Source organism: Sebastes fasciatus, chromosome 10, assembly GCF_043250625.1.
Source record: "Sebastes fasciatus isolate fSebFas1 chromosome 10, fSebFas1.pri, whole genome shotgun sequence".
Taxonomy (NCBI): domain Eukaryota; kingdom Metazoa; phylum Chordata; class Actinopteri; order Perciformes; family Sebastidae; genus Sebastes; species Sebastes fasciatus.
This window is the reverse complement of record NC_133804.1, coordinates 29,442,404-29,698,548: the sequence shown is the minus strand read 5'-3', so window position 1 is coordinate 29,698,548 and position 256,145 is coordinate 29,442,404. Positions and strand designations below refer to the sequence as shown.

At 40.6% G+C, this 256,145-nt stretch overlaps 2 protein-coding genes and 1 long non-coding RNA gene across 3 annotated transcripts; 1 reads left to right on the top strand and 2 right to left on the bottom strand.

Moving 5' to 3' along the window:
- The first annotated feature begins 53,557 nt into the window (after positions 1-53,557).
- Positions 53,558-254,774, top strand: LOC141775702 (ecto-NOX disulfide-thiol exchanger 2-like). Its single transcript, XM_074649300.1, has 15 exons — positions 53,558-53,753; positions 107,574-107,720; positions 167,315-167,449; positions 189,769-189,924; positions 203,030-203,236; positions 208,526-208,759; positions 213,179-213,391; positions 223,012-223,118; positions 226,416-226,536; positions 230,445-230,632; positions 236,042-236,182; positions 245,230-245,286; positions 246,083-246,188; positions 250,784-250,869; positions 254,128-254,774. Exons 1-15 carry the CDS (start codon positions 53,732-53,734, stop codon positions 254,257-254,259), a joined length of 2,052 nt encoding a protein of 683 aa, XP_074505401.1. The 5' UTR covers positions 53,558-53,731; the 3' UTR covers positions 254,260-254,774.
- Positions 118,751-123,650, bottom strand: LOC141775700 (E3 ubiquitin-protein ligase TRIM21-like). The gene is made up of 2 exons (XM_074649296.1): positions 123,525-123,650; positions 118,751-123,395 (listed from the first exon to the last, which is right to left on the bottom strand). Exon 2 carries the CDS (start codon positions 123,391-123,393, stop codon positions 121,747-121,749), a length of 1,647 nt encoding a protein of 548 aa, XP_074505397.1. The 5' UTR covers positions 123,394-123,395; positions 123,525-123,650; the 3' UTR covers positions 118,751-121,746.
- Positions 152,254-153,378, bottom strand: LOC141774867 (uncharacterized). The gene is made up of 3 exons (XR_012595484.1): positions 153,019-153,378; positions 152,795-152,936; positions 152,254-152,704 (listed from the first exon to the last, which is right to left on the bottom strand). It is a non-coding gene; the product is annotated as an uncharacterized LOC141774867 (long non-coding RNA).
- Positions 254,775-256,145: the final 1,371 nt, after the last annotated feature.

Sequence of the window (256,145 nt, the reverse complement as noted above, 5' to 3'; positions counted from 1 at the left end):
ATGCGCTGCCATTTGGAGCCGGCGGAGTGAAGACCTCTGAAAGGTAACACAAGGAGGTGCTTCTGGGCTGGACTATCAATACCTTTCACACCGACCCACATCAATTCTTCTGACTCCTGGTTGTTTTTCAAGCTTCCAGTTTAACTTGCTGCTTCGGTGCAAACTGAGATTCGGAGAGGGGCTTCATGTAGAGCGTCTCTTTGCTTGAATAATGTAATTGTTAGTAATGCAACAGGCCATGCTTCTGGAGGGCTACCTACCTAACAGACAAGAAGCCATGTATATACCATAGGTTATCATGCTCAGAATGATGACGAACCAGCCTGGATTTGCATTATTTGTAGGATTATCCATTCAAATCCCTCAGAGATGTTGCCAATATGATCTGCTAACTAAAAGGAAAATTAAAGTACACCCTCTTTTTATTCCCCCCCTGCAGTGATTTGTAATACTCCTGTTGTTCCCTGTCTCTCTTACTGTAATAAATAGCTGTGCATATTCCACCAGGCTGAGTGTTACATCCCCCCTTTAGCTGTAATTAGTGAGTGGTTGAGAGAGTGGTACACAGCTACTTTGAGGGCACGCTGTGCTCCTGTTGTTGGGTTTAGGGAGGATAATAGTCGCCTCCCGTTTCATCGCTGGGCTTCACTTCTTTGTGTCATATAGTCCGGGGATCACAGCATCATCTCTAATTCGTGGTCGGAGCTGCAGTGCTGAGGACACAGCTGTACTGTACTGATGAGTGACGTGTCTGCTGAAAGGATCTGGTGGCTGATTGATGGTTGCCGTGCTGTTCTTTGTTTTGTAACGGGATCATGACGTGTGCTGCTGGGAGGAAATAGCTTTTCAAAGCAGCAGATCTCTCTGTTCTTATGTTCGTCTACGTGCTGGAAAGGGTGCTATGGAGGGGTGCCTGTCAGTCTGGCCTTTTGTCTGTCTTTGAATCTGGTCTCCTATATATTACGTTTACATACAAATATGTATATATCTTTTTGGTTATGTTTAGGCAACTCAGGGCATTTCTTGAAGGTTATAAGGATAGATCGTTGTCTTATTCAATGGTGACACTAGACAGGGTGTACATTTTTTGATATTTAAAGGGGCACTGATTTTACACATGAAGTTTACTTTACTAAAGGTTTACAAGTATATATTTGCAGGACATATTTTTGTAAGCCAACCAGGAAGTTAGCATCGCACTGGTTCCCCAACATGTTCACATCCCAACTCTTCATATAATGATGCTTTGTCGCTGTCGCAGTAAACACGTGCTTAATGTTGTGAATTTAACAAAAACACTTTCTTAGGTTCAGGCAATAAAACACTTAGCTATGTTTAGGAAAAAAACAACATGTTTGGGGTTAAAATTACTATGTTTGTACAGTGAAAATGACACTGAACGTTGTGAACACAGGACATGAACGGACATTTGATTGCAACGTGACGCACGGGACACGAACATCGGTCTCCTGGATGAAAGCCTCGTGTTTGTTGGACTCATCCACCTCACCTCCCATCCACCCTGTGTGTCTGTTTTTGCTCTTAAAGCTACGTCACCACACTCCTGGCACACCTTCCCTGAGAATTTAATATTGACACGGATGGGTTTACATTGTAGTTAATGGAAAGCTTGTTGCGTCTCATACTACATAGTAAAGGGTGCCGGTATCATATGCTAACGGCCATGACAAAGCCACGGTATTTGACGCCCTCGGAATGAGAACAGGCTGGGTTCCCTCAACAAAAAGCCAATCGGATTTTTCATTTGGGTTTTGGATTATTGCAGAAAATAAGCTCTGTTGCAAACAAACATTTATGAAACTTACACGGTCTAAAGAAATTCACGAGACAAAAGGTTAAAATCTCTAAAACTTGTTTTAACCACTGATCTTATTTCAGGGAACTAACCAAAATCCCATTAAAAACAAACAAACATTGACTTCCAGATGAGGGAACCGGAAGTGCTAAAATGCTAACTCATTTCCAGGTTTTAGGACTCATTCCCGCAGCACTCTATCGGCAGTACTACCCAGTTTAATTTGTGGCTCTGCAGGGAGCTGTGTAAACTCTACTAAAATAATCCTGATGATGACATCAGGGTTATCTCAGCAGACTACAAGCATTTAGCAAAACATGTTACAAACTGGAGCTTGAAGTTTGAAAGAAAGAAGGGCAGGGTGAGTCTAACAAAAGACGCTATTGAGTTGTGGGAAATGTAGGATGCAGTGTTTCTGGAGCTTAGGGACTAAATGTCAGGACATCGCTGTCTCTGCTGCATTGATTTTGACCCTTCTTTTTTTTTAAATGTGCCTCCAACCTTGTGGAAGTGCAATACTAAATCTCTGGAGTAGTCCCTCAACCAAAACCACAATCTTTTTTCTCTAACCTTCACTAAACTATAATCTTTTCTCAACCAAAGTGTCATTGTGGGCTAAAAACATTCACACATGGGACACAATCTCTGGTTTCTCCTGTTAAAGCCTGTACTTTGTACGCCTACTATCCAAACCGACTATCCCCCTACAATTTCTGTGTGATTCAAGAAGTAACATGTCATGGAAGAAATAGTACCAGTGTACATATATATTAGTTTGGGTAGCACCTGATCGTATCATTACAATATACTACCACCGTAACGCGTTAACACAAATTCGTTTTAATGAGCAGGAGCAGTTGGGGGTTTGCAGTGCCCAGGAGGCACCAGTCCATACTGCCACTCCCAAGTGGCTTTCACTTTTACAGCGTAGTAGGCCTCTACTGACCCACATCTATGAGGCTTTTAATGACTGATAACGCACATTAAATGAGCTCATAACAGATAAAAGAAACTAAATTATCACCCTGTCCAAAAGTACATGTACTAGGGAATCATCACGGTTAATTTATTATACATATTTTTCATGAAAATCGGTTTAAAGTCATGGAAAAGTCTTGGAAATCCATTGGAAAAATTCTGTATGAACCCTGTAATATATATAAAAGTATATGCTATATAATACTGTATGTTACCATTACGTTACTTCTCTGTATTAGAAGATTTGTCCCAGAAAGACCGTGAAAAAACTGAAAATAAATGTCCAAACTGCAATAGAGGGAAAAACAAAGCACACAGTTGTGTACAGTAAAGCCAGAGATAAAAATGTCACCGATTATTACTGTAGTGACATTAGGAGCTCGCTGTGTGTTTCACCACAGTACATCCAGCCAAAGGTTTCCTCCACTGACAACATTTCGGATGCAACCGCGGCCGTCCTCGCAGGATATCATCATCGAGTGCGTGAGTCGATGTGATTGCCTCTCAGGCCGCTGTAACTGGATTGTATTTTCACTGCGATCCAGCTGAAACTCTGGCAGCACTATCTCCACTAATTTCCCCTGTGCCTGTGAACACACTGCGAATGATGCCAGCCATGCCAAACAGTGTCCTTAAACTCTACATTACCTTCCATAAAATCCTTCTTATATATTTATATATTTCTTTTTACATCTTCCCAGTGTTAATAGATTTTATGCAAACCGTACTCCTGTTGCAATTTGCATTTCATCACCTCTCAGATTGGCTCTTTTTTCTTAATTCCCTTTCATATTACCTTCCTGTCCTTGCGCTGTGTTATTAGCTGCAGATGTTGGGTACTCCGTCTTCCACAATGACCTGTGCTCATTACACCAAACCCACATCAATAAGCTAATAATTCAACCTCTGTCCTGATGGGCGCTGATGTATGTACTAATCACCTTTGTCCTGATGTAGAACCTATTGAAAATCAGTAATGTAGTCATTAACTTAATTGTACAGAGTGCAATGTGTACAACCTTGAGTGTGATCAATTATCACTCAAATCTAATTCCTTTTTTATATGTAAGTGTATTGAATAACTGGTTGCATGAGGTGAATATCTGTGGCCTCACTGTCATGTTAGATATTTTATGGAACAAGCACAACAGCACATTTAATTGGAGTCACTTGACCTTGTTCTTTACACTCTTCAGTCCTATATGATGACTAATTAAAACAGTTTTTTTTTTAGTTTTGACGGCTTTTTAACACTAAATTGAGTCCTTTGCTACAAAGTTAATACTGCATATGGAAACATCTATGTATTAAAGGAGACCACCTTGTTTTCTGGCCATCTGATTTAATAGGCTTTAGGGAATGCACATTTAACAAATACAATAACTCTTAAGCTGCAAAGTGAGTTAACCAGTTAAACAAAGCCATTCCAATTCCTACCAGGGCCTTTGGAAAGATTTATACATTAAAGTGCAGTAAAATGTAGAGGATACTGGTAGAAGTGAGTTGCATTGACCAGTGAAAAGGTCTGAGTCAGCGTTTAGTGTCATCGGGGTGTTTTTTATGTTGTTGTTGTGGGATTGTTCCTGAAAGCCCCCCCGCCGCCTCTTCGTCCACTCCTCCTCCGTCTCCGCTCACCGATGCTGCTATACCGAGGTGACGGAGACGAGGAGGCCTCTCAGTGATGAGAGTGGTACCCGAGAGGCCGGTTGCAACCTCAGCAGGGTGCACCAGTGCATGACGCGCAGTCATTACTGCTGCAGCAGCCCCGGCGGACATGCTGAGATCATTCGGAAGTCGATCCCCGAGCAGCCGGCGGGGCCGAGTCGTCCCTTTGCGCTTGGTCAATATGGCCCCATCAGTCAAAACAAACCAATTTAGAGCTGACGAGTGAGCTCCGACGTCAGATGTCCACCACCAGAAAATTGAAAGTGACACACCAGTCCAACAAAATGATGGATCGCACAAAATCAATTAAAGAAACACTTAATTTAGCAGACATTTAAGTGCTTTGTAAAACAAATGATAACACTCACACAGAGTGGTTCCTCTGTGTTTTAGGGATATTAATTAAAAAAGTGACAATGTGTTCACTCTGTGTCACACAGTACATGTTTTCAATGGAAATCAACTTTTTTCAAGATTGTCATTTGTCAAAGTGACATTGGCTTTATGATAATAGTGGAGTTATAATTAATTCCAGATAGTCAGTTATTTTTGTTTCCTATAAGAAAATTAAACGAACAGTTTGACATTTTGGATCATTTGCTTTCTGACAGAGAGTTAGATGAGAAGATTGATACCACTATCATATCTGTGAGGTAAATATGAACATGAGCAGCTGGTTAGCTTAGCTTAGCATCATGACGAGAAACAGGGGCAAGCAGCTGGCTTGGCTTCGTCTAAAGGTCCCAATATCTACCCGCCAGCACCTCTAAAGTTCACTAAGTCACTACGTCACTTGCTCTGATCATCTAATAATGACGCAGGTGGATTTACATTGGAGTTAGTTGTCGCATACAGCGTCGCATACAGTCGCTAAAAGGGTGCCTCCTTGATTCAAACATTTATTTTTTTTAGCACTTACTGCCATGCCATTGTCAGACTATCTAGTCTTGATTCGTAAATATCAACTGATCACTGGTTTTATGAGCCACGCTCACCATCACTGAACGAACAATGCAAAGACTGGAGTGTAGAGCCGGGTTAGATATACTGCAGCAGCTTGTTAAATTCATACATAAAGCGAAGTGTGAAAACAACATTAATAATAATAATAAAAAAGGTCACGCCACTTCTTATATCTCGTTTGTTTAATCAGTACAAAAACTAAAGTGTAAAAACTTTTTTCGCGTAGGGTGTAAAACCGCAAAACGTTGTTTTCACACTTCGCTTTTGTACGAATTTAACAAACAAGATATTAAGTGTTAATTAGTGAGCTTTTGAGGCGCTGGTAGGCAGAGACACTTTTGACAGGGCTAGATGTTTGTTTGCACTTGTTTCCAGTCTTTGTGCTAACCTAACTATGATATTTAATAATTGTGGAATTCATCTTCTCGTCACAAGCAAATAAGTGTATTTCCCAAGATCTCAAACTATTCCTTTAACATTAAAATCGACTGACTGTCAAGCCAAATAGTTTAAGATGGACATTTGTGCATGTTGACTGTCTGGGATGGCTTCACCTTGAGTGGCTGAGTGAATCTTTGAGCAGCCGTTTATGTTAAAAAGAGAAAGAAAAAGAGGAGATGTGTGGGGGAATTGGATGTTCTGTCTTCTTGAATGTCATTCGGGAACTCAAGTCCTCCATCAGATCTCTATAGAGCCCGTTCTGGAGCCTAACAATCCACAACGTATTATTTCTCTCACGTATAATATATACGTCACATACACATACAGTAGCACACTCCTTGTAATAACCTTGTATTGCATCAGTTAAGGAATGAGATATTAACCGAGCACGGCAGCCAAACTATGTTTTTTTGATGAGGGCTCAACGAAATTGAAACGGCCTTGAAATCTGATGATGAATTATCCCCATCTATCAGTATGGTTTCACTTCCTTATTACAGCAGCATTATATATAGCCCACTAATTGTCATACATGAGGTGTGCAAGGTTTAGCAGGTATACTCAAGAGTAGATATACTGACCTGATGGACAAGAAAAGGGTTGAAAAATAAAGCACATGTGAATTAAAAATGGATGGGCGAGAGTTCATTACTTGAATTTTTTAGTAACTAAAGCATTGCCCGTTCAAAAGGTGCCTGTTCGGATTGCTTGGCCTCCGGTATTGCAAACCGTTCTCATTCCCAGGGGCGTCAAATAACGAGGCTCTCCTTTGTCATCGGTGTTCAGTACCGCCACACAAACTTTAACCACGTTTAAAACAGTTTAAAAGTGCGACCGTTATCCGGGAGAAAATACTTTTCCCTCGAAACATAATTGAGGATGCAGTTTAGTTGTATGAGAATGTAATTTTTCAGGAGACAGAGTTGGTTATGCAGGACAGGGATTGGACCCAAATGCAGACAAATGAGGAGGCAGCAGGGTGAATTCAGTGGTTCATTTGAAATGCTTCAGTTTACAGGCATAAATAGTCCGAGTTGGATAGCAGACAGGTAACAGAAAACCACATTACATTCATGATGACGAGCTGACCGGTATGTGGAGCTGGATCTAATCAGAGGGAACGGGAAGCAGGTGGGTGATTGGGTGGTGCAGGTGAGGAGATGGGTAGAGCAGAAGAGGGAAGTGGGAGCAGGTGTGTAGATGGGTGTGGCACTCAGGTGATTGGGAAAGGAGGGAAAGTCTGAGGGCATCTATGGTGGGAATGTGGCTGAAGAGGGGAACAGAGAGGAAGAACGTGACACATACAGACAGATTTTAGTTAGATAATCTGCTTGTGAGTGAAAGCTACCATCTCTGATTTTCTCTGTGGGTAAACAGTGACTTGTGTCTCCAGTGAAAGTGGGCTGGATGGAGCTTCCTGATGAATCACAGAGGCAGCAGATAGAGATCAGAGCGGGGGGTCTCGCTTGGCTGATTACAACATGGTAAGTCAAATTCAAATGATTCCCAAAGGCAGTTTTTTATATTGTGGCTTGTTATTTGGTAAACTGTAAACAAGCATTTAGTTTTTTGAATTAGTTTTGGCACCAGCTTTTTGTGATTAACGGAGAGGATCAAATTGCTGAGAGTTGTTATTGTAATTTTACGACTGCTTCTGCACCCTCGGGTTGTATCTTTAACCACAACATGTAAACTGTCCAAATTAATAAAAGCGGTTGATTTAAGGAGAGGAAAACTGGCTAAACTTGTTTACAACTGAATGAATGTCGTTCGAGAACATCCGAGAAGACACAAATGTCACATTAGAGCTGAGCAGAGCAGCGAAATAGGATTTAGGCAGGAAATAAATATTTTAGATTAAAAACAGTAGAGCACAAATCAAGATTTACACAGTAATGAAAAACAGGATTATGGATTTGTTCAAAAGCTTTTTGCATGTCACACAAGTAAGCAGCAGTACAGTCTGTATCTGGTGAGACAGAGTGCAAATACCTAATGCACGCCATCACTCGATGTTTCAATAAGTGCATGTTTGTAGCCCGTTTTATTCTTGATTGAGAACAATGTTTCTGTCTTTACTTTTATCTCGGGGAGGTTTTCCCACTGATCCGCCCTAGGTCCTACCTTCAGTCACAATTTGGCACCAAAACATCCACCTCTCGCTCTCTACTGCACCCCAACTTCCTTCTTATGTGCCAATCTTCTTAATGTTCATGCAGGTTTATCAAAAGGAGATTATTAGTCTTCAGCTTCAAGAGCTCTCTCAAAGAGCAGAGCCTTTTCCGACAAATCTAACTGTATAAACATATAATTAAAGGAACCGTGTGTAGCATTTCGGGGGATCTATTAGCAGAAATTGAATATGATATACATAACTATGTTTTCATTAGTGTATAATCACCTGAAACTAAGAATTGTTGTTGGAAAGCGACGCACAGACTCACCCTTTAGCGACAGTTTGTGACAAACCAGGCTTTCAACTAAACCATCCCCGCGGAGTTATTCGACGGTTGGAGCAAGTGATGTAGTATTAATAGCGTGAGAGTCCTCTAACGAAGGGTGGGAGTGGTGGTGGATGGGTCAAACAGACACAAGACTTGAAGACTAGATGTACAAGACTAAATGTAACGTTGACTTATTTTGTCACGTACGTCGTTAATCACATGACTTGTTGGTATTGTCAGTCCCGTGAATCCTGAGTCATGTGAGTCGCTAGTCAGTAAAGTTAACGTCGACCACGACCGTTTCCTAACCCTAACTAAGTGGTTGTGTTGCCTAAACCTAACTTCCTGTGAAAATGGAAGTCTATTTTGAAAGAACATTATGCATGTAACAAGCATATATCTTGACACGCTGGCCCCCGGTCTGTCCAAAAGTAATGCAAGAGGGGCACTCAGTTTGGTTGCAATCTGCAACCACACCACTAGATGCCACCAAATCCTACACACTGTACCTTTTAAATAGTTTAATTTTACGTAAGCATCTCTGACAGAGCTAATGTAGCACATTACTGGTGTTACTATAAGGCTAGAAATGGGTGCAATCGTCTTGAATAATGCCTTGTCTGAATGACGGGGGGGTTCTTCCAGTATTGCCGACATTGCGTGAATGCAGCAATATCATCCATGTAGACAGCGTGATATCAAGATTTGCTGAAAAAAAAACACAGTAATAAAGCATAGTAGTGGTGTGAAATATGCTGACAGTGTGAGCTTGAAATGCTTATTATGTAAGATGAGTCTGGAGCGGAGTGCGATCACTAACAGGTCCACTGTTCCCTCGGTCTCTATCAGCGGCTGAAGAGAGATAGAGGAGAGCTCATCACTCAAGACCCAGTCATCCATCTTTCCCTCCGTCTATCTCTATCTGATTCTGTCTATACCTGCCTCTTTCTGATTCTCTCTCTCTTTCTCTCTGCGTTGCCAGGCCCCGCTGAGGCCCGAGACAGTCATGTGGATTTGGGGGCTTCGAGCCAAGCGGGCCTCCCAGGGAAATTACCTCGAGCTTGCCGGGCATTTAATGAGGTTCACAATGATTTATGTTGCCTTATGTACAGAAAATAGAATCAGGGAGCCACATATTGGCTTGTTACTGATTAATTCCACACTCTAATTTCACCCTGGATACGTTTCAATATCATATTGACAATGCTGTGATGCCCCGTGCTCATTGCTTTACAAGGAGGGAAATTAAAGCTCTACCGAATGAAGCACATGGATCCCTGTCTGTTATGTTTGGGAGGATTTCAAGGTGAAAAGGTCTTGTGTTAACAGTCCCATCTGTGCCAAACTCTTCTCCATTTCTGCCCTTTTTCTCTCGTGCATCATCGCAAGTCGATGCAGTCTCTCTCTAACAAAGCTTTGACCACACACACATATAATATGCACGCTCACACACAGCAGTAAGATATTTATCTCATTTGACATTGAGCAGAAAGACACACACTCCTGTCTGTAACTGAGGAGATATTATTTACTGTCAAGTTACCGCTGGGCTTTTTACTCCTCAGGACCCCGCTGTCAATTTTTAATTTATCAAAAATGTCAATTTATTAGTGTTGAATACTCCGGTAGCGTTTCACCTCTCTTATTTCCATCTGCTGTCTGGTTCAGCCGGGTGATACCAGTGCCTATAGCTGGGGATGAAGCCAAGCAGGCAGTCTTGTGTCCGGGGGGAACAATGGATTATCTAGCATCAGGTCTGCTCTTTTCCCTCTCAATTTAAGAGCCAACAAGTCTATCTACAGATCAGTTAATAACATGGTACTTCTCCCTCGGCCAGATCTTTGGCTCCCTTTCAATTAGAGTTCCTCTTATTGACCCGAGATTTGAAAAGGACCCTCTCTTGCGGCAAGTCCGAGCCAACGTGTCTTTCATGGCGGGCGAGGGGTTTGTTGACCGAGATTAGCGGTAACCTCTGCTCTGTCATGGGCTGAAATGAAAAGTCACGAGGTTAGAAGAATTTCTTTTGAAGAAGGAAAGTTTTATTATTTTAAAATCAGAGCACTTGTCTTGAGAAGAAAAGCAAGAGTGGCTCTCTAAAGGAAATGATCTCCTCACTTTATCAGGGATTTTGTGCCCGTTTTTATATCCTTTTTCTTCAAATCCCCAAAATAAACAGACAAATCTCAGGTGTGTGTGCAAATAATCTCACAAGCTATCGTCAGCAAAATGTTTGAGGTTGTTTCTTTTATAGCTCATAGCAACAGTGTGAGTATTGTTGCAGCACGTTCATAAACAACAATCCACTGTAATACATCCAACAGCTCAACTAGTCTTTCCTTAAGCTCAACGGCAATGAGACAGACAGCGGTAATGATGTCATTTACAGCTTAACCACAGACAGTGAGTAATGGAGCAGCTGCTGGAACACTGTGACTGCAGTCATAGCTATGTTAGATATGAGTATGTTGTCTGTCGTTAATAAAGCTCAGGTGAATGTTATATCTCACTCCCTAATAAGTCACTCTAGAGTTTTACAAGTTGTAATGGGTAATAAATAATTTACTAATTGTAAAAGCAATGTTGACTGTCAGTTCAACCCGATCTCATGGGAAGGTTTATGAATCACATGACACCACAAGGATACGCCATGTGTCATGAGGACGCATTTGAGCTTTTTTTTCGCATGTCATTTACGTACGCAACGCAGCAAAACTACGGTAACGTTCGCAGTTAGGTTGAGGCAACAAACCACTTAGTTAGGTTTAGGAAAAAACGTCATGGTCGGCCTTAAAATAAGTACGTAAAGTAAGTAAAATACGCACGCAAACAACGTAACATAAGGACGGAAAACACGTCACTAACGTAACTTTCTAAACCAAACACCGTTCTCTTTTTTATTGTACATCACTAGCTCTAAGCGTAGCATATCTACACGGATGCATTTACATTGCAGTCAGTACAGACTAAATGGTGTACAAATGACACACCAAAAATAAGAGAGGCGTTCTTATTGCACGCTTAATGCCTTGCGCATTATTGTGTCATTCTTACGCCTTTTTCGTGCAACCAGGCTGGTCATTTGGAAACAGGAAAGCAACAGTGCATAATGTAAATCCAGATTTAGGACGAGCCAGGCAGAGACATTGCCTATAAATACTAGCTGTCACAAAACCTGCTGCAGTTATGTCACAAAATCTAATGTTTCACTGCTCCGGGAGCCTCTGCGGTTCTTCCCTGTGATCACTGTCCAGCGCTGAGCCAGAGGGGAAACAGAAACTTTACAAGCATCAGGCATTAGACACATCCACTCTGCCAACACTGCATATTTCTCTCCTTTGCACTTGTGCACCTCTGGGACCCCCACAGACAAATGCATCCACACGCACGAACGCACACAACCCGAATGCATATGCATACATGCACACACGCATACAAGCCTCCCACCTGTTCTCACCACTCAACAACACCGAGCTCCCTCTCCTCTCTCTCTGCATAACAAACATGGCTGCCAAAATGATCCCTTAGCCACATTGCCACTTCACTTCTGTGCAGTATTGCTGCTATTTCAAATTAATTTAGCTGAACATATGTTGCTCTTTTACTGGAGCCATGCTCATTAGTCTTCACTTTTTGAACTTTTCTACTTGGCAGACGTCATGATTTATAGACGTTTTGGAATCATTGCGTCTTGTTTGCGATGGCTGTGAAATAGAAAGGTCCTTTTACACCTGCAGAAAAAGTATTGATTTATTATCACAAAGGTATACGCTTTCATTGATCTTAAGGTTAAGCTCTGTTTTTCCCCATTTGGACTTGAGAATGTTGTTGATAGACAGCCAAAGCCAGACAGCCTGACACTATCTCAAACTGCCATGGGTGTCTTGAGAGGTGACAGAAAGCAAATAGACTAATGTCACCCCACCCAGTGAATCGCTCATGTTACACTGGCTGACATTGTCCACTGCAGCAGGCACCTACCCCACTCAATAACTAATTACAATGTCTTTAGCCTCCTCTGCCTCCTCCCTTCCTCCAGCCTTTCCTCTTTTCAAAGGAGATCCAAAGGACAGGATGTCTATTAATTAAAAAGGCTGACTAATAGCTGCTCCAGCAAATACTCCCTGTTTCACTCTCTCCCTGCGACACATTAAGTAACTGTCTGTGCTTTTAGCAGCTAGATGTTCGTGCACAGTGTGTTATCAAACACTTTAATATTTTAAACCATTGCCACATGCTGCTTTATACACCTGATTTAAGCATTTGATTTAGTGTATTAGGTAATGGCTAAAGGCTGTCCTCACCAGACCTCACCTTATAAATAATCTAACTTCTTCTCTGGTATCTAATTTATTATATCCATAATCACAATCTTTTCTGAACCTTAACCAAGTAATTTTGTTCCTTAATTTAACAAAACCTCTCTGGTGGCAGATCAGAAAAGCATCATGCATGTATAAATGATTTTTGTGACAATAATATGCATTTTTCATGGCACTGACAAACAATGTGGATGGATATCTGATCTGAAAACCCTCATTTATATTCTGGGGGACTTCTTGGATGGAAATGTGTCCCTAAGTGAGACATTCTTTTCAGAAGTTTGAGCATTTTGTCTTAAAGAGGACCTATTATGCTCATTTTCAGGTGCATACTTGCTTTTTGGGTTTCCGCTAGATTGGTCAACCGAACCAAACCCTTCGGACTCCGCTCAAGCTCCTCTCTAACTAGCTTTGTTTGCCAAACTAGCCGCTAGGCAGGCATTATGCAAATATGTTACTTGGTGACATCACCATGTTACAGAAGAAAAGGCGGGACTTCAAGCAAGGTTCAGGAGCAGCGTTTCCAACGTGTTCTCATTCCAGATTGTCATATACTGACGCTTTGTCAAACTTTTCGGTTGCAGTAAACACGTGCTGAATGTGAAGTAAACAAAAACACTTGCTTAGATTCAGGCAATACAACTACTATAGTGTGGTTTAGAAAAAACAAACATGGTTGGGCTTAAAACTACTACATTTGTACGGTGAAAATGACACTGAATGTTGTGAACACGGGACATGAACGAACAGCTGATTGTAACGTGACGCACGGGACTTGAACATCGGGTTGGGATGGGTTTACATTGTAGTTAATTGGAAAGCCCGTAGCGTCTCATACCAACGCTAAAAGGGGCCCTGTGCGTCGGTATCGAACACTGACGGCCTATGACAAAGCGTTGATATTTGATGCCCAGGGAATGAGGACCGCTTACATGCACACAAAACTATATAACGCACTAAAGGAAAGGGAAAAAGCACCAAAGCATAATAGGTCACCTTTAATTAGCAGACATAATGCAAAACAGTACACATTATGCAAAATTTGTCCCTGCCAGTGTTATATTATTATATTACTGGATCATTATCAGTGATGCATTAACATGAAGTATAAAAAGCAGTATGAATGGAAATACTCAAAGTACTAGTACCTTAGTAAATGAGTTACTTTTGACCTGTTAATAAGAAAGTTAGAAGTGATGATGGACAGAAAAGATTCAGAGGGAGACAAAGAGGTCATACAACAGATGGTGTTATTATGAATGCCAGGATCTCATTGTTACATGGCACAGTATGTCATATGGACCATTATGCCATGAGACACACATGTAATCACAGATATACCATTGTATATATATTTTTTTGGTAAAACATGCGAGTAAAGATTTTGGTGCATGTTAGTTTTAACCAGATATATCTATAGAAGATGTTCCAGCATCATTACCGTCTCCTCGGTGTCTCTGGTTGGAAGCTGACAGCAGGCGGAGGAGAAAACACTGTCAGTGGTTTACCCCTCTGGGGAAAGCCTCACAGGGAAAAAGACGACAGAAGGTCACGTGAATCTATATCAGATCACTTTTTTCTTCACCATGGTAACTTCACGCAGTCCCCCCCCGACCCCCCATCTCCTTGTCAGTGGTACTGAGCAGGCCTGGTGCAAATTATTGTCCTGGGTATAAATAAGCTGACAGTCTGGCAGGGGCCAGGTGCTCCGATCTGCCAGTTCGGTGTCCTCCTCGCTGCCTGGCGCAGCGCTGTGGCACTGAAGTGGATGTTTCCTCCACATTCACAGTGACCTCAGATTGTCCACAGATGGCACAGTTCCCTGGCAAACTGTAACGATGCAGCTCCCACCAGTCCCCGCCCTGCTGATTCTGATCTTACCTGTTAGATAGTGAGGACCCTCAATGTCTATGATTAGTGCTAAAGTAGTTGCCTATGTGGGGCAGATATACAAGTGAGTTGACAGTTGTTGATTTGCTTGTTTGTGGTCCATGTGTTTGGCTCATAGACTGTAGGCCTGTATACAGATGGATGATGCTTCTCCACTTGCTCCCACTATACAAAAGTGAAGCCAAAATATCCTGGATACGGGAGCTACCATCTCTCTGGTGATCGGAGAGCTGGAGCCGCGGTATCGAGGTCCCGCCCACTCACCCGCCCGAGCCAATCATGAGCCGAACACGGCTGCAGCTTGCTAGCGTTAGCCACCTGGCTGCTACGTTAGTGGTGTCACACCAAAAGCATGTAACAGACCCGCCTGTCCACCAGAGGATAGCGTGTCAGTGTCATGTTTTGCCTCACAGAGAATTGAATATTACTCACGCGTATGAAGGTGCAGTACCAGCAGGGGGCAACAAAACCACTTAGTTAGGTTTAGGAAAAACGTCACGGTTGGGCTTAAAATAAGTACGTAATCTAAGTACAACACGTACGGACACAACAATACGTCAGTGCGGAAAACACGTAACAAACGTAATTTACAAAACAAAACGCCGGTCTCGAACTCTGGTCTCCCAGTTGAAAGTCCTGTGTTTGTTGGACCCATCCACCTCCCCGCCCACCAAAATGGTCTTTCTCACTTTATATACCATGTAACTAGCTCTGAAGTCAAACCTCCGTCACTACAAAACACTGCACCTTCACGTCTCGGCGAAGCAAAACGTGACACTGACACGCTTTCTTCCAGTGAACAGGCAGGTCTATTAGACGCTTTGCTGTGAGACTGGGCCGCACCACAGTAGCTGTTTGGCTAGAAAGACACAACAACTAACTTTAATATCTCTGCAAATACATTTATGATCATATTGACACCTGTTCTATTACACAGACTCGTCACGGTTATGGAAAGTTAAAGTTACATCTCCTCTCTCGTACAATTCCCGAACTCTGGCTGCGCGACTCGGAGCAGCTGTCAATCATGACATCTCACCCCCTTTTTTATAGTATCAAATAACTAATTAAAACCAAACTTATCAGAAAAATTAACACTTGAACATACAGTAGCATGATAAGAACTACCTAAAATGACAAAAAAACATCTTTGGGAAAAATGTATTTGACGCGTACTTTGACTTTTTAGTTTGGCTCATGTCCCATCCGCTAACATGGAGGGGGGCGGCGTTTATGACCTATACTGCAGCCAGCCACCAGGGGGAGATCCAGATGTTTCTGGCTTCACTTTTAGGGAGCTGTCATGTTGAATTTGTGGTTAAATGTCTTGTTTAAGTACACTCGACAAGCTCGACAACCTTCAAAATAAGTGTGGATGAAAAGCTCAAGAACAAAGCTTTAACTGGAGCTGAAAGCTCTCATTTGTCTGATTTATACGAACCCACAGAGGTCACGTGATGTTGGACTTGTCGTATAATCTGTGTGAAGGTGGATCCAATAAGCCGACAGCTCAGTGTGTTGTTGCCGAGACGATAAGTTTGAAATGAGTCTCACGACAGAAGTTGATTAGGATTCCCCTCCTGTCCCTTCCTCCATCCTAAACTCCTCTAGGGGGTTCCCTCTATCGTCCCTCTCTACTCTCTATCTCACCTCAGTCTGTCTGCCTTCATTACATTATAGAAGGTTATCTGTTATAACATGCTGTCAACTGGTATTGAGTCTTAAGATATTGTTTCCAGCCCTAACTCAATTCTTTCATTTGAAGGAGGATAAATACAATTACACTGCAAATATCATTTCCACATGGGGAGGATTTTGAAAGCTGAGATAATACAATTGAAAACAGCAGTCGGTTTTTACAGCAGCTTCACTTTTGTTATTTTAAAAGTGAAGGGGAAAAACTCGTCAGAGGGGCAAGTGGGACGGGATATTTGTAATACTTTTTCAATGCAACTTGGAATCTCTGGCATGAAAAACCTAAACTTAACCAAACCCAGACCCCGAGTTACTCAGGAATGATTTGATTCAAGATCACAGCCACAGATGGGGAACAAATTAAAGGAAAAAATACATTGCAACAGTGACCCTCACAACTCTGTGGAAGCCCATTTCCACCACTGTGACGATGAAAAAGATCCTGCAAGTCATTATAATGAGAAACTGTCTAGAAATAATAAGTTGGCATCTCAAAACAATGACTTAGTATCTCAAAATAATGAGAAATGTTCTCAATATTTCGACTTAGAAATGTATTGACTAATTATTTCGAGAGTCAAAATATTGAGATTTAAGTCATTATTGAGATACTAAGTAAAAATATTGAGAAGGTTTCTCAATATTTTGAAATACTAAGACAAAATATTGAGATACTAAGTAATTATTTTGAGATATTAAGTCAAAATATTAAGATACTAAGTAAAAATATTGATACTAAGTCATTATTTTGAGATACTAAGTCAAAATATTGAGATACAAAGTCAGTATTTCGAGATGCTAAATCAAAATATTGAGAAAGTTTCTCATTATTTTGAGATACTAATTAAAAATATTGAGATACTAAGTAAAAATATTGAGATACAAACTCATTATTTTGAGATACTAAGTCACTATTTTGAGATAGTTTCTCATTATAATGACTTACAGTATATTTTTTCATCATAGTGGCAGTAATGGGCTTCCATACAACTCTGCCAACGATGCCAAAACATTCAGAAAAGTTTCGAGGTAGATTTGGGTGCTGACCAACAAATTGACTCGTGGTAGCTGCTGGTCGAAACTAATAGGATTTTTAGACTCAATACTAAACTAAATGACTTGGTAAAATGCACATTTCTTTCATTGTGCCTCCATCTATCCCTCATCCCCTTGTCCTCACTTACCCCCCTCTGCCATCTGTATACCTGTTTACCTGCTATCTTCCATTCCTCCTATCTGCTCCAGTCACGGAGGCCAACTTTGTCACCGTGCAGACGTGTTGATGTCTAATGGTTGTGGGAACATTTTCTCCGAGGCCCACAGCAAACAGGAAGCCTGACAGGCTGCGGGGAGAACAGAGGGAGGGTTTATCTCGGATGGCAGGCCTTCTCTCTATCATCCTGCCAATGGAGACAGCAGCACAGAGCCCGGCGCTCCGCAGCCAGATAAGGCCCCCAGACACAGGAGCACTGCAGCTATAGACCCCACTCACTACAATGGACGGGACAGACCAGAGAGACGACGTGACCCACAACTCCTGACAGGCCTTCCCACTTCTCGCCCTCCACTGCTTTCATACGACTCTCTGCTAAATCGCTCTTAATTCCCCCACAGACCTTGAGCTATTTGACAACGTGTTGAGATAGATACTCATTAATATTGGATGCAGAGGTGGAAAATATTGATCAGATTTTTTTGTGTCCTCTGTGGATGAAGATCATAGAACTTAGTTATGGGGGGTTGAATGCATGTTCGGTAACTTTAGTTCCCTCTAAGGGACAAAGTTTGTTGTTCAAAAGTTAAATTATTCCCAGATATGTTAGCACTTAACATTCAAGAAAGATTCAACTGCATGGGAATTGTATTTTGAGTTTTATCTGTTGGATCTTCAGCGCTTTAAGTTAATGAGATATTAATAAGTGCAAAATATATTCATTTTAAAGCTGCACTACATTAACAATAGATAAAATACTACACGTAATGTGAAAGGGGTTGTTTGTGGTGACAAACCCACAGATAATTATCTCCAGTTTATTTTCATTTTAGCATCTTTCAGCTCATTGTTTTGGTTTTATGGCCCAGAACTTGTTTTGGTTCTCACCGTTGGTTATCAATCTTGTTTTTAGACCTAGCGGGGAGCGTTTTTTAGTGAATCCTGTGGTGTAGTGTATCCTACAAAATACATTTATTTATCACAAATTATCACAATATTTAATTTACAATCATGTTCACTGGCAATATTTATTTTTTTATTTTTTATTTTTTATTTTTTATTTTTTATTTTTTATTTTTTATTTTTTATTTTTTATTTTTTTTTGCAGTCCAGGAAGCGTGACATCCTTAGACTGCACAAAAGTTTTAGGGAGTAGGAGGGCTCTCTGAGGGTGGAGGGTGGAGGACTTTGACAACAGAGACCAAGCTGTGAGTCCTGCGTATCATGTGTTATTAGATTTATGTACACTACCTGTAAGTTAAACAAGTGCTGTATACATTACACAACACAAATTATCACCTCATAAAGTTAATATGCTAATATTAATATTAGCAAACAGTGGCTTAATTAACACATCGAGCAGACATGACTCCATTATTCACTTCATTTTAAGCTGTGTTTGAAAATATTTGGCTCTTTAAACAGCAGCCTGCTGCGGCCGAAAACGAGACGATATGAGAGTGAGAGTGAACCAAAACAGTTGTGGGATGCAAAACCAAAAGAAATGAGCTGTAAGATGCTGAATTGCACCGTAGAGCCGAGAGAAACGACAGTCAAGTGATAATTGTCTGTGGTTTGTCACAAAATGGAAAAAAATGACTGCGTAATGACATTTTGATTTAATGCGGCTTAGGGGAAGTTGGAAAAGCTTGTAGTTTGGGACAGATATAGAAAAAAGTCAACTTGTCCTGTCTTGTACTTCCAGACAACATTAACTTAGAAAAAGTTTCAATAATCAACCTAAACCATGATCTTTAAGTGAGTGCTTTAAACAAGAAACATGGGTCCAACAAACACAGGAGTTTTAACCAGGAGGCCGGTGTTGGAGACCAGCGTGTTTGTGTCCCAAAGTCTTGTTGAGTTATTTTGAAGTTACATTTGTGACCGTTTTTTTTGTTTTGTGATGGGTTTTCATACTTCTGTTACGTTGTTTCCGTACGTATTTTACTTAGTTTCCGTACTTATTTCAAGCCCAACCAACGATATTTTTCCTAATACCACCTAAGTGGTTTTGTTGCCTCAATCTAAAGTGGCCGTTACCGTATAATTTTGTTGTGTGGCGTAAAAATGACATACAAAAAGAGGTGCTGATAATGTCATGCTATTTATAGGCCTTCCCATGAGATCTGGTTATACAGTATATATGTATTTTCTGAACATGCAGTAGACAATGTCTGTATAAAAGAGGTTCCAATCCTTGGAACTCATTGTTGAACATACTGCATTTCAAAGAACAAAAGAAAGTTGTCTTTTATTTCCCGGCTCGTCTTTCGTCTCACAATTGTTGCTGCCGGGTCCCTTGTGTGTGCACAAGGTCTTATGGGAAATAACTGCATTCAGTTTGTTCTGTACTGGGAAATCCAGTTCTGTGTTTGGCCAACCATGTCAGGCACTTAAACCACAGAGGGTCTGAATTCCTCAGGGCCAATCCAGCCTGTCACCGTGAATGTAAAGACGGGCTTTATCTCCTACTTCTTAAATATGACCATGAATAATGTAGAAGCAGGTAGAGCAAGTATTGAAGAGGGGATCAAAGGAGAATTACATTTTCCACACCTCTTTCATATTAACTCAGTCACTGAATCATCAAATTGGATTTACAGCTATAATCTCAAAGTGGAATACAGTAATAAAAAAAAAAACAAAAAAAAAAACACACATCATGAGTTTGGAGATTTCAAACACATGATGGATGGAGCCTGCAGCAGACTCGTAATATAAAAGAAGACATGCGGCTGAAGAAATTCATTCGGTTCGAGTCACCTCTTCCGTCTGAACGCTTCACCGATAATGAAGGGGAACAAAAGAGTTGTTAGAAATGGGATCCACTGTATTTCTTGCTTGTTATTTGTTGTGTGTGTGTGTCAGCATATACGTGTTTGTGCTTGTCTGGCAAGAAATTAACTTAGTCACAGCGGTCTGAGACAATAGCAGGCAGGAATTGCTGAGCCAATTGCAGCACCTCGGCAACGGTAAAGCTATTTCGCTCCAGCAGACCACTTAATGGCTTTGGCTGATGCAGAGTTTGGAAATCCATCAGTCAACAGGGTCCAGACTGAGATGAGCAGCCCGCTCAGCCACACAAGCAGCGGGTGAGGAAACAATAGACCGGTCCTCATCACAAGTTCAGGTCATTCAGTGTCAGGAGGACCTCTCTCGAAGAATTAGATTTCTGAGATTGCACAAACAGCGGGAGAGTCTTTTACACTTCACACATAAATTAGCACCAACTCTGAAATTCCGATGTGATAATAGAGCATTAATATATTGACATGTCTGGTCCTGCTCCTTAGGTTATGTGTTTACTATATTCAGTTATTATTTCCTGTTTTATTTCGTGTTACTATACCTCTCCTCTCATTGCAGAAAACTTCACTTCCTGACCTTGTATGTTCCCAACCTGTGTGATTACTTACCCCGCCCCTATTGGTCTCACCTGCACCCAATTAGACTCATCTCCCCAGTGTATAGTTTGTGTGTTTCCCTGTCTCTGCGCCACTTCATCTTCGTCCCCTCGAGTCAAGCGTTCCAGTGATTTCCTGTTGGTATTTCTGTTTTTTTCTGACCTCAAGCCTGTTTTTTCTTGACCACGTCTTTCCATGATTGCACCTACCTTGTTTTGAGTCGTGCGTTTGAGTCCTACCTTTTTTCTCTGTGGGTTTACCAGTCATAACACATTCACATGCTTATATAATGCTCATGAAAAGGCTGATGCAATTTGTACTTTTCATTCAAGAGTTTTATTTGTCACGTACTCATACAGGATGTGCAGTGAAATGCAAAGTGGCAGTGCTCACGAGATTGTGCAAAACAACCTCAACTATACAAATATTTTAAAAAATTTAATAAAAATTGTAGGGACAATGGCAGTATTTACAGTGAGAGGGGTCTATATACAATATGGAATATAAATATAAGTGTGTGAATAGAATATGAATGAGTGTGTGTGTATTCTCTGTATGTAGCCCTATGTGTGTGTATGTGAACGTGTGTGGATAAGGGGGGCAGCATGAGAGGTCAGAGTTCACAGTCCTGATGGCCTGGGGAATGAAACTCCGTCTCAGTCTCTCTGTTAAGTACAAAAACTAAGAAAACACACAATCTCTGCGGAGCTCCGCCGACGGCGACCGATCGCAGCGGCGCCATCCTGTAATACTTTAGACTAAGAACACAGGCCTTTTTAAAGAAGCATCACAGCAAATTATACAACCATAAAGTTTGAGGGCTTGCAAGAGACAGATCCAGTCCAGTTTGGGTCAAGCTCTGTATTTGCTTACTTCCCAATATGCAACTGGATAGAGTTAAACGTGCTGAATGGGAGGATTTCTATTGCCTCCACACGGCTCTCAACATGACGACAGCTGAGCCGACAGCTCGCAGCTAACAGCGCTAACAGAGGAAAGAACGGCAACACTGCTGACAGAGCTAAAGGTGTTTATGTGAGGGGGAACAGGAGGGTGGGTGCTACGCTTCTGCGACAACACGGTCGGACGGCGTTATAAACTGTAGTTGTTTCTGCTTTATTAATGCTCTGGATGTCGAATAGAGAACCTTCAATCATTATACTGCGTTCACTCTGCAGAATGGGAAGGAAAAGCTACTGTTATTCCCACTGCTACGCTTGTAGAAACATTCATTTAAACAGCCCAAATTGGTTGCATTTACTGATATGTATTTGGAGCTATTTATTAACAAATGAAACCAGACACAAGCAAACATTGTATAGCTCCTTTTTAATTTGCTGAATGAATTATATTAGTGTTAATTTGGGATTTTATTTCGATGTAACTGCCAGTGATGGCGGCTTTGTTGACATTTATGTAGTTCTTTTTCAAGGGGAAGAAATTCCCAATATCCCTGTCTTGGAACTAGGCTGCTCATTACGGTCTTTTCGATATGACATGAACGTGGCAATAGACCACCCCTGCCTGGTGAACGCCCAAATTTCTTACCCCAAGACTCCATGTGCTGCACTGATCTCACTAATCTCTCCACCAGATTTAAGTTCTGCATGTCTCAACAAAGTTTTGATGCCCTTGAGTTTGTAACACAGGGTCAGTGGGTTTCAAGAGGCTAAAGGACATCTTTGCTCATTTCTTTTTAGAAAAAGCCATAAAAAGTCACGTGACCTTCTGACCGGCTGCGTGAACCCGAGCTGCTCCAGGAGGACCGCTGCAGAGCTGAGACGTGGACACCTGTTGTCCCTTTTGCTGACAGAGCTACTGCCTGAGGGTGTGTATTGTTTTTGTGTGTGTGTGTGTGAGTGTGTGTCTCTCCGTCTGTGTGTGAGCTTTTTGTGCTGATGCAGGAAGAAATTCATATTGCACTAGGGAGAGCAGGATGTGTGTCATCGTATCCTGCTGGTATCGAGTAATGTCTGAGTAGTCTGTCATGTGGACATGTTGCAAATATAGATTATTATCTTGTCAGGATATAGATACCACAGTTGACCACAGACATGAAAAATGATAACAAAATGTGCGGGGAACATAACTATGTTTTTACAAATGACAAATCACTTTGTTTCCATTGACAACATGTTGAGAGGGCAGTTTTTGTTGTACAAGTAAAGATGAATATGACTCTCTGATGTTAGTGTTACTTTGTCCATAGTTAATCTCAAATGTTTTATGTGTTTAAAATGTACCATACAGGAAGATTTGTCAAGTATTTAATACTCCTATCAACATGGGAGTGGGTAAATATGCTTGCTTTATGCAAATGTATGTATATATTTATTACTGGAAATCAATTAACAACACAAAACAATGACAAATATTGTCCAGAAACCCTCACAGGTACTGCATTTAGCATAAAAAAAATATGCTCAAATCATAACATGGTAAACTGCAGCCCAACAGGCAACAACAGCTGTCAGTGTGTCAGTGTGCTGACTTGACTATGACTCGTCCCCAAACTGCATGTGATTATCATAAAGTGGGCATGTCTGTAAAGGGGAGACTCGTGGGTACCCATAGAACCCATTTTCATTCACATATCTTGAGGTTAGAGGTCAAGGGGCCCCTTTGAAATTGGCCATGCCCAGTTGTTCCTCACCAACATTTTGCGTAAGTTTGGAGCTTTATTTAACCTCCTTTGGGACAAGCTAGTATGACGTGGTTGGTACCAATGGATTCATTAGGTTTTCTAGTTTCATATGATGCCAGTATCTTCACTCGATTGCGTTAATGCATTAAAGACATAAGTGGCATTAAAACTAATTTGCGTTAACATTGACCATCTTTGACAGCCCTAATATAAATATATGATGAAATTATTGTTTTCTGTACTTAGTCATATACAGAGGAAAATCAATATCATCAGCACAAACAGTAAATCATGCACAAATTAAATTAAAAAGGAATTGAGGCATATTTCAGCGCCATCATCAGCACAATCAAATTTTGAAACCACTCATTTCACAAAGTAACAAGAAACCAGTAACAAACCCCAATCTAAACAAGTTCCAGCTGTGCAGCAGTTAACATACAGCTCTGCCTCTTTCAGCTGGCAGGAATCAGTCATTACTCATGCTTTTGTCTTGTAAACTGACAATTTACTTGCAGGCGTGTTGAGGTTTTTCAAATTTATTGTGAGGTTACTGGAGGGGAACTTCAAAGTCTTTGTGAATAAAAGACTGTATATGTCATCCTGCGTATTCCAAGTCATGAATCTTTTCTTCTTTTGGCCCAGTCTTCAATTAAATTGTTTGAAAAGAAAGTGAAAGAAGTCAACGAGTTGTCAGGATTTCTTTGGTTTGAATTTGTGGACGGGAGGCGCCCATCTGTAGATGCAACTCAGTAAAATGACACTGCTTGGTTCGTAGCACACGAGTGATGCCACGGATTGTATGCGGGTTTCACTTGTTCTGCTATTATAGAGAGTCATCTGAGAGTCAAATATCACAGGGAGGTCACAGAGATGCTGACCGAGTGAAGATGATATGGTCTTTTGATGGTAAGCAGAGTGGAAAGTGTCAAACGGAAATGCAAAGCCTTCTGCATGTGTTACAAATGATCCTCTGCACTCTAAATCACTGGAAGCAAATATACCAAATGCATACTGAGGGATTTCTGCAGCGCAGATCAATTGTTATGAAACATCTTTGTGTTTCCAAGTTTATCTGCAAACCAGGAGAAGATCCAGCTAACAGAAAACGACAGGTCAGTTGCATTAACCTCTCGTGTAGGTGTGACGATGGCGAGAATGATAAAACAAAGATTAGCATAATATTTGAAGACTAAAGGTCGTATATATATTATCAAAGCATGTTAGAGGAGAAGCACGTCCTGTTTATCCTGCACCGTGTTCAGAGGATGAAGAAAAGGAGAGTTGAGGTAAACAAAGAAAAAGACTGAGGTATACTTTGACATTTGGCTTCCTTGCAAAGAGTTAGATGAGAATATAGATACCACTCTCATGTCCAGCTGGCTAGCTTAGCTTAGCATAAAGATTGGAAACAGGGGGAAACCATTAGCCTGTATATCGTGTTTGCTTAATCCCTATAAAACAGTTTTACGAGGGGTTATATGTTGGACTATTTCTTAGCAGGGACCAGTAACTTCCTAGAATGACTCGGCTTGTGAACATAGTGGTGCATTTAGCAGCTAAAGAGCCAGATATTTCACTCACGAGTTGGTGGAGACCAAAACAGAGCTCAAAGGAAACAAATATTGGACTTACATTCATCGGGTGGCAAGAAACACAACTCCAAAAATGAAGGTTAATAATGCTTCGTGTCAGGTTAATGAGTAAATGTCTAACTTGCAAACACATGCTGCATATCTATCTTATAAAGTGATAATATGTCAATGTTGTGTTTACAGACTGTTGCGCTGCCCCCAAGTGGCCAAAAAAAATATCTAATGCAGGTTTAAGTGTCACTTTATTGATAAGAGGAACTACTTGTTAAACAACTATTTTAGATCAAGTTCTTTATTTATCATATGCACAACAATTGCAAGTAGTTGTTGGCAATGAAAATCTTGATGACAGTTTCAGGCTCCCACTAACAATGCTAATTTAATATGTATGAAATAAGAAAAAAGAAGATCACACAAGTACAAACAAAATGAGAGTATAAACATAGAATAGTGCAAGTTACAAAGTCATATAAATTGGACAGTAATTTGCAAACGAATAAACTGAAAATAAACAGGAATGTAGTAAATGCACATGCATAATAATAAATATAGTATATATATATATATATACAGAGGTGAAAACAGTAAGTAAAATTATATAAAGGTAAAGTGACAGTATAATGGACCAACGCTTCAGTCCAGAGTATCAGAGGGTGGCAGTTAAAGCATGCAAGTAGAAGAAGAAGAAGCTGTTTTCATTGGCTGTTGGTGAACGGGGTTGTACCCAGGTGTAAATTGTGAAAAGAGTTTTTTTTAGAGTTTTATTTGTGTCTTTTTTTGTTTAAAATAGAATTACTTTCCAAAGACTGAGCAAATAATAGCCAGCATGGGCTGGTGAACTATCAGATGTTGAGAACAGATGCTCATGATTGTTGGTTTTAAAGAGCCTGTTATCCAGTAGCCAATGAATGTAGATCGTGTCCACACATGCCAAGTTACCCTGAAGTTCCCTTATAAAACTTGTTCAAACCCAAAGTCTGTAACTAAAGTTTCCAGTACCACCGCATGGCTCAGGGCATGCGGCTGTCCTCGCACAATGCCAAGTCTATTTTTATGCATGTTCCAGTGGTTGATGCCAATCTAGTCCCTGATCTCAGATTCACTGCTGGCAGAGAGTCCGCAGTTTTTAAAAAAAAAACTGAAACCATCAGCAAATAATTTTCTTACAATTTTAATTTGTCTGGCTTGCAGGCAGACAGATAAACTGACTCCACCATGATAGATTCATCACAATGATCGACTCAGACCGGTGTGTTTCCAGCAGCTCTCTGTCTAACCTTAGTGCCAAACTGAGCGCTTGATATTGAAAACATATTGCCACCAATAACGTCTAATGACCTCAGGTCGAGCAATCATCCTTGATGAAGGTGCCGGGCGATATGAGAGAATTGGTATTCATTGTGTCCGTTTCAAACAATGAATTATTTATGGTTAGCTTGAAGCTACTGCTAGGCTGGTGTGGAGAGGAACGGCTGCAGCAGGGTAAAGTGGTGAGAGGAGCAACACGAGAATGTTAAAGGCGAACGAGAGCCTTATCTCTTATTCTCATGGCAGCAACGCTGAACAAATAATGGAACAATTCAGCCGTCATTGATGGCTGTGGGTCATCTCTATTACCGCTCTGACTAAATGATGTCGGCCAGATCAGAAGTTGAGACATCGACCTGCATCAGATATCTGAAAGAGATATCGTCTGTGAGTATCAAGCCGTGAGATCATCTTTAAAAACTGTATAATAATAATAATAATAAATTCGACAATAAACAATTCAAACAATTCAATAATAAAGGAACAATTCACTGAAAACTGATTTTACTAGATGTAATTTTCTGATTTGTAAAAAAAACTGATTGTTTTCTGACCACATATAGATTATTTTACGTAAGGATGGCTCACACTAAAAAGAAGAAGAATTAGCGTTGTTAGTTATTGCACTACTTTGTACTGAAAATTCACAAAGAAAAAAAATAAATAATGGATGAAGTCCCGTAGACACGTTAAATAAACACTTGTATGGTTGCCACAAATTAACAAATCGGTCCTCCATTTTTTAGGTCTGTCTTCCTGCTACTTTATGCTTTGCGTTTTGTGTTAGCCATGACGGCGTGGTTGTCCTTCCTTTAGCTTTGGTTCCCAATTGGCTGTCGTTCTTTCCCACGTGACGGCGGCATCGGCTGTCCTCGGGGTTCCTCATACGCAACAGGATATACGATCGTTAATATTGAACATGTTTAACATTTGCAATTTTGAAATCATTGCGGACAGGACAGGCAGTTCATGAAATAGTCACGAAATTTAATCTATTTGATTCATGTACAGAGACACATATTTCCCTTTTTTTTCGTGACGCTCAGCGCGACTGTCAACAATGTATTTTTCATACGAATGTCAAGCAACACGTGACGCACGGTTGAATTTCCGCCCCAGTCTTTTCAAAAATAAAACTACTTAGTTAGCTCCAGAAAGTGCTGTAACTTAAGTAGGAAGTACGTGACAAATAAATCAACTTTGACTTGTGGTTTCACACGGAACACAAACACCGGTCTCCTGGTGTCCTGTGTTTTTTTTAACCTACCCATCCACCCCGACCTCCCCCCCTATGTGGTGTTCGCAGCTCTCTATACTTTCCCGGTTCACAATTACGTGGATTACATACGAATTGATTTCATGCTGACCATCACGTACATTACATTTCCTGGCTATTTCATGAACTGTGCAACTGGGCTGGAATCAGGCCCCAAATCAGCTTGATTCTCATGTAGAGTGCAGCATTAGCTAGACATATTCTACACAGTTAGGAGATACATCTGCAATTTAGTATGCATGTGAGCTTTGAAGTAAAAAAAACAATATCCTTACATTACAATACCGACACATTAAAACAAAGCAAAAGCAAGGCTAAAAAGGGTCTCTGGGCTCTTGTCAGGCGGCTTGCACCACAGGTTAGAAGCCCTGATAGATGTGAGATTGCCCTCAGGCTACTGTTTTTTTTTTTTTTTTTTAAATTAAAGCTGATTTAGAAAACAACATTGCAGCACGGTGCTGAGTACGCTCACAGTGGGCAGGATCTCACACAGTGATACCACTGAGATTATTCTGATAAACCCTGTTATGGTATCATACATTATATTTTATCAATGGGAACACAACATGCAAGGAAGCTGCAACAGAAATTGGGATGTTTTCTGGCTAGTAATTTAAGATGGAGAATAATTAAAGACATTTATCCACCACAGCAGACAGAGCAAGCGCTGGATTGAACCTGTTACTTTAAGAGAGTGTTGTTTTATGGATAGCGTGACGGCTCCTCTGCTTGGTGCGCTTTGCCGTTGAGACCAGCGTCATGGGACACACCTGTTGGACCCGCTGTGTCCCATGCATGCATATAAGCCAGAGCACAACATCCATGCAGCACATTTTCACTCATCCACACCCACACTACTGATTTTACAGATTCTTCCCTTCTATTTGTTGGACCTGTTTGTTCATTATTGTGTGGTAAATGAATTACTTTATTAGTTAGTATACTTGTTTGTCTCTTGTTTTTGTCCCAGTCTAAAGAGCCGGGCTGAGACAATAGTGTATAGGTTCCATCGGAGCTCCACAGATGACTTCATTCATTGTGTGACTTAAAGTGGACTTTTATTATGAAACGTAAAACAGTTGCACCTCTCCTCCATCACTTCCTGTGCCTGTAACTGTAGTAGCTGATGACCCATTGGCAATAGGAAATGCAATTTTATTTATATAGCATATTTTATTACACATAAACTCAAAGTGGTTTACATTTAAAGACAAAATATAAAAATATAGACATAAGAACATCAGCATAAACAACATCAATATAAGAATACAGCAGTATACACAGGCATACATTTAATCACACAGCAATAAAAACGAAAACATCAACACAATCAAATAAAACCACACACACACTCCCACACAGTCACCCACCAGGTCCACCTGCACATCTGCTGTCAATCAGCTCGTCACCTCTCTGGCTCTCTGCTCTTCACACACCTGTCAGCCATCCACTCATCAACTCCTCACTATTTCAACCCTGGTTTCCTTGCCAGATCATTATCTCATCTGCTGTGGTAGCTGCACTCAGGCCAAGCTTTCTGAGGGAATAGGTTTTTCTTGTATTTCTGTACCTGAACTAATTCCTGTCTGTTGCTACCCTCGTGCAACCTCAGCCTGCCCACATCACTCAAACTCGTCCAGCTCGCTCTCACAATAAACCTTCTTAAAAACTTCACCAAGGCCTGTGTTGGTGTCCTGTGTTTGGGTCCATCCATACCACGCCATAAGACACATGATGGCTCTCTGACCACCTATTTAATGTTATACAAGAGTGAATGCTGCCAACCACTAATATTCAGAACTCCAAAATCTTTCAACCTTCAGCTATTGATCACTCAGCCCCAAAATGTCCATAACTGTACTTCTTGTTCTTACATGATTCATCTGCTTGCTCATGTTGCGTGTTTTGCTGCCATGTAGAGAAATGAATTACTAATAATCCTGTAACTGTATATCACACCAAAAGACTGCATGCTAAACTCCTAACTCCTTTTGAATGGAACTGCAGAATTAGTAAGAACAGTCATGTTTGATAAGTGTGAACCCAGAAAGACTTAAGTCTTAAAGAGAGAATCTTGATCCATGATTCTCAAAATCAACCGCTTTCAAGAGCTTGATAGAAGAGAGTGACTGTGTGACTAAAATTCAGGATGAAGGAGTGCGACACAAAGGAAAAATTTAAAGTGGCTTCAAGGTTGAAGACTGAGTTTAGCAAATGTATTTGTGGAAACATCCACAACTCTGATGTAAGAGAAAGGATAAAGCAGTAAGCATGTCCCGAATGGTGATTCTCTTTGAATCCGCTTTCACTTTTTCTCCTCAAAAAAAGTTAAATATGGTCTTTCTAACTTTTTTTTTTCAATGAACATATTCATTCTGTGTTTATCCAAGAGAAGGTTGTCTTATTTTGAGCTAATATGGCAACTTTAAAGAACAAAATGCATTTGATTTAGCTCATAAATATTGAGTCAATTGATAATGTTTATGTTCCCCCCATGAAGAGCATGGAACTGAGACCATTAAACCTCTCCAACTTGAACATATGTTCCTAACAAGCCTCCCTTTGGGTTTTCTCCTTCAATTGTAGGATAGACCAAACTGCAGTATGTCTTTCAGATAATCCTCCAGTGTGTCTCCAGATTTACTGTTGAGCCACGACTGTAAAATAACTAGAGCTTTGTCTGAAAATCTCATGAGAGCTGAAAGAATCACTCTCTGCTGAAAACATTCCTCTATCACCTCACTGTGTCATCTTACTATGTAGCTCTACTGTAGTAACAGCACAGGTGTAAATTAAATATGAAAATAGGTCTGTTTTTCTCACTGAAGGCTTGATACTGTACTGTTATATTTCATAAGTTTAGTGTTCACTTGGCTCTTGTGATTTTCTGCATTTCCCAAAATATCTTTTGACAGCTCAGGTGTTGAAAACAAGTTTAACAAGTACGTTAACCCATTTTCTTTTCAAATTTCAAACCCAAATTTTCAAATTGGTCAAACCGTGGCTGAAAAGTGAGTTTTTCTTATTGTACTATATTTGGTCTTTGGGAACATGGGAATACTGTTTTAAAAAAAATAAAACTCTCCCTCTCACCCTTCGTGGGGTGTGGTATCTGTGTATTCCTCAAGCTCGGGTCCTCTACCAGAGGCCTCGGAGTTTGATGGTTCTGCGCAGTATCTTAGCTGTTCCTAGGACTGCGCTCTTCTGGACTGAGGCTTCAGATGTCGTTCCTGGAATCTGCCGGAGCCACTCTCCCAGTTTGGGGGTCACAGCCCCGAGTGCTCCTACTACCACGGGGACCACGTCGGCTTTGACCTTCCACATTTGTTCCAGCTGTTCTTTCAACCCATGATACTGCTAAACCTTTTCATGTTCCTTCTTGCTGATGTTGCTGGCAGCTGGTATCGCCACATCTATCAACACTGCCCTCTTCTGCTGTTTGTCAACCACCACTATGTCCGGTTGGTTAGCAAGCACCTGCTATATATATATATAGATATATCTATATCTATATCTATAGATATCTATAGATAGAAATGGTAGAAAATGTCCCAGAATAAGCAGTTAAAATGTATAGATTTTTATTATTTTCAATACAGTGATGCAAGGGGCTCCTATCTATATATTCCATATACGTAAATAAAAGTTGCACAGAACTACTATAAGTCAAACAGCAGGTAAAAACATTTGCTTGAGGAGCCATTCTCCATTAGCTTCAATGGGTTTCAACCAGACTGTATATAGGAAGCGGACGTAGTCACCGTCACATCAACCGTTGATTTATGGACTGTCGTTTTGAAGCCTCTAGTTCGGCATTTTGGCTGTTGCCATCTTGTTTTTCTGCAACCAGAAGTGACACGAGAGGGTGGAGCTAAGTAAGTAACTCCCAGACCGGACAACGCCGTGGTAGCGACCTGTTAATCACAAGGTAGCCACACCCTAAAGCATACCCTGCTTTATGGTCTATTTGACTCTAAATGTGACCATAATTTACTAAATGAACATCATGCTGTATTGAAGAAGACTTGAAACTAGCGATTGAGACCATAAACTCATGTTTACAATGTTTACTGAGGTAATAAATCAAGTGAGAAGTAGGCTCATTTTCTCATAGACTTCTATACAATCAGACTTCTTTTTGCAACCAGAGGAGTCGCCCCCTGCTGGCTGTTAGAAAGATTGCAAGTTTAAGGCACTTCCGCATCAGCTTCACTTTTCAGATCCGGAGGTAGCCCACTGATTTCAATGCACTTTAATGAAGTATGTCTGTTTGCTTCAATTAAGAGTGTAAAAACAAGAGAGGAGATTTTTTTTTGTAGTCTGTATAAATACAAATTCAGCTCAACTTGGTAAATAAATCTCAGCCTCGGTATGCTTGTTAGTGGAAAGTGTAATGAAGCCTTGCTCTTTGATTCAGAGCAACACACACTTTTTTAACATTTATTGATCTTCTGAGTAGCTTGCCTTGCAATTAAACTCTATTGTTACTGTGCAGGAAATGACGGGATGTAAGGTGATAGCTTCATTTGCAGTAATGAGGAAAATAAATCACAACAGAATGCATGCAGAAATCTGAGCTACATGCATTCATGGCTTTTTTTTTTTGTTGCTTTTCTTTCATCAACATTGTTACCCGGTATTCTCACTCTGTTGGTTCAGGACTGTTCTGTGAGTGCCAGAGTCTGTGACATAATTGGCAGGAACAGGTGTGAGCAGTTAACGTGATTCAGTAGCAGCCTGCTCACAACGTCTATTGCGGTGTAACCCGTGTAGATTCATTCAATGACGGAGAAGGCGACTGCTTGTCAAGTTAACCCTTACAAAAAGAGAGTGTGCTTTCAGTTTACTTCTTATGTACTTATCAGAGATATACTTAACAAAATTATACTTAAGTAACCTTAGCTCATACCGACAAGTATACAGAAATGTCTAAGTGTACTCGGCTTATATTGAAAAATATACAGAGAATCATAAGTACATTTGGCTAAGTACTATAAATTCACTTAAAGAAAACCTACAAGTATACTTGCAGTAAAAGCTATAACTGAGAGTATACTTTAAAGTGTACTTTCATAAACTAAAAAGTGGGCTACATGTATATAACTAGTAAACTAACAGTTTAAGTTCAGTATAGTTCATATTATAGTTGCAGTGCAAAATACAACTTGGATGTAAACTAGTTGTGTACTCAACTCAAGTATATTTAAAGTATACTTTTATAAATAAAAAGTGGGCCAGTATAGTCCCAAGAAGTATTAAAGTAGTACACTTACAAGTATACTACTATTTCATTTATATTAGTATACTTATTAAATAAAGTATACTTGGGAAGATACTTGAACTATACTTAAGTATACTTCTTTTTTTGTAAGAGAGTGGCAGTATTCAGTTAGGAGCCTTTAATGGTTAAAGGAACACCCCGCGATGACTGACGCCATTGTTTTCTCGACTCCGACGTCCAAAGACAGAAAGGTCCTTCACTTCTGTGCAAATTATGTTGGCAAGGACCCACCTGAGCTGTACACAAAAGATGAAGAGTTTTATTGTTTCTGAGTAATCAAACTGCAGCTCTGCACCGTGGACACTTCTGAAACTAAAGCTGTCAAGCACTGCTTCATTTTCAATTTCCCTTCTCTCTCCTTCTCTCTTGTTCCTTCAACACGGTTGCCAGGTATGATTTAAACTTTTTCACCAATTTCCTTTTCTTCTTAAGTTGGTGACATTTATTTATTTTCCTCATCTTTTCAGTGAGAGAAATTCAGGCAGGTGCTGCCAAATTGCATCCTTTTTCTGCGACGCCCTGTGATGTACTGTATGTTTATGTGAAAATGAGAAAAGGCTTGGAACGAGTTCCCCGTCTTACCTACTGGAAACGGATGCAAAGAGGAACATGTGGCTGTGGGCTGTTAAACAAGGTGCACTGGCTCCCGGCGCTCTCATAAATAACAGGAGGGAAGCTCATTTCCAAGCCTGACTTCAGGGGAGCTGTTTGGTCGAGGACGCAGAGTCCTGCAGCCAAGGCAAACGCTGCCAACCGTCTCTCTGCCACAGAATATTAACTCCGTTTTGACAAATTACCACGAGGAATGGGATTATTTTGACCACATATTCAACTTCATTGTCATTTTTTTATATTCCTCATGAAACATTTTTGACATGATCTATAGATGATGTGATTTACAACGTGTAACCTGAGCTGACTAGGACTACTTTTTCATAAATGCCAACTTTAAGGGCGGGTCCATTATTATTTTTATTTTTTTAGGTTTTTATATCATAGCTTCACAGTGGTGTTCCTTATGTATTCAAATCCAAAGTCTGTTTTCATTCCCAGAGCGTCAAATACCGAGGCTTTGTCATGACCTTCGGCGTTCGTTAATTAGTTAAAAGTGATGCCGAGGAGTCTGACAAAGCGCCAGTATGTGACGAGTTGGGATGAGAACGTGTTAGCAACGCCTGTGTTCTGCGAGGTAAAATGAATGGAGTCTGGTCTAGTGGCTTTGAAGACCACGATATAATGGCTTCAGTTTCCTGTCGGAAAGGTCTGTCTGATGGCGATGTTATATGATGAAAATATCCTAAATATAGTGTACACTTAAATTAATATAGATTTTTTTTTAAGTGGCTAAAATAGCTGCTTTACGTCGCCGTCAGACAGCGCTCTCCGACGGGGAACAGAAGCCGTTATATCACTCTCTTCAAAGCCACCAGACTCCATTCACAAAAACAGTCATTTTACCTCGCAGAACGTGGGAGTATACATACAACCCCACTTCAAAAAATCCAAACTAACACTTTCAGTTATTCTCAAACTATGACTCAGCTAGTGCTGGCGTTCACATTATTCATAACCTTATTAATTAGCTTCGATTAGCTTACTTTGGTACCCTACGTCACAGCATTTTGCAAAGGCTGAGTGGGCGTTTCCTTTTTTAAAAAAAAACCTGAAACAGAACACATATGGACTCGCCCTTTAAATGCCTCACAGTAACGGTTTACAAAACTTTTCACACAGAATACCTGTTTCAAATCATTTCGTCAAGCAGTTGTTGTTTTGTAAATGAAATGAGTTACAGCTGGACATGACATGTTCAGTTGAGCTGCCTCCAAAGGGTGTAGCTTATGGCGCTACACAAGTATTTTTATGAATCTTGCTCCCAAACCTTGATTAAACTTTGTTTTGACTTAGGGACTTGATTATTGTCGCTAACTTAGCCAACACTTTGCAGATTCCTCACGGGACTTCGTCTTTGAGTTATTTAGCATGCAAATGAGGAGTCAGTTCTCACTTTGGAAGGATTTTCTTCTACCCATTAAATACTGGAGTCGCTTGAATTGTTGTCAAACCCTGATTTTACTCCTCAAACCGTCTCTGCCTTTGTTATTCTGTTTTTTGATGGGATCCATTTGTTATGTCTGGGCATCTGCTTTGCAGCGCGGAGCCTCTGCCAGCTTTCAAGCAGACGTCTGCTTCTGGCACTGGGTTGTTGGTTCCTTGAGCGAGTGAAAGCATGACAGTGCCTGTCATGTCTTAAATGTGTCAGCGGGGACTCATTAACTAAACAAATCTGTGCCATCGCCCCGCAGTCCAACACGACTTCCAGCCTCAGTGAACAAGAGGAATTGTAAACAAAGGACCAACTGGTCTCACAAACAAGCCCCTCTCTAAAGATAGATTCAAAATCGTGAGAGGTGATCACTAGATGTGATGTGAATGTCCACAGAGGACAGCAGCAGCTTTGGGTGCTTTGGCACCGAAGCAGTTTGGTTCAGTTCAAACAAACTTCCCTTTTTGGTTTGGTTCCTTTAGGCTGCTGTTGAAGCTGTCTTTCAAACTTTGGTGCAAACTAAACAACGGGACCGAAACAATCTGAAAACGTGGGCATGCAAAATGAAAACACAACTAAATCTATCTACTGTTAAGGAAGCAATCTTGTAAGTGATCCGTACAGTAAATATGTTTATGCAAGACGATGGTAATACGTATGTATGTCAACATGTGAGTGCAGGGATTTACTCTGATCGGTCATATAATGAGAAGGAGTTTATATCAAGATGCGTTGTTTTTGTTTATTGTTTATTATAGGCTCCCGGTACTCTTCACCCTCCTCTTCCACCTCGCATGGCTCAGGCAAATAACGGAAGAGGGAAAAAAATGCACCAATGTCCTTAACTGAATGATCCCACTACTGACCCCAATTATTACGGACCATGCAAAAAAAGAAAAGAAGAAGCATTGCTTTAATAAAGCTGCAAAATTTGATAAATGACAAAAATGAATACATTCTATTAAACCAGAAAAAGTCGCTACAAAATTAGGGCCAAACTCAAAGGAGGTCAACTAAGCACTAAAGAACTAAGATTTCAACCTAACTCAGCATAACCAATCAGACCTAACTCCCAAATGGCACACAAGGGGGTTATAAACACTCACGGACGAGCCCTCCACAGACACAAGGGGAAACTTGACCAACAACAACATTAAAAATCTAACACACTTAAAGATATCCTAACATGTGGGGCGGTTGTAGCTCAGGAGGTAGAGCTGGCTCCTCCAGTCTGCTTGTCGAAGTTTCCTTGGGCAAGATACTAAACCACAAATGTGTGTGTGAATAAATATTTAGATTATCCTGATGGGCACCTTGCATGGCAGCCTCTGCTATAGCAGTGTATGAATGTGTGTGTGTGAATGCTGACATGTAGTGTAAAGCACTTTGAGTAGTTGGAAGACTAGAAAGGCCATTTACCAACATAAAACAGCCTATCAAAAGAAATGATCTACAAAGAAAAAAATTGTTTCCAAATAATGATAACAATCCAAACAAAAAAATATCTTCTTTGAGGATTATAAACTCAAGTTCTTCCATCTCCCCGTTGGCTCCTTCCACTTCCTGTAGACTATCCTTAAACGACCATCTCTCTCAGGCTTCAGGCCTCTAGCCAGAGGAGCTTGGTAAAATCAATACAGAAGTAAGTGTTACTTGCAAATTAAAGAACCATGTGACAGAATGTTTACCAACCTGTGTGCACCCAAATCAGTGTGTAACATGTGAACACAAAAGACTACGCGTTGGAAAATGTCTTAAATGTGACCAAATGGAGAAATACCAAAATTGGTGGACAGCAGCTAATGCAGCCACCACACACAACCCGTTCTCACTCGCAACTTGTTAAATACCGTTGCGTGGTCAGTGCCCCATCGGTGTCTGATACCGACATACAGAGGCACCCTTTAGCGTCTGTCACCCTTGACTTTCAACTAACTCCAATGTAAACCCACCCGTGTCAGTATTGGACATTCAGAGCAACTGATGTAGTATAAAGTGTGCAATAGTCCGGGCGAATGGGTCAAATAAACGCAGGACTTTCACCCGGGCGTCCGCGGCCAAAATGTCGAACTCGAGGCTTCAAAATCGTAGTCCACAAACCAATGGGTGATGTCATAGTGACTACGTCCACTTCTTATATACAGTCTATGGTTAAAACTAGATTGTAACTGAGGGCCCCTCAACAAGATGGGCTCAAGAGAAGATAAATAATGCAACCTTTGCCTCAAGGCTTTAGTACTTCATAGAGTGTTAACTAACAAACTTGCAATGAGTTGAATTATCACAACCTGCTATACAAGGCGAGCCTGGAGCCTTTGGGCCCCTGAGGGTTTAGGGCCCCGGGGCAGTTGACGGCTATACCAAGCTGGTAATCCAGTCTTGAATTAATTGATTTTATTCTTTACAAACTAGAACATGAAGTCATTTTCATCTTTTAATAATTTGATTTCCTTTCTAATAAGACATAGTTATAAATCTTAATAAGTATTTCAAGCTGCTGTACAATTTAATTAAAACATTGTGATGATGCTCCTTTAATGTCAAAAAATGATCAATTAAACTGGTATCTTAGCATTAGTATCTAATTTTTCATTAAACAGATATACAACAAAGTGATATTGACTCATCAAATTCACCCAATTTACGTAAGTCAACTTATTATGGATCTAACAGTGAGGAGACAATCGGATATGAACATTTTGTCCAGACATGCTTCCCCACTACTTTTCACCATCCTCTGCTCTCAGTAGGAAGTAAATAAGAAGTCCGTTCTCGCTTCCCAGTGAAAGGGATGAGGTACTTCATCACACAGATAAGAATGCAGGCTGAGGCGCCGCTACAGGAAAGGGAAAGAAACCAGGCTTTTGCTTGTGAAGTATGGATCAGTTCTGGTAAAGTTGGTATGATTTATCCAATGCTGCAGAGTCTGTTGCTCTGCACCTCGCTGGGCTGCTGTTTTCCTGCTGTGCAACCAGGCAAGATGAATGGACCCAGATGTGTCGCGGTGTTGTATCTCCCTCCTCCATTACAGTGAGCTGCGTGTTGACTTTGTCTGGTAATTCTGTGTTCGTGGAGGGGGGTCCTCTGATCGGTGCTTGAAACAGGTTTCTGGCCTCGCCACTTTGATATTCAAGATTCGTCTGTGATTCATCTGTTTGATTGCATGAAGAGATTAAAGAGCTTGTTATTATTCAGTGGGTGTTATTTTCCATCTTATGTTATGCATTCTATGTATTCTGTTTCATTTTGTCTTATTTTATCTTTTATAATGTGTTTCTCAATGCTTTGAATGTTTTATGTAAAGCGCTTTGAATTTCCTTGTTGCTGAAATGTGCTATATAAATAAACTTGCCTTGCCTTCTAACTTGGACTGTCAATCGATTTATTTAATCACGATTAATCGCAAATGTTTTTATGTTCAAAATGTACCTTAAAGGGAGATTTGTCAAGTATTTAATACTCTTATCAACATGGGAGTAGGCAAATATGCCTGCTTTATGCAAATGCAATTAACAACACAAAACAATTACAAATATTGTCCAGAAACCCTCACAGGTACTGCATTTATCATAAAACAATATGCTCAAATCATAACATGGCAAACTGCAGCCCAACAGGCAACAACAGCTGTCAGTGTGTCAGTGTGCTGACTTGACTATGACTTGCCCCAAACTGCATGTGATTATCATAAAGTGGGCATGTCTGTAAAGGGGAGACTCGTGGGTACCCATAGAACTCATTTTCATTCACATATCTGGAGGTCAGAGGTCAAGGCACCCCTTTAAAAATGGCAATGCCAGTTTTTCCTCGTTACAATTTAGCGTAATTTTGGAGCGTTATTTAACCTCCTTCCTGACAAGCTAACATGACATGGTTGGTACCAATGGATTCATTAGGTTTTCTAGTTTCGTATGATGCCAGTATCTTCACTCTAACTTTAAAACATGCGCCTGCTACAACCTCTGAAATATTGCGTTAATGCATTAATAAAATTGTGCATTCGCCACAGCTCTTCCTCACATTTCTTTGACGTTGTGCATGTTGTACCTGGTAAAGCATTACATGAATTGTAAGGATTTATTTAATCCTTAGCACATGTCTTAACATGACTCACTTCCCATCCTATAAAATTCAAAAATCATGTTCTGCAGCTTTAAACAAGCGGACTAAAAGCTACATACATGCTGCTCATTTGCATATCCTCCTGCAGTTCTGTTTCATTTTCAAAGCGGAGTAAATGTAATAACTTTACATTTCAAGAAGAAAGTTATATCCTCTTCTCATGGTTAATTTCCATGTTTAATGGGATATATGCTGTCAAAGGATCCTCGCTGGAGCTACACGCTACGTATTTGCCCCACTTTCATGTATGAGCTTAAATCAGAACTCTATAGCCAGAGACAGATTACAGACATAGTCATGCTGCAATTTTCTTTTCCTTTACCCCACGTCATTAATAATCATTACACATTCGTTACATCAGGCCTGTTAGAAGCCCTTTAGATGCATGCTCGTACGTACAGTAAGAAGGAATAAAAAATCTCAGTAGCATACATATATATATAGACGAAGAAAATTGGTATTTTGGCTGTGATGAATGGATGCTGCTGATGTTGTTTTGTGTGGGCTTCTTTCATCCTGCGCTGCCTTTAGAAAAGTGCCTTTGCATTTTCCCATTCAGCATGGACAACTGTGATTTTCAGAAGGTGTTTTTTTTTTTTTTTTGCTATATGGTATTGTATTGTTCTCTTCTCCCGTTCCACATAACAGAAGATGCTTTGAGCAGGTGTGTCCGTGGATAATATGCTTTTAACAGAAACCTCTATATTTTCAAACAGCACGTTGTGTGTCTGGTTTTTAATAGAACGGTGAAGATGAAATGGCTCCTTCAGCATCCTTCTGAATTGAACTCATACTTTATGTATCAACATGGACAAGGACATGCCAACTATTGTACAAATCTGAACTGTTGTCAACACAAATATAAGTATCTGTAGTGTATATATTTTGTACGCATGTGAAAACAAAAGAGACTGCAGCGCTACAGTGAAGATACGACAAAAAAAAAGTTAATATTGAGTTTATTTTTGATGAATACACAATGAAATGACACAAATCTCTACACTCCAAATGGGGAATTAATGGAAGAATTGTCAAGTATTTAGGTATTTGGTTGGGTAAGAGTTTACTTTCAGAGTACACATTGAAGATCTTGTGAAGAAGCTAAAACTAAGGTTTTTATTGTTTTGACTGTGGTGATGTTAGATTCATAACCAACTCTGGTTCCTGTGTTCGTCATTGTACGCTTTATGATTAGGTAGATTTGGCTCTCACTAAGTCTACGTAGACAACTTCATCTGTATATTTTTGTGTTCAAGGCCATGCTTGGTAAACTCCTCTCATATATATGTAATCTCCTGACGCAGACCTCCAGTTTCCCTTCGAGGCAGCAGCTCCCTGGACTTGGAATAATCTGCAGAGCATACTACATTTTAATAATCTAGTCCCCCTTGTGAAAACGTAAAACTATGTTAAAAGTCCATGTAACTGAGTCTCTTCTGATTGTCTGCTGTGTTTTATTTCTAAACTGTAACTAGTGAGCTATCTTGGCCCTCGGAAAAGAGATTCTATCTGAGGGGATTTCCTGGTTAAATAAAGGTTGAATAATAAAAACAATTGTACAGCTGCCTAAAAATTCTCCCCTTTAAAAGAAAAATCCTGTATTCCACATAAATGTTTTCTGCTGAGAAATGGTTTACATGTTTTTACTGTTATAATTAAAAGCTCCTGGGTCCGCCTAATAACTGGGATAAAAGCTTTAAAGTCCTCTCTCCTCCCATGATGATCTTATTTTTGCAGTTCCCTCTCATTAAATGAAATGAGCTCTGGCACAATATGTGTCTCAGAACCTCCATCAATGTTAATAACAACAACAGTGAAATGCTTTGACGTATCTAGCCATAAAAAACTGTGGGAAGACACTGTCAATCTCGTACCTCGGACCAGTTACTCACACAAAGGAAACTTGTTTGGAGTCGGGACTTTGACAACACCGCTTGTGTTCCTGTCCTGTCGGCCATTATTCAGCATGACAACTAAGCTACACGTAATGAACAACTTTGGCCCCGTGTTGGAGCCGAGGCTAGGCCTGTCCTAATTTGAGATAAAGATAGGTTATTGATCAATGCTCCTAAACCATTAGCTCTCTGCCTGGATTTCTGGTGTATGGTATTCAACGGGCAGGATGCTGCTGAGGCTGCGAGAAGAAAGGCAGCGGGAACGAGGACGTTGTGGATAAATTGGACAGGTCTGTTGGTCAGCACAAGTGAAAAGTTAATTATTTTCCCGCATTTAAGATTGTTGTGCTTTACGAAGCAACAAAAGGGATCAAGGGAGGTTAATAGAAACACGATTAATGGTCTCAGTTTGTGCTTCTCATGTTTTAGCATTACATTTGAGTCACAGAGGTAAGCGTTCGTTTCTCTGAAAGATAATTACATGCCGAGGTTTGAAAAGACATACAGTACATGAAAGGCACATGATAGGACTAATTCCATGCTAGCGGTTCTATACTTATAGTCACAGTGATGATTTGAGCTAAATTCTATAATCAGAAAATGAATATGCTCACAATAACAATGCCAACAAACACAAGTCTTTCAAGCATGAGAGCGTTGTTCGTATGCTACAGTGATGTGGATTATTTAGAAGTTACATTAGTGACGTGTTGTCTTTAGTTTATGTAGTTATTTTAAGCCGAACCATGATGTTTTTCCTAATCCCTATCGCCAAATTCACACCAGAGCAGCAGCGAAGTGCGGCCTGCAGCGAGCTGCCATACAATGGCTGTGAAGTGGCCAGAGAATACCCGCAGCCAATCAGTAAACAGATCATGTGACTCCTGTGACATGGTGACCGATTGTTACAAAGAATTTCTTCCCAACTGAAACACATGAACACACCTCCCAACCACAGAAACATGTAATTATTGCAACATCGGTGACGTGTTTTCCTTAGTTCACGTAGTTATTTTAAGCCAAACCATGACATTTTTTCCTAAACGTAACGTCAAATTTACACCAGAGCCAGGCTGCCATGCAATGGCTATGAAAAGCTGTGGTGGCCGCTCCCGAGCTCAGCAGGCTGTGTCCGTTTGATTCTGTGGCGAAGTCCGGCCAAACTAAAAGTGTCCTGTGACTCCAGTAACATGTTGACCTACTGTATGTTACAAAGAATTTCTTCCCGCTTGAAACATATGAAGCGGCGCTTCGCAGCTACCTGGTGTGAATTCGGTGTAACTAAGTGATTTTGTTGCCTAAACATAACTGCAACAATTTCACCGTCACGATGTGGTGTATAAATGACATGTGGAAAACCTAAAATGCGTTATCATGAAATGCATAATGTCCTTAAAATGTATATGCCTTCCATGAGAACGGGTTAGAAAGTCAGAGCGATCACTACAATCGTTACGTTACATTGTCTTTAATTATTAATGTGTGTACAGGTTTTGTGGCGATCCATCTACAAGCTGTTGGGATATTTCACCAGACCAAAGTGGTGGACCAACTGTAAAACATATACTATCATCACATCAAGAGTCAAAAACCCCAACCTGGAATCTACCAGATAGAAAACAAGCTCAAAACTTAAATGCCATTCATCAATCAGATTGCATTGTTTTCTCACTGTGAGGTCACATTTGATTGATGGGCAACATCTCTCTGCACACTAAACTCAATAGTTTCACTGAAAACCAAAAAGCACTTCTGCGGAGACATCAGTCTTCTCGGGCTGTTGAAGCTGAAGAGACGGCTCTCACTCATGCAGGAAGATTTTCAAAGGAAGATGTGATTTCTCATAGTGTGGGCGGGGGCTTTATGGAACTTGTGACCTTACCTTGTGTGCTGGAATATGTTAGCGAATTAATGACGCACATTATACCAACTGTGGAAATCCAATCATTCTGGTCATCAAAAGACCCTCGGGGGTCTTCTCGCTCATCGTGCTCTCCTTTCAATCTCCCTCTGGTAGCTTTTTGCACGTCTTCCAGGTCGTTTTTTCCGGTCCGAGTGCTAATTATAAAGCCTTTTCCAGACCTTGGAGCTTCTGCAACGCTCAGCGAGAAGGTTGAAGTTGCAGCAGATGAAATACAAAAAGAAATCCTTTGTTTCTCTTTCGTCTGTGGTTAAAACAAAATGGTGACCCTTATTAACTTGTCCCAGTGTCCTTGAACTGGTCGCAGTGTAGATAAATTGGAGTTCCAGGTTTCATATATATTTTGTAGATAGACGACGGACACAAGACGACTGTATATAGGTGTGTGTTTAGGAGGTGTTAGGTTCCACCTCACCGGAGGCCGCTTCTCCATCGACAGGTGGATTGTCCAGATTTTGCAGCACAAAGAGGATTTTGCTGGCAACATTTCTGCTTCACACCTGATAACGGTGTCATTATCCCCAGTTAGGAGGTCTTTCCTTAGATCAGAGAAGAGCGCCTTCTCATCTGTGTTAACCCCCGGGGCTCCGTCTCTCCGTCCCGTTCCTCTGCACCGCTGCCTCCACGGTATCTCGGAGGGGCTTTAATCAGTTTTCCCCATGCAGATATCAGGACCTGCTGCTGCGCCGTCTTTTGTCGATGTAAAAACAAGCTGCTGGTGTGGGGTTCATCGAAATGTACAGTACCAGCGCCGCACCTCTCGTCTGTGAGATAAAAGTGAGAGCTCTTTTCATTTCTTGGTAAAGACAGCTATGCAAATACAATCTGCTCTTTTGTTTGAAGGCCAGCAGTCCACAGATCAAAAAAACTTAGAGGAGGACTTTCTTTATTTTATTGCTCCACAAACCTGCAGCCTTACAGAAGTGAGAAGGAAATTACAGGTTGTTGAGAGCGTTAACATTTCACTTAGCTGGAAAACATATGAACGCGCACACATGCGGGGGCACAGAAGCAGAGATTAAGGGGGATTGTAAGAGAAAAAGGCAGAGAGGGATAGAGTGGAAGGCGGCAATAAAGATCAAACGTGAAGTGGTGATAAAGTAGATAAAGGCAGAATCAAATGAGAAGTTCCCTGAGAGTGAGTAGAGCACATGCTAACTGATGGTGATGATTTATTTTAGATACATTTAGCCTGTCATCTCTTTTTCATCAGCTCTGATCCGTCCCATCCTTCACCCCCCTCTCTCCCCCTCATCCTCACCCTCTTTTAGATGATCTTTTTCCTTCACCACCAAACAGCTGAACTCTCCCTCTGATGGATTCTGGCATGTGGGCACGTGACGTCACCCAGCCGCCCTCTGTCTCTGTCGACTAATTGGACCCTGTCCTCTCCGTGGCCTTCGGGGACTCAGACATAATTAAAGCAGAGAGACGGGGAAGTGTCAAGTTCAGGGCTGCTAACCACACCCTCTTAATTGGGCAGAGCGAGAGGTGGAGGGCAGAGCAGAGGGGGCCGCGGGATCGGGCGGATTTCGACGCCTCGGTGGTTTCCTCCATCGGTTGTGACTGGCACTTGAATGTTGCGTGTTGGAGGAAAGCGATGGTAATGAACCTGGAGAGTGTCTGGTGCATAATTACCAGAGAATGAGCATGCTGAGCCACAAGCAAAGAGATGATGTGGTTTTAAATAAGCTCGTGTTCAGGAGGGTTATATTTGTGCACATTTAAAGGATGATTCTGGTCTCATTTTCATAGTTTTGTCCATCATTTCTATCAGTTATGATAACATTACATGCTCAATTAAAGACCCGGATAACATATTTTCTCAATCAGCTCTTTATTATGAGCGATGGGGTCCTACTTGAACAAACTATTAGTTAGAAAAGTCGTGGTTAATTAATTTCTTCTTCTGTTTTGGTCAATTTTATGCAGGAAAAAATTCCTCTCCCGCACAAGGAAACACATGACCACATCTCACCGAGCCTGGCTTTCTTAAATTGGCTACCTGTTGCTTTTAGAATTGATTATAAAATATGATATATGTGATGTATATGATTACTTACAAAGCCCTGAGAGTTATTTATCAGATTTATTATTGCCCGATATCCCTTCCCGCACCCTGAGACCGTCGGATGCATCATGCCTTGCGGCTCCAAGGTCCAGATTTATTCACGAAGGTGATAGAGCCGTTGCAGTCAGGGCACATAGTCTATGGAATGACCTGCCTGAGGAGATCAGGGCTGCAAACTCTGTCACATCTTTTTAAATCACTTTTAAAAACACACTTTTTTAGAATTGCTTTTCTGTGATTTATATTTTATGACATTTTGTTATCCTTATGTTTTAAATGTGTTCTGTTTATATTGTAAAGCACTTTGTGTTTTGAAAGGTGCTATATGAATAAAGATTATTATTATTATTATTATTATTATTATTAATATTAGGGATTTCTGGTTGGGCTGTTCTGTTTGCACTCTTATGGCTGGTTTGAAGCTGGAAAAAAGTTGATGTCACATACTTCCATGAACCAATCAGGATTAAGCAACTTTTGTATCAGAATCTGATGGAGCTGTTTGTTGACATTGCAAGACCAGCTGTCAATTAAATCTGATCCAACCACCACTCTTTCTCTCCTGATGAAACAGATTACCTTTGATTATAAGCTGCCCTACAACCAGACAGGTTGTGAACAAGCCAACGGATTAGCCAGATGATCAAAACCACTTTATTTGGAGGTAAAAACTGAAAGTCGGTAATAATCTTTCATGTCAAATAAAGACTGTGTGCGCACAAAAGAAGCACAGGCAGGTTCATTTTATTTGTACAGCCCAAAATCCTTCAGATCACAAATTTGCCTCAAAGGGTTTTACAATCTGCACAACATACGACACCTTCTATGCTTAGACTGTTGATTTAGATAAGGAAAAACTCCCCCAAAAAACCTTTAACAAGAAGAAATGTCAGCCGACTCTAGTCCCTCTACACACACACCCTCTTTTAGGGGGGAAGAATGCATTTATTGATGCAGATAGCGACAGTGAAGAGATGACAGAAAACGAGAGAGAGAGAGAGAGAGAGAGAGAGAGAGAGAATGGGGATTGACATGCAACAAAAGGTTCCCAGGCAGACACCGTGCCTCGACCCCTTCGGCCACCTGGACGACCCTTAACCCTCTATGGCGGTGTACTTCAGCCGTCAGTGTTCCGTTCGCTCTTTTGCTGCATGATTGCTGCCGCACCACTCACCTGAAAGCTATGATGTCACTTGCTGCTATGCAGTCGCTGCTGCTTGGTGTTTCCGTTCTATAGTCTACACGTACACGGCCACATGTAAACGGCCATAGCGCACTCTGACGCCTCATTATAGAGGAAGAGTAACTGAACATTTATGTGTAAATATGTAAAAAGTTGTATTAGCAGGTTATTTGGCCACGTCTGCCGTTCATGGATGTATTTGTGCCACCGTTGCACTACATGTCGCCTCATTAGTGATGCCTCACAAAGGAGACGTTAGACATTAGAGTTTCTGAAAATCTTTTTACAGTGACCTAAAACGCTGTTTAGTTGTGGACAAATCATCAAAACGCATAGAAAAAGCCACGTCTATAAAAAATACCCGTGTACATGTGGACAAGGCCTCCATGTGGATGGTGATGAGGTCTAGATACCAAATATCAACGTTCTACATTTACAGAACAATATAATCTAAGTACAAATGTGCACCAGGTAAGTAATCTGTAAAGTGTGATGAATGTTTACATTTAACAGTTTGGCTAATCTTTGGGTTTCGCTTTGAAACCTGTGTGATCTTTCTTATGTTCATGTTTCTTTCCCCGTCTGTCTTGTTTTTAATTGTAGTTACAGATCTCAGCAGATGACTTGGAGACTACAATGTCACAATGCCAAATTGGCAAAAAGACCCTACATTGTAATGAACCAGAATTACCCTTTAAACACGAGCATCCTCGCCTGATCTCTTTAGCGAACACATGGCATTTCCTCAGCCTTATCCTTTAGTAAACACTGGATCTCTCTGGATCTGATGCTCATCTGCACAGATGGCATATTCGGTGCCAGATATCATGACCAGCTAGCTGCTCAACACAGCTGCCAAAATGCATTAGAGTGCCCACTCACTGTCACGGACCTGTTGTGTTGTGGAACGGGATCCTCGTGGCATTTTAATGGGGATTTGGAACCCCCGTGTGATGAAAACAAATAATTCAGCCTGCCCTGGTCGCTGTATTGATGATGTTTTACGTCCAAGTGACCTCCAGGCTCTTGAGTGATGGTTTGAGGCCCTTGCTGTTGACAGGGATTCAGCGATGGAGAGAGGTTAAGAGCTGTTATTATGTGCCCTGCATGAAACCCTTGCATCAATATTCATGCTGCGGGGAAACCCTCCAGAGACCAGCTGGCCTCCGTGTGGATTTAATCCAATTTACCGAACGCCGCCACTGACAAAACGCCAATCTCTTTGCCTCCCCCTCTGAGAAAGTAAGTGACCTCAACACAAGGTTCCTGGAACATAAAACACCTCAGCTCACACTTTCTCTTTCATGTTCTTTCACCTACCCCCCCTTCAGTACGTTGCATCACTCAAACTGGTAAATGCCAACCCGTTCACTGGGACAACGTGGTGCTCGGTTAATGAGGAGCGGCTCGGAGAATCGCCTCAACCTTTCCCCGTCCAAATGATCACTTGCTAATCACTAATGAACGGGAAGGTATGGAAGGAGTCAGAGAACAGACGATGGGAAATAATGAGAATTAATGATGATACGGCATGAAGGGCATAAAGAGACAGAATAGACAGAGAGTGGGAGAGGAAATGGGAAAGTAGACCACACAGAACCCTCATAAAACTGTCTGTTTTTAGATAAAATACCATACTTTTAGTGGGCCAGATTAGCACATCAGTACATCATGCTAAACTATTTACTTTGCAAGGCGCTATATGGGGCATCACACATTTCCTGCTGAACACAGAAGCACAAAGCGTACAACAGAGTGTGTTTTCTGCTCAGAAAAAGGATGTGAAGAAGATGTGAAGACCCTGCAGAGGGAGTGGAACCCAACTGTGATTTGACGCTCACGCTATGTGTGAAAATACAATAAGTGGCTCCATTTGATCTGCACAACGTTCAGACAGAATATCTACGAATCCCAAGATCTTTAACTATTTTATTACATATTTCAAAATCAGGTTTCGGAATGAAATTGTCGTGACAATGGCGAGAGCACACCAGGAGTCGTTTATCAGTATAGATATGGGTTAGATATCTTCCGCGTAACATAAGTTACCGTCAATAATGAATGTTCTCTAATTTAATTAAAATTTCTTTCAGGAATTATGTGCTAATCCGTACATTTTGCCCTCAGGTTGGAATTATCGGGGTCAAATTCATGCCTCTTTGACTGGCTGCTGTGTGATGGTAAAGATTTGTCCTCATTTCTGAAGGTAGTGGAAATGTTCTGGCAGGAATTACTTTGATTTATTACACCCCCACTTTCCAGCCGCACAGTTCACTTTGCCGTGGAGGACTGTGGCGTTGTTAATGCACAGCGCTATCTATAAAAGCCACAGAAGGTCTCCTGCATCTGTTAGGTATTATGTCAAATTATCATTTGATTAAATGAATTTTCTGACTAAGCAAACCATGGAGAGCAAACCATAGACTGAAAAAGGAAGGAAAGCAAACATCATCCCCCAGGGACATGCAAATAGAATAAGAGAGCACATACCGGCTTTTATTCATTTCTATTGGGTGACAGAGGTAATTGAATTCAGTCGGGAAACCATTAAGATTATTTATGACTGCCTTTCTTCACAGGAAACATGAACGGTGAAAGAGAGAGCCCCGCTTGGCTGTACATTTCTGCATGACCACTATAGGCCAACGCAGCCAACGCATGAAGCACATCTTGCTCACCCAGTGGGGGATTTAAAATCTCTGCTTCTTCTTGTTTAGTATAAAAATAGATTGTCTTCAAAGCAGCATACAGAAAAGACGACGCTCTGATCTGCTTGCATTCGACTATGAGTCAAACCAGCCAAATCCCACCTGGCTTCGCTCAGTGACATCAGCATCAAATGATCAATACCGCTGTTTAAATTTGGCACATTCGACACTTTAACAGCACGTCGTCACTTACATCACAGCACAGAGCAGATTCGGCTTTATTTGCATATTCCACAAAGTCTGACACAAACAATAATACTGGTAGTAGAAAGTAGTATGTATTTTTACTCAAGTAGTACTTGAGTACAAATTTGAGGTACAGTATTTGTACTCTATTTCAGTATTTCCATTTGCTTCTACTCCTCTACGATTCAGAGGGAAATATCCTCTGCTACATTTATTCAACAGCTACAGTTACAACCTACAATAAAAATTAAAATTCATTTTAATATACAAAATTTAAAGGAACAGTGTGGAATATTTCAGGGGATCTATTAGCAGAAATGGAATATAATATTCATAACTATGTTCTCATTAGTGTTTAATCACATGACACTAAGTATCGTTGTGATTTTGTTAGCTTAGAATGAGTCCTTCATATCTACATAGGGAGCGGGTCCTCTTCACAGAGCCCGCCATGTTGCTCCACCATGTTTCTACAGTAGCCCAGAACAGACAAACCAAACACTGGCTCTAGAGAGAGCCTTTCATGTTTTTACGTTACCTGAAGGCCACCGTAGTTCTCAGACACGCTTGTGAAACTGCAGTAACGTGAGCTGCAGAGTGCAAAACCATGGTAACGCCAGCCACCGTCTGACTTCTGTTGCTCCTAAAATAGTGTTATTATGGTATGGATGGCCTCTGGCCCTTGCACTCGGCGGCTCACGTTACCGCAGTCTTGGAAAGGGAGGAGTGAGCGGAGGGGTGCTCAGCTGGTTGAAATCTGTAACCACATCACTAGATGCCGCCAAGTCCTACACACTGTACCTTTAAGATGAGCTTTGAATATATGATGCACTATTATAGATTTAACTATCCAACAGTGTGATAATAAAGTAGCTCCAACACGGTGAACAGTAAAATCACATGTAGCCTACACATGAATGCATCATTAATGATAATAATCCAATACTACACTCCGCAAAGACTACAGCTGACGGCCAGTTAGCACATACGTTCTGCGCCTGCCTGAGATGAAATAACTCTCGACCATTTTCACACCACTCTCACTCACCACTTAGCTTCATTCCAGATGGCCATGTCGCTGTGAAAATATCCGTGTATTGGAATGATCAGATGTGATGAGGATGAAAAGCGAGAAGAGCCTTCTGTGTTTTTCCTCTTGACTTTACTCGTTCGCTTGCTTTCCTCACTTCCGTTTCTCTTCTCGTGCACTGATTCGTTTAAGCTGAACAGCCAATCAGAGTGAATTTCTCTCACCGATGAACTCCAACATGCTGAATCAGCCGAGAAACCTCCGACATGGGCAGACTAGAGCCGATTATGCGGGATACACCGCAGAAACTAGGCCGACAGACGCTCACTTACGGCCCCAAACTGTTGTATCAGGGCCTTAGAAGAGGAAATTAGCAAATTAAGTCAGTTACCTGGGTAAATTTCTTAATAAAGGTAGTAACCTCTTATGTGCATTTTGTAATCTGCAAATTTCAAGTGCTCTCGATCAGCTTTTTGAAGCGATTCTGAGCAACAAGGTCTGCTAGTGGATCTAAACATAAAATGTACAAATACGAAAAGGTCAAACAAGTTATAAATACTGCTTAGAAAAGCAGAAGCCCTATTCTTATTTTATGTTGCCCTTTATGCACTGTGTATATTGCACTAAAAGGCTAAATCTATTTCAAGCTAGACTGTCCAAAGGCAGGTGATGAATGACTTTCTATTTCCATAATAAAATAAGTTAGAGCACTCTTTGACTTTTAATGTATTCATACATTAGTCTTTTTTTTTTTTACTTTAATGCATTTCATTTGCAGTGACATATAATCAGACCGGCTCTTAACATATATTTCTCATATCCAGAAAATGGCTGTGCAGATTGAGAAATCAACATCGGTGCTCGGTGAACAGCGTATGCCTCATTTATTTCTGCAATTACGTCAGAGTTGTTTAAAAATCGATGCTGAGAACACTTTGCTGGGCATGATGGATGCTCCGTGTGCCTAATTCTTTTCCACTTTAGGATACGTCTGACGTTCTGTTTATCTCTGATGACCTTTTTTTTCTAGTTCCAGTGTGAAGGGGCAGTAATTCAAAATCATTTTTCACAGAGTCATTGGTGTCAACTGAGAAATGCAGAAAATCACCTCGGAACAAAACACTGTTTCAGACAGGGTAAAGAGAAAACTGTTGCCCAAATATTTATCTAACTTTTCACTTTGAAAGGCTTTTCAATTATTTCACCCACCCTGCAGCGTTTGTAAATGGATTGTAATTTGGCAGGACACAATATCAACCAACGCAACCACTTCGCTGCCTTCAGAAATACAACAATCACCCCCGCCAAAAACATCTTTGATAGGAGAATACTTGAGAAACTAAATTGCTGTTCCTTTCTTGCTGCTGTTTTGGTGATGGAAGAATCCACAAAAATCCACAAAAAGCCACGAGCAAATATACAGTACACGAAATGGGCCGCGGAGGGCAGATGATGTTAAACTAACTTGGAAGGAGATAACTCGTCTGGTTAACATGTGTTGCTCAGGTGCTCGGAGAACTGCTTCCCAGTGTAGGAAACGGCTCGGTGGTATTAGGCAGCGAGCCAGCCAGGCGTTGGTGGTGAAGCACAGGGACAGTTTGGGTGCACAAGGAGCAACAGAATCTGACTCCTGTGGAGGATGAGACCACCTTCACAGTGCACATGTTAATCATGTAAAAGAAAAATGTTGCTCTTGTTCTGCTCTGCTCCTGCATGCATTTCTCCTCAATTTAGGAGTGGGTAAACTTCAAGAGGAGACACCAATATAAAAGAAGGGAACACATACAATATTCATCCAATGAAAATGCTGTTTTCATGGCCCCCATTCTGTATGCGTAGTCACAAAAATAGATGCCTGCATCTCCTCCAATCTGGGTCTGATCTAGGTTAAGGAGTGCTAATGAGGACATAGACAAACAACCCAGTTATCCACTGCTGTGGCATATTCCACTTGGACAACATACACCCTGAGGAAACACAGTAAATATTGAATTTTTCATAACGCTTAACTGATAACTTAGCTTAGATATTTAAAGCAAACATTTTTTTTCTTAAAGTAGTCATCAAGTAGGCCTGCTTCTTAAAGGTACAGTGTGTAGGATTTGGCGGCACCCCTCCGCTCACTCCTCCCTTTCCAAGACTAACGTCAGCCACCGAGTACAAAATCGCGGTAACGCCGTTCGACTCGCTCAGAGGCCATTCTTATCATAATAAGACTATGCAACTGTAGTCAGACGGCGGCTGGCGGTAACACAGTTTTGCACTCTGCAGCTCACGTTACCGCAGTTTCAAAAGTGTGTCGGAGAACTAATAGATCCCCTGAAATATTCCACACTGTTCCTTTAAATTTTGCATATTAAAATTATGTTTTTATTGTAGGTTGTAACTGTAGCTGTTGAATAAATGTAGCAGAGGATATTTCCCTCTGAATCGTAGAGGAGTAGAAGCAAATGGAAATACTGAAATAGAGTACAAATACTGTACCTTAAATTTGGCTCATTCTAAGCTAACGAAAACAGAACGATTCAGGTGATTATACACTAATGAAAAGATAGTTATGAATATTACTGTATATTCCATCTCTGCTTATAGATCCCCCGAATGTTACACACTTTTCCTTTAAGAAATACGCTACTGTTTTTAGCCATAGTGTAAAAATCCTTACTCAAATCCACTTACTGGCTTTTTCAGGAGCTTTCAGACACATTTGCTACAACAACTGAGCATGCTCCATCCTGAGGAAGACTGTGTCTGAAAGCTCTGGAAAAAGCTAGTGAGTTGACCTTGAGTTGAGACTTTTATCGTGAAACTCTTTTTCCCAAAGTCATGAATGAACTTTTACGCTCAAACACAGTGTTTCATACCTGCTGCTGGAGGTGCTGTGTGAACATTAACGTGTTCTTTGAAAGAATCTGGATTTGTTTATCATTTTAATAAATGGGATTTTTCAGTCTTTGAGTAAAAGTGTCAAATTTTGTGAATTGTGTTTATTTACTGCTGCTGTGACTGGTTTTGGTCTGGTGTTCACAGACAGGTGGTGTTGTCCATTTTCTGCTGTTCATTCAGTCTCTCAATTTTGGTCATTGTATTCATAAAAGCCTATCAAGTGTGAAGAACTGCACTCTGCAAGTCACTTCACACACCATGCTACATTGCACCCATGGGGAATATTTACATCCACTAGCTACCATTTGTAACACAGGAACACAAGGTGAACCTGCCTTCAAATTAAAAGCACAGTCTATTTAATGATGGAGATAAAAATCAAGTCTGGTGAACATAGCGGCACTGTAGTTATTAAAAGACTCATATCTGTTATTTGACACTTAAAAATGTAATTAAATGTGTTGTAATACGAAAAAAAGAGCACCTGAGTGTCAAGCTGTGATTTATTTTGAAAGTAGTAACCGGATGTTCCTTTAATTGGTTTTGTAGCTTGACTCTCAGTATCATCTTTATTAGCAGTTTGCAGCGTGCTGAGACTGTGAGGCAGGTGATAACCGTTCACCGTTGGCTGGCAGACACACGGTACCGTACTCTTCACTCTACAGCCAAGAAACCCCCGGACCTCACGGATTAATACCCGACTGAGAGACTTTATCTTCTGCAGGACTGTTTAATCTGCGACAGAGGACCATGTTTCTCCTGCAGTACACAGGTAGGCTGCTCTAACTCACCCCACAGCATCACACACACACACACACACACACACACACACACATATACAGGATAACTTAGAGTTACAGAAAATGTATTAAAAGTGTGTCATTATCCAGTAAAATGCTTACTTTATACAGACTTTGTCACATTTTAATGTATTCCCCCCCCCTTATGATGCAATATGCAATATTATTATGTATATTATAATGCATAACATGTTTGTCCTGCAGTACGCAGGTAGGCTGCTCTAACTCACCTCACAGCATCACACACAGACACTCGTATAGGCTAATTTATAGTTACTTTTTTTTTTATATATATGCAATTTACAGTTCTTAATTGCAATAGTTTATAAACCATTTTTTTAAGTAGATGAGCTTATAGACAAACTCATTAAGTACACTAGAGAAAACAACCTCAACATTCAAAATTGTGCGTGTGAAACAAGCCATTAGGATTTTTGTCCATTTGTGATGTCACAAATCTACAATATTTAGACCATTACACGGTTTTAAACATAAACATTCTAAATGTGTCCCAGTTTATTTCCTGTTGCGGTGTATGTGAATGACATCAGCTGACAGGAAGTAAACATGGACCCAAACTGTTGCCTAGCAACGCAATTCTATTGCAATTCCATTGAAATGTACTAAAACGGAGCGTTTCAGACAGAGGGTAAATACAGGTATATTCAAGCAGACAGTATGAGGAAAACTAAGGTTATTTTAAACATTAAAACATGTAAACATGTTCTAGTAGAAACCCAAAATACAAGTATGAACCTGAAAATGAGCATGATATGTCCCCTTTAATAAATCCCGTACCCTGAGTTAGATGTTTCTCCGTTGAAGACCATGTTTAAACTTGCTCAATCATATGTTAAAAAGCTTCCATCCCTCTAAAAACTTGATTACAGCATTAGTTTACTTCGGCTCGTAATGAAATTCATGTTGCTCATTTGACTTTATAATGTCGTTTATCTCTTTTTAACATCCTGTGAGCGATGGGGAACTTGGAGGAAGTGTGAACTGTTGATAAATCATTTGATTTGGCTTGGATAGGCATGAATAAAGTTAACTTTATCAGACTCTCCAGCAACTAATCTGATAGGCGTGTATGGCTGAGGGCTAGTGTTTGCCAGATCTTGCGAGAGAAACAAGCAACCAGGTTTATAGAAACAAGCCCCAAAGAAGCAACTCTCCCCCCAACAAAAAAAGCCTCAAACAGGCGACTTAACCTACCTACCACAAATATGAGAGAGGCGGCCACTTGCTCACTTCGTATATATATGTATTAATTAGGGCTGTCAGTCGATTAAAATATTTAATCGCAAACTAATCAATTCAATTTTGTTCAAAACGTACCCTGAAGGGAGATTTGTCAAATATTTAATACACTTATCAACATGGGAAATATGCAGAGCAAATATGCTGCTTTATGTAAATGAATGTATATATTTATTATTGGAAATCAATTAACAACACAAAATGATGACAAATATTGTCCAGAAACCCTCACAGGTACTGCATTTAGCATAAAAGAAACGCGGTGCAAAAAACGCAACTCGCGACAACCAATATTTCTAAGCAACTTATCAGAAAAACAAGCCCAAGTTGCTTATAATAAGCAGACTTGGCAACTCTGGCTGAGGGATCCCAAACTTTCCCTTTTTTGGGTACTCCAATTTTGCAAAAACCCGTATAAGAGAATTTCCAGTATATTTTCAGAGTACTAAACTGGTTATCTTTAACTAGGTAGTAGTGGACACTGAGATATATTTCTTTCGGTGGAAGAACACTGTTGGCCTCCAGAGCACACTTTGAAAAAACTACTGAACTCAGCCTTGATATGCTTGCTGGATTAAAGCCATCTAGGGTTTTAAGTGGAGTGCCGCTGACTTTGTATTTTCTTTTGCATTTATTTCCTAATTTCTTTGTGATCCTTTAACTGTAGTAAGAGAAAACAGTTAACTGCAGCCGCTGAGCGATTGGGGGATCATACAATCCAAAAGCCTCCCACCAACAGGCTTATAGTACTCAGCTTTATCCAAACACTTTGTTCACAGTTTTAGCTGCTCCAGTTTATTTAGCTGTGATTTATTTACTCCCAGTCTAATGATGGATAAGTGCTCATAATTTGATGATTATTTCCCCCAGTAACTAGCCAGCCAAGTGTTGAGAATATGCAAGCAAACCTTTTCTGAGGGAGAAACTCTGTGCACACAGCTGGGCAGTTCAGACAATCATATGACTTTCAAATGTGAAGCTCTCGCCACTCATGGGCTAACCTAACTAAACGTGTCTTTTTGTTGTGCGTTTTCTCCGTCTGCCAAAGTGCCGGATGGCCTGACGATTTCACCCGCCACTGCCAAATACAGTATTTACCAGCATTTGGCGTGTGGCAGAAGCTAATTTGAGACCCTGGTATTAAGTCAGGATATCTCTGCCTCTACTGTTATTATTTTTCGATGATGCCTCTCTTGCACATCGTCCAACTTTTTAGAGGTACAATACTACATTGGTGAAGTAGCTGTTTAATTATTTAGTCCATAAAAAAGCAGTTCACAAGCCCATGGTTGTCAGAACCCAAAGATATTCACTATATTATCAAACAAGGAAAAGAAACAAGTGTTCAAGTCTTGGAAGCAGTGATTTATTTGGACATATTTCAAATTATTATTATTTTTCTTTAGATTGACCACAAGATACATTGAGTAAATCAATTTAGCTCCATTCAGAATTTAAAATAAATGCTGAATACATTAAAGCTATGTCGCTAAGTTTAACTCCAGCGCTGTCATCGGTTCGCAACAGGAAAAAGCAGTTAAAGTGATTTCTAAAACCGATGCGTTATGTTAATGTTTCCTGACTCCTCCAGCGATGGAACAAAGTCTTCCCCAGTCTCAAGAATGTGATGGGCGACATCTTGCATCTATCACTATAAGTGGAGGCTGAGTGGCCTCAGGAGCAACCATGGTTGAGTTAAGGTCTATCATTCCCTGTGACAGCCATTTACCTCCACCCTGCACCGATCCTCTCCCTGATCAATGAGCAGGACATTGTTGGATTGCCTTCAGCGGGGGAGGGGCTGTCACAGAGGGGCGAGAGAAATACAGGGAGATAGAGAGAGAGATATAGAGAGAGAGAGAATCGGCTGGATATCTACTTTGTTTTGCTTTTGCAGTGGCCCCAGGATAACTGTGCTAGTAGAGCTAAATTAAAGCACAATGAATGCCGAGTGAATGCAGAGTGAGATATTGTAGAGTGTGGAGAGATTTGTCAGCTTTGGAAAAAATCTCCCTTTTAAATGAGGAAACGTAAGCTCAGTTTTGCTAACAATTCAGCAGTAAGTGTGCGTCTAGTAAAAAAAATGGCTATGGGGAAGAGAGGCAGCATAATGAAATGTGAAAATATGAGTCAGAGATAAAGGAAGCTCCCCTTCTGTGAGTACCGCTGGCAATATCACTGTTTGGGAATGGAGGATTCAGGAGGGTACGCTGCTGAAAGGCAGAGATGCTCAGCTCTAGTAAACTGGTTATGGATCGTTCAGCAGGCCCAGGAAGACGCAGAGTCTCCTGGCTGTTTAACTCCTCAGCTGGGTTTCTGTAGCTTTGAGTTGCTCTTCATGTCTGTTTGTGGTCCAGTCTGTGAGGAGATGTGCGAACTGGGGCTGTTATCAAGAGCCAAAGGGTGAAGCTAAATAAATTATGCTTCCAGTCATTCCCAAAGACTGGGTCGGGACCCACAGGTGGGTCGCAGAAGATTTTATTTGGGTCGGCAAATAAATTTGCTGAATTTCTTCCATCGTCTTTTATGATTTATATCTGCGGTACACTTTTGAGCCACATGAGGGAGCCTGAATGTCCATATCGTTCTGATAATTGTAGCCTATCTACAACATTGAATCTAATATGAAAGGCCAGCATACATTGTCTTTGTTTTACTGATGAAAGGAAAAAAAGAGTGCCTGCATTTATTTGATTTATCTAACGTATCTCTTCGACATGGCTGGTTTACCTATTCAAGATAAAGGTGATGTGGAAATGGTGGTAAAAATCAGGAACGTTCATTTACGCACAAATCAGATTTAGAGACTATTATGAATTGGATAGCGATGGTTTGTCATTTTTAAAAAGTGGGTCCCCAGAAAAAAAGTTTGGGAAACACTGCTTTAGACTGTATTACTTTTTATTGTCTCCAATTAGGGTTGTCGAAGTTAACGCAAATTTTTTTTTAACGGCACTAATTTCTGGCATCATAAGAAACTAGAAAACCTAAGGAATCCATTGATACCAATCATGTCATACTAGCTTGTCGTGAAGAAGGCTAAATAACGCTCCAAATTTACGCTAAATCTTGATGAGGGAAAAACTGTCATGGCCATTTTCAAAGGGGCCCCTTGACATCTGACCTCATGATATTTGAATGAAAATGGGTTTATTGGGTACCCACGAGTCTCCCCTTTACAGACATGCCCACTTTATGATAATCACATGCAGTTTTGGGGCAAGTCATAGTCAAGTCAGCACACTGACACACTGACAGCTGTTGTTGCCTGTTGGGCTGCAGTTTGCCATGTGATGATTGATCTCTAGTTTGATTTCCAATGCGTTTCTGATAAGCCACACCTTGGTTTAGCCTTGTCACTATTGAGCTGGTATAAAGATGTGTACCAAGTTAAACCTAGTGCTAAAGTCACTTTTTGAATGGCTAATAGTGCTGCTGATTGAAGATATGTCACTGTAAACAGAGGTCAAACAAATGGTCTCACTTTCAGCCCTCACACAATCTGAGATGACCAAATTTCAGCTGACTAAAATAATCAGACAAAAAGCTGTCAATTCTGTGGGCCTTTAATCAAGATATCTGAATGTTCTCTTTCTGAATGCTCTGTTCATAGTCACTGATGGTGAAGTAGAATAAGGAGATTACAGCTTTCATTGAGTACCCCACACATGATGGGACTGTGCAGATCTCTGGCCTGATTTTCTGCGTAATAAGCTGAAATCACCTGAATATCTGGTGTATGGTCAGCATATGTAGAGCTGTTGCTTTTCTGTTCATTCCTATTACTTAAAGTGTGACTCACCTTAACTCTCTTTCACTGAGTCTGACTCTGCACGAAGTAACTCCCGCCTCAACTCTTGGTGGGATTTCCCCTCAAGGCAGAGGGTAATTATTTAAAGCCGAATCTGAGGAATATCTCAGAACTAAAAAGACTTATGAAGAAAGCAGAGCCTTCAAATTTGGTTCTCCAGGATACATTTTCATAATGCATAATATACATGTGAAGGCAGCATTGATAAATGCAGTTTGAACCCTTTTTGTATCTAATTAAAGGCAGGCGTCTCTTTTGAGCAGGCAACCTGACAAGGAGCTTAAGTGAATCCCCGCACAGCTCTTCTTATCTTGTTGAGTCTTAGTTTCAGAAAGGCAACAATGGGAGCCGTATTCCTGTGACATTGTCCTCATTTAAATGTGCCTTCCTGCAAAATCAGGTGAAAGAAATCATGTTTATTTTGGTCGAGGCAGTAAAGCATGTTCACGGCTTGTTTGGCACTAAATGAGTTTGTAATTTTCACTCTGCCCCTCTTGTATTTGAGCACCTCATGCACGTCTGATGTACTGTTGTTAAACCCACAAAAGCAATTGTTTGGAAAATTGTTTTTTTCCCCCTTGTTTCCCTTGTAGGGCGGTGTAAGAAACGTCCTTGTTACAGTGAGAGAGACGCTTTTACATCAGAATTTGGTGCATAATGGTTCTTTTCCACAATTGCTACCACTGCAGTGGACAGCTGTGCTATTGAGCGCTGTCATTGTGCATTCACACTGCTGGCAACTTTGTTGATGGGTTGCTCTTTCCTGGCTGAATGTGGGCGGTGTGAGAGGCTTTGATTGCATCTGTGTCGTGGTCTCATGTAGCTGCAAAGTTTTGAACAAGTACTGTACATCCTGTTTCTCCTGGTTTCACTTAACTCTTCGTGGTAACATTGTGCAATAGGTCAGTGGTTCCCAACCTGGGGTTCGGGCCCCTCTTAGGGGGGTACCAAAGATCACATCTGCTTTGAGCTTTTCTTAGATACAAGTGGGGGAGGGGCTTTGAGGAAAATAGGTTGAGAACCACTGTATAGATAATGGTGCTAATTAGATTGGAAATGAATGCTCAATTACTGATGGAGGCAAATTGGCAACCGTTCCCTAGTCATTGTTTTTAACACCTGTATTTTTGCAGTCTAGAAATAACCGGCTAGCAGAAAAGCTTTGAAGGGCTGTAATCAACTTCATAAAAAAAAGTCACCACAGAAGGGAAGCGAGGAAGCGCAGACATCTGCTGATTGCAGACGCGTGTTGAAAGGTTAGCAGGGGACACCATTTCTGGGCTAACACGCTGAGTTTGGTTTGTGAGCTCTGTCGAGTCATATGAAGGCAAGCTAACTGGCACCATGACAAAGTCTCATATTTAGCTAATTATAATGAATGAATGCAGCTTTTTTACTTTGCATTGTAACTAGTTGAGCAGGTGGAAGCCTCTTTTTTTTTTTTTTGTCTGTCATCTGAAGCCTTTTTAGAGATGCCATGAAAAATAATAACACTTTTATATTTCACCAATTGTCACACTCTCCCAGTGGAAATTAGATGCAAATGTGGAGACACTGGAGTAAATTGTATTGTAATATATTATGCTGCAGCAATTGCTGTTGTGAAGTGTGATTTGACAGTCCTTTGGAGCATCGATAATGGCAGAATAGTTTTTGTTTGGACAAACTGGGAATTCTTCAGCTCCCCAGAAATTGGAAATGTCCTCTTTCATAGAGTGGTAAGTTATTCACCAAAACAACTGAATAAGTAAGGGTGAATAATGAAAGCAATAATGAAAAGTGAAATATTCAGATGAATAGCTCTGAGGGGCCATACAATACAACAACAGTTGTTGCTACGCCAGTTCATTATATCTTATATAATTAGAGAAAACACTACATGGGTGTAATTGTAAATGTTTAGATTAATTCCCACTGGCGGTCTTCATGCTGTTTTATACTTCCATGTACTTCCACATTACATTAAGTGACCAGTAAAATACAATCCCCTATAGTACATTATAATGCTATGAAACATGGTCATTTTTAATTGTCTACACCCTGGCTGTTGATTCAACTCTATAGTCATTTTGATGCTGTAGCGGACTGCATCATACTAAAAGATGTATGCAGCATTTACAGCAGAGCAAAGATATTATAACGACCTTAAAGTAGGGCTGTCAATCAATTAAAATAGTTAATCGCGATTAATCGCAAATTTTTTGGGTTCAAAATGTACCTTAAAGGGAGATTTGTCAAGTATTTAATACTCTTATCAACATGGGAGTGGAGAAATATGCTGCTTTATGCAAATGTATGTATATACGTATTATTGGAAATCAATTAACAACACAAAACAATGACAGATATTGTCCAGAAACCCTCACAGGTACTGCATTTAGCATAAAAAATATGCTCAAATCATAACATGGTAAACTGCAGCCCAACAGGCGACAACAGCTGTCAGTGTGTCAGTGTGCTGACTTGACTATGATTTGCTCCAAAACTGCATGTGATTATCATAAAGTGGGCATGTCTGTAAAGGGGAGACTCGTGGGTACCCATAGAACCCATTTTCATTCACATATCTTGAGGTCAGAGGTCAAGGTCAACCTAAAAATCGCAAGTTGCGTTAATGCATTAAAGAAATTGGTGTCATTAATACAAATTTGCAATAACGCATTATTATCGTGTTAACTCTGACAGCCTTACCTTAAAAACAATGTAATTCATTCATTCATTCAATCTTTATTTAATCTCGATAGATCATTGAGGAGCTCTCATTTACAGTGATGTAGAGAATATACAGCACATATTAAATACAAAAAAAGTAAATCAATTATACAATTTAAAAGCAGTTAAAAAGCAACTGCAAGCTGGGGTGATGCAGTTCAGTACAACAAAACCACAAACTACAGCCTCACAAAGTACCATGAGAGTAGATCAGCACCTTTGTGACACTGTCAGAAGCATCTTGCTCAGTGTATTTCATCATCAGACTCTTCATAATCACAAAGCCAGTATAGAAACCCTGAGGAAATTACAAAGATTGAAAGAGAAATTGCACATCTCCATCACTTAGCTTAATGTTTTTGACGTCTTTTAAAGTATGGGTATGTAAGATGTCCTGGCAGTTTCACCACTCTTCCAGCCTAGTGTCATACTCATTGTCTTTCATTTAAATCTAACTATAAACCAAGGGATCTCTGTCTGTCTGTATGTAGGTACAGTATGTCCTTTGCATTGCCAGTTTGTTGTAAAACTGTTGAAGTGTAAGACGTGAAAATACGTAATTAGAAAGACTACACAGGGGGCAGGGCTTATACTACAAAAAGTCATATCTCATGAGTGCTTTGTGCTATTGCAACCACATTTCGGTGGACATGTGTAGATATGATGTCTGAGTGACCATGACAAATTTGGTGCCATTTGGCCAATAGGTGGCGCCGTAGCAGCATCATCATCATCATCTTACTATAAAGCAAGGACTCTCTGTCTGTAACGTGACGCTGCCACCATTTGTGATCTGCGTGCGAGCAGCCCTCCCAAATCGCTTTTGTGAAACCAGCCCCAGATAATCAGGCTACACGTCTTGCTTCAGTGAATGAATGTTTTGGTAGCTTTGTTATCCTCTGATATCCGTGTGTGAATATCCTTTTTGTGTCTGTCAGATTGTTCTTGTTGGCTGGCCTTGTCTTGCAGGTGAGACATTCAGCACATAAGTGGGATTTTTTTTTTTACCAGTAACAGAATCAGTTTATTTGAAGCGCCGTGTGAAGGATTGTGTGGTTGAACATAGTGAGTGTCAGCAGAATCGGCACAAACTTGGCAGCCTCGAGGTGTTTTTGGATCAGCTCTGGCGCTCTCTGGGGCTCCTCCACCTGATTGATGTAGCTGTTTGTTCCTAATCACTTCAGAGATAAAGTACCATGCGAGAAACGTTGAAATTGGAACTAAGGACTCTGCAGCAGCAGGTGCAGCGGCCACACCAGAGTTTGGACGATAACTTCCCATTGTCTCATTGCTTCCCGACTCATGCTGTTTCTCCCCGTGGCTTGCTTTTATTAGGTAATGGCTGTTGTTTTAGCCTGCCACTGACGCTCAGATGTCCGTGTTTGCCAGAAACTCCATTTGGGACGGTCTGATTGTTCAGCTTTGTGATCTTTTGGAGGTTCCCAAAGCTGAACAATCAGAAATATGGGGTGACTTATCTAATTCAACAGATAAGTCCGTTTTAGTGAAGCTGGTATCGGCTCAGTTGCAGAGTTTGTGCGGTAAATCAATATGTGGAAGGATTGCCCATCCAGAAATGTAGTGTATGCAAACAATCTCTATGGAGTTTGAAAGGGGTCTGATTCAAAACAGTGAGAGAAGACAGAATAGAAAAGGCTAATTTATGATAAGAACACACTGGAGTTGGGTTAAAAAAAAGGTGAAGAGGGAAAGGTGGAAATAGAGAATGAGACGAAGGGACAGGAGTAGATGGAAGAAGCTGGATTAGACTGTTCACCAGGGAGCGGCTCTGTGATTACACCTCAGCACATTTTCTCATTTCTGTTCTCACATATCATGTTGAGGAAGAAGCCCTCACTCTGCTACATCAATATCAGGATTCACCTCAGCCTGTCAGTATAAGCCTCTGTGTGGTAGGAAGGACAGACTGAGCCAGAGGAGGACTGATAGATAAAACTAAACGCCAGGCCTCCTGTGGACTCTGCTGTTTTAAAACCTGAACTAAAATGCAGGACATCCTTCCCTCCTCCTGGTTTCTCCACCTCTTAAAATAGAGGAGGTGCAGGGGGAAAACTGTTGTGGTCGCAGTGGAGCAGCAAGACTGTAAGAAATATTACTGTGACTATCGCCTTCACTGCACAGTGGCCTCTTTCAAAGGACAAAGTGATGCTGAGTTTTTGCTGCGATTCTGGTATTTTTCTCTTTCCGGCAATGCCAGGATAAACAATTGGAAATAACACAACACAGGCTATGATGGATTACTGTAAGGATGAAGAACACTACGTCAGATTGTGCCTGTGTCCGCTGCTGCTGCTGCTGCAGCTGCTGCTGTGCAGGGGATGGACTTTATACGTGGGACCATATGGTCACCAGCAGCTTCTTTAAACTGTAAATGCAAATTAGTCAAATTTACTACACAGTCAAGCCCAAGCGGCAACCTCTGGTTCTGAAAAGTGAAGCTGCCTTAAACTTGCGTGCTTTCTTATAGCCAGCAGGGGGCGACTCCTCTGATTGCAAAAAGAAGTCTGATTGTATAGAAGTCTTTGAGAAAATGAGCCTACTTCTCACTTGATTTATTACCTCAGTAAACATTATAAACATGAGTTTATGGTCTCAATCGCTAGTTTCAAGTCTTCTTCAATACAGCATGATGTTCATTTTGTAAATTATGGTCCCATTTAGAGGCAAATAGACCATAAAGCAGGGGATGCTTTAGGGCGTGGCAACCTTGTGAATGACAGGTCGCTACCACGGCGTTGTCCGGTCTGGGAGTTGTCTGTGTTTTCATCTTACAAATTGAACCCTTTCACAGTGTGTTTTCCGTTCATGAAAGTTAATCGTAACATTTTGGTCGCCTAAAAATGTCTTATTCAGCGTTCGGATGTACTTAGCTCCACTCTCTCGTGTCACTTCTGGTTGCAAAGAAACAAGATGGCGACAGCCAAAATGCCGAACTCGAGGCTTCAAAAAGTTTCATTCAATTTCAACATGTATGCCAATACCAATGTATCTGTGATAAGCTAATATCGGGCTGATTAATTAATGTTCTTTTGTTGAGCAACTTTTTCAACCCGAAAGACGCTTTAGTTTGTTGGCTTCCTGTACTCTCAGCACATTGGCTGGAAAAGAGTTTGGAGTTGGTGCGAGTCAAACGGATCGATGCTTGCATGCTGCCCATGTCTCTCTTCTAAAGTGATATCCTTTACATGTCGTATTATTAAACATATGGACTTCATTCCTGTTAGTGTGCTTGCTGTCTGCCAAAGTGTATTTATTGGCACGACCACTACAGGTCACTGAAGTCAGAAATTCACTCTCATCTTCTGTATTCGTCGTAGCTTTTACTTTGAAAATACTGTCTTTTTTGTTACTTATCAGAATTTAATAGTGCCATATTAGTCAAAATATTTAATACCCATATATATCTTTAAAAAATATTATTGGCCAGTAAGGTTACTCATTCTATTTGATGGATTTACTGTCAATGTTGTTTATATAACATGCCTTTTTCCTGAAGACATTGATATGTTGAACATTTTCCCCGTGGAGACAACGGTGGAACACTGAGGCTGTGGTTCAATGGTTTGGCCCAGGAAAAAGCAGCTTCCGCTGAGATTGCTCGTCTGAAAAGCAGCCATGTCTCCAACATAATAGACATAGGATGCCTTGAGGGGCGTTGATGGCAGCTTAAGGATGAACAGGGACATGAACACTTGCATGACACAAAAATAGCTTGCCTTGAACATTGAAAAACAAACCATAATGCCGAGGGAGAGGATGCAGACTTTTGAACCACACGTTATCAAGAGTGTGGCCAAAGCCCTGTGGGTGTAGAGTGATTCTTGTCCTTCGGGGCAGTCTGGCATTGAATGAAGAATCCCTACAGGTGTCACTGAATGAAGGGGGTTGTTTGCGGAATCAAAGGCTCCAGATTTAAGAATTACTGAAATTTGGAGGAACCTCATGGCGGCTTGGTAATTTTCCATTTACCTGAGGGGGCTTTTCTGGGAATCCTATTGGAATCTTTGCTGTTTGCTGTAAACATTCTCACTCTGACAGACCCTCACTATGCAGACCCTTTCATAAACACAGAAGAAGCTCTATCTAATATGTCATATAGAGCGCCGATGAAGGATTCACTGTGTGAGCTCAAAAGAAGCCCTGTACCTGAGTGTTTACTGCGCTGAGCTTGGCCACAGTCAGACTCCTGCTGTTTGGATAACTTTGTGGATTTTTTTTGCGCGTTCAGCACATCTCGCTGGCCAAAATTTGTTCGGTTGCTTTTTTTAAAGTCTTCTTGTGGAATGGGTTGCGGTCAGCATTTACAAGGAAGTGATACATCACTGGTGTAACATTTCAAGAGGAAAGCAAAACGGCTCTCGTTTGAGTTGTTAATGCATCGCTCTGTCTACTCCTGACCAGTAAAATGCCCCTTTAAGTCAGCAGGTTGCCGCCTAGACATCAGTCATTCTCTTTCACGACAACATATCTCCTGTCCTCATGACTATTTTCACTTATTATTATTTCTTACCACCTCTAATTTGCTTGCTCTCTTGGTAAATCATCATAAAACAAGTTGTTTTTCAGTTAGGACAAAGGATATCATATAGTACACATAAAAACTTCTATGTGTAGTTTGATACATGTTACTATGGTACTCTGTTGGATTAACCTTCACCTTCCTGCAATACGTATAGACCATATACTCTATATATAGATGAATGACATGACAGCTCCCCGAAAGTGAAGCCAAAACATCTGGATCGCCCCCTGGTGGCTGGCTGCAGTAGAGCTCATTAATCCTGCCACCTCCATGTTAGCAGATGGGACATGAGTCAAACTAAAAAGTCAAAGTACACGTCAAATAAATTTTCCCGAAAGATGGTTTCTGTCATTTTAGGTAGTTCTTATCGCGCTGATGTATGTTCAAGATTTCATATTTCTGATAAGTTTGGTTTTAATTAGTTATTTGATGCTATAAAAAGGGGGCGTGATGTCATGATTGACAGCTGTGATTGCCTCTCGCAAGCAAGCTGCAGCCGTGTTTGGCTCGCGATTGGTTCAGGCGGTCGTATGGACGAGACCATCATTACTGCGCAGACTCTGGCGCCCATTTTGGAGTATCTTAGCTTTCAGAACTACAAAAATAGTTTGGTCAAACATTTACTTCCCTGTAGCTCCAAAAGTGTGATACCATTTACTGTAAAACATCGACCAAAGAAGATTATAAGTTAAAGATGGAAGTAACAAAAATCCAGTGAAAGACATCAGCTCCTATGGTTCCTGTCAGGGCTCATTTATTCACCTCCCATGCTTATGTGGGTCTTTGCAGCCTTCCCTCCATGTGAATCCTCATCTACATTCACATCCCTCCTCTGCCTGTGGCTGTGCATCCAAACACCTTCCCGGGGGGGTTTGCTGTCTGCGTTTCACTGCACCCCTCATTGATTTGGCCTCGTCTGTGAGCTGAGGAGACCTCCACCTGGGTCAGCCCAATCTGAATCCCTCTTTAGGCTGCAGGCTGCAGGTCTCAAACAGTTCAGATGCCCCCACTGATTATTTTCTGAGCCTGAGGAAATAAAAGCAGTGTGATAAAATAAAATTACTCTTTTACTGTATGTGGAGAAACTGTCAATAACTTCCTCAGTGCACTTGGCCTTTTGGCAAGACCTTCACAAGCGCAGCAGGAAGGGAGATGGAGAAAACAGCAACATCAAAACCCTGACGTCATTTGGAACTGTTACTAATGAGTCAAACTACGATAAAAATAAAGCACACTACACTTTTATTGGAGCAGGATTTAATTAGATGAATTGCAACTGACTGAAATAGAGCTAAAAATAATCTATTCAACGTTTTCCAGAGGCAGAAGGACGCCTAACGGACAATGACACACACACAGCAGGATTCTGTCCTTTTCCCTCCTTTTGTCCGACCTCCCCTCACTCCGACAGTCGGCTCTTTTCTCCTTTTATTTCACCACATTGAGCATTTTACGTCAAACTGGTCCGACCATGGCCTCCTGCAGGTGACAGATGCCCATGGGATGAGTCATCATCGCTGCATTCCTGCATATCATTTCACCAGTCCCTTTGATGGATGTGTTTTCCACCTCTCTATGTCTTTTAGTGTGACAACGTGTGCTAAGTGACTGGAATACTAGAATACAGTTTGCTCCTTAATTTCCACTGTATCTGTGAAAGTCTCTCCGAGCAGACCCTGGAGTCCTCGCTCCCTAAGGAGCATCACAGCTGCAGTGGACAGCTTCCACTGTGCTGAGGCTCCGGTGGAGATAATCTCCCTGTCAGCAGCCTGTCTCTTTCCCAGATGTCAACTGATGCCAACTGTTGTGTACCTTCAGTTTGCACTCCCACAGTGCTGTCAGCAAACGCTCATCTCACCATTTTCTGTGCCACTGATTTTAGCATACTATCACATGCCAAACTCTGCTGCATACATTAGTGCACCTCAGTGTGAGGGCCGTGGATGCAGGAAGGTGTGAATGTGTTTAATGACCCCTTGATGTGCGTCTCATGTGTTGCATTTTAATGTGAATAAATAACCATGTTCATTTTGACATTGAAGAGAACTGTCCATAAATGAGATGGGCGCCACCGGTACTTTCTGAAGCCATGCGAGTGGCTCTGTGAGGCTGTAGTTATAGGCACGGTGGTGCTTGGGGCTAAACATCGGCATGCTCACATACTCACAATGACAATGCCAACGCTAAGAAGCCATGATTTTTACCATGTTCACCATCTTAGTTTCACGTGTTTGCGTGATAACATTTGCTGATTATTACCAAACACAACGTACAGCTAATACTGTATATGGCTGATGGGCAGGGCTGCCCCCTCTTAGTGGATTAGTCAACTAATCGGTCGCTTTGGTGTTAGTCAACTAAGATTTCTTTGGTCGATTAGTCGTTCTTTTTATGCTGAATGACTTATTTCAAAGAAACTTAAGAGCACATCTCTGGTAAACACAATATTGGTGCTTTTATGTGATTGCTTGTGGAGAAGGTCAGCTTTACAGATCTGTAGATCTGTCGATAAACCAACTAAGAATTTCTTTGGTCGAGTACAGCTCTACTGATGGGAATGATGTTAGTTTTGCAGACATGCTGTCAAAAACCAAAGTATTGACCTGATGATGCTTCCAGATGGAAAGTCAGAGGATGTCCAGAGTGATTACACTTCATCACAGGGGGATATGAATGTATGTACCAAACTTCATGGCAATCCATCCATAGTTGTTAAGACATTTCACTCAAAACCACAAATGTTCGCTTCATGGTGGCGCAAGAAAAAAAGACAATGTCAGTATCCGGTGTTCATACGCAGCCCTGGCTTTGTAAATGGGAAACAAAAGATGTGGCTCAGACCGAGCCACACAACACTCTTCCAGTCAGGACAGGTGAAAGACCATGGATGTATAAAGAGAAAGGCAGTGCGAGCTAGAGAGACGATAGATCTGGTACATCTGGCTAACGTTCTTCTGAAGGAGCACTGACGGGAGGGATGAATTTGTTTGAGTGTTGAGTTCAAACATCAACAATGTTTCTCCAGAATCACAGACTCCACCTTTAAACGTTACTTCCTGACAGCCTCCATATTTACCGTTTTCCATAGAAGTTCTTGATGGGGTAATGGGCTATACCTTAAAGGTGATGCTATAAAGGTTTTTAAGTTATCTGTCCCCGGATGCTGTGAAAGCTGAATCTTTGTTGACAGATGCCAACAGCAGCTGACGTACATCATGGCACTGAACAGAGCCATTACAGAGAGGAGGCTAATTGGATTCACAAATCAGCTGACAGCTCCAGGTTTATTGTGGCATTGGGCTTTATGGGTGATATTTCAGGGCCTGTTGGGCAGTTTGTCAGAGGTAGTTTGTAGGTAGCGAGGAACCGGCACAGGAGAGAGAGAGAGAGAGAGCACCAGGGGGGCATCAGCATTCATTTCTTACCTTGTGTAGAGCTCTCGCTGAGCAGAAACCACTGGTGAGCAATGAGTCACTGCACTCAGCCCCAGAGAACTAAGCCCTGCATCATTGACTGGAATGATACACGCTTTTGAACGCAATTAAACCTTTGACTTACTGTCTGAAATGAAGACCATGCTAAGTAATTTCGGATGGGTTTTTACCACATCCTCTTGAATCAAAGTGCATTCAAAACTGCATTAATTGACTCATTTATTTAGATTAAATTACAAATAAGCCACATGATCTAATAAGTCATTTGCCCCTCTTCTCGTCGTACTGCAGCAACAAGCTCTGGCCACTGACAATGACCGAGCTGGGAGGATGAGACACATGAAGAGGAATGTCATCCACAGAGTTCTTGTACTTCATAAAACCGAGGCCATCTGAAGAGAATGGAGAGGTCAGAGCAGAAGGCGTGGCACCGTACAGTATGAGATGACCCCTTTTCTCACTCCATCTCTGTCTTGTGCTCTTTATTACGGCATAGTGAGCAGGCTTTTCTAGCTGCCATAGAAATACTGGTATTGCATCTCCAGCTGGGAGATCAGCTAGTTTGCTTTCGTTTCACAAGCTCTCTTAGCTTTTTTAGTAATAAAAGAATAAATAAACATTTCTGTTACATGACACAATCATATAAACACAAGAAAAATAGCCGTCACCGAAGAAACTTTTGCGATTTTAGTCTGAATCGGCTTCTTCGGCTCAGTTGTTTAGTCTTTGTGTTACTGAGTTAGCCATTGTCTTACTGGATTAGGCTTTTTGCTGCTGGGTTAGGCTTTTTGATGCTGGGTTAGCTTTTGTGCTACTGGGTTGACCCTTGTGCTACTGGGTTAGCCTGTGTGCTACTCTGTCAGCCTGTGTCTCCTGGTTCACAGGAGAAAAAAATGTGAGACATAGAGTCTAGCTGCATCTTTTCCGTTTTCCCCCTTTATCCTCCGTCTCTCTGTGCTGCTGACACCGGTCCAAACAAGAGCCTCCAAGGCAGCGATGAACGAGGATTAATTGTTTTCCGCAGGTATAGAGGGCAGTACCAGCGGTCTGCTTTATCGGGCACCCATTGAGATTCCATATGCTGGGTGAAATCTGTTCCTTTTCTCCCGACGAGTTGGCTCGAGCACGTTGGTCTGCACTCTGGACTGAAAAAGAGCTCCAGAGCAGCAAAATGTGCATCCACTTGGCCCAATAAAATCTGCAAACATCTAAATAAAGTATTAGATTACAGTGTTGTTGTTGTTGAAGACATCCGGCCTTCGGTGCCTCAGTCTGCCAGTGTCGGTCTAACCTTTCCTTCAAGAACATCTTCTTCTATCTGAAGAGACTTCGTCTGAAGGTATTGAATGAAAAGGTATACAGCAGTTTTTTTTTTCAGTTCAAGATATCTGTTTGCTTGAATGCAGCGAGGCCTTGAGGGCACTGCTTTGCTTACTTGGTCAACTTTCTACTGTGTTTTCCCTTTTTCAATTTCTGCTTGTCCTTGCGGTGAAGATTGGTTTGTGACAGTTCGAAGATAAATGGCATATGCCCCGTGGAACATATTTTATTTTGCTATGTCCAGTATATCATGCCAATAAATCAACAGTATGTGTGTAACCTCCCCGACGGTTGCCAGCACAGCTTGGGGTGTGCCAGATTTGGTCAACAGCTGAATGATGAATTCCTTTTCTGAAGGCCACGGGAATATGTGGGTGTTGCCGCTCTGATTTATTAAAGACGAAACAGATTGTGAGTGGAGGAGTTTCGTTACTGATGGGGTCGAGAATGATATCTGCCGTCGCCGCTGGCAGATATGGAGGAGGTGATGTCACTGTAGGTGTGCACGGGATCGCCTGATCGAATGAACTGCCGAAGCCGATGCAAATGCAGAAGGATGCAAACAGCAACCAAATCGCTCCCTCCAGAGGGATTTGCACTCCAAGCAAAAGCATTTCGCCTCCGTAAACAGAGTCAAACAATCTCCTCATCCGTACTAATCTCCACATACTTATTTCTCTTTATCAGTTTTATAACAGCGTTGAGGCTTAAGTCCCATTTCCCAGGGATGGCTATTTATGCATCCTTGCCAACAGTAATTTAGTTCTTAATGTTAAAATCAGAGCAGAGGATTCATGTACTTAATTGGGTATAAACTTTATATATAGTACAAACATAATTGGATGATTTGGACGCTGTGCTGTGGCCCTGACACGTTTTTGCTCAGTCAATAAAATATTTAAAGCTGCAGATTGTTTCAGTTCAGCTTGATCATGTACCACTGTCCCTTGCATTCACATCAAAGCGCTCATTAGTGAAACTCGACTTTTATCTCTGCACGACATCTGCTACATGGGAATATCTTTAGGGCAGCAGCATATACTACAAGGTATAGTGCAGATATCCATCTGTGCTCGTAGCTCAGATGGTTGTGAATGCGATAGCTCCCCGAAATAAAGCACACAATAGAAGTCTACTCCTCCTTGAATGTGAAAAAAAAACAATGGTATGCAAGTTCTGCAAAGCTAGTTTTTCTTAGATAAATGAAATTTGTTTGCAAGTTTCCACAAAATGGTTGCTGATAATGTGGAAACAAAGAGCTCTCTGCTGTGTGTTTGTGTGCAAGAGAGGGAAAATGTGAACGATGGAGCCTAATTGTCGGTGGGACAAGACGGAGCCCTGCTCGCCAATTCACACACATTTCCACTCTCAACTTAATATCGCAGCTTTGGACCGATGCCTCGCATCTGTTACTCCCTGTGGTACATCAGTATTCATACAGCTACTTACATTCAATAAGCTGAGTGTTCACACACATACACATACGCCATCCTGCAGATGACCTTCAGCTCGCCATATGCTTGTGTGTATACTGTAAAGAGATTGTGACAGCTTCACATCAATCATCTACAGTAGGAATGAATGTTGGTGTCTTTTATTGTGTAATGTTTTAAAGTTAAATGTATAGGGGACTTCTGAATGCATGTCTCTCTATCTTTTGGCATTCTAAATGCAGTGAGGAGGAAGAGAAAGGAAAGAGTTGGTGGAGGAAGAATAAAGGATGTAGCATACTTGGTGGTGTGTACTCCGCCGTATGCTCACACACTGACTGTAAACTCCCACATTGCAATCTGGCCGATAGCTGGCAGAGTCAGAGAGCTTCTGGTTGTCCTTGCTTTTCCTTTGGATGGATGGTTCAACATTTTGGTAAATACGCTTATTCGCTTTCTTTCCAAGAGTTGAAGAGAAGATGGACAGAGGCTAAAGATATTCCCAAAAAGTCAAACTATTCCTGTAAAGTTAGTTGCATGTGTCATATACATTTTTTCATATTACAGACTATTTTCATTACCGACTCATTTGTAGTGTTTTATGACTTAGTTAATGATAAAGATGTATTGTTAGCATTGGGTTTAAATCCAAAATATTGCCAAATAGGCACTTTTACTTTTTGCTTTGACACCAAATCCTACCGCCATCGTCTTGCCTGTTAGCACTCTCTCATCCTGTTTGTGTGTGTGAAATCTGACCCCTACTACTCTGTGCTGAGATCCTTACGGAGCAGACACTTTCACTTTCAGTTTGTAGCGTCTGTCATCCGACTATACATTTACAACACGGCGCCGATACATGAAAATGAACTAAAACGATAAAAAAAGCAAAACAATGGTGGGGCTGTAGAGCTACTTTCCAGAGATGTGCTCATGACTTTCTTGTAAATAAGTCATTCAGTACGAAAAAGCATAAAAAATGACTAATCAACTAAAGATATCTTAGTCGACTAAGACCAAAACCACCGATTAGTCGACTAAAACTCTCCGACTTGCTGCCCAACGACCTATCCTAACCTTAACCATTCAAAGTCAATGCCTAACCGTAACCATCTCGTGAGAGTTTTGCAATCTGTGTGATACCTTCTAGACACTACCCTAGAAAATGGGATTCATCAGGTAAAACTTCATCAGCGTCATTTTAAACTAACTACATGTTATGTTTAAGCCACCATATCTGAACATGTAAAATCCTGCCCGCCCTGGTTCATTTATCAACTCCTCGCCAAAGGAATTGACCATTCCTAGAGGATATGAGAGACTTTCACCTAACCTTTTATAGCAAAAGAATATTTATAGTATAAACCTGATCTGTATCTAAACTTTGCATGAAAAATATGAGAACAGAAAGGAACAGAGCTCCAAAGGGGGAAACTATTGAACCAGTACATAATAAGAAGGACTGCCTCCAGAGCAGCAGTGTTTAGAGACCAGCACAACCACAGTGATTTATTACATCACCGATATAAGAAATGTTCGCTGTGTTTCCAGGTCATTTGCCCACTTTGGCTGTAAGAGAGGTTTTCTAACAAATAGCACGTAGCTTACATTGATTGCAGGTATCAATAATGAAGGATTTTTACCGTCGCTTATTAAATGTGCTGAAATTATTTCTTGGAATTTCTGACAGTGATTGATGCAATATACTGCGTTACACACGTGTTACCGTCCTTGCTGCCCTGAGGAAAGACAAGATGACTTTTAAGCTCTTTTCACAGCCTCAATGTGATGACACACCATCATATCAATAGACAGAATGACTACTGTGCCTTAATGCTGTAACAATGTGCCTTAAAGGCAGCAATAACCCGTTTCATTTACACTTGCCTGTACTATCTAGAGATTTTTTTCTGCAGTCCTTTTTTAGCATAGCTGCAGACTTATTTCTTTTTATTTTTACGTTTTTTTATTATATATTAACAATAATTATTTGCATTTTCTTGACAGAGGATCATGAATGCGAGTAATTTACTGAGTTTTGCCAAATTAGAAACCAGCCATCATCTTTTGGATGCCCGAGTTGACAGAATGATTGATAGCTTCATCATATATAAATATTTGTATTGGTGGTAATAATGATTTGGTGTAATTATATAGTACATATTTCAGTAATTAAAGTGATCAAGAATGGTTTTACGCAGGCGTAACACAAAGATGTTTCTCCCACACTTATCCACAGACAGTCGTTGACAGTTCATTCAAGATTACATAACTTTGAGTACAAGTGGCTCTGCTTTCCTAGCAATGCAATATAAAAAAACAAAACAACGCCAGACTGTTTAGATAACACATTTGTATGGTAATATACTGCATTAGGGTAAATTAAAGTAGGAGGAACAGCTGCCTCCTCCAAGGCTGTAGTCTGACCTTTATAGCCTATTTACATTGTTGCAGAAAAACAGCTTTTGTGCGAGCCTTGTCATTGTTGTGTATGTGGTTTGTTTCAACAGTTTTGCACGCATCCGTGGTTTCGGGTGCGGCGAAAGTTCAAATTTGGTGAACTTTGACCCGAGGTGCGCTGACCTGTTGTGGGCACAACCTATCGTTTGAACTGAGAGCTATAGGCGTAAAGCATTATAGCTAATAAGGTGGCACCGTTTAGTACAGTGCCACTGGGAGTTTTGGAGTGGTAAATACTCCGTTGACCAACCAGGAATGGGCATTGCACATCACAACCCTTGTTTTTGTGCATTAGTTTGTTAGTTTTGTTACATCTAAGCTGATTTTGACACTCAGATGCTGAATAAGTTCAGGTGGAAAAAGTGAGAATTTAAAGAAGTTTTGACTAAAAAGATACGCATTAAGAAATGTTTGACCACTAAGGGGTAGAAAAATAAACTCACAGCTCTGTTAAACCAACCATGAGGCTCACTTTTGTGGCTTTAGATGAAATGTCTCGACAACTATTGGATGGATTGCCATGATATTTAAATAACCATGAAATCTGATACATAGTCATATCTCCCTCACGATGATAACTAACTTCATTAAAATAATAACATACTTTGAGAGAGTGGAGGGCCCGCTCTCTATGTTGATATAAACGGCTTATTCTAAGCTGACAAAAACACAACGACTCTTATCAGGTAGATTACACACTAAAGAAAAACATACTTATTAATATTATATTCTATATCTGCTAATATATCCCCCTAATTGTTACACACTGGTCCTTTAATGCACCTCAGAGTCAGTAGCACTGCTAAAGACTCTTGTTCCTTTTTTTGCATCTTGTGCACATTCACCCTTCTTGAGTGTTTTTGCTGCAAACAGCAACCTACAGTCGGGTAATGAATGTCAACAAGTTAATCACTCTGAAGTTTGAACATGTTCTAGTCTAAGTTTATCTTTGGAGAATATTTCAAACTATAATGTCTTTAACAATATCTCCTTGGCTGTGGGTGATCTGCCAAATTTATTGTTTGCAACAGTCTCCAGTGTTGATGTGGTTTTCAAGTTAGCTCTTGCTACACAATGGGCTCCTCCACCTCCAGGCTCCAGATCTGTTCAGACAGCGTTACAAGGGGGAATCCACTTTTTGTTTCAGGACTTTGTCTGGCTTAACAAAATAATGAGTTAAAAAAACCTAAAACATTTTGAGCTCGGTTGGTTGTATTAAATGCAGTTATTTTCTGGTAAATTCTGGACATGGTGTGACAACAATAATAATTAAATACAGAACTGAAGAAGTTTTGTTTGTGTTGCTTCACGAGGATGTCTATCTAATTAGAAATAAATCAGACCTCCAGGCAGTAGATTCTGGCACATGGCTTGTTGTTTCCTCCCATCTTATCTCTCTGTATGACCAGATAATTAATGGTGGTGTGGCAGGGGAGCCCACATTAATAGAATGGATTCAGCTTGTTTACCCAACTTGCTCCTTGTCCTGTACTTTCTTAATGAGGATGTGGGCAAGGGCAAGCCATCACCGTAGTTATCAGACGTTTGGGGCTGTGGCATCCGTCTAGGAGCTCCTTGTAGACAATCACAAGGCTCTAGAGAGGAGTAATGATTATGAACCAAATATAATGGCATGCAGGAAGTATCTATGTGGGCCAGAAAAGCTGTAGAGTAATGACAGATATACTCTCCATTAGGATTAGCTTTGATATAGCACTGTAATTACATTCTCATTATTGTTTTGTTTCAGCAGCAATTAAACGAAAAATAAAATGCATCAAGAAATAATAGATTTAAGAACATAGTACATTTAAAAATATTTGGATTGTTTTAGAGAAGTACATAAAGATTTGACAGCGTTTGCTGTAAAAGTAAAACACCAGGATGTTAGTGGTTTATTCAGTCAAATTGATATAGCTATTCAGTCAGTAGTGTTTTTTTTGACAGGTGACGAGTTTGTTTCCAGATGTGCCATCGACTCCTCCAGTCGGACATGTAGCCTGCAGGTAAACAGTCCAGTGCTGTTACCAGAGATGTGCCCAGGGCACACTTGCTCCTGTTGGGAATTTGCTGTTCAAATCCCACCGCAGAGCAACTAGCTGACAAAAGCCTTTGAAGAGATGAGCTGTCAGACGCTTAGAGACAGTCTCACATTAACCCTCCACAAATCACAAAGACAGGAAACTGCACAGGCAATATGAGGAAGAGAAAGAGGGCATTGTCTTACACTAAGTGTGGTGTATAAGTCACTGTATGCACATTACAAGTGAATTACAGCTACATCAGAGCATAATGAGTGGGTGGTTGTAGTTTGGATGTTAGGGAGGTGGACCTCTTGTTCCGAATCTGTAACCAACTGTGAAAATATATGTGGAGAAAGAATCCCTCCTTCCCTCCTCAGTGGTCACCACAACGATAGCCTAGAGGAAGGTCATTTTGCCTGTGTTTTCTCCAGTGGAGTTGCTCGTTGGGCAGCAACAGGAGAGAGTAATTGCTTTGGGCAAATCCCAGGTGTGGAAGCCTATTATTACACTATATAGCTGTGACTAACCATTGGTGTGAACAGGCGGCAACCGGGTCTGAAAAGTGAAGCTGATGCTGAAGGGCCTTTTCATTTTTTGCCCACTGATTTTACATACTTGAGTGGCAAAAACCGAATTTACAAGATGTAGACTGTGGTCTGGGTTTGCAGGCTACATGAGACAATGACTGTTGAGGATTGTTGAGGAAAAATACTATTTTCTATTAGTGAGTACTTTGTCTATTTGACAACGTTTAGCCTCTGCAAACTTTGAACCATTCTTAATTGACCTAACATCCAGAATAGCTTTATAGCTTTTCAGCTGCTTCTACTGAGTTCGGTGTCTTGGGAACATTAAAAACTAGATGAAATTCAACCCAAAACTGAAACATTTTTCAGTGAAAATCTAATAACCAAAAGTGATGAGAGCTTCTAAGTAATGGGCTCCCTGGGTCTCTGCAGCAGGATGTTCTGGGCTGCGCCAAGTCAGGTTGCGTTCAGATCTTAAGCTGACTGACACAAATATAGAGTCAGACACCTTATCCGTGCTTTGTTGTAGCCTGTGCCCAGCAGCAACTTCTCATCAGTCTTTAATTGGCTGAGACGTTTGCCTCTTTTTCACCCATTTCAAATGTGTTATGTTGGCGCCGGTCAGGACACCTCGCACTGCGCCGCCTCTGGCGTTGGCTTGATTTGATGGCTCATCAAGGGGGGGTTGGAGAGAAGAAGAGTCTGTGAGGCAAGTGAGCTCAATGCTGACAAGCGTCCATGCTATCTCCTTATTTAGATGCCTTTTTGTCACTGTTAATTATCTTGCTTTCTTGCTGCAGTGCCACCGCAAAATAAAGAAGCAGGGGTCTGATGCCAACTGCTGCTCTTCTATTCTTTGCTCTCGACAGCCTGAAGGGCCCAAAGCACTTTCTTTCCAACTGTAGTCACTCAAATGAACAGTTTCAGAGAAAACCAGGTCAATGTACTATGACTGCCTCCAAAGAGATGAAACAACAAGATGCTATTTTTCCTCTCAGTCCAGCGTTAAGCAAACACATCTAAAGATTTTTACAAATTCAGACATATGAAACATTTTTGCTTTGGCTTTATTCAGCAACAGTATAATAAACTTCACTTCCCTTGCTGTGCCAGTATGGAGAGGGTTTCATTTGGGCTCTTTGCCATGTGTTGGCAGGGTTGCTTTGCTTCTGCGTTCAGTATTTCCTTTCACTTTGACGATATTAACTACACGAAAATGAATAGTCAAGCTGGTGAAAACCGTTGGTTCATTAGCCCATGCCATGAATCATTTAGCTCCCAGCGTCTTCATTTAATTTGTTTCAAATTGTTTTTTTCTCCTACTGTTAACAAATCTGTTATGCCACCCACGGTCAGATTATCGTGGTGGAATAGTAGCGTTGCACCAAGAAAAATAGAGTGTAACACCGTTCAGTTGAATAGTCCTGACAGCGGGTGAGACTATTAATTCACTATATCACAGAGGACATGTTGTTGTCCTCTACATAGGAGTGTGAAAAGTGGGGATCAGGTGGCAGAGAAGAAGAGCGGCTGTTTATGGACCTGCATTCAAGATTGAGGAGGATTAATCCCAGGCTGTTGGGCTCCCCTCTCATTTTCTACTGCCTCCATTGTTTTGTTCTCTTTGGTTTTTCTCGTGTCCACATCTGGTTCGGTCTCATAAGGCATGCAGCTCCAAGGTGGATGGAGGCTGTGGTTTATAACGGCCATAAAATGGCATAGAGGGCACCAATGGAGGGCTTTCCCATGAATCACTGCTACATTAATTTGCATTGACCATCATAACTCTCACAGAGCCATTTCAGAGCTTTGCTACAGGGAATGAACTGGAGGGTATATTACAGTTCAGAGGATCAATTCCCTGCTGAGGTTCTCCGAAGAACTCTCCACAAATATAAATCTGACTCTTTTTAAGGGTGTTGTCATTTTTTTTAACCAACATATTCATACAGTTATTTCAGTCCTTTCTCAAATAATCATCTTCCATGATTCAAATGTCCCTGGGTGATCTTTTCTGACTGAAAAGAGGTTAAGCTGCTTAAGCTCTCTTTTTTTTATATCAACACTCTTCTATTATTATAGTTTGGATGAAATGAGAAAAAGGCCTCAAGTAATCCAGAGAATAATTAAAACTCTACAGCTCAGATTGCTGGGTTGAAGCAGTGTGACTTTCAAGATGCCAAGTGCAGAATATTTCATTAACGCATTACTGTAAATGATGTTTTAATGACAAATTATTAGAAAGTGTTATTAGAAAGAAATGCCTGCATTGCGAGGATTAGATCCACCGACCACTTGGGGGTGCTTTCATTTAGTCCAGTGTAAAAGTTCCTCCACTTGTTTTTGACAATGTCACTGAAAATCCCTTCTAGTAAGTCAGGAGGTTTTATCTAGAAAACAATTGTTATGTGCTGTAGAAGTTAGGATTAATCACGAGACAAGTAGAGATGCAGTGATCCGATTTGGTGGATTGGTATTGGCACCGATACTGACCTGGTTTAAGGAAAACTCCAGCAATTTTTATACATCTGTTTACAAGAAGTACTGCTGTATATGTGAAAAATTGTACAAATTATTTTGTGGCTCGTTGGTTGAAAAAATTCTGCGGGTGTATAGTAATAATGAAGTGAGATTACCAGACCTCTGTAGCCTGCTCCTTATCTCTGCTCAGGCTGTTCTCATACACCATTCGTAGCTATACCTACAACTGTGATTTGTACATATTCCACAAAATCAATTTGTATGTAATTCACGTATTCATGAACCAGGAAGTATAAAGAGCAACAAACGCTCCGTAGGGAGGAGGTCGGGGTGGATGGGTGGGTCAAATAACAATGTACTATCGTCCAAGAGATTGATGTTTATACCCTGTTTGAAACAACAAGTCAACATTGATTTAGTTGTTACATAACTTCCGTTCTTAAGGTACTCCACATCCAGAGTTGTTTTAACCCAAACCACCATCTTTTCCCAAACCTAACTAAGTAGTTTTGTTACTTAAACCTATCTAAGCAGTTTTAACCAAGTTGTTTCCTGTGAAGACGGAAGCTTAATTTGAAAAGACTGTATGCATGTAACGAATGGAAATTGACAAAGGGTTGCTGGCAATTCGTAGGAAAATGCACAAAAAATTTGGAATAACTTTTCAACGAACCATTGCATGAGGTTACGTTGCTCAGCTTGAAGTTCGAGGCTACATTAGCCTCTACTAGCATAACGCACCTGAATCTCCGAGTGAACTGTTGGCAGTTGAGTTGTATTGTGGGTAATGTAGTCGCCAAGTTTTGACAGGGAAGAATGCATAGAATCAAAATTACAATATCTCTGTTTCTGCTGCATCGATTTCGATCCTTTTAAAAAATAGATTAAACAACTGTCCATTGCGAGTCCAACAATTTCATAAAAGTGCAATGCTAAATGGGTTGAGTACTTGAATCTCTTAAATGGATTGGCCATTACATGACAAATCCACATTAAACAGTTTTTTTTTGTCAGTGTCACAAAATTCAGTGTTTTTGTTATCAGTCTGTTCAGTGTTTTATTCATTCAGTCCTGGCTGCTGACTCAGTTTTTAGTGCCACATCAATGCCTTGCCTCATGTTGTCTTACATAAAAATAATTGGCAGATATCAGAACAGTTATCAGAAGATAAAAGGTGGAATGGGTGCATCCCTAATTATACATAATATAGTAATGATGTATAGCAGATATACAAATGTGTTCCCTCATGAACATCTCAGTAGTTTTTGCTCTAATTTGAATCTAACTGGATGTGTTCGTCATTTACCTCAGAAAGCCTTTGAAAATCCTGCTTCAATGTTCATTTGTTTACATTCATTTGCTACTGCAAACAGTGTCACATTCATTCAGTAAATATAGTCTACCTCATTTGAATGAAAACAGGCAACAATCATTTTTGATTTAATACATTTTTGTCCTCATGTTGTTTGTAGTTGGTAATGTTGGCAAATGTTTCCTAGTAATTAAGGCCAGACTGTCTTTAGGAGAATAACACAAACGTCTGTTGTAGTCGACTGTGATTCCCCCGTTACCCTTTTCCAGTTTTTGTGGCTGGAGGTCAAATCAACTACACAGTAGGTGGTCCAGAAATGTAGACAATGTGAAGGGTTTTCTTTGGGTCAACACACAGAAATAGCCCTCACTATTTTCCAGCTGCTGTTGGACAGGTGGGTTATAAAGAAGGCTGTTTAGAAGGCTGAACATGTCTGGGTGTCAGTAGGGTCAGTCCCTCATAATAAGAAGTCCTTGCTAATCTCTCCGCAATGTCTCCACAAATCGGTAGCACTGCACTGATGTACATTATCCCAGATCCACCGCATGTAAGAAACCGTGTTTAATGTGGAACTAGTGGGCTGCTTACTTCATTATTGAATATATTCTAATAGATTTTTTGCAAGGTTTTTGGCCCACTGTCGACAGTTTTTACAAACTATATCTTTCAACTCAATTGTTAAACTGAACATCACTTGAGTGAAATAACCCAGCTTTTCAACTCTGGATCCTGGGCCTGTTTGAAGCACTCTGTTGTGTCCAACGAATCTAATTATGCAGGTGTGAAATGTCAGACTAGCCTTGATGACAGCTATTATCATTTCACTCCATTCAATCACAGGGTGTGAACCCCACCATCGAGTTTGGGGACATTGAAGGTGCAAAATATTAGTGTTGCACAGCCCTTTGTAATGTTGGCTAAATTAGCTCTCACTGGCTCGGTTGCTTTTACCTCAGCCGTTAAATTGTAATCTATGGACAGGCTGATTATCCTTCTCCTTTACTGCGGTAATGGTGTCTGTGACCGGGTCATTTCCTGTCTTGAAAGGTTGATTCTTTCCTTGCCATCCTGCGAGTGTGGCCATCAATTCAAATGCCATTCGTCTGGCTTGTGGTGAAATTGTAATAGATTTCCACGCTGAGGTCTGTTTCAAGCTTTTGCCCTTGTTATCCATCTTTATCCTCTTTTCCAAAAGCAAGAAATAGTGCAAACAGCCGAGAATTCGAGCTTAAGTGGTCTCTTTTTTGAGCTACCATACTGCATTTGAGCCATGCATTTCCTCCAACGGGTCAAAATGACAACAAGAGGAAATGGAGGATAGCAGAGGAAGCACCCAATTCACAGACTGTGGAGGAGACTATTGGAAAGTGGTGAAGCCAAAAGGTGCTGAGAATCCAAATTCATCATCTCTTTGTTTGTGAGAGGTTTTCGGTTGAACGACACAGGGGGCCTTGGTTGGTTTTGGACCTCATTTAAGCTCAAAAAGTAGACTAAGGATTACTTCTTCCTGTTGTCACAACAAACACTCTCAGGCTGGCTGATGCAATGTGTAGTTTATCCCTATTACTGTAGCCTCCACTGTTCAACTGACATACTGTAGGTGTTTGAAATGTTAAAAATTGATAATAGAAAATATGAGGACAATGTGGACCACTTCGTCAAGGAAGCCATCTGTTTGTCCCGCAGCAGTTCAGATTCACTGAACAACACGCCATTTGGTTTATTTGTCTTTGTTACAGAGCTACTTTAATAATGATTCGGCTTGCTCTCTGTTCTTGCTGTCATGAAATGAAATGACTCACTGCTTTGCTTCAGCATGTACTTGTGGAAATTCAGGGCATCTGAATAAATCAAATAAATGATTGCGCTTCTTTGTCTGTCCACAAGTAGACTGAGCTGCACTCAATGCTGATTCAGTTACTGATGAGGTCCAGGGCTCGACGTTAACGCTTGCACTTCTTCCTGGGGCAAGTAAACTCTGTATTTCGGCCGAGTGGAATGCCTCATGCAGTTCTGAGAGTGAGGTGCTCTGAATAAGTAACGTAACGTTAACGTTACATTTCAACAGCGCTCCAAATTTACCAATGGTCCAGTTTGTGCCAGAGTGCACTCTGGCGCTCCGAGTGACTATTTACAAATGCACCCAGAGCGCGTCCCTGATAATGTTACATTGTGAACAACAAATCTGTGTTGAAATTGGCTGAAGGGGATCTAGTTAACGTTAGCGGTTAGCAGCCGGTGGGCAGCGCAGTCCGCACACGGGAGAAGTTTGCCTTTTGGACTTTCTCCCAGAATGGGTTTATTGAACTCAAACCATGATTTTTTCCTAAACATAACCAAGTAGGTCTGTTTCCTCAGCCCTTCAGAAGGGCTTTCTGTCAGAAATCCATGAAAGCAAACTTTTCCCATGTAAATAAGGCACCTAACAGCTAACAGATGTTCCATTGGGTTACTTTATGGTGCGTTCAACCTCTGCTCAATAAAAGTTAGCTTTAGGCGAAGGTAGATCATAATGCAATTCAAAATTCTAATCTTATAAAATCTAGTTTTTGGAGAGATACTTAAATAAATCCAGTTGTTTGGAGGAGATGTTTTCACAATATAAATAGATATTAGTGAGGGAATTATGACCTGTTTAACTTCCTAACACTAGCTCTAAGCAGGTTATAATAATACATACTTAAAACTACTGATGCCAAGCTTCTCTAGAAAACAACCAGCGTTGATGATTGTTGAAACAGTGGAAAGACTGACCAAGACAGTTTTGATGAGTTTTATTTTGTTTCTGTGGAGATTGAATGAAGCACGTTTTAAAATGATCAGTAAGGTAAAATTACTGTTTCTGTCAATGGCTTTGAGGAGAGCATCTTAATTGTATGTTTTGTATGTTAATACATTTTAATAATTGCTTAAATCCCTGTTGATTTTATTTATTTTTGAACAGGCCTACATTTTCCATTTCGGACAAGTAAGTTTGGCTATTGGGCAAGTAAAACATCTCATCTACTTGCCTGAAAGATAACTGGCTGTAAAAGCTTAATGTCTGCACTGAGGTCAACGCTGATACATCATCATATAACTTATGAACAAAAGCATGCTGAATAAAAGCCATTACTGTTTAAATTGCAGGAATATTATGTCTCCTAACTCAAATGTTTCCTGATTTCATTTCACCGGACTGGGGCTACAACTAATGATTATTTCCATTATCTATTAAACTGTTGATTATTGTTTTAAATTAATTAATTCATTATTTGGTAAGACATCGGAAAAGAGTGAAAAATGTCCATCACAATTTCCCAGAGCCCAAGCCGACATCTGCAGACATCTAGAGTTGTCCAACCAACAGTCCAATATCCAAAGATATTCAATGTGATATATATAATAATAATAATAATCATATAAAATAGAGGAAAGCAGAAAATACTCTAATTCTTTGAAGAAATAACTATAATATTGTTAATCGATTTGTTTCAGTTCTAAAAAAAGTGGTGTGAATTGTTTAATAATTTTTCTTGGTTGCAATTTGTTTTACAATCATTTTCTCTTATTGTTTTAATTTTCTAGTGTGAAGATTGTTATCAGAACATAAAGTCAAGTGGGGGTGTAAAATAAAACACCCCTGAATATGAAATGTCACAGCATCTCTGTTAGGTCTGCAGAAGGGAAAGCTCTGAGCAGCCATCTGGCGATCCTTCTCCCCAAGCTTATTCACTAACTGCATACTGGAATAGCTTTAAAGGAGAAAGCCTCTTCTTTTGAAAGAAGGCTTTTGGCACCAAAGCCCTCCCTTGTGTCATCGCTCAGGGGTTATAATTCATTCGGATTCAGATTCCATCATACGTAATCATCACACTCGTATGGAAAAAATAACTTAAGCTTATTGTGCCTCCTGCCTGATTGGAGAGAAATGCCATGAAGGGTCCAGAGAGGGAGATGCTAAAGAGAGGGATTAGGACTTTGGTGAAGGCAAAGTCAAACAACAACAGCAGCAGTGCTGGTGGCATGCTGCAGGGCGGCCCAGCCAAGCTCACAGGAATAGTACTGGACTGTGGCGGTTTTGGCTGCTGTCGAAATTGTAAGTCATGTTGTGCTTTCTGGCCCAGAAAAACTTTTTCTCGTATACACACACACAACCACAAAAAAAAAACAGCTGTAAAACAATAAAAAAAAAAAAAATTGTTGTGCATCACACATATTTAGAAATTACTTCGGCAGTACACAAATGCCAAAGATATATTGCAATTACATGGTTTGTCCACCAGGGAGCGCTGACAAATGAAAAAAAATTCCCAATTATTAAATATCTTGGTTACCAAACTTAAGTAGCCAAATTTAATGGACCCTTATCTAAAATGATTGTATAATTGTTATGTTTATTAGAGCTGAATCAATTAGTTGATTAATCAGTTAATTAAAATGGCAAACATTTAATTCCAGCTTCTCAAATGTCTCGAGTCTTCTTAACTGGGTATCTTTAGGTTTTGGGCTGTTGTTTGGACAAACCAAGCATTTCAATGGGACCTTGGGCTTCGGGAAATTGTCATGGATATCAATTAATTTATTTATTTTTAACAGTTTTTTGACATTTTACAGACCAAACAAAATCAAATTAATCAGTTAATTGTGAAATTATCTGTAGTCAGTGTCCGCCAAGTGCTAGCAGCTAACATTAACTAGCTCTTGTCCTGGTGATTTCAACACTGGAGTTGGCATTGGATTATGGTGCGTTCAGGCTCTATTCAGTAAAAATGGATATTGGGCGAAGGTATTCTAACGTTATCGTGAGTTGTTCAAATGTAATCTTGCAAAATATATTTTTTGGCGAGAAACTTGAATAAATCCATTACAAAAACCAGTAATGGTAATAAAGGAGTGTATGTTGAAGTAGGCTACATGGGATTTATTGTTTTATTAATGTTTTTACCGTGGTATCGAGAATCGTGGAAGGTATGGAAAAAATAGAAACCGTCCAAGCCTAGTATTCAAGCTTGAATTGATTAACCATCAATATATTTAAATTATTTTGCTTCAAATTTAGCTCTGGCCTTTTCTCTTAGTTTGTATTCAACATAATACTTCATTATCTCAATGAAATGTACTGAAACAAAAGTGACACAAAAAGGCAGTTTATTATTTTGGCCGTTAAAAAATACACTTAGCCCGGTTGATTTTTTCATCTACCCATCCACTTGGCCGGTGAGTCAAAGATTTCATTTTGGACACAGGCTGTAGTTGCAGTCCTAGAATTTATGTAAAAAAATAAAAAATCCGACAATTTATAGTTATTACATTTTTTAAAGTCTCAAATATCAATACTGGTATTGGCCTCAAAAAGCCAGCACCAGTCAGGCTGCTCGGAGTGCTTTACGAAAATATTACTCTATTACAGTAATAAGATGTGTGGATATCAATTGACATGCAAGTCCAGTTTTACAACTGAAGAATAAGAAAGATGTCAATCAAGCAGGATTTATACATATTTTTACATATATCAGCCCAGTCAGCCCTGAGAAGAGGCGTAATCAGCCAAAACACCTGTGAGTGATGGGTGTGGAGGAGCAGCATAATGGAATTTGTTTGGTGTTGTCCATATCACTGGTGTATTTAATATGATGGATGTCTTAGTGACATTATTTTCCATTTCTAAAGTGAAGAAGTTGTATTAGATGTCGCATTTATATTGATGTTTGTTAGATGTTCAAAAGGGCGTAGGTGCTATGTGGCTGATGTGACAGAAATGGATGCAACTGAAAACAGTGGACACAGCAATAGGAAAAAATGAAAAGCAGAGGTAGTGTTACATGTATGGTGGGTAATGTGAGAGACACGTGGTAATTCTAGAAGTTTGTGCTAGCTTAGTGGATATTTGACATCTTTGTGTGACATTTTTGCTTTACTGTATGCTGAATTGGAGTATATTTTGAATGAGGCCAGCATTTTAAAAAACCTTGGAGCATAATTTAAAAGCATGAGGTTTTAAACAGAAGAGATGCACTGTATGTTTCACTTAGATTTGCTTTCACTCTAGTGTTTTTCTATGTTAAATTGCCCTTGTGACACCCGTTGTCCAATTAAACTTATGTCAGTCTATCGTAAAGTGATCATGACTTCTGTCTCTGCCAGTACTCTGCCCACTCTGTTATTATGAGTTAACAATTGGTCCCGAGCAAACACTGAAGAAGCATTATTCCAGCAGCAGTATTTGCCCTTCGAGAGCCTTGAATGAAGATAAATAGAAATAGAAATACATTGTCTATATTCACACTTTGACTTCTTTTAGACTAGGAACTCCATTAAATTGAATATCTCAAAATTACTGTAGAACTTAACCTCATTATTGTCAATGATCACACTCATGTATTACTCATTAGAAATAAAAAAAAAAATCCACTCAAACCGATCACCAGGCGGTGCTTTAATACATTTCTATTTAAACATGCGGAATTTGACAGTTATATTAAAGGAGAGTGGACATCTTTCCTTTGAGTAGAATTTCTGAGAGGAGAAATCATTTCATTCTCTGTCTATATATGAAAAAGTCGAGGAACAAGAAACCACTTTGAAACAGGAAATTGAAGTGTTATAGAACATCAATCCAACAGAGTAAAGTCAGAGTGAATGAAGGAAATGGTAATATTTAACTTAACTTTAACTCACATTAAAGTTAAATGGAGAAAACTCTTTAGAAAATTATAATATGGCAACGTACTGGCAGCTTGTTTAATATATGTAATGAAATAACCAAAGTTTCTACATTAACTTAAGTTCAACAGAACGTGAGAGGGGGTAGTTGTAAAAGAAGTATTGTATAGTATTTCCTATTGGGAAATGGCAGCAGAGGGATTAAGGTAGAGCAATATTTACAAATTCCAACTGCCATGTCTTCACAACTCCATCCAAATCATTCTTGAAGTCCTCTTCAACAATAGATATAAATGCATCCAAGAAGCATTTGAGGTTGATGGAAATTCAGGATGCAATCTAGCCAGATGTTGAAAAGGTGAATGTATTTCCTTCCTCATGAACCATTTGGAAAGCCAGTTTGTTTTTTTTATTTGAAATTGTACATTGTTTACATCCATTTTTGTTAGCTTGTGGTCTTCTTGCTGGATCATTTCTTCTTTGGCACATTTCTACATTTCTAAAACCAGCAGCAGGAATATGTATCGCCTTGCCTTGACCGGCCTCTTTGTACAATAATGTTGACAAACAGTCCGTACAAAAAGTACAGTCTATAGAAAAGCAGGCCGAGTGGTTTCACTGTCTGCCTTAAGCTTACTTTCACAGAAAGGTGTCCATTTGATAAGTCGTCACTACTGGCACAGAAGACGTGAGCCTGTTTCACTGTTGCATGCTGAAGTGCATGTGGCTGTCTGTGATAAAGATGCAACAAAGAGAGCATGTTTGTGTTGCCTGCATGCTTGAACACAAACAAAACATTGCTACCAGCAATCACAACTTCACAGTGTACCTTTAACTTGGTATAATGCTCCTGTTCGGAGGGTTGTGGTCAAATGGTTTACCTAAATAAAAGATCATTTCTGTTTCGTATTACCGTGTCGCCACGCTGTGGTCAGTGCTACACGGGGTGGGAATCCCCAGAGGTCCCACGATATGATATTATCATGATACTCACAATACGATCTTATTGGGATTTTCAACATTTTGCAATATGCTGAGCATATGCAGCTTGTCAACATCTGTTTTATATAATAAGATACAGGTTTCACTCTGTTCATCTCAGAGTTTTCATTCACATATCTCGAGGTCACAGGTCAAGGGACCCCTTTGAAAATGGCCATACCAGTTTTTCCTCGCCAAAATATAGCGTAAATTTGAAGCGTTTTTTTTTTAGCATTCTTCCCGACAAGCTAACATGATATGGTTGATACCAATTGATTCCTCAGGTATTCTAGTTTCATATGATACCAGTATCTTCTTGACACTTGACGTCCGTCTATCGATACAGTTTTGCCACGCAAAATATCGTGATACTATGCTGTATCAATTTTTTTTCCCCCACCCCTAGGTTAGTCAATGAAAAAAGAAAACGTTGGTGAAAGAAGGCAATTCAGACAAGCTCATCTTTTTGTCATGAGTCGTCCCAGATTATGCATCTTAACATAACAAGCAAACATCACACCCAAAGGTCATTTTCGGTCAGGACATTATCGGGCTGATATTCTGAATTTGGCATCAGACACTCATACACCTCAGACATGTGCACTGACCTCTCTCTATCAGCGCTGAGGTCCTTTGGAGCCAGGTTTCTGGTCATAACTCCTCCGTTTCTCTCATTAACAAACCCTATTGAACATCAAAACCGCATTGACTTCAATGAGACGTCCCCTCCAACAGACTGCAAACGGCTTCACCCACTATTAAACCAACAGCTGAGCTTTTTAACAGCCATTATCATAACAGCATCTGTGTAACGCTGACATGACATGCTGTAATAATGATACAGCGCCTGTCCATATAGTCAAGGTCCCCTTGTACCTCGGACTAATCGACGCTATCATGGTCAGAGAGGTATGACTGGGTTCTTTATTATAGTATAAAAACAGGAGAGAGGGCAGATGGGAAATTCAGTTTCAGACCAGGCTTAGACTTTACGGGACCTGTGGGACTCTAGAGCTGCTCGGGGCTCTGAGAGGGTTCGGCTTTTTGATTTTATTACCCCCCACCATGAGCTGCACTTACGTTAATTAAAGCAGGCTTTTTGGCCACATTCAAAGGGTAGACGTGTGTGTGAACAGTTACACACACGTCTGCAGACTCACACACACACAGATCATGACATCTACTGATTTTAATGTGACCTTATCTGCTGCCATGTTGTCTTTCCACAAGCATACGTGCGAAATGCAGCTGAGTGTGGGGCCTTTGACAGTAGGAAACAGATTACATGGCAAACCAAAGATTTATTAGTAGAGTTTAATGGAATAGAGATGAGTGGATGAAGGATTTAAATAAATTAACCTTCAGTGGATTCCCAGAGGCCCGGGGGGAATGACAGAAGGGGGCTGGGGAGGAATTTTCTGCTTGTCACCGATGTAATGAATACTGATGACACGATTCAGGCCAGAATGCACTCTGTTCTTGTTCAACCTATAAGTAAACATGAGCTGGCGTGGATGGACAGGAGATGCCTAATGATGAATAGGAGATTGAAATGAACATTGATATTTTCTGGATGGTACGCAGCACGTTTCATCCACGTTTGTGTCGGTGTGTGTGAGAGTGTGAATGCATCATTTACTATGATAAAAGCAGAGCGTGTGGCAAAGTTGTGCTGTTATCGAGGTGGACTCATTGTGAATTCACAACAATAGGTTGTTAAAATAGGCACAGGGCGTCCAGAGCATAAGAATGAAGTATCCGAAAACCTGCATGCAATATAAAATATCAAAGAGAAAGTGACCTTATGAATGTAAAATGTTAGTGGGGATGTGGTACCACTCGTGTGAGTAGCCAAAAATATGTTTTATCAGGGTAATACAGGAAGTTAAAATTATACGCTCTGAATAGATCACATAGTGATGTTTTGTGAGAGGAGCCTCATTTTTAAATGTCAATCCCAGCTGGGAATTTATTACATTTCGCCAAGTTCTGACGCTAAAACTACGTTTTCCTTTTCTTAGTAGTCCTCATTTTTAATAACCTTCATTAGTGAGTTTAGGATTCATCAGAATTCCCTTTCAATGGCACCCTTAAGTGACAGTATGTAACAAACCGGGCTTTCAACTAACTTCAATGTAAACCCACCCGCAGTGTAGGGCTGGGCGATATGGAGAAAATCAAATATCACAATATTTTTTACCAAATACCTCAATATTGATATTGCGACGATATTGTAGGGTTGGTGCCTTCACAAAATATTTACGGAACAGTCTGGTAAGTTCAGAAAAATACATCACTTTATTGTAATGAAGCCTTTAAAACCAGGAGAAGACAACACGTATGGCATACTACAATATTACGATATCCAAAATCTAAGACGAAATCAGTTTTGTGCAACACTTAGGAATATTAAGCATCTATTTGGGGCCACCCTCAGGGGCCAAATTTTCAGTGCCCCAATATCTATATCTTTTCATAACATATAAACCTACATCTGTGCCAAATGTGTTGCTTTTATCGCAAAATGCACAACTGTTATGCTTAACTGCCCCGCTAAACATACTTTGAAAGGGTTAAAGTTCTAAGACGAAAACACGGACAACTCCCAGTTTCAACCAGGAGACCACTGTCGCTGTTGCTGTTGAAGTTAACGCCAACCACGACAGTTTCCTAACCCTAACTAAGTGGTTGCGTTGCCTAAACCTAACTTCCTGTGAAAACAGAAGTTGTTTATGCACGTTACGAGTGTATATATTGACACGTCGTCCCTGACACGTCCAAAAGTAACGTAAGAGGGGTACCCCATGCATCGGCCTCCAGCAGAAATGCAGTTTTTACATCTCTGCTGGTAAGATAATGCCTCCTTCCTGTCTTATTTGTGTTCAATATCTCCACAGCACAGAGCAGTGAGTAGGCTCTTTATTATATTGTCAATGAAAACTGTAGCCTTTCAGCATTGTGGAGATCTCCCTCCCCTCTTTGCTTCTGCTAAAGCTGTACAAATGAGGCAGTTTCACACCAGCAATCTCATTCACACAGCTTCTGCTGTCTCAATAAATGGCCCGATACCATAAAATCTGCAACCGGCCTCTTTGTACAAGAATGTTAACAAACAGCCCGTTCAGAGCGCAGTATATAGAAAAGCAGGCCGAGTGGTTTCACTGTCTGCTTTAAGCCTGTTTTCACAGAAAGGTGTCGATTTGATAAGTCGTCACTACTGGCACAGAAGACGTGCGGCTGTTTCACTGTCACATGCAGAAGTGCATGTGGCTGAGTGTGATACAGACGCCACAAAGAGAGCCTGTAGGCGTGTGTTTGTGTTTATGTATGCCTGTGTGGCTCAGTTTGCTTGGTTGCATGATCGTGTGTGTGTGTGTGTGTGTGTGTGTGTGTGTGTGTGTGTGTGTGTGTGTGTGTGTGTGTGTGTGTGTGTGTGTGTGTGTGTGTGTGTAACATCGAGCTGACAGCTGGCGCAGCTGAGATCTTCAGTTTTTCTGTATTGAGACCTCTGTGGAGAGAGTCGAACTGAACAACAGCAGCTGGTACAATTGCCAACAGATACCTGTCACCACAGGTTACGGTGTCACCATGGATACCCTACTCTGCATAGCCAATTCTTCAAGCCTCCATGGCACCGTGCACTCTTTTCAGCATGGCACTGTATTCAGCAAACTTTAACGCCTATTGGAAAAGTAAAGTCGGCATATGTGGTGTCCTGGGTTTCAGGACGTTGGGCATGTGTTGGCAGCATCCCGGTTTGGGTCCGACCAGGGACCCTTGTTGCCTGTCGTTCTTCTATTTTACTTTCCAGTCGTTTCCTGTCACCACAATACTGTCCTCAGTCTAATAATGGTGTTTGAGTGTAAATAACTGACACTGAAAAGGTTTTTTCCAGCTCTCACTATACAATTTTTGCCAAACGAGTTTGCAAATTGGTGTCATGGAAACTTAAAGCTGCATTCATTGATTTTTGGCCACTTGGGGGCAGCATAAACAAGTCTTTGTCTCCTGAGCGAAATATCTGGCTCCTAAGCAGCTAAATTCATGTTCATCTAGTCGCTTACTTTATCTAGGGATGTCACGATACCAGAAATTTAGTAGTCGATACCAATACGATGCCAATCTTATGTACTTCAACATCGACTCCTCTACTACCGTTTGCATATTGTTTTTTGTTAGGAAGTTAAACAGGTCATAATTCCCTCTCTATTATCTATTTTATATTGCTGTGTAAACATCTCCTTCAAACACCTGTATAAATCCAAGTTTCTCGCAAAAAAAACTAAATTTTACAAGATGACATTTGAACACATCATGATGAAGTTATAGTTTCCATTCGTCCAGTACAAATTTTTGAATGGAGCCTGAACGCATCATAATGTAAATCAACGGCACCTCCCGTCAACGTTGTCTGCTGTCAGCGCCGTGCAGGACAGTGCTGTTTACCGGCTGCTAACAGCTAACGTTAACTAGCTCTCATCCTGCCAATTTCAACACAGATTTGTTGTTCACAATGAAGCATTATGGGGGAACAAAAGGCTGCGATACGTTAATAGTAGTAGTTTACTGCGTCCCAAACACATTTTCTATTATCCCCGGAACGACAGGGTGCCGTTAGTCTTGAGCCCTGACGGTATCTGCGGTACTGTAGAAAAACAAATACAGTCACGTATTCTAAATTTTGGTTCTTATGACATTCCTAACTTCATGTGAGCTATTTGGTCGTGGGCAAGTAGTGTAAAATGGGTTTATCAGAGCTTTTTTCCTGTAAACGGCTGCCTGGCGCTGCTGGAATGATTCTGATGAGAGCAGTGAGACTGAACTGAAACAGTAAAGCTGTGCGCTGCAACACCTGAAAAAACAGTTTGATTATTGATGATTGTATGTGGGTTTGTCACTTCAATCAACCCTTTTACATTGTACATAGTCGTTTCATCCATTGTTAATATAAAAATAATGACCGTTGCAGCTTTAAGTTTCACTTTGAGAAATTGTAGACTGAGGAAAAAGTCCTTTCTGCTGTTTCCCTGAGGGAATAACAGGGAACTGTATGTTTTAATGGTTGAGTACATTGTGCCACTGGGTTATTATAGGCACAGCCATATAAGCGGTAACGACGAAGTTCAGAAATCGCCTGGAGAAGCTGTAGCACTCATCTCAAACTCAGCTCATTCCTCCAGATATCATGAACTTCACTTTCTTTTGCTTAGTCACTGGTGTAAATCTCTACTGGAAGTAAAAAAGACAGGTGGATTTATCATCTGTACTTTTTAGCTTTTTACACTTTTCACTGTGCTTAGCTGTATAGCTGTAACTGTGGTTATTTATGTCTGTGTCTGCTGAATGTACGTGCCTTTCATGTCTATACCAGAGGCAGATGTTGTGTGGGCAGACACTATTGATAAGTGTTTTTCACATGTTCTCATTGTCTGTGACGCGCAGTAAGTAGCTCGCCGCGCTGAGATTGACTGGATGAAGGCCGTCCATCTGGTTGGTGTTTGTACATCTGGAGCTGAAACATCTGATAGATTCATTAGAGGTGTTCTTTTTTTTTTAGACAACGCACCTCGGCTGTCTGAGGGTCTGTGAGAACATGAATTCATAAAGCACGATATCAAATATTTTCTTTTCCTCCAAGAGCTCCACTTTCTTTCAAAAGTGCAGTTTGTTTTTTTGCCACGTGATGGACAAATCTCTCGGAAGAGGTCAGAGATAATGTGTTTACTTCTTGTCCCCTCATTGTTTCTGCTGCTAAAAATACTCAGGCCCCGAGTGAAAAGCCAGGTTAATATCCCTATGAGGATGCTTCACAAGCCCAGTGTGCCAAACCAGCTTTGCTAAGCCGAATCAGTCAGGCACCTTGTTTATTCATCTCAGGGGGTCATCCGTCACTCAGCACAGTTTGATCGTTTTACAGCTGGCTTGATTTTACAGCCAAGCATCCGCAACCTTCACTAATCTCGTCGAGCCGGACGGTGCGGGCTATGAATAGAGCAACGACTTGTTCCAGTGGTTGACTTATCTATCAGCGTCTCTTCTCACCTACAGACTCTCAGAGGTCTTGTGATTGAGTTTCACGGGCAAACCTCCAGATATGGCAACATGACATAGCTGCTGGTGGCGGCAGGAGGCTAATCTTGGAGCTATCGCCACACGTGACGCAACCAGAAATGTGTCACTTGAATATGACCAATAGCAGCCAGCCTGGGAATGGGTTATCAGCCAGTAGATTAATGTGAGTGGTTGCATTGCACCCTGAACCCTCAGCTGTGACCGAGTGTGACTTACGGACCTCTATGACGGACATAATTTCTGTAGAAAGCATGGCTGTCATTGGCTCGGTGTCACCCTCTGCCTGCATGTCTTTGTTCAGTGGGCAGGAAGCAGCTAATTCAAGTGATGACAGAAAGGTCATAGCTGGCTGAGTTTCCTTTTCAGCCTCTCTATTAAAGGTTATGACCCCTCAGAGGAACTTACTGCTAATAGTAGCCTTCAGACAATTTACTGATTAAAGATGACCTGATTTATTGCCCTTTTTCTAATAATGGACTGTAATAAAGTGTTATGTCCCAGTGGTTCGACAATCTAAAGGTAATGTTCTGTCATTATATCCCTTTGTGAAATTTAAATGTGCATGTCCTCATTTTTTTGTTTGAATTATTATTCTTGAAATTACTGAGACCACTGACTATTACCTTTTGTCTTTGTGGGTTTACATAATTGCAAGAGAACTCCATAACCTTATACACACTTCACTCTGCTTTCATGCCATAACTTGCCACTCCGCCCTTTATTGGCGCACATCAGACTGGAGAACATCCTGAAATTAGCACCCCCAAGTGCTGAATCAGGAATCAATTTGAGTCGAATCGTGATCCCAAAAATCTAAATCGAATTGTGAGATATTAAAAAGATTCACACCCCTACTGGCAACTCTATTGTATTCATCAAAGCACTAAAGAAGAAGAAGAAGAATCACTAAGACTCCTCAACTTATCCTCTGAACTCCACCATAATAACTTGTTTTTGTGTGTGCAGCAGAAAGGGACTGCTACCTGCATTTCATTGTGCAACCCTGTGTTGTATAACGAAAAAATGAACCTTGAACCGTCATTTAAATGTCTATTAAAGACGAGAGTTCATAATGGGTTCTATTTCATAGCAGTTTTCATAATGGTGAAGTATGAGCACAGACTGGCTGATAATAGGCAAGGGCATGGTGCCTTTATTCAATGTACAAACAACAGAAATCACTTATTCACTGGGATATAAAGGCTAAATACAAGCCACAACCTTATGAACACAAATTAGTCTTTTGAGACTAAAAGTAGCTCAAGAAAGCTCACTTGATTTAACTGTTGAAAGAATGCGCCCACTGCTGTGCATTATTCAATATTTATATCGCATAAATACTGTAAAATGGAGGTCTGAAACAAATATATGTTGACAGGTCTCTCCTCTCTCTGCATCCCCCCCTGATAGTGCCTGTATGGCTAAACATATAATTATCTTTGGGCCTACATTTCCATCAGAATATATGTAGTGATTGAATTGGGTATAAGTGAATTTGTGGTGTATATTTATGAAGATTGGGGCTGCATAATGCATGTTCTCTCTCATATTTTCCCAAAACCAGTGCAGAGAAGTCTTAGTCCATGCATTAATTCAAATTCCTCCACTATCCTTGATATTTTTTTGTATTGTCATAGCAGTCAAATCCTCTGAGCTGCATGGGCAAATAAGCAGAGAGTTTCTATGGGGAGTTATGTAAAAAACTCACTCAATGACATGTAAATATTTTATGTCGTTGAATGGACCTTTATCTGCTTCAGATGGATGAACACACAGTAATCTACGGGTGTTTTTCATGGCTCGCTAGACTCTCTCTCTCTCTCTCTCTCTCTTTGACGTCCAGATGCATGAGTTCACCTAATAATGTCTGTCACTTTTCTGCTGTTAAACTGGCTCATATGTTCACGACAAGATGCAACAATCGAAGTATTCACACAGATAATTTACTCCAGAAGAAAGCAGACAAATGCTGCAGTAGATCATTTTAACAAGGAGAAAGGAAGACAGAGAACCTGGCGTAGTACTATAATGAACTGACAACATGTTCCAGCGCTGACTTGATTTGTTGTGTGTCCAAAAAAAACAACATCCAGTTCCCAGTTTTGGAAAAGCTACAGAGTGGAAGAAACCACTCCAAACATGCTTACAGAGAAGGGACCCTGAAATGACTGCAGTGGGATGTTGTGTCTCAAATTACTCATCAAAGTAATGAAATATTCATGCCGTGGTTTGTTGATTTTGTGTGATGTCATCACGGTCCTTCATGATTGCATCCTGGTTATCAGATCTAAAAGTTTTATGGATGAGATGTTGATTATTTTCTCATTGTTTTGTTTATAAAGTAGGGCTGTCGATCAATCGAAACATTTGCATGATTGTCCATGATTAATGGCGATTAATGGCGAATTAATCACACTTTTTTTATCTGTTCAAAATGTACCTTAAAGGGAGATTTGTCAAGTATTTAATACTCTTATCAACATGGGAGTGGGCAAATACGCTTGCTTTATGCAAATGTACAGTATGTATATATTTGTTATTGGAAATCCCTTAACAACACAAAGCAATAACAAATATTGTCCAGAAACCCTCACAGGTACTGCATTTAGCATAAAGAATATGCTCAAATCATAACATGATAAACTCAAACCCAACAGGCAACAACAGCTGTCAGTGTGTCAGTGTGCTGACTTGACTATGACTTGCCCCAAACTGCATGTGATTAGCATAAAGTGGGCATGTATGAGACTCGTGGGTACCCATAGAACCCATTTTCATTCACATATCTGGAGGTCAGAGGTCAAGGGACCCCTTTGAAAAAGGCAATGCAAGTTTTTCTCGCTACAACCTCCGGAAGATTGATTGCCTTAATGCGTTAAAGACATTAGTGAAAAACATAAGTTAAAACTAATTTGCGTTGACACGTTATTATCGCGTTAACTTTGACAGCCCTGATTTAAAGTGTCAACATTTTTTTTTAAATCCCCAGAGACCTAAGGGAATACCAAATATATTCAATTTACTATGATATAAACTGAGAAGAAAATACTAACTGCAGAACCTGATTAGCAAGTGTTTTGCATTTTGTGTGCAGCACTTGTGTGAAGCAGTTGGCATGAGAGGAATTACCTCCATGCTTGTGGCCATTATACTCTGCCAGGAAACCTGGACTTCCCACTTTAGTTTAGGAGTGAGTTGCTGCCTCACTTAAAGGAGTTTGACAGGCGGATTAGTTCGGACTGTACTGGACTGTCTTGGTGTACAGGGAGCTGAGCCTGAATTACTGTTTGATCTGCTTTCTAACTTCCACCTATGGTCATCATAAGCTTTAAGTAGCGACCAAAAGAACGAGATTGTGGAAACAGGCGGCCGAAATGACTTTCCTTCGCAGGGTGGCTGGTCTCACCTTCAGACATTTTGTTAAGAAGCTCCAAGGGGAGATTGTTTTGATATTCTTTCATGTTGAAAGGAGTAGGTTGAGGGGGTTCAGGCGTCTGATAAGGATGCCTCCTGGACGCCGGCCTTTAGAGTTTTTCTAGACACGTCCAACTGGGCAGAGGCCTCGGGGTCAGACCGAGAGCATGCTGGAGGGATTACATATCCCACCTGGCCTTGGAACGCCTCGGGGTCCCCCAGGAGCAGCTGGCTAGAGAGAAGCATGTATGGGCTACCTTTCTTATCCTGCTACCACCATGACCCAGACAAGGTGCTGAAAATGGATGGACTGTAACTCAAATGATTATTATCATTTGGACGTCATCTTAAGCATTGGGAAACACTGATCAATATTGATTTCACCATTTTCTGACATTTTATAGACCAAGCAACTCATCAATTAATCAACAGATTAATCGACAATGAAAATAATCGTTAGTTGCAGCCCTAATTTTGTCAATGTCCCGACATTTATTTATTTACAAAGTCAGATCAGAGCCTTTAGAGGTCAAACACATTGCCACTTGTGCTTGTAGACTCTGTCTCTGCATCCATTTTTTCTCTACCTCCCTGCTGCTTTTTTAGCCACACAAGCGTCAAATAGCTCTAGGGATGGCAGCCAGTCAATCAATCCAACTTATTGCTCCAGACTGCAATATCTCAACAACTATGTGATGGATTGCCATGAAATTCTGTACAGACATTCATTGTCACCAGAGGAGGAAGTCTAACTTTGGTGATTCCCTTGACTTTTACTGTACTTTTACCACTGTTGTGGTTTTGAGTAAAATGTCTCAACAACTATTGGATGGATTGCAATGAAATTTGATACAGACATTCATTTGCCATCAGGATAAATTGCAATAACGATCCACTTACTTTTCATCTAGCGGCATCATCAGTTCAATATTTTGATTTCAGCCTGTTCTCCTAAAAATTACTTTCCCATACAATGAAACTGCATTATGAATTACGTTTCGAGGGAAATGTATTTTGTTTTTGACGTATCACAAATACGTTTGTAGTGATAGTCCACGGAAGCCTGCGTAGGGAGGAGGTCGGGGTGGCGGATGGGTCACCAAACCCTGGACTTTTGCCCAGGAGACTGCTGTTGGTTTCCCATTTGAAACTAAACCTAACAAAGTAGTTCTGTTGCGTTTTTGTGTTTTGTTTCAATTTGGTCATTTTAAGCCAAACCATGATATCTTTTTAATAAACCTAACCAAGTAGTTTTGTTGCGTTTTTTATTTTGTTTCAATTTATACTGTTGACCACATTTTTAAAAATGCGACTGTAATCCAGGTAAAAATATGTTTCCCTTGAAGCGTAATTGAGAATTGTGTTGGAGATAGTGTTTAGTTTATAACTGCAGCTGGAAATTAGCCTCACAGAGCTGCTAGCATTGCTGCAGACTCTTACTTTATCCCTACATCTTTCACCACTGACAAATAAAGACAAGGGCTGCTAGAGCACTCCATATGTTTTAAATGATTTTTAAATGGTTGTGTTGGCGCTTGTAGTCTGGCATTGACTCTTCTTACTGATAAAAGGGGGGGTATCATATTCAGCAGACATTAACCTATGTTGTCCATGGATCTTTCCTACCCATTAGGCAGTTTAGATCCATTACTATTACATGATGTCTTTTAATGATTGGTGGTTTTTCTTTACTGGTCATCTGTCTCTGCATTGAGAAAATGCTTGTCTGCTTGCATACAGAAAGATAGTGCTGATAGAGTTGGAGCAAATTTAGCAAAAAAAAAGAACAAAGAGGAAATTTCAGTGTCAAATGCAAAGCTGATATGGACTCAAGGGTGCAATTTCTTGCTGAATATATTATATATTCAGTCTTGTAAAATTCTCTTATACTTTCAGGTTTCATTTAATATTTTGAAATGTTCATTACACATTCTCCGATTTTCATTTCATATTGATTTTTTTCTTCATATTGTAATTTTTCTCTCAGATTTCCATGCAATATTCATTATTTTTTTTTTAATAAGAATCATGATACGGATATGAATATCACTAAGAATTATCCATTATGGGGCATTCCAGTATCTCACTGGTGTAATACACATACTGAGTTGTCACTATAGTTTTCAATCCTGGCCATAGGAACCTTTAACACTCATGCTTGATCCCCCAGTGTTGTCACTAAAAAACATGCCAAAAAAGTTGCTAATTATTTAAAAAAAAAACATTTTTTATATGAATTTAGTAACTTCAAATTAAAGTGGTTAAGTTAAATCTGTGTTAAGAGTTAGAGTGAATCAAAATAGTAAAATTGTTGGGCTAAAGATGCTAAAACACTGAGTAGAGCTGAGGCGAACTGCGGAGCTGATTAATAATTGTCTGGGTTTGGCACCGCTAACAACCCCTTTCAAATTACATTATGTTTCACCTTTGATCCATTATTAATAGAGAAATATTGATTAGAGCAGCTTTAAGTGAACCTTTTGACATGCAAAAAATAAAATGCGAATGAGGTATGTTTCCATTAGTGGATGTGGAGGCTTTCTATATGCAAAATGTATGAGAGTTATATCAGAGAGCACATTAAAGAAAATGGAATGAGTCTTTACGCTGCTGCATTAATTATTCATCAAATGTGCTATTTCAACACAAAATCTTTTCTGCCTCAAGGAACTTCAAAATGTTTATGGGACGGTTGAGTCCGGGAATTTCACTCAGTACATGTAATTTATAGTCAGCAGTATCATTTTATCATGCAGTATGTAAATTGCTAATTGCTGATAATACTACAGCACAAATGTATTTGTTGGGTCTGGCTGTACACCGCCATAACTTCATCTTGCTCCCTGAGTGTTTGTGCTTCCATCTAGAATATGTCTTCCCACCTCCAGTCATACAGCCTGTAGGGATGATGGTAATTAACCGTTAACCGACAATACGAATTTTGACAGATTAATGCTTTCGGTTAAACAATAACAAAAAAACAAACTGAGCAAAACTCAGAGGAGCTGCTTGACACTAAAATGAAAATAGCTGGTCCACCTTAACAACCCACCTTAAGTGAGCCTGAGCTGAAGTTGTCGCTAACTTCTGGGCTAACCCCCTTCACTGTAATCAGCAGGTGGCGGGCAAGCAAGACTTTGTACGTTGGCTTGGGTCTTGAGGAGTTGTAACATTTATTCACTGACAAATAAACTGTACACACACTGCACTGCTACGTTCACAGCTATAACGGTACTGCTAACTTCATACTCACCGTCACACACAAACGCTCCCTCTCTCTCTCGACCGGACACTAGCTGACGTTTCGCTGGTCTTGCAACACACTGGCGGAAAGTAGGGATGCCACGGTGAGGACATTTTCCCGCCAGTTAATAAACTCATGACAACTCCGGTGTTGCTGATTACACCGGACATTTTACAAGAAAAGATGATGCTCAATATTTGTAGAGAGCTTACTGTGATCTTTAACATTGGATGGCTGTGTCTGGCCTATCTGGTCCAGCTTTCGCTGCAGGGGCGCTGGTTTCCACCTGGTACTATTGCGCTGCGCACACTGGCTGTGACCTCTGTGCGGCTTCATACCAAAAGTTTACAGATCGCCTCATTAACGTTATGGTTCCCTCAAAGCGTTGGGTTTAAATCCAAAAAATAGAGGGCCCTTTTGCTTTTCTCTTTGACAACTCTCTCTTGTCCCCTAAGTGTGTGAAAGCTGACCTCTGCTACTCTGTGCTGAGACTCCCTAGGGAGCAGACACTTTCACTTTCAGTTTATAATTGTAGTGTCCCTCGTCCAACTATGTATTGATATCACGCTTAGTATTTTACAAAATACAGTTTCTTTTTTAATTTAATGAATGTAGGCATTGATACACGAAAATGAACTAAATTAGTTTTATTCTATAAATAAAAGCAAAACGATGGTGGGGGCGGTGGGTAAGTAATGTAATAGGTGTTTGCCTGAACACCGTGTAACACCGGTAACACCAACTACCACGCCAAGCCTAGTGGAAACCCTGACAGAGTATGCCCGACAAGCAACTGATGCAGTGGAGACTTTCACTGGGAAAATGTTTACATGTGTCCACGACAATGCTCGCAGCATCGTGGCTGCTAAAGTAACTGGGGACTTAGTTGTCTGTTTTGTGCATACACTGCACCTAAATGATGGATTTAACCTGTTTCTGCATCGGCTTATTGTTGCAGCTGGGCGGCTTATTAGGCACTTCAACCACAGCAGCTCGAATGCAACGCACTAATGTTGTCGGTTAATGATCGGTTAACGAGGGTCGGCTATCTGTTAGAAGAAAAATTCTAAATTAGCATCCTTAACTGCTAGACAATTCAGGTTAAGGCCTTTGGAGAAGAAAATGCACCTATCCATCTGCCTGGACACAGATGGGAGACAAGAGATACAGATTGTAGCTGAGTAAATACACATCCACACAGCGCACTAAAAGCTGCACAAACATACCAGAGTACAACTAAAAAACAACAACTTTCCAGGTGTTGTTTAGAGTGACAAGGGGTTTCTTTTTGATGCGCACATCGCTACACGTTCTGAGGCCCAGAATATCTAGCAACACCCCTGTGTGCACGCCTACTCTCTTTCACAAACTCTGATCTTTTGGCCCTCATGTTTTCCTTTCTTTATGCTTTTGAATGTCTTGGATAAAACGTCGACAAAGATCAGCATGTAGACTGACAGCAGTAATACCAAATCAGCAACAGAAGATTAACTGACACTTTGTTCGGTCTGTCATGCGGCACCGGAGAGATGGAGAAAGAAGTCCCAGACAGATGGATGTTGATGGGCCGCAGACATCTCAGGAAAGAGAGAGTGATGCAGACGGTGAAAGGGTGCGCGTCGGTGTGTTTGATGCAACCCCAGACAGTTGCGTTACACAGACAGACAGCAGGAAGGTGGAGGACTTTTTGGGGGGAGAAATACAGGAGCAGGCTCAAGCGTGCTTGAATACTTGCATTAGTATTCACATGTGCTGTCAGAGGAAGGTTTTGATAAGGATTCTGTTTTCCAAAAAGGGAAGCAACGGAGTTAATTTGAAGAAATGTGTTTACAGGGGGACCGGAGGTAAACATGTTTTTATGTCACAGACTCTAGATTACAGCTCCACTGCTCTCAGGTGATGGTTAGAAGGGAAATACCTGCAAAGATGAAGGTGTTTTATTGTACTTTGATTTGCTCATTCTCCCATATTTGGTGTTAGTAGGTAGGCAGGTAGGTGTACTTACATAAAAATGCATAGCGATAGAGGAGAAGCACACGGAAATGCAGTGAAACATAAAGACAAACTGGTGAAAGACCATGCAGAGAGAGGCTCCATCTGTCCTTGTCTAATAGTGAATGGGGGGGAAGAGGCTCAGCTGAATGAAGGCAGCTATTTAAACCTCCTGTAAACACATTATGGGCCGGGTCTTGTCCAATATAGAGAATGAGACATAACAGTGATATAGAGGCTGAGCCGCATCCATAAATGCATGAAGCCGGTCTCATGTCAGCATCTGCTGGCACCTTTCTGTGCATCCTGATGTGCACTAGTTACACAGAAGAAAAAGGGATGGAGAGGATTGAACTGAGCACGAGGAAACATATCATCAACAAAGAAAAAAAAAGATGCTTTTTAGACCAATTGTCAGAACAAAAAACAAATCAAGGTGTGATCACTGAACATGTGGTATGTGAGCCCAATTTGCATGACATTAGCAGGTATGTTTATAATTGGACGAATACAGGTGTAAATGCATGCAATATAAGTTAACAATGAATTGTAATCTGGATTAAATATAATATATCTGGAAGTATAGATGTAGTGCATCACAATGCACACTGAAAGAGGAAGTATTTAAAGTCTTGCATGGGGAAACAACCATGAAGCAAACAGGATACCCAGAGTTTTACTGATAAAATACCATGAAATGACGGTACATGTATGTTTCTCCAGTGAGGGAAGAAAAAAATCTAATTTTACTGTGTATGTTAGAGATATACAGTACATATTTAGCTGAGCTGTGTCAAAAATAGTTACAATCCCGATTTCTAGGGCTGTCAATCAATTAAAATATTTAATTGCGATTAATCGCATGATTGTCCATAGTTAATCGTGATTAATCACACATTAATGACACATTTTTTTCTGTTCAAAATGTACCTTAAAGGGAGATTGGTCAAGTATTTAATACTCTTATCAACATGGGAGTGGGCAAATATGCTTGCCTTATGCAAATGTATGTATATATGTATTATTGGAAATCAATTAACAACACGAAACAATAAAAAGTATAGTTCAGAAACCCTCACAGGTACTGCATTTAGCATAAAAAATATGCTTAAATCATAACATGGCAAACTGCAGCCCAACAGGCAACAACAGCTGTCAGTGTGTCAGTGTTCTGACTTGACTATGACTTGCCCCAAACTGCATGTGATTATCATAAAGTGGGCATGTCTGTAAAGGGGAGACTCGTGGGTACCCATAGAACCCATTTTCATTCACATATCTTGAATATGGCCATTGCCTAGTATGACATGGTACCAATTGATTCCTTAGGTTTTCTAGTTTCATATGATACCAGTATCTTCACTCTACCTCTAAAATTGAGCCCGCTACAACCTAAATATAACAAGTTGCGTAAATGCGTTTTTTTGGGGGGTTTTACCAATTACCACTTGGATTTTGTATCCAGATGTCTCCAAATGTTTTTCCTTCCTCCCTGATACTGGTACTGGATGAAAGTTAAATCTCTAAATATGCCTTTATTTACAGATAGTGAAGAGAAAATCTGGAAGAAAACACAAATAAGTCGCTCTAAGTACGTAGCTTAAAAAATAAATGGCTCAATTAAATATTAATGCTCCAAATGGCACTTTTTAAACAAGATTGTCTGGATTATGATGTTATTGGATAATAAAACAAGGAGCCCCAGAGATAGATGTTAATGTCAAAAGGAATATTGAGAGATAACATTTGAATGAATAATTCTGACCTTTCTTTTCAATGACACGATTACATCAATTATACTCATTTTTCAATGAGGGACAAAAATGATATCAGTCACTCTCTCACACAAGCACACAGTTATATGAATCAAAGAAAATCAAACTCACAAACAACAAACTGAACATGTTTGGAGGTAAACGGGACGATGTCTGAGTTAGATACCTGAAATTGCGTCTCATCCCCCTGTGAGCGATCAATACAGCTGACAGGGCCTGAGAGAGAGATTCACTCGCCGTCATCCAGATCTATTGTGTTCTGTTGAAAAACAGAGACGTGCAGGAACAGGTGTGGATTAGAAGTTGAGATGTATTTCACATTAGTAGAACTGGTGTCTTCCAAGAAGGGCTGCAACTGATGATTATTTTCATTGTCGATTAATCTGTTGATTATTTTCTCGATTAATCGATTAGTTGTTTGGTCTATAAAATGTAATGAAATGGTAAAAAAATGTCGATCAGTGTTGATGAGATGACGACCTCAAATTTCTCGTTTTGTCCACAACTGAAAGATATTCAGTTTACTGTCATAGAGGAGTGAAGAAACTAGAAAATATTCACATTTAACCTGTTAAGCCCTATTCCTCGGAAATAAATGCCTAAAATAACTACCCAAAATTAAGCAGGATATCTCCTCAACCATAAGGCTGAGATTCACATATATACGTGGTCTCATTTGAATCGTAAGAATCTAAGGAATATGATGATTGTATGTAAACTAAACTGTATTACTGTAAATTCGAAGAAAATACACCATTACGACACAATTTATAAAGATATACTCTTTACATGGTGCTTTCCATGTTTTGGCCAGCAGGAATCAGGGAAGTTTGTCTTTTTTCTCTGAAAAAAAATACTCAAACTGATTAATCGATGATCAAAATAGTTGGTGATTAATTCAATAGTTGACAACTAATCGATTAATCATTGCAGCTCTACTTCCATGCCCTCCTCAGAATTATAAACAAGCAAACGATAGTTGATGTTTTAGACAGTATTTGCTTGTCACTTCTCTGCGTTGTATGAAATAGCATCTACATTGTTGTTGTAACCATCACTCAAGTATGTAACTTTATTTATTGCTCTGTTCTGTGTCAGACTATAGAGTCTGTTAAAGGAACAGAATAATAAGAAAACAAACAGGTAGAAATTAAAGTATTTATAGACTAGAACGCGGCTCAAACCCATTAGGCAGAGTTGAGTGATTCGCTTAAAGCCCAGGCACTTTTATATTTTTTGATGAGTCATATTATGTCTATGTGTGTGCGTGTGTTTGTGTGTAGACAGTCTGCCCACATTAATAACACATTTGAGGTAAGATCAGAAATTCACGCCAGCATCTCAGGATAGAAATATTTGATTGGGATTCAGTCTCTTTGGTGTTTTCTAGTTGTTCTTTTTTTCTTTGTTGCTCATTATGTCTCTTCTTCTGGCAGTCTGTCATGCTTTTTGGAAGATTGTTTTTGGACATTACTAATGACTTTCAATCAGATATTTTCCCATTATTTCAGACGTTATCTTTGTTTTAAATGTTGTCTTTCAATTTTGAAAGATAATAGGGAGCAAAGGTCATCATGAAAAAAAAGTGTGGTTTGTTATGTGTGTTACGCAGACATCTAGCATTCCATTGCAAAAATGATCAATACTTGAAAGTCTTAGGACTCTTAAAAATAATTTTTCTCTAAAGAAAGTGTGTGTGTGTGTTTGCATGAGACAGTTCATGTTATCTTGTAACAAAGCAACCACTCCATTACTTTACATTCAAAGTTACACAGCCTGTTTCAAGAAAATAAACAGCCAGTGCCAGAAGGTCAGGTTATGAAAGGCAAAAATGGGGAGTATTTGATGAGTCAGTGATATTGATCAAACCGCTCTGTCAAATCCCTGCAGATCTGCTACACTTCACTCACAAAATGACCATTTGTTTTTCAATTACTCACCCGGTGTTACCTTGAATTCTTGAAGAAAACTTTCTCGCATGCCTCCACGGGGGAACGGAGAATCAGAAAATGGAGAAGTCTTGATAGGGCCTTGCTCAAGGGCAGCTCAGTGGTGGTAATAACAGAGGGGCAAGCGCTACTTCTACACTTTCCCCACCCAGATTTATCATGCCGGTCCGGGGGATTGAACCGATGATCTTCCGGTCACAAGCTCGGTTCTCTAACGGTCACAAGCTCGCTTCTCTAACCTAAAGGTTTCTAAAGGTAACCTAAAGGTTAGAGAACCACCACTGCCCCAAATGGTCATTTAGTGGGTGAAGTATTCCTTTAAGATACATACTGCCGTGTGTGACCACAGCTGATTGTACACCGCTGTTTTGTCTCATGTAACCCGGTCCTTGTTGTCATCTTTTAGGGCTCAGCGCTCTGCCCTTTGACCCGACGTCCAGCGGCGACCCTCTCCACTTCAACAGCTCCAACGGGCCGCTGGTGACAGAGTGTCCTTCCCTGGAAAACACCGCTGAAAACGGCAAGAAGAGGAAAAGACCCAGTCTGCCTCCAGGTATTGACAATACAGTAAAGTCACAACACTAAAGAATAAAGAAACCTGTCCTCTCTGTTTTTTTTCGATAATGCTCATATACTGTTATGTGTTGTGCTACACGGAGCCCGGCCTGGAATTACAGTGGCTCACTTTGTCTGGTTGGATGTTTCCTGATGGAATGTAATTTAAATGCTACCAGCATCAAATAACTGCTGGTGAGAGATAAACTATAATCCTGTTATTTTGAGGCAGTCTGAAAGAAATAGCCTTGTTTGGTCTTTGCCGTTTTTTGATTAGCTTGCTGTAGCCCGCGGCTCTGCTTGTCTGGACTGTTTGGAGGTCACACGGCTAAAACCAGGAAGCTGCACGGCGGAGATTTCACATCCGCCTGCCTCTCGCCATGCCAACAGTCCCGCCAATCAAAAAGCCCTCAGCTTCCTCACGCACACTGACCTGTTATGTACAAAACACTGTGATGTCTTTGTGTGCACATGGATAGTCCTGTGAGTGTGTGTGCAGATGCTCATCCAGTGAGCCTAATTTTAATCAGGGCCAGTGTGCTGTCTAATTAAAGAAGGACTTCCTAATGAATTGCATTATGAGCAGTAGAAAGAAGAGGGCCCTTAAGACAGAGAGGTGTTGCTCTATGTTTTCATCTGTCGGGGTGACACTAATTGGTCTGGATTTACAATCTGGCAGAGATACACTGGGCCTCCAAATTAACTAATATCAGTACTTGCAGGGCAGAGCTAACTCACTGGTGGTGCTCATAGTCAAACACGGCCGGTGGAACCTCGCACTAGCCGGATAACATAAACGGTTATTTTTCTCCTGCCAACGACAGTCGCCAGCAGTTCCATCAAAGATGTGTGTGCTTTGTGCTGTTATAGATTTAATTCCCAGAGGTAGAGATAAGATGGTCCACCTGGAGAGAATCTGCACATGACCCATCTTTCTTTCAGTCTCACCACTGGCTAGTGTTACCAATTATGTAAGGTAGATAGTGTTTCTCCCCAGTCAACAACAGTGTTGGCCTTGAGCGCGCCATCTCCTTAAATCTAAAACAAACACAGATTTACTATTTTAGGCAGCTGAGATTGCTTTTCAATTCAAAAATATATCTTGTTTCTCCATAATGACAGTAAAGAGCTAATAAATATATAATAGCTACTATGTATTGCAACACTTTCTAGGGTGTACTGTGACCCGACCCAATGTATGCTGGGAAACAATACTTTGGTCAATGCAAGGGGATCATGGCTCGAGACTAACGGCGTCCCGTCGTTCCAGGACGAAGAAAGTTTCCCTGATAATACTACATTGTGAACAACAAATCGGCAGGAGGTAGAGCAAGTTGACGTTAGCTGTTAGCAGCTGGTGGGAAGCACAGTCCTACTTGGCTAACCGCTAACATCCAGAGATTGCATTGAGATACATTATGATGCGTTCAAGTAAGTAAATATAAGTTGTGGACTGCCGTTTTGAAGCCTCAAGTTTGGCATTTTGGCCGTCACCATCTTGGTTTTTGGCTATCGACATCTTGTTTTTTTGCAACCAGACGTGACCCGAGAGGGTGGAGTTAAGAACATCCGAACGCTGAATAAGACGTTTCTAGGTGACCAAAATGTTACAAAAATGTTACAACTCAACCTATGAACTGAAACACAGACAACTCCCAGACTGGACAACGCCGTGGTCGCGACCTGCCAATCACAAGATAGCCACGTCCTTAAGCAACATCCCCTGCTTTATGGTCTATTTGACTCTAAATGTGACCATAATTTACTAAATGAACATCATGCTGTATTGAAGAAGACTTAAAACTAGCGATTGAGACCATAAACTCATGTTTACAATGTTTACTGAGGGAATAAATCAAGTGAGAAGTAGGCTCATTTTCTTCTATACAATCAGACTTGTTTGCACCCAGAGGAGTCGCCCCCTGCTGGCTGTTAGAAAGATTGCAAGTTTAAGGCACTTCCTCATTGGCTTCACTTTTCAGGTTGCCCACTAGTTGCAACCTGTTTAATTCTGTGACGTGTAAATGTCCACGTATTAAACCTGCAGAGGTGTACAAATCTTGACATTACTGAAAAATTTACGGTGAGTGAAATATGTGGAAATATGTTTTTTCCAGTCTTCAGCTCCTCTTTGTCTTTTACCATTTTTTGTGTGTTGGACTTCAACCACTTGTCTCTCGGATTAGCGGCTGCTTCCTTCCATCCAGGTGTTGCTATTTTCTTTTGTCACACTCTGATAATACAACCAAGGATGCCTTAAGATGAGTTAACTCAGCCTCTTCTCAGTTTTTACATTTTTTACTTTGTTGTTTAAGTGTCCTCTCCTTCCCACAGTCTTTCTCTGCTTTGGTCAGAAATATGAATTTTAGGAGACGTACACCTGCCGCAACAAATAAATCCAGTGAAATAACTAAAAGAACAGGTGCAGCAGGCACATTTATAAAAGCGACCTTTGTGACAACAGCTTCAATGGGTATAAAAAGCGAGAGTCCCAGAGTTACAGTGCGGTATGACTCACCACAATTTGTGCATAAAGGAAAACAGATGAGCTTAGCATGGTTTTCACATTTTATTTTTCCTTTTTATAGACACTATCTTGTTATTTATTAACCGCAGTGTCCTTTGGATGAGTTCACTCAAGAGCTGTCTGCTCTACTGACTGACTCAAAACCACAAACAGACAGCTAGAAATAAATGAAGTCCATTTTGTATATAGTCAGTGAAAAAATGTGTGAGTGTGGTCTGCTCAGATTAAAGCCTGTCAGAAAGCCTTAAGATCAAAGCTTTCGTGGAGTGCAAATCTGATCTGTCACTGGAAAAGCCACCCAGTTTTTTTTCCTTCCATCCAAGAGATACAGTAGAGAGAAAAGTCACTCATCCATTATTTTTCCTCTCCGTCAGTTAGTCAAGTTATGAACACTTTTATAATAAAGGTGCCAATAAAGCAGGAGAAGTGCACAACAATCATTATGACACCTCTCGCTGCGGTTCCTCTGTATTTACTCACAGTTTTGAGGAAAAACAACAGGAAACTTTAAAGGTGCTCTATACGATATCCAGAGCATTCATTTTGCAGGAATTAGCTGTTGTCTATGTAAAGATATAGAGGAGTAATGTCTACCTGAGCAGAGAATGAAGTCGCTCTCCCTCTGTGTGTGTTGTTATCCGAGCTTCTCTGTGTTTTGTTGACGTAGCCGGGCCGGCCGCACACGCTTTTAGTTCATGTTCATGCAGATGAGCGTGCCCCACTGGCTAGCTTATGGCAGCCGCTCTGCACTGCTTTCATACGGCGGTTACAGATGATAACGGCATCCCGACCGACGGTGCCGTTGCGGAAGCGCAGCACCCATCCTCTGGTTCCCCCCACCCCAGGTTAACACTGTTAGCACTGCGAGCTGCCGGCTCAGCCGTCGCCGTGTGGAGGCATTAGAAATGCTCCCAATCTCGTATTCGGCATTTTTAATATGAAGCACATTTGGTTTACTGATATTGGAGTGTGCAATATAAATAAGAAATGCCTTGCCTGCAAAAATAGAAAATAAGAGCGATAACCAAACCAAACCATCATCCTTTGGCAAATATAGTGCATTACTTTTCAGTTTGATTTTCATACATTATGTGCTCATGCTGTACTCTACTAGCCTGTTAACCTGATTCATTCGGTTGGTAGCAAAGAGCTGCTGCCTGATTTGGACGCAGAAATGTCTGAGACATCTAACATAAAAAATCTGTGTATATAACTGTGCTATTTTGCTCACACTGTTATAAGGCTGCGACTATCACTCATTTTAGAATCAAATATTCTGTCAATTAATCAAGGAATTTATAATGTAGGATTCAGCTGTGATTCTGCTGTTCCTCAGAACAGCCTCATGGAGCCTCTAGCACGGCTGTAGACGCTTGTATTGTTTAAAAAGGAAGAACAAATGAGGAAAGTCAAGTAGGCCAGATCTCACTTGGTGTTATTTATAATGATGAAAGTAATTAAATAATGAATAATAATAAAAACATGTGGCTCAAGTGCTGCTTAATTGGTGCAAGCTCTGTTGGTGAGTGTTTTTTCCAGTGGCTTTAGGCATATGAATGTATTTGCATGCCACTGCTGTTACGATTTGGAGAGCAGGCAGCAGGGGAAGGAGCCAAACGCAGCCAAAAGCAGGCTGACTGGTGCAGTTAAATGATTTATTAAATGAAGGCTTAAACACTGAGAGTCCAAGATGCAAACAGGTAGGCCGAGAAGCAAACAACACTCCGTACAGCAACGAAAAACAAACCGACAAAGACCAAAGGAACTGATAGTATAAACAGTGACTGACTAATGGGGAGGTGGGAACTGGTGACTGCAGGGCTAACGAGAGATCGGTGAAACTAATCAGGACGGGGTAGACCGTCAAAACTGCTGGGAAAACACACAAATGCAGGAAGTGAAGTGATCTGAAACGAGAGGAGAGGTGAGCAATAAAGTAAAACAAGAAAAACTAAACATGAATGATCGACAGGAAACAAACTAACAAACTGCAAGCACTAAATTATTATTGCAAGTTAGACAGTGTGCGGGAGTCTATTTTTATCTATTCGTCCCCCTCCTACGTACCTGTCTCATGACATTCTTCCTTTCTGACATGAAACAAACAAAACATAACCAAAGGGCAGGGCAGATTATGACAACTGTAATTCTTATACACAGCATGACACCCCTTGTTGTGCTTAAAGATACCACTTACCACTGGCAGGTGTCTTTTAAAACGGGTATGTTGGGTCCTATCCTTGTAGGCGAGCTTGCAGGGCTTGCCTTATCTCAGTGGTTCTCAAACTTTTTCTGTCATTCCCCCCTTTTGGAGGACGAAAACATTTCCGACGTCAAAACACGAGTTCCGCATGACATTTCAGCCCCCGGTCATGGGCGCATCACACACTTGAGAACTACTGCTGCTACCTGAAGCTTTGTTTATACTCGCGCATGCACCGTGGCTCCGGCCTCCTATTCTCCTAAACGCCAGAGGGCATACAAACTATATATTCTGTGAAGAAACAAGAAGTCAATGAGTGTTACTGGCAAAACACCACAGACCAAACTCCTCACTGCCGGGGAGGAATTGTAATGAACTGTAAACTCATATTCATGGACATATTTAATCACCGTTATACAATCCCTGTAAAGAAAGGAATATATTTGTTATAATGAAACGAAGGTTGAAAGGTTTCATATCCTGTAAACAATTTATTTTGGATGGCAAAATGTTAACTCACATGTAGATTTCTAAGATCTTCTGCTCTAAAAAACGAATTGGCCATCTTTCTAATTCATTATTTTACTACTTAGTTTACATTACTTGCTTTTTTCTTATTGTGGCAGTCATGTCTGAAAAGCCCCCGTGCACGCAGCGTGCGCCTAGTTACAAAAATTCAAAGGTGCTCAACCAAACGCTGCAGCACGCTTTACGCACCTACGTGATGATGTAATGTTTGGCTGCTAGGGCTGTCCTGAATACCATTTTTTTTGTGCTTCGAAGCTTTGGTGAGAAATATTCAAAGGTATTCGAAGCTTTGCAGCACGGTGCAGCAGGCAGACATGTTCTTCTGTCTGTCTGTCTGTCTCCATCTCCCCAGTTTTAGTGCCGCTGTTGTAGACACACATGCACCTCTACACACAACAAACAGCGATATCCAGCTGACAATATTATTAATAATGAATGTTGAAGTTGAATAATGAATAATGTTTACGGGATTATTCCTTATGTCATGGGCTATTTTGGGATTTATACTTTAGTATTACATACTTTATACAAAAAAAGCCGAAGCATTCGATAATTGATTTAGAGGTAGGTTACCATGGCAACAGTCGAAGCTGCCGCGCTAGTCCTGTGCTAGTGCTGTCGTGCGGCAGCGCATGTTTAATGGTTTGTGGTGTTTTTACTGCCCGATTCTGCTTTTTTCTCTTTTTCATTTTCTCTTTTCTCCATTTTCAACTTGGAAGGTCAATACACAGCATCGGTTCTTGGTGTGACAGTGATAAATGTATATGGACTTGTTTGCCATATAATACTTTCATGGATGAAACAAGGCTTTGAAGCACAACATTTGATTTGAGGATTTTTATGATTTGAATAACTCCAGTTTCTTGAGTAATTGTTTCAGCCCTATACTGAAACATGTAGCCACATGTTGTTGCAGAGCATGTAGAGCCTGTGTAGAGAACACGTGTTTAGCTTGAAAGCTAATAATAGCCCAACTAACAACTGAATCCTACGGAGCATTGTTCCATCAGGCTAATGAGTAGTGCCCGGTAATGGCAGATCAATGATTACAGATGATTAGTGTTTCCCTGAGCCGGCTATGACTCCACTGTCTATCAGCTGTAGCTGCTCGCTAACTTGAAGTCACTCCCTGAAGGACGGGTAGCTAAATGATGGAGGTCTGCAACAGCTGGAGCTGTGGATTTACTGGCTTAGAGGGTGTGATTCTGTCTGGCTCCGGGTCGTTTTCCAGCTTCAGTCAGGTCCTCCGGCCCTCTGAGGACAACTGATGGAGCACCGACTCATTAGCAGCCATGTGGATTTAGTCTCGTTAAGGGACCCTAATGGATAGATTTATCTCATTACATTTGGCACTTCATTAGATACACATACTGTGGGACAAAGGCATGTGGTCCTGTCGAAACATGGACACAACACACACACACACCACATGATGTACTTGTATTTTTCACAAACTGTCATTCATTGAGCCAGTGTAATTACCCTGACCAATGTACTCAGAGACTGCATTTATGATCTAACACTGTGGGACAAACATCCTGTTAGGAAAAATTGAGACAGACATGTAGTTTATGAACTTTCTCAAGCCTGACAGGTCCAACAGTTCTCCCCACACCAGGGGGTGTTCAGTTGTCATTTGATCTGAACATCAACATGTTAATATGCTCACAATGGCAATGCTAACATGCTGATATTTAGCAAGTATTAGGTTTACCATGTTCATCATATTTACTGTCTCATCTATTCATGTTAGCATTAGTATTAGCATTAGTATTGGCAAAAATCTATTGATACAATACGTATCATGATACTTTGGTTACGATTCAATATATTGCGATATATTGTGATACTGTAAGCAAGGCGATATATTATATTTTTAAATAAAATTTCAAGAAAACTGTCATAGTATAAAGAACACACCACCATATGCATAAAATCCAACAACAGAGCACTACTTTGAGAGAGCACATACACTGAGATGGTACATCTATTTCAAATTAAATAAAGTATTGACTGAGGTAATCTTTGCATGTAAACTATTAATTAAAAATCAAGTGTTTTTGAGAATCACAGTATCACAGAACATAATATCACGGTACTTGATATTTTCCAATATTTCCAATATTTTCTTACACCCCCTAGATAGCATCCTAATATTCGCTAATTAGCACCAAAAACAAAGTAACACTGAGGATGATGGGAATATCATTCGTTTTTCAGGTATTTGGTCATAAACCAAGGTATTGCACGAATGGAGATTTTGACCTGATTATGGCACTAAGGTTAAAAGGTCACCAAACTTACTACAATACATCCTGAGGGTACCATGAATGGCTGTACCAAATTGCATGCCAATCCATCCAATAGTTGTCAAGACATTTCAATTTTAATTTCAGTTTCACCACCAAGTGACCGACCAATATTGCCATCCTAGAGCCACGCCGCTAGTGAGGCTTAAAATGTATCAAGCTATGTTTTAAAAGTATTGAATATATATGAATTCTATGTTACGCAGTATATGTCAGGGCTTAACTTCAAGGTTGAAATCAATCCAACCCTATAGGTGTTAATTAACAGACTGCAGGTAGTACGGACTGCAGTAATGAGATCATATGTAGCTGAGTGGAGACACATGTCCACAAACTCAGTAGGTGTATATCCTATATAGTATAAATAAGAGTATAAGAATAAGAAAATATTTTGAATTTGAATATTTAATAGCTGGAACGTGACTAACGAAGGTACCATGCGTGCTTTAATAAAAAGCCTTGCGTCATTGGGTTGGTGACTCAAACACATTCATCATCTTTTCAGCTGCAAACTCTTTGTGGTTCAATTATACAGAAGTTATACACTTTTCATTATTCACTCTTGCACTTCTCCTCACCAGCGTCTCTTTTCAAGCAGTGCATAACAAAGACCGCCTCAGGGCCTCCGTCCAAACTGCTGGAGTTATCCAGTTTTTTTTATATTGGTATCAGCATTTCACAGCAGTCCGGGATGGTCTTCTCTTTGCGGTTCTGTTGCGATTAAACAAAAAGCAGAATGAGCAGTTATAAAGCTGCTGGTGTGTTGGAGGAGCGTGAGTTCACTCATTGAGTGGATCAATAGCAGTTACATGTGATGTGCTCTTGGTTAGCTTCACAGGACTAGACTAGACTGCACTAGAAGCAGTACAGTGCACACTCCAGGACTGTGCCTTTAATTAGACAGGAACCTGAGACTGGTGAAACTGTCTTTGTTGACAAGCCCCCTTCATAAAGAGCCTGTTTCCATGACAGTATTACACTGGAGCACATTTGAAATACACTAGAGCGACTATATTTAAACCACAGATGAGGCTAGTGCAGCAGTTTATTCAGCCTGCATGATTAAGCAAAAAAAAAATCTACTTTCAGCCTTGTGTGGTAAAGAAGAAAAAATATATTAATAAAATAAAAATGCAGTCTCACATTAGCCTTTGTAAGAGCCACTGTAAGAAAGGATTTTGAGGAAGGTTGACCTGAACTGTTCAATATTGCAGAAAAATTTCATCAAACACAGGTTCAAGGTCACTGTGTACTAAAATAATATTTGAATATTGAGATAAAATAAAAAAGTAAAAGAAATTGCTGTAAGATGGAACTTCAATTCTGACTGATTTATTAGGTGAATAGTACAAAGATCAAACCCCTATTACCATGAGCAGTGATGGAAGTTAACTACTGTGAATACATGTACTCCATTACTGTATTGTAGTTATGATAATTGTACTTGAGTATTTAAATTGTATGCTACTTCATACTTTTTAGGGCTGTCAATCGTTTAAAATACTTAATCACGATTAATTGCACATTTTGTTATCTGTTCAAAATGAACCTTAAAGGGAGATTTTGTAGTGTTTAATACTTTTATCAACATGGGAATGGACGAATATGATGTTTTATGCAAATGTATGTATATATTTATTATCAGAAATCAATTAACAACACAAAACAATGACAAATATTGTCCAGAAACCCTCACAGGTACTGCATTTAGCATAAAAAATATGCTCAAATCATAACATGGCAAACTGAAACCCCACTGGCAACAACAGCAGTCAGTGTGTCAGTGCGCTGACTTGACTATGACTTGCCCCCAAACTGCATGTGATTATCATAAAGTGGGCATGTCTGTAAAGGGGAGACTCGTGGGTACCCATAGAACCCATTTTCATTCACATATCTTGAGGTCAGAGGTCAAGGGACCCCTTTGAAAATGGCCATGCCAGTTTTTCCTCGCCAAAATTCAGCGTAACTTTGGACGCTATTCAGCCTCCTTCATGACACGCTAGAATGACATGGTTGGTACCAATGGATTCCTCAGGTTTTGTAGTTTCATATGATACCAGTATCGTCACTCTAGCTTTAATACTGAGTCCGCTACAACCTAAGAATGTGTTACTGTGGCGTTAACTTTGACAGCCCTAATACTTTTACTCCGCTGCATTTATTCCACAGATATAGTTACCAGTTTACTTTACTTTTTTCATACAAAACATGTGATCAGTAAATAAAATCTGATGCATTGTTATAGATTACAGCACCAAACGGAGTATAAAGTAGTTAATAGTAGTTTCACTTTCACCAGCTACACCCTGAAGAGGCTGCTTACACAGTAACCCATCAATAATAATGATCCAATACCATCATCTAATATTATAACTCTGAGCTCTGAGAGGATCCGTTGTGCTGCATAATGACTACTTTAGGTACTTTAAATACATTTAACTGTTAATATTTAGATACTTTTACTTAAAGTGACATTTTGGATTCACTTTTTTAGATTTTCACAGGTTAGTACTTCTACTTTTACTAAAGTAAAATATCTAAATACTTCTTCCAACACTGACCGTTAGCAGTAAAACAAAGCTGTGTTTGCATAACATTAACCCGAGATGTATTCATACAACACCTTCACATTTCTATTCCCATTTTGCAGATAACCTGTGTTCACTTGAGACATGGCATGCAATTATCTGTGTCAAATCATTAAAAGCTCATTCCCCCTGTTTGTGAAAGGCAGAATTAACATTATTTTTCAAACCACAGTGGGAGAGAAATGAAAATGGATTATTTTGCGAGTCGTGGCTACAAAATTGCTAAGTGTATGTTGTGTGAATCTGAGGCTGTCAAGAGAACCTCTAATTTGTGTTTATATTCCTCAAAGTGACAGATGCACTCTAATTGCATATTGAAGTAAATCAGCATTCAGTGTCTTTATCTGTTGGCAGGATTTCTTGGATTGTTGTGGGTGTTCTTTCAAGTGTACGGTCCGGATGAAAAAAAAATCAAGATTACTGTTTGCAACTTCCTAAATCAACTTTATTATAATTGTTACCCCTCATTACATTTCAGTCAAACATCACATAGTGAACATCTCTATATTCATCACACTTTAGGTCTGCATTTTCATCAACAAATTCATATTTTTTACAACTAATTAAAAGAATGAAATGTCAAAAACAGAGAATGACCATCACAAATTCTCAGACTTCAAAGTGACGTCTTCAAAAATGATTTGTTTTGTCCGAGCAACAGAGCAAAAGTCAAATGACTTGAATCTACGGTGATATATAACAGAGAACATATGAGAATTGTTGATTAATTTTCAGTTTATTATCAAATTAATTCATTGACTAATCATTTCCGTAACAATACAGACAGTTAATTCACTTCTATATAACGTGTACATACAGTGCACTGCTGTTTTTTAACACCTTGAAACTCCAATTTTGGTGATTTCCCCCCCCCCCTTTTTGTTAACCTGTATTTTCAGATTGCATGGTCCTCTTTGATTAGACATTGTTATTTATCTCCTTCACTCAATACCAAAAATGTATGATCATCAAAGAAAAACGGGTGATTGTTAATAACAGACATCATGGAGATTCAGTACAAGATTTTTATCCAGCAGCTCCACACTCATTTTCCCAGTATGTGGTCTCTCAGCTCTGAAATCTTAATGAAACAACAATTCAGTTGGCCAATCTGACCGACTCTCCTAAAGCTCCTCAGCTACTTTATGTCCAGATAAGATTGTTATTATTATTAGATTATTATTATTAACAACCTCATTTAAGAGACAACAAGCATCGTGACAAAAAATAAAAGAAGTCCAGCAAATGAAATAACATAATACTTTGTCCGGCCCCTCTATCAGCAGCACGACATCATTCGTCTGTGACTTCCAAAACCGTTACAGATTGCTGTTAAATCAGTAACTATGTGACAACACTATGGTTAAATACATCACCCACAAAATGACCATTTGTGTATCAATTACTCACCCTGTGTTACCTTGAAATCTTGACTAAAACTTAGTTTTCCTCACATGCCTCCACTGTGAACAGAGAATAAAAAATCTGAGAGAAGTCTTGATAAATTAAATAAAAGTAAATCGTGACCGTGTTTAACAACAGCAAAATTATATCACAACAACCGTTTACAAACTCTCACACGACTCATGCAGTATAATCCAAGGCTCATTTATCCAGTCGTATGCTCACTACTTCCCAAACACATGCATTTATGCTAAAACCTTAATTTTTATTTTTTTTTACTAAACACTTTTGCATAAACAGTCTCACGCTGGTGCAGGCACGCTACTTGTCCATGTGAATCTGAAATTATGTTTTCCGTGGAGGCATGCAAGAAGTTTTCTTCAAGAATTCAAGGTATCACTGGGTGGTTTTAGGCACAAAAACAACTTGGTTAGGTTTGGGGAAACACTATGTTCAGGTTAGAATGAGTACTTTATGAAAGTTAGGGTACCTTCGTTGTCATGGTTACAATAATAAACATGTGGTTAAACTTCGGGAATGATCGTGGTCACGCTTTTTAAAAATCAGTCATCCTTCTTTTGCTCCTATGACCTCTAGAGGGCTTTGACACTTAACATACGGCGATTTGACTGATGCAGTTGTTCTTCTTGGGAGAACAGTGTCAAAAAAAAAACTAAACATCTACACTACTCTAAAAACACAAACAGAAATAAATGTTACCCACCGGCAAACAAACAGACTTTAATTGGCTTTGCTCAATAAACAGTTGCTTAAAGTCTCTCCTAACCAGACAGATTGGCTTTGTTTGAACTTGGAAAGCAGGTTTGACTGATTTTAATTAGAGGAAATGGCGTTATGTGCCAGTCAGGCTCCAGTGTTGTGACTGATGCATTCAATAACTACACTTTAACTGAATAACATTAATTGATGGAGAAAATAATTCTCATCCGGAGCCACATTAGAAGAACAGATTAATTTCTTTGAATAATTTCTGTGCTGATTTATTTTCCATTGCTGGTTGTGTAACAGGGGGAGGGGGGGGGGGGGCACCTCGGGATACGCTGTCCTGAGGTGCATCCCATGTCGTGTTTACCGTGTTCACGAGAAGAGTCCATATGAACGCCCCCTCTTGTCGTATTCACGACCTCGTAGGTGGAAAGTTTCTTAACGCTCCGATTTTACAAGATGTGACGTGTTTGTTGACGTTGTCAGAAATGGCGGAGGCCATGGAAGTTCATTTTTCGGTGCATAAAAAGTGAATATATTGTAATTTTAGTCGTATATTGTTTTTCTTCATAATTTTATACTAGGTCTGAGGATTCTCAGCAGCCTCATCTTCTTCCTCTGTCATTATGCCTTTGCATTTGTTAACACAAAGTTGTTTTATCGGCACTAATTTCTTTAACGCATTAACGCAATCGTTCTTTTGGAGGTTGTAGAGGGCTCAGTTTTAAAGCTAAAGGCACCAACCATGTCATACTAGCTTGTCATGAAGGAGGTTAAATAACGCTCCAAACGTACGCTAAATTTTGGTGAGGAAAAACTGGCATGGCCATTTTCAAAGGGGTCCCTTGACCTTTGACCTCAGGATATGTGAATGATAATGGGCTCTATGGGTACCCACAAGTCTCCCCTTTATAGACATGCCCACTTTATGATAATCACATGCAGTTTGGGGCAAGTCATAGTGAAGTCAACACACTGACACACTGACAGCTGTTGTTGCCTGTTGGGCTGCAGTTTGCCATGTTATGATTTGAGCATATTTCTGTGAGGGTTTCTGGACAATATTGGTCATTGTTTTGTGTTGTTAATTGATTTCTAATAATAAATATATACATACATTTGCATAAAGCAAGCATATTTGTACACTCCCATGTTGATAAGAGTATTAAACACTTGACAAATCTCCCATTAAGGTACATTTTGAACAGATACAATTTTGTAATATATATTATATATATATATATATTAATTTGCGATTAATCACGATTAACTATTTAAATTGATTGACAGCCCTAGTATCAATCCCATCCATCATGTCATAAGTAAACAGTTCTGATATGTGGCACAAAGCAAGTGCTATAAAATATTTGTAAATTCTATGTCACTCATTGTTGGTATGTTGGCAGGCAAGACTAGCTTTAAAATATCAAAATGAATGGCCAGCTCATAAAGATTTCTTTTTCGAACACAGAGAGATGTATGACTGTAGTGTAGTGACACTGTGTGCGTGTGTGTGTGTATTGAATGTCCTGATGGCTGCATGTGGAGATCTACAGCCGTCTGTGTGACAGGCGACACACACTGACACGCAGCTCTGACACTGATGGATGGGAGAAACAGAATGACACACCGGAGCTTCACAGATAAAAATCATTTCAGCGCTCTACTATTGTGATCTCTCTCCGAGTCCCTCGCCCCGTCTCTTTGTCTTTCACAAATCCAGAAAAAAACAAAACTCAGCTGTTGTGTGTGACAGGCGTGATGATCAAGGGGGCTGAGTTTTTGTCGCCGTCGTTAGCGCAGGGGCTGAAGAACGGAAAGAGCTTCTCGGTGAACTTGCATCCGGTGAAGGAGAAGATGCAAGCCCTGGTGTCGGCGTCGTAGAAGGAAACTTGAGCCGCCTCGTAATCAACAAACACCCCGACCTTCTGAGGCATCTCCCTCACGCGGAGGTTAACGGCAGGGCCGGCGTTGGCTGTCAACTCATTCCCCTTTCTCAGCCAAATAGTCCAGTATCCATTCGTGGGGCTCAATCTTATATCGCCATTCCTGTTGATGGACTGGTTTGCCACTCCTAAATCCCAGTTTGTTTTGTCTTTAACCTGGACCTCGTAGTAGAATTTTCCCCAGGTGAAACCCTCCTTTGCAAGGACGTTAAGGACTTGTTCAAACCGCTCTGGTTTGTGTGGGAGATTCTTCTTTTTATCTCCATACGTGACTTGTTTCCCATCCGAAGAAACGTTGAGAAGAGGGTTCGCCGTGTCGGGATCCAGAGTCACATCCACAGCGTGCCGCCGCATTTCTTTCAAGTCGGGATCACACAGCATCCTTATTTCTCTCATCACTGTTGTAATCATCGCGGCCACGGCGTCCTGCTCGGTGAACATATCACTGTTAAGAGTCACATGGGACCAGTCCTTAACCTGGGGCTGAGTGAAGGTGAGAGTCAGGAATTTCTCAAGGAAAACCAAGGCGTCGTTGGTGAGTGTGACCTGATAAAGCTGCCCCTTTTTTTGCTTTATTTGCATAATTTCTCCCTCCAGTTCTTTAATGAAGTCTTGTCTCTCTGTTTCAATGTTTTTATGCTTCGTCTCAATTACCTCAGTCAGCTCTGCTTGGCTCCTCTTAATGTAGTCCGCCACAGCAGTCATCGCGTGCTCGCTGAATGACAGGCCCTTCGCCACATTATTTCTGCTGGCCTCCACTGAGTCTTGGATCTCACGGATTTTCTGCTGACGCGCCTGGATCATCTGATCCGAGCCTTTCTTTTCTATTCCCAGCTGGGTCTTCCTCATTTCGGCCTCCTCCTCCAGACTCACTATCTCGTGGGTTTTATGGTCACCGTCTTTACAGGACTCGCACGCGAACATCTGATCCACCCTGCAAAACAGCTCCAAAGGCTCGTCGTGCGTCTTGCACATCCTACTCTCCAGGTTCTCCGCCGGGTGGATCAGCTTGTGTTTTTTCATGGCTGGGATCCTCTGGTGAGGCTCCAGATGTGTCGCACAGAAAGACATGAAGCACACTAAGCAGGACTTGACGGCTGCGAGCTTCGCCCCTGGGCACCGATCACAGAGCACGTCTCCATTTCCTACTTTTTCAGGGGAACCGCAATCTTTCTGCGCTCTTTCTTGAGCAGATTTCTTGACCTTCTCGGCCATCTCAGCAATGAAAGTGTTAACCCGAAGCATTGGCCTGTTGATGTATTTCTCGTTGCACAGCGGACATTGGAGTACAGTGTTCTTAGTGTCCCAGTGGTCTGTGATGCAGCCAAGACAGAAGTTGTGCCCACAGGAAATCGACACGGGTTTAGTGAACACATCCAGACAGATGGAACAAAGAAAATTATCCTCAGCAGTCATACTACTAGCAGCAGAAGCCATGTCTAGAAAACACAAGGTGAAATAATGAAAGAAAGTTAGAGTCAATCCAGATTTATAGTTGTCTGTGTTTGAAATCACTGAAATAAACTCACTAAAGACAAGACTATAAACATGTCAAATTGCAACTTTACCTGGTGCGTGTCGGTTTTTCTAAATCTCTCAGAACTGTAAAAGAAAGTAAAAACATGCCATGCGTCTCTTATCCTCCTTTTAGTTTCTCTTTCAGCAGTGACGTCAGAGTGCCAGTCCCCTCCCATCTCCTCATCTAACTGGAACAAGTTAACCCATTACAGGCTGCAATCCACTAGTGACCCAGGCTTAGAGAGCTTTTTTGTCTTCCTGATCCATTAGAGCTTAGTTAGAGATATGAAATGTGTCCCCAATCTTGACTTCAAAGTCTTGTACACAGCTATAAGAGCTTCTTTCAGGTGTGCATTATTCATATTGCTCTTTGCACTCATTTACTTCCTCGTTGATGTATTCACAATGTTAGTGCTTCAAAAAAAAGTCCCCTTTCATGTACAGTATTATGCACAAATGAAATGAGAAATATGTGACAGCACAACATGCTAAATTCAAAATGGGTTTGAGAGCATGCATGTGTGTGTGTGCATTTGCATTATATGAGAGTGCTTAGCGATGGCATCTGCATAATAAACTGTAAATACTCTCGTCCTGGGCACTCTGCTCTGAGGAAACAAGGCTTTGAACACAATAGCTTCTCTGCATCCTTGAAGGGCTTTGTGACAGATGAAATAATCCGTGTACGTCAGGGTTCTGTGCAGCATTCATGTATGATTGAATGTATTTCTATGGGTTTATCCACAAACAGAGCTTTGCAGGAATAAAGATGTGAGCATATAGAAATGGGCTGATGGTTGATAAAATAAAATAAAATAGATGTGAATGATATATTATACTTAACTTGTCAATAACAAATTAATTAGTGTCATTGCAGTTTGGTTCGTCAGTTACACTGGATATTAGGGCTGGGACGACACACCTCACTCCTGATTCAATACTATCACGATACCTGGGTGCCGATTCGATATGCATTGAGATTTTAAAGTATTGTGATTCTATATTATAATTTATTGCGATTTTTGTTAACTTTTTTAACACTAGACTATGGGAAAAAGTTGAATCATGCACTTCTAGGGACTTTTACTTTGGAAAATATCTAAATGAATACAGTAATAATGTTTGATTTTCAGCCTGTATGTAGTCAGAGATGTCCTGAAGTCAAATATATCAATCAAGAATAAAGACTCTCACAAATTAGTGGTATTTTATTTTTAGTTTATAAGGGACATGTAATGTTTTATACTTCTGATGAATATAATCCAATCAATCTTATTTCCATAAATGTATTTTGTATATACAGTTCCTTTGTTAGCACCTTACTTTGAAAACCGGACATAGTGACACGTGTATACTTCCTCTAACTTTGACAAGTCCGTCAAAGGGAATGGGACTTTGAAATCCAATCATACGGCACTAAGATATATATTTGCTCAGCATTTTGAATTATGTATATGTACAGTTTATGTGCTCAGAAAGAAAAAGCTCCCCGATATGACGTTCTCATCTGAAAATGACAGGCTACCTCCGATCAGAGCTCTCTCGAGCCACATCTTATCCGAGCCTCACCTCAACGTCTTGTCTGCCATAAAACATTCAAATGACATTTGGATCAGATGGGGATTCCCTTTGATCTGGAGCTCCAGGACCCGAGCCTTTCTTCTCATCGTCACGATCCGCTGATAGGTTCATGGACGGATGAGAGCGAGTCGGGGCTTTTCTCCTCCCATCTCACTTCTTTCCTTTTTTCAACCAGAGCTTCTACCCCCTCTTCGTCTCTGTTCTCTGACCCATTCAGCTCTCACTTGTAGCTGCTCCTCTCCTCTCACCTTGAATACATGAATATGAGATTAGAGGAGCTCAAAGTGCAGGAGGACACAGACCTCCCTCTATTAGCCTCCTGGTAGGTGTCTGCTCAGCTTTAAACTGAGTGTGATTCTACAGTAAAGCGTGGTCTCTGTAGCACATCTTATAGCCCAAGAGATAAACTGTGGTGGACTACAGGCTAAACTGGGTCATTAGATAACATCACCATCACCATTATCAACAAAACAACATTATTATGATGACAATAAGGTTCTCACCTCCTTGATTAAAGGTGCCCTGGGGAGTTTACTTGTAAAGGAACAAAATGTTCCCAGTCAGTGTTACTCACCATAACTCATTGTGTGTATCAAAGTTATAATAGTTGTGAATATTCAGTTAATTTTAATTTAATTTTAGTTCAGTGTCTGTGGTTCAATGTCACGAAAGTTGACGGAAATTCATTCCTTTTTTCGGTAGTGATATATTACAGCTAAAAAAAAAAAACTGAAATTAATTTACGATCATCTTTACTTTATTTTGTTTTACTTTTTACCTTGGCAATATCGTTTCAGTTGAGTTTTAGTTTTTCTTTAAGGGGATAGTTTTTATTTAGTTTCAGTTTACTAGAAACATGGATGGATGGATTTTAGTTTTATTTTCAGTTTTAAGTAAGTGATAATGTACAACGAGCCGGTCATTGTTGTGAAATAAACTCTGACGCAAAGCGGAGGGGTCTTGCATCGCCCTGAAGGGGATTATTTCACAACAATGACCCGCTAGCTGTACATTATCCCTCTTATTACATGGCTACTTGCTAAAGAAATCAATTTAACACAAAAGCAGTCGGCCAGAGTCTGACATCAGAACTGCGCCCATAGCAACGGTCTGTTATACATAGCAACGGTTTGCTATAAAGAAATAACAGACCGCAGAACGCCGTGTTTGACCAATCAGAATCTAGTATTCAACAAAGCAATGTAATAATTTACTATAATAACTCTGGTTTGTATCCTTGAGGTCTAACAAACAGTGAGTGCATTTCTTTCCACATTAAACTTTTGTAATTGGACTTTTAAGGAATTTTAAATCCAGCACTGTTTACATTTGTGTTTACTTGCCAGCAGCCTTCCTCTTCTCTGCCTTTGCTGGTGCATTGCTCCACATGCTATATCTTGGCGTGTTACTGCCACCTGTTAATCAGTGGAACAGTGTGAAACCATTGGTAAGACTGTGTATATCACGTCAGCCGTGTGCGTGCTTGAAGGAGCATCCTCGTGCGTGTGCTTGAGATGAACAAAACAAAGACCAACACATAGAAAAACAGCTGCATACTATAAGCCCAAAACTCCACGGGGAACCATTAAAGAGAATCCTTAAGGTTCTGCTTCAAGTATATTTTAATACAAGAGTCACCTGCCATATGTTCATTAAAAGAGTTTCCATACTGCTTGTGAAGTGATAACTTTGTAGAGCGACTAATGGAAACCACAAAATCCTTGTCCTGTGCAAAAATGCAGTAGTTGTTTTAAATATATATAATATAAGGCTTCAGCAAGTAGCCACATCGTTGTGTGTCAGTTTATTGCCGGTGTTTTTTTTATGGCAACACGTGACTGCCGGTCATATCCCTCCACAGCTCGCCAAGGAACAACGTATCCGCATACAACGGTCTGTATGATATCTTGCAATAAGTTATTCTTAATTTTTCTCGCATTTACGAATATACAGCAACACGTGTCCGCTCGTTACATGCATAAAGTCTTCTTAATAAACTTCAGTCTTCACAGGAAACAACTTGGTTAGGTTTAGGCAACAAAACTACTTAGTAAGGTTTAGGAACAATTTTTGGTTTGTGTTAAAATAACTACGGAAGTGGCGTAACTTAAGTACAGCATTTACATGGAAAATTGATCAGCGAGTTTCCTGGGTGAATGTCCTGTGTTTTTGGACCCACCCCGACCTCCTCCCTACACGGCGTTTGCCGCTCTTTATACTTCCTGGGTCACGATGACATGGATTACATAAGAATTAATTTCGTGGGATATATAAGAATTACAGTGCATTACTTTTCATAGATATACAGTAGCTATGAACATTTTGTACTAAAATGTAAAATGTAAGTTTGAAAGATATCAACTCGATTTGGCCGATTCAGGCTGCTGAAACTTTGTATTATTTTTGGTTAAAATTCAGAATGCATTTTTGCACGACAAAAAGGAAAGACTGTAAATTTTGTCTCCCATTCTTACAGTCTACTTGGGCAGCAAAAATACCACTACACTGCTAGTATCACAAGAGGAATGATTACAGCAATCAATAACTATATTCTAGTCCAAAACAGACAATTTACTAATGTGCAAGTCAAGGAAAAGCAGACAATTCTCACATTTGAGAAGCTGGAACCAGAGAAAGTTTGACACTATTGCTTGAAAAATAACTTAAACATTATATTGTTAATCAAAAAAGTTGCAGAAATATGTTTTTGTCGATAGACTAATGGAGTTAAGTTAGTGTGCTTCCAACCTTGTGGCAACATTTTCTGCCAAATCTTTCCTGTTTCAACTTGTCAACACGCCCATGTGGCAGGGAAGTCCATAAAGAAATCATTTTCCCAGTTTTGTTGTGGAAGAACTTGACTGGCCTCCACAGAAATTAATACATTTTTTATTTGTTGTTCTGGTTAATACTCTAGCTTACTTAAAAATGTGTTTCCCTATTGGCAATAGTGTTGTCATGTGTGGAAGCATTTCAACGGCGTAGATGCATTTCAACAAATTATGTGTTAGTTCTTAATTTTTTGAGTGACAGCCCTAATTGGCAACAATGATGTTTTTGAATCCAAAAGCAATGAATCGCACATATTAAAATTCAGTCATAATAACATCACTCTATTTAAGAAATACTCACACAACCATAGGAGGGTAGAAATATATACGCTGCCAGATTTTGCCTGTGGGCTGTATGTATGGCAGCCATGCTCTACAGTGTTGTGAGGGAGGAAGAGGAGACTCGCCTCCATCATTCTAGTTTGTTTACTACTTGGTCAGAGGGGTTGTGTTATTTCCAACCCCCAGACGCTACAGTTCTGGAGGGAAGATAAATAATTAGTCATGAGATGAGTTTCTCCCTTCATCCATCAGCCCGGGGAACATGGCTGCCAAAGTGAAGCCAAATGAGAGTCCTCTCCCTCCAGTGTTTTTGTTCCCCAGACACTCATCTCTAGATTTCCCTCCTTGATAGGATGACTTTGAAACGCTCAAAAGCTCGCGAGGAAGTCTCCATCTTTGTCAGGGCGTTCGCGGATTAAAAGCAGGTTGTTTTTTTTCCCGCTGTTTTTGTTTAAAGCAGTGCTTTTAGCGTCGGAAAAGACGGAGCAGAGATATTACTTCACCTTTCATCGAAAGTTGCCTGGCAGAGTAGAAACACTGAACCTGAGTTGCAAGTCAATTCAAAGTACATCTTGTTTGAAGTGTTTAAAATATTCAACTGTAACACTAAATCGGCAGTTTGGAGGATGATTTTTAGGCTTTGTGAAGTCGTATGAGGAGGAATGGATGAGACGCTAGCAGTTGAGAATTTATTAAGCGACATATTGGAAACCAAAATATAAAATGAATACTGAATTCCCACCTGATTGACACCGCAAAAGAGCCTGACGGTGGAGGAATATATTCAGTGTCTGGGGAATGTTTTAATATGTCAAAGTGTGAGAAAAGTCTTTGAGAGCTGAATGTTTTGTGAATTGTATCGGTGTTACTCCGCTGCATAGAAATCAAACCGGACATTTCTTGAACCCTGAGTGGTGCCTGGAGATTTGAAGGATCAGAAAGCTTATTTCCAAATGTAAAGGCTGTTGTTATCGACGCTCTTATTCATTAGGCGTGTGGCGACTGTTGGATTTCTACCACTATCTGAGATCCTCCAAACACCAGAGGAGTTAGTTTCTCTGATAGGCTGCCTCAACTATTGAATTATTCATTTGTGCTATTTGCCAGACTCGGTGTCCGTGACTGAAAATTCGAGGATTGAATGAATGAAGACTCAATGAGGGGAAATATATTTTTGATGTTACAGAGGTCAAAGCTCCTGTGAGTTTGCTGGTTGCCGAGCCGTAGAAAGCCAAAACAGCACATTTTGTTCCCCATCATTCCCATCGTTAAACTGAGTTTTTGCATAAACTCTGACTTGCCTATTAAATGATGTGCATAATGTGAATGTTGCCTTCTGTGAAGGTAGCACTTGTTTAACTCCCCAGGGGATATGGTATAGACCTTTTCCATTGCCTTTCTGTTGCTAGGGCAACAGTTTTGGTCCAAGTTGACTTCCTGTCAGCTCCTGCATTAACAAATGGTGCCTTCAAATGGGGTCTTGTTTACTATATTCACGAGAAGAGTCCATATGAACGCCCCCGTCTTGTGGTATTCGCGACCTCGTAAGTGGAACGTTTCTGAAAGCCCTGAGTTCACAAGTTGTGACGTGTTTGTTGAAGTTGAAATTTTAGTCGTATATTGTTTTTCTTCATACATTTATAATAGGTCTGAGTGGGTGTCTTATGAACAAGTTAACTTCAGGACTTCACCTTTGGTCCATTTGTCCGTGTTTTCTTCCATTTTTTTTTTTTTGTGTTTTGTGTTGTCTGTTGTTTACACGACTAACAGGTTTTTAAAAATGGTGCCGTATTGGATCATGAGTTCGACCAAATCGCCGTACACTGCGTCGACCACGTCACTCATGGTTCCTTTTGTGCTGGGAAATGACCTACTCTGAAATAGGAGTCCCTCAGAACGCTGAGCTACGATTGTTCCTACTTCTTGCGGTACGAACACAATAAAAAATCTTACTATGAAACACTTCCTCCGGTCAGAAAACACTTCTTATGTCGTCTGATGTATGAAAAGGTCTTTCGTAAACTATTTGCCCTAACAGGCTTGAGGAATTCACAGGAAATGATGCATGTCCAACCTCACATTTTTTATTTTTATGTAATAGATTACGGTCTCGCCGTTCAAAGACCAGGATCAAAAAACTGTGGTTAAAATAGATAGTAGCAGTTTTGGCTTCTCTGTCTCATTCTCATCGCTTCTCTGCTTTCACCTTAGCGAGCTACTACTTGATTTCCCATTTCAAACCGGGCGCTCCTCTCCTCATTTTGCAGCACTCGCCTCTGAAACCCGCTCTTTCTGTCCTCTCTTTTTTTTTTGAGTCACTCACCCCGACTTCAGCCACATTTAATGACTGGGAGCTGCAGCCTTTCCTCAGCTGTCACAGAGGGGCTTTTAACGAGGTCCTGCACTCCTTTTGCTCTTTCCTCCTCATTCTACCATGCTCATGCCACTTTCCTCTCTTTCCCCCCCTGTAATTTGGCCTTCTCTGAGGGTAAAGTGTACAGGTGGCGGACTAAAGTAGGGGTAGAGATGGGAAGTGGTTAGTGCCTTTTATTAAATAGGAGCCTTCTCACTTCTCAGACACCTTTTACCTTGGTAAAGACAGATTGTTCCCAATTGTTATTGGCCTGACGTACGATTGTTATATTCATTCATAAATAAAAAATCAGTATAAGTCTCTCAAATACCACGTGTGCTTTATTAAATTCAAATCAAATTAATTATTAATCAGCTAGTCGAGCTGGTTAATAAATAATTTGATTGCCACAAAATATATCTACAACAATATTGATAACCAATGCATTGTTTCAGTCATTTTGCAAGGAAATATAACAAAAATGTAAAGGTTCCAGCTTTCAAAATGTGAATAGTTGTTGATTTCCTTTGTTTTCAATGATAGTGAACTGTATGTCTTTGGGTTTTGGACCTTTTTCAAATGTTTCTGGACATCTGAATATGTCAACTTGCATTCTGGGAACTTGTAACAGGCATTTTTTTTAGGATTTTGTACATTAGATTGAGATAATAATCAGCAGATTAATCAACAATGAAAATGATCATGGGTTGCAGCAATAATGTCCTTTATGAATGGATGCGTTGAATGTCTATAACTGAGGTATATCTCAGTTAATAGGGGCAGGAATGAGTGCATGTGTTTGTGTGTGTTTGCAGATGAATGGAGATCTGATGTCCTTGGGCTTATATTTGTATTCATAACGAACAAGGAAATTAAAGCCAACTAAATCACCTCAGGCTCCGTGCATTTCAATTATAGACAGTATAAAAGAGTTATTGATCCATAGCTGAGGAGACACACAGAGAGGCAGAGAGATTTTTAAATACTCATCAGTCGTCACACTCCTATAAGGTCTGGCAAATCTGTGCTTTAATAGATTTTTTAGGAGGAGGCAAGAGCCAACGAGCTCCAGCAGACAAGTTAAACAGTTCAAAGTATTGGTGTGTTAGTCTGAAATACATTCCCTTGTGTATTCCCCTGTACTGTTTCTCTAGTAATCTATATACATCGTACAGCGTTCTCCTAGAAAGCCCCAGTGGGTTTCTGGCGTTCCATCATCTTTAAACTGCGGTAAAGAGCAGGGAGGGGTGGCTGCTCAGGTTCATTCAGTGTTCCACCTGACCATGATTAATGTGAGAAAGGCCCGGTTCACACCCAAACCACAGAGCTTCCCCATCTCACCCCTTCCCTCCACCTTCAGCCCCTCTCTAAAATGGGATCCAATATGTTCAGCCAGCCATGCAGCACAGAAGCTCCAGAGGTCAACTAGCCATCTCCCAGATGTCCTGCAGGACCCTGTAGTTCCATGGATAGATTTCTGAACGGGCCTACCGAGCACAGGCTTAGGGGCAGGGGACAGTCAGGGGAGGGCCAGAGCCTCAGTTTGAAGTGACTTTTAATATTTCTTATTAGAAATGAACAACCACAAAGGGACACAAAAAGACTATTAAGGGATGCAAAACAACTCAAAACAGGCATGACAACTCCGAAGATGCAAAACAACCATAAAGAGACGCAAAACAACCAGAGTCGCAACGACTACAAAGGGACTCTAAACGAACACAAAATAGTTAAAAAAAAAAACCAACTTCACTGCAAAGAGACACAAAATGGCTACAAAGAGGCTCAACTTGACCACAAAGAGACACAAAATAGCTACAGAGACACAACTTGACTACAAAGAGACACAAAATGGCTACAAAGAGGCACAGCTTGACCACAAAGAGATACAACTTGACTACAAAGAGACAGGTAATGGCTACTAAGATACACAACTTGACTACAAAAAGACACAAAATGGCTACAGAGACACAACTTGACTACAACAAGACACAAAACGACCACAAAGAGATGCAAAATGACTACAAAAACACACAAGATACAAAATGAGGCAAACCAACCAGTGAGATTTCAAAGAGATGCAAAACGATCACAAAGAGACACGAAACAACCACAAAGACTCAAAACAACTACAGAGAGACACAAAACGACCACAAAGAGACACAGAGTGACTTCCTAGAGAAACTAAACAATGCAGCTGCATCGTTTGTAGTCGTTTTGTGTCTTCAATCTGGGTGTCTTGCTCTTATGCAGGACGGGTGGTGGGGTCTTTAACATGTCTGTGCCCAGGAGCCCATTGTCCCCTAATCCATCCTCGTCTAGTTCCTCCTTTCATTGTTTCTTTCTCGGTCTCTTTGTGTGCTTCTGTTTTCCTTTCTATATACTATCTTCCCTCCGTGCCATCTGTCTCCCCTCTGTGTCTGCTGTAACGCTACAGACGGTGTTTGTGAAATATGGGGGGAGATCACAGAGGATTTCTATCTATCTGACCCCGGCGTGCCCTTCATCTTCCTCTCACAGCTTGATCTATCATACACAAGTGCTTTTTATTGTTGTTTGGCAGCCGGCTCTTGGCCCATGGCTCTACTTGTCTCCCTCCGCCCCTTTCATTATTACTGTGAGCCTCAGTCTGTTGGGAATAAGCCAACATATTTGCATTTCCTCCTCTGTTATGTCTTTTGTCGTCGCCTGTAAAGCCACGCTCAACCTCACAGCCCGTATTCTTTCTGATAATGTGATAAAGGAGCTCTATGATCAGGTAAAGGGTATGCAGAAAGAAAGGTCTGTCATAAAATATATTGTTTAAGACATTACAATCTTTAATATTTATTGTCTTAAGTGACTTTCAGTAGACAAAAAAAAACACCATGCAGAGGAAGTATTTCGATGCTGATGTTTTAGAGGTCTGGTGGATTTAATTCAAAGACACTTCGCCTGTTCCTTGATGCCTATTTTGGCTGTTTTTAAACCTTTAGAAGAACAGACATCCACTGTGAGGAGAAAATGTAATTTAATGACGAACTTCTCAATATGACAGGATTTAATTCTTCCAAAACAAGCATCTCCTCCCTCTCTGACAACTTTTAGACTTCTTTTTAAAAGCTTCCTCATCTTGTTGCAGTACTGAACATAATGTACACAAAATAATTTTCCATCATTTATTGGCTTACTTCATCATTTTTATTTTTCCACGCAGGTCCCTGGTTCGATCGTTTTAGAGATAAACGTATTTGCAACAGATTACATTGTTAAACATTGTAATGCAGAAGCCAGTAATGTTGTTATAATTAGCACCTAAAGTATCTACTGAATGTGAGTTTATTCATTTAGTAGAAATTGATCTCAGAGGGAAAACAATGAGAGATTTTAATTTGGCCCGGTTCCCTGGCCTGGCTGGATTAACACCCTACAATAACAAGTGAATTAAAGTCAACTAATGTACATTGTCCTGCATGTACAGCGAGAGAAAATGGTCAAAGTGTACAGTCGTCTGTTCGGCTGATCTAATCTCTTGGGCAGTTTGGCAGTGACGACGAGTCTTGTCTCTTTGAAGTGTCAGTTCATATATTTTATGAGGGCCGCGGGGTAGCGTTGCGATGTTTGTATCAACACAGCAGCCACTTTGTTAACAGCCTTTTAACATTCCCCTCCTACATCTTATGGGTTTCCTTTCCCCCCCAGGTCTTTGTATAATAAGGAAGGGTTGTTCATTTAATCTGAAGTCACTACAGCAAATGATTAGACAGTTAACTCTTACGGGCTGGTGCGCTGGTACGGTATTGACTGGGGCTTAAAAAGACTCATCGGAAAGGCAGACAACTATCTATTTTACATAAATCACATGAATTAGTGAGGTGAACATGTGGCATTGATGACCAGCCCTATTTCCCATAGAAATTATAGTTATGTACTAGTGATTTTGCAACAGGAGATGCATTATCAACATAGTTAGAAAACCCTGTTGATACTGAACATTTCTGCAAATGTTCATGGACAATGTATTTCATTTGCTTCCCTACAACATCTGCTAAAGCATAATTTAACTTTTTCTATGGTTATGTTTGGTTACTCATAGCACTTGGTTAAGGTTAGGAAAAGTGGTCTTGGTTTAATACAGAAAAGTCAACAGAGATTTGAAGCACACAACAGGACACGTTTAGTTTATCAACTATGATCTTTCTCTTTCACCAACTCACACAAGGAAGTCAGGATGTGAATCCTGGTCTCCACAGTCATTTGTCCTGATCACCCACACTGACCACCTCCCAATCGACTTCCATGGAAGACAAACACATAGTGGAAAAAACACTCTCACTCAACATAATGCAGGCAGCAATGACATTACTCTCAAAATGTAATAAGCAAAACAAAACCCAAATTTCCTCCAGATTGGCTGTTCACTCAGTTTTAGGGACGTCACATTGCCTGATTAATCACCCGAACCATCAACAATCTGACTGTTGGACGATCAGATGGATCCTTGGCAAAAAAAGCACGAAAAATTAGGAATAACTTTTCGTAAGATATCATATGAATCATTGTATGAAGATACGTTGAACCTTTACATTCTAACCGTATGTGAAAACCATGCAGAGTTTTTAATGTAAACTATGAAAGGCAAGGCTTCAGCTTAATTCAGGGGCTCAAATATTCTGGCTAGAGGGCCAGATTTGGCCCACGGGCTGTTTGCCTACCACTGGTTTAAGTCTTACTCTTGTGACACTCTTGTCTCAGTACTCCTCTCATCTCTCCATCAATGTCTTCCCTCTCTCGTCTCTGTCGCGCTGCTTTCAGCAGTCAGCCCACCAGAAGAAGAAAGGTCAGCCATTAAAAGCAATAACAACGACCTTGATTCTGACGGGTTTAATGGATAGAGCGTCTGACCCTAGCTACGGACCTCATGACTCTGACTTCTGCTCATGGAGCATCCATGTGGTGTGTCACTCTGTGTTGACTGATGATAATGGACCGGTGAGACGGCTGGACTGGTGCTCTCTGATAGGCCGACTATAGAGGTTAAATCCATGTTGTATTTTTTTTTTTTTCATCTTGCAGAAGCTTCTGTGTTCAGGTCAGGCTGTCGAGTTTCTCCATCATGTTTGATGACACGTGACAGTCCGTGACACGCCTGTCTCTGCTGATGAACACTTGTGTGTGACCATGTGTGCTGCTGGCGCCTTCAGGGACCATAAAGTGCCACTCACTCTTTCTGTCCAACCTTGGTTTGTCAATGTAGCGTGCAAGAGAAATGGACACCTTTTGGCAGCTGCTTAAAAACTCATCTTTGTGTTTTAAAGTGAACACTGCCAATTAGCAATCCTCTGCTTTAATAAACTAGAAACAAAACTACTTAATATCTGCAAGAACCCAGAAGTAATGACTCACAGGCTGGGCATGGCTGGGCATGGCTGCAGTGGGAGTTCTGGATTAAATGGCAGCACCACTGGGAATTAAAGGGTGTTGGTCTTGTGCCTGTATGTCTGTATTGATGGGAGGTGATTCAGGGGACAGCACTGCAGTTTTTTATTAGGAATTATTGTAAGCTACCAGGAAGAAAATACTGAATGTCCAACTGAAATCACATTTAGTCTTTTCTTTTTGCTGTCAAAAATAATGTATTTTTTGAATGTTTTTATCATTAAAAAGAAGTAAAAAAAGGTCTTCGGGAAATATCAGAAATGCTTCTTTTCGTCTCAACCAGCTGGAGGGTCATGTCGGTGTCTGTGTTTGATTGACAGCAGCTGGCAGGCTGAACCCCTGTACTGGCGGCAGGGGAACCAGGGACAAAGTAAACAAACTTGCGCTGTAGCTTATGAGACGTGGGCAGACAGTGTGTTGCTACCTTTGCTATTAAAGAGTAAGGACCACACCAGCATCTAACTGGACCAAAGTGATATTTCCAGGAACATTTACATGCTGTTCAACATGCTGCAGCTGGGCATCTAATTGGTTATCTAGCCTGCAAACCGAGGTGCAGGACAAGACATGTTCATGTTTGTAAGTTAGATAAGAAGGAGGCTCTAGCAGGAAAGCTAATGTGGGTTATTATTCAAAGTCTGTGACTATACTGAGTCTACTTTAAAAGATCCTCTCCAGACATGTTGTAAAACTAGGGCTGGCAAAGTTAACCCCATAATAACGCAGTAATGCAAATTTGTTTTAACCACTGATTTCTTTAACGCATCAACACAATCTGTCTTTCGGAGGTTGTTAAGCTAGAGTGAAGATACTGGCATCATATGAAACTAGAAAAAACCCAAGGAATCCATTGGTAACACGTCATACCAGCTTTTTGCAAAGAATAACGCTCCAAACTTGCGCTAAATTTTGGCGAGGAAAAACTGACATGACCATTTTCAAAGGGGTCCCTTGACCTCTGACCTCAAGATATATGAATGAAAATGGGTTTTATGGGTACCCACGAGTCTCCCCTTTACAGACATGCCCACTTTATGATAATCACATGCAGTTTGGGGCAAGTCATAGTCAAGTCAATACACTGACACACTGACAGCTGTTGTTGCCTGTTGGGCTGCAGTTTGCCATGTTATGATTTGAGCATATTTTTTATTCTTAATGCAGTACCTGTGAGGGTTTCTGGACAATATTTTTCATTGTTTTGTGTTGTTAATTGATTTCCAATAATAAATATATACATACATTTACATAAAGAAAGCATATTTGCCCACTCCCATGTTGATAAGAGTATTAAATACTTGGCAAATCTCCCTTTAAGGTACATTTTAAAAAATGAGCAATTAATCGTGATTAATCATGGACAATCATGCCATTAATCCCGATTAAATATTGTCATGGATTGACAGCCCAATGTAAAACATGTAAAAAATGATCTGTTTTGAATAATTTTCTATCTGATATATTTCCACATTGTTCTCCATCATACAAAAATCCCCAAATAATTAATGAATATGCAAATATGTTGAACAAAAGTCCATTCTCAGTGTTTGTGCACTGCATGCTTCAAGTTCCCACATAGCACTTGTGTACAGTATATTGCAGAGATTTAAGGTTGAGCACAGAGAAACTTTCCCCCCTTCAGTAGATAAATGTGAAAACAAACTCCGGCCATACATCATTCTGCACAATGAAGCTCAAACACCCAAAGAATTAACAAGAAGAAAAACACATCTTTGACCGGAGAGAGACTTTAACAAACAAGTACATTCAGTCAAGATAAGTTGTCAAAATAAAAGCTACTGTAAATCAATAAAGTAAGTTAAATGGTCCACTCATTTAATTCTACATCAAAAGTAAGCTGACTCTTTTGTTAGTTCAGTGTTTTTGTGACTCATCTGTTGTGATGAATGCGTCAGAACCAACGACAGCATCGGGATGGAGAGTTGGAGGATAACATCTTTTGTGGATCGGTACCAGGTTGCGAGAATGACTGCTGTAGCAGACAAAAATAAATATAATTTAATTTCAGTTGGACTTTAAAACAAAATGTTTTTCATCAAATTTCACCAAATCATTATGCCTTTACGCCGTGTTATGTTTCAGGTTGTCCATCCGTCTGTCCCATTCTTATCAACGTCCACCTGGACTCAAGGATGAACTGATAAGATTTTGGTGATCAAAGGTTAAAAGTCATTGTGACCTCACAACCGTCCCATTCTTGTGATATCTCGGCAACGCCGTGATCGAATTTCTTCAAATTTGGCACAAACGTCCACTTGGACACCAGGAGGAACTGATTGGATTTAAGTAAGTTTTCTTACTCAGCTATAATCTCTGGTACATTGTTAAAACGTGAGGATTTGTGCTGCCAAATGGCGTCGTTCTCCTGTCTCTCTCTCTCTGCTTCTCTTTCACACGAGTAAATATAGACACAGCTGCTAACTATCGCGAGCAAATGTGTGTAATGTTGTTAATCATCAGGTATGAGGAGGGTTCAGAAATATTAACAGCTTTTTTTCAAGGTTTAATACAACAGAAGTTTGCACTTTTGAAGGCAGCCTGCACCTTCATTCGCCCCAGTCACAACATCTCATCATCTGGTTGATTCACTTTAGCTGTTGACATTTCTCACACAGCGTTTTCCTGACTTCTGCTAATTTGCTGATTCCTGTGCTGTAAATGGGTGCTGAAGCAGCACAGCTGGATAATCACAGTTAGACTGAACAGACTAAACACAGTTTTTTTGGAAAGCGTTTTGGAGTTCAAGTTATGAAAAAGCCTCGTAATAGTAAGAGACCTTTACTTTTGCCCACATGTGGCTTCTTAAATCCTTGGTCTCCGTGTCATTATATTATGGTATATATTGTGGCCCTTGGGGCACTGAGCTATTTCAGAGGGAATCATCCCTTTACCGTGAGACGTTTGGAGTTTCTCCGTCTCGCTGCTTGCTCACAGAGTGTCGTTGAAATGGTTATTCTACTCTACCATGTTTCAGTGTTGAATTTATAGATTTAAAAGATACTTTCACTCAACTTTCACGAAAATAGCTCTAAATTTGTGTGTTTAAACTAAAACCTCTGCAAAGAGGGTTTTTGTTTCCTTCACAATAACACAGTTTCTGTCTCTATTATCAGCCTCGCTGTAATCTCTTTTGCTACACAAAAAGAAACTTTGCACCGAGGCTTACTTTGTGAAAACTCATTGGTTTCAGGCGGTGACCAGATAATGAGTTAATTGGTCTTGTGAAAGAGCTACAATTTCTTTTATTGGCAAATGGATCGCGGAGGAGCCATTAGGTTGGAGACAGATCCATTACATGGCAACACCCCTCTGCAGTCCGCAGTGCCTAACTGATGGAGGTGTCTGTATAATCTATCGTTTACATGCATTATGTGACCGGAGTGAGATGTAGTTCCATGACTACTGATTGAGCCCCCCACCCATCGTGTATTAACACGTATGTATGAGCTCCTGGTATGCCAGCTCCTCTATGGGGCTCCAGTGGACTCTAATGTTGTAGTGAATCAATATCTGAGGCAGGATCCCATTTCTCTTATCTGTTTTTGTCTTTCCCTGCAAACTCCTGGGAACCGGATAACCCGGAGACAGACACCGCATCTGTGGTGAATGGATCAAATAGACATTCAGTCTGTAGTGTTGCCATGTTTCCTTGTAAAGTTGCACCGTGAAACATGATGAACACCAAAGTCAAAGTAACTTCTCCCAAGGTCTTGCTTTCCACATCAATCAGCATTGTTCCCTTCAAGTTTGACATTAAAAGATGGGGAATACTCCAGCTGATTTCACTTCTCCAAGGTATCTCACCTCTCTCCACTGACAACTGATAAAAGATGATTTATATTGCTCTCACCTTTGATGAAGCAATATCGCATTAAATTGATTGAGGCTTTTCAAAAGGAATTTTCTGACTTTGACTATGCAGAGTCTGACCTTGTGGATACCCCGACTCTAAGGGCAACGGTCACACATGTGCGAATGCTGGTGAGTGACCATCGTCTGCCGAGGCGAAATTCGCCTGAAAGTTCACCAAAGTTGAACTGCACTTCGGATGCAAAGATGCAAATTTTCTTCACCACCAGTAGCAAATGTTTTTTCGCTTCTTCACTCGCACAGAATGGAAGTGAACGGGAGGCGAATATTAATTTTGCGTATGTGTGATCGTGCCTTAATACTGCGTTCACACCAAACGCGAAGTGAATTTTCGCATGAATTTGACCGCCGGAATCATTTGTGGAGGTGGGGCTTACCTCCATGGATACCAACAACGTTTCATCATCCATGGCCGAAATAACCACTATTGCTGCTTTGTACATCTTGTGGAAGTCCATGATATGTCGAAAAAAAAAAATCGCTGTTGTGTCTTGATTCTTAACATCATCTGTCTGAGCTCAGTGAATTTCATCGAGCTGTATTCACTGTATCTAGCAAGCCACATGTCGCTACACAGTATGAACCCAAAATAGACAGATTGTGCTGTAATTGAATTGCAATAAACAGATCAAAAGGATGCCGAAAAAACTACATAACGATGCTGATTTGTAAAAAGTCTGATTTTGTGCTTTGTCAAGTCCGTCCGCAAAACAACAAGCAAACAACTTTTAAAACGCTTGTTTTCTGAATGGAGTTGGGATCAATCAGCGAACTTGCGTCTGTTCGCCTCCCTGCATTGACTTTGTACTGTCTGTAATCGCGCCACGTGAAAAAATTGGCTTCGCTTTTCGTGTGAATGCCACATAATGAGAATGATTTTTGTGGGTTCATGTCACAGTTAAAGCGTGATGCACAGGTGTCCCATCTGAAATCCCCTCAAAATGTTTAGCCAATATAGTCCTGACCTCACCTTGATCATGTCACATCATATCACATCCTGAGCCCAATGGGAAAATACTTCAAAAGAGTTCACTTGTCTAGCTCCATAGAGGTGGTAGATTCGCTGTATTTCTCATGGACACTGAAGCAGAATTGCTACTTGCTGACGTGGTGTCTTGAACCTTGTTCCTCCATCACTAAGCCACCCTGCTGACAAAGGGTTAGAGTTACAAGAAACAAAAGAGTGAATCGCTGCACAAAAGCGAAAATTGCTGGTTCTACAGTAGTTTAATTCAACATGTCTGAACTTCTTCTTTTTCAAGCCTGCCTTTAACTTGTCAGCTCAGTCTGTTCTTTCCGTTTGTCTGCAGGAGAAGAGACAGAGGCTCTTCCTCTCCACAGTTACACTCTTGCAAGAGCATATCAGCGACCACTGAACCATAAATGTACATGCACATTCACAACAGGTTTCTCACCCTTGAATGAAAAACATTCTGGCCTTTTTGCACCGTGGTAACTTAAGCTGTGTAGCATCTGGATGCGTATTTCTTGTCGTCTGATATTAGCTGTGTGTTGTCATTTGTGTTTACTCTATTTTTATGCTCATACTTTATTGCCATACATCACTCGGCAAACACTGCAGGCAAGATGCTCTGACGCCAAGCATATGTGCAAAGAAAGAAGTGATGGATAACTGCTCGAAATTCAGACAATTAGTGTGGTGACATTCGCTCATAAAAACACTTTATGGATGTGTGCTGCAGTAGAGAGGATTGAGAGGCAACGACTGCAAGTGTGAAAGAGGATTTCAAGCATTCTGTGGACTCATTAACTGATTATATTCGTTCTTCTCCATGAGCTGCTTTAAAGTGTCATTTATATAATTGGTAGTATACACACTATTTAACATTAAAATATCAGTTTTGGCCAGCGACTTTAAATATTTGCATCTACTGTACATTCAGACTATTGCCTATTTGTGTGGTTATATAAGTTTCACATATAGTCTGAAAGGCTTCGTTTTTGTGTTAAAGGACTGTTGGTGTTTGTCCATGTTGCAGCCCACAAATTGCATATACTATACTCTGTCACTTTGGATTTTAAACTAAACAGTGACTGATATTAAAGTGCAAACTCTCAGCTTTAATTCAAGGTAGTTGACGTGCACATCCACTCCAATTTTAGGGTGCCAAAGTTCATCGCATGATTAGCTGCTTATATATTTTTTAGTGAGTTTGCCTCATGCAAAAAGAACTTAGCAAACTTGATTTTAGGTCCGACATTTACTGTTTTAGTCTCTAGACATAAAAGAATAAAGAAATGAAATGTCAAAGCAGGAATAAATCCCGCATGGCTAAAACATTAGGTGCCTAAAAGTAATCTGTTTTGTAATGTTGAAATAGTCGGGGTAGTGAAGAAAAAAACCTTTACAACTGTCTAGAAGATCAAGTTAACTCTCCAGGAAGTCAAAGACTACCATCAGGAGAGGATTGGTCCAGCATAACCTTGGTTTTTTTTTCCCACCAGCTTGCAAAAAAAGGGTACAGAACAAACGCTGTAGGGGGCTGGAACAAAGTTTTACAGTCAGATGAGACACACAGATCAACCTGTACCAGAGTGATGGAAACACAAGAGTTTAGAGACGCAAAAGGAACTGATCCAAGTCAATACGAGCCAATCACCTCATCCGTCAAGTGGTGGAGGTGGTGTGTTTTGGTATGGGGTGTGTATAGCCTCGCACAGCCGGACCACAACGCTGCGAAGCACTAAAGGTCTGGCTCCACATATTATCATTGTGGTATAGGGGGGGAAAAAATGCTCTGGCTTGTTTGTTTTTTTCAATCACAATCGTTTTGGGTGGCGCTAAGCACAGGATGCAGCAATGGTGCCCCCGCAAAATAGATAGCGGAAGGGGAGTAGAAAGCCAATGGCTCGATGGCCAATGGCAGGCTTATACCCACAATCTACATCCGGTGAGTCACACTAGGGTGTGTATGACTTACAGTGCATTTTTTTTGTTGATGAAGACCAGACTGAAGGCATGATGTGAGACATTTACATTGACTGATCCACTATAACGTATTAGGGCCATTGTCGGTAAAAAAGGAGGGTGGTAATATTCCGAGAAAAAACTCAGAATTTCCTAGATTAAAGTAATAAAATTACAAGAGGAAAAACTCAGATCTTCTTGGAGATTATAAAATCATAAATTTGTGAGATTATAAAAAAAACAACTTGTAAAATCGGAGTACAAAAATGTGATATTGAAAAATAGTGGGGCATTTTTGTTTAGGAACCACATCGCTTCGATTTGTAAGGTTGGATCAACCTCATGCCACTGTTAAACACTGCAGTAACGTGAGCCATGATGTGCAAAATATATTATCAGTGTTATTATTATCATATATACATTATATATTGTAGCAGACACTCCATCTATCCATTCACCCGTCCTCATCTGTTTATCCTGGTCAGGTCGCGGGTGGCAGCAGGCTAAGCAGGTATTCCAGCCGTTCCTCTCCCCAGTACACTCTAAGGACATAATTCACAATAATCTGTGGTTCAAAACAAGCAGTTATGTTATGTGCCTTTTCGGCATGGTTCTCCTTTCACAGTGACACAGTGATAGTTAAAAACATCAGTGTGTGACTATGTTAACGCAGTGTGTTCGGAGTAACGTCTTCTCAACGGTTGGTTTTTAGTGTTAGCTGTGCTGAAATAAAAGACCCACACCTTCTTGTATTCAAAGATAGAAGTTGTTCGTCTCTACTTTCCTGTAACTTCGATCATATTAGAATTTATCGTCGTGGACCCACTGCATTTCTGTACGTTAAAATTGCGGGAGTGTGTTTAAAAACGGCTACAGTCCCTTTATCTGATATGGATCTAAACATCCTAAAATCGAAGCTGAAAGTAGACACTAAAACATTATAGCTGTTGTTTCATTTAAAATCCAATGCATTTGAGTATCGAGCCAACACAACAAAGAAATTACCACTGTCCTAATATATTCTGACTGCACTGTACTTTCCATTATGTCGACCATTTTACAAGCCACAGAGTTTTACATTGATGGATGAACTTTTTATGCAGCCATTAGTTTCAGTTCCACATAAAAAAAAAAAATGCAGAGACTTGAAACTACTTGTAATTCATCACAGTCAAAGTTACATTATTGGGAGCTGGTAATGCAGTTCAAAACATTTATATTATTATGTCTCGGTTGTTGTGTGGGAAGCTCCATGATTTGATTCAGCTGCAAAAGACCATTGCATATATGACATGAAAAAGCTTACCTGGGAGATGAAAATGAAAAAGTATTATGTCGTGGCCTTATTTCCACACGCATCTATCCTTTATCATATTTCATATAGACAAGTCATTGCTTTTAACTGGGGCATGAATTGATTCTACTGTCACAGCTGGCCACTTACAATTACAAGATAATGAAAGGTCTTAGTCTCTCTGCACAGCTCTTTCACTGAAATGACAATATTTATCTTGAGAATTGATTTTACATTTCTGATGTCTGCTAAGTGAATCCAACCGCACTGAGTACATTGATGACTCTTTTATTTACTCGTCTCATGTTTGATTAAACTGTTGAATGGTTCTGATGAAACAGGCTTCCTTTCTTTGCAAGGCAAACCTTCCTGAAAGGCATCCACATGGAAATAATTGAAAACCTCAAAATGAATGATGAAGAAACAAACACTTGTTCATTGCTCTAACAGATCCCCATCGAAGGATACCTTTAATCATGCAACTGGTTTGTAACGTGATAACAAAAACGTGTTTCCTAAGGATAACTTAATTCTTTGAATATTGTTAATGTTAAAGCCTTTAAATGTTGGAGCTGAATGTGTGTCTGAACATATTTGGGTGCATTTTTTTTTTTTTGTAGGACTTTGAAACATTCTCTCTGTGGTCATAGGTCCTGGATTGCCCAATTAAAATCTGTGCTATTTAGAGGATTACATGTGGGGTCAGGTCCAGAGCTGTCAGAAGTTCAGAGGCTGTCCAAATCGCCTGCCAATTTACCTTCTTCAGACATTTATCCGGTATTTGCTTTAAAAGATCCTCTTGCAATATCTTCTAGAGACTATCTTGCATTGGGATTACATCAGTCGCGACGCCAAATCGGGCCAGGGGCGTCCTTCCCTCCTACCCCCTGACTTCTGGCGCCTTTGCTCGGGCACAACTCGGCCTTCACTTTGGTCTCAACTTCACACCTGTAGAGTTTCGTGACTGCATCTTGCACAGTGGTGACGCCATCACGGTGACAATATCTGTCCACAGACAGAAGTATAAACACCTGGCAGAGTCCACAACCTCAAAAAGTCTGTTTTAGTTCCCGCTACAGTAGATGTCTCCAGGACCACATTTTGCCATGATGACACACACGCACACGCACATGCACACACGCACACACACACACACACACACACACACACACACACACACACACATAGACTCACAAGGTGAAAACAATACCAGCTTTGCTGTCGCGGCTGGTAAAAGTACCAATAAAGTTGTTTTCACAAATCGATGCTGTGACTAATTAGGCTATGCCTAATAAGCCTCAGAATTTGTGTCTTGCACCTTTTAAAGCCTGTACACACACCGGGGGCGTGACGAATAAAAGACACAAAAATGCTTTTATTATGAGATGTAAGAACGGAAGGAGTGGATCTAGTCTGAGCTGACTTTGTCAAGTTTGAAAGGAGTAATAAAGTTTGCCGTCCTGATCTATGCCTTTATTCGTGGTGCGAAAGCTTAGAAAATCGACATCATTCCGAAAAGAAAGTACACCGCTTTTCCACTGTGTAATATTCATGTTCTGTGTGAAAGTACTCATGACAAAAACAACAGCCAGTGTGTAATGGCCTTAACTGCGCCACTACAGCTGAGTTTGTCAAGATTATAAGGCTAACAGATGTCTGTAAAGTAGAGTAGATGTATTGATAAAGGTCTTCAGTTTGCCCCAACAAATCTTCTCTATCTTGACTCCAACTCTTCCAGAACTCTACAGCAAGGCTTTTAACAAAAACTAAACGTAGATCACTCATTACACCAGATCGATTTTACAATTTGACTCCTATTATACACGGTTTAACATGGTCAGGCACCTCTGTACAGTGTTTAAATGAACTGTGTCCTCAGACCTCTGGGAGAAGCTAAAGGTCATCGTGCTTTTGCTGTTGCTGTTCTTCAACTCTGAAACAGCGTCATATAAAGTCTCAGAGAAACCAAATCAGTGCACATATTTGAATTTGATTTTATAGCTAACTTTATGGGTTATATGCCTATTCCTCCTTGTTTTATACACTGTGTTCTCCGTCTCATCTATCTCCAACAGAAGCTCAGTTAGTAGGGACTTGGCTTGGGAATGTGAGGGTAGTCTGGTAGCTGGAGAGTTGCCAGTTCACCTCCCGGGCCGAGGTGCCCTTGAGTAAAGCACCCAGCCCTGAACTGCTCGGGGCGCTGCGGCGACCCATCATTCTGACATCTCTCCACATTTGATGCATGTGTGTGTGCGTGTGTGTGTGTGTGTGTGTATGTGTGTGTTTAAATCAAGAGAAAAAATAACAACGGAATGAAAACAATGAGTTTCCCCTAGGGGACAAATACATTATTATTATCTCCCATTTCACCTTTTTCACCGCAATTTCTTTTCTTTTGTTTTGAAAAGAGCTTTACAAATTAAGTTTGCTCAGTTATGTGATTAAAGTTTGCGAGTATAAAGCCGTGTTGTTTAATCAGAGGTAATTTGGAGGAGAGAGTGACGAGAGAATAGATGCTGCTCAACCCCTGTGTCGCCATTTGTTCTGGAATGAACTATTAACAGTCATTCATCTTAATGACAACTGGGAGTTGGCGCGTCGTGATAGAGTAGTCTCGCTGATAGACGGATGGATGGAGAGAAGAGCATTAATGTTAGATTCGGCCCCGATCTCATGGCACATTTAGCTTTCCCTGCAGCAGTGTGGTGGAGGTTTGGGATTGAAGTCTTGTGTAAAAAAGAAAAAATAGTTAGCTTCTCGTTTACAGCTGAAGACCATGCATCAATTATCCATGGACTTACTACTAAAAACACAGCACACTAGTAATAATAACACACACTTCAGAAAGCACAAATGATGCATCACGTAGCTGCTTGTGCATCGTAATGTGATTTCTGTGTGCAGAACATGTATGTAACCCATCAATCAGGCGCTCACATGCGTGTTTATTTGCTCCTCTCTGAGACTTCCTGTTGTTTATTTTCAGACGCGAGAGTGAGGGAGCCATAATTGCTAGACTTTAAAAGCACTGGCCTTTTCTGAATCAAATAACATACGACTTTGAAGAGAAGTCTTCAAAGGGGAAGCCAGGGAGTGTGAGAGAGAGAGAGAGAGAGACGAGGGAAACAAAGAGCGAGGGCATAGATAAATATCCCTGACCGTACGCCCACATCGCAGCGACTGCTCCGCTCCCCAGACACCCACTTAGAAGGAGGAGAGGACCTTTACCGGTCAATGTGGAGCCTTTTGATTAATTTAGGTCATTGTGTGACACATCAAAGTTATTTTGAAATGAGGTGTAAGCAGCTAGGCTTTCCCAGTTGACTCCCTCTTCCATTAAATAGTCCTTCACTGCAAGCAGACACTTGCAGTAATGGGCCCAATCTTACACCCGGCGCACACAGCTAGGCGCGACTGTTGTTTCCACGCCCCGCGCCCACGTTGTGTAACTGGCAAATGTATTTGCGCCCATCTGTGCGCCCATGGACATGTTGGTCTTAAAATGAGGTGTGGTCAGGCGCTTTGTTGGCACATAGATATATCTTGAGGCAGCAGCAAGTGATTGCGCCATTAACCAACAAAAACCTGGTCTAAAGTCTGACGCAGTATTTTCCTGCTATTTAAAGGGCTCATTATTCTGTTAGTAAGATGCACCTAGATAGGCAGGTTCACAGAACACATACACTTGTTGCCGGTAGAACAATGTTTTTATTATGTAAAGGAAAACACTAAATTCAGGTGGCAGGTGACAATTCAAAGTATAATGGAATATAATGAAGTAAAGCCCTCAGGCGGTCTGTATTGATCAACCTGCAGCAGGCTCCCAGCGCTCCTTGGGTTACTGGCGTGACCACCGTGACAAGAAAGATCACGGTGCACACACGCCTCTGTGGCGTCTCCTCTCAGCATCCCACTGTGTGTGCAAGTGTAGTCGTGGGCTACTTAAAAAGTGTGCGGGCCCTCTCCCCCATAAACGGCAGCGTTTTGAGGCTGATGGATCTCCAGCTGTGCCCGACTGTAAGATGGTGCGTAATGCATCTCCAGAGGATTCCGCTCAGCCGGTCCTCGCCCCCCCCCATTTCGGTGAATTATTTTCGTGATATGAGAGAACAAAGTTTCCAAACGAGCCGCCATATTGGTTCTGGTTTGAGCGTTCGTCCAATCAGGTGACGAGTGCCTCGTGTCTAGTGCCAGCCCATCAAGCGTCCAATGCTGGGAAGCGAAGCGATCCCTCACAATAAAAAAACGCCCCTGTGAACATGTACCGTTACTTTGCGCCCAGATTATGCGCCACTTAACTAGCAAAAGTGGAGTTGGACTCGCCCTAAATGTACGCTATAGATTTTTAAGATAGGGCCCATTTTCTTTGTTTCCTTCTTTGTAACATGAAATGGATTCAACGTGAATCCATTGATCTAACCGAGATAATGAAGTAATATTTCTCTGTTCATATCTCACATATAGAGTATCCACACAACTCATTAAATCCGTTTTGTGTTCGAGTCGAGGAAGTCACAGCAAAATTGTGGGAATACCCTCCTTTCAAATCTTATTTCTGAAGGATGGTTTGAAGACGTTAAACAAACGAAAACACTGAAACATAAGTAAGACTAAAAGAAAAAACATGTTCACGTTCTTCTTTTGATTGTAAAATTCAGAAGGTGTTACAAGAGATGCTTTGACCATCCTTCCTACCTGTTCATGTCTCCCACGTCACCCAGAATCAACAGCTTATTCCGTCTTTTGTCCTTTTGTTTTCCCCTCTGAAGAATTGTATTTGTATGAGCGACAAGACGGAGGCAGAGTGTATTCTCTGTCGCACGTCTCCGAGGGATTGTTTTGACTGACAGCCCTCTATGGCAGATATTTTTTTGACAGCCGTTATTCTTTTGACTTTATCTTTATTTGTGCCTGTTAAAAGTTTGTTTTGTCCCTTCTGTTTTTTTTTTTTGCCATAAGGGGGTTTTCTTTGTCTGCTCGAATCCATTTAGTCGTCCTGACTGACTGGCTGTTGAGCAGGAGGGCTGAATGTCATTGAATGCATCGTCCAGCAGCACACACGATGAAGTCATAGTCTGACTCACTGTATAATAGATGAGCTAGATGAGTCACACGAGGGAACCGTTAAGCTGCTCTCTCTAATGAACTTCTCCTGGAAAGATTTGGAGCACACATAGTTAAACTTACATGACTTAATGTGTGTTTTGTTTTATTAATCTCAAATATAAGCCACGCTTCCTGCTGTCATTCTGCTCCGGAATATTTCACCCTGATTAAGAAAACACAACAGGAACTTTTTCCAATTACTTTTTTCTGGGGGAGGCCTTTCCAGTCATTGCTATAGTAATTACCTGTGTGTCTATCATTGCTCATCCAATATCTTCTCACACTGAGCTGTGACATATTTAATAGGTCTAGTAAAACCAATTTTTTATTGCTCTCTTGCAGGATTTGATTAGTATTTGATGCACTGTATGCTTAGAGTCCGTTCTTGAGAGATGAGTTGAAGTGATGAGTTTTATTGACTAGAGATAAATCCATTTTCGCTTGTCCATCATCTTTATATCAGGAAAATGAAAGGAAAACAAAGGGAGAAGCCCATCTGGGGGGGTTCAAGTCAAGTCAAACAAACTAAATCAGGTGTGAAATAAGGATATGTGTGTGTTTGCGTTCGGGATATGGATGTCTGATTCAATGATGATGACTCTATGGAGACGATAAGGTGTCCGATGTACAGGTGATGCTTGTTTCCAGTGCTCAGAGAAACACACACTTCTGCAAACATGCCATCACTGCCAAGAGCACGACAGTAGGAACCATGGGTAGTCAGCAGGAACAGCTCATAATCCCGGTTCGTCTAAGGGGAGCTGGAGGACAGGAGGGGGAAATGAGCTTTGAGCGATGGGAGCAGGAAGTGGCTGTCTTTGCTAACCAGCCTGCTCTTCCTGTTCCTGCTGCTTGCTGGGTGTCATGCTTCTGTCAGGATGGATGCTGACCAGCTCCGGGACCTCGGAGCTCCTCCACTTAATTACCAAACACCTCTGTGACCCGATAATCACGTACAAGCTTGTGAATACGCCCGCCGTGTGGAGACATCTACTTTGACTGCTTTCTCCAGCGCTTGCAGTCAGCGGACGATAATGAGAGTAGTTTTACTGGTCAGCTGTGATTCAGCACAGTGAAGACACCTCTGGTAGGCAGCAGGAAGTACAACCCTGATGGACAGGTGTGCAGAATAAATTGGTCTGCGTTATCAGTGCATGAAATAATCTAAATTTCAAGCACTCCATCTGCTATTAAATTGCACCCTGTTGTGCTCAACCCATGTCGTGATTGGTAAGAGGGCTAAGCACTTCTTCTTAACACCCTCACCTTCGTCTCCCCCTTCGTGATTCAAATGGATTTAATTTGTGAAATCATTAAGGATTCACACACAGCTTTCACCCGCATTCACCTGCTCAGCTTGATTCAAATAAATAGAGAGCGCTGAGTGTTTGTCCACTCTTAGCTTAAAGAACAACTGAAATCCAAATATACACTTGCCTACTCTACTACTGTCTTTCAGTAAAATGTTATTGATAACTCACGCGGCACTCGGGGGCCGATGTTCTGTCACCTACAGTTGGTTTCAATTGAACATTGTGTTGTCACAGCAACCCCAGCTGACAAAGTCCCATAGCAGTTTAACTGACGAGGTTACATCCACCATTTTGTCAGATTTGTGAACAAGCAAAATATTGACAAACATCTTTTATGTACTCTCCAAATGGCACACTATCTGTACTGTAAGTACTCTTTATAATATACTGTAGCTGTTTTGGGATCATTGATTTTAGCAGGATTTAGTTTTTTTACCATTAGCTGTCTGATGTTAACGTGTTGCTAAAACATTCAACATTCAAGTCACTGATAATTTACTGTTGGTCTAACTGTTTTTTTAACTTTTACTTTTACTTTTGTGGACTCTGTGTCTAAAGAGAGTGGGCAACCTCCGGGTCGGAGAAGTGAAGCCAATGCGGAAGTTCCTTAAACTTGTATTCTTTCTAAAAGAAGAAGTCTGATTGTATAGAAGTCTATGAGAAAATGAGCCTACTACTCACTTGATTTATTACCTCAGTAAACATTGTAAACATGAGTTTATGGTCTCAATCGCTAGTTTCAAGTCTTCTTCAATACAGCATGATGTTCATTTAGTAAATTATGGTCCCATTTAGAGTCAAATAGACCATAAAGCAGGGGATGCTTTAGGGCGTGGCTACCTTGTGATTGACAGGTCGCTACCACGGTGTTGTCCAGACTGGGAGTTGCCCGTGTTTTGGTCAACTTTAACCCCGTCACAGTAAGTTTTCATTGAAAGTTAATTGTAACACTTTGGTCGTCTAAAAAGGTCTTAGTGTTGATTGTACTTAGCTCCACCCTCTTGTGTCACTTCTGGTTGCAAAAAACCCAGAGATGGCAAAGGCCAAAATTCACACATTGATGGCCAAAATGCCGAACTCGAGGCTTCAAAACCGTAGTCCACAAACCAACTACTACGTCCACTAGTTATATACAGTCTATGGTAATATATTAAGCACTATGTTGTACTTTCTATGAGGACGTAATGTTGATTTTAATCTTAATCTGTCATGGCTGATACTGTATTTCTTGCTGACATGAAGCACAATGTTTTTACTACCTTCGATCAAACTCTTATGGAATCTCTTGATTTGTAACCACCACCATTGAATTTGTTGTCCAATGTTGTTTTCACAATTTCCCAATTGCTTCCAGTACAATCTTCAACGGCCAATTCCCGTCTTCAACCATTTATTGTAAGTGCGTTTGACTCTCTGCTCTCTGCTGTGAACCTACATTATACACAAATTGAGGGCTGCAAAACCGAACCATTCAGTGATGTACAAACCCAACCGTGGGCTAGTTGAACTGTTGCACCATTATTAAATGACATTATATATTTTGGAGTTCAAACACATTTGAAATGGTTATGCTTTTCTTCTCCCTAATGTGCAAAACAAACCGAAACCGTGACCCAAAAACATCAAATGGTTTGGGGCGACCATTTACTGTTAGCTAATGGGTCGTAAAGATGCTTTAACTGCTACTTCATTGGGCTTTAAATTGTACAAGAAAATATAATATCTGTACTAGATAATCATGAGATAACAGTGGTTTATTTTTACTTACTTTAATGATTTGATTCAACTGGGAAAGTTTGCCTGGATAGGCCGAGACTTAACTTTGCGTTCATGCTGCAGATTTTCACACTGAGCAGCCGCGTCTTCCACTTTTGGGCCTGAAGCTGCTCCACTGCATCAGCTGGTGATAAAGTTCCTTCATCAAGGCCAGATCGATGGTATGTGAGGGAGGTGAGAGTGTTAGTCGTTTGGTCTCTCCTCCCACATTTTTCCCCATCGACTTGGAAATTCAAAGAAGTGGCTTTCAGTCACAAGTCCACTTCTTTAATCTCTAGGCTCCTGCTGCCTCAGACATGCTTTATGTCAGTCCCAACAAATTCTCTATGTAGCACGTTATCCCCCTCGCTGCAGTACTGTCCACATGCAGTCTGGTGTATTTCTGCTGGTTATAGAGCGAGCTGAGCAGGTTGTGTTCTCAGAGCGGAGACTGACTCAAGCTGAGCCACATGCATCCTGCAAAACAAATTATTTCTGACGGTGAAAAAATATAGAAAATGAAACGTCAAATAACCTGAAGATAGTCTCAAAAACACAGCTGCTTACAGGTTCCTGAATTACTCTTTTGCAAGTTTTCTTCTTATTTAGTCTGTTTGTTTAAACAAAAGACGTAAGTATCTGCGGCATATTCACAATTTAAGGCAGACGTGGGTGGTGTCTCCAGACTCTCGTTTCTCTTGCTGAATTCCTGAAGGTATTAGAAAAAATGAGATGCTATGAGCGGTATAACTCACCAAAGGCAAAACAGAGAGTGAATATAGCAGAATTACCTTTCCCCCAGTGTTCACGTTGCCTGAAGTTGTGTTTTGCTTTATCCAAGCCGTTGAGGAAGTAAAGTGAAAATAAACCCCGTAAGCCATGGCAGTTTTATTCTCACAAAGCAGCGTCTGTTATCAGCCTCGTCTGTTTGTGTTTTTAATAAAAGTGTGTGTCGATTCTGCTGGAAGGTTTAGTGGTAGGAAGTGAGTCACCATCGCCGTTTAACTAAATGTAATATTGTTATCACAACATACCACGGCCTGTCGTGAGCTATTGCTTTTATAAAACGGTCGTCAGATTTGGCAATATGAAATTTATAGACACATTTCAATTGAAATTGTTTTTTGTTAATAAATAATAATGTTCCCAATAAAATAGGCCCTCCTGGCTGCTCATACTGAGGCGGTTGCTATGGAACGGTGGTTGCTAGGGAACGTACACTAGCAGCTAGCATGTCTCTTCTTTCATCACAGTCTAGCGTTATATTGATTTCATTATTTGACTCTTTATTTACATTATTGTATGTTGCCATTAATTGCGTTACCACTGAAAAACTGCCCAGCATCAGAAGGATGACTTTGATAACTGCTTGTATGAGGCTTGCCTTTCTTTGTTAAGTGACGAGGATCTTCCTCTGGTCCCAGAGTTTCGGCTGCCAGTCCATTTACGGCCCCAATCTCTCTCGTGTCAATCTCAGTCTTTCTGGAGATGGGTACTGCTCAATCCACTCCTCCAGAGAAGTTAATGTTTCCAGTTTGTAGTGGTTTTAGCAGCTAACTTTTGTACCTGTAACAAAGAGTATGGATGCAAAGAGACAAAACTCAGGTGCTTTTTTGACAATAGCCACTAGATGGCGCTGCAGTCTCGCTGCCGCCCTTTTGGACTGAAAACGCCAATGAGTCTGTAGCCATGGATGTATAAGAAGACGTTTGTAAATTCCCTCGGCATAATGAACGTGCATCAGACCCACGGGACTGCACCGCCCTGCACGTACATATGACATATCCAGTTCTGCCAGCTTCCTGCTAGCTGTATGCTGCCTTTATTATTATCTTATAATACATAAAAGTAAGTAAATAAATAGTTATAATAGTATGCATATTTATAATATTTGTACTGTTCAACACAGGCCATTTTGGTAGAGACATCAAAATTATGATAATAGAATAAAAAATAATTTTGGTTTACTTTTGTAGCACTTTGTAGGCGGATGTTTTACTGGAGTCCGGTAGTCGCTTTCAGTCCAAAATGGCGGAAGCTGGGTGATGATGTTGCAATGGAACGTACAATTAACTTTCACTTCTTATCAATATACGATCTTTTCCTGTAAACTGTTGCATGTTGATGGAAGTGATCCCTGTGACCCTGTCGCTATGCAACCATAACAACACGTTAGTCTAACGTTTTTGACGAAGAGATACTGAAAGTGCAAAGGAATTAGATGTCATAGCAGTGGTATGGTGGTATTATCACGGCTATGAACCAATCAGATTGCTTGATTTGAGCTCAACTGTATGCATAATGCACTGTATGCTGAGAGATAAAGTGTGGCATTTCTGCCTACTCGTCTGGCTGTAGATGATTAAGATAAAACTCACTGGTTTTACAGGCTGAACATCCACTTTGATTGACAGAAAACTGATAAGGAGCAGCTCGCTGTAAGAACACATGGTCATTAATGTGGCAGCTCTGGAGGTTGTTTGGATCAGCAGACCAATCGGTATTTTCCTGGGTTTGATTATTCATCAGTAAACATTCTGCCTGTGCCTGTCGATGCCGCTGCCTCGGTAATGGATGCTTTTATCAAGGCTGATTAGATTAATTGCAGGGGATGAAGAAACATTTGCCGGCAGTATAGACCTCAAGGGTAGAAGCAGAAAGGATCAATCAATCGTGTCCATCTCAAACCTCATAATGCACTGCTGATTGTTTGAAGTGCAGAGCTGGAGGAGATTTATATTGATGTAAGAGAACTCAGGCTTTTCTCTCCCTGTCTCTATTATCTCTCTTTCTCTCTCACTCACACACACATAAACAAATAAACAGTGAATCTAAGTCTGTGCGACCTTTCTGCCTCCTCAGGCCAATGAAGAGAAAAGTCCTGTGTCTGAACAAATGCAGCTCTCCACACAAAACAAGAAGATAATTTGTGTTCAACTCATCTAAAAATGACCTCTGATACAAAAAAAGGGCTGTTTACAACCACAACGGGGGATGCCTCAGGAAGTTTTTAACAATACACTCTAATATTTTTTCCTCGTATGTCTTCCTTTTTAATAACTCTGATGTAGAAAGAGACGTACGTTGTAATAAAATGGAACCAGAACTTGCATAATGTATTTTTGTCATTTAAAAAGAAGAGACACTGACAAGATAATTTACAAGTAGAAAATGATTCTATGTGGCTGATTTTTTTGTTCTCACAGAAATATGTCCGTGGTCAACACAGATCCAGATATCTCACACAGACTCCTTTTTTTTTTTGTTGACGTTTTGAATTTGTAAGTTTTGGAGCAGATGCATTACGGTTGTCTAATGCATCAACTATTGGGTATGTTGTGCCGGCAGACGCAATCCCTGTTTCATAAGTCTGGTGGTTGTGGTGCGACCTGGACTACATACATACATGACACAGTCAGACGCAGTCAGTAATCTTAAAGTCATATTGCAACAAAACCACTAGATTTGGTTTTCACCATAGACTAAATATAAGAAGTGGAAGTAGTCACCGTGACGTCACCCATTGGTTTGTGGTAGGCTGTTTTGAAGCCTTGAGTTTGGCATTTTGGCCGTCTCCATCTTGGTTTCTGGCCATCACCGTCTTGTTTTTTGGCCGTCACCATGTTTTATTGCAACCAGAAGTGACACGAGAGGGTGGAGCCAAGACATTTTTATGCAACCAAAATGTTACATTAACTTTCATGAACTGAAAACACACTGTGAAAGGGTTAAAGTTGTAAGACGAAAACACAGAGAACTCCCAGACCGGACAACGCCGCGATAGCGACCTGTCAATCACAAGGTATCCACGCCCTAAAGCATCCCCTGCTTTATGGTCTATTTGACTCTAAATGGGACCATAATTTACTAAATGAACATCATGCTGTATTGAAGAAGACTTGAAACTAGCGATTGAGACCATAAACTCATGTTTACAATGTTTACTGAGGTAATAAATCAAATGAGAAGAAGAGGCTCATTTTCTCAAAGATTTCTATACAATCAGACTTATTTTTGCAACCAGAGGAGTCGCCCCCTGCTGGCTGTTAGAAAGAATGCAAGTTTAAGGCACATCAGCATTGGCTTCACTTTTCAGACCCGCAGGTTGCCCTCTGGTATTCACACTGAGATCCTTAGATAGCTTCCATGAAATCATCAGTGTCTTCATGCTCTTTCGGTTATTTTGTTGCTAGTGTTGTAGTTTTTTTCGTGCTCATGCAGAGCCGAGCTCTAAATATATAAAGATAAATTTTAGGTCTTACACAACACGGCTCTAATTATTTGACCCCCACTGTGCTGTAAGTAACAGATCAAAGCAGTGGAGAAGGGAAGCTATAAAATATTAACAGTGTTGTGTCTGTGTTTGTACATGTGTGCACCAGGGAAGAAGGCTCAGTGTTTGATTGACAATGATGTGTAAGAGCACCTGTGTGTGTACGTACTATTCCAGTGTGTGTGAAGTAATATGTTTAACAAATTACTGTTCTTATGCACATATTTAGCAGTGGTTTATTACATTTGTAGGAAACTTAGTGCCATCACAAAATGTTAATTGCCAATGTTTTTCAGTTACTTTTTCTCATAGAAAGCCTACATTACTGTATGTTTGCCCAAAAAACATTACTGTAAATACAAATCAATTTTATGATACTGGATCGGTGTGAAAGACTACATGTTCACTCTTTCATTACAGTTGTTTTCATGTAAACACTCTCCACTCTGGCTCCAGTTAAATTTATGATAGATTGCTCTCGGTTGGGATGATCCATGTTTTGTGCTGATGTAGTTTCACTTGCCTGGTTGTGCTGATGTTGTCTGTAGGTGAGGAGGATGTATAAAGACACAAAGAAACACACACACACACTCTCTCTCTCTCTCTCTCTGTTAGGTCAAAAAGCCATCCACTACTAGGAGGCAGTTTTGCAATCTGTGCATTTTATTGTGCCTGCTGCGTGTTTTCATGATTAAGGATGCACTTGATGGCTGTGAGGTTTATTTTTTCATGTAAATGATCAGATGACGCCTTACATACATCATACATCAACTAGCTAATACCTCATAAAGTGCTACAACCCCCTAACCCCAATTTATGTTAGCATGTTAAAGGAACACTATATAACACCTCAGGGGATCTATGAGCAGAAATTGGATATAATATTCATAAATATGTTTTCATTAGTGTATAATCACCTGAAACTAAGAATCATGTTTTCGTTAGCTTAGAATGAGTCCTTCATATCTACATAGGGAACGAGTCCACCATGTTGCTCCGACATGTTCTACAGTAGCCAAGAACGGACAAACCAAACTCTGGCTCTAGAGAGAGACTTTCACATTTTTACGTTACCTGAAGGCCGCCGTAGTTCTCCGACATGCTTTTGAAGCTGCGGTAACCAGCTCAGTCTCACTCCCAACTTGTCAAATACCGCTGTTTGGTAAGTGCCCCTCTGCATTGGAAATCGACGCTTGGAGGCATCCTTTAGCGGCAATATATGGCGAACCGGGCTTTCAACGAACTCCAATGTGGCATTATTCGATGGTCGGAGCAAGTGACATAGTATTAAAAGCGTGAGAGTCCCCTAAGGGCAGACGGGAGGGGTGGTGATGAAACAAACGCAAGACTTTCAACCATGAGACCGCTGTTCGTGTCCCATGTGATACCAAAAGTAACGTTGACTTATTTTGTCACGTCAGCCGTTAGTCACATGACTCATCAGTATCGTCAGTCACGTGAGTTACGTGAGTCACTACTCAGTGAAGTTAACGTCAACCACGACCGTTTCCTAACACTAACTAAGTGGTTGTGTTGCCTAAACCCAACTTCCTCTGAAAATGGAAGTTTATTTTGCGTATATTGACATTCCGTCCAAAAGTAACGCAAGAGGGGTACACCATGCGTCGCTCTCCACTGCCGAGGGGCTTTGACAAAGTGGCGGTATTTGACGAGTTGTGAGTGACAACGTGTTGCGGTAACGTGAGCCGCAGAGACCAAAACAGTGGTACCCCCAGTCACAGTCTGACTTCAGTGAGACAACCACACAGTTTTGCACTCGCCGGCTCACGTTAGCGCAGTCTTGGAAAGGGAGGAGTGAGCGGAGGGGTACTCAGTTGGTTGCAACCTGCAACCACGCCACTAGATGCCTTCTCTTATACACATTTTCTTTTAGAATAAGTAGATGATGAAATATGTGACAAATTGTGAAATTTCTCACTGTCGTAAAATTTTGGTGGGAATGGGATGTTTATTTATTTGTATTTTGAGCTTATTCAGAGTAATGTAGTTGTTCTATGTACATTGAAAGAGATAGCTAAGACAGCTATTGCCTGTTATTTTGTCCTTCTGTCATCAGCTTCCTTCTTTCTTTCTCTCTCCCCATCTCAGTCCAACATCTCCCTCGTTTCCGCCTCTCCCTTAACAATGGTGGTTTGCTATTGAAAGCTTGCTCATTGTGAACTGAAATGGTCCCGGGCTTCTCTCTCGACTGGGAGGTTTACAGCCAATCGGCCTTAAAATGGCTTCATTTCCCATCAGCCACACCCCCCTGAGGGAGCGTTTAGTGGAGCTAAAGGCCAATCACGAGAGTCCAAGAGATCAGTAAAGCCTCAGTCTGAAATCAATCCTCAGAGTTCACGAGCTCATGACTCTGGGGCACAGGGGGGAATCAACTTCCCATCGACAAATTCATTTCAACCAGACAGAGACTCCCTTCAGGAGGACCAAACGCCTGTCAATATCAATCATTAAAAAAAAAAGAAGTGACATAATAAACTACATGTGCAAAATATTGGAGACAACAAAGCCATAATCCTGCACTCAATTGTCGTATTAAATGTGCCAATCACAAGAGAAGACAGATGAAAGACGGATTTTAAACTGTTGAATTGTGAGCTGCTGCTTCATTTAAGAATGATTTAAGTTCAAACACTCAGCTGTGAGCATGCAGACGTAACATTAACAAAGGACTACTGTATCTGAAGGTTCCTACCTGTTGCTTAAACTGTATGTTAAATAATGAATGCACCCTCCGCTGGCTGCTGGATACCAAAGAAAATGTCAGTGGATTGAAAGCAATTGGCTGTGGGGTTCAGACCAAATTGACAGAAAGTACTGTATGGCAGAGGGTGCACTCTAAAATGGAAATGAAATCAGAGGCAGAGAAATCAAATGTACTGCAGGAAATCCCTTTACCACCTCAGGCAAACCACAAAATGACTTATTAGACCCCAGAAACCAGTGTGCAGAGAATAATTTGTATTTCTCAGTGAATTGATGCACTTATTTTATTATCAAAAACATGCATAACGTGGATAGTAGGCTGAAATACTGCTGACTTGGCTCACAAGATCAGCGAATACAAGCAAGTAGACTCAGCTCATGAGTTTACATTTTACAATATCTGACACAGCAGGAAATGTAAGTCAAGCACTGAAGAATGTGTCTCTGCCTAATTAAATTTGCAGTGTAATTTATGGCACTACAGATGCAGGGATAGCTCCTCATTCATCATTAGATATGTGACAGCATGCTCCGAACTGCTTTGTACCGTACGTCTAGATTCATGTTCAAATTTAGAGACTAAGCATTGAGTCACAGAAAAGAAAACGTTGTTCAGGAAGCTCTTTGGCAGACAAACGAGAAAAGTTATATGAAAAAGCCTTCGTTTAGTCGGGCATATTGGCATATATTATCTTCATCAGGGTGGAAAGTTAGACTCTAGAGTTTTGGGAGCTTAAAGTGTATTTTGCAGGTTTTTCTCTCCAGGCTTTTAATACCTCAGGAAAAAGTAAGGTGTTGCATCAACGACACTTTGAGACTTTTAGCACATTGTTGTCCAAGGGGTCATGTCCACTAAAGCGTTTTTGGTGGACACCTCCTCTGCACGTTTGCCGTTTTTTTTTTCAGGTCGACAAGAGTTGAAAAATGTTCAACTTTGGTTAAAACACTACGCTCGTTACTTTCACTTTTTTACCCAGTCGTCCAATCACAGTGGAGAAGGGGTGGGACAAATAGCTTATTATATGAGTATATGGTCTTATTGTGTATGTTATGCTATTGTTTTTACTGTGGACTTTATGTTGTCCTCATGTCTGGAGCTTTGGACCAAACGAATTTCTTCGTGTGGGATAATAAAGTTGATCTGAATCTGAACTGAACGTTCGTACTCGCCAACATGTTTCCTCATATACAAAATCTCATGAACCCACATGAGCGGCGTGTCCGTCCTCTCTCCCTATGTGCTTTAGCCTTCTCTTCGTCCAGAGCAAGCCATTTCCACCGAGCAAACGCTCTACCTTGTGCCGACCGGTGCCGACATATTTACTTCCGTGGATATTCCGTATCGTACCAAGCAGACACAACCAAAGCACCTCAGCTTAAAAACGTGGTGGACACGGGCCCTCCACTCTCCTCCGGTTTACTATCACACTTCTATAACATTGTTGGACTCAGAATTGACAGTTAAAAAATGAAATTCAAAATCAAACAAGGTAGAACCAGAGATATCGTCTTTTTATTCCACACATTTGTCTTCCTTGTCAAAACCTGGTGCCTATATTACCCATAATGCAACTCAACCACCAACAGTTGGCTCAGAGATTCAGGTGAGTTCTGCTAGTAGTAGCCTCGAGCTGCTAGCCTCAAGCAGAGATGAGGAGCGAGCTACAGAGGTCTGGTAATACTTTCTAACTCCACACTAAACTTGTAGTCTTCCATCCCAAACGACGCTGCCTCAAGTGACATTGCCTTTACTTTTTGGAAAGATTTTTCGAAATACACTTATATGCTTCTTTGCCGAGAGTTAGATAAATACCACTCTCACGTCTGTACGGTAAATATGACGCCACAGCCAGCAGATGATTAGCCTAGCTTAGCATAGAAGAGTCCCTACATCCTATAGCAACTGTAAATGTTAACAATTAACACATTAGATCGTGTTTGTTTAATCTGTACACAAACAGAACGGACGCAGTAACTGATGACTTGTGTTTCAGCTTATGCAAAATTGTGGCCCGTAATCACCATGCAGGACAAACATTCTTGTATGGAAGTCAAAAGATGACCTGTTTCAACGTGGTCTTTTTCATTTCAAAGTGTTATCTAACTTCAATCAGCTGCTGTTATTACTCCTGCTGAGTTTAGTTATGACTCAATTTCATCTCTCTTAATGACTTGTTCAATGTCTGAGTCACAACTCAACAGCCTACTGAATCAATCATTCATGACTCAGACATAACAGTGTGGAACAGCAGGGTACCACATGTTAAATCGGCCTTTGACAAACCAAACTCAACCAGTGGCAACCAGCAGAGTCTCATCAGATGAGAGTCGTCTCAGATGCCTCTCATTAATGCATTTTGCCTCATTATAAGCAGCTATCAGACGTCGCCTTAACCTTGACCCTGTTATTACAATCTCCTCTTGAATCACCAGCTTAAAAGTAAGGGGCTTTCAACTGTGACTCTGTTAATGAGACACACAGCTTCACAGAGCGAAGGTGACTCTTTGGGTGAATTGGTTTCTGACGAATGATGTGCACATGATGAAATGAAAAGCAAATATCTGACAGATCAAATAACATAAAATAGATTCTGATAAACCCTTTTTAGAGGTGACTGCTGGTGTAATATTAAATTGTTTGATTGTAAAAGTTTAGATGCCGGTTTGTTGTCTCTGTTTGTCTTTGTTTTATTGAGCTGCACATGCTTTTGGTGCGGTGTGTGCAATTTGACCTGCTCTGTTCTTTCTATAGAAACAAAAGTGCTGCTGTTGTCAATCGATACTTCAGCAAAGATCTCTAAAAAACACAGTAATAGAGTTGTGAAAAATACAGTTACCAAATCTTAAAGCAACTAGACAAATGGATCCACTTGAATCTTTGCATGATCGAAACCATCATATTTGATTATATCTGAAAAATGAAGCCAATGCAGAAGTGCCTTAAACTTGCATTCTTTATAATAGCCAGCAGGGGGCGACTCCTCTGGTTGCAAAAAGAAGTCTGATTGTATAGAAGTCTATGAGAAAATGAGCCTACTTCTGACTTGATTTATTACCTCAGTAAACATTGTAAACATGAGTTTATGGTCTCAATCGCTAGTTTCAAGTCTTCTTCAATACAGCATGATGTTCATTTAGTAAATTATGGTCCCATTTAGAGTCAAATGGGGTAGCTCAGTCCATAGGGACTTGGCTTGGAAGGGCTTGGAAGGGTCGTCGGTTCAAGTCCCCGCATGGACCAAGTACTGAGTGTGAACTGGTAGCTGGAGAGATGCAAGTTTGCCTCTTGGGCACTGCCGAGGTGCCCTTGAGCAAGGCACCAAACCCCCAACTGCTCGGGCGCCTGTCAGGGGCAGCCCCCTCGCTCTAACATCTCTCCATTAATGCATGTTTATAGGTCCTGTTTGTGCATGTGTGTGTATTTCGGGCCTGTGTGTACTGTATAAATAACAGAGTGAAAAAATGTAATTTCCCATCGGGGATTAATTAATAAAGTGCCTTTCTTCTTCTTGTTCTAAATAGACCATAAAGCAGGGTATGCTTTAGGGTGTGGCTACCTTGTGATTGACTGGTCATTACCACAGCGTTGTCTGGTCTGTCTGGTAACCCTTTCATACCCTTTTACTTATTTCAGTGCGATAAAACAAATGCATACTGTATATATGGAAAATATTTATTTATTTTTTCTCTATAATGTCACTTGGAACTGTTATCCTCATTTTGTGCTAAATTTCTTAATTAAATGAGAAAATACTCAGCCCTTTTCATTTGTCAAGGATTTAATTGACATAGAGTATACAAAAATAGACTTTACCATGTGGATGTTTTCTGAAAACACACTGATGTATATCATTATCGAGATATGAAATGACCTATATCACGATAGAAGATTTTGGCCACAAAGACCAGCCCAAACTTCATATAAATGATACTGTTGAAGGCTAAAGAGTTAAAGAGTTATGGCGCTCGATATGTGAACATGTTGTACTATAGCAGTGCCGACTAAGTTGACCAACTAATGGCTTGTGTGGTTGCTAATACAACCAAGAGTTCAATGTCACCTTGCTAACACATTATTCATGACTGAAGATGGTTGTCAACTAGTCTTTTTTACCAGTGGTGGAATGTAACTACCTACATTTACTCAAGTACTGTACTTAAGTACTATTTTGAGGTACTTGTACATTACTTTAGTATTTCTATTTACACACACTACATTTCAGTGGCAAATATTGTGCTTTTTCTCCACTACATTTATTTTATCATTTTAGTTACTTTGCAGATTCATATTAATAATACAAAAATATATAATCAACAAGTAAGTTATGATGTATTATTGTAGGTTAAGTTAAGAGTTTATTGATCCTTCCCAGCAGTAAATAAAGTAATTAAAATTAGCTCCACCTTTACCAGCTGCAACATTTTACTTACTTATTACTTTTAGTACTTGAAGTATATTTTGATTCTGATACTTTTGTACTTTTACTTAAGTGAAATTTGGAATACAGGACTTTTACTTCAGAGTATTTCTACACTGTTGTACTTCTTCTTTTATTTAAGAAGAAGATCTGAGTACTTCTTCCACCACTGCACTTCACAACCACTCAGGCTTATGCTGTCGGTGTTACTGGCAACATGTATTGGCTGTTGCCGTTACTGGCGTGTGTATGTGGCAATTCAGATTACCTTATTGCTGACAAATGGTACAAACCTTGTGGAGATTGATTCATCATTTCCCTCTAATGGGTAACTGATGCTTTTCCTTGCTTTGTATTCCAAAGTAGCTGCCCCCACAAACGCTCCACACTACGCTCTGACTAACTCTGAGCTGGCACGCTATCTCGTTTGTTAAAAAGGTGTAAGAAAGTGGCGAGTGGGCCTATCGCAGAGGAAAGATAACAGCGTCACGGGGTGAGAAATTGTAGTCAGGAAACTATTTCTGGGCAAATTCCCAACTGGGACAATTTCTGACCTTTTTTTTCCAAATCAGCATTTTGCCACCAGCTGGACAAGGCAGTCTATTGTTAAACCCTGCATTAGTTTTCATATAGACACTCCTTGTGTTGTAAAGCTGCGTTAAAATGATCATGGCCGTGTAGTAAAGCTTTATGTCTCACCACTCCTCTCCTCCCACTGTATTATCTCTCCTGTGAGTGTACTGCCACCCAGTCAGCAGGACAGCTAATAGGGTTGTAAGCAGTTAACGGGCGTGTGAAGCTCCTGTCGGGAACATTAACATAGCAACACCACAACAGTGAATGTGTTATCGGGCCTCGTCATGGCAACGTGCAGACAACTGGGTCTGAGCGGGGACGCTGTTGTTGTGTTCGTGGAATTTAGAAGAATATTAATTAGCGGAATGAAAGGCAGCGTAAAACAGTCTTTGTTGCTATATGACAAGCACGCGGGTACTGATGGCTTTGTCAAAGCCTATTTACAAAAATGCAAAGCTAACACAGTCTTAATCATTAATAATTAAATAAATACATGTTTGTGGTTAAAATGTCATAATTACACCAATATCATATTTACAGTCATGTGGAAAACTTCTAGCTGTTTTGTTTGTAAACATCTCCAGCATATTTTTTACCCTCTGAGACTCACAATTGATCCATTTTTGTCTTTTTTAGGGGGTACAGGGGGTCTTTAGGGGGAGATAGCAGGTCAATGGTATATGTCACATAGAAGGGGTGTACATCATCTGAAAGCTCGGAACCTGAGGATTAATTATGATGGTCATCCCCATGCTCTGTTATGTCTCATAAGTCGTTGCAGCTTTTTATGGGTTGATACCATTTGTTGCACAGATTTGGTGCTAAATTTAACCATATTTACCAATCGAGAATTGATATAAATGATTAATGATCCCTCCAAAATACCACATTAAGACACCAAGACCTTGAGGAACACCATAGAAAAAGCCATGCTGTGATTTGGGATCAAAAACATTTTGACGTTTGGAGATTTCTGCAAGAATTGCATTTTTCGGTGACTGGATGGTGAGCACTTCTGTTCTGGAAACTGCTCAGAAACCCCCCTATTGTCAATCTACCATTGCATTAAAAAAAACTGCATATGATTATCATAGAGTGGGCATGTCTGTAAAGGGGAGACTCTCTGGGTACCCATATAACCCATTTTCATTCACATATCTTGAGGTCAGAGGTCAAGGGACCACTTTGAAAATGGCCATGCCAGTTATTTCTCGCCAAAATTGACCCCTAAGTTTGGAGCGTTATTTATCCTCCTTCCCGACATGCTAGCATACCAGTGGAATCCTTAGGTTTTCTAGTTTCATAGGATATTTGTACCTTCACTCTAGCTCTAAAAATAAGCCTGCTACAGCCTCTAAAAGAAAGTAAAAACGGTCTCAGAGAATCAAAGAAGCAGCATAGAAATATATTTCTATGAACACAAGAAGCCTGTTGCCGTTGTTCTGTCAGCTCGATAGTGAAATTGCTCATCCGAGTGTGTTGGTATACAACCAAACATGAACAGGCCACACATTGTGAGTAAACCAGGGCAAAACTTTCTTGCGGTGTAAAATCCCAGTGCTGTTCAGTGCTGGTTTGTATTACCACAGTTAAACTAAGTGTCGGGGAAGAGGAGGACAGGCTTGCGGCTCAGCCAGCAGCCGCCGCCGCTCGGTAATTTACAGGTCTGCCAGCGAGAGCTCAACCAGCAGGAGTTGTAAGAGTACTTAGAGCCGTGAAATGAACTCCAGATCGGGAGAATGAGCCGGCGGTGGATGTACGATGTGTTACTGTTGACTTAACTGCAGGGTTTTTATCTATGGGGATCTGAATATGTTTGCTTTTCTATGCAAGACTCAGGACTTGGCAGAGAACCATGAGCCTGAGGTTTTGTGTGGCAGCTGATATGTGCGTTTGTAGTGGAGAATTTTCAGTGTTTTTATGCCTCAGAAATAATGTCTGCATTTACACTTGAGGCAATGTTATATGTATTATATGTATACTGCTTAATACCTTTGTGTAGTGAACTTTGGTCAGGTCTTGTACTTATCAAACTTCTAAGAGTTGCACGACTGTAAAGGGTCAACTCAGGAGTGAGAAAAGTTCTTGAGTGTGAGGAATAAAAGAGTTATCAAGCAACTTACTTCTACTCAAAGTGAAGTGTATGAGTGAACTTCAAGAGCAGCTCTGATCACATGAATGACATGTCAGAGACAATAAAAAAAATATCTCCAAAAACGTTTGAAGGGCTGCCACTAGACACAAGGATCTCTGCATCTGATTGGACGAACGCTTTCCTCAAACCGGAAACATCTTGGTGGTTCGTTTGGGGACTTTCTTCTCTTATATCACGAAAATAGTTCACTGAAATGTGTTTTCTGAAAACGTTTTAATGCGAGATATAAGCCACGCAGTTTCTAAATCCGTACGTTCTTATTACACACTTTGCCTTGCGCATTATCGTGTCATTCATACACCTTTCCATGCGACCAGTTGCAGTATTCTTGTTGTTCTAAACGAGACTCAGTGTGGAAGGGTACAGGATGTTCTCGGAGCAGCTGTAACCTTTTGAGCTGAGGTCATAGGTCACTGAGACAGGAAGTGCCAAGAGGCCATGAAGAAGAATAAATGACAGTGTTGTAAAAGTCAAACTGGAAGCTGGGTCACGGTGGCCTCTCCTCTCCTCTCCTCTCCTCTCCTCTCCTCTCCTCTCCTCTCCTCTCCTCTCCTCTCCTCTCCTCTCCTCTCCTCTCTCTCCTCTCCTCTCCTCTCCTCTCCTCTCCTCTCCTCTCCTCTCCTCTCCTCTCCTCTCCTCTCCTCTCCTCTCGTCTCGTCTCGTCTCGTCTCCTCTCATCTCCTCTCCTCTCCTCTCCTCTCCTTTCCTCTCCTGTGACAGAATGAGAAATGAGGATTGACATCAAAAAGCACTCATGTCAATAAGGTATAAGATTTTATCATAAAAGATCTGACTCTTTAAATGTAATTCTGGTTTTGACCTTGGACTTTCCTTTAATCCATCTAAATTGATGCACATCTTTTTGTAGTACTTGAATAATGATCTGAAAAGGGAATTTAAAAGCTCTTTCTCATTCATTTTGTGTGTCTCTCTCTCTCCAGACGTGAACCGTAACATGACCATGGCTTCTAACTCCATGACGATGCCCATGTCAGACCCCGGCGGCTGGGCAGCAGCAGCCATGAGCAACCTGGGGATGCCTCCGATAAACATGACTGGACAGCAGCTCATGCCAGGTACCACAGAAAAACATGCAGGTCACACAAAAAGGCATTGTATTGTACAGTTTATATATTGATGTGGGAATTTCTATCCCTCAGCTCATAAGAAATGAACTTGTTATTTATGTTGACAATCTGTTGTGGTGATAAGATATACTGTAAGTAAGGTATAGCTGCCTACATGTTTAGAGGTGGGAGCAAAAAGCCGCCTAAAAGTTGCAGAACTTTTTTTGGTTCTCGCCTTGAATCCGCAGAATGGCTGGAAAACAAATGTGCGTAGGAGGACATATGAGTAACAGTGTTTCCTCCCCCTCCGCTGCCCTCAAAGTGCCCTTGAGCAAGTCGGTGAGCAACAGCACTGGAGAAGTTGTACTCACACACTGGGCAGCTCCCGATGCGTCAGTGTTTGAATGTCTGGAGCTTCCCCTCCTCTGCATCTACTCCTCCAGGCAGTTATAATTAAGGATGTGCTGTTAACTCATTTTCCTGCTTGACTAAAGGTTTTAAAATGCCAAATGTGTCCAGAGAAAGACGACATGTGTTTGTTTTTATACCCTTGGGGGTGATAAGTCATCCCTGTCTGACTGTATAAAGTGCAGCTGGAGCTCAGGATGTTTATAGTAGATGTGGTCACCTCAGGAGATCCCTTTGCTGTTCCACTCGTCACCGAAGAGTCAGTAATCCTCATCCAGCCCCCCCGTGGGCATCACTAGGTTCATCCCGATTGGCTGAGCACATACATTTACCTTTTAGTGAGGGTGAAAGATTTATGCATTTTGAAAAAATATTTGATTTCTCCCCCAGAGTTGTATGAGATGATGGACATCTCTCTCATCTCTGTAGCTATGAAGCTACAGCCGGTTTTCTTAGTTAAGCTTAGCATAAAGACTGAAAACAGGAGGAAACATCTAGCCTGGCTCTGTCCAAAGGTAACAAAATCTTTAAGGCCCTGTCTACACATTTACAGATATTTTTAAAAACGGATATTTCCCTCTATGTTTTGGCCTCTCTTTCACACGCAAACAGAGTATGGGTCACAAAAACTGATATTTTTGAAAAATCTGATTACTTTGTCTCTGAGTGGTCGTTTAAAACGGAGTGTTTGGGAAACGATGAAGTCCTCTCCTCATTTTGCGCATGCCCATTGTTGCTTTGTGTAATGAGCATGCACCAGAATACAATAACAAAGATGGCGGCCTACCGGCTTTTTTTCGTTTTGCACTGCTCAGACTAATTACCGCTTTACATTTGAAAACTGTTCCAGTAACAGGAGGCCAAATCAGGGAACACATTAAACATGTCGAGGCCAAATGGTGATTGAATGTAAAGACATTTTTGGCCAGGATGGAGACACCGGGTGAAAGACTGACAGAAACGGACGGTTCCTGAGGGAGTTATAAGCGGAGCGAAATGCCTGTTGATGCGCAGAAGGAACTGTTTAGAATAATTAATCAAAACGACACGTTTGATGTGCACATAAGCACGGAGGGTTCTGTGGTTAAAAAATTGCACAAAATGTAACCAGCGGATCTGCCGTGTCCGTGTGTAATTGTGGCTTGACAGCGCGCAACATCACTCCAGAGACTGCAGCGCTGTGCTGGGCTGGCTCTCTACATACTTATCTCATGCGCACTAATTAATTAATGAGTGGAACATGATAAATGACTATGTAAGTATGATATTGTTATTATTTTAATTATAGTGAAAACCGGGACAATTTGTTAGTGTTTGTTGAAAACCGGGACATTTCAGTGTTTTACAGATATTTGTTGGGACTCGGGACACGCAGTTTGAAACCGGGACACCATCTCGTCCCCGTAGAGTGATATCGATCCTCTCATCTACCTCCCTGCAAGAAAGACCATCATCATACCTCCCAACATGTCAAACTGTTCCAATGAAAGAGCTCTATGAGAGGGCTCAGCCTGTGTGCATAGAAATAGAGTTAAGATGTATAACTAGTGCCTGCTTTGGTCGGGTCGCGTTGGGTCAGCAGATGAAAATGTGCCAGCACATAGTGTGTGTTGTCATATCAAATGTGCCAAGTTTACAACGGAGGGGTTTAGGAGAAGATAATGTTTCTGCATGCTGATCCCTTCTGTGTAACCTAGCTCGCGTAAAGTCAAGATATATAAACACGTCAACATCCCTATAATCCCACCAAGGCCTGCTTTCTTAAACTACGGTTCACAACCCCAACTGAGGCTTCTTTTGTTGGAGAGCGTGACTCAGTCGGCGGGTACGGCTGTGCCCTGAAAACACAAATGCACAGTTACAGCACAGTAATACAAATACAATCAATAATAAAAGAAGCTATTTGTACAAAACCCATAAACTTCAGTACTCAAGATGGTGGTTTAAGTTCTTCATAGAAGAAGAGGCAAGCATAAACAGCTCACTTTAACAGCTCACTTTATTGAAATAAGAATACAGTTCCCCGGTTTATTAACATACTGTAATCTAATGTTGTGTGTGCTATAAAAAACACTTCGTCTCCAAAATGGTCTGTGTTTTACAGGCAGTTTTAGACTAACAACAGGCAATACATCACAACTGAACTGGTTGTCAATTGGTACACTACACTAAAAAAAGCGCTGATTTCCACCTAATAAAGGCATTTTCACTGCTTTTAATTTAGAGGAGCTGGTGTTGTCTGTCAGTCAAGAACAGTAAAATCATTTCCCCCTCAAACTGCTTTCGTAAATACACTTTTAACTCGTCTACATTCATTTGCAAAGTGTCACAAGGAGTTTTGCATTCATCTTAAACCATATTTAAAAGTAATAATTTAAAAGGAAAGTCATTAAATATTAATAGTGACAGACTTTGATTATAATAAAAGCTCAACTCCACAGATCACAAGGTCTCATTACTATACTATATCAACTTTATACAGTATGTCATGTACAAGGAGTCAATTATTCCCACAGGACGGAGTAGCAGTAGCAGTTGTTAGAGGTCACCCCGGAGGAAAGTACTTTGAACTCCGGGCTAAAGAGCAAATTATGCATTTTGCGTAGCTGTGAGGGTCCACGGGGGTGATGTAAATTTATTCGTCTGTCCATGTTTGCAACAGTTCATGCAGACATCTGTGCATAACCAACTGTCCATGTGAGACAACGTCCGCTCGTTTATATTTACTGCTTCATTCAGACGTGACAGCAAATTTCTGTAAAAAGACAATGCTCAGGTGATGTTTGGCACCTGGTGCACGAGACGGAGAGGACAGTGGTGAGTTAAAAAAAATGTTACGACAGCGAGGAAGAAGGCTGTGTCTTGCTCTCTCACAGGATGCATCACTAATGGATTTTAAAAACTATTTTGCAATTGAAGCCTTAATAACTGACCATCCTTAGCCCCGGGGACTGACGCTGCTTCTCATAACGAATCCACTGGTACATTTCTGTATCAACTCCATCATTTAACGTTATTAGGGAGTGAATTCTGCCACCCGTTTTATAACATCCGACAGTACACAAGCATTGAATGACGGGACACTAAGTGGGGATTCTTAGTTTAATTCCTATTAGCTGACATGCTGTATGTACAGTGTTTTGTTGGATAGGCTATTCATTTATTCATTCATAAATTGGCATGAATGGTTGCTTATTATCTGCGCCAGGAGATCATGTATTCGGTTGTGTGTGTGTGTACATTTCTGTATTTCTGTGTCTGTCTGTCCACGGCTAATCTCACATACTACTGGATCCATCAACCTAATACATTTATGACTGTATGCTCCATCCCACCCGAGTGTATAACCCACAGTGGTGAGTCAGAGCTTTACAACTTGTAATGAACCTCAGAGAAGCATGGTAAGCTGTGTCAGCCATATGATGACACTGAGCAGAGGAATGCATATATAAAAGATCACCATAGTCCAACAAAGGTAAAAAAAAAAAAAAGTGTTAGTGCTAACAAGTCCCTTTTTTTACATTAAAAGAAAAACACAACTTAATAAAAGCCTAGTTTTAGCCTCAGCTTTTTCACCAGGTACTGCACATGTGGCTTACAAGTGAGGCAGTCATCAATCAAAACACCCAGATATAACAAGAGTTTACAACCTCTATTTCACTTCCCTCAAGAGTGACCACCGAGGGGATATTCTGTGGCCTATTTCTAGAGTTGGTAAACAACATGAGTTTGATCTTATCCGCATTAAGAACAAACTCCAGTTGAAGTCGGGTATTTTGGAAGACATTAAAAGCATTTTGCACAGTATTCAGTTGCCTGCACAACAGTTGACGCACAACAGTATATCAGCATAAAAATGAAAATTAGGATTGATCCAATTTAATTAGATACACTGACCTGACTCTGGGAGATAGAGTTATGACTTTGTAAGCAACACACACATGCACACACACACACACACAAACATGCACAGAACAGTGGCTCAGTCCTACAAGTTGACTAGAGACAACTTCTTGTTTGTGTCACAGACCAATGCAGGCTCAAGCTTTGACTTAAGGATGATTCGCTACATGTGAACTTGCCAGATAAACAAAGATCAAACCTTTCTGCAAATCTTTCTAGCTGTTATGAATGATAATTATGGCAGCTTCCTGTCAGAGTTCTGCCACCATCTTAGTATTTCTCATATTACAGTTAATGAGGTTAAAGTTCATGAAAGAACGCTACTCAAAGAGGTTCAAACTCAACATGGCTTGGCTCCCTGCTGCTATGTGTGTCTCTTATTTTTCACAACCCATGAGCATAATGAACCAATCAGAGAGCGGTGTCTGATAAGTTTTTTTAAGAGAGCACAAACCATCTCATTCAAATAAATTGGGCTCAGCCAACACAGACTTATAACACTTCATTAACATTACTTTCAGAACACTGGATAACCGTTTTAGAGCCGAGAGCTTTAAAATTAATGAAGCACTGGCGCGTGTGCCCATCTGTTTATTATTTTCCAATGTCATTACAACCTCAGAGAGCACGTCATTGTTAAGTATTCTGCATTGAGAACATTGCATTCAGTCGTACCAATTCCACTCTCCATTTATAACATAAGGTTAGGCTCTGCTGTTTTGCTCTGTATCTGTGATTAGTCTTTTCTCTCTCTCATTGGTGGAGGGTCTTTTGTGGCACATGCTTTTCATTTGTGTGTTCACATACATGCATGTGATTGTCATTTGAATCCACATTTAAGATTAATGGTAGGACTGGGACGATACACTTATCTCCCGATTCTATACTATCACGATACTTTGGTGCCGATTAGATATGTATTGCGATTAGACACTGCGATTTATTGCGTTTTTTTTAACACTAGACCATGGGAAAAAGTTCAATCATACACTTCTAGGGACTTTTACTTTTGAAAATAGCTATGTTTGATTTTCAGAATGTATGTAGTCAGAGATGTCCCAAAATCAAAAGAATAAAGACATTTTCTATTTAATTTATAAGTGACATGTAATGTTTAATACTTCTGGTGAATATAATTCAATCAATCTTATTTCCATATATGTATTTTGTATATACAGTTCCCTTTGTTTACACCTTATTTTGAAAACCAGATGTAGTCATACGTGTATACTTCCGCTGACATCTTTCTCTTTATACATCCATGGTCAGCTACATCGGGGTCGTTTGACTGCATTTAACATAAATGTCAGTATCTGGGTGCTCTACAGTTGTAGCGTCGGACGATTTGACCACGGAGATGAGAGTGATGGCTGGCTTGACCGCATGTTACCGCATTACGATAACGTTTCCTGTCCATGACAGAGTTAGCGTGCAGCTTTAGCCATGATGTCTAGCTCTGCTTTTCCTGGTAATGTGTGAAACCCAAAGTGTTTCCATTTTGTACTGTATATGTAGTGTTTACCACGTTGGATTTAAAATATGAGGGTGCAGTTCATATCCACGCCTACCCACCGCCATTTTCTGTTCTGTCGTATCTGCCGGTTTCTGCTCGCTACGGCTGGCCGGCCGGCGGGCTACTGTTTGTTTTAAGTGATGGATACAGAACGGATATGACGTCACGTAACTCAGACTACAACAATAAAAGCGATAACTTCCTTCTACCTCCGCATACACTCAAATGAAGCAAATATATTGATTCTAGCATTTAAAAAATCGATTCCAAAGTTGTAAAAAGAAAAAAATCATTTCCGACCCCTAATAAGTGGCTGTGGAAGTTGCCGCCCTTTACTACCGCGGTCCACCTATTGAATTTCATTTGTGGTATTTACTGCTCTCACACTCAGAACAGCCTCTGCCAGCTCTCCTTTCGAGAGCATCATAAACATTATAGCGACAGAGTGGGGAGCTGTCCGTGATGGAGATGGAGGGAAACACTCTTGCCCACGCGTCGAGAGATGTGTGGAGGGATTTGATCTGTGTGGCAAACAATGGATACGGCCTTAGCCGTGGTAATATATCTTCATTAAAGTCGTTTTGCCGAAGCAGTTTCTGAAGGTTGGTGTAGAGAGGACAGGAGGGAGGAGAAAGAGATGGAGAGGGAGGAGGGTCGGGTGAAGAGGACAGCTGTGGCTCCCCTCATGGATCATCTGGAAAAGCAGCTGTGCTTCCCTTTACCTTTGCCTCTTCCTCCTCTCTCCTTCCATACTCCCCCTCCCTACCTTCCTCTCTTTCTGTTCTCCCTCGCCAGCCCAAATTACCCAACATCTTCATTAATGTCTCATTACAGCTGAGTCAGCCGCTCTAACCCACAGCCACATTAGAGCACACGCTGCTCACTCGCTTTAGAGAGCTTCACAGTTTTAGCCTGGAAATCTCAAACTGGATTGTGCTATAAATTGAGTACAATTGAAGGAATTATCTAAATAATACAGTACCTCACTCTTAATCCTTAAATTCTAAGTTAAGATCATGTGTGTTATTTTATTAAGGACTTAAATTAAGCTCTTTTTTAGTTTAAATCGTTGAAACTGCAACATAATCTTTTCTGCTATCGCTCCTTTTGTGAGAGAGTTATTTATTTATTTTTTTACATGAAACATATTTCCGTTCAGAGCAGAACTCTATTATATCATCTCCATGCTCATAAGGTACTTTTTTTCTCAGGGGAGCTCAGTATCATCCGTCTGCAGAAAGACGGACGGACACTTTATGAGCCAGAATGAAATCATTGCGTCTGAATCACTCCTACCAGTTCTTTTTTCTTTTACTCCTTCTCTACAATCTCTGTCTGTCTGTGTCTCTCCCTTTAACCTTTTATGAAGCGGAAATCTCAGGTCAATCAAAGTTGACTGCTAAGTGCAGTCTGAGTTATGACTGTGCGTCCACTATCCCTGTTCTGCCTGCACTTAAACAGGCAGCTGAAAGGAGGCCTCCGAGCTGTAAACCTGACCTCTGCTGAACTCAATCCATAATCCATAGGTTCAGCAGACTTCGGCAGGAGATGCGGGGTCATATTTCCAGTCTGTTTGCTCTGAACTTCCTGAACATTTTGAGCCACTCTGAACATACTCAGCTCACACAAATGCATGCCTTCCTCCTTGAGCCTCCCACACACACACACACACACACACACACACACACACACACACACACGAGGCATAACTTGAGGCCAGCTATAAAAGAGGCACACACTCAGTCATATGTTATGTTTTACGGTCTTTAAACTCATCCAGATGGAGTGACAAAGAATCCTGCTCTGTCTCGACTCAAAACTCGCCAGGTCTCCATCACTTTCCAACAGTGTGTGTGTGTGTGTGTGTGTGTGTGTGTGTGTGTGTGTGTGTGTGTGTGTGTGTGTGTGTGTGTGTGTGTGTGTGTGTGTGTGTGTGTGTGTGTGTGTGTGTGTGTGTGTGTGTGTGTGTGTGTGTGTGTGTGTGATTTATGTGCAAGTTGGTGATATCTTTTAAATGCATACTCAAACATTTGGGATATAGGCCTGTTTTTTGTCATCTTTGGAGTTACGTGAAAAGATGAATATCAGCCTCATCTTCTGGCGTTCAGTGTAGCCAGATGTTCCCGGACAAGTTGAGCTTAGCTTTGCACACAGACTAGAAGCCAAACAAGCTAAAAGAGGAAAAATACAGCTTCAAAATTGCCTTGTTGACATGTTATTTCTAATTAGCTAGTGAGCTAGCCATCATAACATCAAAGATAGAAGTCGTCAAGGATCCATTAAACTGTTATCAGGCCATTAAATAGGCATTATCGGTGGTTATAAGCCCCATAGATGTGTGTCAGTAGGGCCCTGCTAGACCCAATAGTAGGTTTTTATCATCTACTCACATGGTTGATCACCGAAAGAAGCGTTAAGTTTCACTTTCCTTTTTGAAACAGTTATTTTAAGCCCAAAAATTCCCTAAATTTAACTAAGTGGTTTTGTTGTTTAAAACTAAGTAACAGTTTTTGTTGTCTAAACCTAAAGAAGTTGTAGTTTTGTTGCCTAAACCTAAGTAAGTGTTTTTGTAGCCTAAACCTAAAGAAGCTGTTTGTGTTCAAAACATAACTTTTCATTCAGTTTACAACGTGTTAGAACGTGTTGCCTTTAAGTTTCACTTTTACAACGTAGTAGGTGCAGTAGGCCCCTAATGAACCACATCTATGATGCTTTTAGTGACAAATAATGCCTATTTAATGGCCCGATAACAGTCAAATGTGGTAATTTTAGACCTGATTCCACTTAGTAAAACAAATCTTAGGGATCTGTATCAATATGGTTTATGTCTGTTATGCGTTCATGTAAAAAATGATCGGCCAATATGTTGTTATCAGATTATAAGATCATTATCGGTAGCAGCCTAAAAGATCCAGTATCAGTTATAGTTGTGAGTTATCAAAGAGTTTAAAGGCCCTGCACACCCACACAGGTGTTTTCACTTATTCTGGCTGATTAGATTTCTGCTCAGATTGAAGGTGGGACGAGTTACGCTGGAATTATATGAAGTCACTCAACTGCGTGTACCAATACAGTAATGTAATTTGTCCCGCTCTGGCAGGTGCCACGAAGCTTACCAGAGTGAGGGAGGTGTCAATCAAGCAAAGTGTGTACACACCCACACAGTCCTCATAAAACCTCTAATCAGGCTCAATAATTAACACCTGTGTTGGTGTACCACATGGCTGTGCATTGGCCTTTAAACCCAGCGACACCGACTGCAACCAGTGGCTGAAGTAAATACTGTATGTCTGCTAACTGCTAATTATACTACAATGTGTAATTTTTCTATTTCTACTAGGGCTGTCAATCGATTAAAATATCTAATCACGATTAATGGCATGATTGTCAATAGTTAATCGGGATTAATCACAAATTAATTGTACAGTTTTTATCTGTTCAAAATGCACCTGAAAAGGAGATTTGTCAAGTATTTAATACTCTTATCAACATGGGAGTGGGCAAATATGCTGCTTTATGCAAATGTATGTATATGTTTATTACTGGAAATCAATTAACAACACAAAACAATGACAGATATTGTCCAGAAACCCTCACAGGTACTGCATTTAGCATAAAACATATGCTCAAATCATAACATGGCAAACTGCAGCCCAACAGGCAACAACAGCTGTCAGTGTGTCAGTGTGCTGACTTGACTATGACTTGCCCCAAACTGCATGTGATTATCATAAAGTGGGCATGTCTGTAAAGGGGAGACTCGTGGGTACCCATAGAACCCATTTACATTTGCATATCTTGAGGTCAGAGGTCAAGGGACCCCTTTGAAAATGGCCATGACAGTTTTTCAGCGCCAAAATTTTGCGTAAATATGCAGCGTTATTTAGACTCCTACCCAACAAGTAGTAGTAGCAGTAGTACTAGTATGACATGGTTTGGTCCTTATGTTTTTTTAGTTTCATATAATGCCAGTATCTTCACTCTAGCTTCAAAACTGAACCCGCTACAACCTAAAAACCACAAGTTGTGTTAATGCATTAAAGAAGTTAGTGGCATTAAAACAAATTTGCGTTAACACCTTATTATTGAATTAAATTTGACAGCCATAATTTCCACACATGTAAAATACACAGTGTATATGTAATATGACAGCTTTGGAGTTGTTGAAAGTCTGGTTCATGGCCAGGCCAAACAAAATGTTGGACTTATCTATACTGAATGGTCAGAGATGAAATCAATATCGATCTGCTGGAAAGAAAACAAACAAGTGTTTTTCCCCAAAATGTCAGTTTTCCTTTGATTCAAGAGTCCCTGCATTTCATCCTCCATGATTTAATCAGAGGTGTCCAGACAGCTGCACCAACAGACTGTGAAGCACTTTATCAACTCTGCTTTTAGATAAGTGCTGTTTCAATAAAAACAATTATTGTTATTAGAGGATCACTGGTGTGGACAGATAATATGACAGACTGAATAAAGAAGTCCTTCTGTAAAAGTGTCATCACTCTGTAAGTACAAAACAAAAAAAAAGCCTTAATTTGATTTAATTGTTCGTTATCTGTCATTTTGCGAGAGTCATTTGTCATTCTGTAACATAGCCATCTTATTTTTAGAATTAAACTGTCTTCTTTTCAATGAGGAGCCGGAGGCAGACGCGGGATCGGTCTGTATCAATTTGTTTGTCTGTCCATTACACCAGACATCTGAATCTGATGAAACTTGTTTTTTGTCAGTGGTAAACAAGTAAAGGTCAAAACAAAGCATCATATTTGTCATCATATTTATGTTTTAAAGGTACAGTGTGTAGGATGTGGCGGCATCTAGTGATGTGGTTGCAGATTGCAACGAAATCATGACTGTTCTTTTCTTCCTTTATGTCTTATGTGTATAAACTACTATTACTTTTACGTCAGATGTTGTGTGAAACAAATGGACTCATTGTGGCCGGAGTAGAGGCACTATTTCGTCAGCACCGTTATTGAATTCAGTCAGGTAAACTTGTATTCAGTTTGAGTTGTGTTGACCATAAAGATGAGGAGTCTATTGATCTCTAGATATCTTTATGGTCGGGGTCGGTGAATAGAGGTTGTGTATTTTGCCGCGGTGTGTTATTATTGGGATATTGAATGGAGGTTGTTATATCACTGAGTCATACACCCACACTGTGATGACAGCAGAGTACCGTGGAATAGCCAGAAAAATGGTTCTCCTCCATCTCTCCCGTCTCTGTCGGATATGATTACGTCTGTCTCGGTGTCTCTCGGTGTCTCTCTGTCTCTCTCTGACCTTACAACCCTACAAGCTACCACTTATTATCACAGAAACACAGACACTCTCATCTCTAAATCTGGCAGGATTTATTCACTCTGGCAGCTATGTCTAAGACACTTTATCTCAGGGATATAATTTAGCTTTTTTCAAGAGTTTTCAAGAGACTTTGGGACTCATAAGTCATATTGTCCTCTGAAGAAAGATTAAGGCGGGTTTTTGTACTGATTACATCCATGTATTCCTCTGTCCTCTGGTCGACCTTGCCAACATTTTATTGTCTTAACCGTCAACAATGCCACAGACAGGCCACAAATATGACTTCTTGAATTGTCTAAAAGTTTTATTCACTTAATATTGACAACTTTAGCATTTGTTTCAATACTAAAAAGGCCAAACCGCAGTCTGCTGATGTTGAACTTCAGCTGTGGAATATCATTATTTTCAGACTGTCCCTCCATCCTCAGTCATTATCATGAGGCTGACTCCTCATTCTCACTTCCTTTCTGTACAAAACAGTGCTCTTAGATTTAAATGATCATGTGACGAAAACATAGTCCTAACTTTATTTATTGGCGACTCTTCTTTTTTCTCCTCCCAATAGTTTTTTGAGAGATGTCACAAAAAAACTAAAAGTCAAGCTGCTGGTGTCGCTGGAGGTTAAGTCCGCAGTAATCCCGTCCTGAGCCACGTCCTTGGACTTCAAAGTGGATCTCTAGTTGAGTTTTTTCCACGGAAAGAGCTGTCTTTCCTTCTACTTTATTCATTTCTTAATCAGCTCAGTGTGAAATTTGACTCTTGTTTTGAAAATGGAGGAGATCTAAAAATGTTTTTGCTAGTCTGAAAGATGGAAACATGTTAAAACCAACATACGGGCATATTTGGGAACCCTGTAAAAGCTCATCTAATGGGCTGTTTAGCTGGGTTTCCACCAAAAGTTACCAGGACTTTTAGTCCAAGGAACTACTTTTCAAGGAATTAAAGGGTTCCTTCAGCCCGCTGTTGTCTGTGTTTCCCCCGCGGTCTAAAGACCTGCGAAGATTAGGCAAATTAGTCCGCTGACGTAAAGCAACATGACATGGGACGAGGACTGCTGGTGGTCACAGCAGTAAACACACTCTGCAGCATGCAGTTCAGTTTGTTTGCCTGTTTCATAAAAAAGAAACACTGGAAAAAAGAACATTAGGTTTTGTCTCACTGCGAGGATATTCACTGCTGCATATATTTACGGATGCACGTTGGATGTAATGAATGAAATGCAGTAGAGGAAAATGAAACTAAGTGCGTCTGTCTCTACAGTAAATCATCTGTTGAGCGATTAATTATTTTTTTGTGCGTCAGAAAATAACTTTTCTTTCTGTTATTCACAGCACTGCCACGCTACGTCTCTCTCCTACCGCTCGCCCTCGCAGCTCGTTTGCACAATCTGTCTCTTTTTCTCTCTGTCTTTTTTTTAATGAGTCGGGACACCAACAGCAGAGCATAACTTTACTTTTAATGTTCTCCCCTCTGTCTAAAATGGTCCTAAATTGATACTAGAGTACTTCCTTGTTTTATGAATGAAGCAGTACAGTGTAGGCAGCAGCGCTGTGTGTGTGTGTTTCACCAATCAGCGACGGTCTTCCCTTCAAACTCCACCCGTTCGACCAGGGCGTTTTTGGGGGGTAAAATGTCCCCAGAACTTAATTTAGACCCTTGTCCCTGCAGTCGAAATGCAATGAGTTCCTCAAAAGGTTCTTAGTTCCGGGGGAAAGTTCCTGCGGTGGAAACGGAGCTTTTGTAATTTCAGCTACTGGTACTCTACTGACAGAATACCAGTACCAATACTAGATAATATTAGATAAGATATACTTTTTAATGTCCCCCAAGGGAAATTTGTTCTGGACTCAGTTCCTCAGAAGATAAAATCATACAACACATAGCTTCCATGTAACAGTTTGCACAAACACATACACACCTTCTGACAATGGCGACATATTGCACAACCCCCCCGTGGCCAACATCCTACATTACCTGTTAGTGTTGAGAATCTTAATGGAAGGAATGCGGCACATTATTTCTGTTCCTGTCTGATAATAGACTGCTCATAGATTGTTTGGAGGGACAAGTGTTTTTTAACCCCCATCATTTCCATAGCAGTCTCCAGCTAGTCCTGCAGAATGTCCATGTCTATTACAGACCACACGCTGTAATTTCGCCACGGTTAAAATGCCATCCAGAACAATCAGTTAAATTACAGAGGAGCACAATGAATATTTCATTCCCCACCTCCCGACCGCTGGAACTGGAACATTGCCAGCAGGGGTTGCTCATAGCAACACAATGCAGAACCGGTGGTGTGAATGAATTAAACTAATTAGTGATTATTTACATTTAAAAAAACAAAATGGGTTTGTTAAACAATATCCTTGCTGCCAGCTTTAAACCTAAACCCAATTTGATTTCATGCCTCATAACACTTATTTTCTTGGTGCCTTTTGTTTTCTTATGCAGCCCATTCCTAGGTATCACAACTGTAATTAGTCATGCTCTATCAGTAATAGGCCGCTTTTTCCAGCCTTGTTTATTTAGTCTTTTAACTCCGAATTCTACAAAGCATTATAACAGCCTTGGAATGTTTTTAATGTGGCTTTCTGAAGGTTGTAGATACCCTTTTATATTGTGTAGTGCTGTTCAGAATATCCCTGGTAACTTGTGGGGGCAAAGCGCTGTCCCTTTATAGACCTTTTCATTGCCATTATGTTGCTAGGGCAACCGCTTTGGTCCAGGTTTACTTCCTGTCAGATAATGCTTTAACAAACATATGGTGCCTTCAAATGAAACTCGTGAGCTCGTGTTTACAACATGGGAAGTCGTGTACACAATATGCTTGCTATGCTTCAAGTGGTAAAGTCGTGAGAACTCCGCTGCTAAGCAACGGCAATATTACCGTTACTGTCGGCGTTTAGAAGCCACAGAGGCTAACAATTTAGCAAGTGGGCAACATAATGCAGGAAATGCAAAGGCATAATGACAGAGAAAAAGTTGAAGCAGTTCAGAGTATCAACATTTTCCTCAGACATTTTATAAAATTAGGAAAAAAAACAATCTACGACTAAAACTACAATATATTCACTTATTATGTACCGAAAAATGAACTTCCATGGCCTCCACCATTTCTGACAACGTCAACAAACATTTCACAACTCACAACAGCTCCCAGAAACTTTCCACTTACGAGGTTGTGAATACGACAAGAGGGGGGCGTTCATATGTGAACACGGTTAAAACGACCCCATTTAAAGGCACCAATTGCAACAGGAAATACAAAGAGGCCCATACAGAATGTTTATGTTGTCAAGTTTGAAAAGGTGTATAGGGAATGGGAGTATCTTGGGGAGTGCTGCCATTTTTGGAGGGTATCCTACGTAGTAGCCCCGTACATAAGTATGCGCGAAAGACAAATACCATATAAAGAGAAGCTGACAGAGGCAAACAAGCGATATATTACAAAATTTAAGTTAGTTAATGATATCGATCTTTACGAATTAGGAGGAACTTGACAGCTTGCCACCCATTACGGTCACTGATGTGTTTTGGCATTACCTATCAGCAGTTCAAAATATGTTAATCTTTGGAGGCCCTATGTCCAATTTACAAACGAGTAGGGATATGATCCAAACAAAGATAAGCTAGCAAATGTTATGCTAACTGATTGCTAACAAAACGTCGGCTAATACTTCATAATTAATCGATATTTTGCAAAATGAAACCCATGACGTTAGCCTACCTTTGTGTCTGACTGTATACTATATATACTACATTTTGTCTTTTGAATCGTATTCACTGTGTAGTGTTTTGTGTTAGTTCAGCAGGTCTTTTGACACTTGTAGTAAACAGCCAGTGGACGGCACTCTTAAGTGGTGGACACACTACCAACATCAGGAGCGCGTGGCGGCTGCGTGGCGTGTTGTTTTTATTTCGGCGTCCATGTTAACAGGTTAGAGTGGCCACACTGCCCGCGTCTATTTTATAGAATAGAGGTCTCGCCTATTTTTCACGCGAGCCGCGCGCGTCTCGGCTGCGTCTCTCACAGCAGCAACAGACAGTGAAGGTGATCTATTGACAGTATATTAACATTATACCAGCAAGACTTTACTATAGTTTCTAAGAGTTTACTAGAGTTAAAGGAAACGCTACTGCGTCTGCACTATGGGCCCAGTGGATGCGGAAGATCGACGGAAGATCCGGGTACTCTATCTCTGTGCACTCGAGCAATTTTGGCTTCATGTGCCACTGAGCAACTTTCATAGGAACGAACGAGAGCCCGCATCCAACGCTGTATCCAGTTCTCTTTATTCATCCACGGTGACATAACATTCCCATTCCCTTTACAAAAGCACAGGATGTATTGACTCCAGATGTGAAATTCAATTAAATTCAAACTTTATTTCTGACTCACCAGAGGGCCAATAGCAATAAAAAAAAGAAAAGAAGACATACCAGATAAAACCACAACAATTCATCATTCAGTTTATAAAACAACGTCCATATGTAGGCTATCTCGCCGGTGTTTTCTGAGCCTGGATGAGTACAGAGAGCAGCTCTTCGTAGAGCTGGTTAAAGCCTCTATGATTCTATGATGCTGTGCTCTGACTCATCCAAGCAATTGTACATCAGATGTGAGAGAATAGTGCCTCACATGTAGGAACACCACAGAGCACAAACAGTTGACTGGCACTTTGCCATGATCTGGGAACCCAAAGCAACAACCTCACTGCATCACTGTAAGCCACTATGAGCCTCCACATACTACTTTTCCAGTACCTACCTACACCACAGATGAGCTCTTTGTGTGCATAGATGTGCAGAAAGCTCTCAGTAAATGCTCACTTGCCCGACTGGCCAGAGGTCAGAGACAGCTGGAGGGGATGAAGTGTTTTTCATGGTGCTGCAGTCTTTTAGTAAATAATAATGAATTGTGTATGTGTCTCTACATTAGTATTCACTGTGAAATGGCAATTCTGTTAACTTACAGCACTCCAGGACAGCAAGGGCATTTATGATAGGCTCTCTTCATGGAAATAGATGTTTCTATTACGAGCAATAATGGCATTGATTGGCTGGTTTGGACTCTGATTATGAGTGTTATTGGGTTGAGGCCACGACGCAGCTGCTCATAAGGAAGATATGTGGATGAATTTACTCGCTCTCCTCCTCCCTGCTTCACACACACATATGATTCAGTTTTTAGTATTTTCTTTTTGAATTAACAAAAAGCCTCACAGGAGGAGGAGCGTCTCCCACGGTTGGCAAACACTAGTTTTACATGAACACACACACAAACACACACATACTCATACTCTGTGATTTGATCTACTGCAGCGAGAGACTGATTTAACTGACTGAGGTTAATATCCTCTACGGTAACATCAGGGGGAAAGATGAACAGCGTAAAAATTAATGATGGAAATTGTGGTTCATAAAAATTTCACAGAGTTTAACAGGTGCAATCTTTGCAGAACAAACGCGATAAAGTCATATCTGTAACCATGCAGAAAATCAAATGAAGAATTCTAATGGAAACGGATGGGTTTTCAAGAGATATCTGGCGGAGATTAGAAGGGAAATGGAGATGCAGATGGGAGGACAGTTGGCAGGGTGAGTAAAAGGCCAAGTTCCAGGAGGCTTAGGCCTGTCTGTTCATCAGAAAATATTACCCATATTACCCAGCATGCCTCACAGCGGCTGTCCGCCGTGTCCCCCCGACCGCCACCCATCGCTGGCTCTGCTGAGAGGGAACATTTACTGTGGAAATCACAGTTTGAGCAGGAGGAAAGGGGAGGGGAGGTTGTGTCAAGGCTGGGAAAAGGGAGTACAACGGTGCTAGCCGGGAGCTTATAGTCAAATTTTAATTTCAATTTCATGTCTGTGCTTCTCTCACACACTGGCAGGTTGAAATTCAGTTACATTTAACCTCCGGGAAAGATTTTACATTAGAAATAAAGCACCAAGATGAGGATGTACTGTATGTGTAAATGCTTTAGAGCATGTACAGTAATGAAGGAGTGCACAGAAAATAACAGTGAGCAGGAGAAAAAAAAAAAAGAGATCAGAGATAAACAGACACAGAGACTGGCGGCCTTGTGTGGGCGGTCGGAGAACTAGAAGGTTTCTCTTGATGTTTTTGTTTAAGGGCATTTTCATGATCCCAGGGTCTCGGAGGAGTTTCACACTACAGACCCCTTTTGCACTGAAACCACTCAAACACTGGGTCATCGCACCGTTAGTGATGGAACATAAAACGTGGCTTCCGGGCTCAAACTCCATTGTTGCCATAGCGATGAGAGCAGCTGAAAATCGCCTGGAAGAAGAGACAGTAAATAATATCTCATCATGCACGTCTCTGCTGCTCTCTGCACATGCTTCTAAGCACAAACTGTTGGTGTGTATATTGATGGATGTAGAAAAATAGGACTGGTGTTTTCAGGTGAATGCTGTAAAATGGACTTCATCATCCTGGTAATGATTTTACCTGATGATGATGATGCTACTGTGAATGGAAAGTTAAGGGATCACCAATTCTAGGTAAAAAAAAAAATTAGGGAAGGGTTAATATCCGCAAAAACAAATGAATTTCCCAGATTGAAGTCGTAAATTTACAAGAAAAAAACTTAGATATTCTCTTCGAGTATTGTTATTATGGTAAGGATGGCCTCTGAGCGAGCCGAAGGTCCTGAAAGATACATAAACACATTTTCTTTCATGTTCTTTCTGTGTTCTTTTATGAACACAAGTAGATACTAATTATGCTAGCTTATTACACGGCTTTGTTGAAGACTCGATTCTGATTACGGTATTTTACGGTCTGTTAAACCGTTGCTGTGTATAACAGACCGTTGCTATGCGTAGTTCTGATGTCAGACCATTTTTGTGTAAAATTATTGATTTCTTAAGTGAGTAGCCGTGCAATAAGCGGGATAATGTACAGCTATTGTTGTGAAATAAACCCCTTCAGGGCGATGCGAGCTTTGTGTTGGGGTGCTGCATCGTTCTGTCTGGGTTTATTTCACAACAATGACCGGCTCGCTGTACGTTATCCCTTACTTGAAAGCTTATTTTGCATCATATCATGTCGTTTTTACATTCGGTTGGGTCGTAGCAGCTGCAGCAGTCACATTGTGGGATTTATAGTCTTGAAGTCATGACACTGTCAGAAAGTTGACGCAGCCCGTCGTCGGTTGACCAAAGCTCTGAATCAGCTATCAGCGGAGTTGTCTCACAGTCTCAATTTTTGACTGAGACAGCCCCAAAATCACACAGTGCAAAGGTTCCTCAACAAAGTGAGACATTTTCTATTTGTTTCAAGTCTGAAATGTCTCAGGGCTGTTACACTCAACTGAGACTGAGACTACTGTGCGAGGAGAAATGTATTTCTTTGTCTTCTGTCATGTATTTTTATTGCTGACTGTTGGTGCTAAAGAAAGAAGCCATCGCTCTTTGAATCTGATGGACTTTGACTAAAATATGACATTTAGCTTGATGGTTCATAATATTACTGGATCTTTTTTCTTTCCGTTGAACTCCGCAGATGCTCTGTTTGACATGTGTGAGATGTACAAAAAGTCACTAAAACAACACTAATCACCAAAATAACACCCAGAAATCCAATCTGCTTCGCCACCACACAGAGTTTAACTGTTTTAGATTGGGTGCAATTTGACTGATAATACTTGTACAAGTCTTATTTTAGTCTTGTTTATAATTATCATATTGACACATCTGTGAACAAATATTTAACACAAACACACTAGGGCTTCATTTGAGGTGAGTCGGCCATGCTCCTAATCTGATTAGTTCTTACTCTAAATACAAACTTAATTTACCCTCAATCAACATTTACACTGTGAACACAACAGAACAAATAAACAGCATTTCCTGCTGTATTCTTGCTCGTGTAAAGGAATATCAGCTTGGAGAAAACAAAGTAATGATACAGGAATGTGCAGGCGTAGAAGGAAGCCCGTACACACAGAGTTACTCAGCCCTGAGCAGTCAGATCATGTCTGTTGAACGTAGCGTGCTGACCTGAGTTCAGAGAGCTCGAAGCAGGTGAAGCCGGGATGTGACCCTGGAGACGACTTTTTGTCTGATCTCGATGTTTTCCTGGGTCAGACGGAGCCTTATTTAATCCTTTATACTGGAAGTACAAAAATGTAACAGAAAACCAGGCTCACTGAAACAGACAGGATCACATTTTGACATTCATGATGATCATTTGTATTAATAAATTACATACATAGACACGGCGCACATGAATAAGTGCATATACACAACACGTCTTCATGCTCAGTTTATAAATGCTGCTCATATCTCTCATTTTCAGACGACTGGTCATATACCATATATATTCAGGATGTAACCCACCAGTATGAACGAACTGTCAGTGATGGTGAAAAGTCATGCGTGTACAGAGTAACAATAACGTCCATTTTCTTACCCACTCTTCTCCCACTTGGTTTCAACATGTTTCTGAGAAAGTTTCTGTGAAAGTTTCTGTAAGTTTTTGACTGAATTGAGGCTTTTATTTAACTTCTTTTTCTATTGTTGTGTCTCTGTCTTCAATTCCAACTCCCTACCTCGTCAAACAACACATTCTCACTCCATCAAATACCGTCACTTGGTCAGTGCTCCTCGGCATCGGAGACCGACGCACGGGGGACCCCTCTTGCGTCTGACTTTTGGACAGACCAGGGACGCCCGGCCAATATACGCTCGTTACACGCATAGTGTCCTTTCAGAATAAACTACCGTTTTCATAGGAAGTTTAAGCAACAAAACCAGTTAGTTAGGGTTAGGAAACGGTCGTGGTTGAAGCTAACTTCACTGACTAGCGACTGACGTGGCTCATGGGGCTGACGATAACAACGAGTCACGTGACTAAAGACTTACATGACAAAATAAAAGGACCTCAACCTCAACCTCAGAGCAGACAGAACATCTTGATTGGGGTACAGCCCTAGTATTCTTCAATACTGAACATTTCAGCATGCAGCACTGTCGTTGCCGGTCGTTGATCCTTATTTGCGTAGTGGCCAAACTTCTGTGTCCGTCACGTGATGCCATTGGGCCCAAAAATACTTTTTCCCATAGACTTACATTGGGAATGAGTAGTCTGAAACTGAGCGGATCATTTTTTTTTTGAGGTAAATCAACTTCCAAGTATAAACACTTGAATACCCCTTATTTAAATCATTAGGTCCTAAAAGTTGTAAAATGCACTGATAGCCGAATCCAGAGTTATTTCCCTTCCTCCGTTCATGTGAATGAGACCCAGACCGACGCTGGAGCGAGGGCTGGGTGGCGGAGTCAGCAAGCCGTGACGACAGCGTGACGGCTGTGACCCCGTGACCGAGCCATGTGACCAAGAAGACGCTACTGCGCCTGCTTCATTGGCCCAATGTATGCGGAAGATCTGGGTACTTTTCCAGTCAGCATCATGCGCCACTGAGCAACTTCCATAGGAATGAAGAGGGCCCCGCCTCCAACACTGTATCCTGTTCTCTTTATTCATCCACGGTTGTAGATTATTGAATCTTCTCAACTTCGAAGCAGCCAGTAGTTTCTTTTCATTTCAGTACGGTATGAAAATCAACTTGATTGAGCTATAAATGATCTATTAGAGTAAAGTGCAGTACAGTAAATAAATCCTGTTTTCTTTGTTCCATAGTTACTTCACTGTTGCAGCGTACTAATGTTGAAAGCGCAGACTCTTATGGTTCGTCCTTGGGCTGATTAGACACTCTTGATTCTCAAATATGAGAGGCGGCTGCCAAACAAATTCAAACACAAAACATGGATATAATGAAAAGGAAACATTTAATAACAGAGTTTGCTATACAGCAGCCAGCTATTCTTTTTCTATCTCAATACGAATACAATTAGCGACATCTGCGACCACCCAGACGGATACAAAGACACAGTGTTAATGGGAAACAGTACATCCTGGTTTGCCGTAGTAATAATTGAATCAGATTTTATGGCTCTGTTTCTCTTTTACTGCTTCGCTTATCTCTCTCCCTCGGTGTTATCCATCTTCCTCTCCTCCACCTCACCAGAAGAAGTCATTCATCGCTCTGCCATCCGAGCGGTGTTTTCATTATCACCTGCCTCCTCTCCGTCTGTCACCTGGCTAAAGACGGATGTAGGGGTCATCAACAGGAGACAGAGGAAGCCGGCCGAACCACCGCAGTATCACGGCTCTTCATCTTTATGGTGTTTAGTTCTGCAGCATCGTGTCACTGATAACTTTTCCCTCTCTTGCATAATCGAACTCTCTTTCTCCGTTCACTCCTCCAGAAAAATAGAGAAAAACCTCCGTGCAACCTCCTCTTGAGCGAACATTGCATCAGTGTTTTGTTGCGCTTTCATATCAGTTTTGTCTCAGTCAAGTTTTTTGTCACTCATGGGGATGGAGGACTTGGCATGCACAGCATCGCATACATATACACAAGCACACAATGATTTCCATTCTGTGCCGCTGTCTGCTGCAGGTGCAGTGGAGACTCATGGGAGAGGGTCACGTATTTCCATATCAAAAAAAGGCTGGGAATGTGTGCGAGAGTACGAATGTGCGTTTGTGTGTGTGGGTGCGCCCAGGTGCAGTCTAAATCAGTACCTGTGAATATAGTGTTTTTTCTTTGTGATGTTACAGGTCATCATTCAAAGACTAAATAAAGAAGAGGAGATAGAGAGTCAGTGAGAGAGTGTTATAGCTTACGAGTGATTGAGAGATTTTAAGAAAGGAAGACAGACACCAATAGAGAGAGAAAGAGAGGAAGAAGAAGACGAGACACTAAGTAAAAATAGTTTAAATATTCATGTTTTTCGTCAAATGATTTATTCATGAGTGGCTGATATATTCAGTTATTTATAAACTGCTTGTATGTCACCACTGTTGACAGAAGTGTTGCTCTGTGTTCATGGAGGAAGTACACAATGTAAAAATGCAACATGAAACGCCAGCGTGTGCTCAAATGATGTCACAGTAAAGGTTAGCTGTGACTGAATAGCAGTTAGGAGACAAAAGCTAATTTCTTAATGTGTGTGCTCTGTGTGTCACTGCTTCCCCAGCTGCTGCTGCTGCTGCTGCTGCTGCTGCTGCTGCTGCTGCTGCTGCTGCTGCTGCTGCTGCTGCTGCTGCTGCTTCTGTGTTACTTGCTATGTATTCTCATCCATGTTTCTTTCCTGACTCCAGATTTTGACCCCGGTCTCGGGCTGATGACTGGCATTACCCCCATAAATCCCATGATGCCCGGCCTGGGCCTGGCGCCCCCGCCCCTCTCCCAGGACGTGCCAGTTGTCAAGGAGATCATCCACTGCAAGAGCTGCACGCTGTTTCCTCCCAACCCCAGTAAGTCTCATACATACTTGCCAACCCCTCCCGATTTTCCCGGGAGACTCACGTTTTTCATTGCCCTCCCCCGGTTTCTGTCACAATTCTCTCGTATTTCTCCCGATTTATGACAAACGTTCACACTTTTTTTTTTTTTTTCCTTTTCGTTACCTCAACCTGTTTCTGGCGCTGCACAGCGTATGTAAAAGCCCTACTGTCTCCACCTGGATGACAATACAGCTACTCCTAATGTTGTTTCCTGGGTAAAGAGAGCTGCTCGTGGTTTGAGCTGCGCTTGTGCGTTGCACCCAAAGTTGTGCTTTGCTCAATGCAGCAAAAAATCGTCTTGGTGTGGCGCAAGCCGTTGAAAATACCGGGGGTCATAGCGCAGTGACGCCGTTGACGCGTCATGTCTGAAATGACCTTCAGTGAGTGAGAGAAAGAGAGAGAAATGAGTGAATGAATGAAAACTGATGATGCCAGAGATTCACACAAGTTCACACCAGAGGGGCCAATTACCCCGTAAGTAGTAAAATTAAAAGTATTTAACATAAAACTGCTGTTGCAGTGTACTTTATATATATATAATTATTTTTCATTTTTCATTCTATAAAAGTCACCAGAATGCAGGACACAGAGTCTCTGAAACTACATTTTTTTTCCGGTTGGAGAACCCCAAGACAATCCTCCGTATGTTTGAAGTCTCAAGGTTGTCTAGTATGGTCTCATAGTAAGTCGTCACTGCTGTTGTAAGCGATATAAGCATCGCAGAAGTGCTGCGAGCTGACCCGTCGGCTACGAGCCTGGAGCATGTTTTATTTAGCGATAGCAGTAGTGTGCATTATCTATGACTCATCTCTGTCCTCACATTCGGGGCTGTGTGGACACCCTATGCACCACTCAGCCAGATATTGTGCGACAACGAAGAAGAAGTCCTTCCATAATGTCACCTTTAATAGCTCTTTAGCCGGCAGAGCGTGGCTGATTTGCATTCACGTTTCATCGGGAAGGAGGAGAGGTGGGAGAATTAAAGTAGGTGTTAAGGTGTGTGTATGCATGCGGGCGTCCACTTGTGTGATGTACAATTGGCGGAGTGACCTCTGTGAACGCAGGTGCACGGTGCTGCTGTCTTCAATATGCCAGGCCAGAGGAGGTGATGGACTCTGTCCTCCTCTCAGCTCAACTCACCCTTATCGCTGCATCTCTTCTTAATCTCCCCTCACCTGCTCGCTCCACTGTACCGTATACATACATCTTCCCTTCCCTCTCTCTCTCTCTCTTTATCATATACTGCATCTCCTCTCCTCCCACCTCATGTTTAAGGGGTCAAATCCACTTAATTACCTGATCACCAGATACTACTTCCAGTTCAAAAGGTCTTTGTCAGGCTCTGACTGTTGCATATGTATATGTAGAAACACACACTCTCTCTTTTGCACACGCATGCCTTGGACAAACACACACACACACATATGGACATTTTAACTACCATAAGATCTGTAATGAATGGGGTCTCGTGGTATCCTTGAACCGTCACTTAATGAGGTATGAAAATAAGGATGAAGGGGCAGAAAAAGTCTCCGCTCTCATAATGAAATTGTTAAATTGTCATTATTACTTATAGCCACAGTGCTGTCCCCTGTGGGCCATTATAGGTGGTTCATGGTAATTGGGTTAATCTCTCCACTGTGTTCTGAAGGAGTAAAAGGAGATTTTTTTTCTTATTATAGCATAAAGCAGGCGAGCTCTCCGTCTGAACCAGGAGAAAATGTTGACCAGACGAAATAGCAGGTCAACAAAAGTTAACCAGCCGTTATTATATATGACTGAGCAACAGAGGAGTGGACTAGAGTCTGAACACCATTCCTATACTCCTCTATTCCTATACTGGGATGGCTCCCATAGGGGCCATTGCCTCTGTGACAAGTCCAGTCTCCCTTATAGCCTTTTATAAGATGCCACCGCAATTTATCCCAAGATGCAGCGCAGATATATTATATCATATTTCAATAGCAAAGCATCTAAATAGGATTAGATGCTATGGCAATATATGCTGTGAGATGATGTCTCTATAGCATTCACACTGAGGTTATTTCGCCTTTAATATCTCTTTATGGGGCCATTGTGGGTAATGTAGCAAAGGCATTATTATGACTGCTTGATGACAATATGGGGTTTATAGCGCTTGTATCGATGCGATGGAGTCCGTTGATTTGTCAGGTGTCTAATTTACATCCCCATCTGATTATCATCTATATGGAACCTTAACATCTTACAATATTATGTTAAAGTTTTCCAAATCAGTACTTTTATGTATACGTTCAAAGTGGGAAAATCTTTCAAATAATGTAAGGTCTTATTGTAAAACAGTTTTAGAGTTACTCCCACTCAACCAGACAGTCATCTAATCTTCATCTTCCCAAGCTTCTTTAAAGCAGAGGTCAGTTTTCAACCGGTTCTCACTCCCAACTCATCACATACCGCACAGCTTGGTCAGTGCCCCCTCGGCGTCTGATACCAACTCACCAGGGCACTGGGCACCCTTTAGCGTCCGGGCTTTCAACCAACTCCAATATAAACCTATCCGCATCATTATTAGACGTGCTCCATAGTCTGATTAGGGCGGGCGGGAGGGACCGACAAACACAAGCCTTGGTTCGTGTCCCGTATGAAACTAAAAGTCAATGTTGACTTATTTTGTCACGTCGGTTGCCAGTCACATGAGTCGTTCAAGGTGCTCTATATGATATCCAGAGCATTAATATAGCAGATAACAACTATTTGATATGTATGGAGGAGTAGATGTCTACCTGAGCAGAGAATGAAGTCGCTCTCTCTCTCTGTGTGTGTTGTAATCAGAGCTTCTCCTCGCTTTGTTGACATAGCCGGGCCAGCTGCACGTGCCTTTTAGTGCATGTGAGCGTGCCCCACTGGCTCCGCACTGCTCTCATACGGCGGTTAGGACCAATCAGAATCGAGTATTCAACACAGTTTTGATAATTGAATGGATCATTTTGCATATGATGGCTCCAACGATGAAATAATGTTAAGAAGTTGTGAAGATGACAATTTCACTAAGAATCAACTTGTCAGTTTTGATCAGCAAGACATGAGCAAGTGGTTATTGTGCAAATTGTAGGCAAGTGTGTACTGACTCTTTTGCACACACGTGCCAAAACACATGCAATTTGCTTGAACGAATGAGAAATTCTCATCTGTTGTGAACAACAAACTAACTGTTCAGAGATTCTCATTCGAGAATTGAGCCAAAGCAAATGAGCAATACTGTAACATCGCGTAATAAATAGCAAAAATAAAACCACTTGAAATACAACACTTCCTTCACACGCTTGCATTCTGTGAATAATTAAACGTGATCCTCGTGTTCACTCCCTCTGGGAGGAACTTTCTCCCTTTGCGTTAGAGAAAACTGTCTGTCTGCGGGCTTTTTCAAGGCAACCTCACATGTCAGATGGAGAAGACGTCAATTTCAATGTGGCCTATTAGTGAGAGCTCCTCTCTACAACCAGCGTGGGAGACGGCCTTTTGATACCAAGTGTGTTTGAGTTCACTGTTCACCCTTCGTATGAAGCATCACTGTCAAGATTTAATGCAGACAGAAACATTAATCATATGCAATGAATTAAGTAATGAACATTTCGTACCTTCAGGCCTTTACGCGCTAGTGATCAGAGAAACACCTTACTCAGAGTTCATTCTAATCCTGAGGCTGAACGAGGAGTCAGACTGTTAACGTTACAACACAAGAACCTGCCATAAACACTCACTGTATGACCTACGGTTCATTCTTTCCCAGTGTGAGCACTTTTTCTTTCCTTTTTGTCTTCTTACAGGCACAAGAGCCCCGTTACTAAAAGATATTATTCTTCAGTTCGAGCCTTCACTTCACCCTCTGAGTCTCTTTTATTGTGTGTATGACAAAAGATGTAAAATAAACAGCTAAGAAGGCTTTAAAAAAAAAAAAAAAAGGACTCATAAACATGGATTTATACCGTATGCAGCTCAGCGGGTACAGATGGCACGTACACGGCTAAGGTTAAGGACTCCATCTCCTATGGGCCTCTCACTCACAAAATTTAAGCACTCATGCTACTTGTAAAGCACTTTGGATAAAAGCATCCACCCAGCGGTGTTTTAAGATATAATGTGGGGCGCCTATTAAGCTGCTTGAACGAAGTCTCTCACTTTAACCCTTCTTCCCGTCCGTCTTCTCTACAACAGCATCTTCACACATCTTCAAGATATTTCCTGGTTTCATTCTCGCCCACCTTTACTCTCATATCAACCGTCTCCTTCAATTAATTTCCATCCAAAACTACCGTTACCACTACTTTACCATCATCTAGTGATCTCTTAACAATTAATCAATCTCTGTTAGATAATATGTGCCCAATATGTGGCCATTGTTAAATATCTATGTCGAAAACCCAATTTGTTTTGGATGGAGAAGCTGGATTCTTTCAAGAAAATGAATCAACTGCTCTGCCACTAACTATTCCATAACTTTTGAGATTGCAGGAATAATTGAGATCGGTCTATAATTACAAGCTTGGTCAGATTCTCCAGACTTAAAAATTGGGGTTATAATTGCTTGTTTAAATATTGGAAGAAATTCCCCAGTATTTATGGGCCTCATCCGAGTATCAGCATACTTCTTATAAAATCAGTGTTTAACCCAAATATATATTTAGCCTTTGAATTATTTAATGGATTGATTGTTTGTTGAATTTGACTTTGATCAGTCTTTGTAATGAAAAAGGAACTACCTGCGTCATTTACTGAGGTCTCTGACAGCTCTATCAGTTTAACATTTCTGCCAGTTCTTCCACTGATTGGACAAATGAAGCATTAAGTGCATTTGCATTTACCATGCTATCAGAGCTGATCACTCCATTTACATTGAATTGAGTTATTCCTTTCTTCTGATTAGAGAATTAGTCTATAGATTGGTCTCCAAAGAGATGAGCTATTTCACTGTGATAATGCAATCAACAGCATAAAGTAGGCAGTTTTTTGCTTTTCTCAATTCACTGACCACTTTATTTCTAAGTCCGAGTATCCGTGTATAATTTTGTGGAAAGGGATTTCTCTTAATGCAAGATCCCTCTTTTTCATTAGTTGACAAATATCATTAGTAACCCGAGGCAGAGCTGGTCTTTTTTTTTATCACATTTGAATGTTTTTTTTAAAGTTGTCAAAGTTAACACAATAATAATGTTATTTGTTTTAACGCCACTAATTTATTTAGCGCAACTTTCAGATTTTAGCTTGTTGCGGGCTCAGTTTCAAAGATAGAGTGACAATACTGGTATCATATGAAACTAAAAAACCTAACAAATCCATTGGTACTGGTATGTCATACCAGCTTGTTGCAAAGGAGGCTAAATAACGCTCCAAACCTGTGCAAATGATATGATTTGTTGATGGTTGATATAATTCGAGCATATTTTCTATGCTAAATGCAGTACCTGTGAGGGTTTCTGGACAATATTTGTCATTGTTTTGTGTAGTTAATTGAGTTCCAATAATAAATATATACATACATTTGCATAAAGAAAGCATGTTTGTCCACTCCCATGATGATAAGAGTATTAAATACATGACAAATCTCCCTTTAAGGTACATTTTGAACAGTTAAAAAATGTGTGATTAATTTGCGATTAATCAGGATTAAATATGGACAATCACGCGATTAATTGCGATTAAATATTTGAATCGATTGACAGCTCTAGTTTTTACATTTTCAATTGCATTTACCAGTGAATCCATCAAAAAGTTGCAACATTAATTCAAATCATATGTTTGTAGACGTGAATCCCAATTTATATTCCGTACTTCACTCTCAAACTGAATAGATTTCGTTCTTTCGAATCCCATTCTGTTGATTATTGACATGTCACCTTTAAAGCAAGAAGTGTGCCACAGACGAGAGTCAAAAAGTTTGTCTTTCAGAGGAAGCCAATTTACTCCCACCGTGAAAGAGAAGCACTTTTTCCCCTTTGAAAGATGCCGTGGTTGCCTTCCACAATAGACCAAGACGGTGTCAAAAAACTGTCTCATGAAACCAATGAGAAGACATTCCTCGGTAGCAGACATTTTTTTAAAGAGATAAAGGGTAAAGTGTCATCTAAATAACAGCATTTCAGGGGTAGGAATTTAATCCAGCAATTTATTTGAGCAGATGGGAAGACGTTCACCCAGAACCGAGCAGAGCCATCGAGGAGATTTCTTGGCTCACTGGAAGGTTTCCGCTGTAATTGAAGCCTCTGGGGTTCTTCTAAGGGGGTCAAAGCGCGATAAAAGCTCCACCACGGGGGACAACGCAGGGGGTCACAATAGATAGCTGACATGCGTCTTTCTTTAAAGTTATTTTTTTAACAGTGTCATAAGGTGTTTTGTGTGGGAATAAAAAAGATAGAGAGAAAACGTGGACAGAAATGTTGCTTTGAACAGCGTGTGAAGTTCGAGGAGGATTGTGAGTCAGCGCTCTATTTCCTAAGGTATTTGTTGTGAGTCCAGCAGGCGATAGCCGTGTGTGACGGGGATAGAGGGCAGCAGGTTGCATATGGCAGCTATCAAAGGATGCAGGACCCCCAGCTACTCCTCCGCCTCGGACAGTGTATGCAGCTTTCTCCTCATTGACCTTTAACTGAACAGCACTGAAACTCAGTAACTCTCTCTATATCGAGCTTTATTCATATCCGCATCTTTATCTTTATGTTTCTCCTACATTTTTTTGACTTAGATATTCATGACTACATTTGTTTTTGAAGCTTTCATTATATTTTTCTTCTCTTTTTTTGGTTTAATTGTTAATATCTATAATTTCTATGTTTATAAGGCCTAATGTTACGTTCTGATTCGATTGGCCAGAACAAAAAAGGAGACAAACCATTTGAACATTTAACAAAATAAGCTTGATTTAAAGGAGCAGTTGTGTAACGTTTAGGGGGATCTATTGGCAGAAATGGAATATACTATGAATAAGCATGTTTTCTTTAGTGTATAATCACCGGATAATAAGAATCGTTGTGTTTTTGTTACCTTAGAATGAGTCGTTTATATCTACATAGGGAGCGGGTCCTCTTCATGGAGTCTGCCATGTTGCACCGCCATGTTTCAACACTGTTAACTTTTCCTGCTTGGGCCGGAGTCGATAATTAAGTTACTCGCTCCTGTCGGTGCTGCTCTCTCTATCTCTTGCTTCACCACTCACTTCCCACATACACACACACTCTACGCACTGGCTCTGCTCCAAATGACCTACGCTACTCTTACAACAACTGGCTCTACAGAGGGACATTTGCGTTTTTGCATCGGTCAACGTAGCTCTCCAACACGCTTGGCACATGGGAGAGGCTTCGGTTGGCTGCAATCTCCTCAACTCACCGCTAGATACCGCCACATCCTACATACTGGACCTTTAAACAGATTAAACCTAGTAGGTGAACTGAATGTTTACAGTGTGGATTGTGGGAATCAGTAGTGTGTGTGTGGTGCATGAGTAGAGAATATGTGTGTGCAAGTGAAAACCAAAGCATAGCAGGTGCCTGAAGGGAGAAGCAGAGAGAGTGAAAGAGCTGCTGCTGCTGTGACTTAAGTAACGGAGGAACATCAGGCCCAAGCGCTCCAGATTGGCCCATCAGTCAGCTGCAGGGCAAGAGGAGACACAGGTTAGTAACAGGGAAACCCCAGATGACACCAGGGGTTATCACACCTATATATCAAAATCCAGATCCTTTCATGTTTGTATCATTTTACAGGAGTTTTCTAAATGTTTCTGAAACTCTAAATTGATGTAAAAATGTCACATTTTGTAAAAATTCTTGGGATTCTTCCTCTTTGGTGTTATAAATTGGTGTTGGTCCCGTCATTGCCATTTACACATTGTCATTACACTTAGCGCCTTAAAGGCAGGATTGGTAGTTCAACGTTAACGTTTCTTGTTGTCTTTCATTCGGCCTCCGTCGAAGTCTGTTTCCAATGATATGCTTTCATTTTTTGGACTCTTTGCTCTCCTTAACGCCGTTCGATAGAAAAACTTTTTTCTGGGACAATAGAGAGCCTTTAGGGAGGTGAGTACTATATACAATTTATATTGTTTTGGGGTATTCCTTTAATGCACAATAGTTGCCTCTCAACGGCTCTCAACATAGCGTCGGCGAGAAGCTAACAGCGCTATGACTGCAAACAACGGCGAAAGTACTGACAGAGCTAACAGTGTTTACCTGGGGGGGAACCAGAGTCTGGATGATACACTTCCTTGACGACACCATTGGTCGGGACGACGTTATCGGTGGTAACTGCCGTATGAGCACCGTATGAGCGCCGTATGAGCGCAGTGCAGAACGACGGCTGTGAGCTAACCAGTTCACATGCCCAGTGATGTTAACATAGCAGGGAGAAGCTCTGATTACTAGACGTTACTCCTCTATATCTTTACATAGTCAATATTCGTCTGCTGCTATATTAATGCTCTGGATATCAACGGTGTCTGGACTTTTTCTTCTTCTCTTAACACAGAAAAACTTCAGATTTGATTAAACATTGTCTCTGTCTTCTTCTTTATGACTCCCACACACAGACAGACAGACACAAACCCATTTTCGTCCCTGGCCCTTTAATGCTGAAGACCTACATTTCATTCGCTGCTTCAGGGGATTACTTTGTGAGTGTCTTTAATGGTCATCAGTTCCTCCGGCTCTTCTTTTTCCAACACTTTTTCATCGATGTCAGGCTCGTCTGTCTGTAATTACCCTCAAGTAAAAGACCAAAGATGCCCTTCAGAACCCTCCTGTCTACGTGCCTACGTTTCTAAAAAGTCCCCAGTATGGATTTCATCCTCCTTTCAAAGCCAAACATTTTGGTAATGCAGTCACATCTTAAGTGTGTCTGGAAAGAAATGTTGGTTTTTAAAGGATGTCAGCTAAATATCAGACTGTTGCCTTGTTGTCCTTTTATATTGTCCTCCTCGCTCATCAGACTGAACTCTGTCAGAAATAGCAATTTAATGCTGAATCATGTAATGAAGCGCAGCATGTTTTAGCTGACTGCAAAGTAAAGGCGGGGAAACTATCACCTTGGTGCTGTCCTAGCGTTGGTGTGTGTGTGTTTTCTGGCGTTGAGTATGCGAGTGAGATAGCAGCCGTGAGTGTGTGCATGTTCCAGTTTTAATGCCATAATCATCGCCAAGGTCAGGGGACAAAGGCGTTTGGGCCATGTGCCAGAGCATGCTGTGACATGAGGAGGACAAAGCCATAAAGTAGCATTGATGTGTTTTACCATAACTTTGCTACAGGCTCTCTAGCACTAAAGCTACAGGACTGGATAACGGCTCCTCTTGGGCCCATAATTTAAAATTTCATGTCCAACCTTTTGAGCACTGAATGAAAAGTACACTGTGTTTTTTTTTTAATTTAGGAGATGATTGATGGGAAGTCGTATGATTTAGGCCTCAGCTTTATAGCCATGGGAAAGTGGTTTCAGCAGCTTAAAGTGTACATGAATGAGTCGAACATTTCAGCTCTGCTTGGGGTACTTTTCACATAACTGCTGTCCAATTTGTTCCGTCAGTCAGCAAATGTCACTTTACTTTTTATGATGGGCTGCTGGAAGAATTAAAATCCTTTCTGGTGTTATATTTTAAGCTGTAGCTCAGTTCACTTAACCAGACTATACATTTTTAAGCCGTATACTAAAACTAGGGCTGTCAATCGATTAAAATATTTAATTGCAATTTATTGCATGATTGTCCATAGTTATTCGTGATGAAATGCAAATTTTTTATCTAATCAAAATGTACCCTAAAGGTAGATTTGCCAAGTATTTAATACTCTTATCAACATGGGAGTTGTCAAATATGATGCTTTATGAGAACATATGTATATATGTATTATAGAAATCAATTAACAACACAAAACAAGTATCCTCACAGGTACTGCATTTAGCATAACATGGCAAACTGCAGCCCAACAGGCAACAACAGCTGTCAGTGTGTCAGTGTGCTGACTTGACTATGACTTGCCCCAAACAGCATGTGATTATCATAAAGTGGGCATGTCTGTAAAGGGGAGACTCGTGGGTACCCATAGAACCCATTTACATTCACATATCTTGAGGTCAGAGGTCAAGGGACCCCTTTGAAAATGGCCATGCCAGTTTTTCCTCACCAACATTTTGCATGCGACAAGCTAGTATGACATGGTTTGCCTTGTATAGCATCACTAATGGATTCATTTGGTTTTTCTAGTTTCAAATGATGCCATCTATCTTCACTCTGGCTTTAAAACTGAGCCCGCTACAACCTCTGAAAGATTGACGCCCATCAGACCTTTAAGAGGTTAATTAAATATCGCAAGTTGTGTTAATGCGTTAATGAAATTAGTGGCATTAAAAACAAATTTGTGTTAACGCCACTATGATATCGCGTAAACTTTGACAGCCCTAGTATTTTTTCGCTTTGGACCAATCTTCAACTTTATTTTAGTTTTTATATTTTAAGCTCACATTCAATCACCGTCATATCTGTAATATCTATTTCTTACCTAAAAAATGCACTCAGTTGCCAATTTATTAGGTACACCTAGCTAAATCTAACACAGTCTTATACAACAGTCCTGCGATAAATTCTTTCTTCAGGATGTTATAATGTTCATTTTGGAGAGGTGTTTATGGTAATTTTTGAGGCTGTAGTTTGTGCTGCTGTATAATTGTATGGTGTTATACAGAGAGGGTTTTCTAATGTTCTATCCATCATATTTATATATGAGGACACGTTAAATATGTCAACCTCAGCAACACTAAACTTGAGTTATGCTTCATACCATCTTGTCTAGGTTAGATACCAGTGCTAACATTAAAGCCCAGATGGTTTAGCATCAATCAATTTCCCAGTTCCCCCTTGTGCAGACTGAACCAGTCACTCATATCATCCATGGAAAGCCTCCTCTTTCTGAGATTACATCAGTCAACATTTATCTTTGTTCAGTCAGTAACGTCCTTCATGCTTCGAGCGATCGACACAAAAGGATCAACCTCTCTCCGGACAGAAGGATTGGATTTTCATGCTAGGGGGATGGCTTGACGTGATTATCTCTACAATATAAAAGTGACTCAAGCGTATTGTTCCATGTTATATTATATTTCCATCATGGTACGGTCATAGAGAAGTCTTTCCTCGGCCTTCGCCCTACTTATCTAAGAATATACTGTGCGTTCCAGTACCCATACTACCCGTACTATTTAGTATGCCAGAAAAAGATTTATTATGTCCGAATAAACAGTATGTCAAATGCAGTTTGCAAAAAATACCAGGATGTCCTACTACATCTGCACACATTTGCAGTATATATAGGATATATGAGCAAGAGGGTCAAAGTTCAAGGCGAAATGTTATGAGTAGTATGTCCCAATTGTATGCATACTGCAATACAGTATGTACTTTGTAAGGGCAGCTGCAGTATGTACTAAAAAATAGGAAATTTGGAACATAGCCATGGGTTTACATCAAGGTTGACATTAGAGACTCAGCACTCGGCAGGTTGCAGGTGATGGAGTGGTGCAGGGATGATGTATTTTTGGAGGCCAAACAGGAAGTTAGCGTCACCTTGATTCCCTCAGCAAAAAGCCAATGGGATTTATCCATTGCACCTGATAAAGTCTTACAAAACAAAATATCTAACGTAATCACAGTTGTATCCCGACACCATCGCATGCGCAGGTCACCAAAATGTTTTACACATAATATAACGGTATTTTCCATCCATGGCTGAGACCCTAATGTGTGTTTTTGTGTTTCATTCAGACTTGATTATTGTAACGTTCTGTTGTCAGTGCTGCTGCATGCTGATACTTAAAGTATTAAGATGGTTCAGAATGCTCCAGCAAGAGCGTGTTTTTATCTAAAACTAGAAAATGTCACCATATTACGGCAGTTTTCCCTTCCCTTCATTGGCTACCTGTCCATGTCAGATCAGACTCTAAGGTGCTTCTAGAGGACTTAAGGAAAAGGAGGTTGTGTAGCTCAGATCCTGTCTGTTTCGCAGCACCTGGGAGTTGCTTTTAGAGGTAGAATTGTCATCATCCATTTGTATAATGTGGCTTAAATATAGAGTAATTTTAAAGCACTCAGTTTGATGCATCTGATGGCCATGTTACAGTGTTATATATAATGTACACACCTGTTCTTGACTGGCTGAGGGAGGGAAGAGACGTATTCATGATTACCTCTGCTGTTTCAGCTATTCTCGGGTTTATATCGAACTAGAAAAGGCAGACGAGTGCTTGCTGCTAAAATGTCAGTATGAGTGTAGGCACTGAAAGCAGTTGGAGTAAATCGTGTATGAACAGTTGAAGCTGTGGGAGTTAGAAGAGCTGAAGAACGTTTTGTTGTTGGTTGATTGAATGAAGGAAGGAAGATTGTTGACATCATGTTAAATACAGTTAAAAGAGAAAATGATTGACTTCATGGGAAGCAATGCGAAGCAAACCCATTTAGCTGGACTGAAATTGGAAAGCAGACTGAATCCATATGGCTTTACCCAAAATAACCCTGAATATTCTGATGTCTTTCATGATTAAAACTAGTCTTAAAACTGATTGATTGCCAATCAACCAACTGTAATCTGAATACTTTGGGTGGATTTCCTGGAGCTGAATTTATGCTGTGTAAGCTAGGAATGGGCAATATATAGTCAAAAAACGATCTAAAAACGTCTATGGTATATATTTTTCTATATCGTTTTTATCGCGATATAGGTGAGGCCTATGTTTATTTATTTTTTCTCGCTAATTTCACTTAAAACTATTGTGTTCTTAAAATGAGAAAATACTTAGTACGCTTCATTCGTCATAATTCACACAGGAGTATACTGAAATAGGCTTTACCATGTGGTTGTTTCATAAAGACTATTTATTTATTAAAATACCAGAAAACATGCTGTATCGTGATGTACGTATATCGCTATGGAGATATCAAATGACCTATATCGTGATAGAAGATTTGAGGCCATATCGCTCAGCCCTAGTGGAAGGTTGGAACTACAGTTGCGACTTCAATTGAAATAATTTTGTTTCTTTTCTTTTTCTTCTCCATGTTTGACAGACCTTCCGCCTCCGGCCACGAGGGAACGCCCTCCCGGGTGTAAGACGGTGTTTGTCGGCGGTCTGCCCGAGAACGCCACTGAGCAGCTCATCGTGGAGATCTTCGGACAGTGTGGGGAAATCGCTGCCATCAGAAAGAGCAAGAAGAACTTCTGCCATATCCGCTTTGCTGAGGAGTTCAATGTGGACAAAGCTCTCTTCCTCTCTGGTAAGATACTCACTCTAAAACCAGTTTCTCAAGTAAAAAATACCACCCTGTGTGGTATTTGATTGTCTTTTATAACAGAAGGGACGTTTTTCTGTCCAGTAAACCTTCTGTCACACTTAGAGCTTGTTGTTTTTATCCTGAACCCTCACTGCTGTGCAATGGAAACCCCAACAAACCTCCAATCTTGTTTTTAGGTATGTATTGGTTTACATTGGGCTTAAAGGTCAGAGGATAACAGCTTTCTTTCTTACCCGCCTGGACAATATTGAATCTGTAGAGACCCCTTGTATTGTCAGTCCACTGCTATCGGTGCCCCGGCACTCCTTCACCTCAGGTGGAGAAAGAATGATGAGCTGTTAACCTTTACTCTGATGGAAATGAAAGGGCTGATATCCATCATTCAACACTACAATTCTCCAGCTTCACACATTCACTCCACTCAGGACCACTTGACAGATGGATAAATAGATTTTGGGGGGACGGGAGGGGGGCATGGTTGGACAGACAGATTCACTCCATACAAATAGTTTGGAAGTGAACAACACTGGATATGTACTTGAAGGAACAAGAGAGTAGTGCAGGTCTGGAAACCAGTACTATATCGGCCACAATCCTTTCGGCGACGAAGGCCACCAGTTGTCTTTGCCTTTGTCTTGGCCAAACAGTTGCATTTTAACACACTGCAAAGACTACAGCCAACGGCCAGTTTGCACGTACGTTCTGCGCCTGCGTGAGATGAAATAACTCTCCACACCAGCAGGTGGCAGTAGTCTGTATTCATCATTAAAAAAGGGGAAACAGGAAGACGGTGGACGGCGGATATACAAGCCGTTGTTATGATGCGTACATGAAATAAAACAGCGTTTGCCGACCATTTTCACACCACTCTCACTCACCACTTAGCTTCATTCCAGATGGCCATGTCGTTGTGAAAATATCCGTGTATAGGAATGATCAGATGTGATGAAGATGAAAAATGAGAAGAGCCTCCTGTGTTTTTCCTCTTGACTTTACTCGTTGGCTTGCTTTCCTCACTTCCGTTTCTCTTCTTGTCATGTTGAATCGGCCGAAAACCCCCCGACACGGGCAGACTAGAGCTGACGGTGCGGGACACACCGAAAAAAACTAGGCCGACAGACAACTAAACTGAATTCTCAAAAACACGTGGTTAGTTTTGTAAATTGAAACCAAACACAACGAAAACGCAGCAAAATTACTTGGTTAGGTTTAGTAAAAAAAAAATCATGATTAAAAGATATGAACGCTGACCCTTGGTGTCACACTTGGTGTTTGACCCATCCACCACCCCGACCTCCTCCATACGCAGACTTTTTTATTGTACAAAGATATTCGTGATACGTCAAAAACTAATTTTATCCGCAACAAAATACATTTCCCTCGAAAGGTAATTCACAATTCAGTTACGTTGTATGGGATCATCATTTTAAGGAGAGCTGAACTACATGACTTTGAATGTGTGCAACTGCAGTTTTGTCTTTCTCTTTTGTTCAGTGTTACCTGATATATTTCATGGTCCTTATGGATGTTTTGTTCTGCACTTGCTGCATAAATCCTCCATTGTGTAAGTGGAGTAAGTTAGCTGCAGTTTAACAGGTCAAAATCCTCGCGCACCCTTTGTCTGAATTGTAAAAGATTCTCTATCGTAAGGGATTAATGAAGCTTTGTGAACAGATGTACAGGTGAAGTACGGCTACTTATAGTAGATGCATTATCAGGCCATCTCATTCTTTAATTATATTCCCCACAGTAACTGTGTTTACTTTCTTCCATTAACCTTGTGATACCTTGTGATTGCGACGACGCACTAAGCACATACTTGCAGAACTCGAGTTACATCCAGGTGACCTTTACTCATTACAGAATAGGAGCCTTGTAATCGCTGTTTACATTTTTCTGTTTTCTGTGATGGAGAGCAGCCTTAGTGATGAGCAGAAGGTTCATAGTGGAGTTGGCTTTGCTGGATGTGTGTTACTGAGAAGGTGACGGCTACTAAACATCTCCACCGGCATTAGAAACTTGACAGCTTACATAGACTCGGTACTCATCGGGCCTTTCTGTCATTATTCTTTGCAGTCTCCTTTTTCCCGTCTTTATTACGTTCAATAATTTGAGTCATAAAGGCTGGGCATGGGCAGTATCTTTTTGCTCAAGTTGAAACGTGCATGCATGCATCTTCACATTCATAATAACTATTTCTCTGCTAAAAATGGAGGCCCTCACCATGTTAGAAACTACAACCACATATACTGTACATGCAGTCAGAATCACAGTCATGTTTTATCTGCCAGTGAATCCCTGATGTCAATCTAGAGATATAATGTAGTATCCAAGATCAGTCATGGTCTCGAGACCACTTTTTGAAGGTCTCTGAATCGACCACACTTTTACTCGGCCTTGTCTCGGTCTCAGACAAAGAGGACTCTGGATTTTAGTTCAAGACCTCAACTGCGGAGATATCACTAACTTGCCTGTGCATTGTCTCATTTATTTGTTAACATCATTACTGTGATTTCTCATATAAAACAAAGGGAAATTCCCACACGTACAATTTACCTCTGCAATGCCATTTGATTATTTTATCAAGCTATTTCTCAAGGTACACTTATACATACACACATATACAGTATATATATGGCAACTAGGGCTGTCAATCAATTCAAATAATAAATCACGATTAATCACAAATTAATTGCACATTTTTTATCTGTTCAAAATGTACCTTAAAGGGAGATTTGACAAGTATTTAATACTCTTATCAACATGGGAATGGGCGAATATGCTGCTTTATGCAAATGTATGTATATATGTATTATTGTAAATCCATTAACAACACAAAACAATGACAAATATTATCCAGAAACCCTCACAGGTACTGCATTTAGCATAAAGAAAATATGCTAAAATCACAACATGGCAAACTGAAACCCCACAGGCCAGCTGTCAGTGTGTCAGTGTGCTGACTTGACTATGACTTGCTCTAAACTGCATGTGATTATCATAAAGTGGGCATGTCTGTGAAGGGGAGACTCCTGGGTACCCATAGAACCCATTTACATTCACATATCTTGAGGTCAGAGGTCAAGGGACCCCTTTGAATAAGGTCATGGCAGATTTTCTTTACCAAATTTCAGCGTATGCTTGGAGCGTTATTTAGCCTCCATTGTGACAACTGTAGCACCTCAACACAAAAAAAACAGATAAAAATGAAAAAATCACACTGAACTCACTGGTGGCCGAGCCATTTGGGGACAAAATAAAAGGATCTTTGATTTAAACTAATGCAGCTGTTATGCCTCTCTCCACAGTTCATGCTTGTGTAGAGTCATGACGGCTTTGACCATACAGTATACCAAACTGTACGTCATGTATACTTAGGAATGAACACTCTGAATGTCTGTCTGGGAACATGTTAAGCACTTCTCGACCACCTAGTGTGACATGGTTGGTGCCAATGGATTCCTCAGGTTTTCGGTGGCCCGTGGGACTTGTAAGAGGTTAATTAAAAATTGCATTAATGCGTTAAATACATTATTGGCGTTAAAACGTATTTTTGTTAACGTGTTATTATTGCTTTGACAGCCCTAATGGCAATACAAGAGGTGAATGAAGATGTATCTTCATTTGTTTTCTGTGGGTGTTTTTATGGAAATATGGATTTTTCATTTGAGGAGCGCCTATGGTTTCCACATTTGATCGTGTTTCATGCAGTGTTGGACTCGCCCTGCCTTGGTATTGGTCTCGACTTGGTCTCAATCCCTCAAAGTCTTGGTTTTGTCTCGGTCTCGATACGCTCTGGTCTTGGCCATGACTTGGTTCAACACTGATATAACACATCAGTTAATGCTACACCGTGTCTTTACTAGACTTCCAAGTAGTCTAACAATGTCTGTATTATTCAGTTATTGACTGAGCTCTATGCTGCTTGACTCACAGTGTCATCTGCTTTTATTGATTTCTCTCAGGGTCACACCACCGCACAAATTAATTTGCTCACATTTGAAATCCTCCGGCCAATGGGATGCTGCTTTAACTGCTCCTAGAGAGGAAGCGGCCTCTCTGTTTGTCATGTGACACCAGCTTATGATTTTTTTTTTCTCATTATTTTATCTCCAACCAGCAGCTCCTCCAGCAGCTCCTCCTGCACAGATGCCTTAAATCTCTCTATGTGAATTGCAGACCATATATTCCCTCTTCACAAAGCTCATTTAAAAGACCAGCCACCGCAATAATACCCTCTGCATTATTTAATATGTGTGTGTAGGTGTGTGTGTGTGAATTCATCCACCTCTTCCCTACAGTACGACCGGAGCTATAAGTCCATATATTAGCCAGATGACAGACCTATGTAGCCTTCTCATAAATACTACTTTCCGTAACACTCTGGCCTCTTTTCCTAAAACACCCTCACACACACACACACACACATACGCAACACTACTACAGCAGCCTCGGCACACCGAGGTCTCCCTTTATGAAATATTGAAGCAAAAGCGAGAGCCGTGAGCCGGAAGAGCAGACCTGTGAAACAACCCAAAGCTCACACCTTTCTTCTGCTCGCACCGACATCCAGCTTCATCTCCGCTTTCCCTCCGATGAGAGCGTTCGTACGAACTGTACTGTCTGTGTTTGGAGGGAAAGGCTGGCCCTGGGCTTTCTCAGCTTGTTTCCTAGTTTGTGAATTCACACTGTGCTGTAAACAACCCATCGTTCTCACAGATCATTCAGACCAATCAATTAACAAAACGAGTGTGATTGCACTTGACACCCACGCACAGGCAGCGGAACGAGCTTTGAGTGTCAGGTGGGAGGCGGTGAGGTGATCCAGGGCCGCCGCTGTAATTAGTGTCTCACACTCGTGCATACAGAATAAAAAGCTGGAGTGACTTGCTAGGTGTCGGTCTATACACCTGGCTGCAGTAACAGGACACATGGTGAGGACAAAGAGGATGTGTAGATCAGGTTGTTCCTTTCTATCTGAAGGCAAATAAGGACAAGTTGATCAATTTAACCTTGTGTGTGTGTGAATGTAGTCTTTTGCCTATTTGTGCTTGTCATTCTGTCTGTGCTTATCTCTGTCTATTAACTCTACATCTGAATCCGTGTAGGTGGTGATAGAAATTGATATTTCACCCTGTTGCCACTCATCCAATCAATGAGATGTCTCATCCTTCATGTCCTCTGTTTTCTCTCTATCTCTACAGTCCATGTTTTCCCCCCAGACCTCACCTTTTTTTTCTTAACTTATCACCTCTCCTTCCTGTTCCGCAGGTTACCGTATCCGTTTGGGCTCCAGCACAGACAAAAAAGACTCCGGCCGTCTCCACGTGGACTTCGCCCAGGCCAGAGACGACTTCTACGAGTGGGAGTGTCACCAGCGCATGTTGGCCAGAGAGGAGAGGCACCGGCGCAAGATGGAGGAGGATCGCCTCCGGCCGCCCTCCCCTCCTCCCATCGTCCACTACTCGGAGCACGAGTGCAGCGAGCTGGGAGACAAGATCAAAGGTTGGTAGACAAATAACGTCAGTCGGTGGATCCACCACTTTTAGTCTAAACTGAAATATCTCAACAGCTACTGGATGGATTGCCATGAAATTTGGCACAGACACTCATGTACCCCCGTCAGGATGGATTATAATAACTTTGGTGATCCGCTGACTTTTCATTTAGCGCCACCATCAGGTCATCATTTTCATTTGTCCAATACTTTGGTTCATTCCCATCAGCCTCAAATGTACGTTGTGATTTGTGCTACTTAGGAAATGTTAGCATGCTAATCAATATGTAAGGGATAATGTACAGCAAGCCGGTCATTGTTGTGAAATAGCAATGTCTTTTATCATCCTGAAGGGATTTATTTCACAACAATGACCCGCTATCTGTACATTATCCCGCTTATTACACAGCTACTTACTTAAGAAATCAATAATTTGACACAAAAATGGTCCACCAGAGTCCAACATCAGAACTGTGTCCATAGCAACGGTCTGTTATACATAGCAACGGTCTGTTATAATGAAATAACAGACCATAGAACGCCACGATTGGCCAATAAGAATCGAGTATTCAACAAAGCTGCGTAATAAAAATGTATAGCATGCATTATCATTGTAAGCATGTTAACATGTGGACATTACCAACTAACACTTTCAGTTATTTCCAAACGTAGCACAGCTAACTTTGACTCAGCTAGTGCTAGCGTTCACATTATACATAACTTTATTGATTAGCTTCGATTAGCTTTCTTTGATAACCTACGTCACTGCTTTTTGCAACAGCTGAGTGGGCTTTTCCATTTGAACAGAACGGAACTAGATGTCTAAACGCGACCCCGTCTATTGTCTTCTTTTTACGCGCATAAATACAGTGATTGTGTATTGGGGCTCAGAGCACTGCCAGAACACGGATGACCTACACTCCATCCTGTTCCTGAACGCATCTTGTGCAGACGGAGCATGAGGCTGCTGCTGCTTGACTAATCTTATAATCAACTAATCCTTTCAGCTTGAAATATCTTCAATATTTACCAGTTCAAAATGCAACCTGTTGCAGAATATTGAAATATGGAGTCCCATGTAGGGATGAAAATATGTTTAAGTTTATCCTAAATGTATTTAGAGCCAGCAGTGACGGTAATCTAAACACACTTGACATTTCAGTATCTGCAGACTTTTTCTCATTTGAGTGTCTTGTACTTCTGCCTCCTACTGAGAATTTAAAGTGACTTGATACTTGTTAATCATATTCCTTGACTGCATACTGTAATTTAAAATATTTAAATGCCATGTGTGGTTGAGTGTAGTTCCCATCAGTGTTCAGAGCACATATAAGGAGAGGGCGGGCTGAAGGGGCCTCTGGGATGTGAGGATATCTTGTTGAGCGTTTTAAATTCTCAATGTAATCAAACATCGGTCGCTAGAGATTCATTGTTGATCCCCGGTGACATTCCTGTCATCAGCCTCCGTCTTTCCTGTAACATTAAAGCTAGGAAGGCACTTGCCCTAAAATAGCTCAAGAGATCCACTAGATCTGGAGTGTAGATGATAATTGTATGCCTTTTTATGTAGATACCTGATTTATCTGCTAATTCACCACTTAACAACCAACGTTCTCGTCTGTTTGTCAGATTTATGGAGGAAAGGTAATTTTTTCCTGAACTTCACTTCCATTCTCTACTGATTGGGACAACTTTTATTTCATTGTTTAAGTCACATTATATTTTCAATAGGGCTGTCAATCAATTAAAATATTTAATCGCAATTAATCACGTGATTGTCCGTAGTTAATCACGATAAATCGCAAAATAATCGCACATTTTTTATCTGTTCAAAATGTAACTTAAAGGGAAATTTGTCAAGTATTTAATACTCTTATCAACACGGGAGTGGGCAAATATGCTTGCCTTTTGCAAATATATTTATTATTGGAAACAATTAACAACACAAAACAAGAACAGATATTGTCCAGAAACCCTCACAGGTACTGCATTTAGCATACAAAATATGCTCAAATCAAAACATGTCAAACTGCAGCCCAACAGGCAACAACAGCTGTCAGTGTGTCAGTGTGCTGACTTGACTATGACTTGCCCCAAACTGCATGTGATTATCATAAAGTGGGCATGTCTGTAAAGGGGAGACTCGTGGGTACCCATAGAACCCATTTTCATTCACATATCTTGAGGTCAGAGGTCAAGGGACCCCTTTGAAAATGGCCATGACAGTTTTTCCTCACCAAACTCTAGCGTAAGTTTGGAGCGTTATTTAGCCTCCTTCACGACAAGCTAGTATGACATCAATGGATTCCTCAGATTTAATTTCATATGATGCCATTATCTTCAGCAGCTTTAAAACTGAGCCCGCTACACCCTCCGAAATATCGGCTACCCGTCAGATTTTTAACAGGTAAAATAAAATGCGTTAAAGAAATGAGTGGTGTTGAAACAACTGTGTGTTCACACGTTATTATCACGTTAACTTTGACAGCCCTAACTTTTGAATATGTTTGAATAGAGAAATAAAAGGCATGGCAGAACAAAATTAATTGAGAAAAAGTCAGTGGGTGATTTCACAAGAAAATGATATTGCTGCTGAAAATGCAGCACCGTTTACTGGGATGTTTCACAGGTCTTTTTCTTACAGCTGTTCACAGACCTCTTTGTTTACTCAATGACACAATTTGCAGCGAAATAGTATCTCTTTGTCTGGTAAAATAATTATGTTCTGGATCATTTTCTGCAAGTTTTAAGTCACCGTCCCATCTGTTCCTGTCAGAATAGCTCTGACTTATGGATAAAGAGAAAAACACAGAGAAACAAAGACTGCGAGAAGTTTTCTAATGGGGGTATTTATTTCTGGTAAGACATTCTTATATTTGAATTTGTGTATTTTATGCTCAGGTAATGCCTCAGCTGAAGACCCATTAAATGAAAATCTGAATCTATCTGGCCCCTCTGGCCGTTGTCAGTGATCGAATACCACTAATATTCCTCCAGATTGTCTATTAATAATGCCGCTGCAGGGAGCCATGTATTATGAGACCCGAGTCTGCCTATAAACAAACAGGAACACCTCGGGGATTCATGAGATAGCACCTTGATTCAATATCTGTTGCTGTGATAGATCATCAGTCATGCAGGTCGTCTGATGGACCCCACTGTGTGCGTACGTATGTACGTGCGTGCGTGCGTGCATGCGTGCGTGCGTGCAGTTGAGACAGACAGAGAAATATTGAGAGCATCTGCAGAACCTGGCTTAAATAAATATAAACCTCCCCAGCTGTTCAATCTGTAAAGACGCAAAGTAAAGTTTATGTATATGTACATGATGCATGTGCACCACTCTCTGTAGGTGTGTGTGTGTGTGTTTGTGTGTGTTGTATACCGACGTGTGGGAGCGTATTCCCTCCCATGCTCCTCTGACTTGTAAGCAGCCCAGCGAGGCAGCAGAGGACGTACCAACCACAGCGGAATAACAACAATAGAAATCAATAAAGTCTCCCGACATCATCTGATTATTCACCAGACAAAGCAGCAGCGCTGCTAAACAACCTGAGCTCTGTAAACAGCGGCTATACCGTATAACACCCGGCTCACCTCTTCTGTAGGCATTTGGCGCGGGTTGTTTACCGAAGATATTTATAGGAAAGACGGGAGCTGATTGATTTTTACCCCAACGCCGTTCTTTCTTATTTAACCTCTTGCTCTTTTATGTTCAGCATATAGAAATGATAATTTTTTCTCCGCGATCATTTATTTAATCCGTTCTGATCCTTTCATCCCGAGATGGCAGCGAGTTCTTGGAAGTTATTTTCATCTCATCATCTTCATGTCCTCATTCTTTCTTTCCTGGCACTCCTACGTGCGACCTGGAGAGATGACTCCAACAGATGTTGCTAAGACAGCTTCTGCAAACATTGAAATAATGCACAAACATTAATTAAATTGAGCTTTATATGACTACTGGATGCTTTAGATGAAAGTTGAGTTGCTACTTGTCTTCTTTTCTGAAACCCACTTTTCTTGGGTGTATGTTGTGAAATGTTTTCTGTATTTTGGGTTGATGTTGAACTTGTTGAGTCCTGCATGTTGCTGATCATCAGAGTAACTTTGCAGAGGCAGCTCTTCTTTGATCCTGATGACTCTAACTCTTTCCTTCTGTCTCTTTTTGGCCAGATAAAACTTTAGTTGGCAGAGGCTGCTCTGTTATTGTACCTCTGTGGTATCGATTTCATTCTCCCCTTTCCTCCCTTTTCACTTCCTATTTCAGTCAAATGATTGAGAGTTTGTAAAGGCGGCACTTTTTTACAACCTTTCTTATGTACACTCCTTTCTCCGTCACTTCTGCCCAGACAACAGTGAATATACTGAGGCAAATTTTCTTTTTATCTCACCATGCTCATATTGACTCCTCCCTTCTTCCTTAGATGACAATAAGTTTCCTGAAGCGGTGCGTGTTCTCCTGACCTGGCTGGAACGAGGTGAAGTCAACCGCAGGAACGCCAACAACTTCTACTCCATGATCCAGTCGTCCAACGGCCACATCCGCCGGCTGATGAGCGAGAAGAGTCAGCACGAGAAGGAGGTGGAGGAGGCCAAAGACAAGTTCAAGACGGCGATGGTCACCATACTGGCTCAGTGTGAGTCCTCTCTGCTCAGTCACACAGTACATGTCTATGTAGTTTCAGGATGGCAAAGAGCATTAGCTTCAGATAATATACCTTTTATGGATCCAGTATTATGTGTTAGCCTTTTTTATAAGAGATTTGTAACTGCAAATTACATTTTTAAATGTAACGCAGCACACACAGGGCAACTTATATTCATACTCATATTCAATCATTCTGTCACTCCCATGCACTAGGGCTTTCAATTGATTAAAATAGTTAATCTTGATTAATCACAAATTAATCGCATGTTTTTTATCTGTTCAAAATGTACCTCAAAGGGAGATTTGTCAAGTATTTAATACTCTTATCAACATGGGAGTAGGCAACTATGCTTGCTTTATGCAAATGTATGTATATATTTATTATTGGACATCAATTAACAACACAAAACAAGGACAGATATTGTCCAGAAACCCTCACAGGTACTGCATTTAGCATACAAAATATGCTCAAATCATAACATGGCAAACTGCAGCCCAACAGGTAACAACAGCTGTCAGGGTGTCAGTGTGCTGACTTGACTATGACTTGCCCCCAAACTGCATGTGATTATCATAAAGTGGGCATGTCTGTAAAGGGGAGACTCGTGGGTACCCATAGAACCCATTTTCATTCACATATCTTGAGGTTAGAGGTCAAGGGACCCCTTTGAAAATGGCCATGCCAGTTTTTCCTCGCCAAAATTTTGCGTAAATTTGGAGCGTTATTTAGCCTCCATTGTCACAAGCTAGTAAGACATGGTTGTTCTGATGGATTCCTTAGGTTTTTCTAGTTTCATATGATACCAGTACCTTCCCTCTAACTTTAAAACTGAGCCTGCTACAATCGTGAAATCGCAAGTTACGTTAAAGAAAGTAGTGGCATTAAAACAAATTTGTGTTAAGGGGTTTTTATCGCGTTATCTTTGACAGCCCTAATATAAAGTGTTACTGAAGCAATTATCACAACTGTAGCACCTCAACACTAAAAAAAACACAGATCAAAATGAAAAAATCTAACTGAAGTCACTGGTGACGTACTTCACATTAATGAGCAAGCCTTTGAAATTTGCCAGAGCCATTTGGGGACAAAATAAAAGGATCTTTGATTTCAACTAATTTGTTATGCTTTACTCCACAGTTCATGCTTGTGTAAAAGGGGAAACTCAGGACAAGTGTCATGAAAGCTTTAACCATACAGTATACCAAACTGTGCGTCAAGTATACTTAGAAATGAACACTCTGAATGTCTGTCTGGGAACATGTTAAACACCACAGAAACACAGTATATTCAAAAGGGACATGTTTTACATTCAACAACAAATGTTTCCTTCATGATTTTCAGTAATGTTGGATTTTAAATGTTGTTGTTTTTGTTCCTACTTGACTCGTGATGAAGCCAAATTATGTCTTAACATGGAAAATTGACCACCAGTCACAGAAACCGGATATTATTACCAGTGAGATCACAGGTTAAGTAGCATGTGGGCTCAAAGAGCGTGTCCCTCTCAATCACACACACAGGCACTCAGTAAACAATTTATCCTGTGTCCGACGGAGAACACCATCCCCATCATACAGAATTTACCATTCAGTTATTGCTACACTTTGGTAACAGGTGCAATCGACCGCGCTACGCTGCAGCAATTCCCATGACACACTGCAGTCTGGCGTTTTATCACAGGTCACCGCTCTGTACACGGCATATCAAATGCTCAAATACCCAGAGAGAAATACCATGACATAAATACGCTCTAACCCAAACGTTTTCACACATACACTCACCAACATTATCTCTCTCTCTCTCTCTCTCTCTCTCTCTCTCTTTACATTAATGATAAATACAATAGGGAGCAAAAGTATATAAATACATAAACAGATTATACATAAATACAATATTTAAAGGAGGCTAAATAACGCTCCAAACTTAATCTAAATTTTGGCGAGGAAAAACTGGCGTGACCATTTTCGAAGGGGTCCTTTGACCTCTGACCTCAAGATATGTGAATGAAAATAGGCTCTATGAGTACCCACGAGTCTCCCCTTTACAGACATGCCCACTTTATGATAATCACATGCAGTTTGGGGCAAGTCGTAGTCAAGTCAGCACACTGACACACTGACAGCTGTTGTTGCCTGTTGGGCTGCAGTTTGCCATGTTATGATTTGAGCATATGTTTTATGCTAAATGCAGTACCTGTGAGGGTTTCTGGACAATATCTGTCATTGTTTTGTGTTGTTAGCAAAAAGCAAGCATATTTGCCCACTCCCATGTTGATAAGAGTATTAAATACTTGACAAATCTCCCTTTTAAAGGTACATTTTGAACAGATAAAAATATTTGACAGCCCTAATATATATATATATATATATAAAAAAAAATAAAAAACAAGCTTTCGGATTCTGATTTGAAGGTCAATTACCATGGCAACAGTCGAAGCTTCGAAGCATTCGGGTCACCCCTATACAACACCCTCTGTTCTTCGACCCTCTAGAGATAGACATATTTTGCTATACAATATAAAGCACTCATTATTATTACATAAGATACATGATAAAGTACTGCACTGTACTACTATATGGACAGTCTTTGGGGATTCAAGGCATTCATTCATGTTGTTTACCTTTATGTTACACTGCCCTTCAACACTTTGTTCTCCTTTTTCCATTATATCTGACATATTACAATGTATTCAACATGTGTTACATGACAAAAGGCACAACAAACTATGAATGGTTAGTTGAATGGCATTAAGCAACAATAGTGAGTATCCGTCCCGTGAGATCCTTGATGCATGTTGATTAGCTTGCTTGTATTGATATCTACATGCATCGTATTGGTTTCAAAAGGGCAGAGTGAAACGGGTTACAACCTCCAAGGACTTTCTCTTTCTTTGCCTCTCTCTCATTATGTGTCTCTATTTCTCTCCGTCAGTCACTCTCTTTCTTTCTGTGTTTCTCTCTCATTAAAGGCCATCCACATCCAATATACAGACACTTATATCTATTCATGAGTTTGTCTTTCGCTCGCCGTAGTTTCAACCCATGCAAATGTCAACACCGGGATTGGTCTCCCATGAGGCAGTTTTACACACCTCACCTGCGAACAAAAGACACATCCATATTTAACCGGGCTCTGCTTTTGTCAGAGACTGCCATCCAAGGACACATTGTTATAGGCATTATCACTTCTGTCACCTTGAAGAGAATTACCTTCACTGAAAAGCTCTTGACATTGTCCCTGATTTTCTTTTCTTTTCTTTATTTTTTTTTCAAGTGAAAATGGACAACTTTTTAACTTAAGTGCTTTTATTGTTGGCGCCGCTGTCACAAAGACAACCGGATCGCTCTCTCTGTGTTGCTTCACCACTCTAGTTTTACCCCGACATCGGTCACATTCCTGTTTTGCAAGACGGGCTTCCCTTGATATAACTTTGTTTTTTTGTGCTTCCGTGGAGTTTGTGTTGGGGTCTGAGTGGCGGTGCGGATCGCTTTCTGTTGTCCCCAGAGCCTGGCAACCACCAACAACACCGTGCTATGATAGAGTTAGAGTAGAACACCTGGTGGTATTGATAAGTAAGAAGGTAGGTGTTGTTACTCGGATTGTAACCCTCCCAAGTCCCGGAGCTCTCTCCATCGAGTGAATAGAGAGGAAAAGTCCCACCCCTTCCAGTGGACCACCGTGGGACCTTATTTCGGCAAAAATATGAACGGTAATCAACAGCGAGACACAAATATTTTTTTGATCCCGTTTGAATTCGCCATGAATCACACAATATGATATTTGTCAATTTAAAACATAATTTTGCAAGTCAAGAAAGTCGCAGTTTGTTGTAACACTGTTGAAGTTTAAGACGTGAAAATACGTAATTAGAAAGACGACACACCCAAAAGTCGCTTAAGTGACGTCTCTCTCTCTGAAGCTTCAATGCCGATGTGTGTTTTGCACTGGGATGTATTCACACCAGCAACGGGCTCGTCCTATCTCTACCCGGCTGATAAAAAGACCAGGAGTCAAGTAAAACTTTTGATCCGCTATGGAAATGTGTAGAGCTGTGACGATTAATCAATTAATTGCCAACTATTTTAATAATTGAATAATCAATTTGAGAATTTTTTTTTTTTTTTTAAAGGAAAAAATCTCTGATTCCAGCTTCTTAAATGTGAATATTTTCTTGTTTCTTTACTCCTCTATGACAGTAAACTGAATATCTTTAAGTTGTGGACAAAACAAGCCATTTGAGGACGTCATCTTGGGCTTTGGGAAACACTGATCAACATTTTTTACCATTTTCTGACATTTTATAGAGCAAACAACTAATCGATTAATCAAGAAAATAATCAACAATGAAAATAATGGTTAGTTGCAGCCCTAGAAATGTGAAATGCACAACCAGACCAAAGCCGCATCCAGTAGACATCTGGGGTTGCATACCATTGTTTAATTTATTGTATAAATCTGTGTAGATGTCATGCACCCTGTGTTGCAGACGCTAGCTTTGTGCAGATGTTACACATATTCCTTAAAATGTAACTGAATGTTACGGACCACCTACCAGGTAGACTGAGTCGGATTTCCACCATTACTTGGTTAGCTGACATTTCATGCCCCAAAAATCAGGAAAAGCAAGCATTATCCATCAAAGGACTCCTATATATTGGCACCACCATTAGGCTGTCCCAGACCTGCCACTGCTTCTAAGGCATTCCTCCATTTGATAAAGCGCTGACTTCCCATTTCACACCTGTTTCTGCTAACTGGTCAGGGAATACGAGACCTTATGGTTGTGTCCCTGTTAGCAAGGAAAATGAAAAACCTGACCAGGAGTATTGCTACTACCACAGGATGTGTCGTGGCCCTAACCACAGCTAGTTTCTGACATGGCTTGCTAGGCTTGACTGCCTTCCATCAAAAACATAGGGGAGGTCTCCTGAGTGCTTCGCTCTCACCAGAGGGATTGTTTCACCACTCAGTGCTTCCAGAGAGGAGGAGGAAAAGGCCCATTTAAAGTCTGCCTCTGTTTTCTGAGTTTTCCACGCATCTTTCATCCGTGGAAGAAAGGATGCTCTGTAGTTGGGCCGGCAAGACCAAGGCATATCTCACCAGTATGGTCTGGCACTAGTACTGTATAAATATACTGGGAATCTGAAATTTAGTCAATTTGTTGCAGTTGGATTTTTGTTTTTTCTGCCAATTTTTTGGCCACTTAAAAATTCTTAATGCCTTTATATCTTCTGACTCTCGCCAAGAGTTATACTTCAGTAGTTTTGTCAATTCTGATTTATAGGATGGACTATTTTCCTGAGCAAATCCTCCTTTTGTCTCTTACCATACTTGCGGTGGACTAGTTCCAGGCTATGTACACAATGAGAGATATGAGATTTTGATTTTCTACTTGCCAATTGATTGATCTGTACTTCCAAATTTGAACTTGAGTCAAATATTGGTCTATATTGCTTCTACTAGCTTAACAACCTCCTGCGATCATTTTCATTTCACTTTTTCAGCCTGTGCAGTAGAGACGCAGACATCCTAATGCTGTGAAAATATGTGCGATAAACAATGTTGGAAAAAAAAAATACAGTATAAAGTGATACTGTCAATAGCCTTGCCATAAATTCTACTAATGTTTATGCTGGCGGCGGGCTCAGCCGCTCCTCTGTTTTTCAGAGATTGTAGCGCGCTCAGTCTTAAAGCAAAATACTGATATCATATGACTAGAAAACCTACGGAATCGATTGTTTCCAAACAATGTCATGCGAGTTTTTCGGAAAGAATGCTAAAAAACGCCCCCATTTTCAAAGGGGTTGACCTCAAGATATGTGAATGAAAATACTGAGATGAACAGAGTGAAAACTGTATCTTATCAGATAAAACAGATGTTGACATTCTGCATAATTTGTAGTTGAAGAAAGGTAATAAATTGCAATTCACAACACTCAGCATATCACAATATGTTTAAAATCTCAATAAGACCGTTTTGTGACTTATTATCATGATAATATCGTACGCCAAGGGGCGTGATGCCAAGGCGGCGGTATGTGACGAGTTGGGATGAGAATCTGTTGATCAAAACAATAAAAAATGAATAGATACATACTTACATCTTCCAGCTGGAGCACCGACGTTTAACTATGTGTTCCCATAGAAACACACATTTTGATATTTTTAATTATGAAACACATTCAAACACAGAACATGAATACTGCCAGTGATTATAGAGACAAAGTGGTATACTGCTCTGGTCCACCATTCTCCATTGACCAATGATACTGAAGTAGTCTGGGAATAAATGCATTATTAAAACAACTTATATACACACATTTTTCTAAGGCTTAACTGAAGTGTCCAATATAAGAGCCTTTATATACACCCACAACATAAAGGCGGACGCCTTGGACTGAAATGGTATTATCAATATATCATAATGTATCTCGGAGCTGATGCAGATTTAACCCTGAACATTTCAGTAGTAGACAGGATGCAGTGTGGGATGGTGGCAAGATGCATGGAGTTCAACAGCAAGCCTTTTATAATGTTATTGCATTGAGTGATGGAGGGAATCTATTCAGATGAAATGCTGAGTTCACTGTCTTCAGCTGTAGTCTCACAATATAACCTCCAAAGCACCACGACTGTCTCTCCAGAGGAGGAAGGAAGGCAGCTGGTCAGGAAAAAAACATAAGAGTGTATCTTGCCATCGTATGAATGCTTCAGTATTTATGATTCTAAATTAATACCTACTGGCTTTGCTTGGGTTTCTTTAAAAGGACTTTTACGCTGAAAACACAGTTCATCACAGATAGGAGAATGACTTACATAATTACAGATCTATGAAATAATTGGTGTAACTGAAATAATAAGAAAGGAACTGACTGTATTTCCTGTATATGTAGGTATGTATTTTAATTGACTTTGGTCTACGCAACACATTCTCACTCCCAACTCGTTAAATACCGCTGCTTGGTCAGTGTCCTTTCAAAATCAACTTCCGTTTTCACAGGAAGTTAGGTTTAGGCAACACAACCACTTAGTTAGGGTTAGGAAACAGTCGTGGTAACTTCACATGACTAGCAACTGACGTGACTCACGGGACTGATGATACAAAACGACTCATGTAACTAACGACTCACGTGGCTCACGGGACTGACGATACTAACGACTCACGTGACTCACGGGACTGACGATACTAACGATTCGTGTGACTCACAGGACTGACGATACTAAACGACTCATGTAACTAGCGACTGACGTGACTCACGGGACTGACAATACTAATGACTCACGTGACTCACGGGACTGACGATACTAAACGACTCATGTAACTAGCGACTGACGTGACTCACGGGACTGACAATACTAATGACTCACGTGACTCACGGGACTGACGATACTAAACGACTCATGTAACTAGCGACTGACGTGACTCACGGGACTGACGATACAACAACTCACGTGGCTCACGTGACCGACTATACTGACGAGTCACGTGACTAATGACTGATGTGTCAAAATAAAGTTACCTTTAGTTTCACATGGGACACGGACATCGGTCTCCTGTTTGAAAGTCTTGTGTTTGTTTGACCAATCCCATGTCTTAAATGTCTACGCACATGTCTTATGATATGTTTCATCTGTCTCATCTGAGCTGCATTTCTCCTTTGAGCAAACAACAGTCGATGTTGGCTTTTTGTTGCCTTCTTGTATATGACAAACAATACCAATCAAATGCACATTTGTCTCTGTGAGTATTGTTGCAGAAAGAGATGACTGAGACTTCAAGTGGCTCCCAACTGCAATATAATTTCATGTTTGGCTGGTAAACATTTTGAACATTATGTCTTATATCTCAAATGACTCTGGAAATTAGAACCAGGTTTTCTATAAACCCTATTGCTTTCTGTCACACGGAGGATGTTGTTCTTTGGTTAAAAGTTTTCTCCTTTGCCTTAGGGAAGACAATAAACATGAAAGTTTTTTTGTTGTTTTCTTTCATTTGCTTTTAAGTCAACCTGCCATCTGCTAGTGCCAAAAACTCTGTAAGCTTTCATGCAATTTGCACTCAAAGAACAACATCCTATTTCCAATTTTAGTCTCTCTTCACACCATAGAACTGCAAATTTAGACTGATACGAGATGTAAAATGCAGTTTAGGGGCCAGTAGATGCTGCTAATGTTTTCATTGATGGTCTCATTAAGTTACAGTACACAATATTTAGAAATTAATGTGAAAGTATGGTTTATTATCGGAAAAAATTCTCTTCCAATAAAACCGTTTCAATTTCAAGGACAGTTGCCAGTTTCAGCTCTTAGCATTATTCCTAAACAACCAGGGATCTCTCCTGGGCCCTACTATTAGAACCAATTTCACAAGAAAACAACCATTTCTGTGTCTCCAATAATTGCACCATTTTAAGTTAAGAGCTGTGTAGAAATCAGTTGGACAGAGTATTAATTATTGGTGTGTGCAGCCTAATAGCTGAGGAGAATCGTTATGTCAGTAGATGAACAGTAAAACATGTTTACTTCTCCTCTCCTTGCATTAATAACTCAGTCATCTTTAAATCATATAATATCATTAAGAACCAAAGAATCCTGCACACAGTTTCTTCACAGTCAAGAGTTTTTGATCCTACGCACCTGTCAAGACGACTTTTCCAATGTGGGAACTTTGCTGTAATAATATGATCAAAAGCACACGCACTAAAACTGATCAAGACAACATGAGGGGAAATATATTTGAGTATCACTTTGAAGGAGTTTACAACGTGGACTTTTTATGATCAAATAAGTTTGAAATGCACTAAAAATGTGTTTCAATGGGACCCTCTTGTGTCCAGCCCAGTCGCACGGCAGTTTGTGAAATAATCCCAAAATTTAAAGTTTTGATTTGTGTCAATTCAAACAATTGAATTGAAACAATTCATATGTAATCCACATAATGTGAACCGAGAAGTATCAAGAGCGGCAGACACCACATAGGGAGGAGGTCGGTGGACGGGTGGGGAAAAAAACACAGGATTTTCGCCCATGAGACCGGTGTTTTGAGTCCCGTGTGAAACCACAAGTCAAGGTTGATTTATTTGTCACGTAACTTCCGTACCTAAATTACAGCACTTCTGGAGTTATTTTATCCCAAACCACGATCTTTTCCTAAACCTAACTAAGTTGTTTTGTTGCCTAAGCCTTGCCAAGTCAATCTATATCTAATCCTAACTAAGTAGTTTCATTTTGAAAAGACTGGAGCGGAAATTGACACGTGCATCAAGTGTTGCTGAACGTTCGTAAGAAAATACACAAAAAATACGTTGTTGAAAGTCGTGCTGAGCAAAAAGGAAAAAAGGGAAATTCGTGTCTATGTACACAAATCAAATAGATAAAATTTTGTGACTATTTCACGAACTGCAGTGAGACTGTGTTGCTGCGTCATGTGTCTATATATATATATGTGTGTGTAAATTATGACAAAAAATCCATTAATATTTGACACAGGTCTGAAACATGCTTTAGACACACAGCTCTTTTTTCCTCAGCTTACTTAATTGTTCTTCCCTCTTTCTTTCTCTTTCTTTCACCCTTCCCTATATCTACACATTTCTTCCTCACCACAGTTGAAGAGATCGTGTCTGTATTCCACGCTGCTTCCAAACAAAAGGCATGGGACCATTTCTCAAAAGCTCAGCGGAAAAACCTGGACGTTTGGCGCACGCAGGTTGAGGTTGGTATTTTAATTTTCCTTCATTTTTTATCGCTGCATCTAGAAGTACATTATGTATTTAGCTGTTTGTGGTTTTACAAAGGATTCATTCCTGTAGCACTCTATTAGGACGATGGTTTGGATGATCAATATTAGGATGATAGTTAAGTAGAGTTATAAACACTCAACATTTTAACAATATAATTGCCTATATCCAAAAATTAAATAAAAACCTGTTCATTTTTCCACTGTCTACCAAATTAATTATAGAAACCCCATTTACACTTAATATTGCACGTGACCAGACTCAGGATATCTCACATGGATAGGGAATAAGCATGACGATGAAAGGTGTAAATGAAATCACATCACACTGCAGGCAGAATCAAGAAGAATTTATTTATAACGGGTGTAAATGGAAAAGGCCAACGATCGTGTGTCATTATCCAGATAACAGATCGCGTGTTAATACCAGGTGTGAATGGGTTCTTAAAGTCACAAGCTCCTGGAGGAGGTCTCTGAGGGCTTCGATGATCCTGTGACTTATAGGTTGTTTAGATGCCTCTTCGTTGCTCTAAACTGTCTCACCGTTTGCTGCCTGCTGTCATATATGAACAGACAGGAAAATAACTGCATTTTTGCATGTTTTGTTTGGGCTGGAAATTGAGGTTATCCATCTTTTTTTTTTCAGAAATTGACAGAGCTTTGTATTTTTTCATTATTATTTACTGTCAGACAAAAATGCCACGTTAGTTATGGTGAAGATTTGTGTTTAATTGAGTTAAATAGAGAACATTAAAGCTGAAGTAGGCGAGATTGGAGCAAATCTGATTTAAAAAAGGTTTTTTTTTTTATAAAACAGTCGCTATATCGTGACATTATTACATGAAACAGGTAACCTGAAAAAAAATCATGTTCCTCTGTGTCTTCCGGTGCTCCTAACAGCATCTGCAAGATTTCACAGACCGGAGGTAAACAAGCAGCAGAGCTGATCTGAGGTCTGCTGTCCAGCTGCTGTCTATGAGAGCCGGCTGTCAATCACTCGCGAACTCCGACCATACCTACAAACTAGGCAGCGCTGATCAAATATGAATCAATATTATGTTACGTTAATGCCTATTTCTCGCCTCAAATGTTTTCAGAATCATCTTGTAGTGCACGGTTTAGCTGTAAAATGGGAAAGTTTTTGTCACATGACCGGAGCACAGCCAATAGGAACGCTCTCTCAATGAAATGACCTGTGATTGGTCAAAGTCTCCCGTCACAGGCTAGATTTTTTAAAGCCTGAAAACAGCCATGAGGAGGAGCAGAAGTCTAGTTATCTCTAGGAAGACTTGAATTACAATATGCTGAAAGGTTATTATGGAATTTTTGCCCAATGATGCCAAAAATATATACTGCCTACTGCCACTTTAAGTAGTAGATATGATTGGTGAAGTTTTGATCAGGTGTCTCTTCATGCTCGAGTGTAGAAAGTGTTGAGTTTGGGGTATAAACAGCAAGCACTCACAGAAACACTGCGTAAAATGTGTTATATCCACACACGAAAAACACACATCATTGAACATCAAGCTTTGTCACAGCACGGAGCCGAAACATTTTACTCTGCTGAATGTCAATGAGGCCTGTTCTTTGTGAATATTCATGTACAGTATCAAAAGAGAATAGCGTTCGTTCTGCTCCATCCCCCCGCAGAACTATGAAAATGCTAATACGTTTCCAGAAATAGATCATGACATTAACAAGCATTCAGAACCGCTGCTGGGAGCTGTCCACATTAGACTGTTGATACATTAATCACACTTTACACTTTAACCTGCGAATATTGATTTGCTGTTAGGCGGAGCACCATGCCTCCAAACATTGTTGTTAACTCCCCAGTGTAATGACAGTAGCCTTCGCATCACAAGTTTGAGCGCGCGGGGCGAGTGTATGTTCAGATCCCGATGTTTGTTACTGCTGCTGTTTGAAAAGCCTCTCGTGCTCAACACAAGTGTAAATCAGCTCCTGAATTATTCTCGGTGCCTCAGTCAGTCAGGCTGGTTGCTGTTTCCATCACTGTATCTGTAATAAGACAAACTGCCGCGCCATCTGTACACCAGGCAGCACAATACGGCTATAACTCTATAACTACATTATGTATGACACGATTTATTGATTTTTTTTTTATCTACCTAAATGAAGCAAATCAAAATCCAATAAGTCACTAAGTTATTTCTCTTCTTTTCCCCCTCTGTGTTCTGTGTCATTTATGCATACAGTTTTCTTTGAATTAAAAAGTAGCTCTACAGAGACGACTCTTTTTTATTCTCCATATCAAACATTTACTCTTTCTTACATCAAGTAGAATGACTGCTGAGAATCTTAGTGTTATATTAGTGTGGAGGCTTCGGCCACGGAGGAAATCATCTGCACAGACAAAACGTCACGTCCCTTCTGGCTCTCTCTAAGGTGAAGCCTGTTATGTCAATTAAGGGACACCAGTTTTCCCTCCCCTTTGACATGGCACAGGAAATTGAAGTGGACAAATTGAAAAGAAGATGTTTGAGGAAAACAAATGGCATTTTTGTTTTGTTACTCTACCCTTGAGTTTGCTTGGAATATGTCTGAATTTTAATGTTTTTCAGTAGTCGTATCTAACAAACAGGTTATTTTTTATCTTTGGATCATTCTTATATTGCATTTTAGTGGATTCTTGGTGTTAACAGCAAGATGTCAGATTCATGACGGATTACACTGCTCTCTGATCTTTAGTTCTTTAACATGCTCAATAGCCTGCTTTAATCCCGCTCTCTTTTATCTGTTCTATACTTTCACACTACATTAACCAGGGAAGAAAGGCCTTGTGCCCTACAATGTGATAATAGAACAGATGCATGCTCATTTTATGTGTGTGTGCGCGTACATTGCATGACAATAATAGTAAGGTAGGAGGTCAACAGGACAATATAATCTGTCTGCAGGTCAAGGTGTATCAGACTAACCTTGTCAGGTCAAAGTATTTTCACATTATTTTATCATATAAACTGAATAAACACTTCAGGCGTTCATATTTTTCAATCCTTGGTGGCTCAAATGTGAGTTTCAGTGGGTGACGTGTTACCCTGTTGCCACTTCCCACCTCTGACAAATGCAACATATGTGTGTAGGATGGTGTCATTCGCTCCACCTTGTCCAGATGTGTGTGTATATTTAAATGCTACATGTTTGTCTGGCCCCTGTTACCCTTGAGCTGAAACCCCGAAGACACTAAACAGATGGATGTGTGTGTGTGTTTTGCATAGATATTTACTTGCTTCTGTTTTTTATGTTTTACAGAAGATTAGAAACATGCACAACGAGCAGCTGATGGGCATCAGGGGAGAAGAGGAGATGGAGATGTCTGACGATGACATGGAGGACTCCTCCGCTACCAACAGCAAAGACTCTGAGGACTCAGGTAAAACATATTTGGGCTTACACTAAACAGAGTACAGACGCTAAATGATGTGGCTACTTTGCTGCGAAGGATACTATCCCATACTAGGTAAACGCAGGTATACGGGTATACCCACCTCTTTATCTGGCGGTTTACAGTATACCCATCTATCAGCCAAAAAGCCACTGGAATATATAGGAGAGTATACCCACTTCCTCTTCGGTTATCTACCCATCTACCTAGTAGTACACCCACCTCATCAATGACCACTAGACCACTGATCTAACTGGCAAATACTGTACATGTCACCTGTGTTTGGCTGTGTTTAAGAGTATAATCTGTACAATAACAAAAAAAATGTGATACACCAAATCACAGCAAAAATAACATGTTGTGTTAGCAAACTTCTAACTGGTGGACATCCAGCATATTTAAGTTAATTTGGGACGCTATTCCCATTTTTCAAAGTTGAAAACCTCACAAGAAAAGCAAGCTGAGCTGTGAACACAGCCCTGGCAAAACACCAACCACAATTCTTCCGCTTTTTAAAGGTAGTTGTCAGTATCTTCTTCATGCATTTGATTGTGCATTGAATTTTGCAACAATAGTGGCGATTCAACACCACACTCAAAATCCAGCGATTTTAGTTTGCATGTTTTGAATGTGTGAAAGAACTACTGTATGTACTCAAAACACAATTTGATGGATTTTTATTTATGAATTATCAGACAAAGAAAACAAAAAATATCCAAAGGATAGCATGTTAAAGTGAGCAACACTTATTTCCAACATGGTCCCGAGATCTTAGAAGACAAAGAAATCACAACGAATCACGAGACACTTGACATGAGAACTAAACAAACACAATCTTGAAATCAGAAAACACGTCACCACATTTCAAGAAAAACACAAAATAACAGCTAAAATAACAATGTCATTGCAAAATTTCACTATAAATCTGTTACCCTGTTTCCACAGAAAAGCCTTAACCTGACTTCTATAAGCCCCTCTCATTATTTAAAGTTGGGCTGTCAATCGATTAAAACATTTAATCACGATTAATCGCATGATTGTCCATAAGCGCAAATTAATCACATATTTTTTTTGTCTGTTTCAAAATGTACCTTAAAGAGAGACTTGACTATGACTTGCCCCAAACTGCATGTGATTATCATAAAGTGGGCGTATCTGTCAAAGGGAGACTCGTGGGTACCCACAGAACCCATTTTCAATCACATATCTTGAGGTCAGAGGTCAAGGGACCCCTTTGAAAATGGCCATGCCAGTTTTTCCTCGCCAAAATTTAGCGTAGGTTTGGAGCGTTAGTTAGCCTCCTTCGCAACATGCTAGTATGACATGGCTGGTGCCGATGGATTCTTTAGGTTTTTTCTAGTTTCCTATGATACCATCTTCACTCTAGCTTTAAAACTGAGCCTGTCGCGAGTTGCATTAATACGTTGAAGAAATTAGTGGCGTTATTGTGTCCTCACCATCATTTGATTCTCCTCTCTGGAGCACGGTGTTGGTCTCTTGCAATTTTTCAATGTGGTCATGTAAGTAATTCTGGTAAATGTAGGAAATCACTTAGCATAGTAGCTGTAGACAAAATGGGGTCAATCAAATTGGTTGCACAAAAAATAAAATAGCATTACAACTGTTTGTCACAAAGGAGTCCCTGGAAACCACAAAAAAACATCCTTGAATCTTAAATCACGCACACGAGCACAGAGAGAGAATCTGAGCAGCGTTATCTCTGAAAAGAACCTGTAATCTGATATTAGAGACACAATAAGAGGTTTTAAGAAAAAGCTGTGCAGAACAGGAAATAGAGCTAATCTTTTGAAATCTCTTTTCTGAAGGAAAGTCGCGCCCTTTAGGCTTCATATCGGGAGATGCTTTGTTATTATTATTATTATTATTATTATTACTGTAGTGAATCCCTGCGATGATAAATCTGATATGCGACCAGCAAAAAAACACCTGTGAAATTAAGCGGGGAATAAGACGAGCATTGCTGAAGCTTCCTCTAATGAAAATGTGTCATATTGGGGGCGTACTTTATGGAATTTGATGAATTATGTAGCTGGGCATTCAGTTCACAGTGAGCACACAGACACGTAAGCACCAAGAAGCTGAAGGAGAAATCTCACATCTCAGGTTATGGCTGAGGGTTTTCTGTCCCAGCACACAGATTAATGGGAGAATAAACTGTTGTTATTCTCCCAGCGCGGGTGCGCGTATGTGTGTGCATGCGTGCCTGCAGGTGCGTGTGTTTGTTAGTGTTGATAACAGAGCAAACACAGGGGAAATTGGACAGAATCTGGCCAAACTGCTGGCTTTCCTTGGGCAGCAAGTTAATAAGACTTTATAATCAATGCTCTCCTCACCCCATCCCTGCCTCACTGAATACTGCAGACAAGCTGGGGTCTGTATATCCATCTTTATATCAGCATTAACTGGTAATTTAATCACGTTTCTACACATAGCTTGAGAAGAATGAAAATACATTCCTTTCAAAGTATTTCTCAACACACAAAAACATATATAGATGACATTATGAGACACTGTGATGCTAATGTGATTCACATGTTAATCATGCAGGTGAAATTGAACACAATTCGGGATATTGTTACGTCTAATCTATATCATCATTTCAGCACCATTCTAGATGAAATGTTAGACTATTATTAGACTTATTATTATTGGATGTCTTTCTGATTTGACTGACAGTCAATGCAACAGCAGGCTCACATTGAAAATAACTAGATTCATAACAGGGAATGTGAATGATGTTCTTTCATCCCTCTCTGCACCATCTGAAGGAATGGATTTGTAGTAGATTTTGCAGTTTAGTTTATTGCAATGCTGGTTCAAGGCTTCATCAGGAGTGTTAAAACACAGAGACAACCTGAAGCTATGAGACAATAGTTCATTAGACTTCCATTCAGTCGGTGGGTAAGGTCACCAAGGTCACCAGTGCAACATGCATCTTGTAAAATATTAAAGGATTGCCTGAAGCAGACATGATATAACCCCGACCGTTGGATAATCTTTGACATGAAATTAATCAAATGTCCCGTATATATTGTATGAGCCAACCGATTTTGCCGATTGTAGGATATTATTTGGGAGCGTATTAGACGTTCAAACCTCTATTTGTGAGCGTCCTGAAAAATCTGATTTTGGGCATTCATTAATATATTAGTGGTGGATTTCAGATCGAAATCAGTAAATCAGCTTTAATCTGCTTTCAGTCACGCTGAGGTCAGCGTGAATTCAATTTCTTCAGGAAAGTTAATAGGAGGGAAAAAAATGAACAGAAAAGAAAAGGAGGAGAATCCTATTGAAGTCAGAAGCCTGTTTAGAGATAAAAGGCACTTTTGCCATTTTTCAAAAGGGATTGTATTTTAGTGCCTGCATGGGAACATCATTTCTTAAACGCTCTCATACTCTGCATTTGGTTCACAAATGTAAAAGGAGGAGAATGATTCTCTGTCTAGAAGTCTCTGGAGGGTTTCTCTACACTTTTCCTGTTAGTGAGATTAAACTGAATTAATTTTGCGACAGCGTTTTTGAAAAATGTCGTGGTATTTTTAAAGCTTTCTGGTATGAGGTAAAAGAATAAAGACACATGATAATGTTATTTACAGTATAAAGTCGTGGATATGTGCGTATTAAGTAAGGTTGACAGATGCTTCTATTATTATATTCAAATTACCGGTTGACTATTTGTGATAATGAATCTCACATTTGACAGAAGTTAGGTATGTTTTTTCAGTGAGTTAAGTAGTATTCACGATTATATAACGACGGTTTGTAATTAAGTTACAGAATTAAGACACATCCGGAACTAGACCAATTAAATCCTTTCCTAGGCCGTCTAATAATGTGTCTTTGTGTGTGTGTTTGTGCACCGTGTGAATCTGTAGGTGTTTCCCAAGCAGAAGCCTTAAAGGAGGAGAACGACTCGCTGCGCTGCCAGCTGGACGCCTACAGGAACGAGGTGGAGCTGCTCAAACAGGAACAAGGAAAGAACCAACCGATCGGCAGCGAGGAGGACAACACGCACGCTCAGCAGCTCAGCTTCCTGCAGCAGGCTCTGCAGGGCATGCAGAAGGTAACGTGTCCTATAGAAACATACTAGAGACGCCTCATACTGTACATCAGGAAGGAAGTAATAATGAATGCAAAAGACATACAGATCATGCAAAGTATTTATGTAAGGGTGTTGCCGTCTTGCATCACCCTGAAGGGGTTTATTTCACAACAATGACCGGCTCGTGTACATTATGCCGCTTATTACACAGCTACTTACTTAACAAATTAATAATTTAAGACAAAAACGGTCCGCCACAGTCCGACATCAAATCTGCGCCCATAGCAACGGTCAGAATGCTGTGATTGACCAATCAGAAACGAGTATTCAACAAAGCTGTGTGATAATAATGATATTCGGGGATACAACGATTACATTACTTGCCCACCGCCGCCACCGTCGTTTTGCTGTTAGTTCAGAAATAAAACCCATGTAGCTCATTGTTGCATATCAGCGCCGTGTTATTGATACATAGTCGGACGCAAACGCTACAAACAAAGTGAAAGTGTCTGCTCTGTACGGCAGGAGTCAGAATTCACACACACGGGACGAGAGAGAGTTGACAGACAAGACGATGGCGGAGGATTTGGTGTTTAATCGAAAAAGTAAAAGTGCCTATTTGGCAATATTTCGCATTTAAACTCAATGCTATAAGGGATTCACGATGTTATTGAGGCAATCGGCGTGCGGAGGACGGAGCGGTCACAGCCGCAGCAGTGCCAGTTGGAAACCTGCAGGCCCGTAGTGAAAGCTCCATGCAGACACGCAGCCATCCAACATTAAAGATCAAAGTAAGCGCTCTACAGCACATCTTCTCTGGTAAAATATCCAGTGTAATCGGTAACACCGGTGTTGTCACAAGTTTATTAAACGGTGGGAAATATTTCCTCACCGTGACATCCGTACTCACATCATCTCAGTAGATGCATCCTGTGATTCAACCAAACAGACGACTTCAGTCAGTTGTTTTGACACATGCAATAAGTTTAAAATGAGCAGTATATTATTGGGTAATATGAATCCAAATAGAATAAATGTCAGTATCTAAAACAAAATCAATACATTCATAATCTCCACGCTGCAAAAACAATATCCACCTGAAGAAGCTGTTGAGTATTGCACTTGAGTTGCTGTTTTTTTCCATCCAAAACAAGCAGCAGATATCATTTGTTTCCTGTGTTTTCTCGCTACCAGAATAATACCAGATCACTCGACTATTGATTCCAAAACACTAATATATGAATATCCTCAATGGCTCAATCATACTTTTATTTATTATTCTCTTATTATTCCTTCTCAGGAAAAGAAGAAGCAAAACAATTTCAGTCACACAGGAGGTCTTAAGACAGGGCACGATAAAAACAAACCTCAGCCATTTTCTGTGTGGTTCCAATCGGCATCAGAGTTTAATGTTAATATTGCTGTTAAAGCAGCTTCGATCTTTGCATTCCTGTTCTGTCCGTGACATTGTGAACTCATAGGGACTTTTTTCGTCTAAATAAGAGCAGCTTTAATCACAGCTGATAGCAATCAGTGATTCAATCAAAGATCAGATCAGACTGTACTTCACGGCTCAGAGACAGTTGAGGTCATCTTCAGGGGCTGTGACTCTGCAAAAATTACCTGAATGTAGAGAAACAAGCCGAGGGATTCGCTTTCAGAGGAATCGGTCGACGTTGTCAGTGCACTTTAACACTGGTATTAAAGCAGTTCACATTTAGAGCGGATGACCTCTTGAAGCTTTCTGTCCAGCAGCGTGAGGGATGTACAGGACTTGTTGAAGAAAAGTCTCTTTTTACTGATGAAGTTTATATTAGATTAACATGATTCAAGATGAGGAAGGAAATGTTCCCTGTGCAGGCAGTTCCAAAGTTAAGTTTGTCCAATTGGATATCAAAGATGTCAGGGGTCAGGGTTATGGTTACATACAGTAAGGCGATGAAACTTTTAACACTGTGATGCCCCCTCGGTGTTTCTGTTAATGCTACACTGCTTGGCTTGGCTGCTTCCAGGTGTATGTAAAGGCCCTGCTCACCCACACAGGTGTTTTCATGTTTTCTGTCTGATTACACCTCTGCTCAGGTTGTTGTAGGGCTGCTGGGAAATATGTGTGAGGTCGCTAAGCGCCATGTACCAATTAGGATGATAAAGGCGTTAATTGTCCCGCCCTAACAGATGCAACAAGATAACAGGAGAGTGAGATGACAGTCTGTTCACGGCACGCCCCCACACAGTCCTGAGAAGCTCTGATCAGGTAGATTAAGTGGAAACACCTGTGTGGGTGGAGAAGGACTGAGTGGGAGCTTTAAGGCTGCTCATGTTGTCATATATTCCCAGACGGTTCAGCGTTTAAGATGAGTTTAAACCCACACTATCCAAAACATGTCAGGTAGATTCTGAAACTTTTTGTCTTTTCTGGTTCCAGTTTCTCCAATGTGAGGACTTGCTGGTTTCTCTGTTTCACATCAACTGATACAACTGTGTTAGCTTGCAAACTGTTGCTTTTCTTTGTCATAAAGTATGTAAGTACTAGTTGGCAACCTGCATAAGTGGCTTAAACTTGTATTCTTCCTAACAGCCAGCAGGGGGCGACTCCTCTGGTTGCAAAAAGAAGTCTGATTGTATAGAAGTCAATGAGAAAATGAGTCTACTTCTCATTTGATTTATTACCTCAGTAAACATTGTAAACATGAGTTTATGGTCTCAATCGCTAGTTTCAAGTCTTCTTCAATACAGCATGATGTTCATTTAGTAAATTATGGTCCCATTTAGAGTCAAATAGACCATAAAGCAGGGGATGCTTTTTGTCCGGTTGTTTGTGTTAGTTGGGTGAGTTGTTGTCATTGAACTTTAACCCTTTCATAGTGTGTTTTCAGTTCATGAAAGCTAATTATAATATTTTGGTCACCTAAAAATGTCTTATTCAGCGTTTGGTTGTACTTAACTCCGACCTCTCGTGTCACTTCTGGTGGAAAAAAATTGGCTGGCGACCAAAAAAATGACTCAAGGCTTCAAATCCGCAGTCCACAAACAAGTGGGTGACGTCACGGTGACTACGTCCACTTCTTATATACAGTCTATTCTTAGGACATTGAATATCACTTGATTTTAGACTGTTACTCAGACAAAATGAATATGTCGCCTTGGGCTCTGGGAAATTGTGATGTGACGGTTTTTTGAGACAAAAGAATGAATTCATTAATTGAGGAAATAATCATCAGATTCACTGATGTGAAAATAATCATTAGCTTCGGCCCCTCGTGTTAATGCGTGCTTGATTTTACCTCCATATAGGTGGGTTTTTTTCTTAAGCTAACTCCATAACACAACATTAACATATACTGTACACCCCGTGCTTTATAGTTATGTTTGTCCTTTGTACTGCACTGCTTCAGTAAGTCATATATTTACCTTCACACACCACCATTGTGTCACCAGATCGGTCAGTTACATTTTCAGTACATCTTTACAGCATTTACTTACAATAACACTTGTGTTACAAACACTTTTAATCCGATCCAGTGTGTAGCTGCAGGCCTGTGTGTTTGCTGAGGGGTCGGGATGTGATGTGTTGTTGTTTAATTGAACAATAGAGTTTGGCATTTAGACAGAAATTACACCCTTTAAATGGCTAAAATGAAAAAGAAAACAGAGTGTATTTGTATCCTGGGGACCAGCATTGAGAACCACAGCTTATGGCTTTATTTAAAAGAATATCACCCTCAGGAACATTTAGTAATCCACTAAAAAAAAGAAAACACTTCCTCAGGCGGCAATCCACTTTTCTGATCACCTGCTGTGTTGTCAAATAGCCCCGGCTCGCAGTTATTCCTCCTTAAGTGAAGAGATAGAAAATAGAGGAGCTTTTCTCCACTTGGATCTCATTTGACAAAGTGCATTGTAATTACCTTCATGAAATGTGTCTCCAGCACGTATATGAAAACATCAGTAGATAATTTGAACACTTTGCTTCTGAAATTTCGTTTTTCCCTTCAAAAGGCTGAAGTATTATACATTTATCCTGCAGGAGAGAAAATGATGTTCACTTTGAAACATAAAAGACATTCATATTGTCTGCTAGAGCCTTTTTCACACATCACAAAATATACATTTAACATGTTTTCCTTTATCTAAATGATGCCAAAAGCTAAAAATGTTAACATTTTTAAGATTATATTTCCCTATGAAAGGTTGACAGACACGTTCATGCGCATTAGAGAGCTGCACAGTGCATCTGTTTATCATGTGGAGCAGCACCAAGTCTAAATTATAGCAAATTACGCACCAGTTCTGCAGTCATTGTTTTGAGTCAGGCCTCTAAATGAATGTTTTGCTTTTGGGCGTACATCCAATAATGTGTTAAGTAGTAACCTCTGGTCGGCCAGGTTTACACCACGCTTCAATTTAGACTTTTCAAATTCACTCTGTGTCTTATCTGCATTAAGGAAATGTTAAAGTAAGATGTCTTTGATAAGGTGTTTGTTTGCATTATGATTTGACCTCAGCAACTCAGAGGCAGTCTGGTGTCACTGCTATTTATGCAAAGGATTGTTTTTATTGAGAAAATATCCTCCCATTAGATAGAAGGCCTCATTTACATCTGAAGACACAATATATTTACTCTTCATATGTCATCTGGTTTATGACCTTAGATTTACATCAGGAACATTGTTGTCAGTGTTGATTCTGTCTGCATCATGATAGGTCATTGGATAAGTAGTGGGGCGGGGTTGACAACATCAGATGTCAACCCCGCCCCACTACTTTGGGATCAAAATCTTTTGACATTTGTAGATTTGTGCAAGAATTGTGGTCATTTCAACCGTTCTTCACTGGACCTCCATCATAGTGCCAGATATGATTACTATATTTGTGCTATTTGCCGGCCCACCTGTCTGCTCATCTGTAACAGGATGAAGACAGAACACAGACCAACATAATGTAAAAGTATTACGGTGTAATTGGATCATTCATTATCTAGACAACATATGCAGACAACATGTTTTTAATACTTGGTATGAATGAGGTCCCAGATATGCAGAGGAGCTCATTATGTGCAGGTCCGACCAGCTGAATCTGGCTCCCCGTCTCCAGACCAGAGCTCAGTTTTCACCTCACTTGACAGAGACTGTACAGCAGCACTGTGTAACTGATGAATTATTCAGCATCACATTAAAAGAGGGAGCTGATGAGGGACTCCTTATTTTGAATATCTCTTATGAAACTTTACCTTTTGATTCTCCGGAGTTCAGATTGGGACCCTGCATCAGATCAACTTATTCTCCCTCTGTCGAAGCACTGGTGAAACTAACATGAACATTAATGGCTAACCCTTCTTCTTCTTCTTCTTCTTCTGCTCCTCCTCCTCCTCCTCCTCCTTCTCCTTCTCCTTCTCCTTTTTCTGCTTCTGCTTCTTCTTCTTCATGTTAGCAACTGCTGAGAATGAGGGACGAGTTGAAGGAGCGAGAGGCCGAGCTTGAGAAGAGTCTAGAAGACAAACAGCAGCTGAAGAACCAAATCCATGACCTCACGTCGGGACTGCACAGCCTGCAGACTACACACACACCACAGGTCAGAAGAAAACACACACACACACACACACACACACACACACACACACACACACACACACACACACACACACATGCAAGTCAAGGGAAAACTTTGTGTTCATGTGTTTGCGTAAATGGTAATAATGAATCTTTTTTTTTAAAACGGGCCTCATTTGTGCTCTAGTTAGAAAGAAATTACTTCATAATGAGTTTCAGTGCATGACAAATATTTCATATTGGGGAAAATTATTCAACACTGGCTTCATTTTAGTGAAGATTTTGGTGCATTTAAAGTGGTGTCTAATGATTTGTCCCTGAATCAACTCCGCACAGTAGATGAAAGATGAAAGTTCCCCCTCAGAGGCACTGATAATGAACAAGTAATCAAGATCTTTGGTATTAACCGTGAATTTACAAACAGAAAATTGAAAAAGATAGATAATCTGAAGTAACTAAAAGACCAGGTCACTATGATTTAACGGATAATTTAAGATACAGGCGACAAAATAAAGGAACAGATTGAAATCAGAATCAGGCCAAAGGTTGATTTCAGTAGATTTCATTCCATTTTAATAAAGAAATCAATCAGTAATCTGCCTTTTTCCATCATCCCATGACCGTTTTTGTAGACTTATTTTTGATGAACGATTGGGGTTTTTGTGATCATTTTATTAGTAATGTGAACTAACAGAAGTAGGAAATGTTTGGTTTGTATTTGCAGTAACTTAATATAGCTCTGATACGGCTGTGGGAGAAAGAACAGTAAACTGAGATGCCAGTATGAAGCGTTTACATGCTCTAAAGTAACCAGGTTACAGTACAGTTTTCCAGTAAACTGATCTCTTAAATGTCATGTAATCGAATAGCCTGGTTACCGTAATTGGGGTAGGGGGTTAGGGAAACCGGATTTCCTCGGCTAGATTTCTCCTGAGGAACACTCTTCCATGTATGCGCGTCAACAGGTTTCTAATCGTCTTTTTACAAGTGTGCATAACCAAAGACTGCAGACGGGTAGAACAGCGGAGCGGCTGCATGAAAGGAGAGATCATTAAACGGAGCGTTGCGTCCTCATATTTAAAATACTTCAATCCAAAGTCTGACTGAAACTGAAACAAACACAAACTAGCCTGTAAAAGTCTAAAGTCTACAGTTAGAATAAGAAAGCCATGCCTCCAAAATAAGGTCGGGGGGAATGGGACAAATATGATTACTGACCTGCGTCATTTACAGTAACCAGGATACTACAGTGCATACAGTATCCTGTTCTCTGAGGAACCTGGATACTTGAGTACATGTAAACGCATTACATGCGATATGTTAAATAAAATTACAAATGCTGGGTTACATGTTGCATCATTTCCTGTGAATACCATGTGGGTTTATAGGCAATTTAAATCTTGTTTGGGAATGTTGGACCCCGCCACTAACACTGAAAACTACTATGTAGAGGCAAGGTGTTACAACCCAGCTCGTTAGGGAAAAGGAAAGCAACATAAAACCAGATATTCTTGGTAAAAATAAAGTTGTTTATTCACATGGAGCTTAGATGGTACAACAACAAAAAGAGGTGAGGCAGACTTAAGGAAAAGGGCTTGTGTGAGATGTTAAAATCAACGAAATAAGTACAACAAAAAAAAGGACTCCATGTCTAATTTACTCTAAATTAACCAAAAAAGGAAAATAAAACCTCACTAATTAACTCAACAGACAAAACAGCACCCCTGCACACTAGTGAACTAAACAAAGGAATTTCCTAATATAGGTGTGTAGTCGAAATTAGTTTTTGAATCTAACCTGGCCCCCAGTTCCCCCGGTCGCTTACAACCTCAGTTGCCAGAGTTAATCACCACAATTGACATTATACTAGTTTAGAAAACAACCTAATATCAAGAGATACGTTGGCGAGCTGTTCACTCCAAATCCCAGTCGCGCCGACTGTCAGGCTGGCCAACTATTTGAAGCTTCAGCTGCCGAATTGCCTCCTCGGGATTGGAGCCTCTCCAATCAGAAACCTCCAGCTCAGAGAGGGTGGCAACGCCTCAGCAGGCGGAGCCAGTCCCGTACCGGAAACCACACATCCTAATCAACATGAGCACTTCAGAGGGGGTTAGTCACGTGGAGGAGAAATCGGCTGTGGCCGTAACACAAGGCAAAAGCGAGTTTATTTATACAGCACATTTCATCAACAAGGCAATTCAAAGCGATTACATAAAACATCAAAATCATCAAGACAAAATGCAAAAGAAACATATTATAAAAGGACATTTAAATATAGTCATTAAAAATAAAAGAGCTATAATAGAATCAATCAACATAGATAAGTAATTACAGAATGTAAATACAATGAATGGCTATTGCTGAAACAATTCTGACTATAAATAATATCAAAAATGGGGTTTGATATTGTGAAAATCTTAAGAATGATCAATGAATGTGAGTTAAATGTCTTAAATGTTTCTTATAAAAGAAACTCAAACTAGTTATATTTTGCACTTTTCCAATTTCAGACCCAAAATCAAGATACAGCCAGTAACCGTCCCCTGTGTGGTCGAAGGCGTTTGAGGGCACATTAAATCCTCCAATGAACTTTTTACACTCAAATGCGATTTATTTTACAGTATGTCGCTCTGAAGCGGAAAATGTTTTGCATATCTTGTGAAAATTACCTCGACTACGATCGCTGCCATCACTGCCATGTCCTCCATCTCATTCTTGTATAGCGCCGAATGTTGATGTTACATCATAAAATAGGAGATGGATTTATAGAAAAGGCAGTCCAGAAGGCCTTTGTTACCATCGAGGTGCCCTTGAGTGAGCGACATAAGTGATGAACAGCTCTAATGAGGCTGCTCATAGGCTGTGATTATACCCAGCAGCTCGTATGTACAGTTTGAATGCCTGTGAAGGAGTTTGTTGCCGTGGGAGAACCGTCCTTGAATTTTAGCCGCGACAAAAGCTGTAGAGACCAAACTGTCCTGACCCGTACAGTAAAAATAATTACTGAATGTCACCGCTTCTCTCCTCCATAAGAGGCAGACACATTTATCAAAACACTCCAGAGATGTCGTTTTATTGCAGGTCACCTATCGACATACAACAAAAGGTTGTGTTCGAGTGCAGGTGATCTCTACTACTATACCTCTCGCTGGCCTATTTTGGCTCCGCATGGTAACAGGGGAAGAGGGCGGCTATGAGTTTGAGCTTCAAGTTCAATCATCTATGTAATTGGATAATTATAATACTAAAATGGTACTGTCAAGTGGTGCCTGATGACTCTGGTGGATTGCTGTCAGCTCTCGGGTCATCTTTCTGATTCACAGAGCTGCTCAAGTTGGTTTGCTGTGAGCCGATGGAAGGTCGCTCAGCTGCTGATATTTAAACTATGTGAATTAGCTTTTTTCTTTTCTCTGTGCTTGTCCCTCTGATGGGCTGCACTATCCTCAACACACTGAGACAGATCTACGCACAATAAAGGGGCTGAAATACCTCATAAAGGAGTGAGGAAAACGCCACTTACTCTCCTTCTCACTCAGCTCATATTCAGGTTACCCACATAGATTTTGTTTTTCTAGTTTTGTTGAATACTGATATGGCTACCACCTCTCATTGTATTCTTTGTTAATTTGTGTTAAAGGGGATATATCATGAACTTTTTCAGAGCTTGCTCACATACATTTTGGGTATCTTGAGTGTCTACCAACCCACAAACTGGATTAAGACAACCTAGTCAGTATTTTGTCGGCTGCTTAGATCAGAAATCATGTGATTCAACAAGCCATTCAGATTTGGCTCCCCTTCCTACGTCACATTCAGGCTCAGTAGAATATAGAGAACTACTTTTGCAAAGGTGCACTATATTTTTCTTGCACGCCAATCAGAGGCTTTTTCAGGAGGGAGTCTGAAAGAGACGGGCGCTAAAACGGAGCATTTCAGACAGAGGGTGATTACAGGTATTATTCAGACAGACGGTATGAAGAAAATGTGTTTTTTGAACATTAAAGCATGTAAACATGTTCTAGCTGAAACCCCCAAAACCACCAAATGAGTGCTAACGTTACCTTATTACAAACCATGAACTGTTCGTGACCCAAACGCTTAAAAGTACATTTTAAATGAATGAAAACATCTAACCAAAAATCTCAACTAACGCACTAATTTGCCTCCTGCTGGTTTCCGTTCATATCATGGTAAAGTCATAAAGTTAAAATCATAACTCAGGCGCTTGGAAACACTAAATCAGCACTCAAAAACGCTTCAGTCTCATTGAAAACCATTACAAAAAGGCGCCCCAGGTGGCAGGAAATGCGCTCTGTCTGATCGGGGCCTTATAGACTCCAGTTATACAGGAGAAGATGTTTTTCTCTCTGCAGGGACAATGAATTTTTGGGTTTAGCTCCTCTAGTTGTTCCTCTGTTGTGCTGGTGATGGTGATTTCTCTTCACTGCTCCCATAAGCATCTCTTCCTGTCCTCTGGAGTAGTATATGTGTATATAAGCAGAGCTGTACAGTAGAGACACTTCATCATCTGGACCTCAATGGGGACTTTGTCCTCAGGTGACGTTAAGGAGATGACAGCAGCTTATGTTCCACTATTTTTGCACTACCACATGACACATACAGTACGTACAAGCTGTTCATGTCTCAGGAGAAAACACCGCTGTCCTCCTTTTAAGCCGCTTTCACATAGTTGCAAACAGCGTTTCCGTGCATCGTTATTCTTTATGTGGTGTGTTTTTTTTTTCCTACTATCCTGCCCTGAAATGCGGCACGCTCGGTGCAAAACACTGCACCAGAAGTTCATATTCGTTAAACTTTGTACCCATGTTTGACTGACCTTTGTGAGCCCTGCCAGTCGCTGACAAAGAGTCAGTTCCCCAGGTGGTCAGAAGAAAGAAGGGCAGGTTATAAAAGTTGCATGTAGCTGGCAACAAAGTCACAGCAGCATCTTTGCTTAAGCTATAGATAATTTATTAAAGCTTACCTCAAAGTTTTAATGTTTAAATAATGCCGTGGCATCTTCAGACACTCTCACATTCTTGTGTATTGAAGAAAAATACAAAAGGAGGTGGAAAAAACCTGAGAGAGAGAGGTGTGTTATCGTGTCTCAGCTGGCGGAGACAGCAAGGTTTGGAAAAAAACGGCAGCATTTCAATTTTCCAAGAGCCCTTTCTCAGTGAGAGACTCGCATGTAGCAACATGAGCAGCGTCGGTCAGCAGAGACGAGACGAATACGTGTGTTGTGCTTCATCTTGAGCTTGTCAAAACGCAGCTTCATCACGCTCCCCTACCTCTCGTTTCCCAGCGAGGAACATTGACTACACATGTAGAGGATACACAAACACTCCTTCACCGTGCAGCACCGTCTCAGCCTCCACCACAACCATCACATTCAGATCAGCCCCTTCACACAGCACGGCCACAGCAAACACACTCTACTGCCCTCTTAAATGCAGCACTGAAAAAGGTAAAAGTGTTTGCATCCTCCTGATCCGTCTCAGCCCTCAGACGGATCAGGAAATGTTGTGACTGTCCTAACAAGGATGAAGAAGTGTTCGTTCTTAGCATGGATCCCACAATTAAGAGTCTCCCGCCACCGACGAGGAGTGTGCTTAGTAGTTAGTACTCATAATTAGAATAATCACCTTTATCTGCAGCTCCCCTCGGCTATGGAGGTTCAATGAGTTTCAGCTCATTGTATAGCTGTCTGGACCACAACTTTACTGTTTTGGTTCACTCTCACAGCTCTCAAAAGTTCCCGGGACTTTTAGTTCCAGGAACTATGGTTCCTTCAGCCGTCTGTTTTGGGCTGTCGGTGAGCATCTGCCGGCCTAGTTTTTGCGGTGTGTCCCGCACCGTCTGCTCTAGTCTGCCCGTGTCGGAGTTATTTTCGCCAATTCATTATATTGATTCATGATCATCAATCATTATCAAGTTTGACGCTACGTCCTCAGTCTTCTGGTTTCGAATACAGACAACCACGACCTGCTGGTGTGGAGAGTTATTTCCTCTCACGCAGGCGCAGAACAAACGTGGTAGTTTGCCGTTGGCTGTAGTCTTTGCGGTGTGTTAGAGTGAAACTTTTGGCCAAAACACAGACGACGTGAGGCGACACAACAGGCGACCTTCGTCGTCACAAGTTTTTTGATGTCGGTTTGGTGTGTCTGGGCCTTAAAGGTTGTTTCTGCTGCCCCTAAGTGGCCAAAAAAATCAGTTAATGCAGGTTTTCATATGTCCTGCTCTGTACGTATCTTGGTCACAATTATTTAATGCTTAATCACATATAATAGATACTAATCAAAATGTTCTCTTTATCAAAAATGTAGCTCTTAATACATCAGTTTATCTTCACTGATCCACTGATTCCTGCATTCATTAAATAGCACTGAATCTACATTAGATCAGGTCACTATGACTTCACCTTTCTCATCATGTAATGCAGGAAAATACTCCACATCATAAATATCAGTCCCTGTCGGAATAATAAAGACGATCGGAGCAGCATAAGTCATAGAATACGGCAAAAAAAACAATAAAAAGGAGCAAGGCTATTTCAAGGAGATAATAAAGTATGCCAGCTTTTACTTACATGTGGGGATTTATTTACTGAAACCTTCTCATATCATTCCATCATCTGGTGGAGGATCATTTTATTCAACAGTTTCCTCTCGGCATACAGTAGGTGGGGAAATACATCAACATATATACACTGAGACATACGTTACAGGAGCACATTGCACGGGGCATCAGCTCCTCTCACTATATGTGACAGTTCAGTGTAGTGTTTACATCAGATGGTAGATTACATATTCCTTCACCGTGTGCATTCACGCTGGATCAGAGCTGTCAGCGCTGCATTATTTCCTAATGCTGAGTATCTGCTTATTATTGCAGTTACCGTATCTGTCCCACAGTCTCCCAAATCCACTCTCAAGATGTCCTCTGTCAACAGACACCTGTCAGCTCCGTTGTCATGTTATCACCGCCTTCAGCCATAAAAGAGAAGCTACTTTAATCACTTTAAACAGTATGTCAGTGACAGCGTGTCATCGTAAACGGAGTGTTTCCATTCAAATGTACTTAGAAGGTATTCTTTGAGTGCATGTGCTCTGTGCTGTTGATGCAACTTTGATTTAATAAATCGGTGACTTTCCACACAGCACAGCAGAGCAGAGGAACCATTATTTAGATTTCTAAGACGAAACTGACAGAAAGACGGGACTCTAAGGAAAAAGTCGCAATTACAAATCTGTCGGCTACGACTGCACCATGGATTTATCAATACACAGAACAGTTAGGCTGCATTCACACCAGACTGTTCATAAAGATGGACAACATGACAGCTCCCCAAAAGTGAAGCCAAAACATCTCGATCGCCCCCTGGTGGCTGGCTGCAGCATAGGTCGTAAAGCCTGCCTCCTACATGTTAGCGGACGGGACATGAGCCAAACTAAAAAGTCAAAGAACACAAATAGATTTTTCCAAAAATAGTTTTCTGTCATTATAAGTAGCTCTTATCACGCTGATGTATGTCATTTTTCTGATAACTTTGGTTTAAATTAGTTATTTGATGCTATAAAAAAGGGGTGAGGCATCATGATTTGACAGTTGTGAGTCTCCCTCGCTGACCTCGATGTCGCGGCTCGCGATCACTACTGCGCAGACTCTTGCTCCAAATGACGTAAAGAATCTCAAGATGGATGAAAAGATGAACTCAAATCAACTTTTGGAGAAACGCCACTCGACGTCACGCTGCGGTGACAAAATCATGTAACCAGAGATCCAGAGCTGTACAACCCTGCCATGAGGGAACAAAAGATGCTAATCGTCGTGCAGTCAATGGGCCATTAAAGTGACACTCCCAACACCGCTGCACAACCCTACGGCGAATCGCCGCAATAGCCTGATCTGGAGTGAATGCAGCCTGAGGTTACTGATATTTCAGAGCCATAGTCGGGCCATAGATTCTAAGGCTACATCCACAATAATGCATTTTTGTTTTAAAACGCATACGTTTTGCTACGTTTATGGCTAGCATCCACACTACTCCGCCGTTTCCAAGCTTCTAAAATTGAGACGTTTGATAACTCTGCTGACCTTGTTTTAGTTTTAGAATTCCAGGATTGCGTTTTGGTCTAGACGGACAGACACGGAGAACTTTGAAAACGATGATGCAGACGCCAACATTCACTTGTTGATTTGGTCTCATCAGTCATGACGTGTCCTTCCCTGATTCGTCACGCTCCATCACGTGAACCTTTTCCAGAAGAAAACAAACGACATCAGCTTCGACCACCAGTGGTTTAATTTCAACATGGATAACGAGTTACAAGCGTTGCTGACCATGTTGTCTATGCTAGCAGCTGTTGTGCATTTTATAATGCTACTACTGCCTACATGGCAGGATTCAAGCTATTATTCAAGCGCTTTGCATCATTTCCCGTGTCCAGCGCTGCTTCCTGTTTACACCGGCACGCGCATGCCCAGTGTACGTGAATGGTCATGTGATATGTGTTTTCAGGCGCGGTTAGTATGAACAAAGATTAATTCTGAAACAGCCCTAAAACGTTCGTCTGGATGGAGATCGTTATCGTTTCAAAACGGCGTTTTAAAACATATTAGTGTGGATGTAGCCTAACTTGCACAAACCTCAGTCAGATAAAGGATCAATAAGTCAGGTAGACTTATTCAATAAACAACCCTGCAGCCCCTGCACTCTCTCTGCTACTAGGGGATGGAGAGAGAGGTTAACAAGGGGGATGGCATCCTCCCTCACTCCCCTCTCAAATCGCCTACTGCATAGGCTCGTAGAAACTATTTGACTTTACTTTATCTGACTTTGTCTCCAAAACTTGAACAGAAAAAAAGTCCCTCTGAAACCAGGCCTTGTTCCTGCTGCTGCTGCTGCTGTTCATGTTCATGTGTGTGTGTGTGTGTGTGTGTGTGTGTGTGTGTGTGTGTGTGAGAGAGAGAGTCAGAGAGGGATGGAGGGTTTTGGTGTGTCTGATTGCATTAGTGGGTGACTTGTTTCTCATTGACGTTTCCTCTCATTTTTCTAATTGACTCTAGCTGGAGACGTTAAAGCAAGATGACAGAGGGAGCGAACAGAGTGCTAATCAAGTCAGTGTAAGTGGGGGAAAAAAAAAACCTGAACTCTCACTACTCCTCGCTAAATATTTGTCTTCCCCTTTTACTTTTTTACTTATTTCACCTCCTCTCCTCTCCTCTCCTCTCCTCTCCTCTCCTCTCCTCTCCTCTCCTCCATCCCATAACTCTTCCACTGACATGACATGTCATTACAGGCCAGTCTTCACAGGGACTGTACTTGTCACTGACTAAATCCCTCAGACACAACTGGGTTAGAAAACGAAGGACCAGCATACAGTGCACATATAAAGTAAATGTGCACACTCTTGCTTGAAGACAGGGCCGCTGCGTCCTCATTAGACGAGACTCTGGAGGGGGAAGCCACCTTTTCATCGCCGTGATTCTCGATTTAGAAATTTCACTTCATTTAGACATAAATGTCTTTTTCTGCCACACATCCAAATGTCCTCATCTATCCCCACTTCTGTGTGTAAGGCGGTCACAGGTTCACAGTAAACAACAGCTTGATCATTAGCACTTCCTCTCTCTTGTTATGTTTCTCCCCCTTTATGTCTGAACTTTAGCTGCTGGCTTCATTCTTTCACTCCTTCATCTTATTCTGCTCATTGTCTTGTCCTTGTTTTTATGTTGATTATTTTGTGTTTATTTTCTATTTTTTGCATCCGCTTACACTGCAAAACTTCTTGCATGCTTAATTAAAACACGCCCAACTACCCAGAGCTGCCCTGTTTAGATGTTTCTGTAGCGTCAGTGTTTAATTGAGATGCTATGTGGGTCTTTCAACAGTGTTGTTGTGATTTCTGTCTGTCCTCAGGATGTAACAGCATCATCAGTGGTGTCTTGCAGTCAGGACAAGGAAGGTCTTCCAGAGAAGAACCGTCTCAGTCCTGTTCACTCCGAGAGGGACGCACTGCTAGTTGGTAGGCTGCCTCTCTGTATCTCTATGGCATCACTGCATTTACATTTACATTAATTACATCAAAGCTGCTTGCACAGACATTTATGTTAATGTTACAATTTTCTATTACAAACATAAACCTGTTGATGGACAAACGAATATCATAGTTGGGTAAATATTTGTATTAAACTGAAAAAAAAAAAAAAAAATCCCTTTATGAAAAAAAACAACTATATTTCCTGGTTAAAAACTAACTAAAAAAAATACTGCTTAAATACTTAATTGCTTTATGCAAATATATGTTTATATTTATTATTGGAAATCAATTACCAACACAAAACAATGAGATCAGATTGAGCATGTAGTATGCAGTACGTTAGTATACAGTACGTTAATATGCAGTACGTTAGTATACAGTACGTTAATATGCAGTACGTTAGTATGCAGTATGTTAGTGTACAGTATGTTAGTATGCAGTATGTTAGTGTACAGTACGTTAGTATGCAGTATGTTAGTATACAGTACGTTAATATGCAGTACGTTAGTATGCAGTATGTTAGTGTACAGTATGTTAGTATGCAGTATGTTAGTGTACAGTACGTTAGTATGCAGTATGTTAGTGTACAGTATGTTAGTATGCAGTATGTTAGTGTACAGTACGTTAATATGCAGTACGTTAGTATGCAGTATGTTAGTGTACAGTACGTTAATATGCAGTACGTTAGTATGCAGTATGTTAGTGTACAGTATGTTAGTATGCAGTATGTTAGTGTACAGTACGTTAGTATGCAGTATGTTAGTGTACAGTATGTTAGTATGCAGTATGTTAGTGTACAGTACGTTAGTATACAGTACGTTAGTATACAGTACGTTAATATGCAGTACGTTAGTATGCAGTATGTTAGTATGCAGTATGTTAGTGTACAGTATGTTAGTATGCAGTATGTTAGTATACAGTATGTTAGTGTACAGTACGTTAGTATACAGTACGTTAGTGTACAGTACGTTAGTATGCAGTATGTTAGTGTACAGTATGTTAGTATACAGTACGTTAGTATACAGTATGTTAGTGTACAGTATGTTAGTATGCAGTATGTTAGTGTACAGTACGTTAGTATACAGTACGTTAATATGCAGTACGTTAGTATGCAGTATGTTAGTGTACAGTATGTTAGTATACAGTACGTTAGTATACAGTATGTTAGTGTACAGTACGTTAGTATACAGTATGTTAGTGTACAGTACGTTAGTATACAGTACGTTAGTGTACAGTATGTTAGTGTACAGTATGTTAGTGTACAGTACGTTAGTATACAGTATGTTAGTGTACAGTACGTTAGTATACAGTACGTTAGTGTACAGTACGTTAGTATACAGTACGTTAGTGTACAGTACGTTAGTATGCAGTATGTTAGTGTACAGTATGTTAGTATACAGTACGTTAGTATGCAGTATGTTAGTGTACAGTATGTTAGTATACAGTACGTTAGTATGCAGTATGTTAGTGTACAGTATGTTAGTATACAGTACGTTAGTATGCAGTATGTTAGTATACAGTACGTTAGTATGTGATTTCAAACAACCTTAATCTTGTCAACTAAAACTGATGTATAAGACCTGCTCTACAGTATTTTATGTCTTATGTTTCATATTTTTGATGCTGTTTTTAGTATTTTAATGTGTGCTGTATGGTGATGGCGTTCTGATATTATTAATTGTTCTTTTACATGTTATTTGAATCAGGGTTGAGCTAAACACAATTTTCATTAGGCCCTCCAAAACACTACCAGGAAGTGTACAAAATAACAGGAAAACCTTCCATTATAAAGAAATTCACACCACAATGCCAACAATTATGGCCTCAAAAATGATGGTCTCAACAGAAATGCAACATTATTAGTTTCACAAAGGGAATACACACTGCATAGCTGTTGAATTGGATTACATTACCTCGTAATGTGTTGTTCCATTGTTGTTATTGTCCATCCCTTGTATAACACAAGGTGCACTATCAATGCCACCTCTACAGCAGTTGGATTTCTCTGATTTGCTTCAGTCGCTCTGACGTAATAACTATGCATAATTACATAGCCATTAGAGCGAGAGAGGAGGAAGATATGAGGAGAGAAAGAGCCCACTTTACTCATTAGATTACATAATGCAATGTGACTTTATGATAATGGGTAAATATGGCCAACATTTATCTCCCTCGTGTGTAATAAACTACATTATTTATAGAAGTAAATAAAGCCTCGTCCTATTTCGCTGCTTGTTTTCCGGCACGCTGCATTTTCACACGTTAATTGTCAAGGACATCCGTTGGCTCAAAGCATGAAAGATAAAACATTCTGCGTCTTGTTAGGGAGTGAAAACAGGAAATGCAAATTGAGTTTACCAAATAATAGACTTTTCTGTATCCGTCCAGTTGTGTCCGGTGTTCCTCCAGAGCCAGAAATACCTGCACCTACTGTCTCATAGCAGGTAGTTAGGTAGTCAATGGTGCTTGTCCTCTGTTCATGCCCACTCCGGCTGTTTGCTGAGGCGGAGGTGCGCCATAGTTAAAAACCCCGGCACCTTCTTGTGTCAGAATCACTCCTCTTGACATCTTGTTTTGATGCTGAGTCGAAGTGAGCACCGCAGGAATAAAAGGGACGCTCGGCTCCTGAAGAAAAATGTTTCATCAGGAAACAAAAGGGTTGAATCTCTTTGCCTTTTTCTCTCCCTTCACACGGTGAATGTAGATGAACACAGTTGCGTAATCTTGAGGGAAAATGAGAAGCAAAAGTATACAAGTGTTTGTATTGTTCGGCTGCAAAAGCTCATTTCAGGACAAGTTGTGTTTTTTCAATAAGAATGAAACACTTTATTGTGCTGCTGAAAACACCATTCAAATCATCTGTTATACACTGTGAAAGTATAATTCTGTTTTATTACAACTTGGTAACACGATTTTACTCACCAAGTTAACAGGGTCAAAGCTAGGATTTTTGGAAATACTGAGGACAAAAGTCCAAAGTCCGAGACATTTTTGCCTGGCTACCAACCAAACTCTATAAAATGTTCTTTGTATTAAAAGAAATGTCAAAATATTAATTCATTTATTTGTTAAAATATTCAATTACATGTTATCTGCCTACAATATGGTCGAAATGTTCTTTAAATCCTTCTATACACCACCAGGCAAGAGGAAATAAAGCCTTTTATTTCAATTTATCCAGTAGTGTAGTAGAGGTATACGCATATACGGGGTATACCCACCTCTTTTTCTGGCAGTTTACAGTATACTCAGTCACCTGTCAGCCAAAAAGCCATTGGAATATATAGGAGAGTATACTCACTTTCTCCTCTGTAGTAGTACACCCTCCTCAACAACCACCACCTTTGCCTGAAAACATTTTAAATGTTTAAATAATAAAATCAGCCTTCAAATTCCCAGAAATATTATCGAGGACACGACCACGATGTCCTCAATGGTTTTCTACGACCTTGCATGTTAATAATGGAGATGTGGGAAAGCTGCAACGTTTGCTTAAAAAGACATCAGGCCGTGAGGAAACAATGTGACTCGGCATAAAAAGCAAAATAATAATTATACTATAACTTTATAAGATATTGTAGACTTTTTTTTTGCAGTAATTGCCTTGAACTACCTTGAGCAAAAATTCGTCAACTTTGGCACAAACTTCCACTTGGACTCAGGGATGAATTGATTACAACTTGGTGTGACCTCACAAAACACGATTTTGGCCATGACTGCATAATTATGACAATTTCATGCAAATGTCTAACAGGATAAAATGATAAAGTGATGACATTTTGGACAGAAATGGATGTAAACTGCAACTTGATTGGTTAGCGGAGGCATACAATCACGTGGCATTAATTCTTGTTTTTCTTATCTCTCATCATCGTCATTTTCTAAATCATATCAAGGCTTATTTATCATACACATGATTTGTTCCCAGATCAGTTACGGACGATGCTGTCACATAAGACACAAGTTCTAATACATCAGGAAATATCCCTCAAGTTCCTTTTGTTGTTCTGTATAGAAAGTCTGAACTTTAGCCTAGCTCTCCTAGCTTGTATGTTCAGCCGGTGGAGTACATGCAGACACACACATCAGAGGTCAGATCATCCGGAGACCCACCAACCAAATCTCAGCTGTTTTTCTAAGAAGTTTTGGTGTCTTTTATCGGCCTTGGGGTGCTCTAATGACAAAGCTTCGGTGGAGGATTGTCGCTCTCCTGGCCCTTTCAGAGAGTGGAGAGACAGATGGTTTGGTTGGAGTTTGTGGAGAGTTTCAGTAGCACACGGCTTTGATGAGAGATAACGGCATCAAACACTCCCTCTAATCTGGAGCCACAATATACAAGAGCCTCTTAACAGTGCTGGGAGACTGACAAAAGCCACTTGATGCATCCTTGCTTGTTTTCAGTCGAGGCGAGAGGAGGAAGAATAATACAAACTGATTTCTTGAGTATTCTGCCTGTGGTTTAAAGTCATGTTTGACTGTAGCCACAGAAACTCAAAGGTTGGAGCTTCATGCCAAAGGTATGTCTTTGCATTTTGACAGTTTAATTAACATGTTGGCGTGACCTATTTGTTCTTCCTCAGGGATCATTTCAACCTTCCTGCACGTCCACCCGTTTGGAGCCAGCATCGAGTACATCTGTTCCTACCTGCAGCGTTTGGACACCAAGGTAACAGACACACACACACATACAGTATATCTCCTAGACATAGTGACACAGATTAGATTTCCCTGCAGGGCTGACATATGGGCCTGCTGTATGCCAGGGTCCTGCTGTGCCATTTTAGTCTCCTGGCACGCGAACAAGCCCGAAGTGCAGACGAGAGCCATCAGTTACTCTGAGAGATTTTTTTAGCCCGTATTTATCTCAGCAAAGGCTGGTGAACAGGCACATCAATTTAAAGCTGCACTGCTTCACACTCGTATACCTGTTACTCACCAGGGCTGTATGTAAACAAATAGACTAAAAACACAGAGGTGTACTTGTGAGTAGGTTTAAGCTGAATACTCGGACATTCAGCGACACTTTCCATTTCATCATTTTACACCAAATTAGTTGTGAATTGCAGAATAAAGCTTGACTGGTGTTACACAGGTGTTGTTTTTACCTCATGATCTGATATTGACAGGAAACTGAGGAGCTGAATTTAGGGACTGTTTCAAAAATGCATGCAAAAGTATATATATATGTATGTATATGTATATGTATATATATGTATATCTAGACGGTGTTTGTTCAGGAATGATTCTGTCCGAAGCTTTTTTATCATAACGTAATCAAAACATAACGTTTCATTCAGTTTTACTACCTGTTAGAACGTGTTGCATTTAAGTTTCGCTTTCAGTTTTACAACGTAGTATGGCGTAGTAGGCCCCTACTGACCCACATCTATGAGGCTTATAACGACTGATAACGCAAGTTTAAGTTTTAACATTTAAATAAAGTCATGTAATATGGCCCAATGTAATTCTGACATGTTTTTTTTTTCACATTTTTCTATTTTTTTGAAGGTGAAATTGAAATACAAATCATATTTTGATTAATTTAGTTACATGCTCAAAATATGTTATTTAACTTACAGATATATGTATGAGGCAGTAGAAAGACTTTCTTATTTTAGGTCAATTCACTGCAGGTATAATCCGAATGCAGGTATTTTTGTGATATAAACAGACAGGTAGTAGCTTTGTGTTATAGTTACTCAGTCACACTGGGAGTTGCCTGATTCAACCACATCACCTAATGTGAGCAGCTGAGCAAACCCACTGTTGTTGTTGCATCAGGGTGGCAGGTTTATCCCTGCAGGTATTTTCTTCTGATGCAGGATGAAGCACCGCTGACCTTCCCTGTGGTCAAAAATCTTGTTTGCCTCGACCTTTTAGACCTCGTACCTCGTTAGAAGCCAGAACCTCGATATACAGCTAAAGTTTGTCTTTGCTCCGTTACAGCCTTCTCTGTTTCTGTCCTGTTGCCGTTATCACTTTCTAATCTTATCACACATCCCCACTTGCACAACTTATTGATGAATATATTCATGTTCTGCGTCCCGCCTGCTGCTGCCTGCCTCTGCCAGTTTAGGCTGTTAGTCAGTCTCATTTCTCTGAACAAGGCGACACGTTTGAGCTCATTCCTGGCTCACAACTGAGCTGAGCTTCGTCGTCACCATTCCTCCAAGACCGATCTTGATTTCTAAATGTGTTCTCATTCCCACCTGTCGCTCATTCTCGCTACATCTGACTGGCAGCTTCATGATGAGAACATCCAGTTGATATGATGTTGTTAAAGTGTTTGCTTTGATTTTAATAATAAAGGTCATTAGTGTCTCACCAGGCACTCATCCAAAAAAGTGTCATATTAAAGACAGTCAGTGTCATTCTGTTGAATCTGATTGGTCTCCGTCCCTCTTATCTCTACTACTAACAAATTGATGTGATGTAAAATACAGGGATTGTACAGGTATAGGCTGAATCACCCTCCGTATATACAGTATAATAGACTGTAGCAGTCTGTCTATACTTTTTGATTAAACTAATCATTTCAACACTTCAGTTCATAAAATTAGCATTTATATAAAAATGTTGGAGATTATTACTTGAGTTATAGATCTTAAATATATATTGTATCTATGTAGCCTAATTAGAGACATTGCAACTCATTCTTAGACAGGTATACAAGGAGCAGAAGATGCCGATCTTTAAGAATAGTTCAAATTTGGGAAATAAGCTGATTTCCGAGATTAGAAGATCGATACCACTTTCATATCTGTATGAAGCTTCAACTTTTAATTTTTACTCTTTCTTACGGATTAAACAAATGAGATATAAGGTGTTAATTAGTGAGCTTTAAAGGTGCTGATTGTCCAGTTGTTTTTACTTTGGACAGTCGGGCTAGCTGTATGTGTGTGTGTTTTGTACAGTGTGTGTTTGGCCAGCCCGATCGCACAATGATAACGCCGTTCTTACTTTTAGCGTGTCATTTGTACCCTCTGTAGTCTGTGCTGACCGCAACGTAAATGCATCTGTGTAAATATGCTACGCTCAGAGCTAGTGATGTCGAATAAAAAATGAGAAAGACTGATTATTGCAGGTGGGAGGGGAGGTGGATGGGTCCAACAAACACAGGACTTTCAACCAAGAGACCGGTGTTGAACACCGGTGGTTTTTTTTGTAGGTTATGTTAGTGACGTTTATGACGTGTTTTTTGTTTTTGTGACGTTTGTGACATGCTTTCCGTACTGATGTTACGTTGATTCCGTACGTATTTTACTTAGTTTACGTTCTTATTTTAAGCCTAACAATGACGTTCTTCCTAAACCTAAGTGTGTGGTTTTGTTGCCTAAACCTAACTGCGGCCGTTACAATTAGTTTTGTTGCGTGGCGTACAAATGACACGTTAAAATGCGTCCTCATGACACACAGAAGCTAACCGTCTCCTGGTTAAAGCTTCTTATTTATCTTACAGGCATCGAGCTTCTCATCTAACTCACTGCGAGAAAACAAATAAGTGTATTTCCCAGAATGTCAAACTACTGCTTTAAACATACATGATTGTGTTCATGTTTGACGTTTTGTTAAAGTGTATGTGTGGCTGTGTATCTGTTGTTTCAACACTGACTCTGCATCATCAAGCAGCCCACAGAGTTTTTGTCAATACCACTGGCTGGACTCTCCGTCCTCCAGCCCGATCCTCTCTGCTTATCTACCGGCTCCACGCTGACCCAAACAGCTCCACTGTCTGTAATGATACACCAGTCCTATCTCTCCGTGATGGACCTTAATGCATCCTGACACCAGCACAGAGCTCCAATCAACCTGGTTATTAATGCAAGACAGTGTGGGTCGTCTACAGCAGCTCGTCTCTGCTGTCACCTCAGCCTGAAAGATGATGAAGATGATGTGTGAGATTGTCTGTGTTCATTTTCCGCAGATTAACCCCGGTGAGGTGGAGGCTCTTCTTACTCGGCTGCCCTGCACCTTCAGACAGGAGCTGACCGGCGTCGGAGCCAGCCTGGAGAAACGCTGGACCTTCTGCGGCTTCCAAGGCATCAAGAGCACATAGGACTCTGCCCGCTGACGCTTCTGGGAAGTGGAAGAGACGACAAGGCAACACAGGTACACGGAGCGCACTCTAGAAATGTGGAGCAAGCCCACAACTAACTAACTAACTGAGACGCCGGACTCCACCTGCAAAGGCAAGAGCACAAATTATTCAGCGCCGATCTCAGATCAGGAAGGGGTGGTCTATGTAGGTGGCAGCGAGAGAGATAAATATACAGTTTTTTGCGATGGCAAATTAATTGGCGGCATCTCTATGGCGACCAAGAAGTGGATGTATCTCTATGGTGACAGTCGCGTCATCTCTCACTCTCTCCGCTCTGTTTTTAACTCATGGGATTCAACTCAAAGTCCCGATCTCACTGGATTGGTTGTATTTTTTATACTCCGTACTGGCAGACCTGGACTAAAGGGCTACACAGGAAGGTCATCAGGGTCGACGTTCAACCTCAAAAACCTCCTTTTGCCTCTTCTTGATTTTGTACAATCATGTGAAATAAATTCTTATATTTCCTTCTACTGTCTGTGTAGGCTATTGAAAGTACACACGAGATGGATGCAGGTTGATTTTAAGCAGGAGTGAAAGTAGGCGGGTACGGTCCGGTACTCGGTACCACTAAAAGATTCAGTGCCGGGAAGAAGAGACAGCAGCTGCCTGCCAAAACCCAGATACAACCCGTCACGATTGCGTTTCCTAACGTTAGGTCAACATACAGTTAGTTACCTCCAGAGGTTATGTTTTCGGGTCAGTTTGTCTGTGCACGCATTATGTTTCAATTTCATTAACATTGTGAGATAGGGCATTTGTGCTGCATTCAAGTGGTGTCGGAATAATCTGAAAAATTAGTTCCCGACTGGGAAAATTCACGAGAATGCCCCCTCAAGTCGGAACAACAACTCAAAAACAACTAACATGTTGTTTAAGCAATAAAATACAACACATCTTCTTTGTAGCGTCCAAATGGGATCATGCGAGGAGCACATGAATGCACCGTTGTCTGCGCTCTTCTAGTTTTCTTATTAATTGCTTCTAAATTGTTCCAGTATGAGTGTGTTTGTGCCTAACAAAGACCTGGAGGTTTTTTAATCCATACCGGATGCCTTTACAAAACGGCTTCTGCTCTGAAACATCAACTTCTGCTACAGCTGACTGTCTGATATCGAGCGCTGTGGTTTTTTTTTGGCAGGCAGTCGTTTCTTGCAAAAAGTAAAATGACAGACAAAATAAGTTGTGATGATTCATGATGTACAGTTTTATTCAAACACGGACAGCAAGGTCAAACAAGCTAATGTGACTTCTGTAACTGCTGGTTATAACGGTGTGCGTGAGCATCTTTACTTCCACAGAGTGCTTGTCAACTGGTTAACTGCTGTCGGTGAGTTTTGTTGTTTCAGTTAAATTTTCTTCTAATTTAAAAAAAAAAAAATTGTTATGATTGTTAAATCATATGAAAAATGATTCTGTGGCAATTAATTTGCTATACTTGATATCATAACAATTGAAGGTGTCTGTTCAGGGATGCATGAAGCTGGGGATCGAGAGGAGAACAATATCACGCAATGAATGTTGGGGTAGTAGTATCGGCAACAACTTCAATGTACTTTCCCCTCTGATTACAGGGTTATTGACACATCTCAGTGTTTCATTATGCTTTTATTTGGTAAGACAGTTCTCAAATGCACGATGAGAGAGTAATCAAGCCCAGAATGGGACCCTAAAATGCTGCAAATGTTAAAATGAACATGTTCGATCATACCAGTGACTTTCTTTCTTAGAAATCAAGAAAGGATACATATTGGCCATCAGACGACATTCACACGGTGCCTTCCAGGTCAGGTTCATTCAACAAAGACAGACTTACTTTCTTATGTTTCCAAATTATTGAACAT

Excerpts from the sequence above, each read along its gene's own strand:
- LOC141775700 (XM_074649296.1), bottom strand. The coding sequence starts at position 123,393 with ATGGCTTCTGCTGCTAGTAGTATGACTGCTGAGGATAATTTTCTTTGT.
- LOC141775702 (XM_074649300.1), top strand. The coding sequence starts at position 53,732 with ATGTTTCTCCTGCAGTACACAG. Across the intron at positions 236,183-245,229 it reads AGACTACACACACACCACAG|CTGGAGACGTTAAAGCAAGA; the intron begins GTCAGAAGAAAA and ends AATTGACTCTAG. Across the intron at positions 250,870-254,127 it reads TGCAGCGTTTGGACACCAAG|ATTAACCCCGGTGAGGTGGA; the intron begins GTAACAGACACA and ends CATTTTCCGCAG.